The sequence below is a fragment of the Mustela putorius genome, unplaced genomic scaffold, assembly GCF_011764305.1.
Source record: "Mustela putorius furo isolate JIRA1106 unplaced genomic scaffold, ASM1176430v1.1 tig00000561_pilon_pilon_pilon, whole genome shotgun sequence".
Taxonomy (NCBI): domain Eukaryota; kingdom Metazoa; phylum Chordata; class Mammalia; order Carnivora; family Mustelidae; genus Mustela; species Mustela putorius.
Window position 1 is genome coordinate 505742 of NW_025421415.1, and position 288358 is coordinate 794099.

Below are 288358 nucleotides of genomic sequence, written 5' to 3' on the forward strand. Positions count from 1 at the left end.
TATTAGAGTTCTTTATAATTACTGTTCGTTCTAGATAATGACTAACAGAATGTTGAGGTTGAATAAGTAGCAGACTGACTTTCAGTTCTTAATTAACAGAATGTAATATTCTTGAAGAGTAAGACCTTTTTCTTAATTAGCATTGAAACCCCAGTGCCTAAAATTGTGCTCAGCTAACTAACTGCTGTATGTGTATTTCGTGCGTGTGTGTGTGTGTGTGAAGACACTGCGTTTCCCTTGTGCAGAACATTCTTAATACATTGTGTAATACACAAGAAATTAAAACCAGGTCTTTGCCCTCAAGGAATATATAATCCATATGGGGGGACAGATGCCCTTTCTCTTCCCTTACTGTTCCCACCCCCCAGGTGCACAAAGCAATGACACTGCTGCTTCAGATGAGATGCCAGATTTAAACACTAACTTATACCACAGACTGAAGATAGGCAGATAAGGCAACACCCAGCCAGAGTAACAAAAAGCAGGGACCCGAAATATAATACCTCAACAGGTTAGAGAAAGAGAGGGACTTGAATTCGAGAAAAGGTTAGTGAAATAGCTGGGGCAAAGACCTAGGACTCTCAACCAGAGACTACACCCATTAATGAAGCAGGACCAAACCGAGAGAATAATACATGTTGGAGAGGGGAAGAAAAGGAAAAGGGATGCTGGATGCCACGGTTGACCACCCAGGTCCTTGCTTTAAGACTAAAACAACTGCTCCCCAGATGCTTGGACTGTTGTCTGTTCAATCTCTCTGCTGAGACCCCTCCAGAAGTTGCTTCTAGCTGAAGGGAGCCCCCTGGGCCAAGGTTCCAACCTTCCTCCAGGGACAGCCTGTATCCAGTAACTGATGGCTTTTAAGATACAAGGGCTGGGCCTCTTGCCTCCATGAAGAACCCATTTTGAGGGGTCATTCCAGCTCCACACATCCCACAGGATTGTCAGAGGCCTCTGCTCTGACCATATCATGGCCCAACGTCTCTCGCTGCTTCCTTCATCAGGCTTCCCTCACTTCCCCAAAGATAAGAATTCCCCATTGGCCCAGTGCTTCCTACATGCAAATCCCCACCTCAAAATCTGTTCGGTGCCAGATAGTAAGGGTGACACAGATGTACAGAGGGTCCCACAAGCCAGAAGGAGCTTAAACTTGTTGCAGGAGAAAAAGAGGGTCTCTGATGAACTCTGAGGAGGAGGAAGAATGCCTAGGAAGGATGTGGCCTGGTAATGGAGGGTGGTTGGAGGCAAAGATCTGTTTGGAAAGGCAAAAATCACTTTCAAGAATTTTGCTGAACCATCTATGGAGCCCTTCAATGCACTTCCACTGTCTAGACCCCAGAGTACTGGCTGGAATGTGTCTAGTATTTCGAAGTCCACTTAGGACTCTGAGCTACAAGTGTGATGAAAATCAGGGAGTGAAATTCCTTCCTTGGCTCCATTTCCAACAGGATCATTTGACTAGAGAGGAGTTTGAGGAGTAGCCAGATTTAATGAGAATTCTAGGTTTCTTGAAGAAAAATCTCACCGTTTTGTGAACTTTCACAATGTAGAACTGGGATTCTGAGAAAGAGCCACTAAAAGCAAGACTACATCCTTATATGGCAGAGCTGGCCCGGAGCAGTCTCATTCTTCCCAGTCAGGTCTTAGTGTTCAGTGATGGTACTGGCCACAGAATTACAGACTACAGTAGTAGTCTGTCAGGACACACACATACACACATACACACACACACACACACACACACACACAAGCGCACACACAGAAAAACGAGGGCAGATAGCCAAGAGTAGCTAAGTAGACATAAGCTATGAAAAGCATTTATCAATAAATGTTGATTGTGTGATGTGGTCGCATTTTCAGACATAATTTATGTAACATTTAGTAAATTGTCTGTATGCAAATAAGATCTTTTCTCTCTGCTCACCTTTCTTCTTAATTCTTAGCTTTAAAGATGGTTGTGAGACACTGGGCAGTACCAGAACTTCATGTCTTAAATCTGATTTCTCTGAGAATGATGTTCTTTTGACAGAAACCACGTGCAAATCTAATAAATATTATCAATGGGGTCTTGGGAAACGGCCATGTTGACTGGAGCAGTTTCTAGGAGTGTGGATTGAATATTTAAATAAGAACTTTGGGAAAAAGCTTAGCCTTCTAAAATGTTTTTCTAATGGGGCCATTAACTCCAGTAAGTTTGGCATGGTATATTGGTGATCACAGGCTGATGAAGCAGATGTTCTAAGGTGTAAATGTGGGAATTTATGTATTCAAAGGAAAGCACAAAGATGGGACATCCTAAAGACAGGATGTGTGCCATGAATGGTTTTGACGCTAATGAGCCCAGTAGGGTCAGAATTGTCTGCTTTCTAAACTCATTCAACAAATATTTCTGGAGGCTTCACCTTGTGCCAAGACCTAGATGGGAGGGTGTTTGGCAGATTTAGAAAGAATTAGAAATGATAAGGCTTTCTAAATTCAGAAAGATGAGGGCAAAAAGGGCAAAATAAATGAAGGGTTTGGGGAGGGACTAAAACTTGTAATTGATGAATTAAGAGAGCTGAGTGTGGTAGTGGGGTTAACAGCAGCACCTGTTGGGATTGTTGCTAGAACTTAATAAAACGGGTCATGTAGAATGTTCTATGCCATGCCTCGCATTCCCGCAAAACCCTTGAATAGAGGCGTGTATGCTCTGTGACTGTGTGTATACTGTGTATGGGGAAATGAAAGGGTACCTGTCCTTGAGATGCAGTCCTTCCAGAAGTCCTGCCTATGTTCTCCAGGGGATGAGAAGGGAGAAATCACCCAGCCCAGCAGCATAAGGAGCAAAGCTGAGCCGCATTCTCTTAGGACTCCTTCATCTCCCCACAGCTGTCCATACAGATGTGCAATTTCTTTTCCCCGTGAGTTTGTAAGCTTATAGGATGTCTTAGCTTCTAATAGACCACAGGGAGCTTCTGGAGAGACTGAAGCAATTTTCCAAATTTTTGCTTAATAAGAATAATTCATTCTAAGTGCTGAGTCTGCATAAATACTTTCTGACAGATGAAACAGTTTATAAATCCTTACAAGCTTCCTACTGCACTTGAAAAACCCTTTTCCCTATCTGGGTGCCCTAAGAGCCTGGTGTATGGGAACGCCTCCCACTCTAAAGGACAAAGACAAGGTGTTATTGTTTTCTTTATTTAAACAACAACAAAGATGTAATTGTCTGGCAGGCCTGAGGTTCCCTTTGACTCAAATCTCCCCAGTTCTGTCCAGTTGGAGTAGAAAGGCACTAGCAGGAGCAGGAGTGAGCCAGATTCTCAAGATTTCCCTGTCAACGCTCCTAGGTCCTTGCTTGACAGGTGACACATGGCTTTTCTTCTTTTTTTTCTTTCATCCTTGCAACCCCCGACACGTCTGAACTCTTGCTCTGGAGTCTTCTCTGGCCTTTGAGGAGAACAAAGCAGCTGTGTGTTAGGCAGAGGTGAAGTAGCCTTTGAAAGGGTTATTTTGGCTTTCATAAGCTCCAAATAAGAATAAAGAGAAGTGATTTAACTTGCCCCAAATGACAGTATATTCTGACAGGAGAGAAGAACAGCATATTTGGGGTTTTGCTCATCATTGTTTTTGGCATCATTCGGTAACTCCCATCTGACCCACCAAAGCCAGGAGAGAGAAGGAGTGTTCACCTCCTGCCTTTTCTTCAGAGCTGGACACTTGGCTTTCAATCCTCCTGACATAAGCATGTGTATATGATATGGACAATACTTGGAGACATATATCTTTGTGTATTTCTTTGGACATATTTTTGTGTATCATTTACATTAATGAAGTCCCTAGGGAAAAACCTACAGGAGATGGGGTGCTGAGAGATAATTCTCCATGAGTCTCTCAAGTTTCTGCCTATCTTGTGAAAAATACTGACAGTCCTTTCTTCTGGGCCAGATTTCTAAGGAGTAAACTGTCTTGGACACTAAGTATCTACCTCTAGAGCAAAGCATGGACAGGCTTACTGCCCGTTATCAAAGATCCAGGTTACCTGAGCTCAGGTGTGACCCACAGTGGCATAAAGCACTGCATGTCCTCGTGGGTTATGGCTTCCATCGCAGTGCCCTGTGGGACCTGGAGCTACTAGCAAAGAAATCTTACCGCAATCTCTGTGTGCAATAAGCTGTTCTTTATCTCTGATCCAGGAATCTTGTATCCTCTGCCAGCCTCCATGAAGCTGTGGCAAGCTAACTTGTTTGTATGTAACTTAAACTGTCAGACTGTTCCAAGTTCTTGATCCATGGTTCCAAGTTTAAAATGATACAAGGAGATTGACTAATGTACAAAACCCCTGACAAGGTTCTTAATGTGTTGATATTGTATTAGACTGCTCAGGATGTCCCAGTGCTTTCTCAGACTCTCGGAAACTTATCCTGTGTGTGTCTAACAGGAGGTGCACTCATTCATGGTTTTCCTTGGATCATTATTTCTGGAAACTTCTTAAAAGTTAGCAAAAAGAGCATTCAACTTTCAGACCACTATCTAAATGTTGTCACAGCTTTGATCCATGCATGAAGGATAAAGCCCTGTAAATGGTTAGGACAGATTGTGTTCACTAAACATACAAATGGTGTCTCTGTCCCCATTGTAGAGACAGGTCCACTTATTCTGAGCCACTCACCTATTCAAATCAATTTATGCATTTACTTAAAAATCTATTACACAGAAGTAACTATGACAGGCCCACTCTTGTGTTCCTGGAACTTGTAGGTAGATTAATAGGGAATAGGATAGGATACAGTAACATAAAAAATAGTTACATAAATATTAAGTTATACATATAACAAGTAAAATAAAGGCTATGAAGTGCTCTGAAACAAGATAGAGGATGAAGTGGGTGATTTTTTAAAAAATTCTTCAGATTTCAAAATTAGCATAGGTTAGCAAAGAACTACACACTGCAAAATTACAAAACTTTGAACAGTTCATCTTTTTTTTTTTTTTTTTTTTTTTGCCTTGGATCTTATAGATAAAAAATAAGAACTAAAGTATCTATGTTCTTCGCAGCTTTACCTAAAGTAACATTTTCACTAGGTAAAGTGAATTTTTGGAAGGTTTCTTGAAAATTTCTGTAGAGAAAAAAGACCTTGCTTCATTGACCATCTTCGAGGAGAACCTGAAGTTTGATGGGCAGTTGTGTAGGGGTTAGAGCTGCTGGGAGTGTGGGAAAGGAAGAGGCACATTTCACTTCTCCAAACAGTAGGGTAGATTTAAGACCTGAAGGAGTGTTCTCACCTTTCTCAACAACATTTCATAACTATATTTAGGTGACTATAACCTATGATAAACCTCTGATCCCTTAAGTATTAAAATCAGTCAATTGAAATAATAAGGAGGAGGGGAATGAATATAAAACAGTAGTTAGTTACAAACATCATGAATTAAATTCCAGAAAAGCAGAAACTTGTAAAATTTTCTAGTCCGCTCTCAGCTTCATTTGATTCATGGGTTGATTTGAGCAGAAAAATGGCAACACAGCAGAATCAACTGCTGTTCTGTAGGTAACAGTCTCGGTATCCTATTTGTCTGTCTCTCTGTCCCTGTCTCTTTGCCTGCATGTTTGTGAAATATATTTATCTAATCAGTTTCCTGATTAGTTCAAACACTGGTGTTTTTATTTGTAAATTTATTCTAAATTAAGCAGGTAATTTGCTAAAATCTGTACTTTTGCCTAGTGTGGGTAAAATATAATAATAAAATCCAAGAAATAAAAGCTATTTTTAAGTGGGAATTAAGAAAGCATGGGATAGGGAGGGATTTGATTGAGGGATAGTTTAAAAAAAAGTGGGGGGGGAAGGTATTATTATGTTCATCTAGATTAAAGGAGCCTAATCCACTTGAAATTATTCTTTTAAGGTGGTGCCAGAAAGGAATTTATTTTTCTTTGTAGTAATGCTAGGACTTGAAATGACTTAACTAGTAATTAGTTACTTTGTGGGAATGAAAAATCTCGTTTGTGTTTGCTTTACTAAAAATGAAGGCAAAGAAGCCAAGATGTGGTAGACCAGTTCTCTCCATTTGTGAGCAATGGTAGATATTTATCTGTTTTTCCTTGAATGCTGCATATATATCCGGATGAGGCTGAGACTAACTGCCAAAGCAAACAGACGGATCCTTGCTATCCAGCAAATGATACCACTCCCAGCTTTACTTCTGGTTTGATGACCCTCACTGCACTCTGCAGCTCATTTTGGATAAGGATCATTCAGTATACACTGTCCCTTGCTCCTAAAAGTAAACGCCTTACAAACTGATGTATGATTCCTGGTTTGATGTCGGAGCATTGTTAGATAAGTATGTTTTCTCTAACCATTAGAAACACAAACACCCCCTCCTCCAGCATTTTAATTTTCTGAGACTTTCATCCTTGCCATCAAAGTCAAATAAAAGTTCAAAAGGCTGTAGCCCTTTCATTTCTTCATCTCTGTGAGGGAGGGAATCCTGGAGCGAGGTATAAATGGGGTTAAAGGCCTTTTTTGAATAAGAGGCAAGACTTCATTGTATTGCCTGGGTTTGGAAACACCCACGTGGCATTCACATCCAATGCGGACACATAGCAATAAAAATCTGCTGTTTCCTGTAGGACTCTTGGTAGCTGCTACTACTTTATCTGAAGTATAGCTTATAATATGATATAAACAACTAACTCCTATTGTGGTTTAATAAAGGAAATCCTCCTGCTGGATCCAAGTCAGTCTCACAGTGCCTGAACAGAAAGCAATTGTGCTGGGTTTATAATGGCATTCTTAGTCCAATCCATCCCTTAAAGGGTAGCTCTAACAGACACTACCTTGAGACTTTTGCATAGAGTATAAACCATCCCTATTTAATGGCAACTGAAACTAAAGCAAATATTTTCTTCTTTAGAAAGTTACTGTACAAAAAATTTCATTGGCAATTTAAGTGTTGCAAATCAGTGAGGTTTATAGACAGTATACCTTTGGATGCACTTTTAAGTGGGGTAGAGTATGGGCTCTTAGTGGGCTCTGGCTTTAGGCTTATAAATATAGAGACATTTACTTCAAAGACTGGCTTTTGGACTAGCTATATCATAATCAGTGGGGGAATTTTAAAAATTCTACAGATTATCGCTTCTTGGCCTTTTGGCTAAGATCAAGTGTAAAAATTCTACAGATTAGAAGACACTATTCCCAGAGATTCTTTGCCTCCTATGAGGCAAAGCTTTGGAATCAGCACTATTTGTATCTCTTATTCAATGTTAAGATATTCCACACTTGGGAAACAATTTTCAAATCCCCAAAATACTTCAGTTACTTTTCTTAAAATGCTTTTTCATGAAAACATGAAGAAATAAGAACTTTGAACTATGTCACAATAAATGGACCATTGCTCTCTTGTTTGGTTGGGTCTTTATTTTTTCAGAGAAAATGTTGTGGTGGCAAAGCCCTGGGTGGGAAGAGCCACCTTAGGCAAATTTAGGTAATTTGTCAAAAATGTTTTAGGTACTCTTGGGCCCTCTCTGTCCACAGTTGCCAACGTGTCTGTACCAGCCAGGGTAAATTAGGTTATACTGTGGAAACAAATAGCCCCCAAATCTCTGTGGCTTCATACAGCAAAGTTTATTTACTGTGCTTGCTGCAGATCCATATGATCAACAGCAGCTAAACTCCACAGCATTTTCTCTGGGGCTCAGGCTGACAGAACAGCCTCTGTCTAGAACACTGCTGGTTATTATGGCAGAGTGGCAAAGGGGACATGGTGAATCACGTGCTATTAGGGCTTCTGCCCTGGGAGGATCACATAACCATGCCTGAATTCCATGGGGAGGGGTGTATAATCCCCCAACAGGAAGAGACAGCAAATATTTGAGAGTGCACCACGTAATTCTTTCTAGAGATAAATAGTCCTAGTCTTAAACTGAAAGCAAGTATTTATTGAGTACCCACCATGTTCCGGGCACCAGGAATACAATAGTAAGTGGAAAACACAAAATCCCTGAAGTCGGGTTTTCATTGAAGGAGTTGGGGGGAAAATAAAATTAAATATTATTCTCTGAAGTAAAGGAGTAAGAGTAATAAGAGTCTAGGGAGTTGTGTTTGACATCATCAAGGAAGTGTCTTGTGAGATATTTGAGTGTAGAATTTGAAGAAGAGAATGGAGACTATTCCAAAACCTGAGCAGGAAACGTTGAGACAGAGAGCAGCTAATGTAAGGGCCTGGAGGTAGGAACATGTGTGAACTGTTAGGAGGAACAGAAAATCCAGAGTGATAGATCCTTCCAGTCCAAAAAGGAGAAAAAGGAAAAACAAAACAAAAAATAGGGAGGGGTGGGTAGGCACCCCCAAATTAGTCCCAATAGGTCCCAAATAAGTCCAAACTTCAACAAAGTCCATGAGATCTTAATGCTGAAGTATCATCTTGTTTGGGTTCATGTCTACCCTCCAGTCCAGGTGGGGCAGAGGTCCCACTTTCCAGACACACTGTGGTGGAATTCCTGCCTTGTGGACCCGCTGGGGTATAATCTTGCATCTGAGCCTTTCCCAGGTTGGGTGGAACCCCTCCCAAGACTCTGGGAAACCCTACAGTTTGGGCAGATGCCCTCGCCTTTTGTAAATAAGGAGATGGTGCTATTCATCTCTGAATCACTGTCAGGGTTGTTCTTACCTTGCTTGAAGAGTAGTGCATTTTCACAGGTAAACGCCTCTAGTATTTTGTCTTATAAATCCCTGAAGCCTGAATTCTTTTTTCTTCCTTCCCATCTCCTTCCCTTTCTGTTCAAAGGCCAGTTTTCCTGTTGAGGTGGCTGATTCAATCTTTGGTGCACAGATATTCTGATCCTCTTTATCAAAGTGAGGGTGGACCACCCTTGCTGTCCTTATTTTTTGGAACGTGGATAGGCTGAGCATTTCTCAGATCTTTGAGTTCTTCCTTTTTGCTTAACGATTCCATCTTTAGGTCATTCCAGCTGTCCTACATTTTACTATAAGCAATCAGAAGGAGGCAAGTCATACCTTCAACACTTGGCGTGGATATTCCTTCAACTAAATAGTGTATTTCTTTGCTCACAAATTCTACCTTCTGCAAAACACCAGAACAGGAATGCAATTGAGTCAAATTCTTTGACACTTTATAACAAGGATTATTATTCTTATAACAAGGATTGCTTTTTCTCTGGTTTTCATGAACAGCGTTCCTCATTTCTTTCTGAGACCTCATCAGAATGGGCATCATAGTCCATATATCTACCCATGTCCTGTTCAGGATTACTTAGAAATTATGTAAGAAGATTAAAGCATTCTCTATAGCTCTCCTCCTCTGCTGAGTACTTAACAGAGTCATCCTCAGTGGTCTGTTCAGAGCAATATAGGTTTTTTTCTAGAATGTACCTCAAAACTTCTCTAGCCATTGTGTAATGTCCAGACTCTAGAGCTGTTTTGGTATTTGTTAAAACAGTGTCACACTCTCTGTACCAATATCTTAGTTCATTCAAGCTATTAGGGACATAGATAAGAAATGTATTTCTCACAGTTCTGAAGGCTCAGCAGTCCAAGTTCGAGACACTTGGCAGATCCTCTGTCTGGTGAGGACTCACTTTCTGGTTCCTGGACAGCTGTCATCTTGCTGTGTCCTCAGGTGGTAGAAGGGGTGAGGGAAGTCTCTGAGCTCTGATTTATAAGGACACTAATTGCCAGAATGACCTAAACACCTCCCACAGGCCCACCTCCCAAAACTATCCTCTTGGGGAATCAGGATTTCAACCTATAAATTCTGGAGGGACACAAATATTCTGTAGAGAGGAAGTTCATTGGTCATTTTGGCAAGAGAGGCTTAAGTGAAGTTGGTAAAGATTAAAAAGCTTGACTGGAGTGGTAATGCAAACTTGAGAGTTTGGAGAACAGATATAGACTCTTTTAAAAGGTTTCCTTATAAATGCGAACAGGAAGCTAAGACACGTGGCTTACTAGTTCTTTTCTATTGTAATTGTACCATTTTATATACTTACTAGCAGTACTTTCCGACTTCTATTTTTTTCTACGTCTTTGTCAACACTTGGTATGGTCAGTTTTTGTTCATTTTAACCACTCTAATGAGTATAGAGTTTTATCTCTTTTTTTAAAGATTTTATTTATTTGACAGAGAGAGAAAGAGAATGCGAGAGAAAGCACAAGCAAGGGGAGCAGCAGAGGGAGAGGGAGAAGCAGACTCCCTGCTCAGCAGGAAGCTGAATGCAAGGATCGATCACAGGACCCTGAGATCATAACCTGAGATGAAGGTAGACACTCAACCGACTGAGACACCCTGGCACCCCATTACAATGGTTTTAATTTGCATTTCCTTGATGACTAATGAAACTGATCATTTCATGGGTTTATTAACCATTTATATAGCTTCTTTTGTAAGGTTCTCTTCAAATTTTCCACTTTTTTATTAGGTTTTTAGTCTTTATAATTGAGTTACAGAAGTGCTTTATGTATTCTGGATACAAGTCCTTTGATACCTGATTTGCTAGTAGTTTTCCATCATCCATGGCTTGCCTTTTTTGTTGTTTTCTTGGTGATGTCTTTCAGGAAGAAAATTGCCAATTTTGAGGCAATCCGGCTTGCTAATTTTTCTTTAATGCTTAATACTGTCACTATTTTATGTAAGATAGAATCTACGTATCCCAGGGTCACAAAGATTTTCTCTTATGCTTTCTTTCAGATGTTTTCTCATTTTGTGTATTATGTTTGTGTCTAAGATCTTTTTTGAGTTAAATATTAGGTATCATGTGATGTGAGGTGTGATGCTTTTATTTTCCTTGTGGATATCCGTTTGATCCAACAATATTTGTTAAAATCATTTTCTTATTGAATTGCACTGGCAATTTGCCAAGACTCAGTTGACCATACGTATTAGCTTTACAAAAGAGTTGGCCAGTGATCCCTCTTCCTCTTTTTAAAAAAAATATATTTGAGTAATATTGGTATTATTTCTTCCTCTACTGCTTGATAGACTCCACCAGTGAAGCCATCCAGACCTAGACTTTTTCTTTCTGGAAGGGGTTTGGTAACAAATCAAATTACTTTAATAGACATAGAGTTACTCATTTATTTTTTTCTTATGTTAACTTTGGTATCTTGTATTGTTTGGAAATATATTCATTTATCTCCATATTCTGATTTCTAGCATAAAGTTAGTCATAGCATTGCCTTATTGTTCTCTAATATTTGTATTATTGGTAACACTTTTAATTAGTAATATTGATGATTTTTATTCTTTTTTTTTTCTTGATTAATCTTGCTAGAGTTCTGTCAATTTTGTTGATCTTTTCAAAGAGCCAATTTTTTGTTTTGCTTTATTTATTGTCCACTTTCTATTTCATTGATTTGTGCTCTTACCTTTCTTATTACTTTGCTCTTTTTCTAGTTTTGTGAAGTGAAACTCATTAGCTTTTAGATCTTTCTTCTTTGTCATGCAATCATTTAAAGCAGCATTGCCCTCTAACCCCTGTGTGAGCAGCATCCTACAGATTTTGAAATGGTATATTTTCATTGTCATTCAAATCAAAAATATATCTGGGTGCTTGGGTGGCTCGGTCAATTGAGCATCTTCCTTCCACTCAGGTCATGATCCCAGGCTCTGAGGATCCGGGCCCACATCAGGCTCCCCGCTCAGCAGGGAGTCTGCTCCCTGTCCCTCTACCCTCCCCCACCACTCAAGCTCTCCCTTTCTCTCTCTCTCTCAAATAAACAAATAAATAAATACAAATAAAAAATGTTTTCTTAATTATCCCCATGATTTTATTTTTAACCCATGACTATTATTTTAATTTCCAGATATGTAGGATCATTCTAAGATTTGTTCTTGTTACTACTCTCTCATTTAATTCTTTAAGGTTGAAGAACTCACTTTATGTAGTTTTGATACTTTTACTTCTATGAGAACATGTTACATGGCCCTACATATGATCTCTCTTTGTATCAATGTTCTCTGAGCAATTGGGGAAAAAAAAAGGTGTATCTTCCAGTTTTTGAATGTAGTATTCAGTAAATCAGATCAAGATGGTTGATAGTGTTATTCAGGTCTTCTGTATCTCCCCAGGTTCTTTGTCTCACTGCTCTATTAGCTGCTGGGGGATGGGTATAAAAATCGCCCATACCTCACAAAGCACTTAGACATGCACAGGTCATACTGAGAATTGGGGCCTGCCCCCCTAGTTTTCTTCCCCGTGGGGTCCTTCTCATTCTCCAGGCCCCAGAGACTTGTTTCCCTCACCCCTCTGACCAGATTGCTATATGGGATATTTCTTGGAATTTTCACCACTTATAGTTATCACAGCACTCCAGAAAACAGCCTGCCATTGGGGCAAAACCACAAGAGAAAAGAGGAAAAAGAAGGTCATCCCTATGCAATCACTTCTCCCAGCTGTGACTCCTTTCCACAATCTGCCTGCTTTTTTTTGTTTTTCAAGGTTCTCAAGTAGGTTGTTTTTGTTTTTGTTTTTGTTTTATTTAGTCTTCAGTCAAAGTCCATGAGAAGGATGAGGCATATGTGGATGGAGGTTTTGTGTCATGCCAGTATTGATTTTAAAAATTATTTTGCATAAGAATGTTCTCTTATTTTTAAAAGTTTTAACCTCTTTATCATTCCACAGTTTTTAATTCTTGGTCTCTTTCACTGTTTTTTATTCTTATTAGAATTTCCAAAGAGGTAATATTTGAGTTTACATGTATATTCTGCTGTGCTTTTCTCTTCTAATGAATTAAATTCTAGTTTTATCTTTTAAACCCTCTTCTAGTTTCTTGTGTTTTTCTCATTTTTTCCTCTAGCTTATTTAAGTATTTGATTCATTTATATTTAGTTTTTAATTAAACATTTTCAAGACTATTTTTTATTAGGATTGTCATTTTACATGTTTTTAAATTTCAAGGTAAATTGATTTTCCTGCTTAGGTTTCTCTTTTTTCTATCCTTTACAAGTTTGTTTGTTTGTTTGTTTGTTTTTTAATTTTTTTATTTTTTATAAACATATATTTTTATCCCCAGGGGTTACAGGTCTGTGAATCGCCAGGTTTACACACTTCACAGCACTCACAAAGCACATACCCTCCCCAATGTCCATAACCCATCCTCCTTCTCCCAACCCCCCTCCCCCCAGCAACCCTCAGTTTGTTTTGTGAGATTAAGAGTCACTTATGGTTTGTCTCCCTCCCAATCCCATCTTGTTTCATTGATTCTTCTCCTACCCACTTAAGCCCCCATATTGCATCACCACTTCCTCATATCAGGGAGATCATATGATAGTTGTCTTTCTCTGCTTGACTTATTTCACTAAGCATGATACGCTCTAGTTCCATCCATGTTGTCGTAAATGGCAAGATTTCATTTCTTTTGATGGCTGCATAGTATTCCATTGTGTATATATACCACATCTTCTTGATCCATTCATCTGTTGATGGACATCTAGGTTCTTTCCATAGTTTGGCTATTGTGGACATTGCTGCTATAAACATTCGGGTGCACGTGCCCCTTTGGATCACTACATTTGTATCTTTAGGGTAAATACCCAGTAGTGCAATTGCTGAGTCATAGGGCAGTTCTATTTTCAACATTTTGAGGAACCTCCATGTTGTTTTCCAGAGTGATTGAACCAGCTTGCATTCCCACCAACAGTGTAGGAGGGTTTCCCTTTCTCAGGATCCTTGCCAGCATCTGTCATTTCCTGACTTGTTGATGTTAGCCATTCTGACTGGTGTGAGGTGATATCTCATTGTGGTTTTGATTTGTATTTCCCTGATGCCGAGTGATATGGAGTACTTTTTCATGTGTCTGTTGGCCATGTGGATGTCTTCTTTGCAGAAATGTCTGTTCATGTCCTCTGCCCATTTCTTGATTGGGTTATTTGTTCTTTGGATGTTGAGTTTGCTAAGTTCTTTATAGATTTTGGACACTAGTCCTTTATCTGATATGTCGTTTGCAAATATCTTCTCCCATTCTGTCAGTTGTCTTTTGATTTTGTTAACTGTTTCCTTTGCTGTGCAAAAGCTTTTGATCTTGATGAAATCCCAATAGTTCATTTTTGCCCTTGCTTCCCTTGCCTTTGGCGATGTTCCTAGGAAGATGTTGCTGCGGCTGAGGTCGAAAAGGTTGCTGCCTGTGTTCTCCTCAAGGATTTTGATGGGATTCCTTTTGCACATTGAGGTCCTTCATCCATTTTGAGTCTATTTTTGTGTGTGGTGTAAGGAAATGGTCCAATTTCATTTTTCTGCATGTGGCTGTCCAATTTTCCCAATACCATTTATTGAAGAGGCTGTCTTTTTTTCCATTGGACATTCTTTCCTGCTTTGTCGAAGATTAGTTGACCATAGAGTTGAGGGTCTATTTCTGGGCTCTCTATTCTGTTCCATTGATCTATGTGTCTGTTTTTGTGCTAGTACCATGCTGTCTTGATGATGACAGCTTTGTAATAGAGCTTGAAGTCTGGAATTGTGATGCCACCAACTTTGGCTTTCTTTTTCAATATTACATTTTTGTCTAATTCGTGTGTGTGTGTGTGTATTTGTGTATTTGTTTTGTTTTTGTTTTTATCTCTTTTTTTTTTTTTAAGATTTTTTATTTGTTTATTTGACAGACAGAAGTCACAAGTAGAGAGGCAGGCAGAGAGAGAGGAAGCAGGCTCCCTGCTGAGCAGAGAGCTTGATATGGGACTGGATCCCAGGATCCTGAGATCATGGCCTGAGCTGAAGGCAGAGGCTTAACCCACTGAGCCGCCCAGGTGCCCCTCCTTGTGGTATTTCTTAGAAAGGTTTGTTAAGGTCTTCCAAATTAGAATACTCTCTTGTTACTGGACCGGGCTCAGAGCATATATCCCAAGTTACCTATGGATTGTACTTTTTTTTTTAAAGATTTTATTTATTTATTTGACTGAGAGAGATCACAAATAGAGAGGCAGGCAGAGAGAGAGGGGGAAGCTGCTTCCTCGCTGAGCAGAGAGCCCGATGGGGGGCTCTATCCGTGGACCCTGAGATCACAACCTGAGCCGAAAGCAGAGGCTAAAACCACTGTGCCACCCAGGCGCCCCATGGATTGCATTTTTAATGGCTTTCCATAACCTCTGGAGCCAGCTGAGAGTTCCAGAGGGAGAGAGCTAAAAAGACAATACCCAGAGGTCCTTAATGCAGTGCCTCTTGCATCATGTCTTTATCTCCCTAGCGAGAGCCAGATGAGCAGTACTCTTGGCAAGCCAGACCCTCTCTTTGGAGGTAACTATATGTAAGTAATGAACAATGCAGTCTCTTTCTGTATATAACATTATTTATAAGATTTTGATGTGTTGAATAAAATTGGAAATTCCCTGGGGAAAATCTTTGTATCTGCTCTGAGCACTTACTCACTTTCATAAGATACAAATGTCTAAACTGCTAAATGACCAAACAACTTTGATAATAGGACTTCCTTTTCAAAGGAAGACATTTTGGCCTATAATTAGGTTAAAAATATCATAGCTTCAGAAAAATTTTTGCAAAGTAAATTAAAATGCACATGTATTGCAGTTCATAGAATATTTTCAGATACACTAGATAATTTTATACTAGTGACCATCCTATAACAAAAGTAAAAAAGACATGACTATCATCACCATGCTGATGGACACCATTGCGTATCAGAGACCAGAAGACTTGTTCAAAGTTACACATCTAGGCCAAGATGAAGTCAGTATTGGATTGCCTATCTTACGCCAGCAAAGGTCAAGTTTCTTGCACTTTACTTCAGCAATGTCCTAAAGCCTAGCAAGTCTATTGCCATGGGAAAATTTTCCTTGGATTCCAATCTATGTAGATGATGGAATTTTGGAAATGAATTCTTCAAGTGTGGTTGTTGAATAGACATTGGTTGATTTTTTTAAAATTCACTAATTTTTTAAAGATTTATTTTTTAAATTTAATTTAATTTGTGTGTGTGTGTGTTCCAGAATTCATTCTTTATGCACCTCACCCAGTGCTCCATGTAATGCGTACCCACCACCAGACTCACCCAACCCCCCAGCCCCTCCCCTCCAAAACCCTCAGTTTGTTCCTCAGCGTCTACAGTCTCTCATGGCTTGTCTCCCCCTCCGCTTTCCCCCAACACTCTTCTTTTCTCCATCTCCCAATATCCTCCGTATTATTCCTTATGCTCCACAAGTAAGTGAAACCATATGATAATTGACTCTCTCTGCTTGACTTATTTCACTCAGCATAATCTCCTCCAGTCCTTTCCATGTTGATATAGAAGTTGGGTATTCATCCTTTCTGATGGAGGCATAATTCTCCATTGTATATATGGACCATATCTTCTTTATTCATTTGTCCATTGAAGGGTATCTTGGTTCTTTCCACAGTTTGGTGACTGTGGCCATTGCTGCTATGAACACTGGGGTACAGATGGCCCTTCTTTTCACAACATCTGTATCTTTGGGGTAAATACCCAGTAGTGCAATTGCAGGGTCATAAGGGAGCTCTATTTTTAATTTCTTAAGGAATCCCCACACTGTTTTCCAAAGTGACTGCACCAACTTGCATTCCCACCAACAGTATAATAGTGTTCCCCTTTCTCCACATCTTCTCCAACACTTGTTGTTTACTGTCTTATTGATTTTGTCCATTCTAACTAGTACAAGGTATCTCAATGTGGTTTTGATTTGAAACTCCTTGAGGGCTAATAACGATGAACATTTTTTCATGTGTCTGTTAACCATTTGCATGTCTTCTTTGGAGAAGTGTCTGTTTATGTCTTGTGCCCTTTTTTTGACGTAATTATCTGTTTTGTGTCTGTTGGGTTTGAGGTTTTATCCCTGGGATGCAAGGGTGGTTCAACATTTGCAAATCAATCAATGTGATAGAACAAATTAATAAGTGAAGAGAGAAGAACCACAAGGTCCTCTCAATTGATGCAGAAAAAGCATTTGACAAGATAAAGCATCCGTTCCTGATTAAAACCCTTCAAAGTATAGGAATAGAGGGAACATTCCTCAACTTCATAAAATCTTTCTATGAAAAACCCACAGCAAGTATCATCCTCAATGGGGATAAGCTGACAGCCTTCCCTTTGAGATCAGGAACACGACAAGGATGTCCACTCTCACCATTGTTGTTCAACATAGCACTAGAAGTCCTAGCAACAGCAATCAGACAAAAAAAAGAAATGAAAGGTGTTCAAGTTGGCAAAGAAGAAGTCAAACTCTCTTTCTTCACAGATGACATGATACTTTATATGGAAAACCCAAAGGACTCCACCCCCAAATTACTAGAACTCATACAGCAATTCAGTAATGTGGCAGGATACAAAATCAATGTACAGAAATCAGTTGCTTTCTTATACACTAACAATGAAAATATAGAAAGGGAAATTAAAGAATTGATTCCATTTACTATAGCACCAAGAACCATAAGATACCTCAAAATAAACCTAACCAAAGAGGTAAAGAATCTATACTCGAGGAACTACAGAACACTCATGAAAGAAATTGAAGAAGATACAAAAAGATGGAAGAGCATTCCATGCTCATGGATCAGAAGAATAAACATTGTAAAAATGTCTATACCACCTAGATCAATCTATTCTTTCAGTGCCATTCCAACTAAAATTCCACCAGTATTTTTCAAAGAGATGGAACAAACAATCTGAAATTTGTATGGAACCAGAATAGACCCCAAATTACTAAGGAAATGTTGAAAAAGAAAAACAAAACTGGGGGCATCATGTTACCTGATTTCAGGCTTTACTACAAAGCTGTGGTCATCAAGACAGCATGGTACTGGCACAAAAACAGACACATAGACCAGAGGAACAGAGCAGAGAGCCCAGATATGGACCCTCAACTCTATGGTCAAATAATCTTTGATGGGGTGCCTGGGTGGCTCAGTGGGTTTAAGCCTCTGCCTTTGGCTCAGGTCATGATCTCAGGGTCCTGAGATCAAGGCCTTCGTTGGGCTGTCTGCTCAGCAGGGAGCCTGCTTCCCTTCTTCTCTCTCTGCCTGCCTCTCTGCCTACTTGTGATCTCTGTCAAATGAATAAATAAAATCTTTTAAAAAAAACTTTGACAAAGCAGGAAAAATTATCCAGTGGAAAAAAAACAGTCTCTTTATCCAGATGGCCAAAAGACACATGAAAAAGTGCTCCACATCATTTGGCATCAGGGAAGTACAAATCAAAATCACAATGAGAATACCACATCACACCAGTCAGAATGGCTAAAATTAGCAAGTCAGGAAATGACAGATCCTGGCGAGGATGCGGAGAAAGGGGAACCCTCCTACACCATTGGTGGGAATGCAAGCTGGTGCAACCACTCTGGAAAACAGCATGGAGGTTCCTCAGAAAGTTGAAAATAGAGCTACTCTATGACCCAACAATCACACTACTGGGTATTTACCCTGAAGATACAAATGTAGTGATCCAGAGGGGCTCGTGCACCCAAAAGTTTATAGCAGCAATGTCCACAATAGCCAAACTATAGAAAGAACCTAGATGTCAATCAACAGATGAATGGATAAAGAAGATGTGCTGTATATATACAATGGAATACTATGCAGCCATCAAATGAAATCTTGCCATTTGCAACAACGTGGATGGATCTAGAGGGTATTATGCTTAGCAAAATAAGTCAATCAGAGACAATTATCATATGATCTTCCTGATATGAGGAAGTGGAGATGCAATTTGGGGGGCTTGGGGGTAGAAAAAGAATAAATGAAACAAGATGGGATTGGGAGGGAGTTAAACCATAAGAGACTCTTAATCTCACAAAACAAACTGAGTGTCGCCAGCGGGAGAGGGGGAAGGAGAGGGTGGTGGGGTTATGGACATTGGGGAAGGTATGTGTTATGAAGTGCGTAAACCTGGCGATTCATAGACCTGTGCCCCTGGGGCTAATAATACATTATATGTCAATAAAAAAATAAAATTTTTTTTAAAAAAAGACAGTCTCTTTAATAAATGGTGCTGGGAAAACTGGACAGCTATGTATATATAGAAGAATGAAACTCAAGCATTCTATTATACCATACACAAAGATAAACTCAAAATGGATAAAAGACCTCAACATGAGGCAAGAATCTATCAAAATCATAGAGGAGAACATAGGCAGTTACCTCTTCGACAGCGATTAATTTTTTAATCGAAGTACAATTGACATACCATGTTGTGTTACTTTCAGGTATACAACACAGTGATTCATCAACTCTCTGTTAAGCTTTCCTCATAAGTGAGGCTACCATCTGTCACCATACAGTCCTATTTCATACCACTGGCTAGCTACTGGTTGATTTTAATAGGAAGGTGCTAGATCTCTTCCAGTTCTTCCTTCCTGCATTCTGCCATGCTCTGCACACCAGGAGGCTGACTTCACTCAGAGTTGTGGGCTCCCTTGCCTTTTGAAATGTGGTAAGATTGACCAACAGAGTGCCAGCAGGATACCCGAGGGAAGAAGAGAGTGAAGTACAGGCTTTTATTTCCATTTACTCCTTCAGGTTGACTTGAGCTGGCAAGGAAATTAAAGATTTCAGCCTTCTTTGACCAGTTCTTTTTTTTTTTCCCCCCATTATGATAGCAGTTTCCTCCCCTTGACTTCTTAGGCCTAGAGTGAAGGTGGTTTTTTGTTTGCTTGTTTGTTTGTTTGTTTGTTTGTTTTTTAAAAGCAACATTACTTACCCCAAGTACTGAACCATCCCTTGGGGTTTCTTTCTTTCTTTTTTTTTTTTAAGATTTTTTAATAATTTGTTTATTTGACAGAGAGGCAGGCAGAGAGAGAGAGGGGGAAACAGGCTCCCCGCTAAGCACAGAGCCCGATGCGGGGCTCCATCCCAGGACCCTATGATCATGACCTGAGTCGAGGGCAGGGGCTTAACCCACTGAACCACCCAAGTGCCCTGCCTTGGGGTTTCTCTACACCCTGCTCAGACCTTTGCAAAGGTTCTCTTCTTAAATCATCCCAATTTGAATGTGCCAACTGTTTTTTCCTTTGCAAGGACCCTGACTGATAAAGAAAACAAATTACTGTTAAAGTTTATAGCTTAAGTTAAAAAAGATGGGGTAAAGGAACGAGTTTCCTACCCAAGCCAAAAGCTATTCATATACTAACATCTGATTACTACAGTTTTGGAAAGAAGTTGGCTCTTTTAATATGTTCTTCATTGGGGATTATACATTTTTCTGGACCAAAATCATAATCAAATCCAAAAGCTTTCTAGTACTTTGTATATTCTTAATAAAATTTAACAGTAAAAGGAAAAAAGAAAGAGAGAAAAGGAGACGACAACCTCTCAGTTTCCAAAGCAGAGTGAAAAAAATAGCACATTACTCCTCAATCACTCTCTTGCCATGCAAACTTCTTTGTCATATCATCCTAAGAAATCCCTTGGAAGACTTAGATCCTCTTGATTCTGATTCTTTGGTGAGCTAAAACTAGCATGGGGCAATCCAAGGGCTCACTTGTGAAATTCAGTGGGTGAAGGGAGTGAGAATGTTGATTATATGTGAAGAGAGGGATTGAAAATACATTTTTAACAGGCATCTATGTGCACATGACGATTCACACATAGGCACACACACACACAGCTCTAGAAAGGCAAACCTATAGAGAAAAGTGTTACAAATCTCAGAATTTATTCTGATGCCTGCGCACTAGATGGGCATGGAGGCTATTACTTTCGTTCTGAGCCAGGGCAGGGTGATACTGTGACATGTTTGGTCTTTTCTGCTAGTTGGCCACAATTTGGGTGGGTAGGAAAATAAATATAATTCCCATTCTCCTCCCTTATTCCCCTGCCATGGGTTAATTTTAAATATCATGCCATAAAGCATATTGTAATTCAAAAAATAAGAAAGAAATCAAGCTTTGTAATTGCTTTATCAATAGAGAATAGATTTCCACTGTCAGAGTGGAGTGGAGCCTTATCATCCAGTGGATTTGTTTTCCTGTTATTTGTACTAGAGGAAGACTGACTACATTTCCCTCTTTTGCATTTTAATGATAAGAGGGAGTGAAATCTAAAATGTAATGGCTGCGCAGTCACTGAAGGGTATGACGTCAAGCAAAGGAAGAGTGGGTCATTTCTGCTAACAGTTTTCGTTTTTGAAACAGTCTCTGCGTTCTCATTCAAGGTAATGAGATAAAGTGGCCTACTTTAAGTTTTTAAATTTGTGTCCTCAAATAATTATTGTTGCAGTTGCTAATTTCTTGGTTCCATTTTTAGCAATGCAATAGATATTACTCTATACCACCAACTCAGAGGTCGAAGTGTATCAGCTATTTCAGGTTTGGAACAAGAAAGACAGCACTTAAAAACTGAAATTTTGATTGCCCAAATGAACATTTAATTTCTAATTTCTCAAACTGAAGAGAAATAGCTATGCTTAAAATGCAAATTGGTAACTTGAGAACCATAGGTTTAAACATATTATTTAAAACTATAATTGCTACTTGAACTTAAAATAGTCTGGTTTTCTTCATATATTAAAGAAGAAGATAGCAAAGAAAGGAGACACAAGCTGTTAAAAGCAGAAAAGAACATTCATATGACAAGAAGTTGAATATGTTGGCTTGCCTATAAAATAAACAGTATAATCTACTAAATAAACAAAATGGCAGCTGGAAACTTCATGCTAATATCAGGCAGAGGCGAGTTCAAACTAAAAGCCTTCTATCACTTAATGATGCAGGTTCAAATCTACAGAGCATTTATAATTATTCTGTATTCCTTAGGAGTAAAAATGTGAATAAAATACACAATTAGGATAAAATATATACTTACAGAAACAACAGTGGTAGAAGATGACACCTCTGTTTTAATTCTTCATTGACAAAAAAGATAAAACTTAAATGCTGAATACTTGAATAGTAATGGGTATAGCAATAATTAATGGATATGCATTTGTCAAATATCCAATCCTAGAAATAATAAAATGCATCTTTTTTTTCAAAGACCCATAGATATTCATAGGTATTCATCATGTTTTTTTGGAACAGAAGAATTTCCAAGTTCTCAAAAGTAGAAATACTGTAGGCAACATTCTCTGACCAAAATGCATTCAATGCTAGAACTAGTTAAAACAATTAGAGGGGCACTTGGGTGGCCCAGTGGGTTAAAGCCTCTGCCTTCAGCTCAGGTCATGATGCTGGGGTCCTGGGATCAAGCCTCACATCGGGCTCTCTGCTCAGTAGGGAGCCTGCTTCCTCCTCTCTCTCTCTCTGCCTGCCTCTCCACCTACTTGTGATCTCTCTCTCTCTCTGTAAAATAAATAAATAAAATCTTAAAAAAAACAATTATAAACAAAACACAAACTTCCTATTCAGTCATCCTCAGGTTAAAGAATCAATATAATCACAATTACAGATAGTCATGAAAAGACTAGTGAGAGAAAAACATTTTAAGCTGTGTACATTTATATTACTGAGAAAAAAATGGAAATAAATGAATGAGGTGCCATTTGTTAAGTGAGAAAAATGAAAACCAAAATGAACTCTAGGAAAACAGAAGGAATTTTTAAAAGTAAGCAAAAAGCTATGAAGAGAAAAGTAATAGAAATTATAAATGAATTTAAGACTTGGTTCTGTGGGGAGAAAAAAAATCAAATACAATTAAATAAATTTTTTTACCAGTACTAAATATGGATGGGCACAAAAGGGAGAGAAAAAAAACACAAATTCATGTAACAAGCACTGAAAAGGGAAAATGACTACAAATGGTGGGAAAATCATCATATGAAAATACTTTAGGGGAGCCTGGGTGTCTCACTTTGTCGAGTGTCTGATTCTTGGGTTCAGCTCAGGTTGTGATCTCAGGGTCAGAACATCTAACCTCTTATCCTACTCCTAGTTTAGTGGGGATCCTGCCTGGGATTCTCTCTCCCTCTCTTCTGCCCCTCCCCCCACTCATGCATGAATGCACACACACTCTTTCTCTCTCTTTCTCCGTGTCTCTCAAATACATAAATGATACTTCCAAAAAATATTTCACATAACTTTATACTAATAACTTTTAAAACCTGGGTATTTTTTTTCAAGAAGAAATAAATAGATGGCAAATTGTGGGAGAAATTGTGAATGTTGTCAAAATTTCCCAAAAAGCTTCTGACACAGAAGGAGTCTTTGGTAATTTTTTTCATTCTTTCAGGAAACAGATTACTCCAATATGATTTAAATTTGTTCCAGAGCGACACAAAATAAGGAATTCTCTTCAAATTCTTTTATGACACGAGCATATGTGTGTGATAGTAACATCGAAGAGATTCTCTCCTACCTTTCTCCCATCTCTTTCTTCCTCACAAAAATTTTTAAATCATATATTAGCCAAGAGAATTTAGCAGCACATTAGAAGGGTAATGAATGCATTATATAACCAAGTGGGCTTAACGCTAAGAAGATATCAGTTCAATATTAGGAAATACATTGGTTTTTTTTCAATAAGACAAATTACAGTAGATATAAAAAGGTATTTGATTAGATTAAGGACCCATTCCTGACTTAATGAAAAATTTTTGATGTCCCAAAAATTATAAATAAGATAGTCCTCTCATAGTAATAATTCAAATTTAGCAAAAAGATAATATAAGAGAAATTGTAGTCAAAATAGTAATAAGAACACTACATAAAAATAAAATATATATGAATATTTAAGCATTATTCTGCAGAAGTATAAAATTATGCAGAAATATAAAAGAAAACTGAAATATTCTACTAAAGGGCATTAAACATAATTTCATAAATAAAAATTTCATGTTTCTATTCAGAAAAAAAGTTTAAGGCTATTCAGAGATTCACTTTTTCAAAATACTCCTTAATATCCATGTATTTATGTTCAAGATTGAAGCAATGTTTCTTTTAGAACTTGTCATTTTTTAAAATTTACTTTAAAAATAGATAAAGCTAAGAAAATATGGAAGGAGTTTAAAAAAAAAAAAGCTATAAGAATGTTTATCCTGCTAAGATACTAGTATTTGTAAATTACATTACCTAAAACAGAACTGCTACAAGAGGCACAGAAGCAGTCTGAACTGAAACATGATAAAGTAGCCAGAAATAGACCCAAAGATATTTGGTATCCAGTATAGGATAAGGAAGGCACTTCACATTGGTGAGGAGATGAATAGCATTTCCAACAAGTTACAGCTGGATTACTGGCTAGACAATAGCCGGGAGGAAGCTGAATCTCTTATGGGAAAAAAAGTTCTATGTAAATCAAAGGTTTAAATGTATACATAAAATTTAAAAAATAAGGGAAGAAATGAAAAAAGCATGAAATACTAGAAGAAAATATGGTATGATAGATAATTTTTAAAATCTTAGGAAAATCTAAGCAATATAAGTAATTTAAGATCTATAATTATATTTTGGTAAGCTTGATTATGTAATAATATAGAATTTCTGTACCATGAAGTAAGCTTTTAAAGTAAATCCAAAAAAAAAAAAAAAAAACCCCACAAAACCAACAAGCCGGGTAATAGATAAGAAAGGATTAATACACTTAGTATGTCAAGAGCTCTAGCACATCGATGAAACAACCCCTCCAACAGAAATATGGGTAAAAAAACCCCAGCTGTTTCACAAAGGGAGAAATATAAGAACTGATAAACGTGGAAAATAGTTACTCTCACTAATAGAGAAATGGAAAAGAAATTATACATATTATTTTTTACTCATGAAATTAACAGATGTTTATGTGACTGTAGGGAGTGCTGAAATGTCCAAGTCTAATTGGTGGGAATGTAATTCTATAGATTTCTGGGAGGCAGAGTGGGTGTATATTATCTTAAATTAGATACCTTTGGCCTAAAAAACTCTATTTCTAAAAATTTTTCTCAAGGAGATCATTGTTTAGGTTAAGTTAATATGTGTGTGTGTGTGTGTGTGTGTGTGTGTGAGAGAGAATTTTCTTTAAGGTATTTAAACAATCTATAGCTGTACCTCAGTTGGAAGCCGATTCAAGAAATTAATATACAAAGTATAGAAAATTATATATCCAATAAAATGAGAAAGCATATCTGAATATAATTACCCCAAAAGATGCTCATAATACATTTTTTGGTTGAGAAAATCCTGTTAAAAATACAATGTAAACAATTCAGTATGAAATTATATATAATAAAATCCATCTATATAGATGTACACATGGAAGCGTACAAACATTTACAATCATGTATCAGTTATATTTCCCTTCAATACAATACAGAAACTCAGAGCAAACTGACTTAAGCAAAAGGGGAATGTTTGGGCTCAGCTGGAAAATGTAGAATTTTGGTTGGTTTTCCAGGTTATCAGGAAGAGATGGTTCTTCTCTCTTTCCAGAGTTCTGTCCTGCTTCCTGTCTGGTGGCTCTGTTTTCAGAGCAGTATCTCCCCTCATGGTGACAAAATGGCTGCCACAGCTTTTGCCACTCCTCTCTATTTCAGCACTAGCATGAAAGAGAAAAAGTCTTTTCCTGATTACTCAGTTGACAACTCTAGGTGCATTGGGCCTGGTCCACTAAGTTTAGACATGCCACCACACCCAAATTAACACTGTGATCTAGAAAATACAAGATTCTGATTGGTGTAGGCCTGTTTGCTGGGTCACATGTTCTAGCATGTATCCACATTTATATCCATATAGCCATATATTCATATATCATGATACCTAAGCATGCAGCTTGAGAGTTGGATGGGATGGGGGAGAGAGTGGAAGACTTTCTAAAGAAAATTTCGTGGTACAGTTACCTGGAGAAGGGTCAAGTGGTTACTGAGTTACTCTAAGAACAAAAGAAGTTTACTTCCTAATGATGATGTGTCTAGACACATTTTTTTTTCTTCCTACTTTTGTGTAGCATTTGAAAATTTGCCATTTTTTGATTAGCACAACAATAAAAAGCTATTATCATGTGTCATTCTTATATTTGGACAGTCTTTTCAGTAGAAATCAAATATGTATTCTCTCATTCGTGCTATCTTTGCTTTTTTTATTTATGCCTTTCACTTACTTTTCTTTCATATGCACCTCTTGGTATTACTTCTTCCTGTTATCTTTCCAGTGCTATTTATTCAAGTTTCCAAAGTCACATGCAAAAAAAAAAAAAAAAAATCCACAAAAAGTAAAGGTATTTACCCCAGAAAGTATTTCAGAGAAAGAAGTAGAGAAGTCAAGAAATAGGTGGAGGCTTCAGAATGTTTACAGAGAGTATGAGGGCACACATTTTGAATTTGTACTCGAATAGCAAAGATAGTTTTCTACTTTGTTGGCAAATGTATACATGTTTGGTTGCTGGAGGGAAAGGTGGCTCTCCACAGCCTATTCTCTACTGACTTCTGTGAATGGTTCCTTTGCCTCAGTGCTTCAAATACCTTCAAATACCTTCAAATTCAAATTCCTGTGAGCCCCTGAGTCAAGTGGGAGCCTGCTTGAATACAGATTCTGATCCCAGATGTCCCATTTGGGGGTGCAAGATTCTAGACTTTCCACAAGCTCCCAGGGAATGTCAATGCTACAAGCATACGGGCCAGACTTTGAAAAGGAAAGTTTGGATGACATTTCCCTATCTGTAAAGTAAAACTGAAAACTGAAGTAAAAACTCAAGCCAGCCATATTCTGCATGTTTGTTTGGTTTATTCCCAGCGTGGAGCCCAACATAGGGCTTGAACTCAAGACCCTGAGATCAAGACCTGAGCTGAGATCAAGAGTTGGACATGTAACCAATGGAACCACCCAGGCTCCCCTCTGCACGTGTTTTTTTTTTTATTATTATTATTATTAAAATGAGAAATAAATTAAAATACAACTTTTCACTATTCTAGGTTCATTTGTAGATGCTAGTATTCTTCTATTCAGGGTTCAATTTCTTAAAACAACCAAAAAAATCTGATTCCACGTCACCTCATTTTAAAACAAGGTTAATACTTCAATTCTCTCCCCTAGTCTCTAATACAGAATCCCAAATCTGTTTTCACATTAATTCCATAAGGGAAAAAAATGGTTTCTTGCCATCTTAAATGCTATTTTTCTTGTTCTGGAACAAAGATTACTCACTTCAACTTTGAATTACACTGGGGTTATGGAAAATCCTTTCTTGTTGAGATTTCAACAATGTGCTCCATCAAGGGCAAACTGAGGAGCTTACTTTATTGCTGTCGACCAGCATGACTTGTGAGGCAGAAGGAGCAAGGTGCAAAGAACATGTCTTGGAAGAAAAGTATATTAAAACTTCGATTCCCACGTGTGCAAAATGGTGTCCCCTCCTCCTTGCTCCAAATCCTTATGACCTTGGGCAGCAGACGCAGCCTGGACCTGGCTTTCAACACCAGTATGGACTGGAGGCCCGAGCCATTGAACCTGTCAGAGGCAAATTTCTGTGGCTGCATGTGAATTCACTTTGGGTTACAAACATTTTTAATGATTTTTAATGATGTTTATGTTTTTTAAACTTCACATACCCTCTCCAACTCCAGGCCCTTTGCCAGTCCCTCTTGGCTCTGCTAAGATTGATGGAATCTGGGAATCCAGATCAAGGGCAGGAGTCTGCTTTGTTCAAAAGGAGTGTGTGTTTGTGTGTGTGTATGTGAGAGAGAGAAAGAGAAACAGAAACACCACTCTCCAGCCTCCATTGGTTTGTGTGCCTTTCTTCTAGCTTGCCCCAGAAGCCAGATTTGCTTTTGGAAACTCTAGTAGGCAATTCCAAAATGGTAGCTGTGTTAAAATTTTAGCTTAAGCACAAGCATCTCATTTTTTTTTTAAGGGTTTTATTTATTTATTTGACAGAGAGAGATCACAAGTAAGCGGAGAGGCAGGCAGAGAGAGAGGAAGGGAACCAGGCTCCCTGCTGAGCAGAGAGCCCGATGCGGGACTCGATCCCAGGACCCTGAGATCATGACCTGAGCTGAAAGCAGTGGCTTAACCCACTGAGCCACCCAGGTGCCCCCATAAGCATCTCATTTGCCCTTGAGTTCCTATGTCTGTTTCTGAATAGGGCCGGCCTGTTGGGTGGGATGTGATGCTACCTCCCTTGGGCCCTTGTTGCTGTCCTGACTGCATATCTAGGTAATGTAGCTTTTGGAAGCTTAACTGGACTTAACTGGTCTGTACTTAACACCTACAACTACCTGTGTTCTTCTCTGGCTCCTCTAAGGTCACTGGCTATGTATTTTTCACCTTTGTACTTCTTTAGCTGTACCTCTGAGACAGTTAAGTGCTAAGAGACAGTTACCTCTTAGCGCTTGCTAAGAAGATGGAGAGATATGGTAACATAAGAATTTGTAACAAAAGTCTTGTTGATGAAACAAAACATTCTGACACCTGTATTTATTTTTGCCAGCCACATAGAGCTTTTGGTACCCCACAACATCTTTTTTAAAGGCTTCTGCATAATAAACAACTTCTTTTTTTACTAGAAAATTATGACATTGGGTGCCTGGGTGTGTGGCTCAGTTGGTTAGGTGTGTGCCTTCGGCTCTGGTCATGATCCCGGAGGCCCGAGATTGAGTCCAGCATTGGGCTCCCTGCTCAGTGGGGAGTCTGCTTCTCCCTCTCCCTCTGCCCCTCATCCCTGCTCATGCTCTCTCTCATGCTCTCTCTGTCTCAATTAAATCTTTAAAAGAAAAAAGAAAATTGTAACACTCATTTGATAAGGAATGCTGGGTTGGCCTTTGTTGCAGCCCAAACCCGAAGGTGCAGTTCTATTTAGCCTCGAGCCTTGCCATCATGACCGTAGGAGCAGAGCTTGAAAATTCCCCTCCCACTTCCTAATGCCGGCCTCAGGCACATTGGTGACCCTATGGCATTGTAGGGTTAATGCCTCTAGCATTGTATATAGACAGAAAAAAAGTCTTGCATCTGGATGTAACTGAGTTTCAAGTGTATAAGGAGAAAATGATGTTTTAAGTTCATCGATCTTTGGGTACAAAAGTTAAGCCTTGGGAGAAAAAAAAGATTCAAGTATGTTTCAAATAATCATTTATTCTAGAGCATCTGGCAAACATAAACTTGGAAATATGGAGGAACCTCCATGTTAACAATGGCCACTTTCCAAAGAAAAATAAGGGACATATATTTAAAAAGCAACAACAGAAAGGCACAAACCACAGTCTGCCACGGAAGTAATGAGTGCAGGAATTGTAAAGGGCAGTGATAATAAGTGGAAGGTTATGCCTTTAAGTCTTGCCAGTGAAACCCCATTTAATGAAATGAGGGTTTAATTATGAAAACAAAGATGACTTTCACTTCTATTTTTAATTTTATGGATGAGAAGTAAGCCTCAGAAATATGAAAGGACCAAATAAAGGCATCACATAAGAATAACATAAACTCCTTTTCTTGTACTGGTTTGGGGGGTGGGGGCTGGAAAGTTCGAGAGCAGAGGATCATTTGGCAAGCAAGAGATAAATAGAAACAAACGTCTTTGACTTGGCCTTACGCAGCAAAATCCACAATGAAAACACAATTGAACGAGTCTGAGTTGATAAACACAGAGGCAATTCTTATTCTTATTTATTGGCTTAAAAGCACATCTTGCTTAATAGAAGGTGCTAGGCTGGAAAGCAGACAGGCCATTAAAACCCAAAATGGAGGTTCTGAGAGTTTAAGTCCCACACAGAGTATTTTCAATTACTTCAGGAAAGAAAATACCCTATGTAGAGCTACGTGTAGGGCAGAGTTTTGCTAAATGAGGATTGTGATTCCAAAACGAACACTGTGCCCTGTGCCAAACTGGGCATAACAGGGTGAACCCAAATAAAGGATTTTGGCTAAAGCATTAAAACAAGTTAAAATATTTAAAATCAAATGTATTATCATTCTTATATTACTTTAAAAGTTTTGGGGGGGAAGTGGGAAGGTGATTGGGGGAGGGGGAAGCAGGAGGGAATTACAGAAGGACAGATGCCACAAGGGTTAAGTAAAAACTGGTTAACTTAATTCAGAGCAACTCAGTGGGAGGTCTGTATCATATTTTTTACATTTTGTAATAAACCCCAAATTGTATTAGTCTTCTGCTTTTTATTTTTATTTTTTCTAAACTGGCAACTTCATGTGGCTATGTTCATCTATACCCAGTCTGAGTGGGCATCTCCACAAAGCCAAAGGTCTTAAACATTTTTTTCGTCTGTTTCTGGGACATTTTAAAACTAATTTATTTTACTTTACATCATCATTGAGGGAGATTATTTAAACAGAGGCCCAGTCAACTTTTTGAATATCCTACCCTGGGACTAAAATTAGCAACTAAGCCCTTGAATTTAAACCATTCCAAGTTTTGGATCCAATCGTATTAACCTTTCTACCAGTTTTCCTGCTCAGTTTAATCTGATAGCCCCAAGAGATGGGTTCTGAAGGAGGGCCTGAGCTATTGGGAAAGGAAGTGGTTAAGAAGGAAGAAGTGCGTTTCTTGGCAGAGTGTCTGAGAATGCGGCGACTTTACTCAGGGCTGGAATACATAATGCCCAAATATCACTATCTCTAAAAACACAATTCGGAGTTGTCAAAAGGTTTACCAACTCTAAAATACCCGACAGTCCCACCATAAGTTTAGTCCACGAAATACATGTGTTAACTGAACATTTGGAGGAGAGAAGAGACCTATCCCACACAGAGTTTTGTGTTTTGTATTCGTGGATGGTCAGAACAGGATAAGATTATGGTCTTTGATTTCCCAAAGAGACCCAGGTCACATTTTCCAGATCACGTCAAGAGCGCAAATGGAAGCCCACATACTATATGGGTAAATATTTTAAGCCATTAATTAAAATTTTAAACAACTTTGAGATATCTTCAACATATAAAAGTTGTGTGTATTTAGCACATATAACTTAATATTTTGATATAGGTGTACGTGGCAGACAGATCACCACAGTCAAGTTGAATAGCATAGCCACCATCTTTACATAGTTACAGGTGTGTGCGTGTGTGTGTGTGTGTGTGTGTGTGTGTGTGTGTGTGTGTGTTAAGATTTAAGATCTAGCCTTTTAGCAGATTTCGGGTATATAATTTTAACAGGTATTGTTAACTATTTCCATCACCATGCTGCATAGTATATCTCCAGAACCCATTGATCTCACAAAACTGAAACTGCTCTCTCCACCTCTGGCAATCATCGTTCTACTCTCTACTTCTATGAGATACATTTGACTACTTTGGATTCCACATATAAGTGAGATAGGTAGATTTGTCTTTTGAGTCTGCTTTATTTCATGTAGCATAATGTTCTCTAGGTATCTTCTTTTTTAAGGATGAATAGTATTTTTTTTAAAAAAGATTTATTTATTTATTTGACAGAGAGAGATCACAAGTAGGCAGAGAGGCAGGCAGAGAGAGAGAGGAGGAAGCAGGCTCCCCACCGAGCAGAGAGCCCGACGCGGGGCTCTATCCCAGGACCCTGGGATCATGACCTGAGCCGAAGGCAGAGGCTTCAACCCACTGAGCCACCCAAGCGCCCCAAGGCTGAATAGTATTCTTAATTTCATTTTTGGACATGTCATTGTTAGTATATAGAAATGCCACCAAATTTTGTATGTTGTTATTGTATCCTGCTATCCTGCATTTGTTTATTAGTTCTGTCTTTTTGTTGAACCTTTGGGTTTTTCTACATATATGATCATGTCATCTGCAAACAGAGATTATTTTATGTCTCCCTTTCTGATTTGGATGCATTATATTTCTTTTTCTTGTCTAATTGCTCTGGCTAGGACTTCCAGTACGATCTTGAATAGAAGTGGGGAAAAGTGGGCATTCTTGCCTTTAACCAAGTCTAGAGCTATCAGTTTTTCCTCACTGTTTATGATGTTAGCTGTGGGCTTTTCATATATGGCTTTTATTGTGGTGAGGTAAGTTCCTTCCCTAGCAATTTTGTAGAGTTTTTATCGTGAAGGGATATTAAATTTTTCTGAAATGTTTCTTCTGCATCTATTAAATAATCATGTGGCTTTTATTTTTTATTTTGTTAATGGAGTATATCATCTTGAGTGAGTTGTATATGTTGAACCATCCTTGCATCCCAAAGTTAGATCACTTGGTCGTGGTATAGGATCCTTTTTATGTGCTGCTGAATTCAATTTCCCAGCATTTTATTGAGGATTTTTGCATCTATGTTCATTTGGGGATTCTGGCCTATAGTTTTCTTTTCTTGAGGTGTCTTATCTGTCTTTGGTGTCAAGGTGGTCAGCAACCAAAAAATGAGTGAGTGTTCCCTCTTCTTCCATTTTTTGGGAGAATTGAAGAAGGATTCATATAAATTAACTTTTAAAATCAAAATTATTTTAAAAAATCAAATTTACTCAAGTAAAGCTGAATACATTTTGAAAATAATGAAATGTCACTAAATATTTTAATAAAAATAAAGCTAGGAGTATCTAGCACTGAGTATCTCTTTCATTGCTAATGTAAAGAATTAGTAACATGTTCCATGCAGGTTATGTGAAGAGCTGCATATGAAATGTTGAACATTTCAGCCACCATGGGCAACTCTTGTGAATGTCATACATCCAGAGGCATAAATGAGAACACAAAGAGAGGGAGGAAGAGAGATTCTTGGCACCACAAAGAAATGACTGTTATACAAAAACCTACTGCATTCATCTTCTGTAAAAGAGAGGATTTGACAGTTGCTAAGTTTGTCTTTCTTCTTTCCTAAGCACGTCTGTGCTCATCAAATCTTCCCCTTACTTCAGTGGAGCAATGACTTCTCATGTGGGCAGGGGTACAGGCAACAAACCTTCCCAGTGTTCAAGTGCAGTCACCCTTGTTTTCAGGATATGAGACAAGAAACATGGACAAAGATGGTCTCTGGACCTGAACAGGTTTGTCGTAAGAGCTGATGTTTAAGGTGGCAGGCTACATTGTGCCTGTCTCCAGGGTTGAATCTCAAATGACCCAACTCCCACGGGTTTTTAAAACAAATGTAGCATTTTGGTGTTTTAATATATGGGGCTCAGGAAAGCATAGATGCTGGGATGTGGGCTTTTGCCCAGGGTAAGGATGGCCCCACCACAGAGCCTCTAATTTAGCAAGAGAAATAGACACATGCATCATGAGCTATAGTCAGAGACCAAAAGAACAAGTGTGTCACAGAGGAACAGCAAAAGTACCAACTGTTACTGGCTCCCTGGGTGCCACTCTCATGAGTGCTTTATTTCATATGGATCTCACCAGACAGTAAATGAATACTGAAAACTACAGAATAGAGGTGCAGGAACTTTAGGTGGCTTTACTCCAAGTAAACCTCCAGATGCCAGAGACTATATTTTAAAGTAAAGTTTGCTGGATATAGTGACATGCTAAATTTTATTTTAGACTTTTTAGAATACATGTTCATGAAAGGCATTGTTTCTTTAACCATTATGTTCTGGGCAGATTTTGCATTCTCAATTTTAAAAATTCTTGTGTGTGTGTGTGTGTATGTAGGTATGTATATATAAATAAAAAGAGCTAAATCTAAAATGTATATGGGAATGCCAAAAACCAAAAATCACCATGATATTCTTACAGATCAAAGTTGGAAGATTCACAGTAGTAGACATTAAGACAGAACCACAAATCTACCATTACAAAAACAATATTCAGAAAAGGGAAAACAAATCAAGGGAACATTGTAGAGAATTCAGAAATGAGCCCACACCCAAAAGGACATTTGATTTATGATAAAAATCATCCTGCCCAGAGTGGGACAAGGATAGGCTTTAATAAGTAATGATGGGCCAAATGGATATGTATATGTATATGAAAATAAGTAAAATTTCATTCTTGCCTCTCATTGTACCTGAACATCAATTCCAGGTAGACTGTAGTTCTAAAAGTGAAAGGTAAAGCATCAGTGCTTCTAGAACATAGCATGGGAACATATTTTTCTGACCTGGAGGAATGAAAAGATATTTATAAAATAGAACATAAAAACACTAATCATAAAGAAAAAGATTTACAAATTGAACAAGATGACATCAAATTTAAAAAGTTCTTTTCTTAAAAAGCATTAACAGGATGAAGTCAATCCAGAATGTGGCAGAAGATATTTTCAGTATGTATGTCTTTCAAGGATTCATATCCAGAATATGTAAAGAACAAATTCTGATTATATTCCAGGAAAATGGGCAAGAAATTTGAGTAGACACTTCATAAAAGTTAATTCCACATGAGCAACAAACTTGAATGTATGCTAAACCTTAATTGTCAGTAGAGTAATGCAAGTCAAAATCCCAATGTTATGTAACAATGTATTTGCCAAAAGAGCTAAAATTGTTTAAATTGATGATTAACACCAAGTGTTGGTACGGATGGGTTTGAATGTACATTGGTACAACCACTTTGGAATCTTTATTTACAGACTGTATGTAACTGGACATTTTCTTGTTCAAAGACCTACTAATTGAACCTTTATGCATATACCCAGCAGAAATGCATAAACATGTACATCGAAACAATGGACCAGAGTGTTCATAGCACCATTACTTGTAATAATCCCAAATTGTTCATCAGTAGTAATATGGATAAATGTGCAGTGTTACACAGTGAAATGTTCAGCTGTGAAAATGAATGAACCACCACTATATGCAGTGACATGGAGGAATCTTAAAGCATTATATTGCATGAAAGAAGGCAGACATAAAAACACATTCTACTTCATAAACTTATTATTTGTGAGAGAGAGAGACCACGTGTGAGTGAAGAGGGAGAGGCGGAGAGAGAAGGAGAGAAAGAACTTAAGCAGGCACCCCATTGAAGGCAGAGCCACAGGCAGGGCTCCACCTCACAACCCTGAGATCATGACCTGAGCTGTAATCAAGAGTCAGATACTTAACCGACTGAGCCACCCAGGAGCCCTATCAGCTTCATAAATTTAAAAACACAAAGCTAATGAAATTAGCTTCATTAGGATTGTGGCTCCCTTTGGGGTGGAAGAGGACGAATGACCCAAAGAAGCCATGGAGTGGGTCTCTGGGATGCTGGCATCATTCCACTTCTGGACGGAAGATCATTGTGTAGAAATCTGTCAAAATGGAGAGTTACGATTTATGTACTTTTTGGTAAACATTAAATACTTGCAAACCAAATGTTGAAGTGCTGTGGAGGAATAATCTAGTAATGGTCTAGACAATAGGGAGGGAGTAAGGGAAAGGCTTAGGAGATGATACAAGAAGGAGAGCTGGAGGATAGGAAGGCGGTGCACAGCTGGGAAAATCAGATGCCCTCTGCAAAGGTGAACGCATTACCTCACTTTCACACAGAGAGTTTATTGCTTGATTCATTACTGCTCCTGTCATCTATCAAAGAACGAGTTCCTGTGACACAAAATAAAATGCATTTTGATGGACTATGGGACTGGGAGAGATTGAGAAATGGGAGAAGCTGCCTAGGGGTCTGTGTGGGCATCGTTGAGCAGAAAGAGCCCTGAGGTACAGCATGAGGCCACTAAGTGAGAGGAAGGAAAGATGGCAGAAATGACAAGAATGAAAATGAGAATGTTGAACCCAATCTTGACCCCCTTCACAACTTCGCCTGTCCTTATCTCTGACATCAGGGGGTAGAATCAGAACCAAAAATATCAAGGAAAAAAAAATGACCAGGTGAGAAGAACAACTGTCTAAAGTTAGTCACAAAATACTGAGTTGTGTATGTGTGGCCAATGCACATGTGTAGACCTGTTCGTGAATCCATATGAGCAAACTCACATGAGGGAACCCAACACACATAAGCAGGGGGTTTAGAGAAGAGAGACAAAGTTGAGAGACTCCATGAATAAATAGTGTGAAAAGTAGGTACATACGTTTGTTTGACATCATCTGGAAGAAAACAGAACAATTTTATTGATATTTCTCACCTTATAGGAAAACTATTATATGCATAAAACTTAAGAACTCATGGGCCAAAAGGGGAAATACATAGAAAAAAACAAAAAGCCTGTTGAATGCCTTCCTGTGTACGGTCATTGATAATATGAAAGAATGAATTAGAATAATATTCAGAAACAAGGATGATGCAAAAAAAAAAACACCCCAAAAACAAAGTTCATACCATGGGGGCGCCTGGGTGGCTCAGTGGGTTAAGCCGCTGCCTTTGGTTCAGGTCATGATTTCAGGGTCCTGGGATCGAGTCCCGCATCGGGCTCTCTGCTCAGCAGGGAGCCTGCTTCCCTCTCTCTCTCACTCTGCCTGCCTCTCCATCTACTTGTGATTTCTCTCTGTCAAATAAATAAATAAAATCTTTAAAAAAAAAAATTCATACCATGGCCACCTTCAGTGACATTTTTGCATTATTTCAAAATCACCTGGTATGTTACTCCTCCAAATAAGTAGGTTTTAGAATATAGGTGTGTTCATGAAGAATATAGAATATAGTTAGATTAGAATTAGATTAGAATTTAGAATATAGGTGTGTTCTTGAATATAGGTGTGTTCGTACTTTTAGGCTAAAAACGTCGAAACAATGAACACTTCAAGCTTCTGAGCCTAACGACAACACAAAGTCTCATGCATCACACACTGCTCACTCTGGCGAAGTTTTTGCGAGAATGCCACCGTGGGATCCGTCTACTTTGCAACTTTGACTTCAGGTGATTGTTTTCCGCAAAAAAACTCAACACAGTCCAATTGAGCTTTGGGAGAAGAGTGAAATAAGAAAATACAAAATCCAAAGACAGTTCCCGTCAGAGTTCTGAAACCATCATGGTGCGAAACTATAAAATTTACTTTTCCAGGTGTGAACCAGATGCTTTAAGATTATTTCAAGGTACTTTCTCTTCTGCAAAGACCTGCCTTTCAACATATTCCCAAGGATTACGTATCGATGATTCACACTTGTGCTGAACACATTCCTCGTTGCTTAGGTAGGAGTAATCTTCTAACAAAAACCAAAGAAAGGTTTTTGAAGATTTATTTAACTGCTATTTTACCAGCTGTCATTTATTTTCTAGCGTTTTTGGAGAAAAATCTGACAACAAATTTAAAATACAGTGGATTATTACAATTACTAAAAAGGACTCAGTGATATTAGAGGTAGTAAAGCAATAAGAAAAAAGGAGAATTCTTAAGATATCTTTTTTATGTATAGAATCCTTATTACGTGTGTAATACTCAGCTCATTATAATAAAAGACTATCTCTGGACAAACAGATGTGAAATAGTTGGCAACTGAAATCTGATACCGTAAAATACGCAAAGGACAAACCCCAGCATCTTCAGTTAACTTACATAGAGCCCACACATAGTAAAGAGATGAATAGGTATGTAGTATACATTTTCAGGTCAGGTTGAACAGAAATAAATTTAATTTTATTGCACTGTAAGTAAAACTGAGAAAATATCTGGACCTTTCCCCCCAATATGTCCCACTAGGCCTGTGTGGTAAAAATAAATATTAGCAAAATAGGGTGTACATTTATCATAGAATATAAAGCTGTGAGCAAGGCTGTGAGAGACACCTTCAAGTCACGAAAGGGAACTGGTGCAAATCCTCAGCAAGCCAAGGCCCTCAGTGGGCATTGGCATGTCCTGCATTGACTGAACCGTTGTTACGGGAAGAGTCATGGAGGAAACAATTATACAAGGCTGAGGCATTTTTCTAGACTAATTGGGATGTGACGATAAGGCCGCGGAATCCTCTCTCTGGCTGTCCTTGCTAGTTTCCAACGCCTGCAGCTGAGAGATTTCACCTCGTGGCTTTTCTCCCTCCAGGAAAACGGCGTATCTCAGGAAAGCTGGCTCTCCCCTGATATCGGCCATGACAGTGATGCGTTTGCCAGACATATGCTGGGGAGAAGCTTGGGCAGGCTGTCTACCATGCAATTATCATGACCTCACTAGAAGAAAAGCGCTAGGTCCACACCCATGAAGACCCTCCCAAGATAAACACCCCCCCCCGGCCCCTCCCCCTCTCCCTTTGACCGTGTCCCCTGCTCTGCCTCCTTTCCATCCGGGACTCTGCCTCAGATCCCCATTTCCAGCCTCTCACTCTGCCTTTTTCCCCCTCGTCTCCTGCTCTCCTGCCCATCATGTTTTCTTCCTCTTCTCTTTCCTTCTGCAAGTCATTTCCTCTCCTTTGACCCCTTGTTTCTTTTTATCCTCCTTCCCTTCTGTCTCATTCCCTCATCACCTAGGCCGATTCTTTTGGGACAGATGTCTCCCTGAGCAAATTCTCTGTGGTACATTTTCGCAGCAGACCCCAGAGTCCCATCCTTTGACCCACCATATATACCTCACCCTGTCCCACTATATACCACTGGCTCTTTGTAACCCAAATGTGTCATTCCCTTTGGGGGAAGGTGGAGTGTTTAGAGCAGTGAACTCCCTATAGGAAATCAAAATCCTACTGATGTATTGCCATCAGCAACACATTTAGGTCAGGTTTTTTGAAAAGGATTTATTTATTTGAGAGACAGAGAGAGCAGGGGGAGGGCCAGAGGGTGAGAGAGAGTCTCATGAAGAATTCCTGCTGAATGCAGAGCTCCATGCAGAACTCGATCTCACAATCCTGAGATCATGACTTGAGCTGAAATCAAGAGTCGGATACTTAACCCCGCTGAGCCACCCAGGCACCCCTAGGCCTGATTTTCAAGGGACTCTCCCTTTCAGAGTCTCCTGTATTTAAGGCTTCTGTTCGATTTATGCTAAAAGCCAGTTAGTTGTCTTCTGCAAAGTAAGGGGCGAAAACCAGTTTTATCTAATTAAAACAGAGACTGTTCCTTTGAAAATCTGGTCGGGAATGTTGGTGGGACATCAAGGTTCAAAAGACTAAGAGATTGGCCATTGCCAGGAGAATCAACAAGACAGTATGGTACCCATTGCAACCTAACGGGTTGGTTACAAGATGTCAGAGCCAACAACTGATAGGGCTGTGAGGGGTTAGGAGGGCTTGCACATCAGAAAGGAAAATAAATTAAATCTAGGGCACCTGGGTGGCTCAGTGGGTTAAGCATCTGTCTTTGGCTCAGGTCATGATCCCAGGGTCCTGGGATCAAGTTCTGGGTCAGGCTCCTTGCTTAGCGGGCAGTCTACTTCTCCCTCTGCATGTTATTCCCCCTGTTTGTGCTTGCTCTCTTCCCTAGCCCCTGTCAAATAAATAAACAACATCTTTTTAAAAAGTTAATCTAAAATACTGGAAGGCATCATCTGTCACTACTGTTACATTGTACACACAAAATAGTTCCCAGTCAGAGTCAAGGAAAGAAGACCCTTTGGAGCTCTCTGGCCGGGGGTGCTCTGCTCGTGGAGTGACAGCCCATGTGACCCCAGGCATTCACAATAGTGCGATGCCGAGTCACCTCCAGGAATATTAGCCACTGTCTGATAGTAAATACTAATATTTATTATCTAATAGCACTAATAGATTAGGTACCCTCCCACCTTAAAACATGAACCCTTGGATTTTTGCATTGTGGATTCTCTCATCATTTAAACGGGAGTTAAAAATAGTGCTTGTCTGTGCGATTCTTTTTAAGATTTTTTTATTTATGTGACAGAGAGAGTGAGCACAGGCAGATAGAGTGGCAGGCAGAGGCAGAGGGAGAAGCAGACTCCCTGCTGTGCAAGGAGCCTGATGTGGGACTCGATCCCAAGACCCTGGGATCATGACCGGAGCTGAAGGCACCTGCTTAACCAACTGAGCCACCCAGGCATCCCTGTCTGTGTGGTTCTTAACAAAACTTGAGATGAAGCCAAATTCTCTCATCCTGCTTGAACCAGAAAAGAAGTTACTGCCTTCCTGCTTTTTTTCTTGAATCCTCTTAGCTGTTCCATGATTTCATGGCTTAGTATGTGATCATGGCATGCTTTTCTGTGATTAACCTAAATTAAAATTTACATTGTCTGCTTTTTTTTTCCCCTTCAGATTTCCTAATAGGATGAAAGGAACACACTTAGCATTCCATGGGAATTATGATAATGAAAATGACCCTAGTCAGCCATGAAGACACTAAAAATACATGGTTTGCTAATTACAAAAGCGGGGGAAAAGCTATTCCGTCAGATTAAAAGCTTCATCTCTTAATGGGCAGCAAGCTCAGTGTTTCTTTTGTCTGAAGAGTATCTTCAAATCAGTTGTTTCCTTGGTATCAGTGTCCAAAGAGTCTGCTTTTGTTACTTGAAAAATTCAATAGAAATTTCTAGCAATATAAGGAATATTTTTAAATGGTCAAGGGTATTGTCTGAAATGAAAAGAATGCTGTAGAGATGATATATACAAAATCTTGTGACATATTAATATTTCCAAATCATCATAGAATGTTCACATTGAAGGGGATTTTACAGACCAGCCAGTGGGTCTCAAATTTAGCTCCAGAGCACCTGGAGGGCTTGTTAAAATGCAAATGGTAGGCTCATACTCAGAGTTTCCAATTCAGCAGAATTTTCATTTGCAACAAACAAGTGATGCTGACCCTTTTGGTCCAGCAACAACTGACCCCGTGAGAACCTCCGAGCCAAGCCAACGCTCTTGATTTACATAGTAGGAACCTGCCATTTGAGTATGGTGCCTGGTGCTACATAGCTTGCAGGTGGAAGAGGGTCAAAAAAGAACCTGACTCTTCTTGCTCCTAGTTCTATCCTTGGTCCTCTGCACCAGGGCTTCTCAAACTCTCCTGTACATTCACCATGACCTGCGGAACTGGTTTGAACATACACTATGGTTCAGTAGGTCTGGGGTGAGATCTGGGCTTGTATGTTTCTAACAAGCTCCCAGGTGCTGACCTTGAAGCTGGTTCATAGACTGACTTGGAGTAGCAAGGACTTACACTGTGTTATACAACAGTGTTAGCTTCTTTATGTGAATTATTTACCCTCCAAAAAGGTAGACAAAATATTTTTTCTAATAAAATTTATTTTAGAGAAGTGTTGGGTTCTGAGCAAAATGGAGCAGGCAGTACAGAGGGTTTCCATGTACCCCCTGCCACCATGCACAACCTTGCCCGCTATCAACATCCCCAATGGCAGTGGTAATGAACCTATACTAATCCATCATTATCACCCCTAATCTATCATTTATACTAGGGCATACAGTTGTTGTAAGTTCTATGGGTTTGGACAAATGTATAATGGTGTGTTTCCGCTGTCATAGTATATTACACAGAACACTTTCACTGCCTTCCCATCCATCCTTCCCTAACCCCTGGCAACCACTGATCTTTTTAACTGTCTCTTTTGTGATTGCCTTTTCCAGAATGTTCTATAGTTGGAATCAGATAAGTAGGCTTTTCAGTCTTGCCTTTTTTCACCATAGTTCCTCCATGTTCTTTTTATGGCTTGGTAGCCCATTTCTTTATAGTGCTGAATAATATTCCATCATCTGGATATATCACCATTTATCCGTTCAAGCACCGAAGGATATCTTGGTTGCTTCCAAGTCTTAGCAATTAGGAATAAAGCCGCTATAAACATCCATGTGTGGGGTTTTGTATGGACATAAGTTTTCAACTCCTTTGGGTAAATACCAAGGAATGCAATTGCTGGATCATATGGTAGGAGTATGTTTAGTTTTGTAAGAAACTGCCAAATTGCCTTCCAAAGTGGCGGTCGCATTCTGTGTTTCCACCAGCAACGTATGAGACTTCTCATTGCTCCACGTCCTCACTAGTATTTCGTGTAGTCGCTGCTGCACATTTTGATCATTCTAAGAGGTGTCTAGTGCTATCTCATTATTATTTTAATTTGCAATTCCCTAATGATACATGGTACTGGCTGTCTTTTCCTATGCTTATTTGCCATTCATTTATTTTCCTTGGTGAGGTGTCTGTTAAGAACTTTGGCTCACTTTTTAAATTGGCGTTATGTTTTAATTTTGGAGTTTTTAGAGTTCTTTCTGTATTTTGGGTAAGCCTTTCATAAGGTATGTCTTTTGCAAATGTTTTCTCCCAGTCTGTGACTTGTCTTCTTGAATTATTAAAAATATCTTTTAAACTACTTTTTTATTACATCAGAAGTGGAAGGATTCTCTGAAAATGATGAGTATTTTTAAAACTGTTTTAATGAGTAGTTATTAAATAGCCGTCGATCACTAGCTTGTATATGTATCCATTCATGCAAGAGCTTCTATTATCCAGTGTTTTTCTTGTGCTAGGAATATGGAACACCAGAGTCTTAAGACCCGGTCTCAGGCATCAAGTCTGGTTAGAAAGGCAAGTGTAAGATGAGGAACAGAGTGCACTGTTATAGGTGTGACCACAAGCAATGTATATAGGAATCGAATGAGTGCTGGAGGGAAAGAGTACTTAGAAACAACTTACCAGAGGAGGTGACTTCTGAGCTGAATTTAAAATTACACATGGGAGTTGAACAGATATTGAGAGGGGATGGGGGAGGGACAGACATTCCAGACTGACATGTCACAGAACTTAGGAGTAGAAGAGCAAAGTTCTGAAGAAAAAACACTGATGAAGGTTTATTTACATGTAGGAAGAGAGCGGAGGAAGATAAAGCAAAACAGAGTTGGGGCATCTTCAGATTCTTAGGAGAAGCTAATGTCAGGAGATAAATTTAAAAATGACATAGGTTTACCTATTGATTGTTCTTGGTCTCCAGTAGGCATAAACAACAAGCATCTAGCTTCTTATCAGATTTGTAGCCCACAGAAAACTCAATACACTATAGCTTGGTAGGACTGATTATTAAGGCAGACACATTGGCTTAACCTCTGGGACTCGTATAAATTTAAAAGTTGCAGTTTTAAAAAAACATTATCTCTCTTCAGCAATTAAAACTTTAACATATGAACAACTATTTCAAGTGAAACATACTTTAAAGCAATCCAATAAAACAGACTCAATTGGTCAGATTAGAAACTTAAGGCAGGCAGGAAATGTGACTAAAATTCATAAGGTCCTGAAAATTAATTAACTAGTACTTTTACTTCTACTCTTGCCCTTTCCTTCTTTTTAAATGTTATATATATATATATAACATATATATATCTAATATTTATATTTATCCCATATTTATTTTATATGCATATTACATATACATATATTAATCACATATTTATTTTATATATTATATATATATATTTTAAGAAAGGTCTTGTTTCTCTCTACATTTATTCTCAACTTAGCTCAGTTGCAAACCTCTGCTCTTTTTGGCAGCTCTCTTCTCTTTAGGGAGCGATCTTTCTCTGACTCAGACATTTCTGTCTTTTCCCCTCTCTCCTGTAAGAACTCTACCTAAATTTTCCAGCTATATTTCAGCTAAAATATCCCTTCTTTCCTGTGTGGGTAATTCATTTTTTTCCAGTTTATTTTCTACTCTGCAGTTTTCCTGCCCTTCCCTGGAAGAAAGACCTTTTATAGAACTTTTCTAGCTCTCAACATATCTACGCACAGTGATTGAGAGTTATGTTGCAAATTGTCCTCAAATACGACTTTTTACTTTGAGAGGGAATACTAGAATCTTTTCAGACAGAAACTGAAGTGAGACTTGAACTTATTCCATGCTAGTGAATTGATTTTATGAACTGTTTTCTGTCTAAACTTGTGACAATAAACACTTACATACTAAACGTTGTTACCAATTTAAAGAATACTCAGTTTTTAACACTTTTAAAATAATATTTATAGACTGGCTATCAGGTCAACCCAGAAACCGTTAGTTTTTAATATGTAAAATATAAATATGGAAAAATATGCTTTTCTACAATCAGACAGAAGGAGAGAAATAATGAAGATCAGAGCATTAATCAATTAAATTGAAAACAGGAAAACAGAGAAAATCAATGGAACAAAAAGCAGGTTCTTTGAAAAAAATCAATAAAATTGATAAATCTCTAGCAAGACCAACAAAGATAAAAAGAAAAAAGACACAAATCACCAATATTAGGAACAAAGCAGGAGCTATCAATACGGGTCCTGCAAACATCATGACAAAGGAATACTACAAGCCTCTTTATGCTCATAAATTTGACAACTTAGAAGAAATGGACCTGAAAAATCACAAGGTACTAAAACTTAGCCAAGATGAAATAGGTAACCTGAATAGTGCTACAAACATCAAAATCAGTTGGTAATTAAAAAGCTCTTGAAAAAGGAACTTCTAAGCACAGATGGTTTCACTAGAGTATTCTACCAAACATTTAAGTAATTAACACCAATTTTACACAACCCCTTCCGGGAAATAGAAGAGGAGGGAACATTTCCCAGCTCACTGTATGAGGCTAAAGCTACCCTCATATTAAAATCAGACAAAAATGATACAGAAAAAGAAAACTATAGGGCAGTATCTTTCACGAACTTAACTGCAAAAATCCTCAACAAAATATTAACAGATCAAATCCAGCATCATATAAAATTATGTACTGTGACCCAGTGGGATTTTTTCCAGATCTGCAAGGTTGATTCAACATTTGAAAATCAATCAATGTAATTCACCATATCAACAGGCTAAAGAGGAAAGATCATATGATTATATCCATTGATGTAGAAGGCACACTTGACAAATCCATTACGTGATCATAAAAAAAAAAAAAAAAAAAAAAAAAAAAAAAACCTCAGCAAACTAACAATAGAGGGGAACTCCTTCAACTTGATTAGGACTAGAAGTTTCAGCCATAAGATAAAGGAAGGAAAGGAGGTAGGAAAAAAATAAGAGAAAATCTCTGGCAATAGATTAATAAAAGAAAATCTGGTGACAGGTGTGACAGGTGTTTCCAGGGAAGAGTTCTGAGACTTGATACCAATACTGCAATCCAAAAATGTAAAATTATTAAATTGGACCTCAATGAGCTCCAGACCAGGAGAAATATTTTCAAAGCACCCATCTGACAAAGGACTTAGTATCTCGACCATATAATGAGCCATCAAAACTCAATGTTACACAAATGATCCAATTAAAAATGGGCAGAAGACATGGAGAAGTATTTCACAAAAAGGGGATATAGATGACAAATAAGCATGAGAAAATACATCAGCCATTAGGGAAATGCAAAGTATAGCCACCATAAGGTATCATTACCTACCCATCAGAATTACTAAAATAAAGAAGAGCAACAATGGCAAATGCTGGCAAGATTGCAGAGAAACTGAGTCACTCATACATTGCTGGTGAGAATGAAAAATGGTACTACTATTCTGGATAATAGTTTGACAACTTCTCGCTCATCTACATATGCAATTAACCTATGACCTAGCAATTGTCTTTGGGCAATCCCAAAGATATGGAAACTTACAATGACACAGAAACATTAATGGATGCTTTAATCATAGCCAAGAACTGGAAACAATCCACGTGCCCTTCAACAGGTGAATGGTTAGACAAACTGTGGTATGTCTATACCATAGAATACGACTCAGCAATAAAAAGCATACCCTTTGAGAATGTGTTTGAATCTGTGGGGAATTACAGAGTGAAAAGCCAATCCTAAGAGATTACATACTGTAATCCCATTTAGACAAATTCTTAATATGATAAAATTACAGAGATAGAAAGAAATAACTGGATGCCATTGTGAAGCAAAGTGGTAGGTGGACATGGTTGCAAAGGGGCAAAAAACAGGCTTTTTGCCTGTAGTAAAAGCAGTAACCTGGTTGTGATAGTTTACTGTAGTTTCATAAGATATTACCATTGAGGGAAACCGGGTCGAGTACATGGGACTCTCTGAATTCTTTCTTTTTTTTTTAAAGCTCTTACTATTATTTATTTATATATTTTTTTAAAGATTTTATTTAGTTATGAGATACAGAGAGAGAGAGTGGCAGAGGCAGAGGGGACTCAATCCCAGGACCCTGGGATCGTGACCTGAGCTAAAGGCAGACGCTTAATGGAGCCACTCAGGTGCCCTCCCTGAATTATTTCTTAAAGACTTCATATGAATTGCCAATTATCTCAAATTAAAACTTTAATTTTAAAAATCAGTTCTGATCTTTTCCCACTTTATAATTTTTTTTTTAAGAATTTATTTATTTATTTGACAGAGACACAGTGAGAGAGGGAACACAAGCAGGGGGAGTGGGAGAGGGAGAAGCAGGCTTCCCCCTGAGCAGGGAATCCTGATGCAGGGCTTGATCCCAGGACCCTGGGATCATGATCCAAGCCGAAGGCAGACGCTTAATGAGCATCTGCCACCGAGCCACCAAGCCGCCCCCAATTTTCTAATTATATAATAAATTTTTCATCAATATAAAAAAAAATACCACCTGGAAATCAAATTATAATTCTATTGAGAGGAATTATTAATCTGTTTTACAAATATTGACTAATGCTTATAATATTAATAACATGTACTATAAACATGAAATTCTCCTTATGGGATCTTGCAAGGCAAACGGAATATGGCTTCGCCTCCCCAGATCTCCTATGGAAGCAGTGTGGTGGGTGAGAAACCACAGGTCTATTGGGTGTGAGTACAATCTCAGATTCTCCGTCTGGGATGTTAACAACGTGGCATTTCTATCTTCATCTCCTCCAAACTATGGCTGTCAGTAGTGTTTCTGCTGTGATTACTACTCAGGCTTATTAATGAGGTTTTCTCTTTGTTGATGGCACATTGATTAACATTAAGATAATTAACGTGGGATTGTTTGTTAATTGGAGTGATTCTAAAATGTGAAATGAAAACCTCATCATTTCCATACAAAGAAAATCATTACAAGAGAGTACAGTCTTGGAATTAAGCTCTAGGATTGGATGCTGTAGCCACAAGCTCCTGTTTGTTCTTCACACAATCAGGTATGGACCTTGACAGTACAGATAACATGCCATTCATGTATTCTGTTATCTGTTAATTTATTTAATTTTATGTTCTTTTATTCAACTAACAATTCCTGAGAATAAAGCATGTGCATTAAATTATGCTGGGCACTGAAGGAGAGTAGAGAGGTAAGAAATATCAAGAGTATAAAATAGAAAGTCTTAAATGCCCTAAGATACAGGCCATTTAAGTGAAGGACAGTCAGGGTTCAGAAGAGACAAGTCTTTCCAACTCAGGGAAACTGGCGGAGGCTTTATGGAGAGAGTGATGTCTGGTGGAATTTTTAAGGAGGCGAGGTTGAAACAGAGAGTGAAGGTTTAGAACAGAGCAAGAGTCAAGGCCATCTGGAATTGCCAAAAAAGGCTGAGGCCACCTGATTAAGGGATAGATTTTATTCCATCTCTGCCACTGGTCACTGAAACTTGCTTGGATTCTCAGGGATAGCTCAGTGACTACCCTGCAGTGAACTTTCTTCAGCCGTTTGGTGGGTTTCTTACTGGCACCTAGTTCCTTATTTGTAAGATAAAATTTACAGAAATTAAGGAACCACAGATAGCTCTAGTACCTACATGAATACAGAATTTTAGTATTTTCACCAGGAAAAAAGATAAAATAATAGAGGTGCCTGGATGGCTCAGTGGATTAAAGCCTCTGCCTTTGGCTCAGGTCATAATCTCACGGTCCTGGGATCAAGCCCCGCATCGGGCTCTCTGCTTAAGCAGGTAGGCTGCTTCCTCCTCTCTTTCTCTCTGCCTGCCTCTCTGCCTACTTGTGATCTCTGTCTGTCAAATAAATAAATAAAATACTTAAAAAAGAAAAAAGGTAAAATAAGAGAAAGTGGAGGGCGCGTGTGTGGCTCAGTTGGTTAAGCAACTAACTGCCTTACACTCAGATCATGATCTCAGGGTCCTGGGATTGAGTCCCACATTGGGCTCACTGCTCCGTGGGGAGTCTGCTTCTCTGACTTTCCCCCTCTCATGCTCTCTCTCAAATAAATAAATAAAATCTTTAAAAAAAAAAAGACAGAGAAAGTGGACACAAAGTTTAGCAGTCAGATAGGAAATCAAATATAAGCATGAATTCTGGGTGGGGGGTGGGGACTAGGGTTTAAGAAGAGCAACACTCCAGGATGAGGCAACTTTGAGCTGGTGTCCCAGGAAAAGAGAAGTGCATGCTCATCGTTGGAGGGCATTACAAGGAGTAGATCACTGACCAAGTAAGTGTGAGAATCTACCAGAAGTAAAAAATTTTATTTTCTCTGGCTCTTTGTACCAGGTGAAGTTCAGGTAGTAGATAATTTAAGTGCATATGTTATGAACTATTAACCCTTTAAAGAGTTTAAGGGAGGGGCTGAGATTTTTTCATTTGCATATTTTGTTAATTAATTGGGGACATCATTTCTGGTGCTCATTCTTGCACTTTCATATTGGATGCTTAGTAAACTCTTCATGTCGCGTAAAGTATCTGCTCACAAATTTAAACGTTCTTTTTCCCTGTTCCCCAAATCTGGACACCTCCAGAAGCTGGACAAAATGGGTTTTGTGTGTACATGCGTGCGTGCATGTGCGTGTGTGTGTATTTGCGTGTGTGTGTGCGTGTGTGTGTGTGCGTTGGAGTACGGAAGAAAAAGACATAAAGGAAGGTGATCGTATCACATATGAACTATTGGAAAATTGGTCTTAAATTTTTTTGAAATTCTAGGGAACTGCTTCCAATAACTAGAAAGTTATTTTCATCTTAATAAAAATAACGAAATGTGATGAGCCCTATAATTGTGCTGTTATGTGCAGTCTGAGTAGGGGTTGGTCAGGTCCCAGACATAACTAAGTTATCAATTTCTTGATAATTTGATAAAGATAATTTTAGAAACCTCAGATTTTGATCTCAAAAATTTGTAAATGTTAGAATAGTTGGCCTGCCTTATGCCCCACCTCTAATTTGACTAACGGGAGACATAATCTGAACAACCTGTAAGCAAAGTTTTGAGATATAAACACAGAGGCCCTGCTTGCCCTGGCCTGCTCCTCCCACTTTCTAATTCCAGAGAGATATTATGAATTCATACGGCAGACCTGTTTCAATCAGCACATTGCAAAAAAAGGAAAATATTCAGATCAGCAAAGACTGTTTTTAATTTAGCCTGATGAGCTGTATTTCAAACAGCCATGTAGATAGGAGGCTTAAGTCGCATTTGCTTACACACACAGGCACACAAACCTCCCCGTTTGAAGCCGACTCTTGTAATCACAAGATTGCAGGACTGAACTTCTTGGGAGACATGCCATCTGAGAACCCACAACTTCACAGAGAAGTTTAATTACTACATTGCCCCATGGAGCTTACCCTCAACTCTGATGAGTAGATTTCATGTTAACCTTATAAACAAAATTTCTAAACTCTTACTGCTCGGAATAAAACATGGCTGTACATTTTCACCAGCAATCAGTCCCAACACGAAGAATCTCCAAAGAAAACAATCACTTGTAAGATGATGTGGTCATGTCAAATACCACATCCCAGGCAAAGAGAGCCCATATGAGTTTTCTTCCTTGTGTGAAGGTCTAGTTCACTCACCTGAACAAACTGGCCTCTGATACACATTACATCATGAGTATGAGATCAGAGTTTTCTTCTGTAGATAATACTTAATGCAGAAACATAGGAAGCCCGTGTTTCTCTCAAGAGCTGGAGTTAAAATTATTTTAAAAGGTGCATAACTATTTGAGTGCAAACTTTTAAAGCATGGGTTCCAGATTATGAAGGGTTCCACATCAGACAAATCATTCCACACGAAGATGCCTGACAGTTGTTCTCAGGGTCTGGATCAGTAACTCTTACCCTGGCACATAGGTTTCTCTTAAAATCTGTAATTACCCTGGTGTCCAAGTAGGAACTGAAAGGTAATTAAAAACAATAGTTAAAGTTCACATAGGAGACCAAAGAATCCAAGAAAACTGGTTGTTCACTATCTTTATCTTTCACAAGCATTAGCGATTGGAATTGTGGATTTGTCGTTTTTGGCAGATATGTTTCTTTTGTAGTGATGGAAATACTTGGCTGTGCAAAATGTGTTTTGGTCATGTAGACTTGGAACCCAGGCCATCCATCAGTGGGCTAACGTCAGGACTCAGATCATTTGGCAGGTGGAGGAGAACATGAATTCCCCAGGAGACGGAGCAGAGAGTAACCCCTAAATGAGCGGGTATCTGAGGGTGGTGACAGCAGCTGCGGGCCGTTATCAGCTTCCTCACTCCAAGGCATATAGCTGCAAATCACAGAGGGACTCAGACCTTCATGAATGTGCACAAGACCCCAGTTCCTTTGGAAAGTGGGAAGAGGTCTGCTGCAGGTCACGTTGGGTCTTGAACATCTAGGTGCCTACCCTCTGAGCAGGTGGTCCCTTCCAACCTCTTTTGTGCTGGGCACTCGGAGGTCTCAGCAGACTTAGTGGCATGGCCCGAACCTAGAGTAAGTACCTTCCACGATGGTCAGGTCACACCATCCTTATTCCCCTGGCAGGCGTGGTTTCTCCGTGGCCAGCCTCTTCTGAAATATAGACCAACCCAGGGCAACAATGGCCATGTACTGGTTGTGAGTTGGGAATGGGGGTAGATGATAAGGTGGCTACTCCTGACACAAATGAGCACATATTTTCCTCTATGGGTTGTGCTCCATGTAAACCGCAAATTTTCCAGGTTGTTCTTTGTGTCTGCCCATCCTAACTCAAAGAGACTAAGACTCTTGTGTACATACACAGAGTCCCTTGGAGGGGTAACCAGGCCAGACGCAGCATTTTAGGAAGCCTGACGAGTTTTCTGTGACATGAGGCTGCAATGATGCTATTATAGCAAACAGGGATACAAAGGCACTCCTTATTTGAACTTCACCTTGAACACCTGACACCAGGTCCTCTACCCTCCTCTGGACCACCATTCAAACTATATGACCCAGAAGGTGAGCAACCAGCAGATCCATCTTGCAGTAACAGCCTTTTAGTAGTTAGGTGGGACAATAGCTAAAAGATCTTCCCAATTTCTTGGACCCAGAGGCTTTGCTTATGCCTAAAGCACGCTTTGCCTTCCATGTACAACCTGGTACTGTGGGGGACCTGATAGAATTTTCCAGCTATTTTGGCTCGTGGTAAAGTCCTTTCACCAGGTGCTTTGCCTGCGTCAAGGATATTTGTTTTTGAACCGCCTCACTGGTGATCCAAGATGGCAGACTGGTATTTTCACATTACGTGGGTGTGTACTTCTTCATGGTGATCTGTGCCCTCCTTGTGTCTCGTCATCAAAGCACAAGAGAGTAAGGATCCTTCACTCTTCCTTTGAGATTGAGGCCCCTCTGGCATTCTGGGGGCTGGAGTCGGAGGGGGTATTCCTATTAATAGATGAAAGATGAATTTAATAGAAAGACTATTTAAAGATAAGCTCTTGCAGCGTGCACATCAAGCTGGCACTTGAGTTCCCGGTTTTGGACTGTCTGGGATGAGGAGGAATGCTGGAGCCCCAGCTGCTTCTCATTTGGCTCCCCGTGAACAACGCCCCCCCCACTGCCCCCTTTATACGTGTCACGTGGTTCCACAGCTGAACGGGTTTTTCTCTAACTTGGCTGTTTCACATGCAAAATATTTTGAGTCAGATACACATTAGCTCAGAGGACCTTAATTTCAGTCTCCTAAACTGAGATTTTAAAAAAGGGCTTGTTTTTTTTCTTTTCTTTTCTTTCTTTTTTTTTTTTTTTTTTAAATTAAAGTAGGGAGGGGCTGCCTGTGGGACAAAAGGGGTCAGAATGTTTTGTGTCAGCTTCATACCAAGATCTTCACTGGGATGGTTCCATGATTTTTTTCTCTGATGATGCTGTTTTTAGGGCCCAGGTGGTTTTATGAAACAAGAACCTAGACTGTTTCTGAAAAATTACACTGGAAAGAAAGAAGAAAAGCATGTTCCTTTGTAAAACCCAAACCCAATGATCTTACGCTGATTTTTTCCACCTGATTTCTCTTTTATTAAGAATGTAAATATTTAATTAAAATCCATTATGTGCATATTTGAATTAAGGTACAGAGTTCAGTGTGCAGACGGGTATTTTGAGTGGGAGAACCTGGTCTAGGTTTTGAGATATGCTTAGATTAATGAAAAGGATGAACTTGAGGAAAACAAGATTCATTCATGACTCTTCTTATATACCGCCTTTTGATTTCTGTTCCTCTAGACACACAGGCTGAGTCTCTTTACCCTGGATTGGCTCTTTACCCAGAGATCCGTGATCCATTTTGACAGGAAATACAGGGAGGAGACATATTCTCAGGGAGGAATGCATGGAGACATATTCAAAATGTCTGCCCTAGGGTCGTCCTCAAGTCTTCAGGCACCACCCTTCTCTTTCATATCCTAATAACTTGGATCAATACCCAGTCAATCCCTCAGTGCCCCTTCCCATTATTTTCACAGATTTCCCAAAAGGATTTGTTTCCCAGTTTATCTCTTTCTCTGAATTCCTGTGCCTCTGGGACAGCCTACCCCCTTTTATATTCTCTCAGGCCATTTATTCTAGACAGCCCTAGGACTACCTTGCTGCGCAGAGCTTGCGGACACTGCTCTCTGTGGAATCTACGGGGATGACATCTCCCAGAGCCCATCCAGGAGTCACTGGTGTTCCTGGCACTGGGCAATGCAACAGCTGCAAAGCTCAAAAATAACAACAACAACAAAATCTTTTTTTTTTTTGACTTGCAAATGTACTATTAATGCAAGGTAGAAGTCTATGGAAAATGTTCTAATAGTAATTACGTCACAGGGCAGCAAACCTTTTCGACCCTTTAGGCTAGGGGAGGGGAGGAGGAAGGGTTCCACTCTCATAGCTGAACAGAACCAGACCATGAGGGTATTTTACTATGGGGAAAAAAATTCTTGAAAAAATTCTGCCTTCCTCCTAAGCCTTTGCCTCAAAATGCTAAAATGACAGGTATTTTTATTGCCTTGCCAGATGGCTTGAAGCGAAAGGAGGGAAGCCTGAGCTGAGACCTCGGGGATGATTTAGGACTATGGCAAAGCCCCAAGCTGAAATCCCTGGATTCATCCCCTACTTGCCACTTCGCATTATAAATTCAGCCTTCTGCAGACCGAGAGCGACGGGGAAATGCAGCTTTCAGAAACAAGTTTCTCTTATCTGTCCAGTGACAGCCAGTTGTTTACTCTATTGATTTAAAAATCTCCCTCCTGCCCTAGGTCTTTCTTACATTGCCAATTAGCTGGTTCCTAACGTCCTATCCCCAACATTAAGATCTCCTGATTAGGGATTTATAACTACAATCTTATTTTTGTTAAATTTCTTGTGATGCGGAAGTTTTCCCCTACTGGGTTGTTCTCATCTTGAACATGAACATATTCAATTGAGGGAAAGGCGAATAAATTTTTATTTTATAACTGGTATAGGAGAGCTTAATGCAATGTAAGTTTTTTTAAAAATCTAAGTCTTCAATTATTCTTTATTCTTAAAATAGCTACATTGTTGAATATTAAAACTATTGCTGTGCCTATAAATTTCCTTTATGTTGTACAAACCTATGTAAGTTGAACAAAGGCCTTCACCTATGGAAAAATTAGAAAATTCTGTGTTTAGATGTAACCATGTCCAAAATAGCTAAGTAGCCAGGAAAATCTCTCCTTGTTAATGGAATATCAGTCATCTATTTCAAACTACTTTATAAAAGGACCTAATGGACCTAGAAGGATTAACAAGCAAATAATCAATTGACTTTAAGGGTATCTTTGGAGGAAATACTACAGCCTATGAAGTGAATTTTTACTTATATTTAAGAAATACAAACAGATCAACTTTTTCCAAGTTGAATTGAATTTTCTTCCCTAGGATCCTAATCAAAAATCACTTCTGTGATTTTTAATTTTTTATGCACATACTGCATTTTCAGTTGCTGCTTGGAAAATAAGATTGAAATCCTACAAAGAGTCTATAGATCCTCCTTTGCTTGTGATGGGATCACACCCCAATAAACCCATCATAAATTGAAAATACCATGAGTCGAATATGCATTTAATACCTACAATCGTAGCTTAGTGTAGCCTCCCAGAAATGTGCCCAAAACCCTTACGGTAGCCTACAGCTGGACAAAATTGTCTCACACAAAGCATATTTTATCACCAACTGCTGATATTTCATGAGATTGATCGAATACTATACTGAAAGTGAAAAGAAGAATGATTGCATGGGGACAGAATGGCTCTAGGTGTGTTGGTTGTCTCCCTTTGTGACCGAGTGTCACGGGAGTGGTGGCTGCCCAGCATGACAGGGTATCATGCTGTAAGTCGCTAGCCCAGGGAAAGAGCAAAATTCAAACCACCATTCCTACTGAATGCGTATTGCTCTTGCACCGTAAGATAGAAAAGTTGTGATGTCAAACCACGGTGTCTGAGGCCATCTGCATACTGTTTAAAGAAAAAAAAAACATCATGATATGGAACAGGGCATCTGAAGGTATCGGAAAATATGGGATTGAATTGAAAAGAAAAAAAAAAGGGGGCACCTGGGTATCTCAGTGGGTTAAGCTGCTGCCTTCGGCTCAGGTCATGATCTCAGGGTCCTGCGATCAAGTCCTGCTTCGGGCTCTCTGCTCAGCAGGGAGCCTGCTTCCCTCTCTCTCTCTCTGCCTGCCTCTCCATCTACTTGTGATTTCTCTCTGTCAAATAAAATAAATAAAATCTTAAAAAAAAAAAAAAGAAAAGACAAAAAACAAAAGCCATTGCTGCATGTTTTATTCAGTTGGAACAATGCTGTCTTCTTCACCCCAGTTTGACTCCACATGTGGTGGGTATTTTTGGGGTTGGTTGATTTGTTTGTTTGTTTCGAGCTCCCTTGCTGAATGCAAGGTGGTAGGCATTTACATGAGGTTCAACAGAAGCAGATAGCACACCTCGAAACTCAGGTGCCTTCTAAAAGACGAGGGCCAGTTAGCCCCGGCGGCGGTGAGAGGTTAAGTGTGAGAAAAGTCATTAGTAAAATCCACACATTTGAAACAACACGATCTTTCACTACCTCTCTCGTGCAATGTCAAGAGGCTGCCTTATGTAGGGGAATGTTCCCTGGCAGAGCTCTCTTCGCCTGCTGTGGGGAGGAGCGTCGTGACTGCTGAGTTAGAGTTGTGGCTCTGTTAAGATATTCCATGAAGTTTCCTGTCAAAACGGCACTGGCAGAGGGCCAGGCTAGGTCGGTGTGGTAGGGAGCTGCCTCTTAATGTACTTTAAGGACTTTCTGAAAGCAACTCTGTCACTGAATACCACTGAATACCTCCCCCCATGGAAGTGCCTGCAGGCCTCACAGTAATAAGCATTTCTTTTGCACAAAGGGGATTCTATCCAGATTTATGAGGCGCCCGTTACCTGCACACATAATCCAAGAAATGGACCCACTAGCAGCCTTCTCTTAAATGACTTTATCAGTGAGACACCTGGGTGGCTCAGTGGGTTAAGCCTCTGCCTTCAGCTCAGGTCATGATCTCAGGGTCCTAGGATCTAGCCCCGCATTAGGCTATCTGCTCAGCGGGGAGCCTGCCTCCCCCCGCCCCCCCCCCCGTCTCTCTGCCTGCCACTCTGCCTACTTGTGATCTCTGCCTGTCAAATAAATAAATAAAATCTTTTTTAAAAAAATAGCTTTATCAGCTTTACTCCAGATCTCATGAGGACCCAGATGGAGTAGGACAAAAGACAAGTAGGTTTTGGTGGCATGTGTTGATTGGAGACAGAAGAGTCTGGGATGTGGTACACAGTCCAGATCTAAGCATAAATTGTGGTCCTGCAGCCCAGGGTCAACATGGTGGATTTCCAGAGGCGAGGGAAGTGAGGGACTATTTTGAGAGAGAGAAGGCAGTTGAAAAATGAAATGAGGTGGTCGACCTAAGCTTTGCCTACCCCACAATTTTACAGTCAAGTACTGGCCTTGAGGGAGGAAGGGACCCTGCCTCAATGGCAGCTAATTATGACCCACTGATGACTGCCATTGGAAAACAAAAGAACAGCCTGGAGGTCTGGTTGACCTGCGTCCCAAGCACCATTCCACATTTCAGTGTTGGACAGGAAGCTGCCATCGGGAGTTCGTCTTCCTTGTTAGCAAAGAGGCAAGGCTTGCTGTTTTTACTGGCCAGTGTTCATTGGCCAAATAACAGGCTACCATTGGAAATTTCACTAGAAAATTGTCTCATGTTATTTTCTTACTTTGGTTAGAACTGAAGAAAAGAAAACAAGTGACTGTGGGCCCTACTGCCTCCCCAGGGTCCCAGGCCAGGTACCAGCACATCCTGGACCACTCAGGTTATCTGAGAACAAGCCATACACATCCGTCAGCACATTTCACCTCCCGGCTTCAGGCATAAAAATGCCAGCACAAAGAAAATTAAGCCAGGTGATAAACCACCCCAAGAAGGGATTACTTTTTCAACTTCTCCTGCCTGGAGAAGGTAGAGGAAAATATCACAGGTCATTGACTCAGGCTTCATTCACCTGAAGTGTCATAAACTAACCACCCCACCAAAAAAAAAAAAAAAAAAAAAAGGCTGATATTGTCTGCAGGTTTAATAATGACACAAAAGCAAAAAGAAAGGTCTAAACGATTTTTAAGGCTCCAGAAGTTTCCTTGGAAAGGAATTCAAGGCAGAAGGTAAAATAAATGGATACTGTCCACCAGGCTGATTAAAGAGTAGCAACTGTATTGTCAGCGCTGCCTGGGCTCAAACAGCCCCACGCAATCCAGGATTAGAGATGCTCGTAAGCCTCTTGCTGGAGACAAATGGACAACAGACATCTGCCTGAAGGTGAAGAGCTGTTTCACTAACTGTCTTGGGTGGTAATTGACAGAAGCCAACAACAAAAATGTGAGATGTGTAGGTCAAGAGGTCAGTCATCTGCCAACATCTGTAACCCCAGGGAAGGCAGCAATGCATGTATGGTTGTGGGTGTAGACCTCACCTATCTTGGGCTAGATCATTTATATTCATGTTTCTCTTCATGTCACCCTTTAAACCACGACTCATGGTTTTGTGAGACCAGTGTATGTGCACGTACAAGGGTGGGTGTAAGATGAAGATTTTAATTGGCCCTTGTTCTGATCACTAGCTCATAGTTCATGAGTAGGAAACTGTTGTAACAATAATAAACATAATAAATAATAATAGAACAATAAATAATAATAAAATAGTGAAAAATAAAATAAAAACCAAAAACAGTACATAAATAAGAAAAAAAATTTAAAAAACAATAAAATAAAAAATAATAAAACAATAAAATCATAATTTGAAAAAAGGAAGAGTATAAGAATATATTGAAGGTTGTTTGTTTTATCACTATATCTAATAGTAAAAGCAAAAGCAAGCAAAAAAACTAGATAGACTGAATGTCCATCGATACACTGAAATATTAGGTACTACATAAAATGAGGTGGACCTATATATTCTACATGAAAAGATGTCCAGAAGATGCTTTTAACTGTTAAAAAATTAGGTGGGGAAACAAGATGTCAACTTTAATTTGATTTCATGTTAAAAGGAAACAAGATATTTTTGGATACACACAAGGAGAAGGATCTGGAAGAGTACACTCAAACACACACTTGAAGGGTAGGTTTGAAAAGTCAGGTTTGGATTTTCATTTTCTAATGAGTTGACTTCTTTACTACTTGTGTATTTTTTTAAATGAGCAGATAGTAGTTGATTGATTTTTTAATCGTCCATTTTTTTTTCTTTAAGAAGAGGGAAATGGTGAAACAGAAAAGCAACATGGAAAGAGCTAAGAGATATGTTTCAAAAATGTGCACTTTTGCCTGCAGAGCACCTTGTATGCCAAGAATAGTCCATTTCATTGTGATGATTCAGTCTGGGTTCAATTCCAGTGGGTAAATTAAGATTGATAGTCTCTTTAGAATTTCAGAGTGTGTGTGTGTAATTTATGCTAACACATTGCGAGAAGGAAGGAGAAATTATGTAACCATTTCCACTTTTCCTCTTTCCTCCTCTACTTTGGGAGGCCTGTGTTACTTTTTTGCTTTCTTTCTCTCTCTCTTTTTTACAGTGTTTATTCGCTCTTGAACATAATCTACCAGTTATAAGTCTTTTGATGAAAAGTGACAGAAACCCAGCTAATGGGGAGCTTATGCTAAAAAGGAAAGCAGACTTTGGGGTCATGTAGATAAGAAGGGATCATGTAGATAAGAAATCCAGGGACTTACATTTTTTCATCAATGTTTTCTTTCTTTTTACCTCTCTCAGTACTACCTTTTTCTCTGTTGGCTCCCTTCTCCATTAGGCTCTTGATGCGGTGGGGAGCAGAAATGGCCAACATGACTTCCTTAGACTCCTTTCACTCCACGAAAACTAACAACCCAACAGAACAAGAGAGAATGCCTCTCTCTCAGTCACTCAACCAATCCCCCCTCTCTGCACAATCTCTCGGGCCACGAGAGTGAGAGACTCTGATGGGCTAGTCTTGGCCATGTGCCCATCCTGACGGTGAGGGAGGCAGGTCAGGGGATAAACAAATCTGTCAACTGAGGAAGGCTGAGTTCCCCTTTTCTTCCCCAGAAGAAAAAGATAATAGCTCTTGCCAGAAGGGAGAAGCTCTGCTAAGTAGGCAAAAACTACAGATATACACTAAACATGGGATTTTTTTTTAAAGATTTTATTTATTTGACAAACAGAGATCACAAGTAGGCAGAGAGGCAGGCAGAGAGAGAGGAGGAAGCAGGCTCCCTGCTGAGCAGAGAGCCTGATGTGGGGCTCGATCCCAGGACCCTGGGATCATGACCTGAGCCGAAGGCAGAGGCTTTAACCCACTGAGCCACCCAGGCACCCCTAAACGTGGGATTTTAAAACGTCTCATGTTCCATATGAAGAAGTAATAGAGCCTCTCTCATCTTCTTGATCTTCATGAATTCTTGGAACTTTTCCCTCCTTAGGCTTCTGTTAGTTCTTTACAACCGTCTCACTGGATTGGAAGACATGATTGCCTGTGATTCTCTTCCCTGTGTATCCTATTTCGAGCAAAAGGCTCTTTCTCTGTCTTGCCCAACTGTCCTGTCACTTGCCTTCTAGTAATTTATCTCAAAAGGAAACCAGTAAAATGAAAAAATCTGATTTTTAAGATTTCCTATTTGATTATGGGAGAAGAAAATACTTTGTTTCAGAGAGGCATTTTAAAAGTCTTGAGCTGGTGAGTTTTGCATAAAAATAACTTACGTTCTTTTCCCTGAGACAGGAGTCCTTTAAAAAAAGCAGGTGTTCCAGATACTAGAGATGACAAACAGCTTTATAACTAACACAAGGAAGAGCCGAGGACAGTGAACTCATCTGCCAAGTGTTAAAGCCAAGGGCAAAATATTCCAAAATGGATTTTTCTAGAAACATTTCAAAACAGGGGAAGCCAGAGGATTAGTAAAACAGTGAATGTACAGTCTGGTCACTTTGAAGGTTGACATATTAGCTAGTCTGCTAATGGTGTGCATTTACACAAATCTTTTCAAGGGAGATTTTTCCTCCAGCCAACTGTGAAGATATGATAGGTTTTTCCTCTGTCCTTAGCTCATGCTAAGCACCATCAACATCTGTTGTGTAGTCTACATGGAGTGGGGCTGTTGCCATGAAATTTTCAGAATATACACAGGTTGCCTTAGCTCACTGACTGCAAAGGCTTATTTTCTGCTTGCTTAGTTGTTGCTTTGGAGGGAGGGAAAAGGAAGTGGGCTACAGGTTGGAGAATCATGCATGCTCCTTTGTTTGAAAAAAAAAAGCAGAAGTGGGGCACCTGGGTGACTGAGTTGGTTAAGCGTCTGTCTTTGGCTCAGGTCATGATCCCAGGGTCTTGGTATCCCGTCCGGCATCAGGCTCCCTCCTTAGCAGGGGGTCTGCTTCTCCCTCTGCCCCTCCCCCTGCTCATTCTCTCTCTTTCTCTCTCTCTCAAATAAACAAATAGTCTTGAAAAAAAGAAATTAAAAAAAAAAAAAAACGAAAACAATCCGAAGGACCCTCAGTCACTGGGCACAAGGATAAAATAGTGTTTGGTTTTATTTTGTTCTGTTTTTTTTCCACTCATGGTTTCCTTATTTGGAAGTATCTTCAGAGCACCTCAGTAATTTCCTCCAATGCTTATTGTTGAGTTTTCTGCCACGCACCCGTTTTTCCAATGCTGTGTAACTGCCACACCCACCTGTTACCTTCCACCTAAACCTAAAGCTGGTTAGCCACCTGTTTTCCCTCCAACAACACTGCCATCCATTTTGGCAGAATGCTTTCAGATGGATGCTTAGGGAGAAGGTACGGTGAAGTCTGTTCCTTAGAGCAATACAATGTAAGCGGAATGTGTGAGGTGAAGCATTGAAGTATGGGGATTAAAAAGATCAATGGTGAAATTAAATTTCAGTATTTTATTTAATCCAATTTACTACACACACACACACAAACACACACACACACACACACACACACACATAATCCAATTTAATCGAATATATCCAAAAATTATACAGTTATTAGTGGGATGTTTTTCCATTCGATTTTCTGTACTAAGACCATGAAATCTGGTGTGTATGTTATATTTACAGCATGCCTCAATTTGGACTAGCCTTAGCTCAAGTGCTTATAACTACCTCTGGCTAGTGCTTACTGTGTTGAACAACAACATGGACCTGTAGGCTATGCTTGAAGTATTTGCTGTGGACTTGTTATGCTTTTTATATAATGCTACCTAGTTCTGGGGAGTGCAGGATGCTGTGAACAATAGAATTGTGTTTTTTTCAAAAATGTTCATTTCCTCGATTCTGAATCAAGATTCCAAGTTCTTTTTCCCCTAGTCAGTGTAGCTTAGTAAAGCCGTTGCCAAGGTCATGACAGATGTGAGAAAAATGTGGAAAGTTCGAGCGGTGGAAAAGCACTCCAAATTTTGAAGTCACAATTCTTAAATTCCACATCAGATATCAAACACTTTTTGATGGATGTCCTTCATTATTTATGATCCTCATAGACCTTTTCATCCCCTGTGTGATTTCCTGCTACCCGACTTGCTCTGGAAAGTGCTTTGTGTTCCAGTCTCGATCGTCCAAGGTTTTGGAACAATTCATTGTCTTTCCACCTCGGCTGCACATGTTCAGTAACAATGATTGATCTCTACACTACAGGGGATGCCGAGAACTTTCTACTTCCTCTGAAGACTCGCTCTCTGGGGATGAGCCATGCAGTGATACTGTTCTCACAGATGCTTTGCAAGTGCTTTTAATGGGTTAGCATGTCCACGTGTGTTTCCTGAGTGTACAGTTCATGGTGTTGTTGACTGTTTTTGTATGTGTGTGGTGTCAGTCCAAGAGGTGGATTGATATGACCCTTCTTAAATCACTAATTATTTGGGAACTACTCTAAATGTTCTTTGGGCTTCTTAGTGGTTGGTGGATGTGTGCCCAGCAGTCCCAGCTGGCTCCTCGGCCTGGGACTCTCCTCTCACTGTTCACAGGGTTGGCTTCTTCTCATTCTTCAAATCTCAGAGGTCTTCTCTGACCACCCAGTATTATATTAGGTCCTTTTTTTTTTTTTTAAGATTTTTATGGGGCATCTGGGTGGCTCAGTGGGTTAAGCTCTCTGCTCAGCTGTGCTCTCTGCTCAGCTGGGAGCCTGCTTCCCCCTCTCTCTCTGCCTAACTCTCTGCCTGCTTGTGATCTCTTTCTCTGTCAAATAAATAGAATCTTAAAAAAAAAAAGATTTTATTTATTTATTTGAGAGAGAGCATGAGGGGAGAAAAGGCAGAGGGAGAAGCAGACTCCCCATCAAGCTAGGAGCCTGATACAGGACTTGATCCCAAGACCCTGAGATCAGGACCTAAGCCAAAGGCAGATGCTTAACCAACTGAGACACCCAGGCACCGCTAGATCTTTTATTTATTTATTTATTGCCACAATAGTTTGTTTTCTGCTTTCAAAGCTCTTAGCAACGCTGAAATATACTTGTTTATTGACTATCTGTAAGGGCAATCTAGTGTGTCGACTCTATCCACCCCAGTACAGCCTAAACTACTAACACAATGCCCAGTGCACAGCAGGTGCTCAAATATATTACTTTGCTGGATAAATGCATAACAAGTTGCTTTGTATTTTTCCAAGAACTGTTTCTATCACATTAATGGTAAACCCATCCAAATCACACCGTCATCCCCAGAGTTAGAGATACTGACAATGCTTCTCTGACTAAAGCTGTTTCATTTCTCAAAACACTTCCTCTTCATCTGTTTCTGCATTGTGCATCAAACCACCAGGGGAAGTCTGGGGAAAATGTTAAATGCCATTTAGAATCCAAAGTTAAACACTACATTAGAGGATCCACGTTCCTACAAATCTTCGATTGTCAGAGCACCAGTGATGACACTTGAACCCAAACTGAAAGGTTTCCCACAGTTCATGTCATCTCAGTGATTATGATAATCATTTATTATATATTTTATATACATATTATATTATTATACATATTGATATATTAATATGTATAATAATATAATATATACATATTAATATATCATATAGTAATATGTATATATTATAAATTATATATAATATATGGCATATATTATATATATACAATTATTATAATCATCTCAGTGATTATAATAAAAGTAAGGTCATGGATAACCATACACATACTGCAGGGGAATCCAAGATGTACTTCTCTTCTGTTTATGGAGCAAAGAGCCCCAATGCTATTTAATGCCAGGACACAGGTAGAGAAATAGTGACCCTCACAGCCAGCTGGCATAACCCTGGGCTTCAGAACCCATATTGCCAGGGAATTCATGTGGGTGCTGTCGGCTTTCTAGAGTTCATTCTTTAGACAAATACTTATTCATATTCTTAGTGTGTTCAACTTTAAGTGCTCTTGGAATATTGACTTAATCAATTATCATAACAATCTGGTGATATAGGCACTATTAGCATCCCATTTTGTAGTCGTGGAAACTAGGACCTAGGCACGTTAACCAGCTCTGAGGATGGTATGAGATGCATCTGAGATTTAAACCCGAAGAGTTTAATACCCAGAGCAGTGTGCTTACCCTCTACGTTACAGGGTTGCTCTGGACTTTGAACTGAAAAGCATTTATTCTATCCACAATTACATCTTTCTCTATTCTTCCCATAAACCACCTTTAAAACATTTCACATAATTTACAAGGAACATTTTTCATTGGCCATCAGTTGTCTTCATCTAGTTCAATATGAATTTAGCTTTTCTCTCCTTCTTTTCTTCTAAAGAGGTCCTCAGGCTGAGGACTTGGGAACCGGAAGCTATAAATTTAGAGGAAAAGAAGCAAAACTCACAACAGAGTCATATCTAAGAAGACTAAAAACCTTACTTCGTTTTTCAGTTTTTCTTCCCAAAAGCTGTTTGGACATAGGATTTATTCTGGTTTGGAACAGAGGGTATTATAATTACTTATGGCATTCCATTCATTGATGGCTTTCTTCTACAACTTAGAGGTGACCAGTTCTAATGTCTTTGCATGGCTTATCCGAGGGGAAGAAGTTTTTGTTCTGTTAACCTACCAGAAGCTACTTAGAGATAAAGCCAAAAAACAGTCCATTATAGCTTTAGTCTCCATGACATCTAAATCCCTTTGTTGCCCTTCAGAGGGATAAGCATCAACAGTAGACCTAAGCAGTCGTCTCCAAATGCATGAGTTTGGTCTCAAGGTACAATAGGTAAGAGAAAAGGTGAATTTCTTATAAAGACAACAGAAACTTTGAATCCAGGCGGATATATAGAACAATAACATTCACAGAACAGATTAGGTACTATATTGAAATGATTATCAAAATAAGGAAGAGAGACTGCCCAGAGGACTAATCGTAATTAAACGCACAGTGTGGTCACAGTAGGTGGAATGCGTTTTCGTCCGGCTCCTATTCTGCATCCGGGACAGGTCCCCGGGAACGTGGTGTGGTGTTCAGAAGTTGACCTGCATTCCTCTTCAGATCATTTAACCACTCTTGCTGACCTGCATTCCTTTGTATAACTATTTAATCAAATTCATTTCAAATACCAGAACCTCCAGTTCAAGATTTAATCGGTGTTTACATACACGTGTGAAATCTCTTAGTGTCCACAAGTGCCCTTGAGGACGAAGACTGCATGATAACAGAATTTCAAAAGACGTCCTGGTCATGGTGTTTCATTCTTAAATGAACATCCCTTCTCTCTTTCTCCGCCCTCTCTCCTCCCCCTCTTCTTTTTAATAAAGATTTTATTTATTCATTTGACAGAGAGAGAGATCACAAGTAGGCAGAGCAGCAGGCAGAGAGAGAGGAAGGGAAACAGGCTCCCTGCTGAGCAAGGAGCCTGATGCAGGGCTTGATCCCAGGGTCCTGGGACCATGACCTGAGCAGAAGGCAGAGGCTTAACCCACTGAGCCACCCAGGTGCCCCTCCTCCTCCTCCCTTTCTTAAGAGGTCTTTAATCTGTGGACTATTCCAATTGTTGAAAGCACCCATCCTGCGCCCCTGTCTTAGAAATTATTTCTCTCTCCTTTTGGTCTATATTGGAAAGTACTGTAACCCAGTAGGCAAATTACTAATGTGGAAGCTCTAGAAATAGATTAATCCTGTGGTAGAGCATAGAAAATCAGACTGAGTACTTAATAACTAAGATATTGTTATGTACACATGTCATATTATGAAAGCAAGTATGCTGACTGTTTGGCAACTTACAGCATTTTCATTTATCCCTAACCATACAGTTGGATGCTCTGATGTAGAAGGGCTATTCAAGTCACCAACAGAAAAAAGAAACCTGTGGAAAAAATTGAATAATGAGACGTGTGCAATTTGAAGGATTTAAAACACTGCTCAGTTATTGTTGTAGAGCATTAGGAATTTCCCTTGCAGACAAAAATGTTGGATGTAAAAGTTTGCTTAAAAATAACCATCTTCTGGTTAAATAACAGGTCCTTGGCCTCAATTCATGGCAGTGACTACGGTAGCTATTCATGAAGACGAAAAGGCACCAGAATCCAAAGGGGAAAAGGGTGGTATCAAAGCCAAACACAGGCAAGTAAGATTGATTTTATTCAGGTTCTTACGATAGCCTGAGCACCCTGAATCTGAGTATCAGAGTGTTTCTGTAGTGGGATTTTGTGTTAGACTTTTATAGGGAGGGAGAGACAAGTTGCAGGTGGGGTGACTTCAGTTGAGATTGTTTTGCAATCAAGGGAAGTCTAGGTCAGTTAGCTGAACAGGAAATGTTTTTTCTGTGTCTAGCAAGTTTCAGAGGGACAAACAGTTTAATCTCAGCTATTCATTCATGAGACAAAGAAAGGGAAGTTGGAGGGTCTGTGTCTAGTCTTGTCAACACCTTCAGGCAGAAAAGGAAAAGTCTGTGCTTGGCCTTGTCACAGGTAAACAAGGGAGCCAAACACCTGTGAATCTTATGGAGTCAGGAGAGAGAGTGGACCATGAGTTTTATCAATCATATGGGGAAGTGACTCTTTGGGGTAAACCATTTCCCGGAACACAAAAAGGTGGGGGCATCCGTTGCTGATTTCTGGGAGCACAAGGCTCAGACACATTTCGCCATTGTCAATGGCAGCCTGATTCAGACTGGCGGCGTCAGTAGACAGATAAGGAGATGGGCTATAACCCAGGGGGAGTCTGCTCCTACAGATCTGAAGGCAACAAGCCACCCTGAGAGGAAAAGCTTTCCATAAAAAGTATAGGGGGAAAAGATGACCTGTTAATAAAAATGATGTGAGGAGGATCCCTGGGAAAAGAGACCCATCCTTTAGGCAGTTTGCTGAAGAAGTACCACTTCTTTAAAAAAAAAAAATGTTTATTTGACAGAGAGAGAGCGAGACAATGAGAGAGGAAACACAGGTAAGGGGAGTGGGAGAGGGAGAAGCAGGACCCTGGGATCATGACCTGCACTGAAGGCAGACACTTAGCGTCTGAGCCCCCCAGGTGCCCCTTTTAAATCAAAACTGAGGATTTATGGATGAAGCCTAGAAGAGTGGGCAGAGAGTCTCTCCCGGGAGCAGGGGAAGTGGTGAGTCCAAGTCAACCTCAGATGGAAGAAAGAACTAACCTGCAAAAATCTGGCCCTTGGGGTTAAGTAAGTATAGTTAAATCCAGTTATGAAACTTACATACTGCCTGCCTGAATAGAGTTTGGATCCAGAGTTCCTCTAGGTATTTCAACAGCTTTACAAAGTCAGTGTTCTCTGCTAGTAACTCACTATAGAAGAGGAGCCCAGAGGAAAGACAGTGGCCCCAGATCAGTTGATTAACAAAACAAACAAACAAACAAACAAGACAAAACCAAAACCCCTTTGCCCCCGGTAGAATCTTTTTGTATTTTGCACCAGACTGCCTCAGAACCATATGTCAAGATATTCCTTCACGTGACCATGTTTTTGCACACGATTTAATGGTTTCCATATAGAAATACCAACAATGAACTTCCAATGACCTATAAGAATAGGTAAAAGCGTAGTAATGGGATTAATCGAAATCCCAGGATAATCTCACTGAATCAGGTTAACAATCCATAAACTTCCTTCTATACCAAATCTTTGATTAAAGCAGCTCTATTATAAGCAGCTAAACTGTGGTACTTGAATTTCATCTCCCTTCCAATTCTAACTTCATTAGAAGTCTAAGATGAAGCAAAAAGCTAAGAGAGAAAAGACATCCTAAAGGGGGAAAAAGTACTGGAAAGTGAAGAAATGACCATAGAAAACTTGTCATGTGAGGAGTGGCCAATTCCTAATCATACTCAGTGTAAGCAGGGGAAATCACATGGGTACAGCAGAGAGGAGCACTGTCTAAAGAGCAGGTGGAAGAGGAGGGGGCAGGGAGTGTATCAGAGAAAGGGGGTGGGGAGAAACAAGTGAGTATGTCCTATAACCATCCCTTTCTCTGTGAAACTCAAAACTGTTCAAAAACTGAGCTCCTCGTCATTTTTTCTCAGTCATGTTTCTTTACTGTGGTTTGGGCAATTTCTTTCAGAAAGTAAAACGTGCTATAGCATTTATACTTGGGTTCGACATCTATTCCCCTTCTTAAACTCTAGGGCTTTCAGGTAAAATACACAGGGAATTTTCTCCTATTTTATCTACGGTGAAATGTAAAATGTTCACATTTCCCCATCTTATTAATTAGCAAATACTCTGGGTATGTTGTACGATGCCCATCCTTGTTCTCTTGTTTAAGATTTTATTTATTTGACAGAGAGCGAAGAAGGGGGAGCAGCAGGCAGAGGGAGAGGGAGAAGCAGGGTCCCCGACATGGGGCTGGATCCCTGGACCCCGGGATCATGACCCCAGCCGAAGGCAGGTGCTGAACCGACTGAGCCAACCAGGACCCCCCTCCTCCTTGCTCTCTGAGTGGTGGAGCCACATGATTAGTTCCCGCCAATGAGCTGTGAGCAGCAGTGACAGGTCTAGCTTCTAAGCTGCAGCATCTAATTCTTGGCTAAAGACCCTTCTTAGTTCTCTTTCCTTCATGGAGTGATGAGCAATCTTGCTGTTAGCAAGCTGCTCCATTTGGCTGAGGCTTAAAATCAAAAAGACCTGAAGCAGAGGTGTAGCTGACCTGAACTTGACATCTAGTGAAAGCAAGAAATACATTTGTATTAATCTATGAAAGTTTTGAATTGTTGCATGATTGTTACCACAGGGTAACCTAACCCATCTTGACTGATACAATCACATTTATGCAAGAGTATGGTCTGATTCTCAATATAAATACCTTGTAATTACTTACATACATTTGTACAAGCAAATGAAACAAGCGTGACTCCAGGATAAAATAATAGTCTGCCACAACCAAACTATCGTTCTCAACCAGAAGTCAGGAAGGACTTCAAACAGATCTTCCCTCAATGACCCAGATGTACCATGAGAATAAAAAAATCTGGGCCTTTAATACAGAGATGTTTTATTAAAGAAAAATCTACATTTAAAAAATAGGGAAAAAAAGAGAATGGTTTTCGGCTTGATCAGTGACAGTGTTATAGCAGGTTTATCCAGTGTTTGTCACACAATAAAGATATATTATGGGAACTGGGTAAAAGGATAGAGGCAGATGTTTAATTGTAATAATTGAATGAACAATTAGATGTCAGCTCTTTGGCAGATGATATACAGTGAAATGGAGTTTTGTACTAATTATTCTCAGTAGCTAACTCTTGAGTATAAAAATGTACTGTGTTGAAGATCCAAATATGAGTAATATGAACTCCCTGGCATCTTGATGGGAATTGACAGTTGAATAGTAGGGGATAAGAAATGGACACGAGGGGTGCCTGGGTGGCTCAGTCGGTTAAGCGTCAGACTCTTGATTTTGGCTTAGGTCCTCATCTCTGGATCCTGGGATGGAGCCCTGATGTGTGTGTGTGTGTGGGGGGGGGGTATTCCACTCAGTGGGGAGAGTGCTTGTCTCCCTCTGCCTCTCCCCCTGCATACACACCGCTCTCTCTCTCTCTCAAATGAAGAGATCTTTCTCACTCTCTTGCTCGCTCTTTTTATTTTTTATTTTTTTTAAGAAATGGGCATGAAGCAGAAATATGCAAACTGCTGTTAAAGGTGCAGTAGTAGGCATGGTGGGGAATATTCTTGAAAGGGGTAAATGGTCCAGTGGCTGCGGTTGCTAAGCCATTCCACAGTACTGCCTAGCCTACCGAGGCAGCTCCTTGATTAGAAAACTGAGTATCAGAGACTGGTTGGTAATTGATAATAAGCAGCCAACAGACTAAGCAGAGTAGTTCATGAACTTGATAACAAGTCAACATCTTGCTGAGGAAGCTGGTTTTCTTGCCATCCAATTTAAAATCTAACAGGTCTCTTCCAACCCAACTACCTCACTCCTTCCACACTTTGTATATCAATTTGTGATTTCGAGTTTAGCACCAGATTGCACAGGAAAAGCAAACTAACAAATGATCCAAGCAAAAGCAAACTCATAGACTATGCAGGAAAGTATATAGAAGTGTAGGTTTAAATCACAGTGTAAAAATAATCACATGAAAACAATGGTAAACATGTAATCAAAAACATGTTAGGAAGAGAATAAACCATGAGAAAAGAACTATTAAGAAACAGGGGAAACTGTCTGAAACAACATCTAAGAGATTGACCTTTTACACTATGGCATGCTTTTCTTTGGGCTACACAATAACAGATAATTTTTTTTTCCCCTGGGACAACCCATTTTCTGTATGCGCAACACAATCAGCCCCCTTCTTGAACCATTTAACACCTGGTACACTATTAGAGCTGGTAGGTGTTCAGTGCAGTAGGAAGAAGATGCCCATTTATTATTCAAAAGATTACTCCTTTGATACATTAAAATCTGATTATTTAAAAAAACAAAACAAAACCAGGATGTCAAAATATTTAACAGGATGGCAATGGAACTAAGCTCTCTACAGACCATGTCAAGGATGACACCAATTTCCATCCATATCTACTGGATGGAAGCAAGATGTGCTTTTCTCAGAGTTTATACTAGGCAAAAAAAAAAAAAAAAAAAAAAAAAAAAAAAAAAAAAAAAAAAAAAAAAAAAAAAAAAAAAAAAAAGGAAACACAAAAAACAGTATTTTTATTTTAACCAGATGTGAATGAATTAAGCCCAATATTTTCAAGTATTTTTAGTGCCATATGATGTCATCTGATTTTATATTTTTCTACTGAAGGATAATGCGTGTTCTTAAAATTGTGAAGCCACTTTCTATACATGTACTTGAAGTCTTATATATGATCAATTACAATAAACAAATTACAACACTGCAGGACACACTCTTGGCCAATGATGTCAAAAAGCGGAGAGAGAGAAATTCAGTTTCTCAGTAGGAAATCAAATTAGAAGCATGTGAAATGTCTTCTGCTGGCCTTCAAGGGAGTCCTCATCTCAAGTAATTACTGTACTTGTCCAGACAGGTCCAGAACAGGATGGCGGGCCATGTCCTCCTAATCCTACAGTTTGCCTCATTCCTGCCAACAGAGCAGCCCATGCACTGCATAGGCACTGTGTACAGTTTTACACTAGTCATCCAGAAAACTCCACTTTTTAAACAATCAGGTCGTTTCTGGTTGCTAGGTATTAAAGACATATTATTAACATATGTAATAATACATTATTATGGGCTATTAATATATAATACATTATCTTTATTCTATGTGGTAAATATATTATCCATGATGTATTTTCAATGACAGGCTCACACATGCTGCACATCCCCAGTGCCATTAACCCAGATAAGTACTGAGTTTCCCAGGATCCTGGCGCCACTCTAGCTCCCTTGGAACTGGCAAGGGAACAAAGAGGATGATGGACCAGAACTTGCTTCCTCACACTTTTCTCTGGGGCAAGAGCCGGCAAGCAGCCACACCCTAGAGCAAGAGAGTGGCCCTCAATAGCTTTGCTGAGTGAACTTCTCCGAGTCATCTCTCCTGGGAAAGGGATTTCTTCAAAACCATTTAAAGCTTTCCAAAGGGCAAAAAGAGAGATGGTCCTGAGCCAATGTCACCATAAATGCTTCCACTCTCCCTGATTTCATTTAGGAAATAAGGAAGGAAAGAGGCAGTCACAACGGCTGCCTTGCCCACATGCCTCATCCATCTGCCCCCCGCCCCACCTCCGCCTCCCTTCAAGAAAAAAACGCTCAAAGTAAATTTTACAGTAGGGCCCGCGGTACAGCAAAGTTGTCGAATGAAAAAGCCATTATTTCAGCGCAAGGTCTCCATCCAGCACCCACGCCGGAGCAAAGGACAGTCCGGGCCAAGCCCCCTTTGCCATCCACTCCTCGCCGAAGCCCTGGAGGGCGCGAGCAGGAGGGAGGAGAGGGGGCGAGGACTCCGTGCCAGCGCCACCTCCTCTGCCAAAGGCTCCTCAAGCTCAGCAGTGCCCCAGGACTGTGCCCACCTTCCGTTTCTCCTCCCCGAGTCCCTTTTCCCGGTTCAGGCTGGACCGGCGGACTGGTTTGGGGACCAATGAGGGGGCAGCCGCTGACGCGTGGATCCCGGTGAGGGGCGATTTCATTTCCAGGGGGAGAGGCCGCCGAGCGGGGGGCGGAGGAGAAAGGGGGGAGCGGGGGCAAAAAGTCGGAGGGGAGGAGAGTAGCAGCCCAGCTGCCGAGGAGCCGAGGCGGCAGAGGTGGACCGGCGAGAGGTGGAGAAGGAAGCGCAGGTTCGCGGACCGGAGCCGCGGAGCCGGCGGGGAGGCAGCGCGGGAGGGGCGCGGGCCGGCCGGGGAGGGTGGCCGTCAGTCCGGCGGAGCGGGACTCGCGGCCCGGGGCGAGGGGCGCGCGCGGGGCGGAGGCAGTCCCGGCGGTGTGGCCGCGCCCCCGTCCCTCGCGGTGCGCCCGCGCCGCGCCGCGCCGCGCCCCCGCATCCCCCCGCGTCCCCCCGCGCCGGCTCCGCGCCCGGCCGCCCCGGGGCTGCCCCCGCCCCGCGCGCGCCCGTTGGGGGGCCGGGGGAGCGGCGCCGGCGGCCCGGCCGCATTGTGACGTAGCGGGCCGCGGCAGCGCCTCTGCCGCCCGCCCGCCCGCTGCCCGCCCGCTCCCGCTGCGGCGGCTCCTGCTCCCGCCGCCGCCGTCCACCCGTGCGTCCGTCAGTCGGTCTGCGCTCGCGAGTCGCCGGCGCGCCGGGCGCCCCCGGTGAGTCCAGGTCCCGGCGGGCGCGGCGGGGAGGCGGGGGGCGGCGGCGCGGGCGGCTGAGCCTTTCCAAGTTTGCACCGGGCGACCCCGGCGGGTGTCGCCCCTGCTTCCCACAGCCCCCGGGCCCCCTTTGTGCCGCGAGTCCGGGCGGCCCGGGCAGCGGCGGCGCCTCTGCAGAGCGGGTTTGGGGGAAGGTCTCTATAGTAACAGCGGCGGCGGCTGCCGAGCGGCAGCTTTCCTCTGGGGAAGGGGGGAGACAGCCCCCGCCTCGGCTGCCAAAGGATTGTTCTCTTCCTTTGCGCGTTTCGTGTGGTGGTTATCCGCGCTGCCACCTCACCTCGTGTCGGAGGCGGGGATGGGCAGGGCCCCAGCTCCTGAGAGCCCGGAGGACGAGGGGCCAAGTAATAGTAACAGCGACAGTACCCAATGACAATACTAATCAGCGCGGAAGGGGACGGCTGGGGTGGCTGCCGCTCCGGGGAGCCCCACGCGCATTCCCGGGGCTCCCTGGCTGCCTCCCGCTCCAGCCGGGGCTCAGAGCTGCCCCGGGCGCTGTCCTGCTTCCCAGGCTCGTCCGCGTCGATTTGAGCCGGGAACGTGCCTCTCTTGGCCTTCCCTCGTGGTGAGGACTTTCATCTGCAGGTGGTAAGTGAGGTGAACTGGTATTTTGGCTATTGTCAAATGCCACGTTTTGTTTATTTCATTTTTTACGAAAAGAAAAGAAGGGAAAATTATGAGCCATTCCTGGCAGCCATACAGTTTCCACAGGAAATACTAGCATTCTTTGAGGAACACGCTACTGCTTGCAGCGAAGAAAGTCTTTACGAAACAAAAAGGCAACAGCATTGTTGCTCGTTTTCAATGGACCGCTAGGAGGGGGGGTGAGGGGTGGAACGTGTTGTTTTTTCCTGTGGGAACCTTGCTTTCCTTGGGAAAGTTCATTGAGGAAGCAGTACTCTTGGTGTCGGTTTTGCCCTGGCTGGTGGCTGGGCCTCCTCACTTCTCTCCCCTATGAGGGACAAGTGCCCATCAGAGAGCCTGGAGGCAGGGAAGAACTCAGAGGAAGGGAGAGCCTGGGCAGGACAGTCTCGCCACACACCACGTGCTGTGGAGTCCGGCCAGGGTGCATTTTGCAAAATGAAATAAGGGCTGTCTGGGGAGGTTTATGAGGATTACATGTGTGCAGAGAATGTCAGTTCTCCAAGGTGTCACTCTAAACACGTAATTTTCAAGCACCACTCTCCTTGCTGAATCTGCAAGAAGGCAAAAACCTATTTCTCTTATTACGGAGCAGACATCCCCATTGGGAATGGATTGAAATCTGTATTTCATTTGTACATATTGAAATTTTAAAAGGCAGAGAGAACAAGGTCTAGGGAAGCAGTATGCTAATGTGTTCGCATCTGGGAGAAGATGTCTATTGGCTACTCCCCATGCAGCTCAATGTTAATTTAGGCTCAGCATGGTTCAGAGTTCCGAGTGGAAGGAACTTTAAGGGGCTCTTAAAACTATTTGAAGAAGGTGTGACATTTTGCTGTCAATCACGGAAGTCTCTCCCAAAGGCAGTTCTAACTGGAGATTACCCATAGCCAAATATGTAGGAGTTCCCAGGTCTAGAATCAGAAAGAAGAAGGTGGTACTTCTCTTAAGGATCTTTTGGACATCTCAAAAATAAAATAGAACAAAATAAGGGATATAACTTTGAATGTAAACTTCATTTTCTCCATCCGAAGAATTTCATGAAGGAAGGTTACAAGACAGTAGATGTGAAGTGAGGCTGCGTTTATTGATTTGACATTTACCATGTGTTGATGTCTGAAAGGAAGTGACTAGCATAGATGAATCTCTCTCTATATTATGTCACAGTTTTGCTAATTCCAGGCACTTGGTGCAGGTGTCTGTGGAAATGTGGAACAGAGGCCAAGAAACTTTGTGAGCACCCTTGTTTTGGAAGGAGCTGTAGTAGTACTTTACTGCTCTTAAGAGGAGGGAAACCCACACGAACATCTAATACAAACAAATGATCTTTGATATTATCAGAGAAAGCTTGGAGCTGTTTTTCTTGCCAGATTTAAGGCATTGCTTGTCAGAAGAGGAAATCTCCCAAGGAGCAGGTGCACCATTATAAGAAACACAAGGGAAATTCTCTTTTAAATGCAAAAATCTAATTGAACCAGCAACAAGAGAATCAGTGACACTCTTAGAATAGAACCCTTATTTTTGGCAGTCTGTCAGGTTATAGTTGCAAACCACATAGGAGAAATCTGTGTCTTGGGAGAACAATAACATCCTGGCGAAAATCTAACAATTGCTCCTGTGAAACTTTTACCCTTATGTATTTGTTTCCTTGGGTGCCTTTGATCGACAATCAGGTTTAGTTACAAGGAGTAATTTATTGAAAATGAATCAATAAATCGGTTACTTGTAGGATTTACACTTTGGATGATTTTGCATTTCACATGGATGAGATAACCAGATTTCATTTATAGTTTGCATCTTCACTCTCTTTTAAGCTTTAAAGTCAGTGATCAGGTTATATGTTGAAATGATGACTATGAATTGATGAAACTGATGGCTAGGCTCTGGGCAAGCACTAATTGATTCCTAAACAATTGCAGTGTATTCATTTCATGCATGTGTAACATATAAAAATATGAAGTGCACGATCTCTTCACACGGCACTTAGAAGGGAGGAAATAGGACCCACAAAAGATACCTTATGGTTGAGCACCCAAGATGCTGAATAGTCATTGGAAAGGAGTTCTGGGGAGAAAATGACCAAATCAGTTCACATGTGTTATCAGTTAGGGGTCGCTGCCTAACCAATGACCCCAAAATGCAGTTGCTTAAAGCAGCTACTGAAGCTCATGATTCTGTGGTCCGTGGTTTGGGCTGAGCTCAGTTGGGTGGTTCTTCTGCTGAACTTGACGGGCATCTTCAGTCTGCTGGTAGGTGGGCTGCTGGCAGGATGATGGAATGGCTTCGGTTACATCTGGCAGTTACCATGCTGTTAGCTGGATGAACAGGTGACCAAGGCATGTACCTCCTGTTCTTGAGCCGACGAGACTGGGCATCTTCACATAATAAATCCTGTACCAAGAGCAGCAAAAGAGCCAAGTGTGAAGCCTCTGCTTATATCCTATTTGTTGCTCTCCCATGGTTCAGATCAAATCACAAGGTCACCTTGCATTCCAGGAGTGTAGAAAGATGCCACTTATAATGAGAGACAGCCACACACACACACACACAAAATTTCAGCCCTTCCCCCCTCAATTTATTGCATGTTTGAACAATCATTTTCGCCTATGTTTTCTACTAAGGAAGAGTCTACTGTAAGTCAGGAGAGATTAGTGGGCAGGCCAGAATTTAGGTTAGGAAATGAACTGTACATCACTGTCTTGTAGTCTTTGTTCTATAAACCTTGGGTAGGTGAGGAATAGTGCAGCAATAGTAAAATTTGAGTCACAACCTTCTGCCAGGGGTGTCAGGTTGGTTTGGAGACAGTAGGCTGGTGGCACCTCCCACCGTCGTTGGGAGGTGAGGAAAGCTCTGGCAAAGGAGGAGGCAGAGACAGTGGAAAAGAGAGGATCACTCTGGGTGGGGGTCCCATAGTTTAGGTTTAGGTGACTGCTGATGATAGGGCATGACTGAAAGCCCCCAGTCCAAATCATCCTGAAATTTTAAAAAAGCCTAAGTGCCATCGTGAGAAACAGAGAAATCAGTAAGTGGTTTATTTGGGGGGGGGAGAAGAAAAATTCAGTTCCAGAAGGGTTGATTAAAAGAGATAAATTGAATGTGAAAGGACTTCATAAACTGCAGAGTATGTATAAGTTTAGCTGTGGCTTAGTGCTTAAGTTGCAGTGAATTGTAGAGACTTGAGTTTCTCTAGAGTAAAGCAACAGAAACCAAGAGGCAACCTGAGAATACCTCAGAGGTCAAAGGGAAGTCAGAAGAGCCACTTTCGGGATGGAAAGGGAATCACTGTGGGGTTGGGGGAGTAAGAACTCAAGTTCTTTTACTGCAAAGCACAGCCAGAGGTCTGCCCATGGACTTAGCATACCCGCAAAGAGAAAACCTTTGGGGGTGCCTGGGTTCAGTCAGTTGGGCATCTGACTCTGGGTTTTGGCGCCCATCATGATCTCAGAGTTGTAAGATGGAGCCCTGGGTCGGGCTCTGCCCTCAGCACGGAGACTACTTCTCCTCTTCTCTCTGCCCCTCCCCTCGTTCTCTGTTTATCTCAAATAAATAAATAAAATCTTAAAAGAGAGAGAGAGAGAGAAACCTTTGGCCCAGCATAATGGCATGCACACTGCTTAGCTGCGCATGTTAGCTGACAGCCCCACTAAGACAGCACCCAGTGGGGATTCAGTAGGAGGACAGGGGCGTACTGCTGTCAGAAGTGAAACTGGACCCAAGGGCGCAGAACCAACACATGCCCAGCAGTAATGAACCCTCGCAGATTTATTTGGACCTAGCAACCCGAGAAGCCCACAGGGTAGGAGCTGACAGTTCAGGCCTACTTACCTAGAGCTCTGCAGGTGCATTCATAAGAAAGAGTTAAACCCATGCTAGAGTCGGGGGCTTTGCATGGAAAGAGAGTAAAGAAAGAAGGCCCAACATCGCGCGTCCTCCAGGCTCCTCCATAAAAATCGGCGGTTGTTTTATTAGAGGGGAGAGGAATTCAAAACGCGTTCAACGCTTTTTCACCTAAGGGCTCAGTGAAGGTGCGGCTTTACCAGCCTGGCTTTATTGACGGCCAGTCTGAAATTCAGGTGGCCTCGTCCGCATCAAGCGCAGCTGCGGGCCAGACAGAACCACCTGGCCGCTCTGGCGTCGCACAATTAGTCTGAGCGGCGCGCACAGCTGCTCGTTATGGAAGGCCGCGGATGGACCCGCTCAAATCCAAGCACACCACTTTTTATTGCTGCTTTTGTACAAGTCTAAGAGCCCTGAAGATATTCCATAAATGTTAATTTAATGAGTGAATGTACCATGATCTGGTACAGTAACCTTTTCTAAAGCAGTCTGGTTTGACTTTTCATTAGTCACAGTAGCATTTGCTATAAAATCCCTAAATGTCTTCGGTGGATTCAAATGTTTCAAGGTACTATTGTCTCAGTTACGGAGGTTTTTCTAATCCACCACGCAACAGACCTAGCCTTTCCTTTTTTGAGACACGGTTTTCTTTACTTCTTACCTTTATCGGCGGCTCTTGGCCGCAAGTCAGAGAAGCCCAGTTTATACCTGGTTAGGCAGGAAGGGGTATATGTTTGGCTCCCGTATGGGAAAAGTTCAGGAAGAATCCAGTTCTCATTTCCCCTCTGCTTCGTGGTGGTGAGATGGTCAACAGCAGCTCCAAGCTTAACCCCTGCAGGAAAAGAGAGTAATTTGGGATTAACTCTAATTACTGGGCACTTGCCCTTGACTGAACCAGCTACTGTGGCCAGGGGTTTGGAACATGTGACCTGGCTTGTCCTTGATAACGTGCCCGGGCCTGGAGCCTAGGGAAACAGGAGGAGCAGTCTGCGTGGGGAGGCGGGAGATGGGGAATGCAGGAGCTACACAGGGAGGGTGATCAGCAAAACCCTCCTAAACCCAACGGGCTGAGAGCAGGAAAGGGGTTGTTCTTAACAAGAAAATACAGAAAAGTAGAGAAAAGGGACACCATGTGAGCAAAGGGGCAGGTATCTTCTCTTGCATCTGTTTTCCCTGGTGGACGAATTGCCCTCTCACTCTGCCCCCAAACCGTGAACCTGGGAATGATCCTAATGTGACCTCTACCTTGTCAGTCACCACAACTTCCTGCTCTGTCTCCTCCTTACTCTTTCCCCATTAGTTTAGAGTTAGAGCCTCCGTTTCACCCTGCACAACCCTCCTCTGAAAATGCCATACCCAGTCTATCCTCTTCGACTCTGTTCTCCCCACCATGGCCCCAGTGCTCTTTCTGAAGAACAAAGACGTGAACTTGAATTTCGGGTAACTGCCTAAGTGGGTGAGTAGGAGGGAGGTGCTCTGCAAGGCTTCTTCCAGCTGCCCCCGTTATCGCCATGCTGTGCTGAACTGTGCAACTCCACGGTCCCCAAATGCTCCGTCTTCTCTCATTTTCATGTATTGGCCTGTGCTTTTGTCTCTATGGACTGTTGTTTTCCCTTTTGTGACCTTACTTGACCTTGAACATCCACCCCTCCTTCCACACTCAACCCAAGTATTGCTCTTGCAAGAAGCCTTTGCTGAACAATCAGTCCTGCCCAGCCCTGCATCATAGTTGACTTTGAAACCCTGTTTCAAACTCTGGGACTGACTCTCCCAGAGTGCTCATAGTGACAGCTGCATGGTGATTTTTAGTCTTTGTGTACCCCTGTACCTAGCCAGGGGCTCCTCACAGCAAAGGTAGTCAAGAAGCTGCAGAGGAATGAGTGAAAACTCTGCACTGAGTCATTCTTCTCGGTGATTTTCAAAGTTCACTCTATTTCCTTTAACTCGACTCTTAAATTTGCGTCTCACAGTGTTGGCTCCGAAAGCAGGTTCTCTTTGAAATTGCTGCTTGGACACTTTTCAGCTGTTTCCCCAGCTCCTTGGCATGCTTGTTGCCTGCTTGGTTGCTAACAGCTACTTCAAGGAAGAGGCTGAAAAACATCAGTGGCCCAAAGTCAGTCTTGAAGCTAGAATGTATGGCTCACAGAGCAGATGAGGAATGCTTCCCATCTGCAACCCCCCCCCCCCCACCATAAAAGAGGTTATTTAATAGTTAATATTTATGAGGCACTTACTCTGCATTGGGTGCTTAACAGATGACTTCCAATTATTTTCTTATTAATTCTAACAGCAGCCCTAGGAAGAAGGTATTATCATGATCCGTCCTTTTTCTGCATAGGAGGAAACTAAGATTTACAGGGTTGGAGACGCTTGCTTGCCCCTCAGGTCCTTCTGGTGCTTGTCCAGCTGTCAGACACTCTGGGTAGTTGAGGAAGAGAGTCAAGCTATGATTGGTCTCTTCCAGTTCACCCATTAGGATTTTTGGTGTTACTGCTCTTACCTGAAGGGACCACCTCCTAAGAATAAAACATGCCACTTGCCTCCCTTGGCCTTTGAATATGTTGAAAAGACTATGGAAACAGATGTATTTAAAGCAGTAAGGACTCTGGTACTACAGTGGAAATGAAGAGGAATATCTCTCTCAGAAATTTCCCGTCATATTCTTGTGGTTCTGCTATTGCCTGATGTCTGAGGGGCTGTTGAGGGCTTTTAATTTTTTAAAGATTTTATGTATTTATTTGACAGAGAGCAGGAGAGCACAAGCAGGGGGAGCAGCGGAGAGAGGGAGAAGCAGACTCCCTGATGAGCAAGGAGCCCAGTTACGGGTCTCGATTCTGGGACCCCGAGATCATGATCTGAGCTGAAGGCAGGTATTTGACCGGCTGAGTCATCCAGGCGCCCCAAGCCTGTTGAGGTTCTGATGACAGTTATGGGTACTCTCCTCGGAGGAAATAGATGTGCCCCCATACCACTGAGCTCACGAGCTTTTGCTTGTGGATTTGCTATGGCTCCGCGTACTCCAGGTTAGAAACCTTGTTGCTAAGCTCTAATCTACAAGAAAGATGATAATAGCCGTTGTCCTATGTTGATCACCCCAGGGATCACCTGCATTGGGTGCTTAACAGATGACCTTTTTTTCCAGTGTTTACCCAGTGCCAGTCCTTTGGGAGAAGTGCAGAGCAGCAGAGCACTCCTCTAAGATGCGGATTTTGATCCCCATTGGAAGGGGTGTTGGAGCAAATGTAGGGGAGGAACATGGCCTCCCAGCCAGCAAAGGGTGAGAGTGGGATGGAACGCAAGAACTACACCTGCATCGTCTCCGTGCTCACTTGCTCCTCTGACCATGCTGGGCGTGAGTGACACCGGTGCCCCGGAAATTCCAAGCCTCCATTAGACTGATTCCCCTCACCCTTCAGCGTCCCTTTTGGAAGTGGGTCACAGGCTGCTTCTGCTGGGGGAGCTGCTGGGAATGTCTCCCCTGCAGGAGCTGACAAGGGCTGGGCAGGTCTCAGTGCCTCTCCTCTTTTCCCCATGAGGACAGCTTACACCCGCGTCTGAGACATATATCGCAGCTGCTGAACCCTGCCTAGGTGAGCGCTTCGCTCATTCCTGAGTGCACTTTGCACACCCGGCAACCTTAACCGCACAGGTCCCCTGCAGCAAAGCTAGCTGCAGATTCTCCATAGGAATGCCTTCCCAGACAGTTATTTTGAGCCCGCTGTACGCTGGGCACCTCTCAGAGCCAGAGTGACCTCACCGATGTGGTTCCCGAGCTCATGGTATTTCCATCAAGTCTATATCTTGCTGGGAAGGAGGCGAACAAGGAAATAAAGTGTGGTGTTGTAGGAAAAAGGAAGTGTAAAGGATTGATTCCACTCCAGTTTCCACTCTTTGCGGCTTTACAACTCTAGGCACAAACGTGTCTCCTTCTCTAGCACTTTCCTCCGTCCCCTGGGATGTCAAGAGTCCTGATTTCCAGAGACTTTAATAGAGTAACAGGGACCCGGGTGCCCCAGTGCATCTCAGCCACCTCTTTGCAGAAGAGCAGGCAGAGTGACCAAATGACCCGCCAGACCGGGTAGAGACACGGGGCTAGCTAGTTGGTCTGGTCCCCAGCAGAGCACGGCTCCCTGTAAACCACAGGCTGCTTCTAATTTATTTGTGATGTGATGACTGTCACTTTGGCCTTTATGTTGTGGTCTCCCCGCTGCATGAATCTGGCAGGCGTGCCCTGCTCGGGAAGCAAACGGTACCAGCCTCTGCTCCGTCTTTGCAGCCCTTGAGACGTGCCCCTGGGGCTCTTTTCTAGCAGTTCCTCCTTCCTGCTCGCTCACCTGTGCCCCCGCTGCCCCTGAGCCAGCCTCCCACGGTCTTTCCCCAAGTGTTGCCTTATGGCTCCTTCGACCAGAGAACTGGCGGATAGCAATAATAGATCCATGAATGTGAGCCACTTAGGTAATTGCAAATTTTCTAGTTAGCACATAAAGAAAAGTAAGAGGAAACAGGTGGAATTAATTTTAACAATGGATTTTACTTAACCCGATATATCCCCAATATGAGCATTTCCACATGTAATACAAAAAAAGATTAACCAGATAGCTTTTGTTCTTATTTTCGATGTTTTCTGAAATTTGGCATGTATTTTATTTTTAACTCAGACCCTAGGCCCACTTGTGCTACGCAGGAGCTGCGTGTGGCATGTGGCTCCCGTGGTGGACTCCAGGCTTGAGCTCTTAGCATTCAGCTTGAACCTCTAGTGTTGTCTCTGTTGGACATGGTGGCCTGTGCCCTAGAACGTGGGCTCTTGAGGTCAGGGAGGCATCTGTCATCTTCCTCCCCCGGTGAGGAATGCAGTGTGTGGGAGGCCCACATTTGGCCTCTGGTACATTGGGAATTCATTAACGGATGAGGAAATGTTGTTACCCTCAGGAACTGCAGGGATTGGGGTGTGTGTGTTTGTGTGTGTGTGTGTGTGTTGGGATGGGGACTTGCCTCACAGGACCTCTCTTTGCCTGTCACTGCCTGGCTCTGTCCAGTGCCACAGAACTGCATTTGAGTCGGACTGAATGGACAGGAAGCCTCTACCAGTGAAAAGGCATGTCCCAGCCTAGAATTGTTCTGAGCTCCTATATGTCTCCTTCAGCTTCAGGCTTCATGAGCTCTTAACACTGAGTACTAGGACAACTTACACACAGCCCCATATGTTAAAGGGCACTGGTCTTATTTAACAGGATAACAACGACGACGACAAACCCAAATAAATAGGATAGACCTAACTAACACAAACAAGGCCAACTGAAATCCAGAACATTCAATATACAGGGAAGGAATTGCTGTGTCACGGAGCTGTAAGAGTCATCCTCACGAGATCTTTCTCTGTTTCCAGTGGTTTGGGAGTCATCACGCCTCCCCAGGGAGAACTGGAGAGTGGTATCCGGAGTAAATTAGCATTTGCACATACAGCTTATAAATTTTGTGAGTGCTTCAAACCCACTAACGGGCATGTGCCCATTGGTCCACTTTACCCGTAATGGTAAATGTCACTTGAAATAATTCATACAGCCAAGTCTCACAGATTGGCATTCCCATAAAGCCATACTAACCACATATTCAAATAAATGCAAAGTTTGAAAATGGAAGAAAATACTGCGTTTGATCTGCGAAGTCCTATAAATATTTTAAGAGATTCTTGTCTAAGAGAAGAGTATAGTTACTTCAGGCCCAATTGAAGAGTGCTTTGAAATAGAAAACAGAATTAGGCATAACCTCCATTTCACCGTTGATGACCAGTTTCCACCTGGAAAGCTCATGAGCCTGCTTGGGGGTTTTCGTATCTCAGAGGGCCCGTGGGGAATTGTCAGTGCTGCTGTCACACACTATGAGGGGGTGGGGCAGGGATGAATGAACCTTAGAAACTGAACAGTTCCTCAGCTAAACCGTTTGGAACAGTTTGGAGACAAGGTAGCTTGCCAGTATTTTTGCAAAGTACATTCTAAAAAGTTAAAAAAAAAATCATAGCCTACATCATAGACATCATATGGTAGAAAACTGAACGCTAGCCATATTTAATTGGAAGATCCTTTCTTTAATAAGTCAAGGATGGTTCGAGACAGACAAAGCTTTACATCTGTTGGCGGTGGTTTGGAGAATGCTGCTTTCATCTGCGTCTCTCAGCAAAGAACTCGTGTCTCTCTGTGACCGTAACACACTTGGTCCAACATGACGGCTCTGCTGTGCTGTTTTTGGTGTAATTGAAAACCTATAAAAAGGCTGAGAGCTACTTTTGAATTGGCTCGCTGAGCTTGGACTGGATCTGTCAAAGCGGTGAAAGGTTTAAAGGAATTTTCATAAATGAAGTCTCCAAGCTGTGTTTTAACCATCGAATTCCAATGAACTCCGAGGCCCGTGAACTTGGAGAAGAGCGCCTTAGAGAAGAGCAGTCATATCAAGATGGAAATAAATGATTCATTTTCATTCCCCGAGTTCTGCAGACATAAGCACCCTTAACTGCTGATCATCATAATTTAGCAGTACTGTTGTGCACTAAAAATACAATTTAAAAGTCTAATCTTTAATTAAATTGAGTACTCACAGATTAACATGGTTACAAATCTTGGGAGCTGGATATAGCACAATGTTTACTCATGTTGCTAGGAAATAGCAGAGCTCTTTGTAAGTTACAGACTGATTTGGTAAGTAGAGGGGTGTGGGCTTCTCCCAGCAAAGACTGGATGGTTTCTTCTCACTTTCTGTCTCATAATATATGTAAATGCATGTCATGCAGCAGAAATCCTGCACACGAAGAGCTTTTGTTGGCTGCAGAAAGCACAGGTGTGTGCTCCTGAGTAAACATTTGGGAGATCTTTGGAAGGGTGATTTTACTCTGAGTTCTTAGATGAAATAAACATCATCAAGTGTTTGGGTTTTTAAGGAACTGCATTTGTCCATTTGTTAGAATTACCAAGAGAAAGAATTGCTCTTTAAAATATAATTACCATGAGGCTAATTGATGGTTTTGCATCCTTGCCGTTTGCGGGAAACTGTGAAATTAGTGCAGAAATTTGAGACAGGTTGATGGTTTTCCAGAATCATTAAAACCTGCGTGTAGGAAATCAACTCTGCTATTCTTTCTGTTCTCTTTTCCCTCCCTTTGGCAAACCTTGCTGCATGACACACTGTACAATAGTTTTTAAAAATGCAAAGCTTTAGCTTGCGTAGCATGAAAGGGAGTCACTTGCCTTGTCCCTGAAAAGAGGAAAGATTTCTCTGTGCTATTTCAGATAGGATCAGGCAGCAAAGAGTGGCCTCCTCAAGCTCAAAAGTAGAACTGAGAAAAAACAAAAACAAAAAACAACCCACAGGGACGAATGACTATTTGATCTGTTCAAGGCAGCCTCTTTTCTTTGGAGCTGGTATTTCAAACCAGAGGCCCTTCCTAAGAGATGGAAAAATAGTAGGATACTTGATTGTCCCTAGGAACGACATCAGGGTTAGGATATTTATTACAGCGTTTTTTGTTTGTTTGTTTGTTTTTTATTTGACAGAGACGTCACAAGTTGGCAGAGAGGCAGGCGGGGTGGGAGGGTGGGTAGAGCAGGTTCCCTGCTGAGCAGAGAGCCTGATTTGGAACTCAATCCCAGGACCCTGGGATCATGACCTGAGCCGAAGAGGCTTTAACCCACTGAGCCACCCAGGCACCCCTTATTACAGCGTTTAAACCTGCATCCAAGCTCTGAACAATGTGGGGAGAAGTAAAGGTTGGCCCATGGGGGGGTGGGGGGCCGGGCAGGGTCATGACAGCTCTCCCACATGTGTGCCCATGACTTCTGTTGGTAATGTCCACGCTTTTAACTTCCCTCTGGGTAATTGTTGACTCATCACTGCAGAAACGGTTGTTGATTCTGGCAAGAATTGTTTTCTCAGTCTGGGCAAGTAAAACGGTCTCAAGTATGTACTCTATGACCGGTATATACCAGCTGAATGCATGAATCCTTCAGCATGTCTTGAAAATAAATGTATTAATATTACAAGACCTAAGGCTTACTCTGTTGCAGTAAATAGAGGTTAAGGACTTGTCTTCTCAAAAGATACTGTCATGCCATCATGTCACCTGTGTCATATATTTTCAGAACATCCTTCTGAGGCAGGATCCTATCAGACAAGGGGGCAGAATGCCATGTGATGGGAGGTTTCACTGCTCAGCCCCTAGTCAGAATTGGTGACGGAATTGTAAGTGGTGAGAGACATGCTATTATAGAACTTTTCTTTCAAGAAAGGAATTGGGGGATTTGACAATAATGAGATGGACAGATGAGGTAAAACTAGCACACATTACAAGCTTCTTGGGGGCGATAATTATTTACAGTCATTCTGTCTCCCCAGACACCAGACAACATGCTTATACATGGTGTGGGGTAGAGATGGTGGATGTGGGCAGAAGATCATTCTGGTTAAGAGCTTGAACCACTGAGCCACCCAGGCGCCCCAAGAGCTTGAACTTTCACCTTGGAGCAAGGCTTGGCTCCTTCTCTTAAGACACTGTCTGCATTTTCACATACTTACTGAACCTCCCGATGTTTTGACATTATTTCTTCTCTTACTAACAGATACTCTTTGATCACCTCACTTATTTAGGGTAATTTTTGGATGCTTGGGATAAATGGGAATAGTGGGTAATCTGGTTCACGTTCTTTCTTTCTCCACCTGCTCTGTATGTTATTATTTTGGAACTCAATCAGCAGGTTCCTTTGTTCTCTGGCTTTTGGTTGGGTCTGGCCAGTAGGAGGCAGCATCAGGACCTGAGCAAGCAGGTGGGAAGAGAGTTTGAGCTCTTGACTTCTTGGATTCCCTCCTTAACAGGTTACCTCTTGCTTCTGTAGGCAATGGCTCTTGGCAGGAAGCCAACTCTATCAGGCTGGTTTCTAAATTCTGATAACTGCCCTCCTGCAGATGCTTTATTCTGGTGGCCATTGTCCTTTTGACTCAATCCCTCACTGCGACGTCTCTTGGAGTTACTCCAAACCCTGCCCACACCTTTGTGCATGATCTCTTTATTAAACTACCCTTGAACTGCATTTGTGTGTGTCACCTGTTTGCTCTTGGGAACCTGACCCATGTGATGACCTGTCTCAGAGGTCATTGTGAGAATGACATGATATAGGTAGAATTTAAAACAACGATGGGCTCATAATAAGTACTCAACAAGGTCTCATATTATTATCATCATTAGGTTTTTGTTTTTGTTTCTGTTTTCTACAGAGTATGGGTTTGTCATAGTAATTATCACTGCATTGTGTTAAAATCTTAAAAAGGTGAGAAGAAAATAACTATCATGTTGTAAAAGTTAAAAATGGGAACTGTGGGGGCACCTGGGTAGCTCAGAGGGTTAAGCCTCTGCCTTCGGCTTGGGTCATGATCTCAGGGTCTTGGGATTGAGGCCCACATCGGGCTCTCTGCTCAGCAGGGAGCCTGCTTCCTCCTCTCTCTCTGCCTGCCTCTCTGCCTACTTGTGATCTCTGTCTGTCAAATAAATAAATAAATAAAATCTTTAAAAAATAAAAAATAAAAATAAAAATTTTTTAAAAATGGGAACTGCGAAACAGAAGGAGATCAAGAGCTAAGGTCAGCAAGTGCTCCTGTGGCAGAGCTGAAAAGTCAGTTAAAGATATCTGACTTTGTTTCACTGCACAGGCTACACAGTCACCACGTCTGAAAAAGAAAGTGACAACTTCCAAAGTCACTTAAAACATCACTGCTTGGGATAATGGGGTCTGCTTCGTGCAGCAAACCCTATTTGGGACCACGAAATAATAATTGGGCTGAATAGTGGATGTGTCCATACCTTCAGCTTCGTAAGGCAGTTGGTCGTCAGGATTGGATTTCTTCTAGGCTCTCAGGGGGTAGATGTGCCCCTGTATGGTCAGAGTTGAATAGGAAACCAGCATTGTGATGCTCATGTAGTAGATTTCTTGCACCTACATGTTTTTCTGACTTCTGTCTTTGAGTTCTCATTCTTGAATCCCATCAAATAGGTCACCGTGATATTTAGAGTTTTCTTGTCTGTAACGTATAGTATGCTGATGAAACTGTTGGTCAAGGATGAAAACTTAATGGAGTCCCTGAAGAAGAAGGGACCAGCTTGAATATAAAGCTTTCTGTGACTTCTTAACATTTGATGATAAATTTGTCCTAGTTGTTGAAATTTCAGACCGGATGGATGTATCTTTCAGTGCCTTGGAAAAATTGTGCGAGTGTTCTCAAACTAGAGAGAGTGCATTTCAGAAGTGTCTCATTTTTACAATTAAGGAGAGTCAGGGGAGGTGTAGCAATTTGAAAGGCCTTTTGAGGTCAATCCAAATAAGGATTTATATATTGTCCGTATTGTTCAAGGAGCTGAGTAGGGAGAACACATCTCCCCTTGCCAGAATTGCTGATGCTTCTGGAAGGAATGATTGTCATTTGAACATTTGTATCTCTTTTTATCCTTTCAGGTTTAAGTCAAACCTAGGCAGGCTCCCTGCCTTCTTTCATTATGAAGAATATGTTTCTTATAGATCGGGCACTTAGCAAATAGGAAGTTTCCTAATTCTATCTATCATCTGTATATTTATTGTCTTTAAACTGTCCTTTCTAGAGGAGAAATTATGTTAAAGTGCCATCATGATCTCTCCGTTGATCCTAACGAAGCTTCCCATTGCTTTATTTCAGCCAATTACTTGCACTTGGATTCCGTCTTTTCCTATTTTTTTGCTTTGAGTTAAGTACAGTGGCGTTTTCACCGAGAGGAACCAGTATATTCACAGCATTCATTATTCTAAATGATTACACTGTTGTCACCACATCAGTTGTGTTGACATGAGTACTAGTCACGTGGGAAAAAAATTAAATTCTTAGTCGATTGTACCAAAAATATCATGTTACTGTACCCAAGAACCTTCTGTGGCCGCTTGCCAAACAGAAGTAGTCATGAGTTCTTTAAAGCCAAGTAACTGGTGTTCACAGATGGAAGATACATTACTTCATGCAGTCGTTCTGTAAACATGCTTTGATACCTTTCCTTCTGTAGACGCAGTCTTTTCCCTCTATGAACTTTCTGCCTCGTGGAGGAGAAAGACTTGTATGTCCAGAGGAGAGGTGTGAGCAAGTTCTGTGCTAGGGAGGAGGCGGGAGCTGTGAACACCACCTGAGATGGGGAACCAGGTGGTTCAGGGCTTCCCAGGCAAAGTGACCTTTGATTTAGAGCTCAAGGCCAAATAGGTGTTCACAGGCAGAAAATTTAGGGGAAGGCGATGGGGTCTCATAGACTTGTGAAGTTCCAAGTATTTTGATGTGACTTCCCAGTAAGGTAGAGGTGTGGAGAGGCAGGAGAAAATGTCAAAGGGATGACCAGAGCCGTATCTTCACCTGTTTCCTACTGTGGACAAAAGGGGGCTTATGTTTCTTCTTTAGTAAGTGATACTCATAAATAATCCTACATAGATTCCTGTGTCATCTGCTCTCAAGGTTTATATGATCTCCTGGGTTGGTGACTTCTAGGTTTTTCTCTCTAGCCCCGGGGTAGGGATTCTCTTTGTCTTCCGATCATGTACATTGTGGTTTTATTAATTCTCATAGTTTACACCTCCCAAAGTAAATTCAACCTTTCTCTCAAAATCTTGGCTCGTCTTCCATTTCTTAATTTAGTGAATGGCCCCAGCTTTCAAGGAAATTACCTGTAGTACTCTGTTCTTTTAAACCGCCCCCCCCAGTATCTCCCAGCATGCTCTTACTCAGTAAGCCTTGCCCTGTTTGTTCAGTTATTGTCAACATCATCGACTGTTTTCCACCCGCATTTCTCCTATCTTTTTTCCAGGTGTCATCCTTTTCTCCCTTTGATTACCATAGCAACCTCTCAACCCAACCCTACCCTTTCTGATTAGTTCCCACACTATTACCAAGTTGATCTTTCTAAACTTGATTGTGTCAGTGATTGTACCAGTATATTTGTAGTAGGTTTTCATCGCCTGTGGATAAAATAAAAAATCCTTAGCATGACACACAAGCCCTGTCATCCTTAGCATGACACGCAAGATTGGCCCTGCACACCTGTCCAGCCTCATGGGTCCCTCCAATCCCCCACCCCTCTCCAGACTTGTTCAGTGACTTAGATCACTATAATTTCTGCTCTAGTAGTCTCCTAGGAATTGTCCTGTTTCTCTTCCCAGACTTCTCGCCTTGCGAACTCATTTCCCTCGACATCTGCCTCCACCCACATTGCAGTGAGGTGTTTCCACAACTGTGTGGTGATAGATTATTTACTTTTTTTTACCCTTTGGTCTCCACTAGACTCACAGCTCCTCAATGCCAAGCTCCATGTCTCTCTCATCTCTGCCATATTCCCAGCGCTTACCTTCATGTCTGGCACGTAGTTGTAGGAAAAATAAGAGTGTTTATTTATTATAGACCAGGCAAAGGGTTAATTTACTTACATATATTATCTCCTTTAAAGGGGCAAAACAACATCAAGGTCTGTTTTGAAAGGGAATATGGCAGAAAAGTGCAGGCTGGGTAAGAGATTTGTTACAGGGTGTCAACTCGGGCTAGTATTTTAAAAAGATTTTATTTATTATTTGACAGACAGAGATCACAAGTAGGCAGAGAGGCAGGCAGAGAGAGAGAGAGAGGGAAGCAGGCTCCCTGCTGAGCAGAGAGCCTGATGTGCGGCTCCATCCCAGGACCCTGAGATCATGACCCGAGCTGGAGGCAGAGGCTTTAACCCACTGAGCCACCCAGGCGCCCCAACTCGGGGTAGTATTTTAGCAACTGAGAATTTAAAAGAGAACTTTACTAGTGTTGAACCAATAGAAGTTAAGTGGAGAGAATTTATTTTAGTGATTCTCAGAGATGCTGAATGGATGGATGGGTGGGTAGGTGATGGGTAGAGAGCCCAGCACGCATTCCTTAGAATTTACCGTGGAACTTTATTTAACTTAAGAATCTTATTAACCTTGGTGTAGCAAGCTTATTAGGACTAGAGCAGCAGCTTTCTGAGGCAGGTGCAGAAGCCGGCTGCCCGGCAGCATCCAGAGAGGAAACCCAAGTCCAAAGTGGACACGGTGTAAAAGAGTATTATGGGATGGCTTTTAAAAACAGATATTTAAAACTTTATGTATAAAATTATTAAGTTCGAAATTGTTCAGGCAGGTGTGGGAGTCTGTTATATCATTGAGAACTTTTTCAATAAAAAACAAAGCTTGGGGCAAAGTATTCCCCAGCTTAGGGATTATAGGCAGAGTCATGGTCAAAAGTGTGGGTCCTGGAGTCAGAGATGCTGGTCTGAATTCTTTCTCAGACATGTCAGCTGTAGGTATCAGGTCCAATTCTTGACCTCTAAAGGGTCAGCACCTCTGTTGGGGCGTTGTAACAATGAAATGAGAAGAAAAAAGTGTGTGCCACTGTGGCACAGTGGGGTGTGGTGGCCCCTCACTGAAGTCTGGGTTTACCTCTGGGTACAAACTTAATTGTTAGCAGTCGTGGGAAAGGGAGCATTTACTGCATTTGTGGTTAACGTTATGGGTTTTTAAAAAATATTTTATTGGTGTATTTGAGAGACAGAAAGAGCGGCAGAGGGAGAGGGAGAAGCCAGGGAAATCTGAAAATATTTGTTGTTTTAATGAATGACTGCCTAAAGATAATGAACAGAACAATGAATGAATGAATGAATGATAATCCCTCACCTCACTAGGTGAAGTAGCCCTCACCTAGTGAGGTCCTTCAGACTGCTTTTTTGCTTTCCCTGATTTCTTTGATAGTTCAAGTCATACGTGCAGCATCTTCCCTCAGTTTTCTGTTACTCTCTGTACCTTTACCTTGTGTTATTTTTTTCTCTCTTAATATTTACCCCAATCTATCCTATGTTTATTTGCTTTCCTATCGTCTGCCATCCCCCACCTGAATGTAAACCCACATGTGGAAGACTTGCCTTGGTGCACTGCTCTATTCCCCAAAAATGGTAGAGTGTCTGGCCTACAGCAAAAATTGAGTAAATATTTGTTGAATGAATAAATGTACCATTGTAAGCCTGTGCTTGGTAGAGAGCCTTAGGCAGGTTATGTGGCCACATAAATATGTTTTTGTAAATACTGTTTGCTGAATACATTAGGATGCTTCTTTGTGTTTATGAAAACATAAAACTAGGATAATATGAAGTATCAGTGGAAGACTTTTAAATCACTCTCCAACTCTAAGGCAGTGATTTCAGATTTTGGTGTGTGAGCCTGTCATGTATTTGATAGCATAAGTACATGTTTTCTTGGATGTATTACTTTGTACCCTGCATCTTTTCATTTGGTATCATATCATCAGTATCTTCTTGTGTTTTTTACAAACCTTTTTTAAAGACCTCTATTTAAAAATAATGGAGGAGAGAGGGAGCAAGATGGCGGAGAAGTAGCAAGCTGAGACTGCTTCAGCTAGCCGGAGATCAGCTAGATAGCTTATCTAAAGATTGCAAACACCTGAAAATCCATCGGCAGATCGAAGAGAAGAAGAACAGCAATTCTGGAAACAGAAAATCAACCACTTTCTGAAAGGTAGGACCGGCGGAGAAGTGAATCCAAAGCGACGGGAAGATAGACCCCGGGGGGAGGGGCCGGCTCCCGGCAAGCGGCGGAGCAACCGCGCACAAAATCAGGACTTTTAAAAGTCTGTTCCACTGAGGGACATCGCTCCAGAGGCTAAACCGGGGTGAAGCCCACGCGGGGTCAGCGTGGCCTCAGGTCCCGCAGGGTCACAGAAGGATCGGGGGTGTCTGAGTGTCGCAGAGCTTGCAGGTATTGGAACGGGAAAGCCGGCTACAGAGACAGAGCCCACAGTAAGCTCACAGCTCGGTGTTACCTTGAACCGGTCGCAGGCTCGGTGAGCTCGGAGCACGGCCGGAGGTCAGGCAGACGGGAGTAACTGGGCGCGGTTCTCTGAGCGCGCACTGAGGAGTGCGGCCCTGGGCTCTCGGCTCCTCCGGGCCGGAGACCAGGAGGCCGCCATTTGTATTCCCGTCCTCTGGAACTCTACGGAAAGCGCTCAGGAACAAAAGCTCCTGAAAGCAAACCCGAGCGGATTACTCACCCCGGCCCCGGGTAAGGGCGGTGTAATTCCGCCTGGGGCAAAGACACTTGAGAATCACTACACCAGGCCCCTCCCCCGGAAGATCAACAAGAAATCCAGCCAAGACCACGATCACCTACCAAGGAGTGCGGTTTCAATACCAAGGAGAGCAGCAGAATTCCAGAGGAGGAGAAAGCCAAGCACGGAACTCATGGCTTTTTTCCTGTGATTTTTTTTAGTCTTGCAGTTAATTTAATTTTTTCTTTTTCATTTTTTTTTTTTTTCTCGCCTTCGGGTAAAATTTTTTTTTAACTGTTACCTTTTTCTTTTTTAACGATTTTTTACTAGTTTATCTAATATATATATATATTTTTTTACATTTTTCTTAGGTGTTTTCTTTTTTTAAAAATATTCTTTTCTCTTCTTTTCTTTTTTTCTTTTTCTTTTTTCTTTCTTCCTTTTTGAACCTCTTTTTATCCCCTTTCTCCCCACTCACGATTTTGGATCTCTTCTAATTTGGTTAAAGCATATTTTCCTGGGGTTGTTGCCACCCTTTTAGTATTTTACTTGCCCCTTCATTTACTCTTATCTGGACAAAATGACAAGACGTAAAAATTCAACACAAAAAAAAGAACAAGAGGCAGTACCGAAGGCTAGGGACCTAATCAATACAGACATCGGTAATATGTCAGATCTAGAGTTCAGAATGACAATTCTCAAGGTTCTAGCCGGGCTCGAAAAAGGCATGGAAGATATTAGAGAAACCCTCTCGAGAGATATAAAAGCCCTTTCTGGAGAAATAAAAGAACTAAAATCTAACCAAGGTGAAATCAAAAAAGCTATTAATGAGGTGCAATCAAAAATGGAGGCTCTCACTGCTAGGATAAATGAGGCAGAAGAAAGAATTAGTGATATCGAAGACCAAATGACAGAGAATAAAGAAGCTGAGCAAAAGAGGGACAAACAGCTACTGGACCACGAGGGGAGAATTCGAGAGATAAGTGACACCATAAGACGAAACAACATTAGAATAATTGGGATTCCAGAAGAAGAAGAAAGTGAGAGGGGAGCAGAAGGTATACTGGAGAGAATTATTGGGGAGAATTTCCCCAATATGGCAAAGGGAACGGGCATCAAAATTCAGGAGGTTCAGAGAATGCCCCTCAAAATCAATAAGAATAGGCCCACACCCCGTCACCTAATAGTAAAATTTACAAGTCTCAATGACAAAGAGAAAATCCTGAAAGCAGCCCGGGAAAAGAAGTCTGTAACATACAATGGTAAAAATATTAGATTGGCAGCTGACTTATCCACAGAGACCTGGCAGGCCAGAAAGAGCTGGCATGATATTTTCAGAGCACTAAACGAGAAAAACATGCAGCCAAGAATACTATATCCAGCTAGGCTATCATTGAAAATAGAAGGAGAGATTAAAAGCTTCCAGGACAAACAACAACTGAAAGAATTTGCAAATACCAAACCAGCTCTACAGGAAATATTGAAAGGGGTCCTCTAAGCAAAGAGAGAGCCTACAAGTGGTAGATCAGAAAGGAACAGAGACCATATACAGTAACAGTCACCTTGCAGACAATACAATGGCACTAAATTCATATCTCTCAATAGTTACCCTGAATGTGAATGGGCTAAATGCCCCTGTCAAAAGACACAGGGTATCAGAATGGATAAAAAAACAAAACCCATCTATATGTTGCCTCCAAGAAACACATTTTAAGCCCGAAGACACCTCCAGATTTAAAGTGAGGGGGTGGAAAAGAATTTACCATGCTAATGGACATCAGAAGAAAGCAGGAGTGGCAATCCTTATATCAGATCAATTAGATTTTAAGCCAAAGACTATAATAAGAGATGAGGAAGGACACTATATCATACTCAAAGGGTCTGTCCAACAAGAAGATTTAACAATTTTTAAATATCTATGCCCCCAATGTGGGAGCAGCCAACTATATAAACCAATTAATAACAAAATCAAAGAAACACATCAACAATAATACAATAATAGTAGGGGACTTTAACACTCCCCTCACTGAAATGGACAGGTCATCCAAGCAAAAGATCAGCAAGGAAATAAAGGCCTTAAATGACACACTGGACCAGATGGACATCACAGATATATTCAGAATATTTCATCCCAAAGCAACAGAATACACATTCTTCTCTAGTGCACATGGAACATTCTCCAGAATAGATCACATCCTCGGTCCTAAATCAGGACTCAACCGGTATCAAAAGATTGGGATCATTCCCTGCATATTTTCAGACCACAATGCTCTAAAGCTAGAACTCAACCACAAAAGGAAGTTTGGAAAGAACCCAAATACATGGAGACTAAACAGTATCCTTCTAAAGAATGAATGGGTCAACCGGGAAATTAAAGAAGAATTGAAAAAAAATCATGGAAACAAATGATAATGAAAATACAATGGTTCAAAATCTGTGGGACACAACAAAGGCAGTCCTGAGAGGAAAATATATAGCGGTACAAGCCTTTCTCAAGAAACAAGAAAGGTCTCAGGTACACAACCTAACCCTACACCTAAAGGAGCTGGGAGAAAGAACAAGAAAGAAACCCTAAGCCCAGCAGGAGAAGAGAAATCATAAAGATCAGAGCAGAAATCAATGAAATAGAAACCAAAAAAAAAACAATAGAACAAATCAACGAAACTAGGAGCTGGTTCTTTGAAAGAATTAATAAAATTGATAAACCCCCTGGCCCGACTTATCAAAAAGAAAAGAGAAAGGACCCAAATAAATAAAATCATGAATGAAAGAGGAGAGATCACAACTAACACCAAAGAAATACAAACTATTATAAGAACATACTATGAGCAACTCTACGGCAATAAATTTGACAATCTGGAAGAAATGGATGCATTCCTAGAAACATATAAACTACCACAACTGAACCAGGAAGAAATAGAAAGCCTGAACAGACCCATAACCAGTAAGGAGATTGAAACAGTCATTAAAAATCTCCAAACAAACAAAAGCCCAGGGCCAGACGGCTTCCCGGGGGAATTCTACCAAACATTTAAAGAAGAACTAATTCCTATTCTCCTGAAACTGTTCCAAAAAATAGAAATGGAAGGAAAACTTCAAAACTCATTTTATGAGGCCAGCATCACCTTGATCCCAAAACCAGACAAGGATCCCACCAAAAAAGAGAGCTATAGACCGATATCCTTGATGAACACAGATGCGAAAATACTCAACAAAATACTAGCCAATAGGATTCAACAGTACATTAAAAAGATTATTCACCACGACCAAGTGGGATTTATTCCAGGGCTTCAAGGTTGGTTCAACATCCGTAAATCAGTCAATGTGATACAACACATCAATAAAAGAAAGAACAAGAACCATATGATACTCTCAATAGATGCTGAAAAAGCATTTGACAAAGTACAGCATCCCTTCCTGATCAAAACTCTTCAAAGTGTAGGGATAGAGGGCACATACCTCAATATCATCAAAGCCATCTATGAAAAACCCACCGCAAATATCATTCTCAATGGAGAAAAACTGAAAGCTTTTCCGCTAAGGTCAGGAACACGGCAGGGATGTCCATTATCACCACTGCTATTCAACATAGTACTAGAGGTCCTAGCCTCAGCAATCAGACAACAAAAGGAAATTAAAGGCATCCAAATCGGCAAAGAAGAAGTCAAATTGTCACTCTTCGCAGATGATATGATACTATATGTGGAAAACCCAAAAGACTCCACTCCAAAACTGCTAGAACTTATACAGGAATTCAGTAAAGTGTCAGGATATAAAATCAATGCACAGAAATCAGTTGCATTTCTCTACACCAACAGCAAGACAGAAGAAAGAGATATTAAGGAGTCAATCCCATTTACAATTGCATCCAAAACCATAAGATACCTAGGAATAAACCTAACCAAAGAGACACAGAATCTATACTCAGAAAACTATAAAGTACTCATGAAAGAAATTGAGGAAGACACAAAGAAATGGAAAAATGTTCCATGCTCCTGGATTGGAAGAATAAATATTGTGAAAATGTCTATGCTACCTAAAGCAATCTACACATTTAATGCAATTCCTATCAAAGTACCATCCATCTTTTTCAAAGAAATGGAACAAATAATTCTAAAATTTATATGGAACCAGAAAAGACCTCGAATAGCCAAAGGGATATTGAAAAAGAAAGCCAACGTTGGTGGCATCACAATTCCGGACTTCAAGCTCTATTACAAAGCTGTCATCATCAAGACAGCATGGTACTGGCACAAAAACAGACACATAGATCAATGGAACAGAATAGAGAGCCCAGAAATAGACCCTCAAATCTATGGTCAACTAATCTTCGACAAAGCAGGAAAGAATGTCCAATGGAAGAAAGACAGCCTTTTCAATAAATGGTGCTGGGAAAATTGGACAGCCACATGCAGAAAAATGAAATTGCACCATTTCCTTACACCACACACAAAAATAGACTCAAAATGGATGAAGGACCTCAATGTACGAAAGGAATCCATCAAAATCCTTGAGGAGAACACGGGCAGCAACCTCTTCGACCTCTGCCGCAGCAACATCTTCCTAGGAACAACGCAAAAGGCAAGGGAAGCAAGGAAAAAAAAAATGAACTACTGGGATTTCATCAAGATCAAAAGCTTTTGTACAGCAAAGGAAACAGTTAACAAAATCAAAAGACAACTGACAGAATGGGAGAAGATATTTGCAAACGACATATCAGATAAAGGACTAGTGTCCAGAATCTATAAAGAACTTAGCAAACTCAACACCCAAAGAACAAATAATCCAATCAAGAAATGGGCAGAAGACATGAACAGACATTTCTGCAAAGAAGACATCCAGATGGCGAACAGACACATGAAAAAGTGCTCCATATCACTCGGCATCAGGGAAATACAAATCAAAACCACAATGAGATATCACCTCACACCAGTCAGAATGGCTAAAATCAACAAGTCAGGAAATGACAGATGCTGGCGAGGATGCGGAGAAAGGGGAACCCTCCTACACTGTTGGTGGGAATGCAAGCTGGTGCAGCCACTCTGGAAAACAGCATGGAGGTTCCTCAAAATGTTGAAAATAGAACTGCCCTATGACCCAGCAATTGCACTATTGGGTATTTACCCTAAAGATACAAATGTAGTGATCCAAAGGGACACATGCACCCGAATGTTTATAGCAGCAATGTCCACAATAGCCAAACTATGGAAAGAACCTAGATGTCCATCAACAGATGAATGGATCAAGAAGATGTGGTATATATACACAATGGAATACTATGCAGCCATCAAAAGAAATGAAATCTTGCCATTTGCAACAACATGGATGGAACTAGAGCGTATCATGCTTAGTGAAATAAGTCAAGCAGAGAAAGACAACTATCATATGATCTCCCTGATATGAGGAAGTGGTGATGCAACATGGAGGCTTAAGTGGGTAGAAGAAGAATAAATGAAACAAGATGGGATTGGGAGGGAGACAAACCATAAGTGACTCTTAATCTCACAAAACAAACTGAGGGTTGCTGGGGGGAGGGGGTTTGGGAGAAGGGGGTGGTATTATGGACATTGGGGAGGGTATGTGATTTGGTGAGTGCTGTGAAGTGTGTCAACCTGGTGATTCACAGACCTGTACCCCTGGGGATAAAAATATATGTTTATAAAAAATAAAAAATTTAAAAACTCAAAAAAAAAAAAATAATGGAGGAAAAGTACATTTCTTAACACCTTCCAAACAATGACAGGAATAAGGAAAAACAGAGAGGAAAATCCATCTGTAATGAAGCAAGTCATCAACAACAAGCCCAGAGCACCTGAGGTATACCTGCCAAGCATGTCATGTTTGGGCACAGGTGAAGAAAGACATAAGAACCTACACTTAATCATCTTGGACCTTGAACTAGACCCAGATTTCCTTCAAATTCACTGCACTGCTGTAAAAGACTTCTCCAGGGTCCCCAAGGTGTGTGACAAAACCTAGAGGTGCGGAGAGACTGTGGGAAAAGTTGGGAGTGATTCCGTCAATAACCAAGTCTCTGCCACTGAAACACAGAAGGATGGCACTGGAGGAGAAACCATTCTGAGGCACCATTTTAATTTTCTTCTCCCTAGCTTACTGGCTTGGGGAGCCTGGTCAAAATGAAGCACAGAAAGGAGAGCAGGCAGCCATTGGGGCTTTGCCACAAGGCACATGGAAGCAAGCTTTGAGAGGAGCTCGAGACAGAAGAGAAAACCTTTCTGGTAGAGCCATCCCAGGCTTCTAGGGAAATTCATTACCTATTTCAGACTCTGAGAACATGCTAAGACACTAAATAGTATACGGTGAACTGAAAGAGTGAATACTTTCCCACTGACCTATTTGGTAGAGAGACATCGCCACTAGGGAGAAAATAACCCATTAAGATTAGAACTAAGAATGAAATAGCTGAGCTTGTACAAACTCTGTGTAGTTTACAGAAAGAGGTTAGCACGAAGATAGGAGCCATAAATCAAAGATTAAGCAACATGGCACAAAAGGGCATGTGTTTCTGTAATTGTAAAATGAGCTTTGTAGCAGAAGGTGAAGCTGAGCTTTTCAAATTTCTGGAATGTCACTGTTTATTTATGAGCCAAGATAAAACTCATTTTTAGATAAATGACTAAATTGAAATACTATAATGCATACCATTCAAGCGCTGTTATGGTTTAAAAATGTGACTATAAAAATGTCACATTATTGTGGAAGCTATTTGTTGGTGAGGTGTTTTTCGAGTCCTATCTGCTCTGTTTATTGACTCCCACTAGGTTTCCCTGCCGCCTGCCTTGCAGAGCCAATACACAGTAGCTACTGTGAAAGCAAGCAATGGGCCATTGTACCGCATACAGCCCTGAAGATCTCGGGACCTCCTTAAGCCAGAGTGGAAGTTCTTGACCATGATATTCGATGAAGTAGATGTAGGAGCTCTTTACTGACTGAGACCCTTTACTGTAAAGCCATGGGCTCTTCAAAATTCTGTTCATGTTTCATTTGAAACTTAACGTCTTCCTTCCTAGTTTTTCTACTGCTGTCCTTGAGCACTCAAGCTGTGATAATATCTCCCTACCAGATCTGATCAAGGCAGAGCTTACTCTGTAACTAATTAAAAAAAAAAAAAAGCCAGAACACATCCTGCATATTGTATACCTTACAGGTAATGAGTGGGGACCTACTGCAATGTTAGTAGCTCAGAGAACTGCAAAACTCCAGTGCTGGAGGAAATAGTGAACTTGAGAGTTTTCTCATGATTCCTTTGTCTTTCAGTTTAAAATTTTCCTTTTCTTTTATTCTTTCTTTCCTTTTCAAATAGTTTTTTTATAGTTCCTTATTTTATGAACTTTTGTTTTTAAGTCTTTTTTTTAACTTTCGGTTTTAATTTGCATTTTATAGCTATAGTCTTCATTTTGGGCTTCCTTTCACTATGCAATTTTATTTTTGTGTGTGTATATATATATTTTTATATATATACTTTGTATAGATATAAATATATATAATGTGTGTATATATATTTCATATGTATATAAGCTTTGCTTTCTTTAAAATTTGGGACTTTAGTGTCTTCTAACAAACAGACCAAAATACACCCAGGACCAAGTGGAGCACCCTGTTTTGTCCACCTGGGAGATTATGTTCTCTTTTTATTCCATTTTGTTTGTTTGTTTCTGACCTCTGCAGATTTGCTTAGTGTGTATTTTACTTGGGTCATGGTTGATATTTTTTATTTCGTCCTCTAGTTCATCCATTCTTTTCTGGGCAAAATGACTAGAAGGAGGAATTTACAAGAAAGGGAAGAACCAGCAGTAATTCTCTCTGCCACAGATCTGATTGATACGGATATAAGTAGAATGTCAGAGCTGGAATTCAAGATAACAATTATAAAAGCACCAGCTGGGCTTGAAAAAAGTGTAAAAGACACTAGAGAATCTCTCAGAGCACAAATAAAATCTAGCCAAGCCAAAATTTAAAAAAATGCTTTAACTGAGAGCCAGTCTAAATTGGATGCTCTAACAGGTAGAGTAAAGGAGTCAGAAGAGAGAGTCAGTGACATAGAAGAAAAGGTGATGGAAAGGAAGGAAACTGAGGAAAAGAGAGGAGAAGAACAACTAATAGACCATGAGGTGAGGCTTGGAGAAATCAATGATCTCATAAAGCAAAACAATATTAGAATTAATAAGACCAGTAAACCTCTGACCAGACTTAATGAAAAGAGAAGAGAAAGGACTCGAATTAATAAAATCATGAATGAAGCAGGAGAAATCACAACTAACACCAAGGAAATAGAAACAATTGTTAGAAGTTACTACCAGCAACTATATGCCAACAAATTAAACAACCTGGAAGAAATGGGTGTCTTCCTAGACGCTTATAAACTACCAAGACTGAAACAGGAAGAAATAGACAACCTGAACAGACCTATAGCTGGTAACAAAATTGAAGCAGTAATCAAAAACCTTCCAAAACACAAAGGTCCAGGGCCAGATGGCTTCCCAGGGGAATTCTAACAAACTTTCAAAGAAGACGTAATATCTATCCTACTGAAGCTGTTTCAAAAAATAGAAACAGAAGGAAAACTTCCAGACTCATTCCATGAGGCCAAGACCAGGCAAAGACCCCATCAAAAAGAATTACAGGCCAATAACCCTGATGAGCATGGGTGCCAAAATATTCAACAAGACCCTAGGCAATAGGATCAAACAGTACATTAAAAGGATTCTTCACCATGACCAATAAGATTTATTCCTGGCCTGCAAGAGTAGTTCAACATTTGCAAATCAATCAAGTGATACGTTGCATTAATAAAAGAAAGGATGATAGACTTTAAGCTCTATTACAAAGCTGTAATCATCCAGATGGTATGGTACTCGTACAAAAATGGACACATAAATCAATGAAACAGAGTAGAGAGCCCAGATATAGACCCTCAGCTCTATGGTCAACTAATTTTCAACAAAGCAGGAAAGGATATCCAGTGGAAAAAGGACAGTCTCTTCAATTAATGGTTCTCGGAATACTGGACAGCCACATGCAGAAGAATGAAACTGGACCATTCTCTTACACCACACACAAAGATAAACTCAAAATGGATGAAAGACTTAAATGTGAGGCTGAAATCTGTTGAAATCCTAGAGGAGAACACAGGCAGCAACCTCTTCAACTTCAGCCTTAGCAGCTTCTTGCTAGACATGCCTCCAAAGGCAAGGGAAACAAAAGCAAAAATGAACTATTGGGACTTCACCAAGACCTTAAAAAGCTTCTGCACGGCAGAGGAAACAGTCAACAAAATTAAAAGTCAACCTGTGGAATGAAAGAAGATATTTGCAAATGACAGATAAAGGACTAGTATCCAAGATCTATAAAGAACTTATTGAATTCAACACCTAAAGAACAAATAATTTAGTCAAGAAATGGGCAGAAGACATGGAACAGACACTTCTGCAAAGAAAACACACAAAGAGCCAACAGACACATGAAAAAACATTCAACATCACTTGGCATCAGAGAGATACAAAGTCACCATGAGATACCACCTCACACCAGTCAGAATGGCTAACATTCACAAGATAGGAAACAACAAATGTTGGTGAGGATGTGGAGAAAGGGGAACCCTCCTACACTGTTGGTGGGAATGCAAGTTGGAACAGCCACCCTGGAAAACAGTATGGAGATTCCTTAGGAAGTTAAAAAGACAGCTGTCTTATGACCTAGAAATTGTGGCACTAGGTATTTACCCCAAAGATACCAATATAATGATCTGAAGGGGCACCTGCACCCCAGTGTTCATAGCAACAATGTCCATGATCACCAAACTGTGGAAGGATCTGAGATGTCCATTGACGAATGAGTGCATAAAGAAGATGTAGTATTTATGTCCAATGGATTATTACTCAGCCATCAGAAAAGATGAATACCTACCATTTATATTGAAATGGATGATACTGGAGGGTATTATGCTGAGCGAGTAAAATCACTCTGAGAAAGATAATTATATGGTTTCACTCCTATGTGAAATATAAGAAACAGTGCAGATGATCATAGGTGAAGGGGGGCGGGAAATGGAATGGGAAGTCATCAGAGGGGGAGATAAACCACGAGAGACTTTTAGCTCTAGGGAACGAACTGAGGGTTGCTGGAGGGGAGGGTGGTAGGAGGGATGTGATGATGGGCATTAAGGAGGTCACGTGATGTGATGAGCACTGGGTGTTATATGCACCTGATATATTTTTGTACACTACATCTGAAACTAATGATGTACTATATGTTGGCTAATTGAATTTAAATTTTTTTTTTTTTAAAGGAAGAAAACTTTAAAGCACACTGAGATTTGGCAGATGGTTTCTCCGGACTATAATGTTGCACATCAGGTCCCCCGGAAACAAAGTCTGTGTAGGAAGTTGATTAGAGAGTTCTCTTGAGATCAGCCCCTGTGGAAAGAAGGGAGGGAAGCAGAGGTGGGCAGAAGTAGTTGGGCTCCGATGCAGGCTCGCCAAAGGCCTCAGTGGCCCATGAGGAGCTCCGAAGCCAGGAGGGCCCCTGCGAGTGTATCGAGTTGGGACAAAAAGGCCTGGCCTGTGTAACTCCATTCCAGCCAGTAAGTGGAGCCTGGCTGGCCCTGGAAGGTAGCTCACTCCAGCCAGGGAAAATTCCCAGAGAAAGTGGACAGCTAAGGGCAACATCCTTTCCAGCAGCCGGGGAAGTAAGTCCTCTGGGTAACATGCAGTCGTGCTGTCAACTCCTAAACTGCGGCAATTATTACTAAACTATACCGAGTATTTGGAAATTTTAGGACAATACTGGAAATAATTAAAAATAGTATCTACATTTTATCCTTGACATTGAGGTTATATATGGTGTTATCACAGAAACCTCATTTTATGAAGAAAGCAAAGCTAAGAGAAATTTTGTTATTTGAATAAATCTTCTTTTGCATGGCAAAGGGGAAAAGGTCCTATCTTTAGTTACATACTGGTTATCAAGAGAATGTGAGAGCGTGTAAAAGACTGAGCTCAGTGTTCTGAATCTGTGGGACTCTCCCGTGAGCAAGGTGCTGTTGTCCTGATTCTACCAATAAGGAAACAGAATCACAGAGGTCAAGTGAAAGGTCCAAGATCACACAGCTACTTAGCAGTGTAGTCATGACTCTAAATCAGATCTGCCTGAATCAAAGTTCTTTTTTCTCGGTCCTGTGCTCTATAGTCAGTTCTAATCCTTGAACTTTCGCCAGAGATTTTCTACTTCAGTAGATAATTTTCTACCCTCGTTTTAATGATGTTTCCTTATCTAGGTTTCTGGTCTCCCTAACTGCAGAAATTTGGTACTTAAACTGAATGCTTATCGCATTTGACCCTTGCCATGACTTTTGTAGATAAAAGGCAAGTATGTTTATCCCCACCTATGGAGATGGTAGAGCCAATGGCAGTCACCGGTCACCGTGTGAAAAGGGGCACTTCTAAGATGGCTTCTGCCCGCACTTAATAGATGAGTTAGCAGGTAAAGGAAATTCGTGATGCAAACGTGGAGGAGTCAGCAGTGAAGCTGGGTGTACTGATTCTAGAGCATAGGATTAGCAGAGGAGAAAATATGTGTGTGTGTTTATGTGTGTGGGGGGGGCGTGTACAGAAACAAACCAACCTTTAAACGACCCTACATTATAATCATTTCATTTATGATGACATTTTGGAACGAGTAGAAAGAAATCCCTAGAGTGGCCACTAGGAAAAATAGAAGCCTATAGATTTGAAGCATGTGATTTTTGGAATAAATTAAAACCTCATTTAAATTAGAATAACTTCCCGTGGGCTTCTCATTTGATTAGGATGCCTGAACTGTGTTCTCTTGCACTGTGTTCTGCATTCTGAGAGAGTATGGTTCACTGCTCCCCACAGTTGCATCGGGTTACAAATGATGCAACACTCCTATTACTCTGTGACAGTCGACTTCCTCCAGTTGGTTTGACAGCACAATCGAAGTAGACAAGGCTCTCTTGTTCCCTCGCTTACTTTAATAGGGTACTGCTCGTGTCAGATAATCCAAGAGGACTTTAAGACATTTCTCAGATTTTCATATCATTTTTCATCTTCTTTAATAAAAAAAAAAAGGGAATGAGAGTCACTGTAGTCTCTTTCGTCACATACATTCTTTGAGGTAATGAAGTAAATGACAAATAATCTCAATGTGAAGTACTTTATATCTTTTCTCAGACACCGATGACTTTATTCATACGTCGTTGGTTTCAGCTGCGATCTTAATTTAATGGAGGATTTCAGGGACAGCTGGGTGGAACAGATATTTTCCCATGATGGATGCAGTGTTCCATATATATTGTGTAACTCTGCCTTATAAATTATTAGGGATTTTAGTATTAAAAACAGGTGACAGTACGTCTGCTTTTTGAAATGCAGAAAGGAGGGTGTTTTTATATAAACATACAGAGATCTGAATATATCACGAACACATACACGTGCATGTGTGTGCGTTATCAACGTCGGGTCAGGCCCTTAAAAATAAGCGTTCTCAATTTATATTGATCTAAATGTCTGGACACTGATGATCGCTACTAGCCGTCAAGATCAGCTAAAGATCTGTCATTCGTTTTTTACTCTTCTGGGTTTGAAAATGGTCATGGAACTGCAGCGACACTGTTTCATATGTATACGTGCATATCATGAAATTGTGTTGACCCTGACAGTTTATAAAGGTTTATGAATGAGAACCACATTAAAGATGTCTTTGGGTTCTCTTTCTGGTTTCATACAGTGAAGTCAGAAATCAAGTACTAATAAAATCCCTGGAAATTAATATCTAATGAGCCACAATTTAATAAAGACCTTAGGGTCAACAATGTTATTCTAGATCCCTGTAGTGTTTGAATGAGGTTTTGTGTGTCATTTGAGTCTGTTGGCCCCTGTCTTCGAGGGAATGCTCATTTCCTAAAACCTCTTCATGGGCTAAGCCTGAGAGTTGATAGAGGGACTCACATGCCCCCTGCTTCTTCTAAGGGCAAATACACTAAAGTCCTGTGAGTACAGAGTCTGGAGGGTGCCTGGAGACCTGGAGGGGGATCTGGGTGTCATACAGTGGGGAATGGTGGAAACTGGCCAACTGAATGATGTAGATGTGGTCTGAAGGAGGCAGCTGGGTTTGTGATCTCCTGGGAAGGTAGGGCCAATTTCTCCACATCTGATTTTTAAGGGAGGACAAAAATATGGATCTTTTTGCAAAATGCCTTATTTTTAGAAGACCAAGTGGGCCCAGTCAAACCACTATAAGGGCTACATGTGACCCAAAGATCTCCAGTGTTCATATTCTCACATAAGTCATGGAGTCTGAAGTCCCAGGTTGTCTTCTATATTACATACCTGGGATGCCAATATAGTTTAAGTAGAAAAATAACAGAAGCTCCAAAATAGAATCAAAACCAATTTGGGATAGGTTTCAATTTTCTTCTTCAAGTGTTAAAAAAAGAAAAAAAAAACAAAACAAACAAAAAAAAACCCTCTCCAGATTTCTAGTTTAAGCCATGTCTATGTACTCTTCAGCCAAATAAAGAAGGGAGGGGTAGAATCCTGTTTTACATGGGATATTTGTCTTTTTTTATTGATTGATCCAAAATTGGACCCCAGATTTCCTGTTCCCATTTATATCTCAGTATGAAATTTCCTGTCTTGATTCAAGCCTTTGTGGCCCTTTTTTATCTTATCATTTGTCTGTCTGATATCCTTGATAATGTTTTTATAACATTTTTTACAGAAAACGTAAGTACTATTTATGAAAAGCAAGCCTGTCGGCTGTGAAAGGTCTCCTGTGATTTCTCAAGTTGTTTTCACGTTCGACAGATACTGGCTTCTAGAACAGAAGTCTGGGAACTAGCCTGAGTGTTAGACCCCTGAACATGGGTTTCTTTCCTTTCCAAGTCTGTCTTCAGTGGCAGAGAGAAAAGACAAATGGGAATGGAAAATAGATGTGTGCCACTGAGCAGGAGGTTAATTGTATTAATTTCAGACTCAACCCAGCTTGAAGACCATATAATAATCTATAAAAAATGGGAGGCCAACAAGAAGCCGAAGTATGATTACCTTTTTCTTTCTCAGTGCACAATATGTTAGAGTCGTCAGGAGCTCATAAATTGCCCTTACAAGCAGTTTAGAAAAGGACACTGTATGAAGCCTACTTAGAATTGGAAACTGGGGAGATTCTTTTCCCTGTTGCACCTGAGGTATTTTTTCCATGTGTTGAGTTTCATTTGGGTGGTTCGTTGGAGAATATGGGAATTCTGCTGGGCTCCTCCAGCATGTGATGGATGAAGAAGGGTCAAGATGCAATTGAGTATTTTAAATACTGAAGTGCCCAATGTAAATAGTCCTCTGCAGTGCTGTTTCTCCTTGTATATATGAATCCAGGGGTCCATCATGTTTCCCCCTCATTTGCACTAAGTCACCTGGTGAGAATGACGTGGTGGATGAGAAAGGCAATGAGTAGACTGATGAAACATTCCGATTTCTTCCCACACCGACCTCTCCCTTCCCTCATTAGGGAAACATTGGTTCTCTCCTTCCTCAGCAAGTACTGAGAATCACTGGGCAACAGAACAGTGAGGACTATCGATATCTCGAAGCAAGGAATGGTGTTCAGAATCTCTACAGCACTCATGAAAGTAACTCAGAATGTCGGGTGATCTGCCCTTAAGGTAGTCAGCTTTGCCCATGGCACATACTGTCTTCAATATTGACTCTTTGTCCTGTAAACAGAACTTCAATGCTCCTGCTTTGTAAAAGCATAGAAACACTTAACATTTCGTTATCTCAAAGAAGCTCATGATCCTACAATGTCTTGGAAATCTTGAAGTAAATTTTACTGTCTCGTCACCTGTGTCCTGACAGATTTATTAGGCACTGGCTGATGGTGAGTAATGCCTGTTTATTAAGCTGATTTTCAGGCTGCTTACAGGAGAGCTTCCATAAATTAGCTTGAGTACCTTCGAACTTAAACTTAAACTGGAGATTAGGCATTCATAAATTGAATCAACTGATCTCGGTCTAAGATGGAAGAAAAATGTTTTTCAATGCATTTTTGGCCTGCCACCCCTCCCTTCCTTTCAACCCCAGGAGTCTGCTTTACCATAAGGAAGGATACATTTAAAGTTACAGTCTCTAGTGCCAGAAATTTCTACTTTATGTCTTGGCTAACCAGTGAGGATAATCAGCACCTTGTCTCTCTTAAAACTGACAGGGTACATTTTTAAAGTGTTGAAAGAGAAGTATACAGAGCTCACGGGTTGAGCAGTCTCAATTCCCCCGCCTCGGCGAAGATTTTGAAACTTCAGTTGTTTTCAGTTGTCAGGGTAACGCACTGTGGTCACTTAGATGAATCGGGCTACTTGACACATTGGTATATTCTAGCTAATAAAGAAAAATCAGAAGTGCAGAGTCTGAAATCTAAAAATCAAGCTCATTCACGGCAGCATTCATCTTGTTGGGGTTCATGGTACCTTTTCTAAAAGGAGCACTTCGGTTTCCCACTTTGGTAAGCCTTTCATCTGTTTACTGTGTTACAAAGGCGAACCATGTCAAGACTCAGATTTTATCTTTTGGAAGTGAACCCAGTCTCAGGTTTTAAATGAACTCTACTTGAACTCTGTGCTCTCACAAGTGCAATGATCCTCCCAATTTACTTTGCTCTTCTATGTGGAAAACAGTAGGATTGCCTGTGCCTCTTGTCACGGAAGTTTTACTGCGTTCAAGACCTTCTCAGAAGAGCATTAATAATCTTTGTCTCTTTAGGTCCTGTGGGAAACCATTGTCTTGGGTCCACCATTAGAAACCCAGCCCTTCTATCTTGGAAGTCCCGGATAGGAAGAGATACATGGTGGTGCGGTGGGAGTAGCCAGCACTTAAATCAACAATACCCCATCCTGAATTTCTAGAGTCCTTTGTCTCTCATAAATTCACTTCTTGATCATGTCATAGCATCAAATGTTGAAGGAGTAAAACCTAAACTTGAAGACAGTTTCTCTAGCAAATTTAAATAAAATATGTTTTTTGTCTCCTAGCCACTTTTCTCTCTCGGGGAGTGGAACGAACTAATGTGGATGGAGAAGCGTGGGAAGTTTTGGGGTTTTAGCAGTGTTTGCCCACCAGCTGCAGGTTCTCATGCTGCTTTGGCTGCCAATGGTAAAACACCCAAAGTTAGCATTTTTTTTTGTTTTGTTTTGCGTTTCCTCCTCTTCTACTCTTCGGTGGTTGATCCACTTTTGTCTGGTTGCGCTAGTACCTACATGAGAGTTGCGTGGTTTGGGGGATGGAACCAGCCCAGCCCTGTTCCTTCCCAGAGGGACACCCTGCTCCCAGCGTCTGTGTGTTTCTGTAGCATCCACAGAGAGGACAACCGCAGGCTTCCAGCTCCTCCAGCAAGCCGAGCTCTGCCATCCCTTTACCGTGATTCAGACTGTTGGATATGGATTTGGATGCTAAACAAAAGGCAGGATCATTTCAATCCACTTGCCACTGCCAGTTGTAATTGAAGCCTACAGAGTGCCCAGTGGAGTATTCACAGATGGTGTCTCATGTATCCTCATGATAGTCCTCAGGGAAACTCGGAGGGCCACTATCCCCAGTTTACAGGGCAGCCAACTAGGCTTATAAAGAAGTCATGGAACTTGCCCCCAGTTACAGTGGAGTCAGTCCTGGCCTCAGAGCCCAGGTGTTTCATAGCGCCATGTGTCCTCCTAACTGTCTCCTTCACTCACCGATACGTCAATGCACCCCACAGTGTTAGTGCCCTTACTCTGTCCCGTGTTTTCTTGGCAACAGGATGACAGCAGGCCTTGCTCTTTTTCCAATGGCAGAATGTTTAAGATACGTTGTTCTTAGAGATGGTTCACAAGTGGTTTTTGCAATAGATATGTGAAACTCTATCTCCATATTTGCCTCAAGTAAGAAACAAAATAGAATCTCTTCCTTGCCTTCCTCACACTTGTGTTTACACTTGAATGGTAAGAGATGTCATGGCAGATGGCATCTTAAAATAGGATTAGCAAATATGTTCAGGAGTTAAAATTATAGAAGTTGTTCATACCAACTAGGTTTGCCTGTTACACAATAGAAACTGAATTTTTAATGCGGAAAGCTACTTGGACGCTTAGTTCTCAAACTCAGTCAAACAAGTGTTAGTTTCTGCTCGTGTAGAGGGGGACATATTTGCTTAGAGACCTAAATTCTTGCCAGACAAGTCATTTTCTCACGTTCTTGTTGATGTCCCCTCCCTTCTATCACTAGAGTGGGAACACAGTTTTCAAAATTCAATACTTTGAACTGGGGGACTGTTGAAATTAGCGCAAAGTTCAGTTATGGGATATTTGAAAGAACAGGAGTTTTGGCTTTTATATGGAAGCAGTTATTTTATCTGACATAGTGAAATGTTAGTAAGTAATGATATCTTTCTTTACTCGACCACTGAGATTGTCGAGTAAATATTGTGTGAATATTCTGAACAGATGCTGTGCTGTTGTGTGTTTTCTCCTAGGCAGGCAGTGAGGGTTTTGGAGAGGCCAAGCATGCCTTGTTCTCGATGATAAGATTTCTTTCTCAGCCTCAGTTCTCCTGATGTTTTGGGCCAGGTCATTTGCCATTGTGGGACTGTCCTCCCGCACTGTAGGACATGGAGGACCAGCTCTGGCCTCTCCCCACTGGATGCCAGCAGCACCTTCCTCCCAGTTGTGACAATCAGAAATGTTTAGACCCTGCCTGACATCCCGTAGGGACCCAAATGGCTCCAGATTGAGAACCATTGTTTTTTGGTTCTCCACAGGGGAAATCACAGTTAGGGATCAAAATACCCACTCTTTAAATGGGCAAGCTGAGGTGGAGACCACACGTAACATCTAAGGCCAAGATGGATTTGTTTTGCCTTTTCGGACACCTCTGCCCAGCTGTTGTCTTACCGACAAGCCTTCTATAACCACTCCGTTGAGAAGTAGTATAACTCTGATGACCGTCCCCATCCTCCTCACCTGGCTCTACTCATCTTCCTAGCCTCCTTCTCAGTCTAAAGTTATATGTTTAACTCTGACTTACTTTTCCCCCATCACAACGTAAGCCGAGAGCCGGAAATGTGTGTTATGTTCAGGACTATAACCCCAGAGCATAGCTCAATGCCTGGCACCTAATTTGGAGTCCATGACTAATTATTGGCTCAATGAGTCTATTATTTAGAGACTCTTGCTGCAAAAATGTGAAGAGTCATGGTATTACAGATCACAAATACAGCTTAAAAGAAATTGTTGAGGAATTTTTAATGAGGAGGCATGGCTTCACGTATGACAATTCTACCTAATGGTTTTGTAATTAATTAATCTATAATTGAGACTTGCATTTTTCCTTCATTTAATGTAATTAGTTTTACTAGAGTCTATTTATCATGTCAAGAAAACAATAGCTTCAGACAAGAGAAAGCTTTGAGCTGTAAGGGAATGAGAGAAAGCCTAGATGATGCATGATCTTCCTAGGAAGATCCTAGGAAAACACCAGCATTTCTTATATAAGCAATCTTTGAAAATGTTTCAGTAAGGAAAAAGGCGGTTAGGTGGTTTCACTGGAAGAAGTAAAAGAACAAATAGAATATTCCTTTGAATGCTTGTTTTGTCATCGCTGAACTTAATAACAGAACTTTGGAATTGAAAGCACATAATTTCTCCACTGAGAGTTTGAAATTTTCATTCCATATTTTCAAAACTTTTGTTTTGTACTGACTTTTTCAGCTCCTTAAGTGTAACCAACTGCAACTATTTTTAAGTACCCTTACACTCAGCCTTTTGAATTAAAATAGTTGCCTTTATGAGGAAATCTGCACTTCATCATAAAGATGAAACACAAAATCCTGGGCAAGATGGAGGTTCGAACGAATGTGTTTTAACCTTGAAAATTATGGATGTGTGTCCTGGCAAGGTGAAGAAGCAGCCTCTTCAGGCTGTGCCCTGAGCACCACTGAAATTTTATATAACAAGAACGACCCCCTCTGGCCCTGGGCAGAGGCCAAAATTCACCAGCATCTTCTACAAAGGGGCTGTGATCATTTATCTTTCTGCAAGTGTTCATATCAAATTCATTGTTGTTGCCCTCAGAGGTTTTGTAATTATGCCTCTTGAGTTCTTTCAAAAACCTAACATTTCTCACTTTCAAACAAAGGATGATAGAATTAGTAAGAATGCTAGATTTGTTTTGTTTTTGTCCCTTCTCAGTATCTGCTTCCTGAGATATAAGTGAAGTCCCCCCAAGTCCAGGAGGACGGCCCTCGGGCTATGGATTGGGTACCTGTTTGTTTCCCTCTGTTTATTTGCTGAGACTTGGAGAGGTGTTGGCCCCCCCAGTCTCACACAATGTGTTACCGATAGATCCATCTCGCCTGGCCTCTCCTAATGTTATACCCATCCTCCACTTACGGTATCATGTGACCCTGGCTTATCCCTCGTGGATTATAACATTGCTCAGCCCCTAGAGTGAGACTTTTTGGTAGAGTTTTTTTGTTTTTGTTTTGTTTTAATTTTTTATTTCTTTTCAGCATCACAATATTCATTGTTTTTGCACCACACCCAGTGCTCCATGCAATCCGTGCTCTCCCTAATACCCACCACCTGGTACCCCCAACCTCCCACCCCCCCCCCCCGCCCCTTCAGAACCCTCAGATTGTTTTTCAGAGTCCATAGTCTCTCATGGTAGAGTTTTATAATGATAATAAGATGAGTCGCGGTGACAGGGAGCAGAGAGACAATAGAGAGCTGCCATTCTCTTAAATTCTATCCAATAGCAGAACATTTTAGAAGTATGTGCACTCAACAGACTTGCTAAATTTCTACTCAGTGCAAGGTATCGTCGGTGATATGGGAGATACAGAAATGGATATGATCTGGCACTGCCCTCCAGGAAAGCTTGCCTTCTAATGATTTTCTTGCTGGAGTCTGTCCAAGGCAGCCCATAGCCACAGACCTTTCTGGAAATGCTAGAGATTCAAGAAAATCATACTCCTGTGACTTTTGGAGACCCAACAGAATTACACTATATGATTTGGCTGGTAGCATTTTTGTAGGTCTTTAGAATCCAACCTCTCAGACTTTTTTCCTGAAAACTAAAAAATGTATTTCATTTATCCCATGATTGGGTCTGTGTGGCTTTTTATTTTATAAGTACATTAACATCACTAAATGAGGTTAAAAGTAGGATTCCAGTGTTAGAGATGAGGGAATAGAGCTTGTCTCGTATAGCTGATGATTTTTCCACAACTGAAACAAAACTTCCTCTCTTCTCTCTTTTCAAGTGGAAGGAAATTTGACCAGTATGTACAACTGTATCCTGTAAGAACTAAAATTATTAGAGATGACCTAGACAGCTAAATCAGTGGCGACTTAAATACAAGTCTTCCTTCTTGCCATTGATAATAGGATTCTCATATTCTTTCCTAATAACTTATTGGAATTTGGGTGAATGAAAGTAGGGCTGATGTGATCTATTCCTTCCAACATGTCCAGTCCATGGTAATATAAAGCCAAGATGTCAGTTTTAAAACCTTTTAGTAGCCACACAACAAATAATCATTTTATTGACCACTGACATATTTAAACTGTGGGGTTGTAAGCAAAACTAATGATACGGATAGAATAATGGATGTAATGAAAGCACTTGTCAATGGATCGTGTAGGGTTTTTTTTTTTTCCAAAAACATTAATTATATTACCAAATAATTAGAACAGAGTTTGAGGCAATCTTTCCAGGAATGATTCCCAGATGTGAGAGAGCTCATTTTTATCATTAGATTGGAGATAACGTTTTAATGCAGCTAGAGGAAGAAAAAAAAAAAAGTACTCCAGCAGAACCTTCAAGAAGCCGGGTGTTCTTTAACTTTCTTCATTTTACCCACAAATTATTTGAAAAGATAGACTATGAATTCTTTGTCATCCATAATATATTACAGCTTTCTGGAAGGGCTATGTGAGAAATGCTTTTTAAAGCTTGCTGGGATAAAGTGGCAATCATAGCATCTTGACCGCAAAGAACATCTGTTTACCAGCTCTGCTTTCTTTCCTGGTTGTAGGAGTGCTTGAGGGAATGATTTCTTTTTTGTGTCTTGACAGGCTTCTGTGCTCAAGGCCAGACTGTGAAGATAACAATAGTGTGTGTGTGTGTGTGTGTGTGTGTGTGTGTGTGCGCGTGTGTGTGTGTGTGTCCTCATATGTGCAAAGCATGCTGGTATTGGAAGCATGGCCACAGCATTCCACTTTAGTAGATAAGGGAGAAGTCCTTGGTACTTTCACGTATGTGTAGAGATACCCTCAGTTTGGGGAAAAAAAATCAATATTTTCCCATGTCTCCCTTCTAAGTTCTCAATTCCTAGACATGCAATACATTTTTAACTAAAACAATGCATTCACAGTGGCACCTTAGAATAATGAGCACTGCATTCAGGCGGTTCTGTTTGTAGAATATTTTATTTGTAGAATATTGTGAAAAGAAGATATGCTTTTTTGGCCTGAAATTGAACTGGGAAGTTCTTTAAGGGAGGGAAAAGTTGAATTTGGGAAACATTTGTTCTAATTTTCTCTGTGATACCATTTTTTATTCAAAAAATAAAAACAAGTGTTTATCTTCCTATTTCTCCTTTTTTCTCAGCCTTTGCATATTCAATATTAACAAGTATGTAATAAGCAAACCAAATTATAGCTAATTTGTTTTTACCTCTTAAATTAAAAGTGATTTTCCACATGTAAAGTTCTGCAAATATTAATCATTGGTTATACGTATATTTTGTTAAGTTTCTGGGAGTCCCTTCCTTATATCAAATTCCAAGGGACAAATATCTGTCATTCAAAATATTTTAACTGTTGGGATACAATTGAAAAATTTTAAATTTCCATGTATTTTCTATGTTGCAAAAAGAAATGTGAAACGTGGAAACCGCTATTTACAAAGTTATTAGTTCATATGAAGATATCTTTGTTCATTAAAGGAAATAAGACATATAAACCCGACTTTCACTTTCTGGGACATTAGTCTAGGGAATTATGGTTATTCATTAACTTGATGTTCTTGAATGAGTGATGTGATAAGCCCTCAGCATCTCAGTCCTCAAGTGCAGTTACAAGGTGAGGTGTCTTAAGAGGAAAATATTCACTGAAGAAACAGCTAATTATAAAAATAGCCTTCAAGAACCATGTCAACTTAATGTCTCTTTTCATCAGTTTTGGGCTGATTATAAGATACTTAGAACAATTAAAAGCAAAAAATGCAGTGTTGAGAATGCTTTGCCCATACAATCCATATAACAAGGCACATTGATTGCAAATTTATTTATTTTTTGGTAAAGTTTAATTTTTTATTAAGTAATGTCTACACCCAATGTGAGGCTAAAATTTATAACCCTGAGATCAAGAGTCACATGCTATATCAACCGAGGCAACAAGGCACCCCTCTACATATTCTTTAATTTAAAGGAATTAATGTTGGAAAACAGCATGAGGATATCAATGCACATAAATCCATTGGTAAGTGAAGACCCATCAGAGTTATACCAATGAACAGTTTAAATGAGAGAACTGAAATGGATGAGGACACAAGTTAGATGTTTCACATGAGGATTATTTCAGAGTCAAGGGATAAGAGGAACTCGGGAATATCAGTGACATTTTTGAGAATTCTTTGCATACAGTTCTAGTTTAGGCAGAACTGTTGTATAATTTTTTCAGAAAATAAAAATCTTAGGGACACCTGGGTGGCTCATTTGGTTGGGCATCTGACACTTGATCTCAGGTCAGGTCTTGATCTCAGGGTCATAGGTTCAAGCCCCATGTTGGGCTCCATGCTGGACATGGAGCCTAACACAAAAAGAAGAAAAGGAAAGCAAATTTTTGTCCCGAAAAATCAACCCTTGATTCAATCTTGATTCCAATTCAAAGCCACAATAATAGATTAAACCTGATTCCTTATGATGTAATTTTAATGAATTTAAGATAACAACCCAGCATGATTTTTTTTCACTATTTCTCTGAAAAACTACATTTCGCCTTTTCCTGTTACCAGTTTTCTTCTAATAGTGAAAACCTCCTGCATAGAGCCTTGGCTCTGAGTTATCCATCACCAGTTATTATGAATAGAATGTGCTTTAGCTGACCACCGCCTTTAAAACCCTAATTATTTCTTTGTTTCTTCTCAGAATATTAATTTAGAACCATAGTTCTCAACTCTGGTCACACTTTAAAAATACTTGAGGAGTCTTTTAAAATCCCAATGGCCTGGATGCACTCCCAGAACATTTAAACGTCCCAGGAGATACCAGTGAGTACCCCTAAGAGGACATCAGTGGGGTATTAAAACTCCCAACAATTAGCTTTACAACCAAAGAAAAGGGATGATAGGACTTTTCCCCCTTTCTTACATTTTTAATACATTGGAACCTTCTAAGGTTTGCCCTACAACTCCAAGTCAAATTTGAAGTAATGAGAGCTTCTTAGGTCCTTTATTACCTTTGTAAGCTATTTCTTTAGTGTGTCTTCTCTCCTATGTTTGCTATCTCTGGAGAAAGCATCACATTCCTACTCATGTTTCTGAGAGACTGAAGACCCTTCAGGAAGGCTCTCTGGAGACTCCTCCCACCTCACCCTTTCTCATCCCCTTTCCTCTGCCATCCTATCATGAAACCTCCTCTAGCCACACCAGTGTACCATCTGTTTCCTAAATCTGTGATGCTTCATCCAGCCTTGATGCTTTTGATGGAACTCGTCTCTGCCCGTGGCTGTCTTGCTCACCTGCCTATCCCAGCCCTCCCATCCAGCCTGTAGAACACCTCCCAATGTCCAAAGCCCGTTCCACCACCATCAGCTGAATGTTCTCTCCGATGATCAATTGCATTGCATTCTTCCCTACACAGATTTTCCAATTTTCTCATATTAGTGAGATGGTAAGTTCCTCATTAGGAAATGAGAGAAGGATGTAATGAAGGGGGGAGGTTCTCAAAGTTGCAGTCATATATAATAGAAGATTACTCTGTGTCAAATGCATTTTCTTGGTCATGTTGTATTTCTGCATTTAGAGCAAGTTAAGAATGGCAGTGTCTGGGGTCACCTGGATGGTTCAGGCAGTTAAGCATCTGTCTTTGGCTCAGGTCAAGATCCCAGGGTTCTGGGGTCAAGCCCCACATCGGACTCCCTGCACAATGGAGAGCCTGCTTCTTCCTCTCCCTCTGCTGCTCCCCCTGCTTGTTCTTCCTCTCTCTCTCTCTTTTTCTCTGTCAAATAAATAAATAAAATATTAAAAAAAAAAAGATTTTCAGTGTCTAAATCCAGGAGTCTATCCCAGCTGAAAGACTTATAAATACTTAAATAAGTTGGCTGATTTATATGTTTTAGAAGAAAGAGCTATCAGAGGTACTCGTGTAAGTTCTCTTTGAATATGGAAGATAATTTCTTTCTTAATTCAGTTCCAACTACCAGCTTTTTTTAAAAATTGGGATGACATGATTTTTTCATACTATCATTTTCTTCATTGTACACTATGTGTGTCTGATAGTTTTGATTTGTGCATTCCTTTCATGCCTAAAGAATAATGCTTTACAAAGGGTTTATAAGGTTTAGAGTTTAGCTCAAATCATTGTTGATGATTCGGAAGGTCTTATAAGTCATTTTCCTCTATTTTAGCTCACATTCTGACTCACAGATCATCACTGACCAATCTTAACTGTTCAGGTCTCTTGTGCATGTTATTTTAGTTTTCTTTTGTGCTTACGTGTGCCTTAGAGCCTGGAGGTCACATAATACGTGCAATGGGGTTAGAAGACAGGTTTCCAGACCACTCTGTGACAAAAAAGGTGGACCCCAGATGGGAATGTGGAATGAAGGGGAAAGGTATGAGATGAGCTCTCCCACAGTGAAGTAGGGAGAATGGATTGGGTGGTACCAAGGATTTCTTGAGGCTTAACAGAAGCCAGAACACCAGAGATCGCGTAATAGTGGAGACATTTACTATTTGTTCTTGCTTACAGTGTTGAGAGCTGTTTACGTTCTTCAATCCTAAAGAGCCTTGTTAGACACATTAACCATGGGTCTGGTGCGTCACTTAGAGTAACCCAGATCTTATTTTACTCTCTCTGTGTTATAGCTCCCAACATTTTTCTACTGATTTGGCATATTCACTTTTGTGTTTTCTTGCATATATAGTGTTACCCTTTTGCATGTTTCGTTACCCTGCCTAAATTCTGTTTTATGGTATTTTCTCTATTCGTTTTGTATCTTCTTTCCTCCCACTAATAGATGCAGAGGTTAATTAATAGTGTGAACCAATAAAAGACATATTCTTCTGTAGTGTTTTTGTACTTAGCATAACCAGTAAGCAGCTTTATGTTTTGCACTGAATGCCCTCAGGACCCAGACTGGCCTGAACAAGCGGCACCGATCAGCAGTATGCAGTGCCTTCTGTCTGTGTTTGGACCTAGCTGTAACTGGGATGTTTGTACTCACTGCATCAAGAAAGGCTGGCTGCTTAGCAAACTTGGCCAACCCTAGCTCAAACCAGAAGAGTTTGTATACAGCATGTTGGCTGCATACCAGGAGACCAGATGATTTCTTTGCTCAGAAAGAAGGGTCTGTCAGTGGGAGTGACCTCTTGTTTCCCCAAAAGCAAGACATTGTGATCTCATCCACTGATACCCTCTCGGAGGCAGGCCACGTCTGATTCATCTAATGGTCGTGTTGGAAGCTGCAGGGCTTATGAACGATTGGCAAAGTGCAATTTTCAAAATCTTGGATGCTCATTGTTTGTTAATGATGTTTTCATAAACGTATTAAATTGGTACATCTTGTATTTTCTGTGAAACTCCCTCATTATCTTGTCTCTGCTCTTCTTACCAGATTTCACCCAAACCCTCCCAGAAAAATGAGTCCTTGTGTATCACTTCTACTTTGTCATCAAAGATGATACCACTGCTTGTATGAAAATCTTTACACAGTTTCTGTTTTTTTTTAAAACTGTATGTTTCTATTAAGCCTTTTTTAATGTTTTTAATAGATTTTATTTATTTATTTGACAGAGACAGCACACAAGGAGGCAAAGAGGTAGACAAGAGAGAAAAAGGGAATCAGGCTCTCCTGCTGAGCAGAGAGCCCAATGCGGGGCTCCATCCCAGGACCCTGAGACATGACCTGAGCCAAAGGCAGAGGCATAGCCCACTGAGCCACCCAGGCACCCCAAGCCTTCTTTTTAAAAATTTAATAGTTTCTTTTAAAACTTTGGAGTTTCTTTTGGGCTCTCTTTAATAGGGTTAAAAATCTACTTCTTTGTGCTAAGCTGTCTTCTCTGATTTTCTACTTTTCTTCCTGAAAGACTAATTGCAAATATGGGATTCCAACAATTTTTTTATTTGCCAGAGTCTCTTGTACAGTACAGTAGAAACCTTTCTTCATGGTTCTCTAAGGTGGAAAAAATAGCTCCTCACTACAAAAGAGGTTTTTGGAAATTTTTTAAAAAATATTTTAACCTCTTTAAAATTTTAGATAGCTTTTAAAAATTTAGTTATTTGACATTAATGCATTGCACATTAATATAAACTGTATACACTATTATTTTGATGTAAGATCTGACCTCATAGACTCTTATTCTAGCAAAACACAGAAGTTGGAAAATAAATATTATTTATCCTGCTTACAATATTCAAGTCTAAAAGAAAAGATTCAGAGATTCATTTTAAACTTCAGGTAAGTTTTCTCAATTCTGATGTCTTGTTTCCTGGGTTTACTAGGTAATACTCTCGTTTACAAAATCAAAGATTATTCTTCACTTTCTTTGTGATTTTTCCTACATATCAAAAATGGTTTTTTCTCTAAGAAGTGCTTTCTTTTGATTAGTATCTGATTATTTAAGGAAAATAAAAGACAAATTTCTCACTTTTGAAAGAGGTAAGTTTCTTTTTAATTTTATTTATCATGTTTGATTACTTTTAATTATTTCTTTTGATTAAGGAACCAAATATTACTAGAAAGTCACCCCGATCTTATCTTAATGAAAGGTGTACGTTTCCTTTGAGAGCTCTTTGAATTTTGCCTTCCCTAGTTCAGATTTTAAATACAGAAAAGTAACTAAATTGCCAGGATATCTTTTACACCTAAAACTAACTTTGAAATTTCATAGTCATGGAAACTATCACAAAGATATATGCTTTCATCTTGTACAAGGGATGTAGTAGAAATAATGAGTTCTGTTTGAAATGTTACTTTGTAAAAGTTCATGGGAAGAGTTGTATAGCAAGGATAGTCTCTCAGCCTTCCCTATGTTATAACTGCATAGATAAATTGTTTTTAATATAAATACTTCTGACTTGTATGCTTCCATGTAAAGTTTCTGGATATTTGTCAATTCCCCCACTTTCCATATTTTTAATAGACATTATTTTTTAAAATAGTTATAGACAGCAAAATCGAGAGTAAGGTACAGAGATTTCCCAGATACTTCTAGCCCCCAACATGCATTGACTCCCTCATTATCAACACCCCCCACCAGAGTTGTACATTTGGTACAATTGGTGACCATACATTTCGATATCATTCCTACCCAAAGTATTTAGTTTACACTAGGCTTTGCTCTTGGTATTGTACAGTTCATGGGTCTGTACAAGTATATAATGACATATATCCACCTTTACAGTATCATACAGACTAGTTTCCCTACTCGGTAAATTCTCTGTGTTCTGCCTCTTCCTTCCTCCCTCTACACAGCTTTCTCTTACCCACTCTAAATCTTGTGGGGGAAAAAAAAATCGAGCTTTTTAGTCCCCACAGGGAATGGACAAGAAAAAAAAAAATCACTGCGAGCAGATGACAGAACATTAGACAACTTTGGGTTCCTTGAAAAGAGGGTTTTTAGCCCATCCTTGCAATGCGTACTTCCTGCTCTTATCTTCGTGCAAATGAGTTATAGGCTACTCACAATCACCCCGCTTTACGCATTCATAACATGGTTAACTACAGCTTATATGCCGTGGCTGTAACTGAGCAATCAGAACCGTGGACTGTTGGGAACGTTATCCAGCACAGTTCTAGAATCATCAACCGATTCCAGTACCTCGTTCCTAGTGGATACGGAAGCCCATCTCCATGGGTGGTCCTTTAATACACGTCGACGAAGAATCATCGCCTTGGCTCTGCTTAGAGCTCTTTTTATTGCTGTTGTACTGCCCTGGATGTTTTCAGAAGTTATTTTTCTTGTATACTGGATTAATAATTAGCATCATTAGAATTTTAGAACTGGAAGGAATGAATGAACAGTTACATACAACAGTGTGGATGAGTTTTCCTAACAGTATGTTGAGCAAAGAAGCCACAAACCTGTGTGATTCCATTTAGTAAAGTTAACAAGGCTACCCACCCGATTGTGTGGGAATTCAGGAGAGCAGTTACCTAGGGTGGGAGAAGGAGTAATGACTGAAAGGGGACAAGAAGAGAGCTTCAGTCTGTGAGGATTCATTATCCTTACAGTTAGAATTTGTTTACTTTACAATCAAACACTTAAAATAATCCTAACAATCATATAATCTGTAAGTGGTGGCCGGGCGTGGGGGTAGGGTAGAAATGGCTGCTGTAGTTAAAGCAGGGATAGTATGGGGGACTCAAATGGGGGTCATGTGAAGGTGAGCCAGGGTGAAAATCACTGGTGTCACCCACCCAACCCATTGTAGAACTGAGGGAAGAAGGGTTCCCCAGAGACCTTAAGTCAACCAGATTATATAGCTACTTGCTGAGAATATTTATTAATGCATTCAATACGTATATAGAACATGGACCAACCCCTAGTGTGAGCCAGGATGCTGGGATATAGTTGGGAACCGGACTGACCCAGCCAGACCCTGCCCTCACAGAGTCTAGAATTCAGAGTTTCTAGCTGACTCCATTGCCTGACCTGGCCCACCCAAGTAGACATTGGAGTTGCTCTTCTTGACTCACATTAATTTTCCTACTTCAGAAAAATGGGACACTTCCTTTCCTTAAGGCTCAGGCTAGAATTTCTTTCCCACTTCTACGTGCTGCCTGTTCCATGGTGTTCGAGAAGCACTATTTTGAGAAATCAAGAGTAGTTGACTCTTTACAAGACACTGCTCTTCCACAGCGGCGGTGCTGGGAGCAAAGAGCACTCTCGCCCAGGCCTCTGGGCTTGGCCACGGAGTCAGTCGCCATTATTTCTGGGTGGGTAAACTCTCTCACATCACTAGGCTCCCAGGCTCGTCATTTGAGCAGACTATCATCTGCATGTCAATGAGGCTTAAAGCCCGTGGAAAGAATTAACTGGTCTGGGATATTGATGCAATTCTTCAGCAAAGGCAATAGAAAGGAGAGCTACCCTGACTGAGCTGATTGTCTTGGAGCAGATATAGGGTGAAGTAATCATGTTAATATTATGTGACTCAGGTTAGATGATATTTTCAATGATCAGCCTAGTAGGAGTTTAAACATGAAGAAAAACACAAACTAATCAAAAACAGTAAATGAAACATCCCTTTTAAAGTAGATCAACTGACCTTTTATTTATTTTTATACTTTTTTGATTCAGATTAAAGCCTAGGACAAATTCAGATTTCCTTCGGTTTATGAGCCATGTTTTCTAGTGAGGTTTAAACCAACAATATTAATTTCCAGTTGTATTTCTTTTCCTTTAGGACTAATTAAAGAAAACATGTTTGTTTTTTTAGGCATCACTCCCAAATCTTCAAGTGCCAGGATATAAATTCTGGTTTTATGTTCTAAAAGAATGTTTAGGTTTTGAGATCATATAATCTTTCGTAGAATAAAAGTTTGTGGTGTGAGGGGGTGCATATGTTCTTTGTTCACAAGTTTCTCCTCATACCATAGACATTTCTAGAAAGGTAAGCAAATTCCAGGCAAAGACTATCCTGTTAATTCGCCACAGGTTATTAAAATAAACACATAACAAATTCAATTTAGATTTAAAGCTGTGTTTCAGAGGCCACACATTTAATAGGTAAGATATCTAATTTTCTTGTTTGTGTTAGCGTCCTTCATGTAAAAGATGACTTCCTCCAAAAATTCTTGAGAGAGCTGGATTTTCAAACTGATTCAAGCAAGATGGTAATAGACGATCTTTCATGATCTTCCTTCTGAGAAAAGTTGAAGCAAGTCTGTGCCAATCATGGTACACGGCGAACTCCCTTTCTCTAAAGTGATTAGGTTGTACACCCAGTGCACGATGCCAAAATTATGTCTAGTGAAAATGACCCTTGAATGCCCGTTAAATTGTCCATGAAATCCACCTTCCCGTAAGCCCGGTGCTTTGTTTGAGTGTCTAATGAAGTATACCCATGCTCTAGGAAAAAGTTACCCTAGAAAGGGCACCCAGCATGGTAAGATACCCCACACCATGAAACGCATGGGAACCAAGTCAATGGGTGGGAAAGCTAATTTCCTGTCTTGACTCTCTTGTTCATTATTAGGCCTAGACTCACGGAAGGGAAAAGAGAATGGAATTTCCTACACTAGGGCAATTGCTTTGCTTTCTTCCCCCATTTCTCCATAGAGTTGAATTTAAGCTAAATGCCTCCATGTGGTGATTGTGAAACCCCTAAGGGGCTTTTCTGTGCATAACACACCAATGGCCCCGTCTCTTGTCAACACCTGAAAAGAACACACATAATGAGAGATTTCAGTGGTCCGGACCCCAGCTCTGCTACAAGATAACATTTGATTATGGTTTCAGATAACTGCTTTTGAAGGTAGGTGGCATTTATGCACTTTTGAATATATAGAGATTATATTTAATACTATGCCAGAGTGTATTTTGGCAACGGTAGAACATTGTACAGTTGGCTTTGTTTTTAAAAGGTCATTACACAGTTTATATACCTAACATTAAAGAAGTTCTTTTCGATCAGATTGAAGTAATTGGGCATATTTTACCTAAAATGTTATCCATATACCCAGACACACACACAAGCTTCCTCACATTACCAATAAGAACTTTTCTAGTTTGACTAGATCTTGGAAGATCCAAGATTTTTCTCCTGCTGTTCAGGGTTCAAAGGTCATTCCCTCCTCAGAGTTTGGTGATAGTGGGATAAGCTTTATAGCTAACTTGGGATTCCTCCTTTTTCCATCTCCCCTTGCTTCCTCACATCCACATATCCTGTGGCTATAAACTTCATCTTCTACATAAAGGACATTAACACAGACAAAAGAGTATAGACACATGTGTCCATCACCAAGCCAAGGACTGTTGGCTCCGTCCTCACCACACAGGCTGGGTCTGGCCCTGGCATGGTACCAGATGAGCCAGGGGAGCATGAGACCGAACCACTGGGCTCCTACTTAATATGTGAAGTAATACATGAAGGGGTTACTGTGTCCACCCTTCCACTCTGGCAGTCTGGTCTTCAGCCAGCCACATGTCTGATCTTTCTGAACATAAATCAACGCATGGTACTCTCCCACTTGAACCTGATCTTTGGCTTCCGTCCACATCAGAAGAAACTCCAGACCCCTTTGTGTGGGCTGGGTGGCCCTGCCCTGCATGCTCACACCTCTGCCTGCCTTTCCAGCTCCATCCCCTCAGACTCCCTCCTCCTGTCCTCCATGCTGGCCTTCTTGCTGTATCTGCTTTTTTTTTTTTTTTTAATTTAATTTAATTTAATTTCTTTTCAGTGTTCCAGAATTCATTGTTTATGTACCACACCCAGTGCTCCATGCAATACATGCCTTCCACAATACCTACCACCAGGCTCACCCAACACTCCCCTCCCCTTCCCCTCCAAAGCCTTCAGTTTGTTTCTCAGAGTCCACAGTCTCTTATGGTTCACCTCCCCCTCTGATTTCCCTCAACTCCCTTCTCCTCTCTAACACCCCTTGTCCTCCATGCTATTTGTTATGCTCCACAAATAAGCGAAACCATATGATAATTGACTCTCTCTGCTTGACTTACTTCACTCAGCATAATCTCCTCCAGTCCTGTCCATGTTGATACAAAAGTTGGGTATTTATCCTTTCCGATGGAGACATAATACTCCATTGTGTATACGGACCACATATTCCTTATCCATTGGTCTATTGAAGGGCATCTTGGTTCTTTCCACAGTTTGGCGATCATGGCCATTGCTGCTATGAACATTGGGGTACAGATGGCCCTTCTTTTCCCTATATCTGTATCTTTAGGGTAAATACCCAGTAGTACAATTGCAGGGTCTCTTGCTGTATCTCCTTGAAGGTCACTGTCAGCTCAGGCTCTTTGCCCTTTTCATTCCCTCTATTTATAATCCTCTTCCCCCACATTTTTCTGTGGCTAGATGCCCTTTGTCATGCAGAAAGAGGCTTTTCTTGACCCACCAGAATTAAAAGAGCCCGGCCTTCCCACAGTCACCCTCAGTCTGCGTTTTGTTGTTATTGTTGTTTTAAATTGCCCCCATCCAAACCCAGAAAGATTTTATGTCTGCTTATGTACTTGTTGATTGTCTGATTAATCCTTTGCAACACTGCTGTCTCATATGGCATGGCCACCAGCCGCATGTGGCCATTTAAGTTTAAATGTAAGAAATGGAAATAAAATTTAAAACCAAGATTCTCAGTTGTACTAGCCTCCTGACGCAGGCTCCATAGTCACCCCATCAGGAAATGCAGGTAAAGAACATTCCCATCGTTACGGAAAGATTTGTTGGCCCTGCATTGAAATAGGTGTTCCCTAAGGGCACCAAGCCTAGCTGGCTGCTTCTGCTGAATGCCTGATGGCTGTGTGCTGTCCTGGATGCTCAGTAGGTAAGAGGGAAGGAAGGAAGGGAGGGAAAAAAGGAGGGAGAGAGGAAGAACAGAGAGGCGAGAGGCGGCAGAGAGCCTTACAGTTTTCAAGGACAGAGATCTTCATTTCTCCAATCCTTCCAGACCCCTAAGTTGACTTAAATTTCAGGATTAAAATAATCAAAATGTGCTTCTTAAGGGGTCGTATTTAACCATCTTCTGGAATCCCTTTTCATACCCCTCTGCTGATCATGCTTTACCCAGTCTCCTTAGAGCCTGACTTTCGGGGACTCCAGCCTACAAATAAAGAAGTGATTTCCAGGAGAAAAGCTTACTTTTCCTCGTCTCTTTTCAACACAATAAACCATTTTCCTCCCTTTATCTCCAGGATGTATGCACAATTTTTTTTTTTTCTCTTACTAGGGCTCCAGTTCCTCAAAGTTAGAAATCTGGAATGTGTGTACCTGTAAGTTATTTGTGTAATTTTTTCTGAATTTACCTTTTTGAAAGCATCTTGACAGGGTGTGGATTTGCCACCATCTGTGTCATGCTGGACTGGGGAGACTAGGTAGTGTAGCTTAAGAGCAGCCCCTTCCCCCCGGCTTGCTTCAGAGCTAAGACCCCTATAAATTGTTGCTGTGAACTTTTGAACTCAGAGAAACTTCTGCGTATATGTAAGAAGAAGTAAGATAATCCAGGGCTAAGAATTTGTGTCTTCCTCATAACAAATCACATCTAGGAAAAAAACAAGTTCGATTCTTGGCTTTTTAAGACTTTCTTATAATTTAATGTTTTAAAACTTATCCAGAACCTTTAAATATACTTCGTAGAAGGTTTTAAGAATATATCTTAATATACAATTGTCTAGATAGGAAATAGTTTCATGTAGTAGAAATGAAAATTATTTTCAAATAAGGATGGGTTCAAAAACAATTTTTGTCATTTTGACATTAAGAGAAATTATTTAAGAACACAACAATTTAGTTAAATCATGTTCTGAAGCCTAGATAACCAGAAATTTATTAGATTTGAACTGTCATAATAATGTCAGAACTTTTAAATTTTTGAGCAGAATTCTTGTCGAAGGTTTCATTGCCCTGAGTAACAACATGAGACGTTGAGATCTTGAATAAAACTAAAACACTTTGCCAGATCTACTGTACCTTTCTCCAGCAAAACTAATGAGTTAGTGAATACTTCTATTTAATAAGATCTTACAAGAGAGGGGCGCCTGGGTGGCTCAGTGGGTTAAAGCCTCTGCCTTTGGCTCTGGTCATGGTCCTGGGGTCCTGGGATTGAGCCCTGCATTGGGCTCTCTGCTTGGCGGGGAGCCTGCTTCCTCCTGTCTCTCTCTGCCGGCCTCTCTGCCTACTTGTGATCTCTGTCTGTCAAGTAAATAAACAAAATCTTTAAAAATAAAAATAAAAATAAGATCTTACAAGAGAAATAGAATAGCTAAATGGTGGAACGTTGTATTAATTTCATTTTTATTGGAGAAGGTAGAGTATAAAATGCCTTTAAAAGCTGAGTGCTAAACATCCTGAATTTGTAGGCTTAGAGGTAAAGATCTGGTCTCTGACATGCGTTACTGGTCACAAAGTATATTCCCTTCAGCTCCTCAAGAGGAGGGGCATGTCATGCTGCAAGGATCTGAAGTACGTACGGTACATGCTATAGCTTAAAGAACCTCTTTTGGCAGACAGGGTTGATTATTTGCACTTCTAGTGGGGCTCTTTCATACCAAAGTAGGGGAAACATCATTCTAGAGAGCACGTGTAACCACTTTCTCGAAGTCCTTTTTGGATTTTAACACTTTGATGTCAGAATTACTTCTGGCTCCCCAAGCCCCAAGTATTTAGTAACATAGCCAGTCTCTCTCCTCAGAATATCCCACAACAGGTGGTTATGTAAGAGTGCGTGGAAGTGCTTCAGATGTCTCGAGCCCCACCTATTGAGCAGAATGCCTGGAACCACCTTGGACCCGTACATCTTCTGTCCTCCAGAAATGACATTTCAAATTCTCTCTTTATTGGCGGCTGGTAACGAATAGTGTTGTATGAGTGACTGAACTGCAAGCGCCTGTGGTTCCCACCAACTCCAGCAGTCTGCACCGAATCTGTTGTCTCCTTAGCCCAACGTGGAATCATCCTGGGCTCATTCCAGGGGGATTGTAATCCTTTCCCCTCCAGTCACTTCCTCTGTGAGCTAGTGACGGTCACTTCTCCCATGTCTGCTTTCCCGTCTCTAAAATGGCGATGCTTACACCAGCTTGGCTGAGTTGTTGGGAGCACTAGAAGTCAGGCATGTGAAAGTCCCAGCATGTGATTAATTGCTCAGAAAACAGGACTGTCTCTTTAGCTTCATGAAATTCATTAGCTGGAACTCTTCTTGGAGAAGAGAACTCTGTTTTTGGATTGCGTTCACTTAGCACTTAACTTTTATTTTGTCAGGTCTCCAAGTATGCTCCCATGGAAAAAAAAAAGTATGGTTATTTGTACCAGAGCTCCTCGATATCTGAGAGTAGCCGGGGAGTGGAATAAAAGACCCTTAAAGTGAAGTCACTAAACACTGGAACATGTCTTCCTAGTAAAAAGTAAACCAAACCAACAAAACTAATGAGATTTCGGTTAGAACTTTGAATGAATTGGCAGTCAAGTCAACAATGCGTTTATACAACATGGCATCCATCATTTTGTGTTTGGCTTTGCAGCATATGACAATGGTCATTTTTACAGAGAAAAAGAGAGAGAGAGAGTGAGTTAGTCCTTGGGCTTCACCAACTGGCCCACAGCTTCTCTTTCTCATTTGAGAGTCAACTTATTCTCTTGTGAAACATCTATTAGACGGCCAATAAAGAGAGAAATTGAAATGTCGTTTCTGGAGGACAGAAGATGTACGGGTCCAAGGTGATTCCAGGCATTCTGCTCAACAGGTGGGGCTCGAGACATCTGAAGCACTTCCACGCACTCTTACATAACCACCTGTTGTGGGATATTCTTCTGAAGAGAAACATCTATTAAACCATCCTTGCTGACGTGTTTCTGAAGTTACTCACGGCTGCAGCTTCTCTAGTGACCTGATGTATATTTCCAAATATTCCTTACCATCCTTGTTTCTGATTTCAGGAATACCGCATCCTTTGTAAGCTTTGCAGTTTTACTTCCAATCCACTTACGCTGTGTCTGTTTTGCACTGTTGGGGGAGGGTGTGTTTTAAAACCACCCACAACCAGTGTAGGATCAACTTCAGAAAATGTTGATTTAATGGATAGAGAGCTTTGCTACTTATAAGCAGGGGAGAAACACTTGAGCTGGGGGGGAGTGTTTCAAAACTGTCAATTCATGACTATTTTCATGTTATGATGACTTTTATGTCACTGCACACCCTGGAAACTGTGGGAGGTTGGATAACCAGGCCTCCCTTTGTGGCACGATTGTCATTCCCTGATGAAGAAGAGCTGTATACCTGACCTGTAGGTCCCCAGCAGGATCTTTTTCAACATGTTTGCTCATGCTGGCCCCTGGGTTTTCCAGAACAGCTTTTCCATCGGTACCATTTGATCTTCTGCTTCCACATAATCAGTTCCTAATGACAGTCCAGACGTAGAAAAAGGGGGAAGGGATCTATCTTGCTTCCTTAGCCCTGTATTAGCACAATCAACTTTGACCATCTATAAAACTAGCCTGTATTGATTTTTTTTTTCAATGACCTTCGTAATCTACTACTGAAAGATAGACACAGTTTGGGGACAACTAAAAATAGCCAAGAATATGTGACTGTTCTGAATTCTAGCTGCAGAGTCCTGATTTCCAAATCATCACCGACCTTGATGCACTGAGTAATTTTACTTATCACTGGAGATATGTAGTTGATCTATACTGAGAATAAAAATTAAAAGTTACAACTAACATCTACTGAGTACTATTCTTACGACCTGGCCTGCATGATCTCACTGAATCTTTTGTAATATCCCCAGAGGTCAAGTGTGCTTCTGTAACAGAAGCTGTTAAAGACACTGAGTCCCAATCCCTTAAAAGCCTGTGAACATTGGGTGATGACGTAGAAATCTAGCAAGAGTATGGGATGTTGAGTATTGATGTAAGAGTATTGATGTATGAATAAGGATGTTGCTCACTGAGGTATAAAAACATACCAGTATGGATCACCACTGTAGGGTGGTGGTGTTGGAAATTTAGGAATCTGGTGTTTGGGGAGCAAATGGAAAGAGTAATGATGGAGAGCCAGGTTTTTCCTTTGTTAAGTTCAGCGACATGCCCGTGAGCCAGGGACTCAATTAGAGTTTGACGAAAGAAGTAGAGGTCCAACTGAGGCGGAACAGAGCATGAGCCATACTCAGTGGCCTTGGCGATGCCTCCCTCTCCTAACTATGATACAGCAAACACATGCAAATGAATTACATTTGTCCCCTGTTGTCTTGTCTGCTCTACCATGTGGCAGTGCTTCCTGCAAGGGTCTTGGTCTAGAAGTGACAGAGCTCTTCCTGAGACCCTGTGGAAGGTGGCTGAGATTGGTTGGGACCCCAGTGGTTGAAATTAGCTCCCTTTGAAGTACCTCACCTGGAAGAGTCGGGCCCAGGAAAAGGGAAATCGGGAGTAGAACTAGAACAAAACATGGGCATTGAAATTGAGAATCCCAACATGATTTAGGTACAGAAGGAAAAGGAAGGAAGAAAACAAAAGCCCGATTTTCCATAACATCTAGAACAGTACTGGGAACTGATGAGGAGTTAAAGAACGTTTCTTGATTAATTTAAAATGGTTTGAAGCTGAACATTTTCCTAAGGAGACACTACGTAAAATATATCTAATAAAGAAAATATCTGTATTCAACTTCTTACTCGGGTGTTGATGTAGATGTGAGACTTTGGATGCATGGTCTAGAAAATTGTATTCAAAACGTATTGTTTTGATCAACATGTCCTATGCCTGCTTGTGAGGAGAATGGGACCCCCTGTCTCGATGGATGTTTCGCTAATGATTTCATTAGGTGTTTTGGTGTAAATGTATGTATGGGTAGCAGTCAACTTTAGGTCATGTTGCTTTAATGTCAAAAAAATAAATTTTGCCCACTGATTTTATTTCATTTATTTGTATTACTATTAGTTATTTATTTAATTTTCAATAAATTCAAAATATGCAGCAGGCAGAACAACTCAGGAGATACGTTCTCTCCTCCCAACACACCATTAGGAAGTTGTACTAGGCCTTAAGCAATTTTAGATGTAATTTCCTTAATTTGTAAGCTGATAAGATTGTGCCAGGCAACCACTATGTTTCTAAGTACTTCTTAATTTTCTTAGAAAAGTTTTAGGTTCACAGCAAAATTGGCAGGAATCTAGAGAGATTTCCTGTGTACCCCCGGCCGCCATACATGCCTAGCCTCCCCCATTACCAACATCCCCCACCGGAGTGGCACATTTGTTAACAACTGTTGAACCTACGTTGACACATCCTAAGTATCCAAAATTCATGGTTTTTCTCTTACACTCTTGGTGTTGTATAATGACATGTATCCACAATTACAGAATCATACAGACTGTTTTCACTCCTTTATAAATCTTCTGTGCTCTGGCCACTCATCCCTCTCCCGGTACCTCACACCCCTGGCAACCACTGAATTTTTTCTAGTTCCGCCTTTTCATCATGTCAAATGGTTAGGATCAGCCAGAATATGGACTTCTGGATTGGCTTCTTTCATTTAGTAATACGCATTTAAAGTTCCTCCATGTCCTCTGATGGCTTGAGAGCTCATTTGTTTTTAGTGGCGAATTATTTCCCATTATGTGAATGTACCCTAGCTTATCTATCCATTCACCTACTGAAGGACATCTTCATTCCTTCCAAGTTTTGGAATTGTGAATAAAGCGGCTACAAACATCCCCAAGCAGATTTTTGCGTGGACATTGTTTTCCACTTCTGTGGGTAAATATCAAGGTGTAGAACTGCTAGATCTCACGGTAAGAATATGCTTAGTTTTGTGACATACTGTCAAACTGTCTTCCAGTAGGGCTGTACCTTTTTTATTCCCACCACCAGTGAATGAAAGTTCCTGTTGCTCCACATCCTTGCCAGCATTGGGTATTGTCAGTGTTCTGGATTTAGGCCTTTCTGTGTAGGTATGTGGAGGTATCTCATCATTATCTGAATGTCATTTTCCTGATACCGTATGATATGGGGCATTTTTTCATATGCTTACTTGCCATCTGTATATCTTCTCTGGTGAGATGTCTTTAAAGATCTTTGGTCCATTTTTTAATGGTGGTTTACTTTTTGTTTTCTTGAGTTTCAAGAGTGCTTTGGCATTTTGGACAGCAGTGCTTTCTCAGACATGTCTTACACAAATATTCTCTTCCAGTGTGGGGCTTGTCTTATCATTCTCTGGGAACAGCCTTTCACAGAAGTATTTAATTTTAATGAAGTCCAGTTTATCAGTGATCTCTTTTATGGATTGTGCCTTTGGTGTCTTAGCTAAAAAGTATCACCGTACCCAAGGTTATCTAGGCTTTCCTCTATGTTACCTTCCAAGAGTTTCATAGTTTTGCATTTTACATTCACTGTGATCCATCTTGAATTAATTTTTTTAAAGATTTTATTTATTTATTTGACAGACAGAGATCACAAGTAGGCAGAGAGGCAGGCAGAGAGAGGGGGAAGCAGGCTCCTTGCTGAGCAGAGAGCTGATGTGGGGTTTTAACCCAGGACCCTGAGATAATGACCTGAACTGAAGGCAGAGGCTTAACTCACTGAACCACCCAGGCGCCCCATCTTGAATTAATTTTTATGAAGGATAAGGTTTCTCCATAGATTAGGTTTTTTGCATGTGGATGTCCAGTTGCTCCAGCACTGGTTGTTGAGAAGACTACCTCTGATTCATTGTATTGCCTTTCTTCTTTGTCAAAGATTAATTAACTGTATTCATGTGGACCTATTTCTGGGCTAACTATTCTGTTCTGTTGATCTGTATATTCTCTTTGCCAGTACCACGCTATCATGATTACTATGGCTTAATAATAAGTCTTCAAGTCAGGTAATGTCAGTCCTCCAACTTTGTTCCTGTCTTTCAATATTGTGTTGGCTGTTCTGGGTCTTTTGCCTTTCCATATAGATTTTAGAACTAGTTCATTAGTACCCACAAAACAACTTCTTGGAGTCTTCTTTGTAGTTGCATAGAATCTATAGATCAAGTTGGAAGGAACTGACATCTTGACAATATTGAGTCTTCCTATCCATAAATATGGACTATCTGTCCATTTATCTAGTTCTTTAGTTTTGTTCATTAGTATTTTGTAGTCTTCCTTGGATATTGTACATACTTTATTAGATTTTAAATACTTTTTAAATTTTTATTTATTTGAGACAGTGAGCAAGCAAGAGAGCACAAGCGGGGGGCGGGGGGCAGAAAAAGAGGGAGAAGCAGACTCCCCACTGATCAGGGAGCTTGATGTGGGACTCGATACCAGGATCCTAGGATCATGACCTGAGCTGAAGGCAGCCACTTAAGTAACCAAGCCACCCAGGCACCCCATACTTCATTAGATTTATATCTAAGTATTTCATTTTAGGGGTGTTAATGTAAGTAATACTGTCTTTTTAATTTCAAATTCCACTTGTTCGTTGCTGGTATATATGTAACATATTAACCTTATATCCTAATCTTGCAGCCCTGCCACAAGTGCTTATTCTAGGAGTTTTCTGTCAATTCTTTCAGATTTCCTAAATGGACACAATTTTCTTTCTTTCCAATCTCTTTAAATTTTTATTTCCCTCGTCTAGTTGCATTAGGTAAGACTTGCAGAACAATGTTGAAAAGTAGTGGTGAGGGAGGATATTGTTGCTTGATGCAGAGTTTTGTAAATACTATGAACTTGAGGAAGTTTCTTTCTATTCAGTAATTTTAAAAATAATAGTCTTCGGTGGTATTCACCAAGGAAAGGAAACACAAAAGAGAATAGTAGTAAAAAGAGGTAACGTAAAACATTTGAATGAGACTAGAGTTTGAACTTAAAATGATTCTCAGAAGAACTGGTCATTCTTACTGGTGGCTTTTCCTGCCTGCTTTGTTGCCCTCCCCTGACCCTTGTCTGGTCAGCCTTTTTTGGTAAGTTCACTATTGTCAAATCTCCATCTTTTTCTTACTTTCTCCAATTCTCTCTGTAAACTATTTCAAACCATGAACCCTAAGTTTTTTGGAATAATGACTTTGATTTTATCATACATGCCCTTCCCCAAAATGCAATTATGCCCTATATTTATTTTAACTATATTAAACTATGATTTGTTTTGTGGTAAGACTTTCTGTAATGCTGGTACAGAAAATTTTGTATGCCTTCTGTGGCTAAACTAAAGTTAGCTTCTTACAAAAATAACCCTGTTTGGTTTCACTGCTTCATTCAGTGGACTTTTTACTCATCCAATAAATTCTTGAGTGCCTTCCATATGCCACAGTATGTGCTGAGCACTGTGGCTTATGGTGGACAAGACAAAGGATCTCATCATGAAGGAGACAGATACATGAGCAGATAATAGTATTGAGTTGCTATACGTGCTGAATGTAATTTGCTCAGGAATTTTGCACAGAGGAAAAGGCAGGGAGGTACTCTGAACTTGATGTCAGGTGCAGACTTGGACACTTCTTAGGAGTTACTTCCCAAGTCACTCCCAACGTAAGTCTTTAAAAGTATGTTTGTTTAAAAGCTAAACACAGTGAACTGGTCAACAACAACAAAGAGAAACTACTGTACATATTCCAAAATAGGGCTTTGGTTACTTCATTGCTGGAAGAGCTGAAATTCCAAACTATGCAAGATAGAGCTGTCCTGAGATCAGCAAAGGCAGAGAAGCCACCACCACTTCTTGGGCTGAAAGGGCAAATGAAGAAGGTCTGTTACCACCTTCAAGTTAGGATGACTGTGCCTTCCAGTGCAAGTCTCTAACCCTAGCTGAGCAAAGGAGGATGGTATCCCAAGTCAGGTTGTTTGAGTCGGAGACTTGTGGGAAAGCCAAGGAGTGATATCAAAGAGCAGGTGGCTGGCTATATGTGTAGGGGTCAGTCATTAAGTGGGATGTGGACCAAGACTTTGGACACACAGGGAGCAGAATATTGGAGCTGTGGTGGAAAAAGAGAAAGAATGTCAGACAGGTCCATGGGATATTGGATTTAGTATTTAGGAGCTGATCTTGTTCTAAGGCATTTTTAGTGGAAAAAAAAAAAGCAGTAGAAACTCAAACATGGGGAGTTAAGTCAAAGAACATGGGAAAGTGGCAAGTGTGAAAGTAGATGCCTCTTTTGAGAAGTTTGGACAAGAGGAGGGAAAAGATGGGGTGGAATCCAGAGCCAGGATGCGTCTTATGTGTAGTGTTGGTGGGACTTGAGGATGTGTGTGGTCAGGTGCCATACAATCAGAGATGGGCTTTATCTTTAAAGAACTTAGTAGAGACAGAGACTCAGGGTCTTAGGGCTCGAGTCGGGCCTGGAGAAGGTCAAGGGAATTTTCTGCAACTGCTTGCCAAGGAACTTAGCCCTATGTTGCGAAAACTGTGCATTCAGAAGTCCAGCCTTCATCCATGAACCCATGTAGCCCCTTCCACTTACAAAGCTGAAGGCACCTTCATGACTGTATGATTTTAGGACATAAATACTCAGAACACCCATGGTTGTAGAGCACCTTTGGAATAGGTTCACAATCTCACTGACCCTGTGATCGCCCCATAGCTGTGTGTCAACAAAAATGTACACATGCATACAAACCTAGCTGTATGCATTTGTATGCACTTGTACACTTACACACACACACACACACTCACACGGCTAGATATATTTTGTTGTGTCTTGGAAACTCCTCATTGGGAGCCTGAGACTCAGAGCAGCTATGCCTCCACAAAGCTTTCACGATCCATTCATGACTGAAGCCAGGCATTCTCATAGCCTGGCCTGAAGAGTGTCAGATAGATACAGCCCCACTCCACACTACTCTCCGGTTGACTAGGCCTTTCCACCCCGGATAGCTGGGGGTCTCTCCTCTGGCACCTCTGGCATTAAGGAGCAGAGCAACTCCCCTATGCCCCGGAAAGCTGGTCCTCTTCTTACTTTGGTAGCTTGTCCACTGACAACCAGGCTTCTGTGTTCTCATGTCATGCCTTCCCCAGATTCAGCCCATAGAGCCTTTCAACCCTGGGCTCTTCCGATCCACATACGGCAAGCAACGGTGCCACTGGGGGCCTTACACTTGTGGACTTTTCATCAAGACCTAGTTCTCAGATTCTCTCCTCTTTCCCTGCTCCCAAATTTCTTTGAGCCTTTAAATCCAGTATTTCTCCCTGTTCTGACTCAAGGCCCTGCCCACCCAGTGCTCTGTGGAGCCACACTGCCGTTAGGGGATTCCTGATTTGGGGATGTCTCATCCGGAACCAGCTGGGACAGGTTACTCGGGATTATTGAAGCTAATAATACCTTGTAGGTTATGGGGAGGATTTCAGGAGAAAACTTGTGTGTGAAGGACCCAGCTCAGTGCCAGCCTTAATCAATCTTCTCTGCCTTTCCCCGCCCCAGTGGCCTAAAGCTCTTACCCACATTTCCCAGCACTTAGCGCACTAATATAATTAGCAACATTAATGTATCTAAAAGGCAATTACCATTTAATTGCTCTGACCCCAACCAGCCTGAAGTTCCATTCCATTCACTTCTAATTTGGAGCTAGGGGGTTTTAGTCCTACCGGGCTGGTCACGAAATCACTGCCTTATAGAAAATTGAACAGAACTTCAGGCAGCCATCGATTACAAGGCGAAAGATTTGGTAATCCTCTCCATTTTGCTCTATATAAAAATGCAAATATCAATTTGCTCTTGGCCAGTGGACAAATCAGACAATTTCAAGCAGCAGCTTTCTGTGACTTAGTGAATTATGCTGCTTGGTTAGACCAGCCCCGGCTTTCCAGAAGGCGTGCCTTTCCCCATATGTGCTCTATGGATATTCATTGAAATAAATTAGTGCTCTTGTATAGATTCAGAGTTAGAATCAAGTTTCAGGCATCTCGTCTTAGAAGACATTTATTTATATTACATACTCAATTTAAAGGAATAAATGCCCTTCCCTCAGCCTGCAAAGTTTGTTTATCTTAGCGCTACTGTGAGAACCTAACGTCCAATTGAAGGCCGTGTGTATTCTTTTTTTTTTTTTTTCCTCCTCCGAACCAACATCGCCTAAAGTAACAGCAGTCTGTAATCAAGGGAAACCCGAAGTACTTTGAGACTTTTGAATCCCAGTCTTTAATATTAGAACTGCATATGTGTGTTTGAGGAAACCTAGATTGCCCTAAGCCACACGGAAAGCATTGACATCTGAACCGCTCCACATGTGATTGGGAGCTTAAGGAAAATCTAAATAACTCGAGCAGTTTGTGATTTGGAAAACAGCCTGGGCCATATAAATTTCCCCCCTTCTTTCTTTTCCTGTTAAATCTAACGCCAAAGTAAATGGAAGCCGTGGAGAACCTTTGAACTCCTCAGTTCTCCAGTGACCTCAGTGAGGCTGAATTGGCAGAAGCAGTGATGCATTTCCAAAGGAAGACCTTTTTTTTTCCCTTCCCTCCTTGAAATGCACACGTGACCATTACCTCCCCAGGTGGAATATGCGGGTTTGCAGCCGGCCCTCCCCAGCTCTGCGCTGCACTGGCCCCATGCTGCCTCTGCGAAATGGGCTTTGCGCAGTCAGGAGCTCCTTGCTGCAGCCATTGGGGCTCCCTGGACTTGGCCCCCGGGCTTCTTAGCACCACTGCCTCACAATTCAGGCATTTTTTCCCCCTTGCTTCCCTTTTGGAAAGAGCTGTTGGAAGCAAGAGGTCTGGAACGTATCCACCTGTTGTTGCCAGTTTCAGCAAGCGCTTCACTTGTCCCAGCTCCCCTTTCCTTTTTTATGAACTGGAGAATGGAAAAAAAAAAATAGCCATGCCCACGAGAGTCCCTTTCTCTGAGTGTCTTATTCTTGTCCTTGTGACCAGTTTATCTTGTATGATGCATTATTTATGCATAATTAATAATTACCTGTAAAATATATCTTAGGACAAATGACCTAACATATTTAATGTGTGTATGTATATGTAATACAGTATATATATTCCGTTGTATTACATATATTACATATATATTCATATATATTCTGTTATATTACATATATATATGTATATATATATATATATAAACAACATATTACACATGACTAGACCATTTTTTGCCTCTCAAAGGCAGGGACAGGGGCAGTGGACATTCTCAGCCGTGTGATTTCTTAGGAAGGCATCTCTTCAGCCCTTCTGTGCCATCGGTAAAGAAGAGTACTATCCATCCATCTAGACAATATTCACCAAAATGTTTACTACCCCCCCCCCTTTTTTTGGACAGATCACAAGTAGGCAGGCAGAGAGAGAGAAGGAAGCAGGCTCCCTGCTCAGCAGAGAGCCCGGTGCAGGGCTCAATACCAGGATGCTGGGATCATGACCTGAGCCGAAGGCAGAGGCTTTAACCCACTGAGCCACCCAGGCGCCCCTACTCCCCTTATATTTTAATGTATGCTGTTTTCTAGTATGGAAATAACCCTGAAGGGGAGAAAAAAATGATACGTTTTACACTTTCGCTCTAAAGCAAAGGAATGTATTGCATGTTTGCTAATCCTTTGAAAACCAAAAAATGTTTATGTAAGCCTTTATTTTGGGGGACTGTGGGGGTTTATAAAACATTTTTTTATCCTGAGCCCTCAGCTCTGAAAAGTCAGTGTTATTGGCCATCAATTGTTACTATTTGGGCATATTTGAGAAATGGCGTCACATAGACAGTTTCTTAGTGTATTATCCCCAGATCAAATCTTGAATTATGATTATGGTCTCATGACTATATTTTGTCTGTTTAGGGCAGTTCTTCCTTGCTCTCCAAATTCATCCCAGGTGGTCATTGTGCCTCTTTAAACACAAATCAGGAGTACGGTGGGGGGGGGGGTGGCTCACTAGTGCTGGAGAGAGACTTTCTCTGTTCCAGTCAGGCAGCAGGGACCAGTGTACAGAATATTTCAAGATCTTTATGGATCTGGAAGTCTAAGTTCCTGAAATGTGTAGCCTTGGAGGAGGGAAAACCATTGCCTCTAAAAATCTGCATGACTTATATTATAAACCTGAGGAGACTCTTCTCTAAAGGATTTGCTTAGAGGCGTTCCATGGTGGGAATGTCTATGGTAAAGCCTTTGGGGAAGATAGAGAATAGTCCACAGAGAATCCATAGTCTGACAGCACGTGTGGAGATAGTGACTGAGAGCCAGGGCTTTGGGAATCTTTCATATGTGGCGTTGATTCCTGTCTCCATTACTCAGTAGTAGCTTTGAGCAATTTACTTTCTAGACTGCTCCTCTATTTACTCAGTAAAACAAGAATTTTAGGTTTTAAATAAGATTCAATTTATAAAGGAACACACCAACATGGTGTCTGGCTCAAATTGGTGTCAGAGAAATATTAGTGGATGTGAGCCTTGTGATTGTGTCATTACTGTTATTTTTACCAGTGTTGTTATTACTAACATCATAAGAAACTAAGGGGCGCTGTTTGACGGAGTGTAAATAATGCTGAGTTAATGGATATGTTTCAGGGAGGAAAAATGTAGTGTGAGGATTCTGAGGTGGCTCTATCTGTCTTAGGAACCAATTAGGGATAAGGGGGTTAATAGGAAGGGTCAGCTCCCCAAACACCACTCTCTTCCCACTCAGCCTCTGGAAGCTTTCTCACCTGCACGCTGCCCTAAACCTTTTACACATATCCCTACTGAAGGCATTTGGTGAGTACCAAATACCGATCTAATCCTTAGATAGATAATCTGCCCATCTCTTATCTCCCAGATCTGGATTTTTTGCTCAGGCCAGCGTTGTTCTAGTCTAGTAGAGATACAGGGAGTATACAATCCTGTCCCCTCATCGAAAGCCCTGATTTGTAGCATTTGATCATTCATGTGGTGTCAGTACTCGCAGCGTACCCAATTTCAAACTCCCAGCATGAAGCTGGTTGTGTGTGGTTGCTCAAGTGAGGGCAGGCTGGGCCCCATAAACCACTGAGGCAGACTGAAGCATGAGCTGGGACCGTATGGAATGGGCTGCTTGGCAGCAGAATGTAGAAGTGGAGGGAAAGTAGTTTGTCCCCAGCACAGAGCATTATTACATACTTAGCCAACAGAATTCATCCAGGAATGAACTAATGGCTGATTTCTTGAGCGACGTGTTCCAGCGCTATTCTTCCGCCCTTGCTCTTTTACACTCCAGACATTCCTAGGACAGAAGTCTTTTGCAGACTTCTGTGCACTGGGGGATGGGGAAGTGGACAGGTCCACTTAATCACTTCCCAACGATCAGAATGTTTCTTTAAGCAATCGTTGGGAAATTCGGTCATGGACATAATGCCCATGTTTATGAAAGTGTCCTCATGTCCTCTCTTCCGCCCTCCTTTCTCTTCTCCCTCCCTTCCTTCCTTCCCTTTGTTATTACCTTCCCTACTGTAATTGAGAATATTCCCTAACATCTCCTTCATTATGTCAACAATGCCATGAGATCTTCGGGGTAGATCATAGTATTCCTGCTTTGTAAAAATGGTAGAGGTACTAGAAAACTGCCATACCTCACGAAGCTGCCTTGTTACCATCATTGGTCATTGGTCATTTTGTTATTCGGAAACCTTATTATTCAGATACCTCATTTCTTTGATTTTTTTTTTTTTTTCTCCACGAGCAGACAGTCAATTCAACCACTGGCCACCTTTCCTTTGCAATCCCAAGTTTAATGTCATTTTCTCCCCTATGGTTGTCAAAAACTATACCACGTGCTATCTAGGAAATTGCATTATGGTGGCTATAAATAGATTTCCAAGAATCTTTAATTAAGTGAGGACACCTGGAACTTTCTCATCGCAGTTAAGTCCCTGGAGATGATAAAACAGACTCCCCTTGGAAAGCTGTTCTGTTTTCCGCCGCCCATCATCGCTGGAGCCAGTGGGACGCTATCACAGACACCTCACAACTGTTAGGATGATCAGAGTTGATGTTCTGCCACCAACAGGCTTTGCCAGCCTAGTGGATTAAAAAGCCCAGGTCTCCTCGCTAAGACGTTTTCCAAACACCTAATGACTTAAGAGAAGATATCCACGATAACCAGTTGGTCATTGACCATGAAGCCATCTGCCGACGTGCTTGAGATCGTTGCTTGCGCCCTCCTAATCCTCGTGAGCGTGGTTGGAAACGTGTGTTTATTTTATTCCACAAGGAAGTGTACCACCGGGCGTTTACAGACGTCCTTCCTCCTGATTTTCAGCTTTGTGTTTGTCCACCTCCTGAAAAACTTGGTGGTGAATGTCCTGAAAATAATTTGTTCTTCCGGTTTCATGTTGGATTCTGCAGGCTGCAAAGTAGTGCACTTCACAGCTTCCCTGACAACCTCGCTGGCCATCTGGTTCGTGTTGCACTTTGCCTTATTCTACCACCGGAAGCTTTACCACGCTGTCCACCCCTTGAGTGAGGCACCCAACCCCGATCATCCGAAACGTTCTTGGAAGGTGCTGTGTGCCCTTGCGGGGGCTGGGTTGGCAGCGTACCTCCCGGTTTTACTGTATGCTAGAAAATCAGAGCACCACAGTGCAGGAAATGATACAGACCCCTTGTCTCCTAATAGGATTTATGTGGATTGTCTAATTGACTATGGAAACCGGCAGGTAGAGTTTTACTATGGGAAAATATTTTTAGCTCTGATTGATATTCTTCCTTTAGCCACCTTAGTCTTTGTCTGTTTCTGGATGTCTGTTCTCCTTTTGGAAAGAAAGAAAATGACATATGGCGACATCTGGATGGGAGATGATGATTCAGAAGTTGAAATCCTTAGAGGGGCCAAGTTCAGTATTTTATTAATGTGGCTGATCACTCCACTTTGGATTTCTCACTTTATCTTAGTCTATTTCTTAAAAGACTTGGCAGCCTGTGTCTTTTTTCCAGCTGTTCTCACAGCTCTCTCTTCAGGCTTCTCAGCTCTGAGTCCTTTCCTGCTCATGTTGGTGCACTACAGAATGAAGTTCGTATCCTTCTGTGGTCCCAGAGAGGAAAGACCCACACCTCCACCTGGAGAGGTTATTCTTTCTCCCTATGCTTAGTGGCAAAGAACTCAGTTTCTTTTTTATTTTTTTTAATTTTGTTTTTTTGTTAATTCCAGTATAGGTAACATACAGTGTTCTATTAGTTTCAGGTGTATGATAGCGTGGTCCAGCAGGTCCATACATCACCCTGCGCTCATCACAACAAGTGTGCTCCTTAATCCCCATCATCTGTTTCAACCATCACCTCCCACTCACTCCGCTCTGGTAACCATCATTTTCAAGAACTTGCTTTTCATCCCTGAGAAATGGGCCCTGGCCTGGGAAGGTGCAGCTGAGGCTTCCCTAGCCATCATCACTAGACAGTTTTTGCAAAGGGGCTCGAAGACCCCCTCCTCTCTGAAAGCAGAGCTCCGGGGGAAATGGCAAGAAAGTAACGTGAACACGAAGTTTTTAAAAGCTAAAGAACAGTCATTAGGACATTTGTCATTGGGGACAAGACTGAGATTTTGAATGTAGAAATTCCAAAGTGAGTGACCAAGGGTCACAGTCTGGAAATAAACTCTATGTAACAAATAATAAGTATTTACCCTCGGCCAGGTATTGCTTTCGAAAACAGGGTATCGTTGAAGTTAAGGCTGATACTTCCTCGCTGAATTGTTATCGGTACTTGATACTAATCTTGTGTTTCCATCATATGTTTTTCTTAACATGCTTTGCCACGTGTTGAAAATCATTCATGAAGTATGCAGTGTTCAATTTTTGTACTATTAGTCATAGTACCTCATCTAAGTGGGAAGCAGATTGCATTCATTTTCCTTTAAGAGTCTTCAGTAAATTAGGAGTAGATGAAAGCATTGGCTCAAAGAATTAGTGCTTGCTTAATCATCCTGTGAGTGTATGCATCGATGTGCAAATATTTGGTTACTGAGCTAAGCTTGCTTAATTACCTACAAATCAGACTATCCTCTTCTTCAGAAAAAAAAGAGTCACTCACTTTACAGAGAGTTTATTTCCTCTTTTGGTTATTAAGTCAGTACATTTTAATTGGAGGAATTGATGAGATCTCCATAGTAATCTGATTTCTGGATTTGGATTCAATAAAAATAAGTATTTTATAACCACAATTAATTAAAAATACATGGCCATTGGGATGCCTGGGTGGTTCAGTAGGTTGAGCATCTGCCTTTGGCTCAGGTCATGAACCCAGGGTCCTGGGGTTGAGCCCCGCTTCAGGCTCCCTGCTCAGTGCGGGGCAGGGGGGCTCGTTCTCCCTCTCCCTCTACCCCTCCTCCCTGCTTAGCTTTTCTTTCTCTCTCTCAAATAAATAAATAAATAAAATCTTAAAAAAAAAAAAAAAAAAAACCATGGCCAGGATTTTATTTTTTACAGGGAGCCAGTATAGCCATTTGGACTTCTTCAGATTCAGGGAGTATTTTAGATATCTAACAATGTGTACATGTTGTTATAAGCATTGGAATTTACGCTAATTCTCATTAGATGCTTATTTTTTTTCTTTCATTTTCCTTCTTTATTAGTAGACGTGGGGTTTATTATACTGTAGTTCTTGTGACTGGATATCCCTGTATTGAGATTCTTGCTCTGTAAAGGCTGCATCTAAAATTATAAACCTGGATCTCATTAACAGGAGAAACTGAGAACATCTTTGTTGCCATGAAGTGCTATGGAGAAGAGAAATTTTAAAGTAACCAAGGCCTAAATTTTGTAGGGTTTTGTAGGCGGGCGTCTGTCCCTTGTATAGCACTGGGAATTAAAACAGACACACACACACACACACATACACACAGAGACTTAAGGTCTTCTAGTTTTCTGGGTGGTCTTCATGGGAAATGCTCAGTGGAGTCCACGGAGGCAGTTTAATTAGAAGGGCACTAGGCATGGATCCTGTATAATGAAGTTAACAGCTGTGGACATGGAGGATGTGGGGAAGAGGTCACCATCTTTTAATTAAGTGCAGATGTAGCCGGGGCTGGGATGAGCTATTGATCTTAGGTAGCAGCTCTCAAGTGCGGTTCTGGGACCAGCAGAATCAGCATCACCCGGGAACTTGTGAGAAATGAAAATTCCCAGGCCCCACCCAAGCCTATTGAATCAGAAACCCTTGGGGTTGGACCCAGCAATCTGCTTTAATAAATTTCCACAGGGGATTCTCCTGTGGACTGAACTTGGAGAACACTGGTTTAAGGCTCCTCAGGAGTTCAATCTTTACAAACGCTGGGAGGGAGGAGAACTCAGCCAAGATGGCCGACTCCTGATAGAGTCTTGAACACTCTTCGTGCATATTGCTGTTATGTCTACTTCCGCCTAAAAAGGAATCGAGATTGTCATCTGTATTCCATCCACCCTCAATAATAATTGCCAAGCAAATCCACTGCAGAAATCAAACAATCTTTGCAAAATCAGAAGTAAAGCATGACCGCTTCAGGTGCGCCAAAAATTTGGAACTTGGATTTGGATAGTTTCCTATACATAACAGAGCAAGGGATCCAGTTCCAAAATTATTCCATAGTTCCTTTCCAGAAGCCGGTGGAAGACACGACTGGCTAACGTCCAGGCTCAACTTCCCAGTGCTAGAAATGTTTCCTTTTTCTTCCCGGATAATTTCTTTTTGTTTGGGCCTCATTAGGTCATAGTTTTGTCCTTGTAGAATTGATAAGTTTTTATCTACAACAGAGAGTAAATCATATTCTCACTGAATGAACATCACAGTTCTCTTTTAAAAATTAATTCTCTTTAATTTTCTTGCTGTCTCTCAATCTCTATATTTCCTTCACATTCCTTGTGGCATCCGGGTGGTAGATGAGACAGGTCGAGGGAAGTTTGACAGAGATTGTCATGGCAGCACTGAGGTGAGAGGTCCAGATGGGTCAGGACTGTCCTGAGGTCCTGCCCCGCTTTTAAGGGTGTTCCCACTACCATCTCACACCACACAGAATCTTTGTATTAGGAGGCTGTCTCTTCCTCCTTACAAATATGGGAGTCCCATCTTTCACCCTCGAAGGATCCCTCCAAACTTCTAGATGAACAATTTCTTGCTGGCGTGGTTGTGATCTCATAAAGCGGCCTGTTCCATTAAGCCCATTCCAGTTACTATTAGGAGGAAGTCTGCTGAGATTGGTGTCCCCAAAACTTCTCTAAAATCAACCCTTGGGATTAAATCTTGCCTTTACATGGTGGCTCTTTGTGGTTATAGAGGGAGAGGAGATTCTCTTCTCCACCTTAGATGCTTCCTTGGCTGTGCCACATGAGACAGCTTTCCAAACCCCAGCTGTCCTGACTTCCTTATTCTGTCTTGGTACGTAACAGTTTGCCTCTGACCTTCATAAGAAGGGACATCCAGAACCAAACACAGTATAATATTTTCGTGTTTACGGGTGTGTCTCTACTCTTTTCTGTTATACATTCTCTTGTCTTGTGAAGCTCCTCTAAGTATGGTTCTTTTTCTTCCTCTTTCCAAAAAGATTTTCAAATAATAAATTTATTTAAAATCTCTCTCTCTCTCTCTCTCTCTCTCTCACACACACACACACACACACACATACACACCACAATTTAAAAGTACCTCGTCCTCTAGGCTTAACCACTGAAGTCTTTTCAAGCTCTAAAACCTTTGGAAGTTGGTTCATGGTCAGCGTTTAGATTTTAGAAATAATGAAGTGACCTGCAAATCATTTGCAAGAATTTTAAACTATAAGCAAGAGCTCTAAACTACCAAAAGGCCAACCTTTGTAGGGATTTGTCAGAGCAGTGCTGATCTCCAGAATGAGGTTTTCCAACAGAGGGCTGTGTTACTTGCCTTTTTTTTTTTAATTTTTTAATTTTTTATAAACATATAATATATTTTTATCCCCAGGGGTATAGGTGTGTGAATCGCCAAGTTTACACACTTCACAGCACTCACCAAAGCACATACCCTCCCCAATGTCCATAATCCCACCCCCCTTCTCTCAAGCCCCCTCCCCCCAGCAACCCTCAGTTTGTTTTGTGAGATTAAGAGTCACTTATGGTTTGTCTCCCTCCCGATCCCATCTAGTTTCATTTATTCTTCTCCTACCCCCTTAAGCCCCCATGTTGCATCACCACTTCCTCATATCAGGGAGATCATATGATAGTTGTCTTTCTCCGCTTGACTTATTTCGCTAAGCATGATACACTCTAGTTCCATCCACATTGTCGCAAATGGCAAGATTTCATATCTTTTGATGGCTGCATAGTATTCCATTGTGTATATATACCACATCTTCTTTATCCAATGACCCAGCAGTTACTTGCCTTTTTAATAAGACATCAGAAACGACATTCATCATTGTTTTCTTTGAAGTTGAAGTCAAAATATTAAACCAAAACGCTGGAACATATTGTTTTATGGAGCAGTTCAGGGACCTCTTTGGGTAACAAATGTTAGGTGCGCAAAGATCCATATACTCTTTTTCTGTTGAGATACTGCTGGCGAGTGAAAAAGGTTGTTTTCTTGGCCTTACAGTTTGTAAGCCCCCAAAGCGATACAATGAAGAATTAGGGATGTCTATGGAATTCTGACCCAGATGGTTCAAAGGCATACCCATGTTTCAGAACTATCCAGAGGGCAAACCAGTAGAGTCCCAGAATTAGTGGGAAATGGCTTGTCTGAGCTTCTTTTCTCCTACTTAGTGGTACTTCATTTGGGCCAAAACATTCGTGTGTTTCCCATCTGTGAAACAGAAAGGAAATGACTACAATTCGTGATACACACACTCTACCTCTTCACAGAGTTGTAATAAATAAAGTCCGATAAAAAAAATTAAAGGTGACTTGAAAAAAGTCAAATGTCTGATACAGGCAAAGTATTACTTTGACCCCTACAGTTTGGGGCAAACTGGAATAAGGGAGAAAAGCAAACTTAACATCAAAAACCCTGGCTGTGTGTCTGTGAGGCAATTAGAGCACCTCTCTGAGCCTCAATTTCTTTATCTTCACCAAAGAAATTCTGAAGAAACTATAAAGGTTTTCAGAGCCTTTGTGAAACATAAACGGGAGTGGGTATGTAGAAACACCTAGACCCTGGGTATAAAGTTTGTTCCAGATTGGGCACCAGACCCAGACCCCAGTATAGAGCTTTGCCTTACTACCATTCCTGTGGACAGTCACACAGGAAGAGCGACACCCGTTCCCTGGGAGCTGGAGCAAGGTCAATATGTCGTCTCTTGTTTGATAGCAAACATTTACTTGTGTTTTCTCCAACCAAGCTGGAAAATGTGATATTCCAAGAAAATGTGCTGTGTTTACACTCTGGTTTTGGAAATAATCCCCCGACCACCCTCGCTTACCACTCTGGCCTGCACCCTCCAAGACTCCTTCTTTGGAGCAAAAACAGCAGTAGGTATGAAATCAATGTGATCTGCCTATCTGAAAGTTCTGCTTGAGCATTTTCAGCCTTTGCCCATGCTGCCACCACTGCCTGGCACATCTCCTCCAGCCCTCCAGCTCCCCTCACCACTCACACCCTTGTCCCTCAGCGTTCAGCTTAGACCTTACCTGCCCCCGACAGGCGCCTCGCCTCCAAGGTCTGGGTTGGGTGTCTCAGGCTTCTGTGGGTTCATTTCTCATAGTGAGAACCACATTTTACTGTAATGGCTTGTGTTCTTATCTCTGTCCCCTTGTATCGTACGCCCCACACCCATGTGGAGAATGTACACGCAGAGAGAGTCCTTACATGAAGATGGAGATGAAATCTCCAGAGCTTGTGCTTTCCGCCTTACCCTGTGTGTGTACTTCTTGGCTCCCCTTCAGTTGCCTCTTGCCAGTAGAAATGTCTTGCCTCTATCATTTTTCTGCTTCAGGACCAGGCATTTAGCGACTGCCGTGTTTCTAGCCACTGCTGAATCAAAGAGTAAAAGAAACTGAATCCAACATTTGGAATGAGTTGCTTCCTTGCCAGCCAAGCTACTGAGCCAAATGGGGACGACATTTCATATATTTCACTTTTTTCCACCCATGCTTTCCAGTACTTAGTTGGTGATTTTTGGGGGGGAGGGGGGAAGCTCTTGTTATACTAAAGAAAGTAAGTCCAGTATCTGTGTTTAAGCTTGCAAACCGAACATGTATCCCAGTACAGATTTGGCCCTTTGTGTTGTGTGTGTGTGTGTGTACATGTGTGCGTGTGCGCATGCACGCAGGACTGTAAGCTGCTGTGTTTTCCCAAGTACTGGTGAATTAAAGAGCAAAGAAAGAAACTGTAATGCACATCGATAGAGATTACCTCATCACTTTGAGTCCTCTGCTCATTTATTTTGACAAGCCCAACTTCGGTTTAATCACCAGGCCTTCGTAGTCGACCGGTAAACGGAGCAATAGTGACTTTGGCAGCAAAGGAGAGATCTGTGTAACATGAGCCTTCAGAGTGAGTCCGTGCTGACTCCCTATAAAAGGGAGTGAGGCAATTCATTTTAAGAAGAACTTCAGTAGAGCAACTGAGGTAATGTGTGACTGTAGTCACAAATCCATGAGCCTTTTATGAGCCAAGCACACCAGAATGTGTACCTTATGTGAGTGTAGCTTCTCACAGAAATTTTGTGGGCTTTCAAGCTTTTTCCACTTGATGATGCCATTAGCCAACGGATTTTTGGAAGTCTTCATTTGGAATGACTTTTAGACTGCATTTTCAAGTCACAACAAAAAAATAAAAAATATCACCTGAAGAGCAGCATAATACTAGAACAGGGGAAGGCTATTTTTTTAAATTGCTTGCTTCCTTTTTTCTTTAATCCATTTGGACTTCTCCTTACTTTGAGCTCTTTCCCCTACTGCATCTTCCCTCAGAGGAAGCAGTGGGGCCATCACTGAGGTCTCTTATGAGAAGGTGACATGGTGTTGATAGACCCATTAGGGCCGTGAGCCCCTTCTGTACACTTTAATAGCCACTGGAGAGACTTCTGTTTTTGGCAGTTTATCAAAATTCCATGAGAGTAGAAAAAAAATCCTACAGACTTTGTGGAGAGTTGGTGCTCATTAAGTTGTCCTTTATCTCCTCTGACTGGGCATCCGCTTGGAGCTCAGGTGGAGTTTCTCCCAATACCTCGGGCACAACAAAAGGAAGGGGTAATGTGTCACCAACAGCTTCTGGACAGCATACAGGTCCCAGCCACCTAGTCCTATGTCCCCACACTCTAATATTTTCCTTCCTATAGATTTTTCCTACTGAAATTGGTAGCACTTAACCATTGGGAAATATTTTCTTTACCTTTTTCTACTCTCCCACTAGCTTTCATCTTCATCTCTTCCCACCCTTAAAAAAATATTCAACACAGAACCTACCTACCTAAGTGAATAACAAATTTAAAATGGCTGACCTCCATGATGAGAAAGGAAAGGCCTAGCTGAGCTTAAAATGGAATGATTTCAGTCAGTCATCAGTAGCTAAGGTAGACAGATCCTGTAAGAGGTATATTGGGGTGAAGGGGGGAAGTAATACAAAAGAAAGCCTTTGGGACCTTAGAGAACCTGGGGCAAGTGACTATAGCTTGTAGGGTCAGGGCCGATGGAAGCGGGGTATGGTGCAAATTTATAAATAACTGGGTTTTGAGATCTCAAAGGGGTCCAAGGCCAACTACGATGCACAGCAATAAAAATCTCATCTAAAAGTATTTTTCACCTATGTGTAACCCTGTTCTTGTTGGCCCTGTGTAAAGTTAGCTCTCTTGTGTCCAAGCTGCTACTGTGGCCAGATGGTGGATGGCCTTGGTTTTCTTTTGGGCTTGCACTTGACACAGCTTGTGCCCTTCCCTCTGGTTGCAACAGCGAAGTAGCACCACATCAGTCTATAGCAGCAATCACAACAAAGCAAGAACCCTTCCTTCCTCCAACTGTACAGTGAAGGAAACCAAATCCCCACCTTGCGACATTTGATGACGTGTGTGAAGGTTTTCTTTTTCTAGTCCTAGGCGAGAAAATGGAGGCTTTGTGAAAGCACAAATTGTAACAAGCTGGTAATTTGTGTGTAAGACGTTTTCTTGTTGCTGTTGTGGCATGAGAATTTAAAACAATCTTAGAATACGAATATGATCTTGGAATACAAATGAAGTAAACAGTATTTGGCAGGAGGTACCCATACCAGAAGGGGGTGGGTGATGGGAATTATTGTTTAATGCTGAATTCCTCTGACGGATCAAACACTCACATGCCCTCAAGGCCAGGCAGGGGTCCTCAGTGAGGGGAGCCGAAGAAGGGAAGCTGGTGAACTGGGGAGCACATGCTTGTCTATGAGGCAGCTTAGCTCCAGCCAACTGTTGTCATGGGGAATGCGGATCAGTGTTGGCCAGAGCCTCAGATATTTTTAAAGCAAAGCCAGAAATCCAGAATTTTATGTGAAATCACCCAAGGTCTACAAATTGGCAACTCATCCTGTTTTTTAAAAAACACTGTTAAGGGCCAGACACATCACATCTGTGGACCAGACTTCACTCACGGGCCTCCGGTGTGTGCCCTCTGTAGCTGTGTATTCCCTTAGACCATGTGGTTGGGAAAGGGGACCTGCTGGTTTCCACTGTGGGCTGGCGTGCGGGGGTGCACGAGACGGTGTCACTAGAGCAGGATGAGAAAACCACCGGCCGCCCGGCCCAGTTCCCTTATCATGTTGGATGACTTTCAGCCACTGCTCTAAGCTGACTTCATCTTCCCATGTCATCCCTCATTCCTCAGGAGTCCCCAAGCATGCCACGTGCCCCACAGAAGGGCAGATGTGGAGGTAGTGTAATGCCCACTGGGACACCTGTGGTCTCACTCTCTCCTGAAAAGGAGCAATGGATATTGGGAATGTGGCTGGGTTGGTGAACCACGGAGATTTCTGCACTTTATAACCAAGGATGTAGCACGTTCAAAGTGCTTCTCTCTTGAAAGAGAGACGCTCTGAAACCAGACAAAAGGAATTGGGTGGTAGAGAGAATAAGGCATCTTAAGGAGATGGACGTATGTAGAATTCTGTTAGGAGGAGAGGAGGGTTCTGGATGCCTTGGCTCCCTTTGTCTGAGACTGGACCACCCAGCCCACTGAGATAAATATGGGCAGTGACCCAGCTATTCCCGTCATGAGCTGGAACTCTTGTAACTCTTGGGTTCTGGCTTATGGAATAAGAAATCTCATTACCATCTCCAAGTCTAACCATGAAGATCGTCTACTTTAATGTCATGCTCTATATTATCCACTGGCTATGTCCCATTAGAATGGCTGCTCTAGAGTGGATACTGCTGAATGTGTTGCCAGAACACCTCAAACAGGGGCTTGATGATTCCTTGTGAATTTGCTTTGACAAGACATGTTCATGTGCATTTTATATTTAGTCTGTATGTCTTTGTGTTTAAAGATGCGCTCGAGGGACGCCTGGGTGGCTCACGTGGTTAGGCAGCTGCCTTCGGCTCAGGTCATGATCCCAGCGTCCTGAGATGGAGTCCACATCAGGCTTCTTGCTCGGCGGGGAGCCTGCTTCTCCCTCTGCCTCTGCCTACCACTCTGTCTGCCTGTGCTCGTGCTCTCTCTAACAAATAAATAAAATCTTAAAAAAAAAAAAAAAAAAAGATGCACTTGACCCCCAGTCTTGAAACATGATTTCCTGCTTCATCTCCCATGAATCCATGTTTCTGCTGATAGTCCTTTTGTCTGCACCTCATCCTGACGCCCACAGTCATCTTGTGTTCACCAAGACCATGGGAATAGAATATGTAGGTGAACCATTCAACCTGGAGTGCAGATGTAGTGAAAAGAAACTAGATTCGGAGGAAGTCTGTCTGCTGATGAGCTAGAATCCAAATAGTCTGGATTGTCTCAGAATCCACCAGAATGGAATAGGAAGTCATTTTGTATAATTTGCAAATATGAGTGTGCATTATTTTTCTCTGAAAAAACTTTGTGAGGATTAGAGGAAAAGTGATATATTTTTGTTCCAAGCAGTTTGCTTAAGAACCTCTTCTTAGGGGTGCCTGGGTGGCTCAGTGGGTTAAAGCCTCTGCCTTTGGCTCAGGTCATGATCCCAGGGTCCTGGGATCAAGCCCTGCATTGGGATCTCTGCTCAGCAGGGAGCCTGCTTCCTCCTCTCTCTCTGCCTGCCTCTCTGCCTACTTGTGATCTCTCTCTCTCTCTCTCTGTCAAGTAAATAAATAAAATCTTTAGAAAAAAAAAAGAATGTCTTCTTATAAATACAGAATAAATACAGTAATAGATATATAAATATATAACATGTATCGGTATTTATTATTTAACATTAATGATTAGTATAACTAATATAATTATTGTATAATTATTCATATAATGCTAATAACAATTTAATGTATAATATGTAAACTTGATATATAATACTATATATATAACAAATATAAATTGATTTTGTTTTCATTTTAAACCTTAATGTGATTTCAGAAGAAATCACTTTTTGTTTTTTGTTTTTTTTAAAGGGGAAGTGGGGGAAGGGAAGGGCAGAAAGAGAATCTTAAGCAGTCTCCAAGCCCAGTGTGGAAGTCTATGCAGGGCTTGATCTCACAATCCTGGTATCATGACCTGAGCTGAAATCAAGAGTTGGACACTCAGCCGACTGAGCCACTCAGGTACCACCCAGAAGAACTTTTAGTATTTATTCTACATGGATAATCTCATTTGAACATGGTAGTAGCCTCCTAACCCTTTCTTGTATCAACTCTGTATGCACTATAATTAAAAATATGTAAAAGGGGCGCCTGGGTGGCTCAGTGGGTTAAAGCCTCTGCCTTCAGCTTGGGTCATGATCCCAGCATCCTGGGATTGAGCCCCACATTGGGCTCTCTGCTCAGCAGGGAGACTGTTTTCTCCTCTCTCTCTGCCTGCTTGTGATCTCTGTCTGTCAAATAAATAAATAGAATCTTTAAAAAAAAAAAGGTTAAAAAATGTAAAAATGGTATATACATGTGGGAAGAGAAGGAAACACTGGAAATTAAATCACCTGATGGTTTTGAGGTATGGATAGCAAGTGATTTTTTCTCCCCATTTATTGTAATTAAGCGATTTGTATAGCTTAAAAAAAAATCTCAAGATGAGAAAGCAATGCAATGCCTCCAAAAGGAGTCGTTTTTACACTCTTGATCTTATATTCCTTAAACCCATTTTCATCATTAGTTAAACCCATTTTCATCAGCTTAGATTTATTTTCACTTTCCAATAATGCATTCCTTAGTCGTCTTATTTCTCAGTCTCATCAAAATACCCCCTTGATTAGAGAATGGAAAGAGGAGAGAATATATTATTTCAGAGGCTCAAGTCTGAATACAGAAGACGGTTTCTGTAATAAGAAAGACAAGTTACAGGAAAGGGAATCTCATTCGCTCTCAGAGTCGGCGCTGCAGGAGACGCTGTGCACTCAGGCACCGCCCGGAGATCTATATTTCTGTTCTTGACATCTCTAGGTGACACTGCCACCGCCAATGGTGATGATGATAAGTGATGGGAAAGCGAACTGGGAGGTGATGTATCTTCCTTGACAGATTTAAAGGATTGCCATAGGCAGCCCAGAGGCAAGTGCTGACGGAGGACATTCTGACGCCTGCCTGTGTCAGGTCACTGTGGCACAGTCAGGCAGCACTGACAGAAGCCCAGAGCCAGGGGAAAACCCTGGGGTTTACATTTATGCCTGGATCCTGTTGGGCGGGGTGGGGGTGGACAGGGGGTGAACTGGACATCATCCTACAATGTCTGAAGTAGCCATTACTGTTGGTTAGTTGGTCTCTGTCTTATACTTGGGTTATTTCTGTGGGGGGCCAGGATTTACTGCTTCATGCACGGCTTCCAAGGATATGCCTGCAGTAGACATTGGAATATGGTGACTATCCTACAATGTTGAGGTTTGCTCCCCATCCCCAAAACCCTGCTTTTACCCAGGGTGTGGTAAGTGCTAGGTGCCGGCTAGGTCAGTCCTAATATTGGTGTCTGGGGAAGCGGCTGACCTGAGTTACTGTCCTGGCAAAAATACGCAAGCACAGATGAAGTGAGGTGAAACAAAGGCCCTTGGGTGCTCCCTGGGGAGCCTGAGGAGCTGAGTTCCTGTTCCTGCAAAGCCAGGCTGGGCCATCCGGAGAGCAGACCTGTGCTCCAAGGCAGCCCTAGCACCCAGTGACTCTTCTCATTCTTGTTTGTTTCTATATAGATGGGAGTTCGGGTTATGAAACAGCTAACCCTTTTGCCTTTCTTTTTTGCCTCTGTCTTCCCCAGGGCTTTTTATAAGTATTTGACTTGACTCAAAATGTGCATAGAGGAATAATGGAAGCGCCTGAATACCTTGACTTGGATGAGATTGACTTCAGTGACGATATATCCGTAAGTAGCCCTTCTTGCAAGTGACGCTTGATGGGATTCTGCCTTCACCTCCGTGGGCTGCCTTATCTGTAGATCCGAAACTCTCCCAATCGCATTTAACAGTTGACAGCAGAAATCCCGTGTGACAGACAAAGTGTGGTTTCAGGGTCTCCTAGACCGAGAAGTGAATCTCACTTGACGGGATGTGTGGTGGGGAAGGGGTTTGACCTCACTGATCCTTCTCTTCCCTTCCTAATCTGTTTCCTTGTCAAAATATTCACTGAGTAATGTATAAAGTGCCTGTGTATAGTGCATGACTATAACCCTTCAGGGATAATTCCCTTTATATGACTGGCTTTGCCTCAGCCGGCATTCTCTGGCATTCACAAGGACACAAGGATGGCCAAATTATTAACTGATGAGCAGTAAGAGGAATCCTCTCAGTCCCTGTGGGCGTCAAAGCACAGGTTGGATACTTTGTGGGGAAGACTGAGAAAGCGTCATACCTTGATAAGGACTGGACAGGCTGCCCTCTGAGGGCGCCGCTTAAGCCTGTCAAGCTGTGCGGGCTGATGAGCTTCCTTGTTCTCGCAAAAGCCGCCAACTTCCTGCTGCCTCCAGCTTCCCTCAGGTGGTTCTCAGGGGTCATCCTTACATAGCCTGCTTAGAGCTGATTGTGGCTTACCCCGGGCCACACAGTCAGTTCTGTCACAGAGCCAACCGGCAGCCATGTTGGCTTCTCAGCCCTGAGCCGAACTGGGCTCTCCCGAGTGTGTGAACCGAAGGTTGCTGTTTCTGAGCTAGCCTTCTAACCTTTCTTCCCAGCGCCTCCATGGTCACAGTTGCTGACCCCACTTTTCATCACTCTCTCAGGGCTTGGAGCTTTGGGTCCCTGCTAGAAAATGGTCTCAAAAAGATAAGCTGTTTTCACACACTTCTGGCAAGGGGTCATTTTTCTACTTCGCCATTCACTTTGAAGTAAAATTTGCATACCATATGCAAGAACTGGATTACTAGGGCGAGTTTGATGAATGACCTGCTTTGTACAACCTTGGATGAGTCCTTGTGTACCGGGGGCATGTGAATTCAGTCTCTCCCTATCCTAGCTTCCAGACAATCTTTGTTAATCCTTGTCAAGACCGACGTGAAGTGAGTTTCTTCCTTTCCACGGTTTGTTCCTGTTTCTCTCTCTCTCTCTCTCTCTCTCTTTTTTAATATTTTATTTACTTATTTAACAGAGAGAGATCACAAGCAGACAGAGAGGCAGGTGGGGGGGCAGCAGGCTCCCTGCTGAGCAGAGAGCCGAGGGCTCAATCCCAGGACCCTAAGATCATGACCTGAGCTGAAGGCAGAGGCTTTAACCCGCTGAGCCACCCAGGCACCCTCCTGTCTCTTGCTCTCTCTCTCTCTCTCTCAATAACTTACTACGCTTAAAAGTGTTCAGAGCATGGTTCTTTCACAACACTCACCTCAAGGTATTTGAGCTGAATGGAGAGAAGCAAGGAAAGAATCATGCAGGGAGGTAGAGGGAGTGGGAAACCATCTTAGCAGGAGAGAAATGCGTTATGATGAAGAACTGAGGGTTGCTCTCAGAGTTGACAATGAAGCTGCTATGTAAGAGCATAGGCTTTGGAAGGTGGCATTAGGGCCCAGTCTTGCTGCTCTTCGCTGACGGGGAGCACAGTAACTTCGCCTCTCCAAGATATCCACCTAACTTTTAAGGCTGTTTTGGGTGCTGGGTGACCTGATAATGGAGCATTTAGCTTGGCACACAGTAAGTTGCTCTTAAAGTAGCTGGTGTGATTATTTCAGTGATTAGTAACAATAATATTTATATGACCAATAGTTAAGAAAGAACTCAAGGGAAAAAACCAGGCATCAGGTCAGGACTGTTTTTTTTTTTTTTTTGTTTGTTTGTTTTTTAATACAATAGAGCGTTTGTATTTACAGAAGATCGTTTGGCAGCAGCCTATAATTTTGATGAATTAGGGATCTCTACTTGAAAGATAATAAAGCACGTTAGGCAATAGTTGGCACTGTTGAGCAAATCAGGGATACAGGATTGTGTAAGAGTTGAGCTTCTACAACTTGACCACTCGGAAACATAAATAAAGATCACCCATCTGTAACTATGTTGCTGCACTCAGGCCTTCTCCTACCCCTTTAAATAGGTTTCTATTGTTTGGCTCTTAAACCTGCCTTTACACTGAAACCAGAAGGGAAAAAAAAAAATGGCAGTGCTTAGAATGGTTGAAACAGTAATGGCTTGCGTAGAATAGTTGAAACAGTAATGGCTCACATTTCCCGAGTGTTCACATGGGCAGACGCATTATCTTGTTTAATCCTTACAACAATCCTGTGAGGCAAGAATTCATCATGACCTTTGTTTTATGGAAGAGAAAACCAAAGCGTGGAGGTGTCACCCATCTTGTCCAGGGCCACCCAGCTCATTGAGGGCACTCTGTCTCTAGAATACCTGCTCTGGGCACAATACTTGACTGACTCTCTTGGTGAATATAGTCTACTGCAATGGTCCTTGTCGGGTGCATTGGTCCTTTAGTCTAGTGGTCCAATGGTCCAGTGGTCCTTTTACCTACACCCCAGGGGATCATTTGGCAATGCCTGGAGCCATTTTTGGTTGTCCTGGTTGGGGAGGGATCCCACTGGCATCTAGTGGGTGGACACCAAGGATGCTTCTGAACGACCTAAAATTCACAGGAAATTTCCCTGTGTTCCCTACAACAAAGAATTCCCTGACCTAACATGTCAGTAGTACTGAGCGCAAGCCATCTGTTTTTTGTTGTTGTTGTTTTTTTTAGACCCCATGAAATGAAAGAAGTTCTAATATAGCAACCTCTAGAACATGGCAGATTATTTTATAATAATTTCATTGGATCCGGGTCAGTTCCTTAAATGTGCCAGAATCGTGTTGTTCTTAGATAACCACTTCTTAGGGAAAGCAGTGGTGACCTCTTTAATGTTGAAATGATTATCCTCATCCTCTTCAGGTAAACCAACAGCAGTAAATGTTACAACTGCTTTAGGAGTCAAACGGAAGCTATTCAGAGGCTGACATTTAAAAATGAAGATGTGTTCAACTTGTTAATCCACTGGCATCGGGGCGCCTGGGTGGCTCAGGGGGTTAAAGCCTCTGCCTTTGGCTCGGGTCATGGTCCCGGGGTCCTGGGATCGAGCCCCATGTCGGGCTCTCTGCTCAGCGAGGAGCCTGCTTCCTACTTGTGATTTCTGTCTGTCAAATAAATAAATAAAATCTTTAAAAAAAAAATCCACTGGCATAAAAAGAACCTGGTCAGTCCCATAAGCATGCCTTCACTTTTAGGATGCCATAAACTCCATCTCTCACAGCCCTTAACGTCTCTTCTCTGGTTGAGTGGCAAGAGTAGGGAAGGAAATGCCCAGTATATTTTGAAAAGATGTTCACCCAAAAGATGCCCAAGTTTGCAACTGCCTGTCTTATTTTCTAGCTGTGGCCCTATGACGTAGTCCATCCATGCTTTCTATCTCATGATCCCCCCACCCCCACCGGTCATGAGCCTGGTCCTTGTTTTAATTAAGACCCAGGCTGTGCATTGGTTCAAAACAGCAACTAGAACTTTTTTGCATTTACCTAATGAGACAAAACCCAGAAGGCAATCACATTATTTTGAAGTTTCCCAGGCCCCCAAATAACATTCATCCTTTACAAACTGCAGGGTTTGAACTGCTCATTCTTGTAACCCTGCCATCTCCAAGGAGCGAACATTGCCCCATCCCTGCAGGTTGGGGAGGGAGATGACGACATGCAGAAACACCACAGTTCAAAGCAGGGCTTTTCTGTCTCTGCAAATGGGTTTGCAGATTTCTTTCTTTACTCCTATGGAAGGCAGACCTCTCTCTTAAAAAAAGAAAAATATGCCAGAATATTAGTTCCTAGTAGGCTTAGGGGTATTTGAATAAGAAGAGCCATTTTGCTTTCCCCAAAAATAGTAATAGACACAGGACTGAACAAAACAGAGGCTGAACTGTGCATCTCTAGAGGGACCTCACCACTAGCTTAGACATGGATTCTACCACACACAGTGCCCCATGCTGTGGGTCCAGTATCTTGGTTGAAGCCTCACATCGGCTCCTATTGGAATCCCATTTGGCAGATGAAAAAAATTGAGCTTTGGGAAGATCGTCTGGCTTTCACAAGGGTATAGGTACATAAGTGGCAGGGTCAGGATTTAAATACAGAACTCTTGTGACACGTTACTCTCCCCATTCTGACTGTCCAGGGATCCTGGACCAGTCTGTACGATGCCTTCACTTTCCACATTTGGTACTGATGTGATTGCAAATCTCTCTTTGGAAGTAATGGAGTTGGTATGTATTCTAAATAAAATATAAAACGAGCTGAAGCAAACATAGGCAGATCTCTTAATATTTTTGCCCTTGGGCTTTCCCATCTCTAAAATGGTAATAATCAGCTACCTATTGCCCTGGGTTTTATGGAGAAAATATGAAATTTGATATTTGTATGTATAAAAATCCATACCTATGTACTTATATAATACACATGTGTACACACATACCGATATGCATACCTACATGTGCATATGCACAAATACACATACATACACACAGACACACACACATGCATGCATACACACAGACAGAAGGGAGGGTATATTCTGTTCCTCTACTCGGGAATTTTTGCCACCTTTTTGTACGACCGTGACTACAACTTTGGTGAAAGATGACGTGTTCTGACAACCTATTTTTTTGTGTAGGTCACATGAGATCAAGAGAAGCAAATGTCCTTGGCACTTCACTATCCCCTTTAAACCAACCCAGAGTAACGGCAGGGAATTATGTGGATGCATTTTCCTAAAGTGGCTGGTAGGAAAGTAACTTCTTACGGCAAATAAATCTCCTTTCAATGGGTTTTCACATTTTTCCATCCTTGCACTAAAATGCCAGCTACCCTCTGGCTTGCATGCACCACTTTTTACTCAACGCAGTCCACTGACACCTCCCAAGATTTCATCACATTTCTGCAAAGCCATTTTATAGCAGTAGGAGGCCCCAAGGAAAGGCACACGGAGCTTATCAAGTGGACTCAGGCAGAGAGTTGAGTGAGTCAAGAGTACAGCTTTTGCCCTGATTTTAGGAGTGAAAAAGAATGTGCAGTTAATCAAGGTAGAAAGAACCTGGCTTGCCCCTCCTGTCTAGCAAGAGGTTTGCGTGAGCATGAGCCTATCATACTTCCCTGTGTGCTTCCTAGAAAGTGACCAAGACACTCTCACGTGGCCTCGGGCTGCCTTTGCGCCTTGCTTCACTGTCCCGTCCATCAGCCCTGCCCTTCCCAGCACTCAACTGTTCTCATCCCCAGTAAAACTTTTCTTAGTGCTTCTTAATATGATCTAGTTTTGTTGAGTGTTCCCACATGCTTTTGCAAATGTCCTGTGTTCGAGTCTTCATTACCCTTCACTCCTCCCTTCTGTGGTCCCCGTTATTGAAAGCCTCATGTCTTGTTCAGCTATCATATGTCGTCTCTGTTCTCTTGTTTTTCTGAACACCTGCCAGGAAAGGAATTAGGAATAATCTAATCCAGACAAGATGAATTATATATTCCTATCCCATGGGTACTTTAAGAGGCCAAGAACAGAACCTGGGCCCCCCAGCCTCCATGTCCTGGACTCAATACCTCTTCCTGAGAAGGTGGAGAGCGGCCGTAGAGCATGATTTCCAAGAATGAGCGACTGCCAGATTTTTTTTGCTCTTCCCTTTCTCTGCAGATAGCCCTAAAAGATCTTATCTTGCCTGCTAGTTATAGCATGTGTTAGACTCAGTGCAGATTATTTACATGATGTACCTCTTATGTACGACTAGATTCTGTGCTAATCTATTCAACAACACGTATTAGACATTACCAGTGTGCCAAGAGCGGTTCTGGGCTTGGGTGAACAACATGGGCTTGATCTATGTTCTCAGGACTTATGGAAACCCATCAGAATAATTGAGCCTCTTATGAAATGTCAGGCTAACTTCATAGAAGGTCAGATTGAATTACAATTTCAAGCTCCAATCTTGACCATCTTTATATTTCTGGGATGATTGGTTATTGGCTTGCAATTAAAACTAGACCATCATTGAAGCTGAACAGGGATTATAGCCAGCCACGTGCACCACAACATAAATTTCTTTTGTAATTCCTTTGTAATTTTAATGCTTGCCTCAGTAGTTGCCATTGCTTTGGCTTCACTTCTTAAATGCTTATTTTAATGTAAATCATATTAATAGCTAGCATTTACTGAACACTTCCTACACATCAGAAAGTATTACCTATATTTTATATGATTAGCTCATAAGCTTCTCAGCTAGGCTCTGATGGAAGTACCATGGTTACCCTGTTTTACAGATGAAGAAACTGATAGGAGTTAAGGAATTACTGTTAGGTAGGTAGAAAGTGGTGAAGCCAGAATATAACATGGGCAGTCTAGTTCTAGATTCCATGTAGGTAACTTCTGTTGAAATGACTTCTCCAGAGCACATTGGTCACCTCTGGTTGGCTGGGTCCATCCAGGTCTCTTCTCATCCATGACCACCACTCCTAGCAGAAGGGCATCTTTGAGTGCTGTGATGTCTCCCCACCTTTGCCAGTGTAGACCTTCATCTTTTGCCTGACCACATGTTAGCATTATAATCCTATGTGTGGTATACTCTTCAAATGGTCAAAACAGCTACTGAGTTTTCCCAAGCTGCAAAAGATGTCTTAGTGTAAAAGAATTAGATTATTATTAATTTTTTAAAAAATCCTCTCATTGGAATAAAAATAAGGAACCAGAACAAAAATGCATTTGAAAATAAGATTAGTTATAATATTTTTCTTTAATGGAAACTAAATGGTAGAAAAAAATGTATATAAAGCAGCCTGGGATAAGTACATGAAAATGTAGATCACCAGTATCCCCCCCCCCAGTAGACGCAGTGGCTGGAACTGTGGGCATCTGTACCTGTGAAATACGGAATGTGGAAAGAAGAATAGTCCCAAGGACAGAACTGTGCAGAAGTATGTCCCACATCGTATGGAGAAGAGGCTTCTACAAAGGAGACTGGAAAACAGTTTCATGAATATAGGATGAATACTAAGGGGACCTCAAAGGGAGAGAGGGATCTGAAGAATTTAAAGAAGCAAGTGACCAATAGTGGGAAATAGGCCATATATTATAAAGAAAATGGTTGGCTTTTCTGGTGAAGACCTATCGGCGGCTATAATAAGAGTGGGGGCTTTGGGATGGTGGAGTGGATCCATGTTGTGGTGGCTAGAGGAGTAAATGCAAGAGATGAGGAAGGAGAGAAAAGAATCATAGCAATTCTCTCAGAAAAGATGGCAGTGAACACAAGAGCAAGGAAGCCCATGGCCACCGGGGGAGGCAGCATATCTTGAGGGGTTGAGAGCGCTTGTTTGTTTTTTAGGATCAGAGGCAAGAGCCAAGGTGAAGAGGGTGGCTGAAGAGAAGGAGAGAAGAGGGATGATGGCAGAGCCAGAGTTCTGAAGGGACGGGAGAGGAAGAGACCTGAACACAAGTGGAGGGCTAGTGGTGAAGAGGAGGACTCACTGCCACATCCTCAGCACCATCTGTGGGGAGGATGTGACGTCAGGAAGGGCAGACTACTGGAGAGGAGGCCCAAACTGCAGAAAAATACCGTGTGTCTGAAAATCTCACTCCAGGGTGTGCCTGCTTCCGCCGCCAGCCTTGTATGTACACGTGGCGGCCATTTCCTTGTATGCCTGTCGAGATGCCTGCCTCCCTTCTGGAAAGCTTTGTGAGAAAGCATGAATTTCAGGATATTGTTTGGGCGGCTGGCTTAATTGTTTCTTTTGGAAACTTAATGAGACCCTAGTTGTTTAAAAGTCTCTAACTTCAAAAGGTGCTGGGGATTTTCGTTCTTTTATTCTCTGTGGCTCATTACTGTTTGAGTAATGTCTGCTTGTTCACCCAACTGGCTCCAGCTTTCCGGAGTCAGGGCCAAAGCCTTTCAGTCGTGAGCAATATCTAGGGTGGTCAGAGATCCTCACGGTTTGGTGTAGAAACCACGCACTGTTTTTACAAATCCCATGCACGTTCAAACTGTTTTGCATGGCAGAGTGACAGAAGTGACTGGCGCAGGCTGGGACGTGTAGGATTGTCTTGCGTCACATCGACTCTATAGTTTATGAAGCTAAGTTTCAGTGTCAGCCCTTGGCCGTGGACTCTCTTGGTGGAGGAAAGACCATAGGGAAGCCAAAGAACATGCAGGGAGAGGCTGGGCTCTCCTCTTTTCCAATCCCAGCTCAGCCCCCTCTTCCGATCTCTTTAGTTCCCACATCTTGATCTTCTGAGCTTAAAATCAGGAGGGGAATGAAGGCAGGGAGGGAAGAAGGACTGTGTACACACATGGAGAACAGGTCGGGGGAAGAGACAAAAACATTCAGCATCATTTTACTGCTTGCAAACTGGCTTCACTTGCATTATCTTACGTGATCACCTGTGTTCTATCTGTTAAAAAAAAAAAAAAAAAAATGAGCCCCAGAGGGGCGCCTGCGTGGTTCAGTCTTTAAGCTTCTGCCGTCAACTCAAGTCATGATCTTGGGGTTCTGGGATTGAGCCTTCCATTGGGCTCCCTACTCAGCAGAGAGTCTGCTTCTCCCTCCTCCTCTCCCTCAGCTTGTGTTCCCTCTCTCACTGTCTCTCTCTCTCTTTCTCTGTCAAATAAATAAATAAAATCTTCAAAAAAAAAAAAAAGTGAGCCCCAGAGATACGAAATGATTTGTCCAGAATTCCAGTTAATAAATATCAGAACAGGGGCTTGAATCTAGATCTTCTGGCTCCAAATCCATTTTCTTCATACAAAAGACTAAGGCATCATCTAGTAACAATGCTGTTAATCTATTAGAAGTGCATTCTTTTCTTTTAGCTATACCACGATTGCATCTCTAGACTTGTAATAACGTGCCTTTCTAGGAAGACCAGTGCCATATAAATATTAATTGCTGTAAATATTATTTTTATTTTTGCCACTAAAGTCATGGTTACATAGGGGAATTCTTTTTATTCAGTTAAATAAGTGTCTAGTATCTTTGGCAAATAAAATATTGTCCACACCCTCAGAAAGCAGAGAAAACAATGATGGGAACGTGTAGGCAAAATGCCCTGTGATAGAATCTGTAATGGACAAGTGCCTAAAATCTGTACAGAGAGCAGTTCTTCTTGGATGTTAGCATTCAACAGAATCACCTGGTTGGCTTGTAAAAATACCAGTTGCTGGGTTCTGTCCTCAGAGTTTCAAGGACAGGACCCAAGAATGTGAATTCTTAACAAGTTCCTAGATGACGTGGATGTCACTGGTCCAGACATCACACTTTGAAAGCTGGAAGTACTTCCACCTGGAAGGGTGGGAGAAGATTTTGTAGGTGATGAAGGTGTGATTCTTAAGTAGAGCTTGAAGAATTGAAAAGAGTTTACCTAAATGGAATGGCTGCAGTGGCATTCCAGGTGGACAGAATAGCATGCATAAAGGTATAAACAGATAGAACAGTGGATAGGGGATCCATAAGAAATTTCACTTGGCCATCATCCAAAGAGAAGTGGATAATGGGAAGAGATAAACCTGAGCTCATGCAGGCCTTTATGTGCCCTGCTAAGGCTTTGCCCTGTAACCCATCTGAAACAGAGAAGCAGCTTAGTCAAATCTGCATTTTAGAAAGCTAATTAATTCTAGGGCAAGTACGGAAGCCTGGAGGAAATTCCCACTTAGCACCTAAAGATGAGAGAGCTTCTTTGAACATCTATAATATTGTGCCCAGGGATTAATCAGACATGTGCTTGTCTTGATATTTCAAATAGTTAATAAGACACTGTTCCTTGCATACCTGCAAGTCAAAGACTCCATCCTTTCCCTCGGGCACTTGGGGGAGCCAGCACTAACACCTAGGAAACAACAGAGCACAAGGCAAGGCAGTATTTCACCAAAGACAGAAGTGGAGGCTTTCAGTGCTGAAGCAGTTAGCTAGGGGTTCATGCAGAAAGAACACCAGCTCTCCTTACAGAGTGAAGGCTTTTGCCTGGCCACCAGAAGGCTTTGCAGTCAAAGAGGACTTTGGAGTAAAGGTACAGAAGGCGGAACTAAATGTTGAAGGCACAGGGTCATTGAAGAAGCAGAGGATTTTCTGGAGACATGATAGAGGCATGCAAATGAATTGTGGTTCACAAAGGCTATTTCTATGGGAATAACCTCTGGAAGATTTTTTTTTTTTTTAATAAATCAGAGCAACATAAAGTCAGGAAATGTGTTGCTTCTCAACCATCTGCAAGCCCTCCCTCTCTTACCATCCAAGGATAATAGCTACCAAGGGAACAGAATACAAAGGCATGGGTTGGGGGAAAGGGACAGGGAAGACACATTGAGCTTTGGTTCTGGTAGGGCCAAAATGACAGTAGTTGTTGCCCAGGGAGTAGTTGGCCGTTGTCCGGGGAATGAGGTGGTTTGGCGATTAGGCAGCTCCTAATAAAAGGCCATCTGTCCTTTGCACTGGGATGAGGGCCTGGGAAGCCCTCCCTTTCAGCTCCCAGATGGTAATACAATGTGCTTGTGTAAGGGAGACTTCCTGGGTCATTTGCTTATTCCCGAATGTGCACATATGAAAATGTTTTTACATGTTGGTTTTGTGAATTGTGTGTTTCCTCTGCTACTCTCCCCATCATGACCTAACCATACAGCATTCTGTCAGGCTTTATCTTCTATCCAAAGTGCAGTGTGTGTGCTTACTGAAACAAATACACAAACGGATGTTTTCCTTGTGCCTTTTTTAAAGGGTGGTGGATTTGTTCACAGTGTAAGTTGGAGTCTTTGCTGAATGTGACATTCCAAATACCCTGACAGTTATCCAGAACTTTGATTTTCTGGCCAATACATCGTCCTTTTCTCAAATTGCTGTACTTGTAATTTTCATTACCAGGAGCAGCCTATGACTTTTTCTTCAAGGTCATTATTCCCAATGAATTAAGATGTCTGCCTTCACAGACGTGACTTTCTGCATGCCAGGGGTGGAGAGGCAAAACTGCCACGTGGGATGGGGGTTGAGGCAGTGGGTGGGGTTCAGCGAGACTCCTCCTCTGCCTATAGCTCTGTCCCCACACCAGCCAGGCCGCCTGCACTGCTCCAATTTAAACCTCATTACATTAAGAGTTACTGCACGCTACAGGCCTTTGAGGTCACACAGGAAGAGCTGAAGGTACAGCTAATAACTCAGAGATTCTGACATGCCAGACTTTGAGGTGAGAGGTAGCAGTTAGGATGCACGTGCCTGAAAATGCAGAAAACAACAAACCCGATTTAATCAAATACATATCATTAAGCTCAGGGAACGACCTTACTGCATTTATCATGAACTGTATTTCAACATGATCCATCTTCCCCTTTTCCCCCTTCCACAATCCAAATTCCCCCTTTCAAACATTTCACCTTGGAAGAAAAACAGAGCAAACCAGAAGGAGAGGGGGCGAGACTTTGCCAAGGGGGGCTTCCCTGGGGCACATGGCAGCTGAAACACAAGGCCTCATTTTAATTGAATTATAAACTGTGTAATTATTTAACCTGTACCAGCTGGTCTCAAGAAGCTACCAGATTCCTTAGAGAGCTCGTACTTGGCCAGGAACATAAGGTACCTTATTAGTAACAAGAAAAATGCCTTGTGTACCTGTGTTAACCCCAGCCCCCAAAGAGCAAACTGCGGAAGGGGGGAAATGCTTGAAGTTTATTTTTGGTTTAAGAGACAGCCCTCTCTCCTCCTGAGTATGTGGTAGATTGACTGAAGTCCCTGTAGTCTCACAGGAACGGGCACCATAAACAGGATATCATTGCATCAGACAGGTAAAAGTAATTTCTCTAATTAGTCATTTGAGATTTCATTTTTCACTTGGAAGAACTGGAAATTTAATTTGTTTGTGACAGGCGATTGGCAAACTGGCAGTAGCTACCGTTGCCTCCCCCACCCCGTCTTGCTGTCCTGACATCGTCGTGGAGAAAGCATTGAGGGGGGGTGGTCCTCGATATAAACACTTGGCTTCATCTGTCTACATCAAGCTAACTAAAGTACCTTCTTATTGACAGATGTGCCCTAATTATACATTCCTCACTTGTAATGCTAGAATAATCTTAATGAGTTTCCTGTGATCATTTTTCTTTCAGATTAAAGATTTGTTTTCAATCCCCCCAAATTTTGCAGCAGTCTAAGTAATTTATAATACATTCTCATTGCCATAAGAACATTGTTCCCAAAGGTATAGAGCAAGATATTTTTAGGGAGCTGTCGTTTAGGAATTAATGTGTGATTGAAGACAGTCCTTTGGTTAAAGAAATAGCTCATCCTATCTATTTTGTTTTAAAACATCCTTCTCTGCAGAAAGATGGAGTGGCGTCAGACGTAGTGCCCATAAATCATAGCTATTGATTTTACATTTGTTTTGGCTCGTCTGATTTTATGCCCCCTCGTGTTGTAATTTGTTATCCTGAGAGCTGGTCCCTGAGTTGGTACTGGGTTGATGCTAGGAGGTGGGTGGTTTTTTTTTTTTTTTTTTTCAGTTTGGATTAATCTGTACATGAAACAGATTAGCTTGCAGACACAGAACCACGGTCCTCTTGCTTCTCATAACATTTCCCCCGGGATTTCCCATGGAGCTCACAGATGCCACCCAGTGACATCTCTGGCAGGTGACAACGTGAGGTTTGTGTAGTCCAGCCAGTGTGGGCACGGGTAAAGCTCCTGGCAGCCCTGGGCGCTGCCGGAAGCTGGGGACTTCTCCCCTTGGCCCTTCACACCCAGACTCAACATGCACATATTCTGGACACCTGGAGCCTCTCGGGGCCAAAAATGCCTTCCACCCTCCACCAGTAGCAGATGTAACAGGAGAGAGAATGTCTGCTTGGCCACACCTTGTGTGTGGAAGGGGGGTGCCTCGGAGCCTTTTTTAATGTGCATCTGTTTCGATGCTTCTAGGTGGAGCCAGGGCTGCCGCCAGGTCCCCAGGCAGCCCATTTCAGATAAAATTAGACAGACTTTCTGCATATATATGTGTTGGACTCAAGTATCACTTCTTGTGTTTTGCCTTTTCTGGCCAATTTGAGTGAATGTCACGTTCTCATTTTAAAATGCTGTTTTCTTCCCTTTGTCCTCTGGCTTCCCATTCAGTACTCAGTCACGTCACTGAAGACCATCCCGGAACTGTGCCGAAGATGTGACTCACAGAGCGAAGACAGATCAGGTATGGCTCACTCCCCAGCCCTCTCCTGCCCCTGACTCAGAGAGCGGAGGACTCCGGGGAGCTGTTTCCCCCTCACACTCGTTGCTCCTGCCTTCTGTCTGTCTTTTACAGCCTCTCGCTTCCTCCCCTCTACCCACATGCCCTCTGCAAACAGATGTCAGGTCATCTTCCAAAGGCTAACGGGACAGGGAGGCCCTGATGAGGACACGGCTGTATATGGCTCGACCGGGGCCGTCATCTCGGCAGCTCCAAACCGCAGTATACGCAGCAATTTACTGAAAACCCGAGAAACCATTGGTGACAAAATATAATGATGCAGGCGCCAACGAAAAAGATGTTGGACGCATTCACTACCCATATGGCCAGGACCAGCTTGGGGGATGGGGCTTCGTCAGGGTCTGAAACCCTATCAGGGATGCGACATGATAGGATCTGCAGGGAGGCATACTGGAACAGTTAAGATTAAAGCAAAGCTTGGGAGTTTCATAGTGTAAACTAAACAGAGAATTATGGCATATAGATGAAAACCAGCTGGTTGACCTTTTCTCCTTGCAGACGCCCCCACCCCGGCAAAGAGAAATAAATTAATAAAGGACATTCAGGGTTGTTTTTCCCCCCTCTGTAAATCAAATTAAGCCTCTCTCCTTTTCTCTTTGTGTTGGGCAAAAATGAAAATTAAAAAGGATGTCGATGGGCACGATACCATGGCATTAAATGATGAAAGGATGTTTATTGTTTTTCGGAGTAATTACTGTAAGGCATTGCCATTAATCGTGCCGAAGCTGGATCTCCTCTGATGGTAGCTCGAATCCTGAGAACCATGGGCTGTGGAAGCCTCAAGATAATCGTCCGATCATGTGTATCATGTTTCAAAATAAATAGATGGCCCTTGTCTGGGCAGCTACTAGAGTTCTAGGCCATTCTCACTGAAAGGACTTGCACAAAGCTCAGTTACTTGTCTCTTCAACTGCTCATTCACCTTTGACATTTTGCTTAGATGAGATGGGGCAAATAATCAGTCTTCCAAGGTTTGTTTATCTCTGTTTTTGTGAGTGAGAGTAATGCTTCAGTGTTTGCGTCAGAAACACAGAGGATAGTTCTAAGTTCTCATAAAAGTTTTCATTCACCTTCAGTTTTGGGGAGGGGGCTCGGTTTTTGTTTTTTAAATTACAAACACACTCAAGTTTCTGTCAGGTGAAACTGAGGCTTTGGCCTCGAGGCTCCAGGGGCTTGCCTCCTGACAAGGCGTCCCCAGGTTCCAAGTTGGATCCTTGACTGGGGGCAGTGATGTGGGTTCAAGTTAGGGTTCAGTCAGTTATCAGCTATACAACCTAGAGCTTGAGAGTGATCGTCTACAAAATAAAGAAGAAGCTTGTTCTGCCAATGTTACCAGGCACCATTAGGATGAGATTAGGTGATGCATCTGAAGTTACTTTGTAGATGCAGGATTTTCTTCTTTGAAAGGTGGGTGTAAGAGAGAAGAAATAATAGCAACCACTAGCATCATGCTCAGTGTGGGAGGTTCTGTTGTAAGCCCTTTAAGCACGTGAACTCAGTTAATCCAAAAAATGCTCAAGAGCTGAGTACTTAAGATGTTTATGTTATAGGTGGGCAAACGGAGGCACAGCACAGAGAAGTCAAATATCTTGCCTAAAGTCACACAGCAGTTAAATTGCCAAGCTGGGATTCGCACTGCAGCAAGTCCGTCCTGGAGTGGGTTCTCTATCCTTACACATAAGTACCCTGAGATAGCTTGACTTAGTGACATTCATTTAACTTTAGGAGATTATCCTTTTAAAACTTTAAAAATCAGCATTTTCCCTTATTGATTAAGCGGTGATTTTCCCTTCTCTGTTCAGTAGCTATTCTTGCTTACCGAGGTAAGTGAATTAACCCAAGTTTTCAAAAATAATTTTTCCTGGGGACGGGTCCATCCCATTTCTCCAGGTCATGTGATTTCTTACTGCTCACACAATATGAAATCCGACATTTCTTCTCTGGTTGAGAAGGACAGCAGTTTCAAGTTCAGAAGCCTTTAAACTTCAGAGCAAAGACCCAGTGCTCAAGGTCATTGGCAATAATTACACCTGACAGGAAATTGATGTCTATGGGCAAGACTCAGGCCTCTTAATGGAATCACACATATACCTTCAATGGAATCACATGTACACCTAATTTGGAGGCTGTCAGACCACTTTCTAACGGAGCCAGAGTGATCCTAGAAAAAGAACACATAGAAAAATCCATCTCTCCATAGTAGCACTGTAGATTATCTGTGAGCTCCCTTAAAAGAAATCTCAACATAGTAAAGATTTTTCACAGCTAGTTTCTGAAAGAATTGAGCCATTCTTGATTCATTCCAAGAGCATTGAGCTCTAGAAAAACCCTTTTTACCCCTCTAGTTTTCCTGTGTCCACCACCAGGAGGAGCTTGCTCTGGGAGGGCTTGCCAATTTCCATCTTCACGGTAATCTTTTCAAACAGGTGGCAGCAGAAGGCCCGCTGGCCTCTGAGAAGAGTCCACACCTTCTCTTGGGACAAGGGCATCTGCTGGGGAAACATTCCCCAAATTGCTGTTGCTTAGAATATATGCCCTCAGATGAAGGCTCTTTACCGTTCTCAAGTGTGTTAAGCAATTTCTATTTTGTGTAGGTTGTCAAATGCTACCGTCCATCCTTGCATTAACAAGCCCTTGATCAGATGTTCTCAGGCCAGTTTGTTCTTTTATTTATTCATTCAGCCGATAGCTGAATATTTTGCTGTCAAAGGCACTCAGGATGTAGTAACAAATAAGACACCAACAAGGTCCCTGTCTTGTGACATTTACATTCTAGGGAGTGACGAACAAAAGACAAGCAAACGAATACGTAAACCAGATCATTTCACCCAGTGAAATGAAGAGGTGACTCGAAGCCACATGATAGAGTAATTTGTAGGAGTTGGAGGGGGACACTTGTGGGGGTCTTGGGAGCGTTAGTAGGACCCAGCCAGTTGATAACAAGTGAAGATCATTGAAGACAGAGGAACTAGGAAGTGCAAAGACCCAGAGCTAGGAATGAGCTTAACATGTATGAGGAAGGAAAAGAAAACCAGTCTGCGACAGGGTGCTCAAAATGAAGATGAGAGCTGGGAGATGGTCAGGGTCGGACTCTGTATGGCCCCAATGATCGTGTGTGCAGACGTGGATTTTATGCTAAGTGCCATGAGAAGCACCACCAGCAGGATGTCAGATTTCCTAAAATATTACTTGGAAAAAAGCCTCAGTATGTAGAATCATAACTCTGAACGGAAGAAGGGACCCCAAAATCATCTAATTAAAGAGAGCAAGAGAGAGAGAGCATGTAAAAGTACAAGTAATAAAGCAAATGGATAAAATGCTGAAAACTGATGAATAAGGTTAAAATATATACAGGTGTTTTTTGTGCCAGTTATATATTTTAACATTTTCATAAATTTATTTACAAATGAAAAAATTATTTCCAAATAAAAAGTTTTTTTTAAAGGCAAAAAATAATAATAATAATCACTTAGTCCATAATCCTTTGGATCTTCAACGAAGATCCTTATTATCCTGCTTATACGTCACAGCTCTGGTGACAGAGAGTTCACGGTCTCATGAGGCAACTCGTCCATGAATGCTAGTATCTTCGTTCAGTCAAAATCAGTGTCCCTCAAATTACCATCCCTCGTCCCTGGTTGTTCTTGGATCCATGGAGAACAGCAACTCCTCCTTGACAAGGTGCCACTAAGTGTTTAAAGATGGCGGTTGCCCTTGGTCTTGTCTTCTCCAGGTTAAAATTTCCCTCTGTGGTTTTAAGTCTATCCTGTTCTTCCTTCTTGCTCTCTGATGGATGACTGCAAATCACCAGCACCCTCTTTAGAGTGGATCCCTCAGAACTGAACCTAGTGGTTGTTCCCCACGTGGTATGAGGAGAACCTGTCAACCCTGCTCTTCAGCCTCCAGGACTCCCCACCTATATGCCTTGCCTTCCCAAGTATGCTCCAGAGACAGTGCTCATGCCTGGCCTGTTTCTCAAGTGTCCTGAGATGAGCAGGAATGTCAGAGGAGCCTATTGGTGGCCTTGGAAGCCCCTCTGTGAAACATCCAGCCCAGAGTTCACCCCCCTTCATCCCTAGACCCTGGGCCATGCCATGGTGGGATCTGAGAAAGGCAAATGGCAGTGTTGTCAGAAGCCTGGGGCAGCATTCTATTCTCCTCCATTAACTGTCCCATGCACACGAGTGTGCCCTAGAGGTGTCCTTCCTCTACCTGAAGACTTTGACCCCTAGTGAAATCTGCACTTTCCTCTGACAGAAGCTATAGTTAAAACTGTCTTATACCCATGATACTAAGACCGAACTTCACATTTTTGTGAGAGAAATTTTGAAAAGACGGTGAAGGTATTGCAGAGACAACAAGGCAAGAGGGAGGCGAAGAGGTAGAGACTGGACCCTTGAGAATAAACTTGGCCTGTCTTGAGACTTCCTGGTTTTCTCTTAGGTGTTCTTCTGGTCCTCTATATACAGCTTCTTTGTCCTCAGAATAATTCTCTGAGGGAGGACCATGAGTATCCCCAATTTATTAATGAGGAAACCAAGACTTCTAGAAGATCAATAATTTTTCCACTGTTCTGGAGCTGGCAAGTCTTCTAAACCAGCTGTGTTGATTCCAGAGCCCTATGGAGTTGAACCAACTGAATAACTGTCGCCCGAGGAGCCACGTGTGGCTACTAGTGTGAACCAAGGATTAGCAGCAAGGAAGTTATGTGTGAAAAACTTGCACCTCTCCAAGGAAGTGATTTGTGGAACATTTGCACGTATTCTCTGCTTAATCCCTGCTGCTTTAGTAGGAGAAGGGGCCAGAGCAAGGCAGGGAGTGTTAACTCTGCCCTACGGTCTTTGCCAAATAAGGGCTAAAATAGGCCAACATATGGTCTTCAAATCAGACATATTCAGTTTCATTGACTTCAACTTTTCTTTAATTAATTGGACATTCAAATACACATTCGTTTCAATTCACAGTGCTTTAAGGGTCTTGTGATTCTTTCGAAATACGTATCTGCTAAGCCCATTGGATAATTTTCTCATGAAGGAAAGCAGATAAATACTAATGCAGGTCTGCCTCCAAGAACAAGACACACTGAGGAGAGAAAACTCAGTTATAGAACAGCAATAAATGGCCCCGGGATGGGTTTGAGAAGAATTTTAATACCCACATAATATGGACCATAATTTGCGTGACAGGGAGAAAAGGAGAGCCATTCTTTTTTAAACTTAGTATCTGATATCTATCTGGTAAAATGCATTTTGGTTGTCGATGTAAAAGTGTTGCAGATTGGCTCTATTTTTAGCCCCTCAGAGTGCAGATTTTGTGACAAACTCTGAACCCTTGAAAATATGTGGTTTCTCCAAGATGTTCAAGGATTTCAGCCAGCACCAAAAATAGTAAATTGACGTGAAATTTATCCCCTTGACCCTTCTGTAACATAGCTGATGATGCTAAATATGTAAACCCCCTATTTTCGATTTTATTAAGGTTTAATGCTAAAAGCTTGCAAGCGGACATCGGTGGGGCAGTTTAAACGAAAAGCCTGCTTGTGACTCCAGCTCACATGATGTATTGTCAAATGGACTCCAAAGAATAGGGAAACACATTTTCTAAGATCTCAATTAAAAAAACAAACAACAACAACAAAAAACGAACACGTCAAACCCGGACTGCGAAGAATTGAACACCCATGATGAAAATCTCAGTTTCTCTAACCACAGCAACAACGCACATACAGCAAAACCTCTAGATGAGAATGTTACCAAGCAAAACACTTATTTTTCTCTCTTTAGCAAAATCTTACTTATCAAGTTGATAACAATCCATTATAAAAAATGAAAATCGAAAACTCCAGCTCATGCTGCCACCACAAATAAATGTGACTCTGTTTCTTTCTAGCATTGTTACGGTTGCAGTCCAAAGGGTTATCTGCTGCTTTTTATCAGCTGCTACCCAAGGTGCGCGGACATCGTGTCGCATGAAGCCCAGAACATACCTGGGAAATTACACGTGCCCCGTTGGTCCAGAGGGAGAGACCACCTCTGCTTTAATCCATTAACATTTAGCTTATGTTCCCGAGAGAAAGAGTGTAAGTCAGTGTGGGGCAAAACAAGAGCCAGGGATGATAGAAAAGTTAAAAGTGAAACTTTGGTCGTGTTTAGCAATGAAAGGGGCTCGAAGGAGCAGGGCTTCAGTACATCCCACACTCGGCCCTTCCTCTCTCTCCATCTGCACATTTCCTATCTTTCCTTAGCCAGACCCATGAGCACCAACACTCCCTGGTATTCTAAAACCTTACTAGCATTGTGGAATTAAGAAAGAAATGAGACAATATGAAAGGGAGAGGAAACTTAGGGGAAGGGGACCTAGTCTCCTTTCCCCCTATTTAGTTTATTTTTGTTGGGCTCTGAGAAACCTGTTTTGCACCCTCAAAATTGATACAGAAATCTTGGTAGAAGTGACTTCAAGAGTCTCTGCAGGAAAGAAGTATAAAAATTCTGAAGCAGGGAGATACAAGATAATCATTAAGGCAGGAAGGCAAAGACTTGAAGCTAAGGAACAGGGAAGAAGTGATACAGAACCAAAGTGCCTTGTACCTTGCGTGGACTCCAGAGTTCATTCCTGTCATAAGGGAGAGTGGTTTCCCACTCTCATCTTCCCAATCCAAGGCAAGAGTGCGTGTGTGTGTTAAGGGTGGGGGGCCGGTGATACTCGTTTCGGAGCTCCATAGCATCTCTGAGAGCATCCCACTTCTTGCTGGAAATCTATCCTTTTTCCTCCGTCTCCCAAAATTAAATGCACTCCCATCTTCCCATTAAAAATGAACCCTCTTTGGATGCACGGATGGCTCAGTTGTTTAAGCTTCTGCCTTCGGCTCTGGTCATGATCACAGTCCTGGGATTGAGCCCTGCACTGTTCAGTGGGGAGTCTTCTGCTCCCCCTGCTTGCACACAATTTCTCTCTCTGACAAATAAAATCTTAAAAAGAAATGAGCCCTCTTTATCCACATACCTCCTTTGCCCTAACTCTTCCCTTAAAAAAAAATAAAAGTCCTAAAAGAAACTTAAGTCATAGAAAAATTCTAGGGGTGTCTGGGTGGTTCCATCGGTTAAGCCTCTGCCTTCAGCTCAGGTCATGATCCTCAGGTCATGATCCTTCAGCTCAGGTCATGATCCCAGAGTCCAGGGATCAAGTCCTGCCTTGGGCTTCCTGCTCAGTGGAGAGCCTGCTTCTCCCTTTCCTTCTGCCTGCTGCTCTGCCTACTTGGGCTCTCTCTATCAAATAAATAAAACCCAAGAAAAGAAAAGAGAAAAGAAAAGAAAAAAGAAAAAGGAATAAAAGAGAAACAATTCTAGAATCTCATAGTTCAAAGATCCTCGGAAAGTGTCAAGAGTCAACTACAAAAGTCCAGACCCTTCGGGAAGCACCTTACAGTGTGTCTCAGGGCCAGAGCTAGCACCATCACCAGCACCTGGCAGCTTGTCGGGAAGACAGACTCTCGGACCTTTCGGAGCAGAATCTGCATTCTGTAATAAGCTCTCCAAGTGAACGGTGCATATTCAAGATTGAGGAGCACTGACTTGGGACACCCTGGTGCTCATCTGGTGTCCATGAGGAGTGTTGCTCCGCGCTCAAAACCAAGCAGTAGTTCCCCAGGGTGGTTCTCAAGACATACAATGGGAAACTCTTTCCTGTGGTCTTCGGGGCCCTACGTGATGATCCCCTGGTTCAGCAAGCTTCTTCACATGCCCCTCTCCTCCCACTGTCTGCCTGCCGCATCAGTGAACCTTCTTCAGGTCTTCCAGTGTGCTGTGTTTTTCCCATGACATTCCCTTCTTCCACCTCTCACTTTACCTCCTCAGGCCCCTTTATCAGACTCCCTAGACCCCCCATGTTCCAACAGAAATATAATGCGAGCCACTGACCTAATTGAGTTTTTTTCCACCTAAGAACCACATTTTAAAACTATGAACGAGTGAGATTAATTTAATATCCTTAATTTAACCCAACACATCAAAACTGTTATTTGAACGTGGACCACCAGCCAGCCACATTTTAACTGCTTAACAGCCACAGGTGTCTAGTGGCTCCCACTGGGGACAGTTTGAGCCTAGATGAATTTAGCACTGTTCTCCCAGCTTTTATGATTTCCTAGCTCTGTGTTTTAAAGAATTATTAACTATTAATGTCTGTGTTTCAAAGAATTATTAGCAATATGATGTTAGCTCGATACCAGTTTTCTCTAGTAGACTAAGTGTAACCTCTTGTTTATTATGGAATCCCCGGCCCCTGACGCTGGAGCCTTGTATAGATCTGAGGGATGGACGGGCAAATGAAGGTGTGAAAAGGCAAAAGAATGCCTCCCTCTTTTGGCTTTTGTATCATAATTTATCATAACTGAGATATGAGCCAGCCGATTGTTTCCTTCTTTTCATTTGATATGATACCTTGATCCTTCAGGTTTCCTCTTTTATACCATCGGTATCTTTCTCTCTATGGGGTCATTACCCTCATCAAACAAGCACTCTCTGATCATCTCTTGTCTTAAAAAGCAAACAAACAGGGAGAGCCGGGGTGGCTCAGTGAAGCATCAGACTCTTGATTTCAGCTCTGGTCGTGATCTCAGGGTCATGAGTTCAAACCCCACATAGGGCTCTGCACGGAGTGTGGAGCCGGCTTAAGATTCTTTCCCTCCCTCTCCCTCTGCCCCTCCCGCCCAACCTTCCACCCCTCCCTGTGTTGATTCACTCTCTCTCTCTTTTTTTTTTAAAGATTTCATTTATTTATTTAACAGAGATCACAAGCAGGCAGAGAGGCAGGCAGAGAGAGAGAGAGGAGGAAGCAGGCTCCCCGCCGAACAGAGAGCCTGATGCAGGGCTTGGTCCCAGGACCCTGGGACCACGACCTGAGCCAAAGGCAGAGGCTTTAACCCACTGAACCACCCAGGTGCCCTCACTCTCTCAAAAAACAAACAAACAAACAAACAAAAGCAATCAAACTGTACCTCCTCTGGTGACTCCCATCCTTGTTCCCTGTTCCTTCCTTTCCCCACCCCCTCGACCCCCTTCCAATACAGCCAACCCGCTATAAAGAGGTAGGGGAACCCCCATCACTGCCCTCCCCCTCCTTCACTTGAAGTAGCTCCAAATGACCTTCCACCTCCCTAACGAGGGCCACAACTTCCGAGGTGCCACATCTGCCGACACAGAGACTCTCCTCTCTCTCGGCTCCCTTGCATCATTTGAGACTCTGGCCACTCCTTTCTGGAAGCATTCCCCTCTCTCGGCTTTGTGATACCACCTATCTCCTCATTTTTCTCCCAACGCTCTGACATCGCCTTATGTCCTTTGCGAGTCCTGCTCCTCCTTTACTTGGACTTTAAATACCCAAGTGGGGCTTCTGGATTCAATAGGGCCCTCTCTCTTCTTGGTCTCCGAGTCTCTGTGGGTGGGGCGCGGCTGCACTGTCCGGCCTTACACGCTGTAAGTGACACGCGTCACTTACACGCTGCTGCTGCTGCTTGTCTGGGCTTCTAGTCACCTCCTTACGTGCCAGCTGCGTGTTTATGTCGGATGTCTCATGGAATTCTAAAGAGGATCCCTGAATCCCGTTCCCCGACTTGTTCCTCCTTCGACGCCCCCTCAGTCCTGGGCATTCAGTTTACTGATACACGCACTCCGCGACCGCAGTCCCTCTCCCTCACATTCCCCTTCAGCCTATCACCAGCTCCTGAGTGCTCTGTGCTCAAAATATATGCCCATCTGCCCTCTTTTCTCCGTCTTCTCAGCCACTGGCTAGGACCGGCCACCTGTATGTTTCATTGGGGTTAATGGCATGAACCAGTCCCACCCATTTCTTCACCACCAACCCTCGCACACCCTGTTTCCCACAGAGTGGCCAGAAGGGTATATTTTAAAATGCTAAGTGGATCCTTTCACTTCTGTGTGAAATTCCCCCAGACACCCCATTTCTGTTAACATTCTTCCTTGTGGCCAGGAAACCCCCAAATGAGTTGGCCTGTGACAACTTTCCCCAGCCACATCTTTGACAGCTTCCTCTCTGGCTCACTGTGCTCTAGAGGTAAGAACTATAGAATCTGCCAGACTTTTTTCTGCTATAGGCATTCAAAAGTGTGCTTCCTTCTACCCAGATCTCCACAAAATGATCTCATCTCTTGTGTTTTCCCTCAGATCTTCACGTAGTTGGCTTCTCCTTCCCTGATCTAGCTTAAATGTCACTTCCATGATGAGACTTCTCAGCTGCTCTCTTCTAGGACCCTGCAAAGTGCTCTACATTTTGTGATTCCTCATTCATCTGTATGCTTGCTTTACTATCTGGTTCCCTCATGAGGACAGGGATTATGTCTATTTCATTCCCCTCTGCACCCCCAGAACCGTATGCTAATAGGTGTTGAATAAATGGACTATATAAGAGTATTTTGGCATTCTGTTAATTCAGCGCCTCTGAACAAGCTTTGTTATATTCTTATCTTGCTTACATGCGAGATTGCCACATTTCACCATTGAAAGAATTGGCACCTGAAAGAACAAATTCTCAGTGACCCTAAATTTAGGCTAATGCCATTAACAATAAACAACGTAGGCAAATTCTTCCACTCTACTGTTTCTAAGAAAAATTGTTAAGGAATACCGTTTTCCTAACTCTGCTCCCATTCAGAAGCTTCTCAGTTAAGTGCTTACCAAAACCAAGGCAGGGAGCAGGCTTTGGGATTTAGGGCCTCAGGAATCGGAAATGAGCTCAATCAGGTTTTACCACTGGTTTCTTAGATTCCATTACCTATATGTGACCCAAATAGAGAAAATATAGGTGACTCAGTTGGAAAGCATCTGCCTTCGCCTCAGGTCATGATCCCGGGGCTCTGGGATCAAACCCCACATCGGCTTCCCTGCTCAGCGGGGAGTCAGACTCTCCCTCTCCCCTCCCCCACTTGTGCTTGCACACTTTCTCTCTCTCTCTCAAATGAATAAAATCTTAAAAAGAAAATATTAACTGCGTGTTTAAGGAATAATTGTAGTTTTGATAAGGCCATTATGCCCTGTTTTGGAAAGAAGGCTGGAGTTAGGGAACCTTGGTGTTGGTGGAAGAGTCCGCAGGCACGCTTTGCGATTTGCGACATGATACTTAAACTTCCCAGAGTTCTCATTTATTTCAAGTGAGAATAAGGAAGAACTTCATCCATCCTGCAGAGTTGTTGCCTAAACCTCTAACGAAACCGAACCCTTGGCCTTGTACTCAGAAACTTAGAAAGCCTTACACAAATACATGGTATTAGCAATTTCAAAATATTACACACAAGCAATGAATCACGGAGCACTGCATCAAAAACTAATGATGTACTGTATGGTGACTAACATAACATAATAAAAAAAATGCTAGATGGAGGAAATTTTAGGAACATTCCAATTAAAGAATATCATTTTTGAGAAATTCGTAAAATACACGGAGGGTTGTTTTTTTTTTTCATTGTTTATAGTAGTGCTTGTGAAGTGTATACCAAGCTGCCTCAGGAGACTGAAGAAAGGAACTCTGCCACTCATTTACCCCAGGAAAAGCCTCTGACTGCACTCTGCATTTGTTTGACTGTACCTTCTCTTTCTCTCAGAGACCTCCTAACTAAAACCTGGGGTCCAGGTGGGAGCTCTTGTGTACAGACCCCAGGAGGGCTGTCAAGAGAAGAGAAAGCTACAGCCAGCTTTAAGCCTTACTCCTCTTTTCTCCTCCCGTTCAGACCTTACACTGCTTTCCTCTCAAAAAGGAGACCATGTTTCACAGACTTACCACTTTGCTTCTCATGGAAAACAGAATTCATTTCACTTTTAGCCAGAAAACAGGAGAGAACACTGTGCTCCTACCCTGAAGACATAACCCCTCTTCTCTTTCTTTTTCTTGGGTCTGAAGCTCTATTTCTAATGGAAATACCTAGCTCTGTATTTAGAAGTTAAATCCTCGGGCACTGGGGGAGTCAGCGGTTGGAGATGGAGAATAGAGAGATGTGAAGTAGAGGCTAGAGAGGAGGGATTTTCCCACCTCCAAACGTCCTCCATCCCCTCCCCTTCTCTCCCTTCTGGAAGACCAATAACTTGGTGTTCTTTGTCCTTGGCTGTAGATCAACCCTGTAAAACATCGCCACCTTCAGTTACAACTGGTAAGTGTGTGTCTGCACTTTCCAGAAGGCACACGGAGCTTCCTTAACACTTCGCAGATAGCGCCCAGAGCAAGCTGTCCCCTGTTTCAATGCTTAGTTTGATGAGCCTCTTCTCAGTCCCTCATCCTATGTGTCTCTCCCTACAGTTCAGCACAGCAGGGAGAGAAAGAAAAGAAGGAGCCTGGAACAGGGGCCTGGAACCGGGGCCTGGAGTGAATACAAGGCTTAATGCACTCAAGGGGCTTGGTTAATGGCAAAATGAAGGTCAGCAATACTTTTTAGATGACAGAATGACTGAAACCATGGACTTTCTTCAGACCCATCAACTGCTCTTCTGCGTAAACTGTGCTTTCGAAGCTCAGAGGTTTAAAGTTGTCAAAATATTGAGTCTGATTTCATGAGAGAATGTGCCTCTTTGGTGAAGTATCTTTTCTGTCTAGTGTGGTGTAAGGGCTTGAGGATGATTTGGAGTTTTCACAGAACAAAGAAATGGGTACGGATAGGGCGCAAAGATGAGCAAGTCTGGACATTTTTGGGCAGAGCTGGAAGTAATGAAACATGAATCTGACACTTTCAGCAGCTGCTTGATACCAACAACCACTTAAAGTTAGAACTTGAGAACCAAACCAGCATTTCCTTCCCAATAGAATTTAATGTCTTAATGTGAATAGATCATTGGTTGCTATTTTTATAATGAGAAAGAAAGAGCTCTGTTTTCCCCCTTCAGACTTATAATACCCCCAATAAAGTGTTCATGGCATCAGTGAAAGAGAGGAACCAGCAGTAACGTGGGAAAGTTCCAGAAACAGGCTTTCTTCACACAGAAGAAACATCATGGTCCTACACAATTCTCCAAATCCAGAGTTAACACAACCCTTTGTTTTGGATCAGGTTACAGTCTAGTCTCCCAGGTTGGACCAGAAGAGTGCCCAGCAGGTCATCCACACTCTTCTTCCTATAGTCATGAGGTGGTATGAGTCACCTGTCACCATTCCTTCCAGAGCCTGAGGTATTTGCAAGAAGTGAGCCCACTGCAGATTTAAGTTTACAGTGGTTTAAGGAAACTCATGACTACTGCTGATGCTCCCAGTCTTTTTTTTTTTTAATTATATTAATTTATTTGACAGATAGAGATTACAAGTAGGCAGAGAGGCAGGCAGAGAGAGAGAGAGAGAGAGGAGGAAGCAGGCTCCCTGCTGAGCAGGGAGCCCGATGTGGGGCTCAATCCCAGGACCCTGGGATCATGACCTGAGCCGAAGGCAGAGGCTTTAACTTACTGAGCCACCCAGGTGCCCCGACTCCCAGTCTTTCATAATGTCCTTCTCTTCGGTGTAAAAATAGAAGCAAATGGAATGTTGGAGAACTTAACAGGTATATCCTTGAAGGTGCCTAGACTTTGGCAACTATAGATGTGGCGTGTGTGGTTAATGTACATTTTGAGGCAATTACAAGTAAAACTGACCCTTTTGTTTCTCTTGGAAAATAGAATTCATTTAACTTTGACAGTAAAATGTAGGGAAACATTATTTTATCCTAAAGACATACCCCTTTTCTTTCTTTTCTTGATGTCTAAAGCTAATTTTCTAATAGGGACACATAACTCCATATTTAGAAGTAAAATAAATAGGCATCTGGGGAGCCAGCATTGACGTTCATTCTCGAAAATTGGATCCACCGATGGAATAGCAAACTGTACATTATCTTCCTAAGAAAATACTAATTTATCAGTCCCAAGAGCCAACGAGTTGTTCTGTGTCAGCAATCAGCTTAGCCTCATAATTATAAATTTGTAAGGATCTGTTGAAAGACATGGATCCAGAAGAATTATAGTGTTTCATAGTGAGTCACTTAGAAGAAAGAGCCCTGTTATTTGTAGACATTCCATATAGTCATAGAAATTTAGAGATGGATCAGGTCTTAGCAATCATATAGTCTAACCCTTTTATTTTACACATGAAGAAATCAAGGCCTGGAACCTATTGTAGGAAACATATGAAAATATTTCCATATGCAGCACATCTTCGAAATGTCTGACTGTCTTCAATACGTTGCTAACTCTGCCTTTGAAATGTTCAACACGATGTGCCCCTAATGTGGCAAGGGTGACTCGTTAACAATGTGGACTGTACTTTGCATCTTTAGAGTATTCTTTTCTTCCTTTCCTTCCACCCTCCCCCCTTTATTCATTCATTCATTAGAAGATAAGCCACTGGGCCCCCCGTATCTGTGAGATGCTAGCTAGGCCAGACAGATGGCTGATTGGAAACATAAGGAGGTTCATGAGCAGTCTTTGCCTTAGAGGAACTCTCAAGATAGACGGTGAGACAGATGCTGGTGTGAAGAGTTGCAAAAGAGCTTCATAAATATCTAACTCTTGGTATGGGCAAGTATATCTCAGGGCACTGAGAAGCAGGGAGTAAGGGTTTCCTGGGAGAGTCAGTCACCCCGAGGGGAATCTCCTCAGATGAGCCTCATCTCGGGCAGAGAAAGCAGTCAGGGCATTGTTGGAAGACGGGCATCTTGCCCAAAGGCAGGAGTGTTGAAGGAAGAACGTGGTGTGTCTAGAAATGGGGAGTTTAGCAATGGAGGGTGCAGGGAGAAATTAGTAATGTGGGATGATGGGTGCTTCAATGAGAAGATAAATTAGAAAATAAACACAGGCATACCTCGTCTTATTGCGCCTCATTTTCCTCATGCCTTTCAAATATTGCATTTTTATTGATTTATTTTCTTTTTTACAAATTGAAGGTTTGTGGCAATGCGGTCAAACAAGTCTCTCTGCGCCATTTTCCCAAGAGCATTTGCTCACTTCATGTCTCTGTCTCATTTTGGTCATTCTCACAATTTTTAAATTTTTTTCATTCTTACTATGTGCGTGAGGTTGATTGATGACCCATGATCTTTGCTGCTACTCTTTTAATTGTTTTGGAGCTCATGAACCACACCCATATCAGATGGCAAATTTAATCGATAAAGGCTGTGTGCGTACTGACTACTCCACCACCAGCCGTTTTCCCATCTCCCTCTTCTCGGGCCTCTCTGTTCCCTGAGTCTCCCCAGTATTGAAATTAGGCCAGTCAGTGATTCTATAAGGACCTCGCAGGCTTCAAGTGAAAGAAGAGTTGCACATCTCTACTTCAGGTTAAAAGCTAGAAAGGATTACATTTAGCGAGAAAGGCATGATTCAAAGCTAGGACAGGCTGAAAGCTAGGTCTCTTGCACCCAACAGTCAGGTTGTGAAGGCAAAAGAAAAATTTTTAAAGGAAATTAAAAGCGCTGCTCCAGTGAACACACAAATGATAAGAAAGCACAACAGCCTTACTGCTGATATGGAGAGAGTCTTAGTTTAGTAGTCCCATTAGAAGATCAAAGCAGCCACAACGTTGCCTTGAGCCAAAGCCTCATGGAGAGCAGGCTCTTAACTTTCTTCAATTCTGTGGAGGCGAGAGAGGTGAGGAAGTTGCAGAAGAAAAGTTGGAAGCTAGTAGATGTTGGTTTTTGAAACTTAAGGAAAGAAGCTGTTTTTGTTAACAGAAAGTGGGGAAGGGGGAAGCAGCTTATGCTGATGTAGAAGCTACAGCAAGTTCTCCAGAAGATCTAGCTAAGACCATTCATGAAGGTGGCTCCACCAGACAACAGATTTTCAGTGTAGATGAAACAGCCCTCTGTCAGAAGAAGGTGCTGTCTTGGACTTTTATAGCTAGGGAGAAGAAATCAGGTTCTGGCTTCAAGGGACAGGTGACTCTCCTGTTAAGAGCTCATGTAGCTCGAAACTTTAAGTTGAAACCAGTGCTCATTTGCCATTCTGAAGATCCTAGGGCCCTTAAGAATTTTGCTAAATGTTCTCTGCCTGTGCCCTAAGAATGCAACAACAAAACCCACAGGACAGCACATCTGTTTACAACATGGTTTACTGAATATTTTAAGTTAAGTTCTACCAGTCAGGGAAAAAAATTTTTTTCTTTCAAAGTATCACTGCTCATTGACCATATACCTGGTCACCCAAGAGCTTTGGTGGAGATGGACAATGACAATGTTGTTTTCATGCTTGCTAACACAACATTCATTCGGCAACCCATGGATCAAGGAGTCATATTGACTTTCAAGTCTTATTGTTAAAGAAACACATTTTGGAAGGCTAGAGCTGCCATGGATAGTGATTGCTCTGATGGTTCTCGGCGAAGTAAGTTGAAAACCTTGTGGAAAGGAGTCACATTCTAGATAAATAAAGCATATCTATAATTCATGAGAAGAGGTACAAATACCAACATTCACAGAAGTTTGGAAGAGGTTGATTCCACTTCTCATGGATGAGCTTGAAGGGTTCAAGACTTCAGTGGAGGAAGTCATTACAGATGTGGTGGAAATAGAAGAGAACTAGACTTAGAAGTAGAGCCTGAAGATGCGATTGAATTGCTGCCATCTCATGATAAAACTTGAATGGATGATAAGTGGCTTCTTATGGATGTGCAAAGATGAATCTACTCCTGAGGAAGGTGCTGTGAAGATTGATGAAAGGACAACAGAGGATTTAGAACAGGACATAAACTTGATTGCTGCAACAGTGGCAGGGTTTGAGAGGACTGTGTCCAAACTTGAAAGAAATTCAACTGTTGGGTAAATGCTATCAAACAACATCACATGCTACCAAGGAATTGTTAGTGAATCTATTGATATAGCTAATGTCATCGTTGTATTACTTTAAGAAATTGCCAAGGCCACCCCAGCACCCACCACCGTGATGGGTCAGCAACCATCTGCATTAAGGCAAGACCCTCCATCGGCCAAAAGATGACTTGCTAAAAGGTCAGATGATGGTTAGTATTTTTCAGTAATACAATATTTTTAGCTAAGGTATGTATGTTGTTTTTTTGGATCTGATGCAGTTACACACTTAATAACATGGACATAACTTTTATACACCCTGGGATGTCAGAAGATTCATTTGACTTGCTTTATTGAGATTTTCCCCTTATCACAGCGGTTTGGAATTGAACCTGCAAGATCTCTGAGGTATGCCTGTAAAAAGAAAAATCTGCATCTTTTTTTATTAATTAATTTATTTTTTTAAATAAACATATAATGTATTTTTATCCCCAGGGGTATAGGTCTGTGAATGGCCAGGTTTACACATTGCACAGCACTCATCATAGCACATACCCTCCCCAATGTCCATATCCCCACCACCCTCTCTCGTACCACCTCCCCGCAGCAACCCTCATCTGTTTTTTGAGATTGAGTCTTTTATGGTTTGTCTCCCTCCCAATCCCACCTTCTTTCATTTCTTCTTTTCCTACCCCCCAACCCCCCCCCCCAATTGCATCTCCACTTCCTCATTTCAGGGAGATCATATGATACTTGTCTCTCCAATTGACTTATTTCGTTAAGCATGATACCCTCTAGTTCCATCCACTTCGTTGCAAATGGCAAGATTTCATTCCTTTTGATGGCTGCATAGTATTCCATTGTGTACATATACCACATCTTCTTTATCCATTCATCTGTTGATGGACATCTAGGTTCTTTCCATAGTTTGGCTGTTGTGGACATTGCTGCTATAAACATTCGGGTGCACATGCCCCTTCAGAGCACCACGTTTGTATCTTTAGGATATATACCCAGTAGTGCAATCGCTGGGTCATAGGGTAGCTCTATTTTCAACTTTCTGAGGAACCTCCATGTTGTTTTCCAGAGTGGTTGAACCACAAACGGTGTAGGAGGGTTCCCCTTTCTCCCCCTCCTCACCAGCATCTGTCATTTCCTGACTTGTTAATTTTAGCCATTCTGACTGGTGTGAGGTGGTATCTCATTGTGGTCTTGATTTGTATTTCCCTGATGCTGACTGATATGGAGCATTTTTTCATGTGTCTGTTGGCCATCTGGATGTCTTCTTTGCCCAAATGTCTGTTCATGTCCTCTGCCCATTTCTTGATTGGATTATTTGTTCTTTGGGTGTTGAGTTTCATAAGCTCTTTATAGATTTTGGATACTAACCCTTTATCTTATATGTCGCTTGCAAATATCTTCTCCCATTCTGTCAGTTGTCTTTTGGTTTTGTTAACTGTTTCCTTTGCTGTGCAAAAGCTTTTGATCTTGATGAAATCCCAATAGTTCATTTTTGCCCTTGCTTCTGTTGTCTTTGGCGATGTTCCTAGGAAGAAGTTGCTGCCGTTGAGGTCAAAAAGGTTGCTGCCTGTGTTTTCCTCAAGGATTTTGATGGATTCCTTTCTCACATTGAGGTCCTTCGTCCATTTTGAGTCTATTTTTGTGTGTGGTGTAAGGAAATAGTCTAATTTCATTTTTCTGCATGTCACTGTCCAATTATCCCAGCACCATTTGTTGAAGAGGCTGTCTTTTTTCCATTGGACATTCCTTCCTGCTTTGTCGAAGGTTAGTTGACCATAGAGTTGAGGGTCTATTTCTGGGCTCTCTATTCTGTTCCATTGATCTATGTGTCTGTTTTTGTGCCAGTACCATACTGTCTTGATGACAGCTTTTTAATAGAGCTTGAAGTCTGGAATTGTGATGCCACCAACTTTGGCTTTCTTTTTCAGTATTCTTTTGGCTATTCAAGGTCTTTTCTGGTTCCAGATAAATTTTAGGATTGTTTGTTCTATTTCTTTGAAAAAATTGGATGGGATTTTGATAGGTATTTCATTAAATGTGTAGATTGCTTTAGGTAGAATAGACATTTTCACAATATTTGTTCTTCCAATTCATGAGCATGGAACATTTTTCCATTTCTTTGTGTCTTCCTCAATTTCTTTCATGAGTACTTTATAGTTTTCTGAGTATAGATTTTTAGCCTCTTTGGTTAGGTGTATTCTTAGGTATCTTATGGTTTGGGGTGCAATTGTAAATGGGATTGACTCCTTAATTTCTTCTTCTTCTGTCTTATTGTTAGTATAGAGAAATGCAACTGATTTCTGTGCATTGACTTTATATCCTGACACTTTACTGAATTCCTGTACAAGTTCTAGCAGTTTTGGAGTGGAGCCTTTTGGGTTTTCCACATATAGTATCATATCATATGCAAAGAGTGATAGTTTGACTTCTTCTTTGCCGATTTGGATGCCTTTAATTTCTATTTGATGTCTAATTGCTGAGGCTAGGACTTCTAGTACTATGTTGAACAGCAGTGGTGATAACGGACATCCTTGCCATGTTCCTGACCTTAGCGGAAAAGCTTTCAGTTTTTCTCCATTGAGAATGATATTTTCAGGGGTTTTTTCATAGATGGCTTTGATCATATTGAGGTATGTGCCCTCTATCTTTACACTTTGAAGAGTTTTAATCAGGAAGGGATGCCGTACTTTGTCAAATGCTTTTTTAGCATCTACTGAGAGTATCATATGGTTCTTCTTTCTTTTATTAATGTATTGTACCACATTGATTGATTTGCGGATGTTGAACCAACCTTGCAGCCCTGGAATAAATCCCACTTGGTCGTTGTGAGTAATCCTTTTAATGTACTGTGGATCCTATTGGCCAGTATTTTGGTCAGAATTTTCGCATCTGTGTTCATCAAGGATATTGGTCTGTAATTCTCTTTTTTGATGGGATCCTTGTCTGGTTTTGGGATCAAGGTGATGCTGGCCTCATTCAATGAGTTTGGAAGTTTTCCTTCCATTTCTATTTTTGGAACAGTTTCAGGAGACTAGGAATTAATTCTTCTTTAAATGATTGGTAGAATTCCCCTGGGAAGCCGTCTGGCGCTTTTGTTTGTTTAGAGATTTTTGATGACTGTTTCAATCTCCTTACTGGTTGTGGGTCTGTTCAGGTTTTCTATTTCTTCCTGGTTCAGTTGTGGTAGTTTATATGTCTCTGGAAGTGTATCCATTTCTTCCAGATTGTCGAATTTATTGGTGTAGAGTTGATCATAGTCTGTTCTTATAATTGTTTTTATTTCTTTGGTGTTGGTTGTGATCTCTCCTTTTTCATTCATGATTTTATTTATTTGGGTCCTTTCTCTCTTCTTTTTGATAAGTCTGGCCAGGGGTTTGTCAATCTTATTAATTCTTTCAGAGAACCAGCTCCTAGTTTCATTGATTTGTTTTATTGTTTTTTTAGTTTCTATTTCATTGATTTCTGCTCTGATCTTTATGATTTCTCTTCTTCTGTGTTTAGTCTTTCTTTGTTGTTCTTTCTCCAGCTCCTTTACATGTAGGGTTAGGTTGTGTATTTGAGACCTTTCTTGTTTCTTGAGAAAGGTTTGTACCACTATATATTTTCCTCTCAGGACTGCTTTTGTTGTGTCCCACAGATTTTGAACCATTGTGTTTTCATTATCATTTGTTTCCATGAATTTTTTCAATTCTTCTTTAATTTCCTGGTTGACACATTCATTTTTTAGAAGGATGCTGTTTAGTCTCCATGTATTTGGATTCTTTCCAAATTTCCTCTTGTGATTGAGTTCTAGTCTCAGAGCATTGTGGTCTGAAAATAATGATCCCAATCTTTTGATACTGGTTGAGACCTGATTTATGACCCAGGATGAGGTCTATTCTGGAGAATGTTCCATGTGCACTAGAAAAGAATGTAAATTCTATTGCTTTGGTATGGAATGTTCTGAATATATCTGTGATGTCCATCTGGTCCAGTGTGTCATTTAAGGCTTTTATTTCCTTATTGATCTTTTGCTTAGATGATCAGTCCATTTCAGTGAGGGGAGTGTTAAAGTCCCCTACTATTATTGTATTATTGTTGATGTATTTCTTTGATTTTGTTATTAATTGGATTATATAGTTGGCTGCTTCCATGTTAGGGGCATAGATATTTAAAATTGTTAGGTCTTCTTGTTGGACAGACCCTTTGAGTATGATATAGTGTCCTTCCTCATCTCTTATTATAGTCTTTGGCTTAAAATATAATTGATCTGATTTAAGGATTGCCACCACTGCTTTCTTCTGATGTCCATTAGCATGGTACATTGATTTCCACCCCCTCACTTTAAATCTGGAGGTGTCTTCGGGTCTAAAATGAGTTTCTTGTAGGCAACATATTGATGGGTTTTGTTTTTTTTATCCATTCTGATACCCTGTGTCTTTTGATTGTGGCATTTAGCCCATTTCCATTCAGGGTAACTGCTGAGAGATATGAATTTAGTGCCATTGTATTGCCTGTAAGGTGACTGTTACTATATATTGTCTCTGTTTCTTTCTGATCTACTACTTTTAGGGTCCTTCTTTGCTTAGAGGACCCCTTTCAATATTTCCTGTAGAGCAGGTTTGGTGTTTGCAAATACTTTGTTTTTGTTTGTCCTGGAAGCTCTTTATCTCTCCTTCTATTTTCAATGATAGCCTAGCTGGATATAGTATTCTTGGCTGCATGTTTTTCTCGTTTAGTGCTATGAATATATCATGCCAGTTCTTTCTGGCCTGACAGGTCTCTGTGGATAGGTTCACTGCCAATCTAATGTTTTTACCCTTGTATGTTACAGACTTCTTTTCCCGGGCTGCTTTCAGAATTTTCTCTTTGTCGCTAAGACTTGTAAGTTTTACTATCAGGTGATGAAGTGTGGACCTATTTTTATTGATTTTGAGGGGCATTCTTAGCATCTCCTGGATTTTGATGTTTGTTCCCTTTGCCATATTAGGGAAATTCTCTACAATAATTCCCCACAATATACCTTCTGCTCCCCTCTCTCTTCTTCTTCTTCTGGAATCCCAATTATTCTATTGTTGTGTCGTCTTATGGTGTCACTTATTTCTCGAATTCTCTCCTCGTGGTCCAGTATTTGTTTGTCTCTCTTGTGCTCAGCTTCTTTATTCTCGGTCATTTGGTCTTCTATGTCACTAATTCTTTCCTCTGCCTCATTTATCCTAGCAATAATAGCTTCCATTTTTTATTGTACCTCATTGATAGCTTTTTTTATTTAACTTGGTTAGATTTTAGTTCTTTTATTTCTCCAGAAAGGGCTTTTATCTCTCCGGAGAGCGTTTCTCTAATATCTTCCATGCCTTTTTGGAACCTGGCTAGAACCTTGAGAATCGTCATTCTGAACTCTAGATCTGTCCTATTACCAATGTCTGTATTTATTAGGTCCCCAGCCTTCGGTACTGCCTCTTGTTCTTTTTTTTCTGGTGAGTTTTTCCACCTTGCCATTTTGTCCCGATAAGATTTGCTTTCTCCTCCTCTGGAATTCCGCTGTTCTCCTTGGTGAGTGAACTTGGTCTTGGCTGGGTTTCTTGTTGATCTTCTGTGGGAGGGGCCTGTTGTAGTGATTCTCAAGGGTCTTTGCCCCAGGCAGAATAGCACCACCCTTACCAGGGGCCGGGCTAAGTAATCCGCTAGGGTTTGCTTTCAGGAGCTTTTGCTCCCTGAGAACTTTCCGTAGAGTTCCTGAGGACAGGAATGAAGATGGAGGCCTCCCAATCTCTGGCCCGGAGGAGCCGAGACCTCAGGGTTCCACTCCTCAGTGCGCTCTCAGAGAAAATTGCCCAACTGCCCCCGTCTCCCTGACCTCTGGTCACGCTTGGAGGAAAGCGCTCAATCGCTCGCACTTGGAGAAAAGCGCCTGGTCGCTTCCGCCTCCATGGCCTTCAGCCACGCTCCGAACTCACCCAGCCTGTGACCAGTTCAAGGTAACCCTGAGCTAAGAGCTCACTCCTCGGCTTTGTTGCTGTAGCCGGCTTCCCCACTCTAATACCTGTGAGCTCTGCGACACTCAGACACCCCCGGTCCTTCTGTGACCCCCGGGACCTGGGATTAGGGTGACCCCACATGGGCTTCCCCCCAGTTTAGCCTCTGGAGCAATGTTCCTCCGTGGAGCAGACTTTTAAAAGTCCTGATTTTGTGCTCTGTTGCTCCACTGCTTGCCGGGAGCCGGCCCCTCCCCCTGCAGTCTATCTTCCCGGCGCTTTGGATTCACTTCTCCACAGGTCTTACCTTTCAGAAAGTGATTGGTTTTCTGTTTCTAGAATTGTTGCTCTTCTTCTCTTTAGTTACCCATTGGATTTGTAGGTGTTCACAATGGTTAGATAAGCTATCTAGCTGATCTCCTGCTACCTGATGTCATCTCAGCGTGCTACTTCTCTGCCATCTTGACTCCTCCGAAAAATACGCATCTTATGCTGAGGAATTTAGTTACTATCCTGAGTGACAGTTTCCCAAACCTTAGTAATTTAAGTATTATTTCCACAATATGTGTTATATCCAAAGCTGCCTTATGTTATTTTTGCTCTCCTTGTAAACTACTTGTACTGTTATTTGTTTAACATTTTCCTCGAATGTCTTATTTTGAAACATAACCTGTTTTCAAGTAGCTAGAACACCAGTATTGTAAATAGAAAATCAATGTCACGGGTGCCTGGGTGGTTCAGTCAGTTAAGCGTCTGCCTTCGGCTCAGGTCATGATCCTGGAGTGCTGGGATTGGACCCCAGGTTGGACTCCCTGCACAATGGGGAGTCTGCTTCTCCCTCTTCCCCTTACCCCACTTGTGTGCATGCTCTCTCTCTGAAGTAAATAAAATCTTAAATAAATAAATAAATAAATAAAACCAAGATCACTTGCAGTCAATTCAAGGTCACCATTAAAACGAATGTGATTAAAATAAAACATTCCTGTTAACTCTTTGCTTTTCAAAGTCTCTGAGCCTGAGGCTTATAGTTTCATTATTTTAAAGGGAGATGGTAGGTTTGGGAGAGGAGTTAAATTCACTGTAGCACTAAACTGAGACTCCTCGAATGAATAAGGGGGAGGAAAGAGAGTTGAACAACACATGGTTCTTTAAGTCAAGAGTGTTCAGCATGGTTCCTGTGTACCATGTTTGATACTGCAGGGATATGCATGCTACGCAGGGGGACATGTCATAGGCCGTACTGGGCTACCTGAGGATTCAGAGCTAAGAAGTGGCAAAATCAGACCTTCATGGAGAGTGATGATTCAGGACTAGAAAAGGAGACCAGAGAAGTAAGCTAGAACTTTGTAGAGGATGTGCAAGGATTCCCGTATGGTCCAGTCAGCATAACAGGATGAAAAAGAGGGACCAGATTTGAGAAAAATCTGTGATCTGGCCACAGCAGGAGTTGGTGCCCGGAAGGAATGAGCGATGCAGGTCAAGGAAAGAGAAGGGCCGGTGATGCTCCCCAGCAGGATTGTTTGGGAGACTGTGGTCTCATGTGGTCTCATGTGACTGTGGTCACATGACCCAGGCCACGTTTACAAAGAAGAGATAGTAGTAGAGTATGTGTACTTGGTGAGTGGCAAGGAGGGGGGGAGCAAATAAGGGATGAGAGTGTTAAGATTCCTTGCTTTGGAATGTGCTGCCTGTGACAAATATGCACCCATCCTAGGCTCACATCAAATGTTCACTGAGGATACAGCAGAGAGGGGAAGGTCAGCAAGCAGGCCACTGGAAACCACCCTGCTGGAACTTAGAGACAGTCCCAATGCCAGCGAGTCTGGAAGAGACCCCAGTGGCCTATCAATTGGCCTCAGAAACACTTGAATTTACTTAATGACCATTTCAGAAAATTTGTAACATAAGCAGGTAGACAAGTTCAAGGTATACTAGACATATTTACTTTCATAAGATGTTAGAAATGAATCCATACAACCAAAAACTCTTTAAGAACCTCTTTCTATAAAGCAATTTACTGAGTGCTTTTAGGGGTAGAGAGATAAATTAGACACAGACCCTGTTCTCATAGAGCTTGTAAAGATCTAATAAGAGAATGGATAAAATTTTCAGGGATTTAAAGCTTAACATATGAGGCCTTTATTCATGATTTCCAGAAAAAAACTTAATCTCAAAACTTCCTTAGTAAGCATAATCTGAAATTTGTCTTCATGTGTTTTTAGAAATTGATGATGGTGTTGGTGCAGAACAACAATATAAATGAAATTCGGGGTAGCCTCATAAAATTGGAAATTAAAACCTTGTCAGTCATTAGAAGCCCCTTTTCCTATGTTGTAGTTAAAATGCTCATTTTCCCAGCTCAGGAGAAATAATCTCAAGTTTTGTCTTATGTATAGCATAAACTTGCCCTTCCTTCTCAGATGAGTATATGTAGTAACGAATTGGAACATTCTCATCAGACCCTCTTGAACAATCAGTTTCATGTAACTGGGAATTTTTTGTTCCTGATCAACAGGACACAGACTAGAAAGTGTAGATTTCACTCTGAGCTTACAAAAGAATCAGGTTTGAAGAAAAGGAAGGACAACAAGCCTAACATTGATGCTCCTTCTTCAGTCTCTAGACCCATCTGTGGAAAGAAGTGTTTTCATAAGACTCAGACAGAATTCATTTCCATAGAGCATTCTTAATGGCTCCTGTCAGTACAAAACAGCTGGGAAACATATGGTATCCATTTCCCTGTATCACTTGGAAAAAATTTCACATGTAAATAAAGCCAACATAAAAGAGTAGCCCTTTGAACCCACGACCTTATACAATACCTAAATAGATTGGTACAATGCACTCGTTGTATTGGTCCACTAAATTATGTGACTTTAAAAATTGTTTATTACCTCCTGAGATGCACGTTTTCAAGAAGTTCCAAAGGAATCAAGGTAATTGGCAAAATATTAGCAAATACCATCCCTAATAATAAGTATGTATCTCTGAAATGTCAAGGAGTATATATGTGTATAAATACACACACACACACATAAACACACACACATATGTTGGCCACTGTATTTTAAGCATTTCAGAAAAACTGATGGATAAAATTAAAGGCATATTTACACATTATAAACTTTACATCCGCTATCTCTCTGCTGTTTGAAATAAGTAACCATGTGTTCTTGAAAGGAAGAGAGGAAAGCTTGGCAGAAATTTCTGGCAGACAATTTTTCATAGCTTCACATTTTTGGGGAAAAATAGACCTATAAAGGATAGGAAACCTTTTAAATTTATAATGGACCAACTGGAATTAGTTTTTGCCTTTGCATATTTACATTTCATAAATAACTTTAGAAAGCCCAGCTCTCATTGGTGATTATCACTCCTCTGAGTTTATTAACAGGACTTTTGTCCCCTGTGATATTAAGCTGTAAATCCCTCAGAATGATGCGCTTCGGGCATTTACAAGGAGATTTAATGCGTTGCACAAAGTGAGATTCAAATTCAAATACTAGCATTTGTTAATTTGCGCCAAGTACTATGTACAGCTTAGAACCAGAGCCAGTGAAAGGGAAGAGAAGCGGCAGCTCAGCAGCATCCAGATACCTTTCTTCCATTTTGGAGCATTCCTTGTTAATACCTGTTCCTTACTGGACAGAATCCAAGCCTCCCCCCACAGCTTATAGGATCCTCTTCATAGATTTTAACGGTCTTGGAACTAGACCATTTAGTGCAGACCCTCTGGAAAACCCCATGCCAAATTATGGTCTGTTTGGAGGTAAGACCCCATCCACCCACAGTTACATAGTATTCTGGCTCAGAATAGTTCCTTTCACCTCCTTAGCTTGCTTCTAGAACTTTCTCTGAATCCTTTTAGAACACTTCCCAATAGGAACAAGACTGACCGGTGATCTAAATTTGGGGAACTTTTAATAACTTTAACGCCACTTTCACCCCAGAACTGTGGTAGCCAGGGACTGTCCTAGAAGTTACAGGCCTGAATTCACCCCACCTCTCTCTTTCTTTTTTGGTTGTGTCCAGTAGCAAAGAATGGACACAAGACCATGCTTTGGGATTAAATACTTCCTACCTGTTGTTGTTCCAGAAAAAGGAGAACGAGATGGGAGGCCCCTAGTTGGAGGGCATGTGCTAAAACCTCCCCTCCACTGTAAAAGGGGGATGGTGTAAATGTAAGTGTAAGGGGAGGAGGCTATAAATCAGAGGTCTCCCAAGTTTTCAAGGGAGCTGGGTCAGTGGTCTAGTCAAGGGAGTGTCCCAGAGAGGAAGCAGAATCATCATGAGGGAGGAGACTATTGTTCCTGTGCCAGAAGGCACAGGGTTATCTTCCATTAGGCTAACCCAGAGAGATGGTGTTCTCTTTAACTTCCAGATGCATTGTTTCACACACACTCTGTGTCTACCAGACGCTCTCTCAAAGGCAAACCAGACCATCTTAATCGAAGCTTTGCAGATAAATGAGAAGAAAGAAAAATGCTCATTAACGTGCCCATCTCGGCCTCCCTTCTCTCCCTTTGCAGCTCCTTCTCCTCCTGGTTGTTCCCAGCTTTGCCAACATTGGAGGACACCCTTGAATCTCACAGCATGTTCTGTTGTGAAGTGTTAATACATGACGTGGCTGTGTCATTTTCCAGAGAGCACTGGGAAATGCCCCTGAATGGTGGTTCTCTGGGATAACCATCTGTGGGGGACAGTCATCCAATGGGTCACAGTTTCAGTTTGCCCAATATTAAGTAATTTACCCCTTTTCTATGTGGGACTTCTTAAACTTTAGGGATATACATATATGTATGTATGCATGTGTGTGTGAGTGTGTGTGTGTGTGTGTGCACATCCCTTCTCTCCCCAAACTACTTTGGAAGTTCATTTAACACAGAGGATCCAACCTCTCATTTCTGTTTTCCAAGGTCATGAAGAGTATCCTAATCATTCCAAAGAGGTATACCCATCCAGGGAATGAGTCTAAAAATCTTGATTGGTTGGCTTGCTTGTTTGTTTCAGCAGTCTGCTTTTTCCATGATTAGTATTTTCATTAATTTTGAGCCAATAGGCCATAACTTTTATCACTCACTGTTTTCCAGAAGTCAGCATGAACTGTTTGGTTTACCGTACACGTTCTCTCAAGGTTGTCCCCTCAGGCAGGGGCTTTCTTTGAACGTAACGTGAGTGGACTATGCCTGCCTTCATGGCCAAGATACCTTTGGCATTTCAATGTAATACTCTCCTCTTGTATGTATTTCTAAACAGTTTCGAGCTCCGGCTGGAATTGCAGCGTGTCGGCCCTCATTACAAACACACAGAAACCCACGGGAATCGCCGACGTGTACAGTAAGTTCCGTCCCGTGAAGCGAGTTTCCCCGCTAAAGCACCAGCCAGAGACTCTGGAGAACAATGAAAGCGATGACCAGAAGAACCAGAAGGTGGAGTACCAGAAAGGGGGTGATTCCGACCCAGGTCCCCAACCCGAAGAGCTCAGCCCTGGAGATGGAGACAGTGGTCCCCAAAGTAAGAGCACCGAGCCCAGCACCTTGCTGGGGGAACTGGAGCACTATGACCTTGACATGGATGAGATTCTGGATGTGCCTTACATTAAATCCAGTCAACAGCTTGCCTCTTACACCAAGGTGACTCCAGAGAAGAGAATTTTGGGTTTGTGCACCACCATCAATGGCCTTTCTGGCAAAGCCTGCTCTCCCGGCAGTGCTGAGAGTTCTCCAGCCAACACGACCCCGTTCTGTGTTCTTTCACCTGTGAAAAGCCCTCAGCTGAGAAAAACGTCGTCCGTCGCCCGTGACCAGCAAAAGCTCTCTGCTGAAGAGTCTGAGAACTCAACTGCACTGGTGAAGTGTGGCTCCGCCTACGAGCCCGAGAACCAGAATAAGGACTTCCTCAACAAGACCTTTAATGATGCTCCGGGTCGAAAACGCGAGAAGGCAGTGCCAGACTGTCAGCTCAGGGCCTTCCATCTGCAGTCCGCAGCCACGGAGCCCAAACTAGAAGAGCCCATCGGGAGTGGGAACTGGACCAGCTCCCAGGGCCCAGAAGAAAGGAGTGAGCATCTGAAAAAAGCGAAAAGCATCTTGAACATTGTTAAGGAAGGACAGATCTCTCTCCTGGTAAGTGTGATCTAAGTCCATCTTCTGAAGACTGGTTTCATTGGCTTTGGTTTCATTGGTGAGCGTTTGTTCCTTTCTGGCTTCATCTTTACTCATAGCTTGAGTTAGGGGATGTGCCTTCTGAATTTTAAAATGCAAAGGTAGGAGATTAATACAGGGGGGAAACCAACGGCTGGAGAAGGAATGTTATTCCACTTTAACTGTGCATGAATCTGACAGAAATAGGACCCATAATCTAAACAAAAACAAAACAAAGTTCAGCCCTTGCTTTCACGTGAATCTTAATGTCCTTCTTTCCCGTGTTCGAACGGGTCCCCGTGCTGTCACTCAGTTACTTGTGGGGACGTCAGTTCCTTGCTGATGGTGGGCTTGCCACATAACATGGACAGAGCGTCTTCTGTTTTATCCTGATCATTATTCAGAAGACTTGGACCAGGAAGTTTGAAAGCATTTGCAGATAGAAGCTTCCCCTAGAGCTTAGTTGCCCTCTGACCTCCATGGAGTTTTTACTCAGTTCCAGTGCTGCGAGTCCAGGGAGCCTGAAGAAGCTTTTCCAAAGACTCGAGTCACAGAGTTAATGTGATGTAAGAAAAGTCTGTTCTGCTCTGGCTCAGAGAAAGCTCAACTGAAATCACACCCCATCTGCCTGCATTGTTCTTTTCTGGCTTCCAGACTTGGATCAAACAGTAGCAAGCCTGGGCTGATACTATGATGTTAATTAAAATCTCACTCGAGAAAATCATCACATCTTGGCAGTGTGATTCCACTTAGGGTAAAGCTGTGCAGAGATAAGTACCATGTGCCTGGTCTCTTGTCACAAATCCGACTGTTGTCATATGCTGATAGGCTTGAACACTTTCCCCCCCCCAAAAAAGTAAGATTTTTTTTTTCTCCTGAAAATAGCTTTTTCCATTTCTCCTGGCTCTTCCTCTCTTTTTCTCTCTGGTTCATTCTTTTCTTCTGCCCATTCCACGTTTTCATGTTTCCCTGATGACAACACCTCTCGACTCTTCCAACAGTCCCTCTCAACCATGTCATACACAGGGAAGTAAGCTTCACTAGAGGCGAGAACATTAACGGCCAGGTATAGCCTCCAGGTGCCCCAGGAGTTTGTTTGGGGTTCAATTGTCTGGAAAGAAATCCCGTGGTAGCTCTAGTTGTGGCAGCTGTCAGATAGCTTGTGATCAAAGCCAGTTCTCCGTCATTTGAGGCAGACCAGATGGTGGAGAGAAGTAGTTCCTTCATTCAACAAACCTACAACAGAGGATACAACACAGTCTGGCTGTCAGCACTTAGCAGTCGAGTGGAGGAGACAGAGAGGGAACGTGCCAATTACCATAAATGTCATTGGAGTTGTTTAGAAAGCCATCTTGGCCCCTCTGTGAGCTCGCTGACCAAGCCCTGTCGCCATGTCTCCCATGAAGGTAAGTCCCTTGAGGACTTGGGTTCCAAAGGATAGGATAGCAAAAAAAAGTAATGGAAAGTCATTAGCTTTAATCGTAGGGAATTTTTGACTTCTCAGATCCCCAGGATGGCCACGAGACCTCCTGGAAACTCAGCTCTTGTTCCCAGTGTCCACAGCAAAACCCCCACAGCATCTCATTCTGATTCTTGACTCAAGTGGTCTAATCTTACCGTCCCAACAGCCACACCTCGCTGCCGACAACCTAGACAAAATTCACGACGAAAATGGCAATAATCTCTTACATGTGGCCGCGTCGCAGGGACACGCCGAGTGTCTGCAGCACCTCACCTCTTTGATGGGAGAAGACTGCCTCAGTGAGCGAAATGCAGAGAAGCTGACTCCAGCAGGCCTGGCCATCAAGGTGATGATGGGTTGGCGGTTGGGCCCGGCACAGCTAGAAAGTGGATTTCTGTTTTTTGAAAATTCCTAGTGAGTTTAGCTGAAGAGCTGAGTATGGAGAGAGAGTAGCGTTAGGTACCAGGCAAATGGCAAATGAGCATATACTACATTTAAGAGAATAATCATTTCCATTACTAACTCTTTGAGCTTTGGAAACTACATTCCAGTTTATGGTGCAACGAGGGTAAGCTTCACATCAGCTAATAGAGAGGAACGAAAATGATCTCTTGTGGTTCTCAGAGCTTTTGTTATTCATGACGACTGCGATTTAAATTTTTAACCACACCTGGATTTGTCTGAGACGGTTTCATTTTTTCCTAATGTGAGTATAATGAGCAAGACAAATGAGGAAAAGTGTATTTTAAGGAATGGTAAGTCTCAAGAGTATTTCAGATAATAAAGCAGGGTTCTAACAGATCACGTCTGAAGTGTAAACGCCTTCGGTACAAAGAGTTGTTTAGAACGTCAGAGCCAAGTTCTGAGTGTCATGTCGACTGGGATAGAGTTAAAAAATTAGAAATTGGGAGTCAGGGAAACATGGTCTTTTATAGCTCACTGCAGTGAGTGCCTCTGTAAACCATAACACATCACTAGAAGGTTAGCTATTAAACTACCCTTTTTTTAAGATCTTTGGCCCCTAAGTGTAGAATTCAGTCCTATTTATGAAGAAGCCAGAAGTGAAGTTCCGGGAAATACAATACATCTGGTGCTTCTGCATATGTGCTCTGCTTTACATAATAGCCATGTCCTCTAAAAGAATCATTTTTAGAAATTTTGAAATTTACTAGGAGAACTCACTAGTTAAAGAAATGCACTTGCATATTCACGAAAGAACATGTTACATTTGAAATACAAGTGAGTGCTGTCCTACCCTTGCTATATCTTTTATGCAAATCTGAATTTTTGCATCTTTAATTTATTTACCATTCACTGCACTTTTTTTTATTTTTTAAAGCTTTTTAAATTTATTTGACAGAGATCACAAGTAGACAGAGAGGCAGGCAGAGAGAGAGGAAGGGAAGCAGGCTGTGCACTGAGCAAAGAGCCCGATGTGGGTCTCGATCCCAGGACGCTGGGATCATGACCTGAGCCAAAGGCAGAGGCTTAACCTACTGAGCCACCCAGGCACCCCTCACTCCACTTTTTTAAAAGATTTTATTTATTTATTTGAGAGAGAGAGAGAGCATAAGTGGAAGAAGATCAGGGAAGAGGGAGAAGCAAACTCCCCGATGAGCAGGGAACCCAAAGCAGGACTTGATCCCAGGACCCAGAGATCATGACCTGAGGTGAAGGCAGACACTTAACCAACTGAGCCACCCAGGTGCCCCACCATTCAGTGAAGTTTTATGTATGAAAAGTTTCTTTCTGCTTTATGTAATTGTATTCAATGATAACGTATTATTTCCAAGATAGTATAGAAAATGGTGTATCTTTGATAAAATAAGAGATTGAAGACCCTGGTAGATACTGCTTTCCTTTAGTGAATGTCGCTATGTCGTATTAGGAGCTGAACTGCAAGCAGCCATCATGAAGAAAGAGAAATGAGATGGGAAGTCAAGGTGCAGGATAGATGAGTTCAACAATGTGTACCATGTCCACCAGGTACTGTGTTAGGTGGTGACAATACAATATGAATGAGACTTAGTCCCTTTTCCTCAGAAGCTGATAGCCAGATAGATAGGGCAGGTAAGTTACTAGTAATTCAAGTGCATGATGGCAAATTTGGTTCTAGTCCGATATCAGAGTCCTGTGGGAAGACAGGGGTTGGATCTGGTCATCAATGGATGTGGGTTGGTGTTGAATAAAATATTCTTGCAATTTCAATAAATGTTGACATTTGCCTTGCTCTTTTAGTGTTTATAAAATACAGTACTCATGAGCTTTCCTAACTGTTGTTAGATTATGGAGTATATCATAGCTATACAGCTGGATGAAAAAGTTTTTTTCTTCATTTATATACCCGGATGAAAAAGTTTTTTTCTTCATTTATATACCCTAGTGCTTGTCTTCATGGATTAAGAATTCTCAGAGTAGGACAGTATCTAAGAAACTCATGGTCATTAGGCCAATCCAGGCTATAAATTCCTTCTACAGTACCGATATTGGTAATTCATTCTTAAACTCCTCCAGTCGACATACTGTTGTCATGTAACCAGCATGTAACCTTGAAATGCAGTGTTTTATTTTTCTGTTTTAATGAAGAACGCATATCAAACCCATGAGATTCAAAAGCTCTTATGGATTTGGGGTCTCAGATATTTCATGGACGATGATATGAGAAATGGAACTCTTCTTCTATTTCTTGATTTAATCTAGAATTTACAAAAGAATCAATACAAATGTTTCATAGTAAGTGCTATCCCCTTTGGGAATCTGACTTGACACAAATCCTGCTTCAGTCCATTCAGTGTCATTTGATAGACATCAGAGAAGTTGAGGGAGTTCTAAGAAGTCATCATTCTTGTGTTTTAGGAATTGTTTTGAACACCAGTGACCAACTGATGGTGTTTCACCTCATTAAGCATAGTTCTGAGAGCCCTGCTCTCACTAAAGACAACAAACTTGGTTCAAAAGAGCAGAAGTCGCTGAGATCATGTGACTAGACTGACAGAAAGCAGAGTCAGAAATAGGATATCAAATAAAAAGATTACCTGAGAAAAGGGGCTTTGAAGGCTTTAGAACACCTATCCCCTCCCCTTAAACTTCTTAAATGGAACATAATAAATTCTTACCAGTTAGATGCAGAATTTATTTAGAGTTTTCTGGGGAACCCAACACTAGATCCTGTGGTAGTTCAGGGCATGACTGAGTGCCCTTTGGGAACAGTTAAGCAAAATAACTGGAAAGAAAGATTTCTATATGGTGTGTTTCTAAAATGGGGCCAAAACAATTCATTGTTTTAGGAGCTAAGCAGACTTGTAATGAAATAACCTTAGTTTCCTTTTTACTTCTCATTCAGTCCTCTGATTAAGCTCAAAGATAACACAATGGTCTGGTGAGAAAATAGCTTCAAAGACATAACCTACTGTTTTCCTTTTTAACCCCTGTGAGTGACCCCAGTTTCAGAGACTTCAGCAGCAAAAATCTCCTGTTTGAATTTAATGATATATATATTTTTTTGTTTTCTTGATCTTTCTGTTTCTGGCAAGCAATGTGGTGTTCAAAACCATGGAAGCAATCTATTTCCTTCTGCCTTTATAGTAGCATATTATTATTTAATACATTTATTATTTAAACATTATCTTTTTGAATAACTAGAACTAACAGATACCTGACAGAACATTCTACCCAACAAAAACAGAATACATATTCTCCCCTAAGACAGATGGAACATTCTCCAGAATAGACCATATGCTGGGCCACAGAACAGGTCTCAATAAATACGAAAGGAATGAAATCATACAAAGTATATCCTTTAACCATAATGAAATGCAACTAGGAATCAGTAACAGAAGGAAATTAGGAATACTCAGAAGTCTCTGGAATTCACACACACCAAAATAATCATTTATCAAAGAAGAAATTACAAAGGAAACTGGAAAATATTTGGAGATGAAAGAAAATGGAATATATTATCATTTAAGGATATAGCTAAAACAATGCTGAGAGAGAAATTTTATAGTCATAAATGCCAGTATTTAAAAAAAGAAAAGCAGGGACGCCTGGGTGGCTCAATGGGTTAAGTATCTGCCTCCAGCTCAGATCATGATCCCAGGGTTCTGAGGTAGAGCCTCCCCCGACTCCCGCCCTGTCAGGCTCCCTGCTCAGCAAGGAGTCCGCTTTCCCCTCTCCTACTTCCTCTCCCCCCTACTTGTGTACTCTCTTCCTCACATATAAATAGATAACTCTTTTTTTAAAAAAAGGAAAAAAGAAAGCTCTGAAGTGAATAGCTTAACCCTCTACCTTAAGAAACTTGAAAAAGAATAACAAACTATATTCAAAGCAAGCAGAAGAAAAGAAATTTAAAAATTCAAGCAGGCAAGGGAGCCAACCCATACAGATCAACCTCCCCTGGCAGCAAGGAGTGCAAAGGAGGGAGGAGATAGATCTGAGGCGGCACCTGGAAGCTATTCACCACCCATTTGATCTTGCTAGATTCCCCCAGTGGAAGAATAGTGTCTGCCTGTGAATGGTTGAGAGTTGACTGCTTGAAATTCCACTCTCCAAATAGGTATAGATGAAAAATGAGTAGATTGCCTGCTATATCTTGTATCTAGAATAAGCTTCCCTGACTCCATGGCACAGTAGCTCCTTTCTTCTGGGCTAAGGTCCCACCGTGGGCAAACCAGGAAGGCAGCTGAATGTCTCGTGTGTGGTAGGGAGGATCTGGGAGAGTGTGCCACTAGTAAAAGGTAACAGTGTTGTGTGCTGAGTTATCTCATAGGCTTTGTCTCATCTGCTGCTCACAGTTACTTTATGAAGCAGTTAATACTATCCCTGCCATTTCACAGATGAGAAAACTGAGTGTCAGGGAGGGGAAGCAACTTATTTAAGGCCTTAAATTTAAGTAGTGAATTCAGGATTTAAATCCATTGTCCTAATGACTCGGTTATACATTTCACAGCTGCCTTCCTGGTTTGTACAATGTGGGATCTCAGCACAGGAGGAAAAAGCCAGTGTTGGCATAGAGTCACCAAAGATTTTTGTGAACATAGCATAGCATTTGAGCCAATATAATAAAGTTATTTTCTCTTTTTTGATTTTGGAGTCCTAACCTTTCAAATTATGAAAGGTAAAAACCTATTCTAAGAGCAAATGAATAAACAAATGTTGGTATATTCATACAAGGGAATACTTACCAGCAATTAAAAAAAAAAAAAAAAAAGAACAAACTTTTCATACAAGAAGAAGCTTGGATGAATCTCAGAGGCATGAATGCTGGGTGACAAAAGTGAGACACAGAAGACTATGTACTCTCTCCTGATGTGATGGAAATCCTATCACTGGTTGTCTAGGGCAAAGACCAGAAGTGTCCTAAAGATTTTGGGAAAGGGGGGGAATGGAAATGTTCTCTATCTTGATTGGATGAGCAGATTTAAGAGAATATATATTTGTCAAAATTCGTCAAAGAATATGCTTTAAAAGAGTGGAGTATATTTTATAGCATGCAAATTATGCCTCAATAAAGTCATTTTAAACTAGCTGATTAGAGTTATGAAGATGCATTTCAGTAAAAATTCCCCATCGGATTTTGAGCCAAAAGCACAGACCAGAGATAAAATAGAAAAGCACAGACCAGTTTGATAGACTGCAAATAAATGAAGCCAAATACGAGAACCCAAATTCACGTGGCAAATTTCCCTTGGCAAAGTTACCATCTATGAGGTATTTATCAAACTTCAGTGACCTTGAATTTCTTTCTTTCCTTCTTTTTTCCAATGTAGAATGGTCAGCTGGAGTGTGTCCGTTGGATGGTGAGTGAAACAGAAGCCATTGCAGAGCTGAGTTGTTCGAAGGATTTCCCAAGCCTTATTCATTACGCGGGTTGCTTTGGCCAGGTAGGAAGAATTTTTAATGATCAGGTTTATAAGCCATCATTTCCTTGTAATATTTTTCAATGAAAAACATGTTTTAAACAACCTAAATATTTCCCAATAATGTAATGGATAAATAACAAAGCTACATACCTATTATGGAATTTTATGGGAAAACATGGGGATACTAAACTGATACTAAACTGTCTGATACAAAACCATTCACATAATTTGGTACAAACTTCGAATTCTGGAGAGAGAGAAGAAGAGAAATAGGTAATAAGACTTGAAAAAACCAAAAACCCCCAAAAAACTATGTCCCATCATATTTATCGTAGTTATTACTCGGGGTGGAATTAGAAATGGCTCTTGTCTTCTTTGTTGTATTTTTCAGGATTTTACAAGTTTCCTACAATAAATGCATTTAACTTTTTTTTAATTTTTAATTTTTTAATTTTTTTATAAACATATAATATATTTTTATCCCTAGGGGTACAGGTCTGTGAATTGCCAGGTTTACACACTTCACAGCACTCACCAAAGCACATACCCTCCCCAATGTCCATAACCCCACCCCCTTCTCCCAACCCCCCTCCCCCCAGCAACCCTCAGTTTGTTTTGTGACATTAAGAGTCACTTATGGTTTGTCTCCCTCCCAATCCCTTCTTGTTTCATTTATTCTTCTCCTACCCCCTTAAGCCCCCATGTTGCATCACCACTTCCTCATACCAGGGAGATCATATGATAGTTGTCTTTTGTCAGCAGGGAAAATGGTAAAGTTTCTTTACCCAATAGTAAAAGGAAAATCTTCAGTAAGATGTTGATTAAGGAAGTCTCTCTCTATTGAACAAACACACTAACTAGATGAGTCTCAGTTACAACCAGTTCCTACACTAGGAAATCCCAGGGTGAGTAATAGAGGTACACAGATCACAGTCCAGGGTATGGAGTTAAAAAAAAAAAAAGAAAAAGTAAAAGTAACTTCCTTTGAGAAGGAAAAGTATAAATTATACATTTTTTTAAAGATTTTTATTTATTTATTTGATAGAGAGAGACCACAAGTAGGCAGAGAGGCAGAGAGAGAGAGAGGAAGGGAAGCAGGCTCCCTGCTGAGCAGAGAGCCCGACGCGGGGCTCGATCCCAGGACCCCGGGGATCATGACCTGAGCCGAAGGCAGAGGCTTAACCCACTGAGCCACCCAGGCACCCCAATTATACATATTTTTTTAAGTTGGCACTACAAAATGCCAATCTCAGTCTAAAAAATAAATAAATAAATAAAGTCAGCACTGGATTAAAATAGATTTAATCATATCTGTTTGTGGCAAAGAAAATTGCTTCTCATGCATATAACCGTATCCCCTTTGGCTTCATAACCTTTCCCAGTGGCAGTAAATTGTGGTATTGTCAACAAGAGATTATACTTTTTCGAGCATGACAATCTCAAGTTCAAAAAATACCCTTGGAGAGTATTACTACAGTCTCTTCTTTAGTGGAGGTCCATGTTAGGTGATGGCTTATTCTCTGCCATGTAACTTCATATGTAAACATATATAACATGTATAATAATATACACATTAATATATAATATAAATATATGTACATTGATATGTATAATTATATGTATAATAATATTTATTAATATATAATATTTCCTGTATGGGCCAGGCACCAGGCCATTGGATTTTGTGTACATTATCTGACTTTTCCCTTAAAAAAACCCTGTTGGAGCCTACTGTTTTTACCTGTTCTCTAGATGAGAGTAAGAAAGAAATTGAAGTGACTTGCACATGTTCCAAGGCCTGGTAAGCAAAGATTACATCTCAGCTGAAGCCTGTCTTGTGCCCACCTGTGTCGGTAATTTGTATAGCCTGTTTACAGCGTCATCGATCTAGCCGAGGAAGGCTTTTTTTTTTTTTTTTACAATTTTAGCTAACAACACACTGTGACACACAGCTCAATCGAAGAAGGGAGTATCTGGTACTAAATTTATGAGATGAAGAAAGAGGCATGAAGAACATTTAAAATTTGTCAAACTATTTTGAAAGAATCACTCCGTTTTTCTCTGTGTACTGTCCTCATGAGCCCCAGCCATGATTTTCTACCAACAACCATAACAGTTAATAAGCATTTGTGAGGGATGCCTTTTTTTTTTTTTTGCTTATACTGGCAAAGAGGAGACTAGAATTTTCGAATGACCAGAAGAATGTCATCACTGATAATTTTCATAAGTCATTTGCAGTCTAAATAACAGAACGTTCTTTATTCGTGGACTGTCTGAATAATTACTTCATGTTCCTGAGTTCATTTTGTTTATCTAAAGCCTCACACGGAATTTTCGATACCAGTGGAAAGGCTACCTGCTCTTTTGGTAGAGCTCGCCAAAGAGGCAGGAGAGGATTACATTGCCTTTCTGAGACCCTAAGTATAAATAGTTGGGCCCCCCGCCTTCTTTGTCTCAGGAAATGCTCCTTGATGCGTGCCAGTTTCTCTGGTCAGCTCTCACGGTGGGTTTCTCATAATTGTGAAGCTCTTGGGACAGAACCAGAGCAAGTGCCCTTTCTGGAACCTGTTGGGTGATGGCGTGGCTTGCTAGAAGGGACTTGAGGAAAAGCCGAAAGTGGGTGACCCAGTAGAAGAGCCATGTCAGACATTTGCCTCATGCAAGTTATCAGGCTCCAGGTCGTTATTTCAAGCTGATAAGAGTTGTGCATGACCTTGAGGCCAGCAGCGAACAGCCCAGCCCAGCGGCGCCCTTAGGAGAGCAGTCCTACCCAAGTGGAAAGCGTAGAAGCCCTTCAGAGCCGTGAATTCTCTTCCGTCCGGCCATCCTGCGGCCACTGCAGGCACTTATGTAACAGATAACCTGTCGAGATGCTGAACTTGGAACCGGGACAAGGCTAATATTTTCACAAGGAAGACTGTTAGCGAACGGTTTTCTAATGGATTCAGCACATGCAAGTTTTTCCTCTGTCAGGCAGGCAGTCGAGTGTGTCCTGGTTTTGTTTCTTGAGTAAATACCTCTGGAAAGGATAGTACCGAGCAAAATTCCTCTCTCGGTTTACTTTCTTTGCCCTCTGCCCCTCATATGGATTCTTAAAGAGCAGGCTCTCGTTGACTCCCAATTTGTGTCCTCTTTCTTGTAAAAATTACCTTAAACACTCCAGTACCACGGGGCAGCCAGCAGTTTTTAGTGGTCTCCTGGAGCGATGGATCTTCGGGTGATACGAATTGATTTTCCTCATCGTGACACGTCAAGTCTCAGAGGGTGCAATTACTTCATGGCCTCAGTGTCCAAAGCAGAGCTCGCCACAGGGAGCGCCAAGGCGAGAGCTGTGGGGGGCACTCGGGGGAAAAAGCAGGGATGTCCGCCAGCCAGCCCGATTTGCTGTCCCTTGAGAGAGACGTTGCTGGCGAAACAATGGGAACAGAAGTGTCTCAAGTCAGAGTCACCAGCCGTATGACTGGGGCTGTTTGCTTTCAACACGAAAGTTCCAGTGGGCTGGTCCCCACTTCCTGCAAGGCTGTCTCCTCAGCTGCTCGAGGGGGGAATGGGGGCGCTTCGGGCAGTTCCACGCTGGACATTGGTTCAGTGGGCTCTGTTATTATTTGCAGTGTCAAACCTGGGGATCGTTGTGCTCCTGAGTCTGCCCTGTGACTTTTGATATGGAGAACCTGCTACAGAAACAACTCCGTGGTAGCATTTGGCATATACCGACAACACCTTTGCCTACACTGTGTGCATTGTCCCATTTTAAATGTTTGCTCTAATACAGATCCAAAAAAAAAAAAAGAGAAAGAGAGGTGGGGGGAGAGGTTGGACACTTTCTGAATAAAGAAGAGTGTTAGCAGTTCCTACAAATAGTCATGAACAGTGATAGGCAGGCTAGCAAGAGGGATATTTCCACAGGCCATGTGTTACTGTTTTTTCATGATTCAAAAGGATAATATTTTGTTAACTTCACTATTTCACCGTCATGGGGGGGAAACAAATAAACAATTCAGACAGTGCTGTGATTGCAGATGAAAGCAAAATAGAAAAATCTTTGATTAGCCTGGGCATCCATCTGCTCTTCAAGGACAGCTCTTTGAAACAGCTTAAGTGGCCCTGAGCTCCGCGAACCCACCAACTGACGGGCTGTTAACCGTGCTTCCTGGGACCCTTTGGGTGCAGAATGAGTGTGTCTGTCATGGAATCAGGGGTCACAGGTCAGTGAGCAACAGGTTGTGGACATTCACATTCAGTAGATAGCAAGTGGAGACATGGAGAACAGGAGCTCTGTGTCTGGGTTCAAATCCTAACCCTACCACTTATTAGCTCAGTGGCCTTGGAGACATTTATTTTTATTTTTATTTTTTTAAATTTTTTATTTTTTATGAACATATATTTTTATCCCCAGGGGTACAGGTCTGTGAATCGCCAGGTTTACACACTTCACAGCACTCACCAAAGCACATACCCTCTATTTTTATATTTTTTTTAAAGAAGAAAAGCTCTTTCTGCACCTCACTTTCCTCATCTCTAACATGGAGATAAAAGAACCTTCTTCACTGGGCAGCTCCGGGGACTAAGTGGAAAAAAACCACATGAAACATTGCCCTTACTGGCACGTAGTAGATATAAATATTGGTTCTTAGGATTATTGGATGTCTCCCAATTTCCCATTTTTATTGATATCAGGATTGTTGAATTTACTTACTTCACCATAAGTAAAGCGTAAGGGAAATTTGGCAAAAAATATTTAGGCCTTAACCAATTTAAGAAATACTTTGATATACTTTTTTTTCTTCATATTTTACTATCTCTGGAGTCTACCTTTATCTTATAATAAAGGACATCATGAAATTATGGCTGGCCACTTTTCTATACTTTGCCATCTAAAAAACCAGACCGAATCATATCATTGATGGTGTATTGGATTTTATGATATACGATTGCAGAAAAAGCTGCCTCCTTTAGGACTTAACGGTTGTAACGAAAACTGTAGAGACTATTGATGCCAGTAAAAAACCTCGGGCCCCCTTTTCTGTTATGTTTTTATTAGACTTTATCCAGAAAATCTCATTTTCCTATATTAATTGTCTCATTAAACAAACTGCAATGCCTTTAAGAACACACAAAATAACACCAATAAAGCAGGTTCCCCAAAGAGCAGAATATCCCCCGGAGAGGAAACCAGGACATGAGGGAAGTTTATAGTCAAGAGAGGAACACCGAAGGTATCAGTAAGTGTATGGGTCGATGGGTAGAATGGTAAGCTAGAGAGGCATTCTGTTAAACAGAGCTAACACAGAAGGGCTTCTCCCGCCACGTGACTGCATCAGATGTTCTCTGAAAGCAACACGTAAGGGAAGATGAAAGTCAGGAATTACATTGTCCACTGAGCATCTTCCTGATGTACACGCGTGTGTGCACATACAAGCCCAGGAAGAGAGTGCTGGATGTCTAAGGAGAGAGGTAGACCTCACTGCATATATATATATATATTACATATATGCATTCATAAGGCCCTTCCTAGTTGGAGAAGATAGTTCTGTTTGTTCTCCTTTCTAGGTAGTTCTCAAATAAGTCGCTGTCTGAATTATAGGACCGTCGATTTCTGCTGGCACATTCTCCAGAATCAGAGCAGAAAGCCTCATTTATCTGAGAGTGGATGCTACGTATGCTCTTACCAGAACCCAGGAATTCTAGATCTTTGGTTTCTGTGAGGTTTATCAGTGAACAGGCTGACTACTTCTCTTATTAAATTGCCCGCTACGGAACGCAAAACTGATTATGAGGGGCTCAGCAAAGATGTGCCTGTATGGAACAGTAGAATAACAGTTCTTCCTTTATATAAGTGTCGCATAATGAGTTGGGTAAGATCCTTAATTACCAGAAGAGCTTTTCATGCCTTCAGAAGAAAAGAAGGCAGGTTATTGAGCAATCCGGACTGAACCTGACTTGGAGGACTGTCGCAAGCCAAAGCAGCTCTTGGCCTCACACAGACCTTGGCCTGTTTGCCCAGATTTTCAAGCCCCTGCAAAGTCCAGGTCTCTAGATTCTTCTCCATATGTTGACAAAGAGAAAATTCCTAGTCTTACAAAATGTAGTATTCTATTTTCTACAACCTTGTGACTAGAAGTCAACACACTGTGAATAATAGTAAAGGTCATTTTCTTTTCAGGTGAAACAGCCTTATTCACTATGATATGAATTGAGTCTGAAAAAGGTAAAAATATGCCTGCAAGCAGTTACATATGGAATATTTCTAGCTAGGACATCAGAGAACACATACTTGTCTTCTTTGGCTTTCTGATTTGTAAAACAAGGGTGTTTGAATTGGATAATTCCCTCAAGTCTCCCCTACTCTGCAATTTTAGGATTCCATGATTAATATCAGAGAGCAAGCCAAGTCACCACAGGCTTGAGAACGACCCACTGAGTTGGCAGGGCTGTCCTTGTCACCCGTTGGGTCACGGCAACCCACCCTCTTGCTGTTTCCAGATCTTCTCCATCGGCTTCAAACCAATAGGTTGTGTTTTTCATCCAAAGAAACATCCACTCACCCAGATCTTTTAAGGAGTTAAGATCCCATGGTAGAATCATCTGGTTCCAAGTCAAAGTCATACCATTTTCCCCTTCCCAATTAGGAAACCAAAAGAAAGTTGTCTGCCTTGAACATAGGATACATCACCACCCACTCTGATCCAAATATCAGCCCCAACTTTCCCAGGTTTGCCTCCGAAGAAGAGGACAAGCACATCAGCATACCCTGATCCAGAGTCCCAGTCCCAGGCCTCCAGGCTTTGCCCCACCTCATTCTTCAGGGACTTTGAGGGTTTCATGTTCTGCAGGGTCTGCTTTTGCACTCACCCTGTGTTCCCTGGGTGCCTTCTTGGTAGGTAATAGGCATTGACTGCATGTTACCCTTCTTGTTCTTTGGGGGGTCTTACTCCCTCCTCACTCCCCTTGAAAGAGTGTGGTGCGAATGTTCGTTCTGTCCCTGATGTTGCCAACGCCTCCTTTGTAAACAGTGCCTGGCTTCCCCCACAAAGGGCGAACCATGAAAGGAGTTGGCTGTTTTTATCCAACATTCCTTAAGCAGATTAGTTGGCATGTTCAGAAGGTGAAGGCAAATCTAATCCAGAAAAGTATAAAAGTTCATGACCAGTCCAAGCAAGTAACTGGAAAAAAAGAAAAAAACCTTTACAAGGCAAAGGAGAGGTTCAAGGCTATTTCAAACACACGATCATCTTTTTAAATGTCAAATTCCACTCACTGAACTTCATGCTGTTGTTTTTACCACTCTCGTGTTTTTTTAACATTATACTTAATTCATCTATTTTAAAACAGTGAAATCCCATCCCCCTGCTTTCTCCTGAGGCCAAACATAACATGAAAATACCACAAAATACACAGTGGGTAGAACGCAAACGGATTTTGACAACACGCTGAGCACACTATCTCTTTGCTCTTGAAAGGTTGCGTTCAGATCATCGGATGCCCTCCATTTGGCAGGGAATAAGGGAACACTTTACCTTTCAAACCCCACCGACATCTAGTCAGAGAAGTCAGGAGGGTCCAGGTTTTCTCTTGGTGGGGTTATCTCATAGTCACTTAAGCTCTGTCAGCCTATTGACTGCAGGAGGTCTAGGATCACCAAGGCATGGTTGAAGCATCATCAACTTCAAAGGAGAAGCTGGTTCTCTTATGACTGAAGTTTTATAATAATATTCCTGGACCCCAAAGACAGGACAACAAAGGAGCAAAAATTGCCTTGGCCTTGAAAGACTTAGATTCCCGCTTTCCACCTGTCTAGCTGTGTCACTTGGAACAAGTACTCAAATGTTCTACAAACCAACTGTACATCTAAAGAATAACTAAGTAAACCAAGACCAGTTCTGACAGAACTTCCCACTCTTAAAATTCTCTGGGCTTTCCTCCTTCATGGACTTTGAGTCAGAGAGATGCATGGATTTTCAGTTCAGGAGGAATGGTATTTTCTGCTATTAAGATAAACCTGGTTCTATGCAAGCTTCCCATGTCAGAGTTCTGTTTTCCTCTGAGTTTATTTCAGACTTGCTGCATGATAGTCCATTAATTGCCACTGTCTTTGTGTTTGCAGGAAAAAATTCTTCTTTGGCTTCTTCAGTTTATGCAAGAACAGGGCATCTCCCTGGATGAAGTGGACCAAGATGGTAACAGTGCCGTCCACGTAGCCTCCCAGCATGGCTTCCTTGGGTGCATCCAGGTACATGGGCCAGTTGCTTTGAGGAGACAAATGAGTTTATCAAGTCATGAAACTAAAACACAGAAATATTGTTTACTGGAAGACATGTGTGGATTAAGTCAGCTTTTTCTGTTGTAGTAGATCATAAGGAATTACACTGATAGGTTCATTTTTCCAGAAACTCACAGAAACATCAACCTAAAGAGCCCTATGGGTTTCCTGTTGAGTGTTGCAGTATGTCAAAAGAGATCAGAGATGGAGGGCTGTGATTTCCCCCTTTCTGTGGGGTAGGGTGGAGCTTCTCGAATGCCTTCAGAAAGCCCCAGAACTAAAAACAGGGAGGCCTCAGATATTACCATTGCTCCCCTCATTCCATGGGCAGGCTAGGCAGGGTGGCCAGCCTCTCCACCCAACAGCCTCAGGTGGCCTCCCCCTTTATGCCTACTTGCCTCACAGGTGTTACCATAGTCTGTGTGTGCAAGAGGGTAGGGATGGGGAGCCACGGAAGGGTGGAGGAGGTTCAGCCCCTGCCTGCCAGGGGCTGCTTTGGTGCACGAAGCCAAGCCAAATCCAGTGCCGCCATCGTAATAGCATGTGCCTGAAAGCCCATTGAGGGTCCTCAGGAGTTTGAGGCACATGTGACTATAAAAACCAGGTAGATCCCTTGACTTCAAAAAATGTTAAGGCCCTAAGTGACAGAGCAAAGAGGGAAGGTGACCAACGAGAAGGAGGGGGAGCAAGAGGAGTGTGACCGTGTGAGGGAAGGAAAGGCTATATACATCAGAAATGAAGTTTGTTTAGATTTGGCCTGGAATTTGATTTATCTCATGGAGTTCATGCAGTTCAGAATAAGCTATGTGTATACAGCAACTCTAAGAAAACAGCATCTCTTGTTGCCTTATTATATGGTATTTCTTTTATTGCAACGCAGCGTGCTGATTTAACAGGGGTTTACTGATATCCTACTATGTGCAAAGTAGATTGTATCCAAAAAAGAAAATCGGGCAGTGAGAACCGGTTGCTTAGAAAGGTAGAAGAGACTGGAGAGGATCTGGAAAAGCTGCAGGCATGGAAGGCAAGAGACTAATAAAAGCAAAAAGCAGAGGTAATAGCACAACGCTCCCTAGAGCGTCTGCCCTTTGGAGAACGAAGTTGATAGGAAATATTCCACGTTTCTGGAAATTTCCCCACTAATGCTGGCAACGTGTGCATCTTTTCATTTAAGGCACGATGTTGTAAAAGCAGTGATGAGAACTCAGGGCCGAGAGAAAAGAGAAATTTAAACTGTTACCAGGATCTACAAAAGATGAAAGAAGTAGCGTGACTTTTTGTGGAGGAAAAATAATTGAACATAACCGAAAACTTCAATTTTTTTCCATTTAACAAAACACTCTAATATTTAATAGCCTTAAACTCTTTTTTTTTTTAATCAGCTAATAAGTGACTGGAAGCCAAAGAAAACCAGCTGATAGCACTAATTCTGTTTGAGATTTCGGTTATTTTCCTTTTATATGCGAAGAGAGGCTGTCTGTGCTTTTGGGCCATTCATCTCTCCACTTAACACAAATGATGTTTTTGGCAGTCGATACGGTGCCTGTGGAAACTTGGATGATCTTGGAAGCGGGTCTGTCCGCTGGGTGTGAGATTTTTTAAAAAAGGACAGACACGGAGAGACTGAGGGCAGAACAGGAGGCGACCAAGGGCCCTTTTGAGGGGAGGCAGAGACCGAGGCTAGGAAACTCTGGGAGGAAGATGGCAGAGGCCAGAGTCAAGGGAGTGAGTGTTGACAGAGACATTCTGGGGAGGCCCTGGGAGCTCTGGGCTGAAGTGATCTGCAGTGCCACTCCCATAAGGAGTAACTTGGACTTTCATGGTGAGTGGCTATAAACCAGAAGGAGATGAAGCCCCTTGTGACTTCTGAGTTTGAGCAAAATCTAGGAATTTAAAAATCTCAAGGGTTAATTTTGGGAGCAACAGTACCTTTTACTAATATAAACCCAGAGGTCGGTCTCATCTTGATAGTGTCAGAGGATTTGTTAGATTGTGGTAGCTGATTAATAATATAACAGCTTTTTGTGGCATCTCATGTCACCACAGTATAACTAGAAAAGAATTTTGATTTTTTTTTTTTAATTAATGATGTCAGCCATGGTCCATTAAGTCTCTCTTCTTTTAACGATGCCTTGGCCAGATTCCATAGCTTTCTGCTTACTTGTGACTTAACATTTACTCTAAACCAGTTTAAAATCTCGGTGTTACTTCGGAATCAAAGTGTTCTCCTCTCCAACCCAGATTAGACTCAGGGTTCAAAGGACACAGCCTGAGGACGGAGGCATGACTGGCTTTGTACACCTCACCTGAGCCCCGTTTCCCTTCCCTCTGCTGGGCACAGTGTTGGAGACAAGGAGGAGGGTGGGGAGAAAAGTTACCTGCCTCTTTGCTTACCTGGCAAAGGTCATGGCACTGTCTGTGAAAGCTGTCATGGCTTCTCTGGCTCACTGTGGTGGGCCACTAATGTCCTCTGTGGCAGGCTTCTGTGCTGACTCTCTGCTGGTGTGATAATGGGTGAGGTCTTTAGGGAGCTCTCTGGAGCCTCCCCTCTGATACCTGACCTGGGAACTCTCACCCTGGCTTCACATCCTCCTCCTCCCACACAGTCCCCTCCACCTGTCACACCCACTACTCTTGCTGCTGGAGAACCCTCTCCTTCCGTAGTTGGGTGATAGCAAGCTCACCCCAAGCCCCCTTCTACGATGTCTCCTCAATTCCTGGGTCATATCCTTGCCAGACATACGGTGGGAGTGCAGGCTCCTCCCCCCACAGCCCCTACAGGTCATTTCTCTAAAGTTCTTTTTTTATTACTGGCGGGGTGGGCTCAGCGACAGACTACATAAGCTTTCCGAGCAAATAGGAACAGGTAAACAAAATCCATCCCACTGTCTTCTCACAGCTGTCCCCAACTTTATGGGCCCACCTACTGAAAGGGACAAATCAGCCCACCTAGCCACTGCCTGCTGGGGAGACAGCCCTCTCAGGACAGCAGCCGGCTCTGCCCCTCACAGCCAGCTCCCCCCAGGCTGGGTGCCATTGGTAGGACGGGGTCTGTTGCATGTGTGTGGGGTCTGTTGCATGTGTGTGGGCTCTGAGGCAGGTATCTGATACCAACTCCTACAAGCTCCCCAGAGGCTTTCTTCTGTATGTGGTGATACCATTTGCCCCCTTCCACACCCTGCCATGGGTTCTGGTAACTGGTATTGGACTGGCTGGAAATGTTCCACTCACCTTTCTCTTCCCATCCGTACAAAAGGTTGCTGGGGAGGTCTCATAACAATCCCATGCCTCTGCATGTTCCCACAGACATTGGTTGAATATGGAGCAAATGTCACCATGCAGAACCACGCAGGGGAAAAGCCGTCCCAGAGTGCCGAGCGCCATGGGCACACGCTGTGCTCCCGATACCTGGTGGTGGTGGAGACCTGCATGTCGCTGGCGTCTCAGGTGGTGAAGCTAACCAAACAGCTGAAGGAGTAAGTGGCCCATCCTTTCCCTGTGAACTGAGTGGGCTGGTCCTCACCGGGCTAAGGTTTGAATTTGAGCCTGCTGCCCTGGTGAGCTGCCCTCATGCCAGTTGTCTAGAGAATCCCTAGCCTTCTGCCTGTCTTGTCTTCCTCTTTCATCCCAAGTCCTGCCAGGCAGCATCCATGCAATGGGAATAGGCTGGTCCCCCAAGAAGAAAGTGCTGAGCACACACTGTGAGTGGGGAGTGAGACGGCTCTGCCCCTCACAGCCAGCTCCTCCCAGGCTGGCTGCAATTAGTAGGTCTGTTGCATGTGTGTGGACTCTGAGTTGAATGAGACAGTCTCTCTCCATGTGCACAGCTCATGGCCCCATGACTTAAGCACACACATGCATCCTCCCCAAACTTCTGTCCTTTACATTCTAGGAAATCATAAGAAGCCTGAGAGAAAGGGTGGGGGGGAAGGCATGGGCCAGTTTCCCAGGTTTTCTAATGAAAAATGTATATTGGGGGAAATCATCCAACAACCATCACCAGTAAATTCATGATTCATGAGTCCTCGGGATGTAAAATAGCATTTGGTCAGCGTGATGTTCTGTCTTGGTCTCGACGGAGTCCATTCTGTTCTTGATGAGATTATCAAACTGGTAGCCGTTGCCTACAGAGAGGTCAGGGAGCATTTCTGGGAGGTTGTTATGATACGCCTGACAACAGGGGGACAGAGGAGAAGCCATCAGGCAGGTCACTAGGAGTCCAAAGAATCAAGGAGCTGACACCTTCTGGGAGCTCTAAGGTCAGCCCTTGGCAAACATACCAGCCAAAGTACAGTTGCCATGATGAGGAGGGATTCACCAGCGATGCCAGTCGGTATTCCAAGTCATGTAGACAGATTATGAGAATACACCCCAAAAATTAGACTTTAGAGGCAAAATAGTGAGTGTTTTAAATTATTTTAAAATATATTCTTTATTGGGCACCTGGGTGGCTCAGTCAGTTAAGTGTCTGCCTTCAGCTCAGGTCATGATCCCAGGAGTCCGCTTCTCCCTCTACCCCTCTCCCCTGCTCATGATCTCTCTCATGCTCTCTCTCTCTCTCTCGAGTAAATAAACAGAATCTTTAAAAATTTAAAAATAAAAGTAAAAATACTCTTTTTCCTCTTGAAAAGAGACCTGTGATGGTGGGGGGCCTTCTCTGATCATGCAGCAGTATGACAAGTCCCTACACCCTCCGGCTCTTCTCTAAGCTGGGACAAACCTTCCTCTGTCTACTTCCGTCCTCTTGCCCCAGAGGCCAAGTCTCTGTCCCCACCCCGACCCTTCCCCTACTAGAATATGCACTTTAATGAGCTGGTTAGGATTTTACTAGATACAAATAAGGTTTAAAAATTAAAAATTAATTAAATATTAAATATTAAATAAAACACAAAACTCCCCCTGGGGCAGGTGCATTAAATGAGCTCCAAGGACTTAGAGCAACTGAAGGGCAGATACAAACTCACAACTCAGTAAGTTGCCTTTCCATAGCAATCATACTCGTACATATATTTTTACGTGCATGTGTAAGTAGTTCTAAGGTTAAGTTCCTAGAACGCGAACTGCTAAAACACAGGGCATATGTATTTAAACTGTGCATAGATATTGCCTAATACCCTTCCAGAAATGTTGTAGAAACATCCCTCCCCACCGGGAAGTGTATGGACATATCCATTCAGAGGAACTTTAAAACAGTCCAATAGAATGGTTTTGTTTCTTTTCCCCTAAGATTCATACTCAGAGGAAAGATCTCAAAACATTCTCCTCAGCCCTGTATCGTGGAATCTGTGAGCTGTTCATGAGCTATAACTCTTTACTGGTGAACTCTTCAAGGTCAGGGTCTTGGCTGTCCTCTCTGTTGATGGGCCCAGAATAAAATGCACATGTACACTAATAGATAACAGCTCTTCTGTTGTCTCCGAGGCTGAATGCTGCAGACAGTTACGGTTAGGCCAGTGACAAGATAAAATATGAGAGGTTAGGCTGCAGACCCCGGTCTTTTACTTACTGTATGCCTCAGTGAGATGGGCAGAACTAGAAGTTAACAGTGAAGTCCACTGAGTATGGCCACCATAGCCTGTGCTTTTTAGGCTCCAGGGCTCCCCCACCCCCATCAGCGCCAAAAAGTGCAGGAGGAGGGATGAGAACCATGAGTTTTTCCAGTCCAAAATTCTGAGTTGGAGACGGTCCGGAGTGCCTTTTCCTACCAGAATATCTTTACTAACTCTTTGCAGTGAATAAATGTAATTGCTATTTAAAAAGTGACAACCTTCAGCTCTGTTAGAAATCCTGATGTACAAGCCTAGATATTACAGGTTGAATTATGCCATCCCCCCTGACCCTGAAAAAATAGGGTAGAGTCCTAATCCCTCGTACCTCAGAATATCCGCTTATTCGGAGATGGGGTCTTTACAGAAGGAGTCAAGTTAAAATGAGGTCATGAGGGTGTGCCCAAATCCAGTATCACTGGCATTGTCATGCAAAGGGGAAATTTAGGGATGCATGGGGGTGCTGTATCACTGAAGCATCTGCCTTTGACTCAAATCATGATCTCAGGGTTCTAGGATTGAGCCCCATGTCAGGCTCTCCGCTCAGCGGCAAGTCTGCTTGTCCCTCTCCCTCTCACTCTGTGATCTCTCTCACTCTCTCTCAAATCAATCAATCAATCAATCAATCTTTGAAAAAAAGGGGGAGGAATTTAGCTATGGAGGCAGACACACACAGGGAGAACATCATGTGAGCATGAGGTCAGTTGTCAGAGTGATGAATCTACAAGCCAAAGATCTCCAGCAAACCATCAGAAACAAGAAGAGAATCAGGGAACAGCCTCCATCTCAGCCCTCAGAGGACACCAGCACTGCCAAACCCTCGGACTCAGATTTGCAGCCTCTAGAACTGTGAGACAATAGATTTCTGCCATTTTAACTTCCCAGCTGTTGTGGCTTGGTTCACAATGGTCCCAGCATAGCATATGTCCATATATGTTCTCATGTTTCATAAACTTTTATATATTAATATTTCACATGATTATGTATTTAAAACTGGGCAGTCCTTGCTGAGGGCTTCTTTAGAATCTAGAGAGTAGAGTCCTCTTTTTTTTTTTTTCCCATTCATACCTGGAATTTCAACCATCAGTCAACCCAATCACCCCCAAATAGTTTTCTTAACTATACCATAATTCACTTTGACACCTAACAAATCCTCTAAGAGTAGACCGTAATCTTGCTCCGTCCACTTTAGCCCCTTGCTATTGTTCTTAAAAAACTTGACTTGCAATACCAGCTTGCAAAGTGGGGAAAGTAGAATGTTCTTAGGTACTTTTGTTTTTTTTTCTTTCTTTAGACTAAGGGTTAACCAACTGTAGACTACGGGCCAAATCCAGCCCACTGTCTGTTTTTGTAAGTAAAGTTTTATTGGAACCCAGCCACATACACATTCATTTACTTACTATGTAGTGTTGATCTCATGCTAGAAAAGCAGAGTTGAGTAGTTTTGACACAGACCGTATGACTCACAAGCCTAAAATATTTATTATCTGACCTTTAGGGAAAAGTAGGTGAGTCACAGAATGAATGAGGCAAATTGAAATTATAGATGTTTCTTATCTTAGGGATGAAATGTTAGGACTAAGACTAACCATGTCTGAAAAACAGGATGCTTGGGGAGTTGGAAGGGTGTCATCCCAGTCTGATCTCACAGAATTAGATTTAGGTGGCCAATGGCTGTTGAATATGTGCAGTGACACTTGGCAAGGAGAGCACTGGGCTTTCTCAAGCTTGGATCTAAGGTCAAGCAGTCATTTTAAGAACACTTAGAACTCGGGGAACCTGGGTGGCTCAGTGGTGTCCAACTCTTGGTTTAGGCTCAGGTTATAATTTCAGAGTCATGACATCAAGCCCATTTTTGGGCTTTCACTGGCACGGAACCTGCTTAAGATTCTCTCTCCCTCTGCCCCTACCCCACCTCACCTGCTTGTGTGTATGTGCTTGCACTCTTTCTTTCTCAAAAACAAAAACAAAAAACCCACATAAAACACTTGCAGCTCATTCATTTAGTTCCATGTTCTGGTTCATGAGAGGGACTACCATTTTTTATGCTAATTGTATTAGTTTTCTGTTCCCGTAACAAATCACAATACACCTAATGGCTTAAAACAACACAAATCATCTTACAGCTCTACAGGTCCAAAGACCAGAATGGGTCTCCAGATTAAAATCGAGGTGTCCACAGGCCACATTCCTTTCTGGAGGCTCTAGGATGGGTCTGGTTGCAGAATCAGTTCCTTGTGATTGTAGGACCGAGGTCCCCTTTTTTGCTGGCTGGCAGCAAAGGGTCATTGCCAGTCCCTAGAGGTCACTGCATTCCTTGACTCATGACCCCTTCCTTCATGGTCAGAGCCAGCAACCACAGATCAAGTCTTTACACTTTGAGTGGCTCTGACCTCATCTTCTACCTCCTCCTTGCTGTTAAAGATTCGTGACTAGATTAGATAACCCTTAATAATAGTCCAGGATAATCTCCCTGTTTACCTATCAGCCTATAAATAATCTTGATTCTGTCTCAACGCTAATTCCCTTTTGCCACAAAAGGTAACATAGTCCCACCTTCTAGGGATTAGAATGTAATAGACATCTCACAGGGAGTGGGGAGGTCACCACACTAACACTAGAGTTTAGTAAATAGTGCTCTTCTTTGGGAGTCAGAATCAGTTGGGTTTATTTTTCTCAAGTTCTCAAGTAGTATGCTTTCTAAACAGATTGCAGTTTCTGTAACCTATGGCTTTTAACTGAGTTTCCTAAATTTAAAACACGTTCTCATTCATATGCTCTTATTTCCAGAATAAAATGCATGTTGCCATATCATGTTTCTTTTCATGTAGGAAAATACCAATATGGAAATAGTTGTGTTGTTTTATTTTGCTCTTTTCTGATCACTAAATTAATTCAATTACTTTAAAGATTTAAACAATTCAGAAAGAGTAAATAATATATATAAGCATATACATTATAAGTAATATATTTATATATGTTATATAGAGAGATTTCTTAAAAATGGGATTACACGACAGTGTTTTGTAACTTTCTTTTTTACTTTATGTACATACTTTTATACTTTGTGTGTGTGTGTACTTTATATATACACATATATTAGGGAAACATTTTCTATGTCATTGATACTGAAATATATTCTCAATTTTAGTAGTTGCCCTTATGGAAATAACTAAATTATTCACTTAGTCTTGTTGATGAGCATTTAGGTTACTTCCAGTTTTTTCTAATTTGAATAAAAAGCCTCCTTTTGGGTACTTGATAGTATCCTTAGGAAAATACCTGCACTGCAAAATGAAAAATACGCACATGTGTAAGGCTTCGGGATTTGTTGCAATTTATTGCAAATAATCACGAAAAAGTTTGTAAGTACTCATTTATAGTAGTGGCCATGTATCAAGAGCTCACACGGCTCCATTTGTTTTTCCTAGACAGACAATGGAACGCGTCACATTGCAAAACCAGCTCCAGCAACTTCTAGAAGCCCAGAAATCAGAGTCACTCCTTTCTTCACCCAGGTAATACTAGGAACATGGGTGGTTAGTGTGCTTAGTTATCTTTAATCTCTGAGCCTTCTTTTGGACTTTTAGAAAAGATATCTTTAAAGAAAACAATATTTTATTTTTATAAAGAGGAATAAAATTGACAGCTTACAGGGGAAAAAAGCTCTGGATCTAAAGTCAGAAAACCTGGGTTCATCTCTGGCTGTGACATTTCTTCATTCCCTGATTATAAGCAAGTCACGTACTCTTCCAGACTCTATTTCTTCATCTTTTAAAATGGGAACATGAATATGTAGGTTCGTAAGTTTGTTGAAGATGAGAACAATGGAGGAAATTAGTGCCAAATGGATGTATAAACAGTAGAGCAGTAGATAAATATATCATCATGGCATTAGGTATGAGGCACTACTATACTCTGGTCGTAGTTGCCACTCTGGAGATTGGTTTGCGTGGACCTTAAGGGATTATCCTTATTCCAGTCCTATTGATTTGTTGTAAGTCATTCATGGCAGTGAAGGAAATCAGTGAGAGGAAATCCCCTCATATGTTCTTCATCATCTTTCAGTTCACCATCCTCCCCGGCTTCCAGAAGGTCCCAGTGGAAATCTCCAGATGCAGATGATGAGTCTGTAGCCAAAAGCAAACCTGGAGTCCAAGAGGGGATTCAGGTTCTCGGAAGCCTGTCAGCATCCAGCCGGGCCAGGGTCAAAGCAAAAGACGAAGATTCTGACAAAATCCTACGCCAGTTACTGGGAAAGGATATCTCAGAGAGCGTCTGCACCCAGGAAAAGCTGTCCTTGGAATTCCAAGATTCCCAGGCTTCCTCTAGAAACTCCAAGAAGATCCCTCTGGAGAAGAGGGAACTGAAGTTAGCTCGGCTGAGGCAGCTGATGCAGCGGTCCCTGAGTGAGTCCGACACCGATTCCAATACCTCTGAGGACCCCAAGAGCACACCTGTAAGGAAGGCGGACAGGCCCCGGCCGCAGCCCATCGTGGGAGGTATGGAGAGTGTGGACAGCGCAGAAAGCTTACACCTGATGATAAAGAAACACACCTTGACATCAGGACGTAGGTTTCCTTTTGGCATCAAGGCCTCCAAATCTCTGGATGGCCATAGCCCATCCCCCACCTCAGAGAGCAGCGAACCTGACTTGGAATCCCAATGTCCCGGCTCAGGGACCACTCCCCCAAGCCAGCCATCTGGAGACCCCACTCAGCCTAGCCCTGACAGCACTGTTGCCCAGAAAATGGCTATGAGCCCCAAGAGTGCCCTCAAGTCTCCATCTTCCAAGCGCCGGACCTCCCAGAACTTGAAACTCAGAGTTACCTTTGAGGAGCCTGTGGTACAGATGGAACAAAGTAGCCTTGAGCTAAATGGAGAAAAGGAGAGAGATAAAGGCAGGACCCTCCAGAGGGCCTCCATGAGTAGTGAATCGGGGGACCAACTGAAAAGGCCTTTTGGAACCTTCCGGTCTATCATGGAGACACTCAGCGGCAACCAAAACAATAATAATAACTACCAGGCAGCCAACCAGCTGAAGACGTCCACGCTGCCCTTAACCTCACTTGGCAGGAAGACAACAGATGCCAAGGGAAATCCCGTGAACTCTGCTAGCAAAGGAAAGAATAAGGCGGTGAGTTCTATTTGGAGACTCTCTTTTTTGCCTTTGAATTCACTATGCTGTTCCTCACGCTAAGATGGGTGACCCTTGCCACCATGAGGGAATCCCCAGAAAAATTCCCAAGAGATGCACGGAACGCTGCATCCATGTGTTTTCTAATGAGATATGGCATATTAGAGTCTAGGCCCTTGGCTCTTCCTTTAGAAAATGCTCTAAGAGAGAAAGATCAAATACACCACAGGACATGATATGCTGATCCTCCAGTTGCCCAAAATAGTGTGACCCCTGAGTGTTAGGAGTCCTAACCTGGGAGGCATTTCTACATGATCAGACCACCAGGTGGTGTGAAATCAGGCCCTTCCTTGGCACTTGGTCTTCCTCGGGAAGCGTTTGCTCTGCTTATCTGACTCGCTAGTCAAACCCAGTGGAAGAGCATGTAAAGAGATACTCTATTTCTAAAGACTTAACTGCTCAACTCTGGGATGACCTTTAACATGAATACACCCGCAGGGACCCTCTGCATTGGCATTTTATGACACAACCCCCCCTGAGCGTTGATCAGGATAATGCCGGAGCCATCTAAAGCACTCAGTACCTGAGGCATGGCAGAGTGTGCCATGAACTACGTTTTGTAATTGTATTTCCTAGAAAGGCATGCACTTTAAAAATCAGTGAAGAGCTAGGAACATTTTTATCAGCGATAAATCTTGCTCTGTGCTCTGTGCATGCGGTGCCATCCCCCCAAAAATGGTATGGCATCCCAGAAGGTGAACCTCTAAGGAATGGAAGGACCCCAAATATCCCCCCAATCTAGAGAGTTCCAACGTGGATAATTGATTATGAGCCATAAGGAGAAACCTCCTGACGCTGAGGTTTAAGACCTGTCCAGATTCTTTTTGCAATTCTGAAATCGAGTTTCTGTTAATATCACTCTCATTAATTGAACGCCCATTTTAACTACACATTGAATTCCAACGTGAATTCTTTGTCGTAAGGGACTTCCGTGTTGTATGCATTTCATCTAGAAAAGTCCCCCCACCCGCTGCCCCATGTGCTCCAATCCCTAGCCCCTTTGGGTTTCACTTGGCCAGCCTTACCTTGCTCACATTAGACTTTCCCAAGTCACTTAATGGGTTCTGTCACCGGGAGGGAACGGATGACCTCAGCAGCTCCCTGTGCTCCTGACGTGTGAACAAAGCTTCTGTCCACTAATCTGCCTCCTGCATGCCTCCTGTTGTTTGGGACACATGCATGTGCCGAGCTCTGTTGCATGTTTCAGATGATGTTTAATTGCACCTCTCCAGGAGATGTACGGCAGCTGCATCACCCTTTCTTCTAACACGCTGACCGAAGAGCCTCAGCATAACCGCGCACGGTACGTGGTGCTAGCTCGCGGGTCCGTCGCGCACTGGGGCCATGCCTTGGCTTCCAGCAGCGTGACCTTTGAAACCACGGTCCCTGAGCACCCTTAGCAGGAACTGATACCGACAAAGAAAATGACCCCTTCCCCCGCAACACAGACCCTCAACAGAAGCAGCCAGTCTTATAATGGGGCTTTAGAAAGGGACCAAGGGCCCGATTGTGGCGGGGTTTCATTCCAGCCGCAGAGGGCAGAGGAAGCTACTCACCTTACAAACATGCTGAGTCTCCCGGTTGACTTTGGCTTTCAGTCTTTGTTTTAATGGATTCAAGTACCCAGTAAGTATAGAAATTAAATTTCCTGTCACGGGTGGACGGAGTCGATCTCTGATCAGAATCGGAGCTGTGAAGGAGGGCTGAGGTTTTATTTCATTGCTGATGCTAGACTGAAAGCTCCTTTCATCACTGTGCTTGGGAGAAGCAAGGCCCTGCCATTCTGAAACTGCTCTCGCTTAACGCTCAGAACCCCGGTGCCCTGCCGTCAGCCCGTCTGGGTGTGCCCACCAGACAAACCACGGGGCTTTTCCAAACAAAATATTTACGCTTCAAAATGCATGGACTGTGTACAGAAAAGATTCATCTTCACAGGTCCCCGGGGGCTTGGGCGCTTCACTGGGCAAAGTCCTTCTGCATCCGGACTTTCGTTCCTCCCCCCCCCCCACCTCCCGGGGAATGTGCACAACTCCCACTCCCAAACAAAGCAGGAAAAGAGAGCAGTGAAAGGAGAGTCGTGGAGGGCGACTTCCTGCACTTGGTGCATGGGGTGACTGGCTTCTGTCAGAAGAAACCCCCAAATTCATGTTAAGGGAGGTTGCCACTTTTAAATCATTCAATCTTGCTTTGATATGATTAAGTTAAAAGAAAAACCCGGCACGCCTTGCAGCACCCTTCCAAAATCCTCTGCAGTGTTTTTATGAATGTGCATGTTTCTATAGAATGACAAACACACCCAAATCGGAGTGTGTGTATTGTAAGTATAAATTTATAAATTTTAGTTCAGAATACTAAGGCACAAGAAATGTCACTCTTTTTGTTGTTGTTGTTTTTGACCCTTTAAATCAAGTTTAATCTGCTCCAGGTCTCTGGTCAGCCCAAAGGAGAAGTAAATCTCTGGCATTTCCGGGAGTGCCCCTAGGGGACTCATTAATTCAGTACATTGAAGGAAGCATCTTGGAGCTTAGGTATTTACTGTTCACCAATATTCAGCTTGGGTCAGGCTCACACAGTGCCAGAGTTTGGGCTGCTTCCGGCCACCCTGGGGCAGGGAATCTCAACCAGTTTTGTGAACCCAGGGCTTGGGGTAGGAAGGAAATAGAAAGGGGGAAAAAAAAATGTCCATTCCCTTCCCAGACATTGGTACTAGGCACCTTCTGTTTCTCTCAACCCACCTCCCCACCGCCATGCCCTTCTTAGTCCTAGGTGAGGTCAGGTGTGTCTTCTGGTACCTGGAAGATTCTGTTCTTGTCCTTAAACAGAAATCACCAGCAATACCCTCAGGAAAGGCAGCACAAAGACTTGACAAACTCTTGGGGGAGGGAGAAGGAGAACATCTCTCATCTCTCGAAGGTTCCTACAATACCTAGAAACAAGACAGTTAGTATCACGGTGGACTGTCCTGCCAGAAATATTTCATCCTGTCTTTTTATAAGCCATGGAACAAAGCTGAATGACCTTCTGTAATAGAATTACAAAAGTCAGAGCACCAAGTGAGGCTTTGGGGCTACAGAGCTATCTAACTCTAGGTTAAACCTTTCCTACTCAGTTTAGGGAACAATACTTCTAACGGCTCAGTTTTGAGCCTCAGAGTCACTGGATTTTCATATTAACAGAATTTGAGTTCAGTGATAAGCAGAAATCCGAAAATAAAAATATTCAGTGTATTTAAATAAGCATCCTGTGATTTCTGTTTAAGGACAAGAACAGAATCTTCCAGGTACCAGAAGACCCCTTCCCCTCCCTCCTTTATAAATTAACCTCTAATTTATCATGGTTCTCGTGTGTTCCACAGAAAGAGAAAAGTCCCTTGTTGGCTCACCCTGGAGAGGGGAGGCTTCTCGGATTCCCCCATAAATGACACAGAGGCAGAGAGAATGGGGCCAAGGTCACTCTTTAGACAAAATAAGGGTGGATAGCTATAGTGGAAATGAAGATTCCTCTGAGAAATTAACACTAGCATGAGATCGTGGGCATGAAAAACACCTAACTGACTGTAGCACTTGCTTCATATTGTCCACGGGACCCACTGAAGGAACGTCCCACAGAAAGTTACATTGTAGAAAGGAACCCACGTGTTCCTCCCTCAGTGATGCCTTCAAATCCTGGCCCGAGAATTTGCTTGAAGGCTAAACATCTCCTCTTGGGTAACGGAGATTCTCCAGGCTTATGTAACTGTGGAAACCAATGGCAGTCGTTGGGTTGGAGTTGGTTCCAAAAATTAATGCCATCAAATAGCCCTATCCCTATGAGCACAGGAGAAAGAGTGGGGCCCTAGCACCTAGTTGCAGGCATACACTAGAGTCACATTTTAGTTCCTAAGTAATGTTTATTTTTTCCTGGTAAGGGAAAGATAGGAGCAATAAACACATTTGAAAGAACATCACCTCTGGGTGGGGGTTCTGTTTGCTATTTATTTTCCTACATTGGTCACAGCTTGATAGCCCAGAATCTAAATTTCTTTTCAATGCCCTTTAAAATTAGATCCAACTCCATTACTCTGGACAGCTTTCCCAGAGTGTTTCCACAGACGATGATGACTTTGTTTATAACAAACAGATTTATCTTTACTTTTTCCTATCAAGGATGAGTTGGTTTTGAATTATCACAACCCCAAGGGGATGTTTGCAATTATTGTCTTAAAACGCCAATAAGACATTCATTTCCCAGAGTTTAAGTCTAAGTGAGACCTGGGACATGTGGCATGAGCTTTGCATCCAGCTACCAAGAGACAGAGGACATCAGCCTCCTGGCGACCCCTAGCCACGCCCTCCGTGACCACAGTGCCACTGTGGCCTGAAACCCTTGTCCTCCTGCCAACACCAGCGCAGACTGCTTCAGAAGACAGGAAGTGATAAACACTATGAGTGTGGGTTTTACTGCCAAGGAATCAGCCACCTGGGAAATGATCCATCCAGAGCCAAGAGCTACAGTATCCGATATTTTGCGTAGATGTCAAGGTTGTTCAATAACCCCTCAACAAGAGTCATATATTTGGCCTGATGTGACGTGAGGTGTGGCAGTGGTCATCTGTGAGGCCCAGTAAGAGGTCAGAGTTGAGGGTGCCACCCACTCCAACACACACACAGATGCAAGTGCTTGCACACAACACACATTATGTCCTTACTGTCAGGATACCATGCTGAACAAAAAAAAGTGAACAAAGATGGGGAAATCATTGGAAAAGTAGAGGTGAGGCCCTGGCTGAGAGCTGTCTCCCAAGTACAGTGAGTGCCCTCAGCCCCACTGATGAGCATTTCCAGACTCATGATGGGAAAATCCAGTTGGCACCAAAAATACTAGCCCCTGATCTTGCTGAACAAAGGCATCCTTGCCGTCATTTCTCTGGATATAAGAAAATAACCACATTCTAATCTTGTCTTTAATTTTTTTAGCTTAAAGTATCTATTTTTAATCCATATGCTTTTTTAAGAATTCTTGAAAGGATGCGTCTCTTATTTCTTGGTCACGGCTGTGTGATACTTCCAGGACTTAGTTCTAGAGAAACCTCCCCAGGAGCAGACAGAGTCTTCTCAATGTAACAGTTTAGAAAAGTTGGTTCAAGGGCTAATACAAAAAGGGAATTTAGTGATTACAGACAATGGCATTATTGCTCAAAAATTATAATTTCGACTTCTAAGCCATGATCTGAAGTGGATATTCATTTTTAAAATACTAGCTCTGGGGCCTAGAGCCAGCCCATCAGCAGGAACTGATATCAGTTCCCTGAGGTGACTTCCTCTACTCCCGAACCCCCTAGAACCCACTTGGTCTCCTTCCCCTCCTTTCCTCCCCATGTGTCCCCAGCTTCAGTGTGTTCCCTGTACAACTCTTATCCCTCCCACGCTCACCTCTGCCTCTTTAGGGTTCATACTAGTTTCACAGGAAAAAAAACCCATATTTTGTACTAGAGCTTTGTCCCTATGACTTAGAGGAGAGAGGAAAACCCAGTCTTGAACATTTCCCCAAGAGCAGGTTCTCCTTTGCATGGGCCATGGTTTTGCATTACGCTTGGCTGTTGCACAGCAGAATCTTGTGTGTGGAGGGAAATACTCATGTTGTGGGGAATAGTTAAAATGATCAGACCCTCCCAGTGTCTCAGCACGACTTCGCAAGCCCTTAATAACAGCCACTAGAGTTCCCAAGGTTGACCAGAACCTGATTCACAAATGGAGTTTTTCTTCATACATGCCGTATATCCACCGGGAAAAGGAGAAAGCATGTTCTGCCACAGAAAGACAATTACAGTTTAGTCTCCAAATATGAGGAGCTGAGACACAGAAAAAAGCTATTGCAATTGAGATCCCAGGTTCAGTCTTCAAGCACTGCCCTTGGAAGGCAGGAAATGAACATGTGCAACAGCCAGGAACAAGTAGGAGGGTCCAGAGAGAAGACCTTCCTTCAAAACCAAAACCATCCCCCCAGAAACGCGTTCTTTCAGCATGTGAATCCTGGTTTGAATGCAATCACAGAATTGAAGAACAAATGACTCCCTTCTCCCACCTCCATCTTCTTTTCCTCCCTCCGCTCCACGGTCCTGGGGTGAACCATGAAATGTCACAGAGGAAACCGTCCTGTTAGTGTCCTATAGACACCATCTCTGTTACCATGGGGGTTTCTCCGAACATTAAAAGAGAAGGTCCTGTCTATAAGCTCAGAGGAAGGCTGGAGTTTCCAAGAAGCAGCAATTCATTTGAGGTTTAAAGTACCAGCTAGAGACTTTACCCAGACAACTTCCAGTACCTTTACCAAGCATCCCTGCTGCAACCACAGTCATGTGGGATTTTCCTTCCCACGCTGAGACTCGAGCGGATGCATTACCTTCCCAAATGCCACATCCCTGGTTTGCCAGTGCACTCAACGGCACCACTGTCTTTCCCTCTAAGCCCGGCATTTCATTGTGCCAGTATGAGACATGCTGCCTTCCTAAAAGAGATCAGAACCCAGGAAGAATTAAAAGACTATACAGCTAAAACACAGTAAACTCCAGGAAACGCATAGGAGCTTCATGAGGGTGTGGACCCTTGACAGCCTCCCCACAACCCCCATTTGTAACCCCAGTGTCCAGCTTGGTGCCTGGCCCATGCTAGAGACTTCATAAATATTTGGTGAGAAAGAGTAGAGAGAGAAAAGAAAGAAGAGGTAAAAGCAGAAACAAAATAAAAAGGACTGAGCCTGTCATCCCAAGGAAAGATGGTGTCCTCCATCTAATATCTAGGCCCTTCGATTATAGGCCCACCTGCCTACAGTGAGTTTTTCGTGTGGGTACTTGGAGGGCAAGTTGTTTCTTCTTTAGCTGGAATCCCATTTTTTAGTAGATGGGATTTAGAGATTTGCTCTCAGTGTAGTTCTGAAGGAGATCACAAAAGTAACAAAGTCTCCCTGTTTTGGGTATCAGTGGAAGAGTAATGCATGCCCGCAGACCCTTTTAGACTAATCCTCTAAGTAAATTGCTATCTGGTCACGATGGGTTTTGGAAATGTGGAATCCGTGCCTAGATGAATCAGCAAGTTAGATTACTTGCAAAACTGTTATTTAAATTTAAGCCTTTTCTTCTTCCCAATTTTGGTCACTGAGAATGTGATTTCATATCCAAAAATGAAATCAAGGAACAGCTAATTATCTGAATAATTCATGCCAGAATTACCCAAACAATTCTATTCCTTTGAATACTGGTAATTCAGGACTAGGGGGGAAATTGAAGGATTCGGGGAGGCCTGAATTATCCTGATATTATTCAAATAAATGTCTCAAATACACACTCGGCTCTTATCATGCTGGGTTGTGTCCTGCAGAAAGTGTTCTTTTTTAATGTTCTTGATCATGACACCCCTCATATTAAAGTAGAAATACTCTGGTAGTGTCTAAATGATGAGATCATCCTTAAATTACAAACTAACGCTTCTTTTTAGCTTTTATTGATTTTTCATTTACATTTTTGTTGAGCTGCTATAGGTTCATATATATATACATATATATATACACACACACACATTCATATATATAGAGAGAGAAAGACAGAGAAAGACAGACAGTAATGCTAGCGTTCTAACAAAAATTTGCTCTCCTCTGCCCAATCTACCCTGTTCTGTAATCCCACTCCTCTGAATCAATCACTTTGCTTTCTTTCACAAGTATTTTCTAGTATTCTGCCTTGTTAAGTCACGTGCTCATTCAGATATTTAACTTTAGATATTCTCTCTGTTCATTCTACTATAATTCTATAGAATAAAATGATAGCTCACACTTATAAAGCAATTACAAGTACGAAAGAATATTCCAGGCACCACACGCATCATAACTGTTTTAACCTTCATAATGACCTAGTGTGTTAGGTACTATTATTATCAAATTTTGCATATTGGAAGCCAAGGCACAGAGAGATTATGATCTTACCCTAGCTTGTATAGTAATGATAATGAATTATGGAGCCAGGATTCAAAGAATCTATATTCTCCACAAATAACCAAACTTATCTAGCTCTATTTTAGCACCTAACACTGCCCCCTACCCCCAAACACACACAAACACACACACACACCCATCCTTCCTCTTCCCACCATTAATAATACAGTTGTATCTCTCTTTGGGGTTAAGTCAGTATTTGGTGTTGTTTATTAGTATGGCTATATAAATATTAATCACAGTAGGTCCAAGGAGTATGTCATAATGTGTTTTCTTTCTAATTATAATTATAACCTTACATTTGGGGGGCAGAAAATAATTTTGACTTCTCAGTTTATAATTCCTTTCTAAATACTTTGTGGGAGACAGAAACCTCCCTTTAGCACATTCAGGCAGATTAGGTGTCTCTCATTTTGTCTGTTGGTGGAGACAACCTCTGTCCCCCTGCCCCAGTCTGGACTGCTGTTATCTAGCAGTGCTGTACAGCTGTCTTCCTGGTGTTCCCCGCCCCCCAATACATTATTCTGGGAATTGCTTCTGCTTCTCTCCTGTGTAGAGCCCTGTTTCCTGAATCCATCTTTTACCATTTTGGGTTTATGCTCATGTTTTAGTAAACACATCTTCCCTTCTTTGGGAGGTGAATGGGTGCTAAATTTGTTGAGACCTTGCCTGTCTGAAAACATCTTCAATTTGCCCTCATACTGGGTTAGATGTATTTGGCTAGGTATAGAATTCTAGGTAGGAAACACTTCTCCTCAGAATCTCTAACACATTTCATTTTCCTCTTGCTTCCAGTGTGCCTGTTGCAAAGTTCCATTCCTCTCAAATTGCAAATCCCTTGGAAGCTATTGTGATTTTCTCCTTATCCCCAGTATTTTGATTTATTGATGCTTTGTCATGATGCCATTAACATTCCTGACATGTGGGCACGCAGCAGGCCTTTTCAGTCTGGAAGCCTATATGTTTCAGTTCTGGGAAATTTTTTTGTACAATTTCTTTGAAATTTTTGTCCATTGCAATTTCTCTGTTCACTCTTTCTGGAAATCATACTATTGTAATGTTGGGCACACTGAATCGATCCTCAGATTTGCTAACTAGTTTTCTATCTTTATCCATACTTTTGTCTTTTGTCGTTCTTTTAGGAAAGAACTTTTGCTTTTTTATTTTTTTTAGGAAAGAACTAACCTCTACCTTCCAACCTTCTAATTTTTTATTTTTGCTATAATAGTGTTAATTTCTAAAAGTACCTTGTTGGTTTTCTCTTTGTTTCCTTATTGTAGCATTATACATGTGAATTTTACAGACAAATATAAATATATATGTTTTTTTCTTTTCCTCCTTTTTGCAGTAAAAAGTATTGCAGTAAGTATTTGCAGTAAAAGGTATTTACATTGGTATTATTTTACTGTATGAAGGTACTATTTTTAATCCTTCATTTTATTGAGATTTCGGCCTTCTTCTTCTTTTGACTTATAGCAGCTCTTTCTATATTGCATATTAGAAAGACTAACCCTTTATGGTATGAATTACAGACATTTTCCCAGTGTTTCTTTCCTTGTTAAAGATTTTAAAGCTCTCATTGGCTCCGTATGTTATCTCTAGTCACTTTGACTTCCGTTTCTGTTGATTTTGGTTCTGTCTTTCATAGTAGCACTTTCCTCAAATATCTAATGATCTCTGACTCATTTATATTCACTAAAGCTGAGTGGAGGTTCTGACTTAATGGGTGAGGCTTGTTGACTGGTCAGTGTTGCTTCACATCAACTGGTGAGGACTAGGCTCTTCTGTTGGGAAAGTCCCTACTAGTATTTGTAAGTCTGTTCTCTTGGCCAGTTCATTTCTCAAGTTAAGGAAACTCCAGTCTCCTGCTAGTGCCCATAGCCTGAGTGCCAAAAATTCATGAGTCAGACTAATAGGAGATGGGTTGAGAATCATATTCTCACTTAGGGAGACTTTCATTTAATCTCATGGGTTCTGCCCCCTTTAGCTGAATTCTGTCTGGTTCGCACCTTGCAAATTGTAACCTCCAGTCTTTTTCACAGTGGGAAAGAGACAGTTACCCAGCTACACTGGGTCAGAGAGATAATCTGGGATCTGACTTGCTACTTCCAAAAATTTTTCCAATAATCTGGGGTACCTGGGTGGCTCAGTGGGTTAAGCCTCTACCTTTGGCTCAGGTCATGATCTCCAGGTCCTGGGATCGAGCCCCACATCAGGCTCTCTGCTCAGTGGGGAACCTGCTTCTCCCTCTCTCTCTGTGCCTGCCTCTCTGCCTACTTGTGATCTCTCTCTGTGTCAAATAAATAAAATCTTTAAAAAAATTTTTTTCCCAATAATCTTCCTATTTTTAGCACCCATTCAGCACCCACTGTCACTTCCAGAAATACATGGTGCTTTTGGTTTCTGCATCTTGCAGCATAGATCAGTTTGCTGGGTTCCCTGCCCATGGGCTTAGATTTCTGCATCTTCTGCTCAGCTGAATCAGCTCCACAGGCCCTTCGACCTTCCTGTTTCTGAAATAGTGTTGGTATTTTGTGTATTATCATCCCCTCTCACTTCCCTTATTTGTTTAGGTTTATTCCTTTCTTATTTCTTTACTTTCCTTTTTTAGTGTTGTTTTGTGAGAATGGGGTGATGAATGTGTGTGTTTAATCCACCATGTTTAATTGGAAGTCCTTAGAGCATCTTTTTACCAATCAGGTTTTTCTTTCCCTTTCTTCCCTTTATTGCCCATAGACAATCTCTAAAGTTCTACTCAGGGCACTTGGCTGGCTTGGTCAGTAAAGCTTGCAACTCTTAATCTCAGGGTTGTAAGCTCGAGCCCCACATTGGGTGTAGAGATTACTTAAAAGTAAAATCTTTTTAAAAAATTAATAAATTTCTATTCAGAGGAATAAATAAAGTAAGAATTAGAACTTTCAGGTGTTGATGAGGATCAAATACTTCCTGGAACACTGAAAATAGTCTACACAGTCTTTGCAAGCAAGCATGATTTTGAGGCCATAACACTCCACTTGAAGCTCCCCATCCAAATATGTCCTCGTGTTAGCAAGTAGCATTACTGGAAACACTTTGTTTTTGTCTAATGTAGCAACAAGAAGGAATTTATTAATATGTAGACTCACCCACCTTCAGAAGGTGACTCCTCTCAGAAGATTTTTATACCCAGAATGTGAACAAATGTGTCCACCTAGAGGGAAATTCACTTACAAAGCATGACTGTTCAAGGCTTAAGCTTGTACTTCTTTCCATAGGCTTACTAGGTATCAAATATGGGGGGTGGGGTGGGGTGGGGGTGGAGAACAGCATTACTTTTTCCTGGTCTTTTTTTCTTTTTTCCCTAGACTTTCCTACTCATTGTCTTCCAGCCGTAATCACACCACCAAATAAGCATCTTCTTTGAATAATTAGGACTCAAGCTTATTGGACATTAAAGATGTCACCAATGAATCCATGTCAATAAAATATAAACATCTCATTTCCACTCAACCAGCATTACTATACTTACTATTTGATTTGACGTGACTTTGACATGAATTTTATAAAATTCACTTGACTAGAATCTTGCCTGGATTCCAGTCAGGATGATTGAGAAATAACTTCCAGAACCAAATTAAAAAGTGTTTGCCAAGTGTGTGTTATTACATGACTGTAGTTTTTTATTGTTTAAAGAGTGGTTTATATGAAAAGAATAATTTGCCTAGTAGAATAAAGTGTTCTTCAGTGTGGTTTGTATGAGGATAATTTCCATTTTTGGTAAGTTGTTTTAGTGGTGTTGTCTTGTAACTTGACCATAGTTTTATCTAATTCTGGCCTTTATGGTTTTTCTTCTGCTTAGGCATAATGACATCAATAGAAAAATGAAGAAATCCTACAGCATAAAGCACAATGCTGAGCCAGAGTCAAAAGAACTCTTCTTGTAAATCGTTTTTTTCTTCTCTCTCATTGCTGCCCTTTGGACACTATTGGAAATTTCTGGACTATCCACTGTGGAAATAGAATCATGAGAAAAATGCCTCACCAGCAGAAGAACAATATCAGGATGCCTTAAATTTATAGTGGTAGACTATATAATACACATTTTGGGGTGATATTTGTATATATAACTTGTTTCTCAAGAGATGCCATTTAAAAGCATGATTGGGCCAATGTATGTTTTTTAAGATTGGATTGGTATGTCCACCAAGCCACTGGCCCCATCTTGTCTTTCATCAGTTGCATGAGTGTTTGCTAATGTTGACTGAACTTTTCTAGTAAAATGGGCAGTTTGGGCTCAGCTCCTCAGTGAGACCAGGTCAGTGGTATTGTTTTCTGTCAAGGGTGGTTTGTTTTTTTTTTTTTCTGTCATTTCTACTTTTTGTATAAAGGAAATAAAACAATGTTAACAGCACCTAGAAGCTTGGGGCACCTATTTTGTAATAAGCCTGTGATGTTCTGCTTTCTAAGGGACCTTGAGAGTATTTTGATTGCTGATATTTTATTTCAGGAACAAACTGCCTGTTTTAGCTATTTTCCCATAGGGGTGAAATAAAACATTCTAGTTTTCATTAAGTACTAAAGGATCAGACAAGTATATAAAGTAAGTCAATTCCTTCTGTCTTCTCAAATCCCAGCGTTGACATGGGAAAATACTAATGACAGCTAAGGATTCAGCCCCTGCTTGGGTCACTTTTTCTGTCTAGAACACATTATGAGACCTGTCTAATCCCTTTAGGAGACAGTGTGGAGCCTGAGTTTATAACAACCCTATTGTTGATACAGCTCTTTCAGTCCATGTAAGCAGTAAGTTCCAGATGGTTTCGTCCTATCATGTAAAAATATATTTCTGCTGCAACTTCAAGAGTTTTATTTTCAAAGTGTTGGCATGGCCCATAAGAGGCCTGTCAAATTTTAGTCTGGAAGTTGAGTGTGTGCTTCCCAGTAGGAGGGAGCCCTATATGTTATTCACAGTTACAAGCAGTGTTCCAGCCATCAGATATGGGCCATTCTGTATCTTGGTTGACACAAGAGGCCAAGGTACTAAGTTAGGAGGTAATCTTAGATATATGGGTAACAAACCTGGCCTGACAAACTTGGGCTTGACAAGATGCAATGAGGTATAGAAGAAGGACCTTTTAGGTACCAGTCACACTTACATAGTTATATTCCTACAACCAATTTATAGCTTAGCAAATTAAAGTTCAGAAAGCTTTCAGTCCTACGTCCAAAGTAATACAACTTGTAAACAGCAGACTTGGCTCTGGCCCAGCTTTGCTCATTATTCCCACTGGACTAGTACACAGGGATCCTGAGTTGTGTTGGCTCTACTTCTGGATGGGTCTTGGGGAAGAAACACTGCATCCTCAATCAACCTGGAAAAGGGCAAGACTGGCCTGCATGCACATCTAGGAGGTGAGTTCCTTCCGACCTACAGAGCAACATGTCTAGGAATTCAACCAAATAGTTCTGTCATTGCTTGGGTCCTCTGAGTTCTTGTCATTATAGCCTAGTGTCCTTCATAGCTCTGAGTTGCTCATGTGGTTTTTTTCCTCAAATGAGAGTCCCTATTCTGATCTTGGCCCCTTGGCCTCAGGGATCCTCTCTACTTCTTCACATTTTATTGTGGGGTCCTAGGTTTGCAATTCTAATATAGAATATATGGCCAGCACATGTGGAGATTCTCGTGATTTCTGCTTGGTACACATGAGCCAAGTTTTAGATTTCATTCTAGAATGGGGCTTGCAAGGGAAAGGGACCCAGAGAATTCTCTTTCTGTTCCCCAGAAGCCCCAGCTTTGTTCTTAGACAGACTGGGTTTTTAAACTTAAAAGTTGAAGGGGGGAACATTCTGTAGAGATTTTTATGAGCCAGACACAGAGTTCCCAATTAAATGTAGCAGAGAAAACCAAGAGTTTGAAAACAAGAGATGCTACCTTGACCAAGAAAACTGGCAATTCAATTGTTTATGGACACAAGCACTTCAGACACCAGAGTATTAAACCCTGAAGACCAAAGATTAAATTTAAAAAAAAGGCAAAATAGGAAAATCAAGTAGATTCAGATGAGCCAAACTGCCGACATAATGCATTCTGTGTTTATTGATGTTGTTAGCACACTAAAAATGCTGATCCTTAAATCACACATGTATACCATCTTTACCATCCAAGTTCTTTATGAAATGGATAAATTACGCTTGCTTGAAATAAATAGAAATGATGTGTTCCTTACCACAAGCTCAGTTGTGTGCAGAATTTATAAAATGAAACACAGACTTATTTCTTCACAGAAATGGAGACACACATGTTAAAGAAAGAGAGAGTGTTTCCTTGAAGTTAGCGGAACTTTGGGGCCCCCCGCCCCCTCTCCCTCCCACTGGGCTAGTAAAATGAGTGAAGCTCTATCTGCCTGCCTAATTACATGCAGCAGAGCTGGAAACTCAGCCCACTGTAAAAAACTCTCTCAGCATCTGTCAGCGTCTTTTAAAGACTGGCTGCTTTTATGTCACTAAAGGGACTCATTTTGCCGAAGTTCAACCCATCAAATTAAGAACGTTTCTTAGAAAAGATAACAAGATACCAAACCTTCACCACTTTGAATGGATTGAATGCCCATTCCGTAGTCTCATAAAACATTAGTACCATGACCTCAACTCTAAGAAGAAACTTCTAGATGGGCATCGTGGGGTTAGGAGTGGGATGAGGACTCTCAAAGGTATCTATCTTCAAGTAAATATTGAAATTAATTTTTTTCTCAGAATATTTGCAGGCAACATACTGGATGGTATAGGCTTGAGGAAATAACTACAAAATATTTAAATAATACCCCGAAAGACCCCCTGATAATGGAATGGGTTAAATGTTATCTCTCCAGGAGCCACCTATGTACATAATCTGAGTTAAGCTAATAAAGCCAAGTAAGAATAAGGAATCCATAGCAACGGAGTTAATACCATTTCCCCACATGAAAATGGAGTTCATGCTATCTATTGCCTTGGAACTCTCATTTGTTGATGGGTCTCTCTATAAGTCCCATGTTATCTCCAGTTTTATTTCCCTTTATTCTCCATTGCATAGTTCAGTGTAACTTTTTGAGTGCCTGATTCCTGTCTACTAATGAGATCCTACATTCTTTGAGCTCCACAAGAACCTCTGATGTCTCTCAGAGATGGTGATTAGTAAGTATCTACCAGCAATTTTTGTTAGTGTTTTTCAACTTCTGCTACCCTTATATCCATCTTAGTTTCTTCTTCTTTCTTCCCCATTCTTCTTCCATCGCTTCTCCCTCCTCCTCTTTTTCTCTCTGTCCTTCCTTCCCTTCCTCTCTTTCCTCTGCTGACATCTCTGCTCTCCATTTTCCCCCTTTGTCTGCCTAGGTTCCCAAGATCTGGAAAACCCCTTTTATGGGCTTTCCTTGGAAGAAGCCTGGCAAAGGAACTGCAGTGAGTATGAAGTGTGCTGAACCCATATTTACAATGAAAAGTAAATTCTCTCTTCCTTCTTGCCACAGCATGTGAATAGAACAGCATCTTTCTATATGCTGATGTGGTCATCAGACTCTGATTGAGCCCATACCAAGAATGGGGCCCCGTGCTAGGCACTGTCTTGGAATAAACCCCCCCAGAAGTTGGTATTAACCATGGTGGGGGCGCACAAGGATATGTAAGGGACACATGGACACATGGGGAAAAGTAATTGGTTCAGAGCTTATGGTTCTCAAATATTGCTATACATTAGAATCATCTGGGGTAGCTTTTAAAAAAACTGATGTCCAGGGACATCTGGGTGGCTCTGTCAGTTAAGCATCTGACTCTCAATTTCAGCTCAGGCGTGATCTCCTGGTCACGGGGTCAAGCCCCACGTTGGGCTCTGTGTTCAGTGCAGAGTCTGATTGGGATTTTCCCTCTTCCTTTGCCTTCCCTCCCTGCTAAAAAAAAAATTAAAAACCTGATGCCCACACCAAACCTATAATAAATCTAACTCTCTGGGTAGAACCCAGAGAGAAGTATTTGTAAAAACTTTCCCCACAATTCCAATCATGAAGGTGTGGCCAGAGAACATTAGTATGGGCATCAGCTGGGAGCATATCAGAAACTCAGAATCATGTGACATTCACCGTGGGCCCTATTTCTAATTGTGTGAGGCTGTGAACTGTCTATCAGAATAATGTTTGAGAAGACAGTTTGACAGAAAAAAACCCTTCCTCAAAGAAAGGGGAAGAATGATGAGCCCCTGCACCTAGGTCTAAATATAAAGAGGGTATTAGGTGTTTTCAGGAAATACCACTGGCAGCGTCATATTCTTCTGTTTCACTAAGCAGTATCCATAAGTTTAATGTGTATATATGGAAATCCTACTCCATACTAGAATTTCATATGCAGAAAGTTCAAAATCATATAATTATAGAAACTGAGGCTTCTTTTCTGGATGGGAGGGGTAGAAGAAATCATAATTTTTCAAGAAAGGATTGGGCCATTGCACTTTTTAAACCATACTGGGGGTCGCTTTTCCATTGTTTTCAAAGTTCTCTAAAGTCTGGATGTATGAAATCAAATCATCGGAAAGCTACCCATCTGGCAGGGGCATAAGGAAGACAAAAGCACAGCCAAGCAAAGACTGAAACCCATCCCAAAACCACTCCTCAACCACCACTGCGGGGCTTCCCATATATGCCACCAGGACACACGACTTCATGATTTTATGACGTGAGGACACAGTGCAGTGCTATATTGTACGCCAAAGACGCTCCTTTGTTTACACAACACACACACAGACACACACGAACACATACACTGCGAATGACTACCACGTGCACAGCTCTGTCCCAAGGGGCAGAAAGGCAAGCATAAATCTGGGGTAATGAATGCATATTGCTCTTGATGAAATGTGGAGAGTCTGAGTTCAACAGGAGAAATCTGGAAAGCAGAGCTCTCTGTTACGATGCTGCGCCCCTAGTCGCATGAATATTTTATAACTGTATTTGTTTTCTTTCTATGGCGTCTGTTTCATGCCGTCCTTCAGCCCATGAGGACCAAGGGAGGAAGGATTTCATTTCTATGACTCGTGCGCGGCCGTGCTGGTTGTCTTACCAGTCAACAGCCTTTCTCTCTTTGTTCCCAATTAAGTGCAGCCAGCTAAATGTTCTCAGATAAAACGACTTTCCTAGGAGTCCCGGAAACTAGGTACAGTCACGTGACTCGGCTCTGGCCAATGGGAAGCCGGTAGCGCTCTTACAGCGCTTCCGGAAGTGTTGGGGAGGAGGAAGCGTGCCTGGCCTTCCTGGTTTGCTGCGCGTGCTTTCCGCTCTAGGACACAGCAGTGACTCCTGCAGCCAGAAGCCCGGAAGTGACCTGCCAAAAAGGGACTCAAAGAGAAGAGAAAGAACCCGGCTCATGAGCCGCTGCGTCGGCTTATGGACCGTCCCTCCAAATTCCGGAAGTGAGTCAGATAAGCTCTTCACCGACTAGGTCCCTGGTTGTAGCCGCCCTCGGGTAGGAGCGGCCGAAGAGAAAACCGAACGGGGTGGGGGTGCTCATCCTACAGAAGAAAGCGCATCCATCCAGGCTGTGGGAATAAAGCCGCATGTCACAAAGACCGGGAGGTCTGGGAGATTATTTTAGTCATGCTTCAGGAGTAAAGTGTGTTCTGCTAGTTCGGGACATGGCGCCTAGAAAAATCCCCGATCCGTTGTGAGGGACCACCTTCAAAAGTCTGGGACATAGCCCCCCTCATTGGCGGCGGCTGGCCCAGAGCCCTGACGTGGTAGCTTCCTCAGGGAATACTCCTGAGGACATCGCCTCAGAAGGAGAGCTTGGATCCAGTGAGTGGTGGGGTCGAGGGCCCCAGCCCCTCCCCCAACGAGAGGCACCTCCAGAAAGGCACGCCCGGTCCAGTGCCCCCGCTGGCTTTCACTTCACTTCCTCCTCCACTTTGTCTTGCGCCCCTCCTCTGCCTCCCTTCTGCTCCGCTCCCCTCCTCTTGTCTTCCTCAGGAACTGACCCCGGGAGCCATCTGTTAGGAACCTTCCTACACACTAATCTCCAGTCAGGGTTGTCTCCCGAGGGAGCTTTGAGAGCACATTAGCCTAGGCCAGTCTCGAGGAATCTCAGAATACAATAGCAGCTCCTTTCATTGTGTCTCGTGCTTCAGTGGATGGGTAAACCAGAGGATTTTTCCTTGGGAACGCTTGTTTGGGTCTTAGCAGGGTCAATTTTAGATCATTGCATGTGTATGGAATTTATTACGATAAAGGCCCAGTGTCAAATTGAGATCTAACTGTTGGGACCCAGCTGTTGGGCCAAATTAAAAAAGAATACAGCCAAGGTTATATTCTCTCTCTCTCTTTTTTTTTTTTTTTACATTTTTAAAAAAATTTTTATAAACATATTTTTATCCCTAGGGGTACAGGTATATGAATCACCAGGTTTACACACTTCACAGCACTCACCATAGCACATACCCTCCTCAATGTCCATAACCTCACCACCCTTCTCCCAACCCCCATCTTTCCAGCAACCTTCAGTTTGTTTTGTGAGATTAAGAGTCACTTATGGTTTGTCTCCCTCCCGATCCCATCTAGTTTCTTCTCCTACCCCCCTAACTCCCCAGGTTGCATCACCACTTCCTCATATCAGGGAGATCATATGATAGTTGTCTTTCTCCGCTTGACTTATTTCGCTAAGCATGATACGCTCTAGTTCCATCCATGTTGTCGTAAATGGCAAGATTTCATTTCTTTTGATGGCTGCATAGTATTCCATTGTGTATATATACCACATCTTCTTGATCCATTCATCTGTTGATGGACATCTAGGTTCTTTCCATAGTTTGGCTATTGTGGACATTGCTGCTATAAACATTCGGGTGCACATTCCCCTTCGGGTCACTACGTTTGTATCTTTAGGGTAAATACCCAATAGTGCAATTGCTGGGTCATAGGGCAGTTCTATTTTCAACATTTTGAGGAACCTCCATGCTGTTTTCCAGAGTGGTTGCACCAACTTGCATTCCCACCAACAGTGTAGGAGGGTTCCCCTTTCTCCGCATCCTCGCCAGCATCTGTCATTTCCTGACTTGTTGATTTTAGCCATTCTGACTGGTGTGAGGTGGTATCTCATTGTGGTTTTTATTTGTACTTCCCTGATGCTGAGTGATATGGAGCACTTTTTCATGTGTCTGTTGGCCATCTGTTTGTCTTCTTTGCAGAAATGTCTGTTCATGTCCTCTGCCCATTTCTTGATTGGATTCTTTGTTCTTTGGGTGTTGAGTTTGATAAGTTCCTTATAGATTTTGGCCACTAGCCCTTTATCTGATAGGTTGTTTGCAAATATCTTCTCCCATTCTGTCAGTTGTCTTTTGGTTTTGTTAACTGTTTCCTTTGCTGTGCAAAAGCTTCTGATCTTGATAAAATATTCTCTTTTAATACAACTTCATTTGTTTGCTAATAATCTCATATTGCTACTTAGCCCGTGGGCATTACAAACTGGATCCCACCATTCCGAGGGTCCCTTCTATAGGGTACAGGCCCAGACATCATCCTTCAACTTCATTTCCCTGCTGGGGGCTGAACTCCATCCTAAATCCCCAAAGAAATGCCATCTCTGAACTATGACATTTATCAAAAATCAATATAAGAAATGACCATACAGAAAAAAGAAGTTTCTATTATTTTTTAAGGTTTGTTTTTTTTTATAAAATTGAAACCATCGTATATTTTATATTTTTATAAATATAACTTTTATATTTTAAAAGTCAATGGCTTTATAAGGGACCATAAAAGAAATTCTTAAAGTTAGTGCTAGGGGGGAAAAATAATCTGCTTGTACAGAAAAGCTGGCATGCTTCTTTTTACTAGCTAATAAGAACCTTATATAACTTGTGTTTTCCTTTTTGTCTTGCCTGCCAGGAAAAGGTCAAGAGTAAGGTTTGTATTCAATCTCAGTAGCAATCCTTAGCTTCATTTTTTTGTAGCTGTACCCAGGCCAACTTCACCTTCTTTCTTTGTCCTTATTTCCTCATACTTTGTTTTTTTAAATAAAAATATATGACAGATAGCATCATATAAATTGACAACATTGTATATATTGATTCTTTTTCTTGGTTGAAATACATCTGAGTCTTCTATTATAAGTGACTGCTAATCCTGAAAAGTAAATGGGCTGAAATACATATGTTTCTTTGGGTTTTTTTTCCCCCACTTACCCCACTGACTGCTCATTCCCTTTATTTACCTGATGTGAAAACCCAAAACAACTATGTATGCAAGAGAATACTGATTCAAAGTATAAGACAATAGTTAGCTTCAAATTGTGCGTTATCTTTCAAGGATGGGACAAGTCATAGAGACACATATGTAAAGTGCAAGACAGATATAATATAGGGGTGGGGGCTTAGGAGACAGTGTTGTTGAGAGGAGGGAGGAATCCCTTTGACTTTGGCTGAGGCCAGGCAGGTGTCCTGTAAGGTCTGCATTTAATAAAGGCAGACATATGAACTCAGGTACAGTGGTTGGCTACCCCAGTCCCCAGGTAATGCTATTATAAAAAGGAGCCTCCCAGATCTGCACACAACATCACGTATCCACAGGACTGGTAGCCTACAATTGGTAGTAGTTGGACTGGTCCAACTCTGAGAATCTCGTATAATGTTCAGTCTGCCCTGAACTTGACCGAGCAGGGTTTTCTCACCCATAAACAAGTGAGCAGAGATTGAGAAATGAGTCCTCTGTATAATCCCACTTGTCTTCTTGCTCTAGCCCAGATGCAGGGCCATGGTCCTAGACCCTTAGAACCTTCACCATGACCTTGCCTGTGTCGGCACCATGGGTCCCTCCTTGTGGCTGTGAAGTTAGTCTTGCTGAGCTGTCTTGAGAAGATTCTATGGGACGCACCTCCCACTTCATTGTGGTGCTCACCCCAGGGCCACACTTCTCCCCAGGTTTTCTTGGACAATGAGCACAGCAGGGGTATTAGCTGGGGGACTCTTCTAAGGGATGGTGGTGGCCTGGGACTCCCCTTTATCTTGGCACCATTTTCTCCACAATATGGCATATTCTGAGAGTTCCTGTATGATTCCCCTCTGCCCTTCCCTCTTTCCTTCCCCTGTGTCAGCCCTGCACCCCAGTCTGAAGGTTTACCCTGCCACCTCCTGCCCCTCCCCCTTTATTTTTCAGATAGTCATGTTCCTCAAGGAACCTCTTGCACATCTAATCCCATTTTGGTGGCTGCTTCTCAGATGACCTTAAGGGACAAACTCCTTGACCTTCCTCCTATGTCTTCCTCCTTTTACTTCGCCTTGCACTCCATCCCAAGTTCAGTTTCCTCTTGGCTGCAGCACTCAGCATGGGCTATCCTCCTCTCTTTGCCCCACTAGGCAAGGGGAGGTGAGGATGGGGCCTAGGACCTTACAGTTGGAGGTAGGTAGGGCAACAGGTCTTCTCATAGCAAAGATGAATGGTGCTACTATGGATGTTGCCCGTAACTTACGTCCTGATTTCCTTCCATAACTTGAGTTACATCACAAAAAGCCATATTCTGTTCTTTAGGCCCCATAAGATCCAGACAGAAGGACAAGGTCTTGGCTAGGTGGGAGAAAGAGTGGGGCCAGTGGGGCAGAGAGAGGTGGTATATGATGGAGGAAAACTCATCCTACTACACAGGTAGAGCGTGATATCTGAGTTTGAAGAAAATTAGAGTTTATGAGAGGTGAAGAGAACTTTTGTTTTACATAAAGCTCCTCTCCCCAGTGATTTTTGGTGGTTCTTTTCACTTCTATTGCTCGTTGCTCAAACAATCTTGTTTTTCAGAGGCACCTGGGTGGCTCAGTTGGTTCAGTGTCTGACTCGTGATTTCAGCTCAGGTCATGATCGTGTGGTCCTAAGATCAAGCTCTGAGTTCTGGGCATGGAGTTTGCTTAAGATTCTCCCTCCCCTTCAGTCTCTGCTTCTACCCCTGCTCACTTGCACGATCGCACACACACACACACACACACACACACACACACTCTCTCTCTCTCTCTCTCTCTCTCCTTCTCTGAAATAAATAAATAAATAAACTCTTTTAAAAAAATCTAATCTTGTTTTCACAGGTGACTAACTCACACTCCCTTCCCTCACCTCCAGTTTCTCCTTCACATCATCTGTCTCCCTATGTAGGTTAATTAGCACCAAGAACACATAAGCAAATTACTAAAATTACTTATCTCTATAGGATTTATTTCCCTTGCATTCATCTCTATTGAAAGACATGTATTTTTAAACATAAACATATTTAAAATTTTCATAAACTTGCTACAGGCAGTAAACTGCAGGTACAGGGAGTAAATATTTGGTAGACTTGCAGAGTTGCTGGTCCTTCCTTATGTTACTGATGGAGGCTGCCTCTCCCAACCCACATGCAAGATGTAGAGAGTCTCAGCCGGTTTCCAAAACCTATAGAGACTGCAAGGAGAAAAGCTCCATTCTGTTTGTTCCTTATCTCAACAGATGCCTGGCATCCTGGCTGCAGACTTCCAGGTTTATCTGGATTTGCACACACGTCTGTGAAAAAAATCCTGTGATGTCACATTCCCAACCCTTGCTGGATTGTCATGATAAGTCTCCAACAGAAGCCATTTATCCTTAAGTTTCAGAGTGGTCAGGAGAGGATGGAAAGCCCTTCTTTCTGCTTGCATCTACAAAAGCAACTTTCCAAGGGAATTCTGAACCATGCTTTCTTCCCAAACTGACATCATGACAATTAAGAAAAATCACACCTCTGATTTCTAGCGCCATTTTGCTAGAATTCATCTCGGCCCAGTGAACCCTTAAAAATACTTTATTTGAATATCCTTCAGCCTCCTTCTAGGCAAGTTTCAAAGGCTGCGCTTCCTCTCCCATGCCCCTTCTGTTTTCCAGACACACCACAGCCTGTATGACACAAAATGTGCAGCAACAGAATTTCTGGATTGGCTACCTAATTAAATAAATCTCCTTGCCCGGAGCAAACAAAGTTAAAATAACATTGAGGTCCGTCTCTCTGCCCACAAAAGAGAAGAAAATTAAAAACCAGGGCTGCAAATGTCTTCTCTTGCACAATGCATAGTGCAGAAAGTCCTGTCAGATGAAGTTTCAGACATGGACTAGCATTTTCCAAAACACAAGTTCAAACCCCACAGTCTCCTTAAACGTTGCAGGTCTGGCTGATGTTCGTTCCTGGAAGATTGTACCCGTAGAAACCATCACCACAGAAGTGGCTCTGCCAACATGACCTGTGATTAAATCTTCTTATTGGAAGGTAAGAGCACCATTTCTTCTGCTTTTTAGTACTAAACACCTGGAAAGGAAAAGCATGGTACTCTGAGGAGAGACCTGAGAGGTCGGCCACCTGCCAGCACTTGTGAGAAGGGTCACTATGTTTCTTAACTGTACAGAGAAAGAGAGCTCACCATACCTCTAGGGAACTTTACAGAGGTAAGTGAACGGCAGTCATCTCTTCTTCTCCTTCTTTCTACTCATTTGAGTGGGGCTGCCTTCTGAGAAAAGCTCCCATTCAGACTGACCTGGTTGGCCATGACAGGCACCCAATACAGTGCAAACAGAGAAAGAGGGAGAAAGAATTAGCTCCAGAAGGAGATCATTGGAAGAGAGAAATTAGACACCACTTTAAGTGCCAGGTCTAAGCATCAGCAGTTCATTTTTCAACTATAAAAGTACTAAAATATATCCCCTCAGGAAGCCATGTTTTGCTAGCATATATGGGGGTCAGTCAGATGAGAACCACTTTAAAGGTAATAAATGGCTCATATTCCTCTTGACCCAGGTAATAAATAATCGTGAAGGACAGACTTCTTGGTGTTGTACATCATTTTGTTGGTGTGTTTGTAATAATTGAATGTTGAAGGCATCACAGCTACCTAGCCAATTCCTACTGACAGATTTGTACCCAACAGCCAGCTCTATCAGACCCCTGTGACAGATCCTGTTGAAGGACATTAGGAGAGCTAGCATCTAGTGTAGGTATACCCCTCTGCCTCCCAGTGACACAAAAATCTATTACGCTGGAATTAACCTGGTTTGTTTGCATATTAGTGTGCGACATCGAGTATGGCTTGTTAACATGGTTTCCCATATTTTCTGGGCATGAGTGTTTATGGGAAAAACTTGAGATGTGTACAAGGCTTTGGACATGTGACTCACATAAACTGGAATAAGAGCATTGTTGCTAAAACCTAGGGTTTGCTTTGAAGCCTCATCACAGTGTTCCTGGGAAACCATTAAGCAAAATGCCCTGAAGGATAGGAAAAAACTGCATTGAGCAATAAAATGTCAACAAACGACAGAATTTGAACATCAAGCACTTTAATCTAAACATGCCCTTCTCTCCTTTCACTTGGCAGGGGTTTGGTTTTTAAAAAGTAATAAACTCTAGCCCTCCAGCTGACCTGAGGATGTGTTTAAGAAATCCAACCCTAGAGCCAGAAGCATTATGACCTTTAATGTGGACTCCCCACCTCAGGAAAACTGTAGAATCAGAAATCTAAACAGAAAAGGAGAACAGAAATCTATGTCTCAGTTGTCTCTGTTTTGGACTTTTTTTTTTTTTTTTTTTTTTTTTTTGAAGAGGGTACACAACAAAACTTCCAGCCAGAAGGAACAATCTTAAATCTGTTTAAACAGGTGTCCGGTACTTGGTGTCTCACAAAGAGCAAATTAATATAACCATAGCACAATGTAAGAAGGATATGAACAAGGAAAATGTATCCACAAGCCTGTGTAACCTTATAAACCCGGGCCAGAGACAGTTTGGTCTCCGAACAGAACTGCAGTCAAGAAAACAGCTTCCTACAACCAAAAGTAATTTCAGTAACTCAAACCCCTTCTTTAGGTTCCCTGGGAACCATAAAGGGAATCCAGATCCAAAGACCATATGTATTCAAATCTCTTTTCTTCTTCTTCCTGTCTCCCTCACATTGGTGCCAGTGCAGAGCCCTTCCATTCACAATTCCCCAAAATTGCTCTCAACACATCATTCTCCTCTTTCTGTCTGTCCTCACTATTTTCTGTATCGCTTCAGCATGCATATGAACTTTACCTCTCCTGTAGCAGAAAAAAAAAAAAAAAATTCCTCTTTGTAGGAAGAAAAATAATAGGGAGATTGATCTGGTAATTAGAGAATTCCCTTTGGCTGGCTAGGGGAGGGGAAGAGACGGCAATCATGCCACATTCAAAATTTGATCCTAACATAACTGCCATGAGTTAAAAACTGCTGGTAGGGGAGGGCTGTATCTTCAGTAAACCAAGACCCAGAAAATCTGAGAGCCGTGATGTGGGTACATTACATTTGCATAGTATTAGAGATAATGTTTGCCTAGAAAAACTCATGTGTATTAAAGCACAGAGAAGACGATCTCTGTTCTCTAACTCCGAAGAACAGATTTTTGTTTCAGAAGGACAAATCTGATAGGTTACCAGGTGGAGCTCTAGAATTTCTTAGAGAATGAAGTGCAAGGAGGTGTCCTGTGCACTGGGAAAGGTCACATGGTTTGGTAAGCCAGGGTTTGCCTGCATATGACTGGTGTGAGCTTTCTCGTAGGTTCTGTCCTACCAGATCAGGGGTGATGAACCCAAATCCTCTAAGAGTCAAGCCATGTCCTAATCAAGAGGTACAGACTAAGAACTATGACAACATGGAAAGAGACTGCCCTATCTAAAGTAATTACTCCTTTCCCACTAAGTCTTATCATGTAGGAATGTTGGTTTAGTGTTGCCAGATTCCCACTTAACCAGGAGAACCTGAAAATCCAGATGTGGATATAAGACCTTTCCCCTGCAATCTTGGATGTTGGCAGTTGACTATTTTTCACCTCTGTGAATGCCAAATTGCTGTGCCTGAGGGCTGATGCAGCCCACAGACCACATCAACTCTGTAGGAAAAAATGAACCATGCAAAAAATACAGGCTCAGGTCCAAGAAGTCAGTATCAAAATGGGAAAGTGCCTTGAAAGTGGATCCCCATATATATCAATGCCACTTTTAGAAAACTATACAATGAAAAAAATCTCTTAGTTACACAAAAGCTACTATATGAGGATATTTATCACAACAATATGTAACTGAAAAAAATGGGAACAACTAAGTTATCCAAAAATAGAGGCCTAGTTTAAATAAATTTTGTACAAAGATCTGTAATGTACTAAATTGCATGAAAAATGATATTGCAGAAAATGATCAGAAAGGTGTTCTTGATTTACTGTTAAGTCTGAAAGCAGGTTACAGATAGAATATAATGCCATTTCTTTTTATTCTTATATGTTTGTGTGTGTATATTCTGTTTAAAGAAGAAACTACAAAGGGAATGAGAAAAAAAGCTTTATTTTTACCTTTTAAAGTGAGGGGTGTCTGGGTGGCTCAGTTGGTTAAGTGTCTGCCGTCGGCTCAGGTCATGATCTCAGGGTCCTGGGACCGAACCCTGCATTGGGCTCCCTGTGCAGTGGGGAGCCTGCTTCTCCTTCTGCCTGCCACTCCAACTGCTTGTGCTGGCTCACTCTCAAATAAATAAAATCTTTAAAAAGAAAAGAAAAGAAAAACAGTGAAAACACGGTATATCAGCATCTGTGGAATGCAGCAGCAACAATGCCAAGTGACAAACGTTTAGATTTTAATGCTTATATTAGAAAAGAAGTTTAAAATCATTTATATAAGTTTCCACATTAAGAAGCTATAAAAAGAGAAGCATTTAAACCCGAGGTAAATAGAAGGAGTAAAATAATGAATAAGAACAGAAATCTAATATTTTAAAAATAAAAAATACAAATATAATTATATCAATAAAAATGTATTTGAAATTTTAAAAAAGACCAGAAATCAATGAAAAAAAAAATAAACCATAGATAAAAATCTATGGGAGGGAAAATCTAGATATTGGAAAAGATTTGTAAAATTGGTAAATGCCAGGCTGATCAAGAAAAAAATTTTTTAAAAATCTATATCAGCAATGAAATAGTCATTTTCACTATAGATCCTATGGCCAATTAAAATGATAATAGAATACTGTGAAGAATTCTTTGACAATAAATTTGACAACTTTACAAAAAATGAACACATTTCTTAGAAGACATAAATTGCCAAAATTGACACAATAAGAAACAGAAAATCTGAATAACCATATTTATATCATAGAATCCTATATCTAACATATAAACTGAACTAATGATTTTTTTAAAACTTTAGGTAAACTTCAGATAAAAATAGCTTCACTGGTTAACTCTATCACACATTTCAGAAATGATGCTGATTTCATAGAAACTCAGAAAATCAAGGTGGAGAGAATATTTCCTAATTTATTTTACTTCCCTGGTTTTAAAACCAGATAAATACATAAAAAGAAAAAACTGTAGATAAATATTCCTTGTGAAAATAGAAGCCAAAAATCTTTAATAAAAATTTAGCAAACTGAAGTTGGCACTACAGAGAATAATACATACTTACCAAGTGGGGTTTATTTCAGGGCCACAAGGTTGTTTTTTATAATTTTAAAATCTTTCAATAGGATATACCACAATAAGACAATAAAATAGAAAAGCATATGATTATGTTAACAGATACAGTAGAAGCATTTGACAAAACTTAATATCCATTTGTGAGTAAAACTTTTAACCATCAGGGCAAAAAGAAACATTTTTAACCAGATAAGCATGTTAGAAAAGCGTACATTCTACATAATGGCAAAAATTTTTATGGTTTTCCTTGAGATTAAGATGAGGAATAAAGCAAGGATGTGCCATCTAATCGCTATAATTTAAATTGTAATGGAATTCCTGGCCAGTGTATTAATGCAAGCAAGAGCAATAAAGTGCCTGCAACTTGGAAAAGAATAAAGTTGTCATTATTCAGAGATGACATGATGATTTACAAAGAAAATCCTAAAGAATCTACAAAGTAACCTACTAGAATTAATCAGTGAATTTTTAAAAATTAATTTTATTTAATTTTTACAGTGTTCTGAGATTCATTGTTTATGCACCACACCCAGTGCTGCATGCAATACGAGCCTTCCATAATACCCACCACTAGGTTCACCCAACCCCTCACCTCCTCCTCTCCAAAACCCTCAGTTTGTTTCTAAGAGTTCACAGTTTCTCATGGTTTGTTTCCCCCTCTGATTTCCCCCAACTTACTTCTCCGCTCCATCTCCCCATGTCTTTCGTGTTATTCTACTTGTTATGCTCCACAAGTAAGTGAAACCACATGATAATCGACTTTCTGCTGACTTTCTTCACTCAGCATAATCTCCTCCAGTCCCATCCATGTTGATACAAAAGTTGGGTATTCATCCTTTCTGATGGAGGCATAATACTCCATTGTATATATGGACCATATCTTATTTATCCATTTGTCTGTTGAAGGGCATCTTGGCTCTTTCCACAGTTTGGTGATTGTGGCCATTGCAGCTATGAACATTGGGCTACAGATGTCCCTTCTTTTCCCTACATCTGTATCTTTGGGGTAAATATCCAGTAGTGCAATTGCAGGGTCATAGGGAAGCTCTATTTTTAATTTCTTAAGGAATCTCCACACTGTTTTCCAAAGTGGCTGCACCAAATTGCATTCCCAACGAACAGTGGAAGAGGGTTCCCCTTTCCCCACATCCTCTCCAACACTTGTATCCTGTCCTGTTAATTTTGGCCATTCTAACTGGTGCAAGGTCATATCTCAGTGAGGTTTTGATTTGAATTTTCCTGATGGCTAATGATGATGAACATTTTTTCATGTGTCTATTAGCCATTTGTATGTCTTCTTTGGAGGATTGTCTGTTCATATCTTCTGCCCATTTTTTGATGTGATTATCTGTATTTTGGGTGTTGAGTTTGAGGAATTCTTTATAAATCTTGGATATCAGCCCTTTGTCTATAGTGTCATTTGCAAATATGTTCTCCAATTCTGTGGGTTGCCTCTTTGTTTTGTGGACTGTTTCCTTTGCTGTGCAGAAGCTGTTTTCTTGATGAAGTCCCAGTAGTTCATTTTTGCTTTTATTTCCTTTGCTGTTGGAGACATGTCTTGAAAGAAGTTGCTGTGGCTGATGTCGAAGAGGTTACTACCTATTTTCTCCTCTAGGATTTTGATAGTTTCCTGCCTCACATTGAGGTCTTCCATTTTGAGTTTATCTTTGTGTATGGTTTAATAGAATGGTCGAGTTTCATTCTTCTATACATAGCTGTCCAGTTTTCCCAGCACCATTTATTGAAGAGACTGTCGTTTTTCCATTGGATATTTTTTCCTACTTTGTCAAAGATTATTTGACCATAGAGTTGAGGGTCCATATCTGGACTCTCTGTTCCACTGGTCTGTGTGTCTGTTTTTGTGCCAGTACTATGCTGTCTTGGTGATCACAGCTTTGTAGTAAAGCCAGAATTACCCTTATCCCCAAACCCAAAGACCCCATCAAAAAGGAAAATTTCAGACTAATATCCCTGATGAATATGGATGCCAAGATTCTCAATAAGATCCTAGCTGATAGGATCCAATAGTACATTAAAAAGATTATCCGCCATGACCGGTGGGATTTATCCCTGGGATGCAAGGGTGGTTCAACATTCTCAAATAAGTCATGATAGAACAAATCAACAGGAGAAGAGAGAAGAGCCACATGGTCCTCTCAACTGATGCAGAAAAAGCATTTGACAAAATACAGCATCCGTTCCTGATTAAAAGTCTTCAGAGTATAGGGGTAGTGGGAACATTACTCAACTTCATAAAATATATCTATGAAAAACCCACAGTGAATATCATCCTCAATGGGGAAAAGCTGATCACCTTCCCTTTGAGATCAGGAACATGACAAGGATGCCCACTCTCACCACTCTTGTTCAACATAGTATCAGAAGTCCTAGCAACAGCAATCAGACAACAAAGAGAAATAAAAGGTGTTCAGATTGGCAAAGAAGAAGTCAAACTCTGTTTCTTCACAGATGACATGATACTTTATATGGAAAACCCAAAGATTCCATCCCAAACTACTAGAACTCATACAGCAATTCAGTAATATGTCAGGATACAAACTCAATGTGCAGAAATCAGTTTCTTTCTTATACACTAACAATGAAAATACAGAAAGGGAAATTGATTCAGAAAGGGAGAGTTGATTCCATTTACTATAGCACCAAGAATCATAAGATACGTGGGAAAAAACCTAACCAAAGAGGTAAAGGATCTGTACTTGAGGAACTATAGAACACTCATGAAAGAAACTGAAGAAGTCACAAAAAGATGGAAGAGCATTCCAAGTTCCTGGATCAGAAGAATAAACATCGTTAAAATGTCTGTACCGCCTAGAGCAATCTATACTTTCAGTGCCATCCCGATCGAAATTCCCCCAGCATTTTTCAAAGTGCTGGAGCAAACAATCCTAAAATGTGTATGGAACCAGAAGAGACCCTGAATTGCTAAGGAAATGTTGAAAAAGAAAAATAAAGCTTGGGGCATCATGTTGCCTGATTTCAAGCTTAAATCAGTGAATTTTGCATGGTCTTAGTATGCAAGGTCAAAACACAAAAATAAATTGCATTTCTATGTCTTAGCAGTGAATAATTGCAAAGTAAAAATTTGAAAATATTTTATAATAGCATCAAGAACAAGATACTACTTAGAAAAAATTGAACAAATGCATGTAAGACTTTTACACTGAAAACTACAAAACATTGCTGAGAGAAATTGAAGACCTAAAAACACAGGAATAAACTTTGTTCACAGATTTAAAAATTCAATATTGCTAACATATCTGTTGTCCCAAATTGGCCTGTTGTTTCTATACAATCCCAATGAAATGTCTGAAAGGAGTTTAGATTTTCAGAAATTACATATTGATTTCAAAATATAGCAATGTCTGAGTGGCTCAGTCAGTTAAGCATCTGCCTGTGGCTCAGGTCATGATCCCAGGGTCCTGTGATCAAGCCTCACATCAGACTCTCCTTTCAGCCCGGGGTCTGCTTGAGATTCTTTCTCTCCCTCTCCCTCTGCCCCACTCCTCTGCTTGTGCTCTCTCTCTCAAATAAATACATAAAATCTTAAAAAAGAAAAAAATCCACTTAAGACTGTCCCACTCCTGCGCCACAGCTGGTCAAGACCTCTTGCATCTGGCAGTCTGCCCCTTGCAGACCTCCTGGAGAGATTTCCCGTATTTTCTAGGGATCAGCACATACATCCTCCAGCCCTTGTCTACTCCCCTAGAGGAGGCCTTTATATAGGAAGTGATCTCCGGTCTGGCTAGCTGGGCCTCACAGTCACCTGGGGTATCCATTAAAAAAATGCAGGTTCCTGGGTCCTATTCCTGCAAAGTCTGACCATAGGTCTACTTTAAATCCAAGATAAATGATACGGTGCTGTCCCGTGTTCACTGCTCATGCTCCCAGTTGCACTAGATTTGAGTCGCTGTTGCAGGCTCCGCAGAAACTCACTTCCCCCTTGTGTCCGGGCTGGCCCTACTGGACATTGGCCTCACTTTTTAATAACAGCCCCTCTCAAACTTCACCATCTTAGGGGACATAAAATGATGTCATTCTGATCATTTATACAGCAAATTATGAGGGCTCCGAGACAAATTAACAGCTCAGTGTTTTCATAGGATCCTCACCCCTCAGTAACCCCAAAACTCTCCAGGGTAGGCACTTACATGGGCGCAGGAATCATCAGCAGCTGCTTGTCAGGACATTGGGAACTCACACTTACCCCTGAGATCCTGGATTAAGGATAAAATCCTTTAATGGCACAGTGAAAATGAGGGTCTCTGCTCTGGCTCCATGTCAAGGTGACCCTAAGGGAGTCTTACTATTCAACTGTTGTGTTAAATCAGAGGACGTTTTTCTGCAGTCTGTGCCATAAGACCCCGGTTAGAAAATTGCTTTGTCTGAAAACCTTTATTTGCTAGACTGGTCTGATTAGAAAAGTCTCAAAAGATTGTACCTACAAACCCATGGGTATTGAGATAAGCATGCATGAGGCTGCGCACTTGGGATTTCTACCAAAGCGAGGTTTTGTTTGCTGTCTCCTAGCCTCCAGGGTAACCTGACAGAGAAACAGGGTGTGTGTGTGAGTTGGGCGGGGAGGGCGGTGTGCACGCAGGTGCGTATGTGTGTACACAGAAGAACATGTCTGAGACTACAGTTTTTATCCCTCCATTTCAGGTCCTAGAAGACCATGTAAGAAGACGACACTGGACCATTTGTTTCAAACTGTAGATGTTCTGTGGGCCTCGTGGTCACTGTTCTAGAAGTGTTTTTCATCATTTGGGCTGCCATCAGCACCCAGGAGATGGGAACTCTAGCTGGATGACAAGGCAACAAGACAAATCTCTGTGCGGAGCAGTAGAGCGGTCAAGGAGAGGAATGATTTAGAAGGCAAATGGCAGCACAAGGAAACTCAATAGCTAGAGTCCAATAACTGGGGTGAAAAGTGGACTCAGAAAGGAAGGGGTGGGTTGGAATGCAGAATGTAGGCTTGACCTTCTCTGCAGCTTTGCCTGGGGCCCTGGTGACAGCTCTTCACTCTCCAACTTCTCTACACGCTTGCCAACAGGGCGCTTTGGAAAGTACAGAGCACACCTTCCGTGATTTCTCCTAGTTTCCACTATTGAAACACTCTGACTCCTTATTATGTTTTTCTTATTCTTTCCAGTGGAAAAGAAAAAAGGGACAAGCCTACCCCTTTGCTAAACATTCTGTCTTGTCCGTAGGCTCTTGACAGAATTCCCCTAGTTTAGGATCTTCTAGGAATCCCCAAGGGATCCTGTTTTACCAAATTGATGACGCTTGTGGGATTTTATAGACCCATACAATTTTAGAACTAGAGAGGATATTGGAAATTTTGTAATCCCAACTCGTAATTTGAGGCATTTAGTTATTTATGCAAAAATATAGATTGCTATCCCCCCCTACTATGGAGCCTGAGACTTGCCCTCAAATACCTCCATGCCCCTTGTTTTCCCTTCTAACTGGTGGCTCTGAATTGCCCTTAATGTGGGGCTGTAAGTCCTTTAGGTAACTGCGTGCCATATTCCTTATCTTAATTCCTTGCTCTGTTCCTCAGTTCATCTGCTTTGGACTCTAGAGATAGGTCCTAGGCATACAGTCATACAGATGAACATCCTGCCCTAGGTGAGTTCGTATTCTAGTGGATAAAACAGTCAACAAAACTAAATATACATGTGCTATCACATCAGAAACTGATGATAAAAGAAAATCAGAGGATCATGATTGAGAGGCTGGCAGTGTGCTTAGAAGGAGGGGATAGGAAAAACCTCCCCATTTTGGTGACACTTGAATAGACACATAGGTGAAGTAAGAGAATGAACCCCATGGAAATCTGGGACCAGTATTCCAGGCCCCAAAAAACTCTGAAGAAACAGCAAGATCCTCCCTAGAGCCAGAGAGTGAACGAGGCAGATAGGAGGTAACGTCAGAGAAAAAAGAGGACAGATCATGTGCAGGTGTAGGGTCTGGAAGGCAACAGAGGGATAACAAGTGGTTTTCCAAGGGCAAAGGTGCGATTTGTCCTGCCCCTACTGGACCAAAGGTAACTTTTTTTTTTTTTTTTTTTTAAGATTTATTTATTTATTTGACAGAGAGATCACCAGTAGGCAGAGAGGTGGGTGTCCCGTGGCGGGCCAACTGGGCATAATGAACTAGTAAAACTGGCATGCCTTAACATGGGTCGCTATCCAGATTGCAGTTCACACTAGTAAAATATAAATAGGTCCTGTTTTTTCCACAAAGTAGACAGCTTCTCAAGTGAACTTTCAAAGTCCCTCCTCCTGAAGGTCTGCCTGCCCAGTACCGCTGCCCAAGAGCGCTGCTCCCTGAGAATAAGTGATTATTTTTTTTTTATCTGAAGCTTAGATAATTTAATATGCTTCCCAAGAAATTAGTTCAGAATGGGAAAATTCCTAGACTGTTAGGAATAAGTAAAAAAAGGAAAAGAAGTAATTTTGTGTACTTCACATGTGATCAAGTCTTAATGGAACACTAAGAAAGAGAGGTACGCCTCTTATTAACAAAAAACCAGTATCTCCTCACCCCTGTTACATAAAGATTAAACAGATACACAAAGCCTGTATCCGTCTGAAGGGATACCAAATGATATACTTTCCATAGGGCCTCATATTTCCAGGTCCAGCTTCACTATCATCTTATTTTCTCAAATGTGATGAGATCTAGGAATGCCTTCCCCTCTCTTGCCCTAAATGGAAAAGAATATTTGATCCCACTTCATCCTGAAAACGTATTTGGACAAGAACCAACAGTGCCGGCCAATAGGTAAATGGAAGACTTAGAGTTGGAGATGTTTTTCCTCATATGGGACCTGGAATATCAAGGGATTCAGATATGAACGTGAGCATCCAAAAGAGGTGAAGTTAGGACTCATCTAAGAAATTGCTACTTATACAGCTGCTAGTTCAAGAACTTACAACCCTGCATGGAGAGAAAGGAAAGATTTGATAGGGTCCTCATGGAAGCCCCAGCTTAGAGGAGGTAAACAAGGAGTGCCTCTCTGTCTTCCCTTCTATGAGGAGGGCAGCTGAGCCCCTTTTCTGGGCATGCCTTGGTGTCTCCTTCAGGCGCAGAGCACCAACGACACAGGCAGATCTTAGGCTTATGTTGTAAGGATACATGGTTTAAGACACCAAGAGGCAGTGGTTTTTAGGGTCTTACATTACCTTGCTACTTCAAGAAACTCAGGAAAGTCTAGCAATTCAGAAGAATTCATATTTTGTAGATTGTTGCCTGAGAAGTGTTTATCTCTTAGAAATTTTGTTGTTGGCTAAAAACAGAGGCCTCTGGTTTTGTTTGACTATTTGACATGACCTGTGCCTCGCCACATGATTCAGGAGTTTTCTCAGAGTAGCCCATGGCCTGGAATCTTCTCTAAATTCCTAAAGAACTATCTGTGCCCCTCATGTGTCATTTAATATATGCTCTTTTATAAGATCTTCCCTCCCTTCCTCCCTCCCTCTCCCTCAGTTCCTCCCTCACTTCCTTGGAGAACAGGATGAGCCATCCCTGAAAGGAATATGAGGACTAACCCAATTTGAATGGCAAGATACATGTTGAGAGATATAACTGGGATTTTTCAAACCATGAAAGATTTGATACGGTCCTCATGGAATTATCTTTATCATTTTTTAAATAGGTTTTCCTACTGAAGGTAGAGTCAATTTTTTAAAAAAAGATTTTATTTATTTGCTTGAGAGAGAGCACAGAGGGAGAGGGAGAAGCAGACTCCCTTTCTTCATCCCTCCTTTCCACCTTCCCTCCCTCACTCTTGCCTTCCACTTCTCTTTCTCCTAAAATTTATTGACTCCTTATTCTGTAAGATTGGTCTCATCTCTTTTCGGTTGGTTTTCTAATATAATCCTCTCAATCCTCTAATATAATCCTCTCATCTAATGTCTCCCAATTAGATTCTCTAATTCTTGGGTGTAGATACTATCTTACTGCTCCTTGGATCCTAAGTTCCCAAGACCCTTATTCATCCAAAATAGTAAGAATAATTGACCACAATCTGTGTACTAGAGTCTACTTGAGTTTGACCTGTCTCTCATTCCAGTAGAACTAAAAAAAGAATTTTCCATTCTTCTTCAGTTCAGTTACTATGTCTTGGGTCTGTAAATATCATCAATGCATGGCTGGCCCTAAAACAAAAGATTTTTATGGAAACAAGGAAGGAAGAAGGAAAGGAGGGAGGAAGAGGGAGAGGATATTGGAGGACTGACATGATACTTCACACTTTGATAAACTGCAAAATAAATGTCCTCTTTATATGCTCTTCCCCTTCTGTAGTCTTAAAATCAACTTAGAGAAGATGATTAATTTCTTGAAGAATGCTTTTCTATGTAATTATATAAAAAGATCACATTTCCAAGAATGTATGTGTTGGGGTGGTAGAGGAAGAGAGGGAACATTCCATAAACCCTGATCAGCAATCCTAAAAAGGCCATTTTCTCAGAATTATAAATTTCCAAGAACTAGTTCCCTCTTTATAAACTCTTTAAAAACTCTACTACTAAATCAGTTTGGATCAGGTCTAAGCCCTGAATCCCAAAGGCTGGGGATTCAAACCTTGGCTTCAGAAACCATCAGTGACCTACACGCTCATAATGAGAAGTGAAAGGGTCTGTTCAAACCCCAAAATGGGCAGTAAGAAGGCCAAAATCCCTAAGCTCATGGGGCTGCTGATCCCATTCTATAGGAATGTTGAAAACACCAGCTTTCCCGGAGAGAGACCCCAAACTATACTTTTAGGTGATGCAATCCAAGCCAAGCTTCCTTACGTGGCCAGAGACAGAGCCAAGGACGTTTCTGTCCGTTCTACTTCTTGAAAATCTTTGGTCACCACAAATCTGACATTACTATAACAACAAAAATTGTCTAGGAAAATTCACAGAGTCCTGACATGGTAATAATGGTTGCCCTTTGAAGACCTACCACACTGGAATTAACCAACTGTACATTTTTCTAAGTCTTATAATGACCATAGGAAATATTTTATGGACAAGGATATTGGGACTCAGAGAAGCTAAGTAACCATAAGCAACAGAACCACGTAGAGCCCAGGCCCTCTCTTGGCGTTTCTCAACAAGGAGCACTTTTGCCTCCTAGGGAATGTTTGGTAATGGCTGGAGATGTATTTGGTTGACATAGCTCATGGAATTTCCTGGGCAGAGGGATGGTGCTAGATATCCTCCCATGCACAGGACAGCCCCTGTCACAAGGTTTATCCAGCCCCAAATGTTAGTAGTCCTGAGGCTGAGAAATCCTTATCTCCCTGATTCTAAGACTGACTTTTGCTTGGCATCTGAATATACAGAGAAATGCAGATGGGACTGTGAGGCTGTGGGTGAGAGCCTTGAGGTGGACATTTCCACTCATTGGTAATGGAGGCAGAAGAAGTAAGCAGGGAAAAGAACTTACAAATTGCCCATCATTTAAATGAACTGTCCCCTTTGTTGGCTGATGAACACCAGCCAGCCATGGTGGATGATACAGAAGATGAGCCAATGGATCTGGTCAAAACCAAGCATTCCAGTCCAGAGAACCACAACTGTGGCTGCCTCCTGACATGATCTTCTTGCCTTGAGATTGATAGAGTAACCAAGGCAGCCTGTTAGGCCAGCTTACCTAGGCACCATGGCTGTCTGAGAGTGAGCCCTGCCAATGTCTGCTTTACCATGGCCCAGACTCTGACCTCCTGGAGCTGGAGGACTTGGGGAGCCAGGCAAGGCAGCTGGATACCCAGGCCCATTCTCTGTCCTCCATCTACTAATAAATGGTATTCCCAGGGCCGCCAATGCAGGGATCAGGGGATCTGTCAGCAAGGCTACCATTTTTCTATGCCTGCTTGGAACATGAAAAAAAGAAACTTTCTTGGGTTGTAGTTGAATGTAGATGCTCTGTCTCGCATTTTCTTCACCATTAACCAGTCATAAATCAATCCTCTCTGCAACTTCTATACCTTTCCATGAAGATTTATTCATCCCTTTCTAGAATTGGGCCATGTTGGAAAAATTGCCTAGGGAGTTTCAGAAGAGTCTCACGTCTTGCTTGGCACCCTTCCCCTCCGCTCCCAGGGCAACATGGGGCTTTGTGCAGGGCCCAGGGCTCTTGTCATTCTCCAGCAGAACATCCCCCTCTAGAGGCTCGTGGCTGGCCTGTGAGCTTGCTCCCTGCTCCATCATCTACTGTCACCCTCAGCAGCAGAGAATCTGGTCCTCATGGCTTCATCTGATTACATTAGTGAAATGAACAAGTAGGGGGTCATATCTGGGCACATGTCCTTTGAAGTAGTCATCATGGTGTGTTGTCACTTTCACATGCCTGGCTGGTCTACAGAACGGAAAGCTCCTTGAGAGCTGGGGCCATGTCTTTGCTCCTTTGTACTCCCAGTGCCTGGTATGTAATAGAAGCTAAAACAGTTCCCTCAGCACAAAAGAGTAAAATGAAGCCACTGATGAATCTGGGTTTAAGAGTGTCTCTATATTGGATTTCCAGGGTCAAAACCAGGCACCAGAGATACCACAACATCTGTGTTTGATAAAACCCACAAAACCGTGCACAAAAGGGAATGGATTTTTGCTATGTATTAAATTAATTTTTTTAATGAGAAAGAATATAAGAAATGGACCAGGGAAAATAAATCCCTTTAACAGGTGATCAGTATAAAATTTAAAAGCAGTTCTCTCTCTTAAAAACGTGACAGCAGAAAAAGATGCTTGTTACCACAAAAGGAGCACTTGACTGGCATATTAAAAGGAATATTTCACAACTGTCTTTCAAATGTCAGCAAAGTCTTACTTCATACACGGTCTCTTGGTGAAAATGAGGCATTTCCAGTTCCTGAAGGCAACATTCGGCTACAAATATGTCTTTAGAGAGTAGGTGTTCTTTAAGTAGAATGTAACTCGACTAGATTCTTTAAATGCTGTGTGTTAAAACTCCTGAGTTGTAAAAATTGCATTTTGCCTGAAGGATTGATTTATTTATGTCCTAACATATTATCTCATAAAGTAGATACATGAACTGCTGGGAACAGCTTTCTAGGGACACAGAGACTTAATCTGGCACCGTATCGACAGAATATTTTTGAAATTAAAAATATTTCATGATTTAGGGGAAAAGGTGCTTTAGAACGGGAGAAAGGAATAATAAACAGGGTGCCAAAGATCGTATCTTTAGTACAAAATGACAGAATTGTCACCGTCCTTCTCATGGTCTTCCATGATTCTTGCAGCTTCTGCGTAAATTCCCAACCTCTGGATTCTGCTGGCACTTTCTGTTGATATTTGCTGCGACTGAGATCATCAGCCTAAGGCAGATTCTATTGAGGCCACGTGTACAATGAACTCAGTAGGAGTTTTGTGTGTGTGTGTTACTTTGTTTGACTTGTAGTTTTATAAAGTTTTGAATATGTTCACATTTCCAAAACTGGCCAATTTTCTTGTACAAATGCAGTGTTCTCCATTCTCTTGAGGGATCAGAAGCATTGGGTAACGCTCAGTCCACGTTCCTGTGCAGCTGAAGCCAAGGGACAGCTATTTTCGTAGAAAGAGTAGATGCCTTCTGGCTGGCCAGTGTCTCTCCAGTCCTGTGGGGGACTTCTCGGGCCTCTGTGGACTTTGAATGTGCAGCTCAGCCCCAGGGCTTGGCCAGGTGTAGGCGACCTTGGTGCAGACCCGCTGGACGTAAGTAGCCTAGGGTGGTTGCTGAGACCGTGCTCACTGGTGTTGGATCAAAGATCCTGGCTGTGAGTATGGCCAAAGACGTGAAGCTACAGGGAAGGCGCTCAGGCTGAGCGAATCAGGACATGTCTATAGGGGTTACAGATGGCTGTAAGAGGGTCTAGCTGACAGTGGACAGGGATTCCCCAAGAGGAGAAAATAGCTTGTATCAGCAACATGGTGTTATCATCTGGGGCCAAGTCATGACCTTTGACAGGCTCTGCCTTGGCAGTTTCCTTCTAAAACATTTCCTTCTATGGAACCACAGAATAGCAGGGATCCCATAAGAGTTCTCCATGATTCATGGGGTGAAGGTTCTTACCAGGGCCACTGCTGTCCTCTGAGGCTGAGGTTCTGGCCTCAGAAACCTTCATAGAGGCCTCATTTGGACAACCACTCATATCCTATCTGGGGTTGACTTTCAGCGCATGTTTCATTTCTTCAGTAAGACAGCTACTTGTGCGCAGGTGAAATGCTTTACATTTCACCTGTTACCACCTATGTCAAACTACTGTGTATTAGCAGAATGGCTTATGCTCCTTATTTTTTCTGACTTGAATCAGCAGTCTGTCTTTAGTGCAGGAGTAAGACCGTGAAGACAAAGTGGCAGAGCAGTAATGGCAGAAAGAAGGCTGGGGCCATGGAACAGTTAGCTTGGCCTTCCTTGGCTCTCCATGAGAACCGGGACCTCTTTGGCCCCTGCTAAGCTGGAGCTCCGCAAAGAGAAGAGACTCTTTAAGATGCAGATCTAGAAACATTCCAAAGTAACTACTAGGCAGGAATATAAGAAGTCTTAGGTCTCACCAGATACCATCTGGGAACACGTAGTGTACAAATGCAATATCGTCCATGGGATTTTGAGGGCAGGTCCTCCTCTGAAAGTCATATGGTTCCAAACAACTCCCACCTAACTATCAAAAGGGATTTGTACCTATACTCAGACAGGATTCTATCAGAAATGAGCTCAAAGAACCACAAGAAGGAAGACTCTTCCGTTGGTGTAAACACTGGTTTATCAGCCTTGCTTCTCATTAACATACACCCTGCCTTGTAATTATGCCCTAATTTGTACTGTGCAAATATCTAACAGTCCCTCTACCAACAGCTTTACTAATTAGTCAGAAAATCAGTGGCAGATGTGAAACTCATGGGATGCTGAATGTAAAATGTTAATTAATTTGAAAAACTCTGAGTCCTCTTGAAAAACCTTCTCTGAGAAAACTTTACATGAGGGCCTCATTCACAGAGACCCTCACAGAGGTTTTTCTTTTATCATGCTACCTTTTGAATCTGACTTACACCTTTTCTAGACTCTTCTCTGGACTGTAGCTGTTTGGGAGAATTCGTTAACCCTTAAATCACTGCTTAAGTAGGTACGGAATTGGTCACTCCAACATCTTTGATTAAAACCTGACTGGCCTGTTGAACTCTGGTGATCACTGGGGACCTGCCCACTCGCTTCAGAGGAACCTGAGAAAAGTCTTAGAGTCTGTGGGTTTGTCACCACCAAAGATGAGGGCCCAGGATTCTCCTTGTGGGTTGCAACCCATCTCACATTCACACAGTTCCCAAGACCTCTGCAGTTGCTCTGGAACTTTGGTGGGGCACAATGGCCCCCAAGGACAGTATAGTGTGAGGAGTCTCTCTGCCTCCAGATTTAATAGGCCTCATGCTTCAGGGAACAGCTGGCAACCATCTGGTCAGTAACTGACGCCCACCTTTGTGGGAAAGGGGCTACAAGACTTCCAACAGAGACAGTCATTTTCAGTCACCCCTACGACAAAGCGTGGAAACAAATTCTTATCCCTGCTTCCCAGAGTAGCTGGGCTATTCTCCTTCAGCACATGAAATTCTGCCTGAGGTGAAAAGTTTGCAGCTCTGCCTGTGTTTTCCCATCCCTGGCTGTCACTTCAGAGGACAGCAGCTGCCTCTGGCCTGACCGGCCTTCTCTTCCTAGCTGGGTTCCAGCTGTGCTGCCCTCCTGACATGTCTTCTTGCCAACGCTAAGGAAGGGTCCTTGTTGCAGGGGTATAAAAATTCTCCACAAACTAACTAAAAACACTTTTTTTTTTTTTTTGGTACACCCCCCTCCCATGGCAGTCACCTGTGTTTTCATTAGATTTCCTTTTGGAAGACTTAAGAAATGTTTCTTCAGAGCTGAAATAGAAATCATAAAAATACTAACACTTAATATGTCCCTCAGCATGTCCTAAATACCACTCAAAGCACATCATGTGGATGACTCTCCCCACCCAACACCTCTGTGAGGTGAGTGCTCTAATTGTTGCCATTTTACGGAGGGGGAAACTGAGGCCTTGTGAGGTGAAGCAGCACACTGGGGTCACAGAGTAATTGGCAAAACTGGAATTCATCCGACCGCTCATTGCAACCCCCAGACTCACTAGTTATGTGTCACTCTGCCCCCCAGGGTGGGTTTCTTTCCACACGGCTGCACGCGCTCAGGTGGAAAGCTGTACTTTCCCTGCCACCCTAAAATGCCACTCCCCTGAGACGCTCATCCCTGAGGGCTGGCTGGTGGCTGCTGCCTGACCCTAACCTCTTCTCAGAGTGGCTCTGGGCCTGGAGCATGTAGAACTCTCAGTCCTGTGCTGCAGACGTAAAGGCACATTCTTCCCATTGATCCCCAACCCACGCCTCCCGTTTACAGTGTCCCTCGGTGTTGGGTGTTGACCGAAGTTCACATGTGCGCATGTGCGTACAACTGACCCCAGGTTTAAGCTCCCTGAGGGACGGCAGTGGACTTAAGCCCTCTGTGTCAGTGAGGGGGACTTCAGAGAGAACAGGGACATGTTTACGTTCCTAAAGAGCCTCACAATATCCAAAAACACTTGGTGCGACTTTTGTGTCTGTTCCCATTGTTTCACCTGATCCTTAACAGCCAGTCAAGCCGACCTCATTTCAAAAATACTCTGTTCTTAGAAATTGTTTTTTAGGGGCACCTGGGTGGCTCTGTCGGTTGAGCGTCCAACCCTTGATTTCAGCTCAGGTCATGATCTCAGAGTCCTGAAATGGAGCCCAGCACCTGGGCTCTACCCTCAGTGCAAAGTCTGCTTGTCCTTCTCCCTCCCCAACTTGCCCCCCAATAAATAAATAAATAAATAAACAAATTCTTTAAAGTAAAATTGCTTTTTAGCTGATTTTGCATAAAGGTGAAAAAAAAGTGTTCTATTAATAAAACATTTTTAAAAACAACCTAACATCATGCAGGTATATGAAAAGGTACTCTTAAGGTAGTGAGTTCCCAACGTTGAGTGCATATTTTCATCATCTGGGGAGTGTTTATAAATCTCACTGGCAGGCCACACCCTAGACCAGTTTCATCAGAACCTCAGAGGGTGGAACCCAAGTTCAGACATTTTTTCAAGCTCTCCAAGCAATTAATTCTGAACACCACCTTTTTTTGGGGGGGAGGGGGAAGAAATGCAGGCTTCCTTCCTGCTAAATCCATTGCTTCCCAAATTACTGTATAGTTAGCAAGCTTTCCCCCTCGAGGCTGGGTTCAGTCTTCCTTGGAGAGTGAAAAGCTCAGCTTGCACTGAAGTTGATAATATGTACCATATGTTGGGGGCTTCCTCTGCACAAACATATCCTAGATGCTTCCTGCGGATAGTCTCAGTGAACCCTCCCAAGAACACTGTGGGGGGTGGGGCGCAATCTTACTCCCATTTTAGGGAGGAAGAAGTTAAGGCTCAGAAAAGCCAAATCGCTTGCCCAAAGTCAAACAGGCTAAAAAGTGGTGGGATCAGGATTTGACCCCCCACGAGTCAGGCTTTGAGACAGAAATTTCTAAATTCTTCTGGTGACCAGGATCTGGGGTTTTTTTAGACGTTTTTCATGTGTTTTTGTTTTTACCACCTATAATGTAATTTGAAAATGCTGGGAATTTCCATAAGGAAACAGGCTCCTAATACATAAAACCCCTGCCCCCACCACCATAGCTAATGCCTCCTTTGCAAATGCTTCTGGCTTGCTGCAAAAGCCATGCTTCCCAAAGACAAGTGTGTCTTCGTCCATCCCAGTTTCAGGGTTCCCAGAGTCAGAGCAATGTGTGCTCCCTCTGCTGGGTGCTGTGCAAGTGCTGATGGGGGTGTCTTGCTCAGTTATCCCTGTAGCCTCTGGGTCCTGCAGCTCACACCCTGACTCGACAGATGAGGAAAGAGATGTAGAGAGCTTCCGGGATGGGCCCCATGCTTCCTAGCAGGTGGCAGAGCCGCCCCCTGCGCCGCCCCCACCGCCATTACCCAGCACCCCAACCCAAGCTCCCATTCGAGTCTCGGGGAGGGAAAGAGTGAGCATTTTTTAATCCATGCAAGCTCCAGCTTCTAAAAAAAGCAGGGATGGTTAGAGAAGCTGTCGCAGGCAGGAGATGGTTAAGAGTGGTCACAAGAGGGAGACAGAGCTCGTGACATCAGCAGGCCTGCCTGCTTTAGCCACATTTGGCCAAGTGCAGAGAAGCTGGAGGAGACCTGCCAGGGCTGGAATTCTGTGTTTTGGTTCCATTTCTCCCTCTACTGCGGCTGTTTTCCTTTCCTCCACCCCTTCGTCTTCCTGGTCTACCCTCCCCTTGCCTGGTGTGCTTCTAACCAGTAGGGAGCAGCTGTAGGAGCTTGGCGCCCAAGGAGGCTCCGGGGTGGGGTGGGGTGGGGGGAACCACCTCCACCCTGTGCCCCGAGCATCAGCACCTGCAGCCCGAGCCATCAAGACCCTGGTGCCCTGGAGTTTCCACAGTCAGATCCTGGGGGTTCTTGACAGAGATGCAAGAGCAACACTAGATACAGATTTTTTTTTTTTTTTTTTTTGGAAGGAAGAAAATGGACACGCCAAGGCAAAGGAGAGTTTGATTGGGATTCATCTGTAGGACTGTTTGCCTGAAAACTGGAAGTTAGATTCATAAATACCAGAATATTCCGTGTAAGGGACAGATCCAGAAGCTACACTGATACCATCTGGTCTCACTTTTTAAAGAACCGACGTCTAATTTCTGGATTTTAAACTTTCTTCAGGCTTCTCCTTAGAATATGTGCCACACCGTGGGAAGGGAGAGTATTTTTTAAAACTGAAGGAGTTAAAATACAATTTTATCTTGATTCACAGCAGACCTGATTGAAGAAGACATTTAGTCCCCTAACACCGAGCTAATAAGAGGGGAAACTTGACATTATTAATCTAGACTTCTCTGGTGCCTCTTGAGTGTGTGGGCATGAGAAAGATGTTCTCTAGGTAGTTACTGATTAATGACAAATCTACGATTACCTTTCCTCAGTACAGAACCCACACCTACAAAGAAGGCCGATTCTGCCACACCGCCAGGTAGCCCATCTGAGAGGACAGGTTTGGAGAACAGGACCCAGGAAACCCAGTAGTGGGTCCCCTGGTTCCTCCCCTCACTGGGTTCTGCCTACCCGCTTGACCTAGTCAGGGATTATTTGGCGAAAATAACAAACCCACTTAACATAGGCCAAAGGGGAGAAAAGACGTGTTCCTGGAAGGACTTAAGAATATTTCATAGATCATAAGGGCAGAAAGCATCTCAGCCTTCTGCGAGACCTAGGAATAAGGGCAGAAGAGCAGTGAGGGACCAAAGCAACCTCAGTCTCCCCATGCTCTTCACTGTCTTGCCAGAAGACCTGTCTCCTTCTCCCTGCCCATCTGTTTGCGTCTTTTCCGTGGATTGGTTTTGTCTCTTCCTCTGTATAGGTAGAAAAAGGGCTGCCCAGACAACCCAGTATGACCTCTGAACTCAGTGTCCTGACTGCCACTGAGTCCCAGTTCCAGGAGTCCCAGTTCCATTTTCCCCCAACAGAGTCTAGCCCAGGTTGGGTCAGGTGTTAACCTTGGATCTAGAAAGCTCCTGCCAAAGGAATGAGATCACTTCCCCTACTACCCATTTAGCAGCCAGCACCTCCATGTTCTTAAAGACAGCCTACAGTGCACTAAGCCTCTTCTTGGTAGATGGCTGCTGTTTGAAGGACATCAGAGCGACCACATTCTTTACTCTGGTTTGGTCCACCTTGATGGAACAGGATTAAAACACTGAAGGAAAAGTTTCAGTAACTGTCTCCAGTGAAGACCCCTGTATTTACAATTATTAAATATGGCTCAAAATAATTTCCTATAAGCATGATTTGGCTGATGGTAATTTCGCCATGTGAAACTCCCAACTGCTTACCGATACATCTGGTACCATCTTGAGGCACGTTTCAAGTTGCCCATGACCATGTATCTGTGTGCATTCTTCATTTCTGCAGTAACCAGAATGTGTGATCAAAAAATTACAATTTCAGAATGTGTGCCTTTATTCTGGGAGATGGGAAAATTCTTGAATGAGAAAGCAACAATTGTAAGATGGGAGAAGTTGAAGGCCAAGGGGTGGTTGAGGACAACCACTTTGGCAGTGGTTCAGCGAGATGGCTTCAGGTTCAAAGTGAAGGGAGATGTTTGGTTGACACTGAAGGATTTCAGGCCTCTTCTTCCTGGTGTACCGCAGAAGCTACAGTGAATTTCAAAAGAGCTTGAGCACATAGGAATCCTAAAGCTTTGTCATCTTATCTGATCAACGTAAGAACACACAAATCCCACAGCATACTCCTAGATCACTGGAAATTTGGCACAAATGAATATTCAGGAATAGAATAAAGGTCAAATTTCTGCAGTCCATCTTATAATCCAAGCCTTATGCCAGTGGTTTGTGACCTGCGACCACATTGCTGGGTGGATGGCTTTGCAAGACAAGCTTTTGCGAGCCATTTATCACCAAATGCAAGGGTAAGGGACTACACCAAAATTAAAATGACTGCCACAAACTGGGTCAAAATTGTCAAAAATGATGAGCTATAATGTGTATAAAATCTTGTTTCATTGTTTATCATATAAGCTACTGTTTTATGGGAAACAACTTTTGGAATACCTCATTGAATCTGATTTTTATTTTACTTAACAAATATTTAATAAATACTTATATTTCTAAGCACTGTAAAAAGCACCAACTTGGGGCACCTCGGTGGCTCAGTCAGTTAAGCGTCTGACTCTTGATTTCAGCTCAGGTCAAGATCTCAGGGTTGTGAGATCAAATCCCACTTCAGGCTCTGCACTTAGCAGGGAGTCTGCTTCTCCCTCTCCCTGTGCTATTCTCCCCCCTTAGCTCTCTCTCTCTCAAATAAATAAATAAAATATATTTTTTAAAAGGAATACTTTTTAAAAAATAAATAAAAAGCACTAACTTAATCCTTACAATAGCCTTATTTGCTAATGAGGAAACTGAATCCCGGATGGGTTAAATAACATGCCAAGGCCATAAGCTAATGAGTGGCTTAATAAATAATGGAATCAGAATATATTTTATCTCTGTCTTTTGAAGATTCTCCTCCCCAGACAGTCCTCTTTAATAGTATATTATAAATTCTCAGGTCCTTTCCTATTATCTTCTTTGATCCTCAGTATTCCATGAGAGTCAGCTCCTGCTAACAGATAAACACATGAGATCCCAACCATCAGATGACCCCCCAAAGCTCTGAGAGCTAGTAAGGGATATAGTTAGGACTCCTGCTTCCTGATTCCTCCTGCTTAATGTTCTTGCTGCTCACCCACAAATCTAATGTGACCTTCTGGTGGTCAACTTGACAAGTCCTCCTTAGCCTGAAGTAAAACTTGGTCTTAGTGGAAATAAATACAGGTCTTGCTATATAAAATATTTATTTGGTGTCTTGAGTTCATTCCTCTTGGGGAGAAGGGGTCTTCTGTATTAGCAACTGAATCACTTTTCTGACAGAGACAATGCCCCCCATTTAAACTGTAACTCATTGGGGTGCCTGGGCGGCTCAGTCAGTCAAGCATCTGCCTTTTGCTCAGGTCATGATCTTCAGGGTCCTGGGATCGAACCCCACATCAGGCTCCCTGCTCAGTGGGGAGTCTCTTTCGCCCCCTCCCTCTGCCCCTCCCCCCATGCGTGTGCCACTCTTGCCCTCTCCCTTACTCTCAAATAAATAAAATTTAAAAAATAAAACAGAAACTCATTGTCCTTGTTGGTCAGAGATGACATCCAGGCTCTGGTTTCCTTTCCCTCCCCACAGTCCTCCAAGTAGACCAGGAAGCAGTCTCATCTACGGTTGGTTTTGGTTTTCCTATTTTCGCTTGTTTGCTTGCTTGCATGTTTTGCTGTCTTCATTTTGGTAGCAGGAACTTTGTCTTACCTCATAGAATGAGGTGAGAAGCTATCCATTTTTCTTTTGCTCTGGAATGGCTTTTCAAATACATATTTGATATGATCTCTCCTATAAAACTACTAGGTCTCTGAGTACATTTTCAACTATTTCCAAAAGTATTTCTTGATTCACATGTTACTTCTTGATTTTAAGCCTTCATATTTGGGGGATATATTCAGTAGGAGTCTAAAGCTTATTATGAGAGGCTTCATGATGGGGGCACCTGGGTGGCTCGGTGGGTTAAGCTTCTGACTCTTGATTTTGGCTCAGGTCATGATCTCAGAGTCCTACTTGAGATTCTCACCCTCTTCCTCTCTCCCTCCCCCTCCCACACTCTCTCTCACAAATAAACAAATAATAAACCTTTAAAAAAAAAAAGTTTCATGATGAAAACACTTCCGCAGATCCATAGCTGAGAAGGTAGCACCGGTTACGAGTGGGGTGTATATAAGTCGGGAGTACATGAGACAGCAAGGAGTTTCGAGGAAGAGTAATGGTTGTCTAACCATAACTGGACCAAGAGGTTAGAGAAGGGTAATGTATAATCAAGAAAAATATTGAGATTTTAGCTCTGTCTTTCCCAGGTGTTCTCCTTTATAAGCACACGGAATGCAATATCGAGGTGAAAAGAGAAGCCACCCAATACTGTTGAAGAACTTCAGGTTACACGTCCCATATTCAAGCTACACTTGGCCTTCGTTCCACCTGCTACAGGAGCTTGGTCAGTTGATAAGCTCCCTGAGTATTGCCTACAAATCTGCAGGTCCCCATTGCTAAGATAGCTATAGAACAGTCTCTCCATGGTCACAACTAGCATTGGCCCTGTGTCCTTGGGGATGGGAAGTACTTATTTTCTGACATGTCACCAAATGGTGTAGCTGTACTTAGCTGTATTGAAAATGAGTCTGAGTTCTGCCCAAACCTAACAGAAGTGAGCTTCATGACTGATGTGCCATGAGTGAGACATTTATTTGCCATCTCTGCCCCAGATTAAGAAAGCAGCTATGGTGGTTTAGATTTCCAGTTTGTAAGCTGGTGGCTTCCTCCTTCAGAGGTCACGTAAGAAACAGAAGGTATGCCTTAAGACTTTGGATGGAAGGGTAGTAAAATTTCTGTAGGCATGGCCATGGGGTTGTGTTTTGAGCCAAAGTTGAGAAAGTGCTCGTGTGTCCACAACTCCATTGATATTTGTAGGCCCTCCCTTGTAAATTATCCCATGGTGAATCATTTTTTGTCTTAGGCAAGATGTCCTGCTCAAGACAGTATTACAAAAGTTCTTTACCAATTAAAATCTTCTGAACACACTAAGTTGAATAAGAGAAGTTAAATCAGTATTTATTTCTTGAGTTTATTGGGCTCCGATTGATTTTTCTCAAGTCATGCAAAAAGATAACAATGATTCCGGGTAGCCACTGACTCCTCCCCCCACAAGTGGTGGATGGATGGGAAGCCTCTGTCTCTGTCTCTGTCTCTGCTCATCATGTCATGGCAGTGCTCTGTTGGAAACTCCACCCCAGCACAGAAAAAATACAAGAAGTGGGTAAAGGAGACAGTGTAGAAAAAGCAATCCGAGATTCAGGGTGATGGCCACAAATTGAGAGTTCGTGCACAGGGGAGCCCCCTTCAGTTCACATTGTGGATGGTGGTCCTTTGTGGGGGAAGTAAAGATCTGGTGAGATTGTCATCTTGTGAAGAATTAGGATATGAAGGCTACCATTAAGTTCTCCTTCAACTTCTTCACTTTGTCGTTGATTCAACTGCCATGATTTGATCATCTACTATGGGCCAGCGATGGGGCTACCTGGGGATTAAAGAAATGAATTAGAGCCCTTTTAGAGCGTTCATGGTTTGGAGAGGAAGAAGGACACATGGAGAGCTGTAAACACTCCAGGAAAGGGATGGAGTTCTCTTTGGGAGCAAATCCTCGATGGTGAGACTAGTCCCTGTATGTGTACATACATCACAGAGTAGGAGCTGAAACTAGAGATAAACAAATACTTATGAGCTTTGGTCTTCCGTAGTTATTAGGTCACTGGATTTCCAAATGATTTTAATGATTCAGAAAGCAAGTTTTAAAGACACTCTGGCCAACGCATCCAGTTTTACTCTAGTCTAATTCCTTCCTGACTCTTTAAATAAGGCTTATCGATATTTCATTCACATTTAGCGAAGTAAATATAATTTGCGGCATTCCAGGTCTCTTAATGTGAGAAGTGCTCATGATTATGTCAGTGCTTCTTCTTTTAGGTTTATTTATGTGTTTATTTGAGGCCCTTTTCCCCTATAAACAGAGCTATTTGGTTTGCTGCCATCTCAATGTTTCTGGGGATATTTTTTGTCTTACCTCCAGCTGTTCATCAGTAAACCATTCTCTTTAGCCCCACGTAACTACTTAGCTCTGGAATCTTAAACAATATTTATAACTACTTCACTTCTGGTGGAATTTTCCAGGTAAATGAAAGAGATGGTACATCAGTCCTTATTTTGCCTCTGATCCATAATCTAGACCCAAGTCGTGGTTTCTTACTCTGCTGGTCTGGCTTTTTATAAGAGCAAATACCAGTGCCAGAACGGATCAAGTTTTAGTCCAAATGATAGACTTCTTAGAGGACATCAGGAACTATCTCGGAGCCTGTTACGTGGTAGTGGTAACATTGGAGATTATCTGGTATGCCAACTATGAAATTGGCTGCAAGCTACTGGAGGCGGGGCTGTGTCATCTTGTACCCTGTGCACCTGCCCCCAAGTGGATAGATCAAGTGATAGATCAATCCATGTTGAAATAAATGCACTCCTCAATTATGTCTTAATGTATTTCAGAAGAGTTAATAATAATGGAAAGAATTTTAAAGTGTTTGTTCTACTAGTTTGGCATAAAATGCTTTGACTGTTTACGTGCTTTTCGGTCTCTGTAGTAAAAGCTCCTTGACTCTTAGTCTTTTGACTGAGATTTCTGGACTCAGAACACAGACCTAGTGCTCTTAGTAAGCAGCATACTTCTCAAGTATTTGTTTGAACCAGGATGTCACGAAAAAGCCAGAAGAAAAAAAAATTTCTGTGTGAGCTACCTGTTCGTTCTCTGTCACTCAATAACAACTTCTCCCAAAGCTTCATGACTTAAAACAATAAACATTATCTTACAGATTCTGTGGGTCTTCAATCTAGGCATAGCTCCTCTGGGGGTCTCTGGTTCATGGTTTGTTAGTAGACGGAGATCAAGCTGTTGGCTGAGGCTTTAGCCATCTTGAGGCTTAATGGGGGATGGGTCGGCTTCCACACTCCCTGGGAGGGCTTTAGCGCCTCACTAGCTACTAGTTAAAGACACTGGTCCCTTACCAAATGGACTTCTCCACAGGGCAGCTCACAACATGGCATGACCTCCAAATACACAAGATAGATTTGTTGTTTCAAGTCAATAAACTTCAGCATAATTTGTTATGCACGTGTGTGTACCAACATGGCAGCCAGCTTCCCTCAGAGGGAACAAGTTCAAGAGTAGAGGGCGCACGAGACCAAAGCTAGAGTCCTTCAGCATACTAATCTCAGAAGTGACGTCTCCTCACTTTTCCATTTGTTGGCATCAAGTCACAAGGGCCAGCCCACACTAAAGAGGGAGTAATTCACACAAGGGCAAGAATTCCAGGGTGGGGGGGGCAGGTAACAGGGAACCCATCTTGGAGGCTGTGTACCACAGACTGAAGCTATATACACGAGTGTACATGAGTTTGGAAGCTGATCCCTCCCCAGTCAAACCTCAAGATAGCTAAAGCCTCAGCCAACAGCTTGGTTACTGCTTAGTAAGAGACCATGAGCTGGGGCCACCCAGATGTTCTGTGCCTGGATGCCTGGACCTCCAAATATACGAGATAGATTTGTTGTTTCAAGTCAATAAGGTTCAGCATAATTTGTTATGCACGTGTGTGTGTGTGTGTGTGTGTGTGTGTGTGTAGGCATATGTATATGCTTATACACACGCCCCACATACCTAGGGGCTCAACTTAAATATCCTTCAAAACAAGATGCATTTCTGATAAAAATTGATTCTTGTAAGTTCAAGAGTCTGTTTTGTATCACTAAACACATTCTTGATAGACAGATTTATGTTTTCAGGATGACTCTCTGCCTTGCAATATTTCTCAAGTTGGGAAATAAAATATTTACTTCTGTGCCCTGAAGGAAAGAAGCAATCGATAGCTTTGGGTTTTTGTTCCTGGGAAAAGCAAATGCGACCTTCATGTCTGTGGGATGAGCAAACCACCCGGGGTTAATTTGCTCAACGCTTATCAGTGGATTTTTCAAACATGTAATTCTAAAACCTTCCTAAGCCACCAATAAAATAAGCTACTGTTAGGAAGCATTTGATATTAACAATGATCTTAATGCCAGAACTGAATCAAGAAGACAGAATGGATCCCAGGATGGAGAAAATTCTCTGACCCAGACACCACGAGCTCCAGGTCTCATGAGTCTTCACACTCTCCACAATCAAGGAGAGGTCAAAAAATGGTCATGAAGGAGAATGATTTTCCAGGTTGGGACTGGATAGACAGATATCCACCCTCGACTAAGCCCAGGGCAAAAATGGCCAAGTGTGAAGCAGCCAAGAAAAAAGAAAACTGTGGTGGCCTCTTCTGGATCTTTGGCCCAAACACCATCCCTGCTCATTGACTGGTCCTTCCTGTAACTTTGCAGGTCCCACCTGCCACCTAGACGCTGACTACCCGCCACCTCTCGTACTCCTCCAGCTTGTCCCCCCACAGGGGACAGCAGGCTCGCCTGCTGCTGTTCCAAGTCCAAGTGCACCCCTGCTTCAGAGCCTGGTGCTTACTGGTCTTCTTGGAACACTACTCCTGGGGTCATCATCCCCACGGCTCGGGTCTCGTAGTTCACTTAATGTCTCTTCCCCAATGCCATTTTCCCAGGGAAGCCTTCCCTTTCAAAAAACAAACAAACAAACAAACAAAAAATAACAAAAAGCTTTCCCTCCGTCAAAAAGCACCCTAGTCACTGTCTAGCCCTTCTGCTGCTTTATTTTTCTTCACAGAACAGCATTCCAGATTATCTTAAATTGAACATCTGTCTTCCCCAGCTAGATGGCACAATAGGAACTCAGCCAACTTTTACTGAATCACCAAGTATTGAAAGCTTACTTTTTGCCACACACAGTGCCCTGCAGCTCCGTCCATTTTCTCCTATAACCCTCGCAAGAGCTGCTGACAGAGATCCTGTTGCCATTACCAATAATTGAGAGTTGAAGAACTCAAGTTAAATCACCCAAGACTGCCCAGTGACCAAGTGACGGATGTGGCTGTGAGCCCAGGACTGTCTTAGTCTGTGCTCTTTGCCAAATGACCCCTTTCAGTGAAATGCTTACACAGTCAGCCTTGAGGTAGTAACAGAAACTCTTGTCACGTTGTATACGTCAGTGGGACTTGGCCAGGCCCCCACTGGTGAAAATGCCTCCTGCATAAGACAAGGACCGACATCCAGGCCAGTATCAGCAGGTTCTGTCAGCGCTATAATGGAGTTCCTTTCCTCACTGCAACCCCATCTTCTCTCTCTTTTCTGGAAGAGAACTATCAAGAAGTTTGGGTGAATTATGTTTAACTTGAAAATAAAGGACAGAAAAGCAAACTCTGGGTAATTACAGGAGGATTGAAGGGGAAGAAAATAGGTTTGTGGGGCACCTCAGTGGTTTGGTCCGTTGTTAAGCATCTGACTCTTGATCTCCGTTCAGGTCTCCATCTCAGGGCCATGAATTCAACCCTGTATTCATCTCCACACTGGTCATGGAGCCTACTTAAATGAAGGAATGGAGGAAGGAAGGAAGGAAGAAAATAACTGTTTCCAATGCCAGGAGCAGCCGGCTGATGAGGCAGGAGACTGGTCCGGGGAATGGAGTACCCAGCAATCAGATTCCCATTCCAAGAGCCTGCGAGTGCCCAATCTCTAGAAGGAATTGAGGAGATTAGAGAGTTTGTGCTGGCTTTGGGAACATAATGGTTTTGTTTTGTTTCGTTTTGTTTGTCCTAGCCATTCTGTATTAATTGCTTTCTGAGTGGCAGGCACCATGCAGTGCAAATAATTTACTATGTCCCCTTAAACTCTCAGTGAGAGCAGGGATTTGGCTGTCAATGTGTTCATCATTTAGAAACACCAGCATTTGCTCCAAATACTAGTAACTGAATAAATAGTGGTCATTGAAAGCCATCTGTTTCATCTCCCGAATTAGATGCTAAAAGATTCTGGTTTTGTTTTTTGTTTTTTTTCATTGCGGAATATATACCTAAACATTTTTTAGTTTGGTGGACAGAGAAGCACAGACCCAAAGCTGGAGTCAAATACAGGGTTGTGGGAGCAGGTTGGTTCTCCCACGTGATTTTTGCAGCGTTGAGAGGAGAGAAACCTTCCACCATAAACCTATCTTTCCATAGTTCATGCTTTTGTTACTCTGTCATTCACCAGCACACCCGAAACTAACGGCATTGGTTAGAGTAATCACAAAAGTAGTGATCAGTAAGGGGCAGCTGGAAGTTGGTGAGAACATGCTAGAATCATAGAGGAAAATCACAGAACTCCCTAAGCCTGGGTCACGCCCCTTCTGGGCAGAATCACAAGTTTTCAAAGGCCAAGGATGAATTTCTAGGAAAAATAAAAGACTTAAAGACACACGGGTTCATGTAAAAATAAAAAAACTTAAATTTAAATTTAAAAAGGCAGGGAGGACAACGTAGTCCCCTGAGATGTAAGGTTATGATACATAAATAAATCTTTTCTTACTAGTCAACAACCCCATGCCGTTCCCTGAAAGGCCAGCAGAGAGCGCTGTTGGCATGCACATGTTTCCTTTGATCTCTGCCCTTCCAAGTTTCACTTTACAGTCTTCCTAAAATGGGATTTGATATGGGGAAGGACGGCTTTAGGGAAACCTAAAAAGCACTGGATTTTAATCAGAAGATAACCCTAGCCCTACCTACACTCTTGGTAAGTCTCTCTGAATCAGTTTGGGGTCTGTCAAATGAGGGAGTGCACTGGACCAGTAAAAAATACCATTTTCCTTTTCCTGAGGACTTCCTGTATGCCAGACCCCATGCTGGGCCCTTCCATCAGCAGGGGTCAAATCCTGCCTGCGCAGCATTTTTGCGTCTGTGTGATTTGGGGCCAGTTACTTAATCTCTTTAAACTTCAGGTTCCTTATCTCCAGGCTAGTGATAACCAAGCCTCCTGGGCTCACCCTGGGGAGTAAATGAAGTAGATATATATAAAGCACAGGCACCTGGATGGCTCAAGGGTTAGGCTTCTGCCTTCAGCTCAGGTCATGATCTCAGGGTCCTAGGATTGAGCCCTGCATTGGGCGCTCTGCTCTTTGGGGAGACTGATTCTCTCTCTCTCTCTCTCTCCCTGCTCTCTGCCTACTTGTGATCTGTCAAATAAATAAATAAAATCTTAAAAAAAAAAAAAAAACACACTTAGGCACAAGGCCTGGCACGTACATGTCAATAAATGGCAGCTGTCATCAAACTGATTTCATCCTCACAGCCATCCTGCAAGGGCGTGAGTCCATTTTTGCTACTACATAAGGACCACTGAGGCTGAGAGAGGTTTGGAATGGAGCTATGGCGACCCAGCTCAGAAGGAACGTCACCTGGATCAAAAGCCAGCTGTGATCTTGCCACTACACAATGCTAAGCATTCTTAGATTGTACATGCCGTATTTTGACCGTAACATCTTTTGGACTCTCACTTAGCAACTGGAAATAAATACAGCAGGTGGAATCAGAGACAGACGAGCATTCACAAGCTGTAGGAGGCTAAGGAGCCCTACCTAGGATCAGAACAGCCTTACGGTGTGCGGAGGGGTTGGGGTTAGCTCTGAACCTTGCCAGTTTGGTACCCATCCCGCAACCCCTGCTTTAAATGATCTCTCGGCAATTTATGTTGTTGTTTGGGCCACTTTCTTCCACCTTTCAAAGTATGTGTTGAAACTAATTCTCTAAGGGGATATAGGCCATCTTTTATCTAAATATCTCTGAAGAAGCAGTGTTAAACCAAGGGCTCTTGAATAAAATCTGACAAAACGCCATTCAGGAAGTTTCTGCTTCACGGGTGCATTGCCTTTCATCCCTTAAGTGGATGGAACCCTCCCCCGCAGTATGCACAGGGACCTGCCCACTGCTGGATTGCCTCACACCTCACTTGCTTCCTTACAAGTAACATTGTTGGCATCTGCCTCGGGATGGGATTCCATTCTGTGCTCAGCCCCCAACACGTACTGCTCTCTGTTCTCCCAACTACACTGCAGTGTTTGCCTTTTCCTCTGTGTTGGACAGTAGAGGACACAGAAGCCTGGGGAAATGTGGTATGTGACCAAATGGGGATTCGAACTCAAGATCATTGGACTCCCAAATCCACTGCCATCTTGCTGCTCCATTTCACTGCCTGGCTTGGCTTCAGAAGTGGGGTCTCGGGGCGCCTGGGTGGTTCATTCCATTAAGCATCTGCCTTCATCTCAGGTCATGAGCTCACCTCCCTTGTAGGCTCTCAACCAGGAGTAGCCTGGGATACATTTTTTTTCTGTTCCTTTGCATTGGGGTTTTGGATAAAACCTGTGCTCTTGGACACAGTGAGAGGCATTGTGTTGGATTTGGAAAGTGAGCATTATTCTTTTCCCCCAGCAGTGGCAACAGGTGTGGGCTGTGGAGGAGAGTGGCCTCCACAGTCCCCTACCTGTCATCACCTCTGTGCTGAGGTGGCTCTACGAGGTTGCCAGGGGTCCCTGTCCCCTGGAGGGTGGCAGTAGCACTCTGACTCTGGACTACACCTATGGCCATGAACCAGGAAGCTACTGTCAGACGCCCAGCCCCTCCAATGTGTTAGTAAATACCTGCCTCCTCATTTGAAATACTTGTAGTTATTTCTAGCTCCTTGTCTCAACCCTGACCAGCATCATTCTTAGCTCGTTCTGCATGCTTCTTCTCTTCTAACTCCTCCTCAACTGTAAGTCCATTCTCAGGTTCCAGATCGTCCCTTCTTGTCTTCTTACTTATGGCACTTTTTGGGAGGTCACCTGCATCTGTATTTTCAGTTATAGTCTTTGTGCCTGTGATGGCCAGTTCAGCCTTTCCAGCCTCGACCTACACTGGGAGCTCCAGGACACACAGCCAGATCCGCACCGGCCATTTTCTTCTCAATATCTCCCGTGTCTCCAATTCCCCATAACTATTGCCATGTAGCAAACCACCCCCAAATGGAGTAGTATTGAACAACCATGATACTGTGCTCACAGATTCTTTGGGCCAGGAATTCAAAGGGGATGCAGGAGGGATGACTGATCTGTGATGTGCCAACTCAGTCAACTGGGGTCATTCAGGGCTCAGACAACTTGATCATTTGGACCTAGAATCATCTGGATATACCTTCACTCACGTGTGTGATCGTTGATATACCTGTTGCTTAGAACCTCAGTGGGGCTGTTTGCAGGAAAGCCTGCACATGGCCTCTCTGTGGGGTGTCTCTACCTTGTGCTAGTTTGGACTTCCTCACAGTATGGCAGCTGCGTTCTGAGAGTAAGCCTCCCGAGAGGGCCAAGCAGACATATGTGCAATTTTTATGATACAGCCTTATAAGTCACCTGGCATCAACTCTATCATATTCTATATTTGTCATGGCAGTCACCAAGTCCCACCAAGGTATGGAGGGCAGCAGGGCAGGGAGAAGGAACATAGGCCTCTATCTCTTGGTGGTGGGCATACCAAAGTCACATTGTAACATTTTAGCAAGAGCATGTGAAAGAAAGATAAGGTTGGGATCATCTCTGGAAAACACAATCTACCATATACTACGAACTCAGAGTTTCCAAAAGCCAAATCATCATCTTCCTGCCATCCAAATCTGCTTTCCCTTTATCCTTTACCTTAGTGACCAACGCCATTATCCCTCAGTCATTTGAGCCAGAACCTTGGGAATCAATCCAGCATTCAGGACCACACCCCATCGCATAGAACCCTAGTCCCAGCCCACTTAATTATGATCCAGTCTTTCCAATTTTGCCTTCTACACGTGTCTGGGACACATCTCTTTTTATGCCCACAGCCTCAGTTCAGGCCATCAAGTTAGGCTCCTGTGTCTCCTTGTTCTGCCCCCCCGCTCCCCGCCCCCCCCAGCCTCAGACCCATTCCCTGAACTGCTCTCAGGGTCACTTTCTATAATTCAAATTGGATTAAGGCAGCCTTTTGTTGGAAACCCTTCACTGGCTCCCCAGTGCCTTAATTTGCTGTCAGGCCATTGACATCCGCCCCCCCTCTACCTCTGCATTTACGGCGGCGATCATTCCGGCAAACCTGTCTTTTCCCTCCTGCTGTATCAACCCATTTCCAGTTCCCCAAACACGCCGAGGACTTCTGCACTGCATCAGGGCCTTTCTGCACACTTGTCCCTTGTGCTTTCCTTTGTCTGTCTCCCTCCTCCTTGTCCTCCAAGGCTCAGACAAGTAATTCCCTCTGGTAGAAAGCCTTCTCAGGGTCTCCTCCAATCTACTCAACCAGCACTGGTTAGAGTAGAGAATCAGGAGTAGGTAGATTGAGCACTTTCTCTTTGGATCCCTAGGAAGACTTAGCCCCTCTTCCCCAGGGAAAAAAGGAGACAAGGAGTGGTTTTTTTTTTTTTTTTTTTTTTTTTTTTTTTTTTTTTTTTGGCTTTTAAAAGATCTTCAGTTTTTCTTTTACTGATCTCTCCCCTGAAAATATCCTTCGTGAATGAATTAAACATTTCCTTCCTTCTTTCTTTGCACGGTCTTATCTTACGTCTTGTGCCTAAACTGAGAGGAAAAAAAAAAAGTCATAGGATTGACAGTATCAAAGAAGTAACTTCAAACATCCAAAGTCAGTAAGACCTTATTTTCTTTCTTTCTTCTCAAGAGTATTTAATAATTCCTTCCTGTAATGTTGCTGAAGGCAGTAGTTTATACAGACCAAGAAGACCAGCGTAGCTTTAAGGCAAATGTAGAAGTGTTGGTATTTTGTGAACCAGCCATCCCACATCCCCAATAAATAAAATTGTCATAACCTGGGGTGCCTGGGTGGCTCAGTGGGTTAAGCCTCTGCCTTCAGCTCAGGTCATGATCTCAGGGTCCTAGGATCGAGCCCCGCATCAGGCTCTCTGCTCAGTGGGGAGCCTGCTTCCCCTGCTTCTCTGTCTGCCTCTCTGTCTACTTCTGATCTCTGTCAAATAAATACATAAAATATTTTTTAAAAATTGCCAAACCTCTTCAGCTCCACATCCAGCTCTTTAATCCAAAAGCTTTCTTGATGAGCACAAGGTATTTTAATAGTAAAGTGGTGTCTTTGTTCCCCAGAAGGAAGAAGAGATGAAATGTAAAAAGAAGACAGAGGAAGGTAGTATGGGAAGCTGCTGCTTCTCCCCCTCCTCTGTAGGAGGGAAAAAACAAAAATCCTCTCCCCCATGACCACTAGCACTTATCAGTAGTGTTTGGTGTCACTGATGGCGTAGAGGGTTCTAGAAAGGAGAATCCCGGGAAACTTCTTAGATCACTCTCTCCAGTAGAAAGAAGAAAGGGGTGACATCATTTCCTATGGCAACTTCCAATGATGCTTTAAATATGATGTGTAGAAAAAATATTTAATTCTTGCAAGAAGGGAAGGAAAGACCAACAAGTGTTTTAGTGGCTTTGGGGAAAACAAAACAAAACAAAAAGCATAATGACTTGGCCTCCATAAGGCAAAAATAACACTAACTCATTATATAAATTTTAGAAAATATTAACACCTACAAGCACAGTGAACATCTCCCATCGTCCCACCACTCAGAGGTAATGGTCGTTAATATTTTACTGCATGTCCTATCAGTTTCTCTCTCGTCTTCTCTCTCTCTCTCCTCTTTCCATCTCCCTGCCACGGGTGGGTGGGTGGGTGTGTGCGCGTGCGCCTATGTGTGTATAAATGTGAACCCCAATACACACTTTAACAAAATGAGATCATACTTTATGTCCTATTACATAACCTGAGTTTTAACCCATTTTTGGGTAAACATTTTCTGTGACTGTTTTGAATGAAACCGTAGAATGGCTATGTGCAAAGGTAGAGGATTTAACCGGTCCTCCATTGTTGGGTGGCAGTGGTATGTTCGTTCTAGAATTTGGAGCATCTCCCACCGCAGAGGGAGATGAGAGGAGAATGAGAAACTCATTGGTGCAAAAAGCCTCGCTGTTTCTAACCACTGTGGACTCCTCTAATGGACACTCCATCCAGAGCTCCTGGTGAGGAGACTTGGCCAGGTCCGCGTCACTGTCTGTTGGCTTCCCCGTCCAGCCTTACTTCTTGAGTGTCCCTTCACAGACCTCGGTGGGCCTGAAACCTTTGTGCTCCCAGCTCTGCCTCAGTTTGCTTCCTGGGGAGCCTACGGAGCCTCCTTTGATTCTCAGGAGAGTTCATTTGCACATTTGGCTGATGAGGGGGATTGCCAAGTAAACTATGGGATACAGCATGAAATTTGAATTTCAGATGACTAGTAAGGAGTTTTCAAGTATGTCCCAGGCAGCATTTATAATACACCTATCTCAAGAAAATTTTTCATTATCAGAAATTCACATTTAACTGAAAATCTTCTATTTTTACCTGCTAAGTCTAGCAACTTATTTCAGGGGTCATCTTTGTGCCCATGTAACTTATCTCCTTAACTAGATCTTGAGGTCCCTGAGAATATAGGGCCCAGGTTTTCCTATTTTTTGTTTCCCCAGAGGCTCCTCAGGGAGTAGTGCTTTCTAATGGACGAGTCTTTAAACACATCTTGCAGGGCCACAAAGCTCCCAGAAAATGAAAGCAGTGTTTTGTGTCCTGTAAATGAAACATTGCATGTACGATGGCATATAACTATCTCAGTATTCCTTGGTCTTCCAAAGACTCAAAAAAAATTAATTATTCTTCCCATTTAACAGGTTAAAATTAAAAAGAATATATACACAAGATCACACAAAGATAGTCAAGTCATATTCTTAGGCATTGAAATCCTGTATTCCTTCCTTACCCCAGGAAGCATGTAGGATAATTTTATCAATTAAAAGATACCTTTGGGCCCGCTGGGTGGCTCAGTTGGTTAAGCGCTGGACTCCTGATTTCAGCTCAGGTCATGATCTCAGGGTTGTGGGATCCAGTCCTGCCTAGGGCTCTGCACAGTGTGGAGTGTGTTTAGAATTCTCTCTCTCCCTTTGCCTACCCCGACAAGCACACACACACACACTCTCCCTCTCTAAAATAAATAAAAAGGAAGGAAGGAGGGAGGGAGGGAGGGAGGGGGAGTGAGAGAAAGAAAGGAAGAAAGAGAGAGAGAAAGAAACCTTCAATTACCTTTCGAATAGAAACAAGCTTGTTAAAGGCGAATAACAGATAATGGTGTGCCTTCATGTGGGAAGACCCCCTTGGGCCGTTCTCAACTAAATAGAAGAAAATGCTGAGTGTTACAGTCTGAAAGTTTGTGTCCCTCCCCAAATCCGTGTGTGGAAGCCCTACCCCCCAGTGTGGTGGTACTATGGGGTGGGGGTGGGGCCCTTGGGAGGTAATTAGGTTTAGCTGAGGTGGGGCCCCATGAAAGACTTAGTACCCTCATAGGAGGAGGAAGAGACACCGAGCTCTTTTTCTCCACCATGTGAGAGCAGAGCAAAAAGGTGGCTGTCTTCAAGCCAGGAGAACGGCCCTCATCGAGAATTGAATTTGCCAGCACCTTGAGCTTGAATGTCCCAGGTTCCGGAAATGTGAGGAAAAAAATTATTTAAGCCACACAGTCCATGGTATTTTTTAGAAATGCCACAAACATTTGTACCTGTGTTCATGCTGTTTTCTATGTCTTAGATGCCCATTTTCCCTTTCTTTTGCTCCAAAGGGAACAATCCCACTCATGCTTTAACCACAGCTTGGGGTGTGTGTTATAAGGAATTTAGCCTTGCCCGAAGAAAAGGTGTGTTCTTTGCCCTCAAGTTCTCAGGGGAAATTGCTGGGCTCTCGTGAGTGCCATGTCTATTAGGAGTATCTTGGTTTGCCTGGGGTTTTCGGTCATGCCAGATGGGCTAATGCTAGGACTTAGAATGGGGGCTGTCCACACTACCTACAGAATCCACATTATCTACATAAATGTAGATAGTATTTAAAGTGGGGTACTGGCCAGAAAGACTGATAATAGATTTAGTCACTGAAAGAAACACATTTATTATCTTACTCTTCCTGCAGTCACCATTCCAAATGAGTTTTCCTGGGCTAAGATCAGGGTGTTAACAGGTCATGTTTCTTTCAGAGGCTATAGAGGAGAATCTGTTCCTTTGCTTTTTCCAGCTTCTAGGTTACCTGCATCCTTACCTTATGGCCCCTTCCTCCATTTTCAAAACCATTCTCTCCTATTCCGACAGTCCCACCAGCTCTCACAGGGCTCTTGTAATCCAGGATAACCTTCCTATCTCAAGAGTCTTACTTTAATCACACCTGCAGCATCTTTTCTGACCTATAAGGTAAACTTCAGTGGTTTTGAGAATTAGGATGTGGATATCTCGGAGGAGGGCATTATTCTGCCTACCACAATGCTTGATTTGTTTGACCCAAAATTTGTCTCAGAGTTTATGTAAATATCATAAGCCCCCTATTTGTGTTCAAGTAACTAACAAGAATTATAATGATTTACTTCAGAATGATTCCTGGGATCCCTTAATCTATTGATAATGGCAGATATATTTCTTGATGATGGTAATAACAACTATAGGGTCGCTGTAAAGATCAGCTGAGATAGTTCCTATAACTCACTTACAACAGTGACTGGTGCATGGAAACTACACAAATAATGTTAGTTTATTGTTACTATTATTTCTCCTATTGTTGTTATTATTATTGCTTATCTGATACTTAATGATGGGGCAAAGTATGTTGAAGGTCAAAAATGTCTCCCAGAAAGAGAAAAAATATCAAATGTTAATTCTAGATCTTCAGAGGATACAAGAAGCAGGAAGGGGCAAGGAGAAGGAAGAATAACAAGAAATTGGAAACATTTCATTCCGTTAAGAATCTCACCTTCGAATATCCTTATCCAACATGTATGGATTATTCGAAGTGGTTTGATACCAACCTTGAGGGAAAGCAGAAGGTGGAGGGAGAAAGGGCAGATTTCTCTGGTCCACTAGCGGGTCTCAAAGGGGCTGATGGAAGGAGGAAAATGCCCCTGTTTGAGTTGTTAGAAGACACAGTTCCCATAGACTTTTCAGAAGCTCACCCAGGACTGCCAGTTACTGTCTGCCTCAATGCCTGTTCCAGTCTAGGGGCCAAGTGAATAAGGATAATGATGTGAAAGTAAATACAACATGCTGGTAATTACTTCTAGGTTCTGCCCTTTCATAAAATCTAATAAAATTGGACTTTAAATGTCTATCTTCATAATGCAGCTGTGATATGTTTGTTCTGGTATTACTTTTTTTGTCTGTCTTGAATTTAAAAAAGGTGCATTTCATTGGAAAACAGTACATTTTTTATTTTAAGTGGAATAGAAAAAAATTGATTTTTTTTTTCTCAGCTCTAATTGCAAACATGTCAAATAACATGTCACATTTAAAGGCTGTCGTGGGAGCCAAACAGTGTAATTGTATATGGACAGTGCTATCTAATTTAGCTGGGTTTGCATGATTTACTAGGATGTGTTGCCATCAGTTGCATTATTTAGATCTTTGATAATCTCCTTCTTTTCCCTAGTAATCTAAATCTGGAAATGTTTCGCCTCTCTTGCATCAGGAGGTCATTTTTGTCAATCACATTATCTGGGTGTAACAGGGACGGAGCCCAAAACAGGGGTGAAGAAAGGAAGCATCCCAGCAGGTTAGCCATTCAGAAAGCAAGAACTGGGGTTACAGATGCACAGGATAAATGGGCTCCTCAGGGTTTCCAGGGATCTACTTGAATATGTTGTACAGAACTCTGTAATTGTTGGACAAGGTCATGGTCAAAACTTGTTTCTCATGAAGAAAACTCTGTTCTGTCCTAGTATCTCTTAATATCACATAAACACAAGTCATAGCCGTAATTTGTCAAACCTAGATTGGGTCGCAACATTTTCAACAGTTTGTTTTCTGTAAGCATTGAGAGTAAGCTATTTGCCAGTCACTTCACGGTAGTACACTAGATTAAGTTTTAAAAGCTCTGAACGTGATTAGTGTGAATGGGTCACTGCGTTTATGGGCCTACAGCCCCATTAGGAGACCTCTAGGCTTATAAAATAAAAATCCCCTTTGCCGTACTTGAGGTGCTCATAAAATGCAATAATACTGATGGCTATGGCTTGGAGATTTTTTGCATGTGTCCCTCCACACTCCTTTTCTCAGTCCTAGGCTTCAAGCCCCATGCAAGATAGGTGTGAACCTTGATATCATCTGTCCATGGGAAAAACAGCAGCTCAGCCAAAGGCAGCTGGTGATTCATAAAAAGTTCTGGAAAAACATCTCATAAATAATTGCATGAGGATACAGAGCGTAGCTGGTAAGACCCTTTTTCCCTTTTAATTTGCATTGGATCTTCCGTATGGAAGTTGTCTGGTTATCAACAAATGTCTTCTCGTGAGTGATTCATAAACTGGAAACAAGTTTTTAAGGTAGTTAGGTTTGCCGTTACTTGCCACAACCTGAAAGATGCATGTTTTCTGAGAGAGGAAAAGTGTTTTCCAAAAGGAAATCGCTTCGAAAAGTGAATATTGTGGCTTTGGGTTTGGGGCATTGTGTAACTATCATACTCTTCGCTTAGACACATTCTTGGAAACACCCAGGGAGAGTCTAGTTCTTTACCACTAGTGAGGCCAGAGGCCATCAGTAGGTATCATTTGATAATAAACAACTCTTGGAAAGGAAGAGCAGTAGAATAGTTGGAACTATAACTAATTGAGAAGGTAGGTTAAAGCAAGTGACTGAGTCAAAAATAGTTGGGTGGGCGTACTTTGTTTTACTGTGTTTCACTTGATTGTGCTTCACAGACACTTGGTTTTTTACAGATTGAAGGTTTGTGATGACTCCATCTCATGTAGGTCGATCAGAGCCATTTTTTCCAACAGTATTTGGTTTCTTTGAGTCTCGTGCTACATTTTGGTAATTGTCACAATGTTTCGAATCTTTTTATGATTCTTGTATTTGTTTTGGTGATCTGTGATCAACGATTACAATTCACTAAACACACAGAGGAGAGCTCTTTTTAGCAATAAAGTGTTTTTCTTTTTATCCATTTATTTGTCAGAGAGAGTGAGCGCAGGCAGAGGCAGAGGGAGAAGCAGGCTCCCTGCTGAGCAAGGAGCCCAATGTGGGACTCGATCCCAGGATGCTGGGATCATGACCAGAACTGAAGGCAGCCGCTTAACCAACTGAGCCACCCAGGCGTCCCTAAAGTATTTCTCAATTAAGGCACTTACATTGTTTTTTAAGACATAATGCTACTGTACACTTCATAAACTCAGGTGTAAACACGGCTTTTCTATGCCCTGGGAAACCAAAAAAATGTCTTTGACTTGCTTTATTGCAGTGTTCACTTTATTAGAATCATCTGGAACTGAACTTATAGTATATCCAAGTTATGCTTATACATACCTTTCTTAAATATATTTTTTAACTTAAGGCATAAATGTGCATTTATTTGCCAGTCTCTCCATTTAATGCCATTACTTTGAGTGTGTCTATACTTATTACAGTTCTTTGTGGACTTCACTTCACAAACCAGAATGCATGATCTGTGAATTCTATTTCCAATTTCTTTTAAAATGCAGTGAGAGCTTTTAAAATTTGTGATGTCATCTTAGCTTAAGAGGCAGCTAGATTTGGATGTGGTATTTACTAATATTTCATAATTATCTCCCTTACACTATATTTCAGGGCAATTTTTAAAAACTGCTTTGCAAAGACCAAAAGACTCTGACTGCTCTTCCATTCAGATCATTGCTCAGGGTTGTTTCTGCAGCAACACTGGGAGATGAGTTTACATCTCTTCCCAGACACAGAGGAGGTTTGCTTACTGCTTGCTATAAGACAGGTAGATTCCCCAGCTCTTAATGCTTCTTGGCCTTAACACAAACTGTCTGTGTGTGTAGTCTATCATATTGTCCTGGTGACGCTTGGAAGTAAGGGAAACTCCTGCAAATATGCTGATGTTCCTGTTGCTAACTACACCGTGAATAATAAAGTGCTTTGTCTCTGACCCAAGAGTCTTTTGTCTTCTGCCAGCATCCTTGAAATAATAACAGCCTGATTCACTAACTTATAAATAGAGTAAAAGTCAAATCTTAGACCCAACAGCCCTCAATAAGCATATGGCTCAACTGTTAGTTCTGGAAATATGCAGAGGTATTAGAAGATACCCTCTTAACTACATGCATTCTATATGAAATGAACTTCAATCTGAATGTTGGTTTATCAGTGCAAAGAAGACATGGATATTCTGGTTAAGCTGGCTATGTACCAGCCAATTAAGATAGCGCATTCTAGAGGCACCTGGGTGTTAGATTTGTTTAAGTGTATGCCTTCAGTTCAGATCATGATTCCAGGGTCCTGGGATTGAGCCCCTCGTTAGGCTCCCTGCTCAGTGAGGAGCTGCTTCTCCATCTCCCTCTGCCTACTGCTCCCCTATTGTGTGCTCTCACACTCTGTCAAATATATAAAATCTTAAAAAAAAAAAACAAAACAAAAAAACTAGATGCCTTGAAGCACAGTTATGGCTCTTGAGAATGTAGGTCTGTCCTTTTTTGTGATAGGATGGACAGTGATCTATGAAGTGATATGTGTCTGCCCTCTTTCTCTCTCATTCCACTTGCCAATGAAAACCCTATCTTGGCGGCTCAGGCTGAACACTTTCTTGCCTTGTGAGAGAGGTTCTAAATGGGTCAGCTCGGTTCCTGGCTTTTCAATGGGTAGAATCAGGATGAGGGTAGAAGCAATGGAAGGATTGTCACAGGTGAGCTTGGTTCACTTGGATTTGGATGGAAGAGACAGAACAGCTCACGTGAAAATGATACAAAACTGGGACACCTGAGTGGCTCAGTTGGTTAACCGTCTGCCTTTCCCCTCAGGTTATGATTTCAGGGTCCTGCGACTGAGCTCCACATCAGGCTCCCTGCTCAGCAGGAAGTCCGCTTCTCCCTCTGCCTCTTTTCACCTGCCACCTTGCCCCCCGCTCATGCTCATTCTCTCTTTCTCTCTCTCAAATAAATGCATAAAATATTTCAAAAAAAAATTTTTTTTTAAAAGATAGCACATACTATGTGAGTAAAGGACAATGTGCACCTGGATTTAATAAAAGTAATGAGTTAAAGCTGATTATGTAATATAGATAATGACAGTCACAAAAAGGGATAGTAAGAACATAATCGATACCTAAAATAAAAGTTAGTGAATATAAAAGAAAATTCAATATGCTCTTCTATTCTTATATTAGTCACCTAATCATAAATGATTCCTTACATGTTTCGCAGCAGTTAGGCTTCCATTCAATATGATTTTTAGGAATACTAAGACTCCATTTATCCCGGGGTCATTTGCTTGGTCAAATCTTGATTTGATTTCTATTAGATATCACACACATACCCCCAGACTTTTAACAATATATATGCAGGAGTCAACCAATAACATTTTTCCACTTAAAATCACAAATTCTCCATTTAATGCAATCAAACTGTGAGAAAAAATAAAAAGAATTTCTTTTCTTTTTCCCAACTACTTACAACATACTATGAGCATAAAAATATGTTCTTCTTCTATTAAAACTACCACTATGGATACTCTCAGTACCATATACCATCACTACATACCTTTAATTTGATTTTTATAATATCAATATTATAAATTTTATGTATTAATTATAAGTGTCTTATGTATAAGTTATAGAAAATGAAGATTATTCAGAACCATTCAAGGAAGAAAATGAAAATGATCGATGTTAACCAAATAAAATAGTCACTACAACTTTGTTAGGTATTTAGGTTGTCTCCAATTATTTGCTATTATTAAAAAAGATGTATATTAAGGTGACACTTTTCCAGATAAACCCCTGAAATCTCTGTAGATTTCACACTTATTTATTGATTGATTGCTTATTTTTTGTTCACATACAGTCCAAACCAGTGTTTCTGATCACCTTCAAATAATGATTCAGGCATGAGTATCCTTCCTTATTAAGGCTCCACCATCTTTAACATGTGGCTTTCAAGGTCGACATGGAAAGAGAAAGAGCACAAGCAATCCCCAGTGATACCGGAAGTGACACACAT

The 288358-nt window shown here is 41.9% G+C and overlaps 1 protein-coding gene and 1 long non-coding RNA gene across 6 annotated transcripts; both read left to right on the plus strand.

Moving 5' to 3' along the window:
- The first annotated feature begins 70548 nt into the window (after positions 1-70548).
- On the plus strand, positions 70549-233038 carry LOC101673611 (synuclein alpha interacting protein). 5 transcript variants are annotated; one of them, XM_045081415.1, is made up of 13 exons: positions 71123-71295; positions 152044-152148; positions 162491-162634; positions 165344-165416; positions 193467-194335; positions 195982-196161; positions 201584-201697; positions 209781-209906; positions 213243-213412; positions 218914-219000; positions 219551-220619; positions 221912-221982; positions 232483-233038. In XM_045081415.1, the coding sequence occupies exons 2-13, from the start codon at positions 152092-152094 to the stop codon at positions 232565-232567; spliced, it is 3045 nt and encodes a 1014-aa protein (XP_044937350.1). In that variant the 5' UTR covers positions 71123-71295; positions 152044-152091; the 3' UTR covers positions 232568-233038. The 5 variants fall into 5 exon arrangements, with proteins under 5 accessions (XP_004761413.2, XP_044937350.1, XP_044937347.1 ...); XM_004761356.3 differs by lacking the exons at positions 71123-71295; positions 162491-162634 and adding an exon at positions 70549-70662; XM_045081412.1 differs by lacking the exon at positions 162491-162634 and having other exon boundaries at positions 71125-71295.
- Positions 233039-237302: 4264 nt separating this feature from the next.
- Positions 237303-253790, plus strand: LOC101673415. The gene is made up of 3 exons (XR_200102.3): positions 237303-238056; positions 243790-243890; positions 252775-253790. It is a non-coding gene; the product is annotated as an uncharacterized LOC101673415 (long non-coding RNA).
- The last annotated feature ends 34568 nt before the right edge of the window (positions 253791-288358 follow it).

Coding starts and splice junctions, on each gene's coding strand:
- LOC101673611 (XM_045081415.1), top strand. CDS start 152,092: ATGGAAGCGCCTGAATACCTTGACTTGGATGAGATTGACTTCAGTGAC. Junction 201,698..209,780: donor ACGCGGGTTGCTTTGGCCAG/GTAGGAAGAATT, acceptor TTGTGTTTGCAG/GAAAAAATTCTTCTTTGGCT. Junction 220,620..221,911: donor GCAAAGGAAAGAATAAGGCG/GTGAGTTCTATT, acceptor GCACCTCTCCAG/GAGATGTACGGCAGCTGCAT.